The 232,427-nt window shown below is 48.2% G+C and overlaps 1 protein-coding gene across 2 annotated transcripts; it reads left to right on the forward strand.

Annotated features, from left to right (window-relative positions):
• Window positions 1-33,953: 33,953 nt before the first annotated feature.
• Window positions 33,954-180,431, forward strand: ARHGAP39 (Rho GTPase activating protein 39). Of its 2 annotated transcripts, XM_044294416.1 has the most exons (10): window positions 33,954-34,148; window positions 73,646-74,080; window positions 123,099-124,494; window positions 134,437-134,998; window positions 148,858-148,944; window positions 159,117-159,190; window positions 169,379-169,578; window positions 169,687-169,778; window positions 173,152-173,321; window positions 174,753-180,431. In XM_044294416.1, the coding sequence occupies exons 1-10, from the start codon at window positions 34,138-34,140 to the stop codon at window positions 174,945-174,947; spliced, it is 3,222 nt and encodes a 1,073-aa protein (XP_044150351.1). In that variant the 5' UTR covers window positions 33,954-34,137; the 3' UTR covers window positions 174,948-180,431. The 2 variants fall into 2 exon arrangements, with proteins under 2 accessions (XP_044150351.1, XP_044150352.1); XM_044294417.1 differs by lacking the exon at window positions 148,858-148,944.
• The last annotated feature ends 51,996 nt before the right edge of the window (window positions 180,432-232,427 follow it).

Genomic DNA, 232,427 nt, shown 5'->3' on the forward strand with positions numbered 1-232,427 from the left:
TCTGGGTTAGTAGGTCTGAGGGCACGATGGGCCCTATCAATTTCTATGTGAGTCGCTGGCGGGCGGCCTAAGATGTCGTTGGGCAGTAGATCAGTCATCATTACTGACTCCGTGAGACCTCTAATCCATATATTGTTGTGGCGACTGCGTTTTTCTACATCATCTAGATCAGTGGTCCCCAACCTTTTTTGCACCAAGGACCAGTTTCATGCAACACAATTTTGAATGTTTATGCCCCTAATCAAAATCAGGCCTCCTTTCTTCTAGACCTTGTTGGCACGGCCCTGCCCCTAATCCGTGGTACGGTTGTCCTCTGTGGGGATCTTAATCTCACACAAGACCCCACACTTGATAACTTTACTGGGCACGCTTCCCTTCCCTATTCGACCATTAAAAAAGTTAGGAAAGCGCTCCTCCAATTACAATTTTATGACCCGTGGCATCTTCAACATCAGGCAGATAAAGATTACTCTTTCTACTCTGCCCCACATTCTTCTTATAGCCGAATAGACTACATTCTACTACAACAATCATCTCTCTCGTGGCTGGACTTTACACTTATAGGCAGCATCTTGTGGTCGGACCATGCTCCGGTATATTGCTCCTTAAATCTCCCTTTCCTTACCAAAGGAGAGTGGACATGGCGGTTGAATGAATCTCTTCTTGATTCGGTATGTGCAGCTGATCTTGACAGCACTGGAAAAGACTTTCTCATTGACCACCGTGCAGATCCCACCCCTCTCCCAACACAATGGGAAGCTCTGAAGTGTGTCCTGCGCGGGGTTCTCATTAAACATGGCTCCCATCTAAAAAAGAAAAAAGCGCATTCCCTTAAATTTGCATTACAGAAGGTCGCCTCTCTCAAGCTTGCCCACAAGCGAGCACTCTGTTTATCGAAGCTCCATGATCTCCAGAATGTACGCCTACAAGCTAAACACCTCCTGGAGTCATCCTACAAATGCATGATCCAACTATGCCGTAGTAAATTTTATGAATACGGTAACAAGTGTGGTTGCATGTTGGCAAGAGCTCTCAGTGGAAAACTGGCTTCCTCCCACATCCCCGCTGTCAAAAATCCTGCAGATCGCATGGTCCATACCTCAGAAGATATTGCCTCTTCCTTTCACTCCTTCTACTTTGAGCTTTAAAACCTACCTCGCTCCGCCTTAGAGCAACCAGAACAAGGACCTGAACAAGGAACCAGAACAAGGAATTAGGGTCCGCTAGTTTAGAAACCCCATTCAAGGAGACTGAACTTCAAATGGTTCTCAAATCCTTACTGGGGTTTTACAAGTCTCTCTCTACTTCCATCTCTCCCTTTTTGCTTCGGGTCTTTAACACGGTGTCTCCGGGGCTTCCCTTCCCGGCACAGACCACAGAGGCCCATGTTGTAGTTATTCCGAAGCCTGTTAAGGACCCACACTTATGTGCCAGTTATCGGCCTATTTCCCTCCTAAATGTAGACCTTAAAATATTTGCCAAATTACTAGCTAATAGACTGAGCGTCTTTTTACCCTCACTTCTCCACCCTGACCAGGTGGGATTCATGTCGGGCCGAGAGGCTAATTTTAGCACCTTAAAAACACTGGATATTATCCATCACACAAAAATAAGCAACATCCCTCTTATGATCCTGTCCCTAGACGCCGATAAAGCCTTCGACCATATTTCCTGGAACTCTATCCGCTCTGTCGTCTCTCACGTAGGCATAGGTTCGAGATTTTTATCGAAGATTCTTAGTTTGTACCAACAACCCTTAGTGCCAGTTAAAGTAAATGGCACCCCCCCCTTTCCTATTCATAATGGTATGCAACAAGGTTGTCCACTGTATCCTCTGCTTTATGTCTTGGTTATGGAACATCTTATGTCCTCCATCCGTAACAATCCGGACATCTCAGGAGTAAAAATTGGAGGCCACGAATACAAATGTGCGGCTTTTGCTGATGACCTCCTGCTCTATATAACTAATACTCGCATTTCCTTACCATCTCTGCTCCGTGAGATCTCCCGCTTCAGTGATTGGACTAATTTTAAGATCAACATGACGGCATTAAATGTCTCCCTACCCGGCCCCTCGGTCTCCTCTCTTAAAGCCTCCTTTCCATTTATCTGGCCATCAAACGGGATTACATACTTAGGCATAAAAACTACCGCTGACCCATCACAACTCTTTAGATTAAACTTCTCCCCTCTCCTTCAATGATTCCAGAAAGATCTGGAGTCCTGGCATCGCAGGGACTTCTCTTGGTTTGGTAGAATTAGTATCTTAAAGATGAACCTACTACCGAAAATACTCTACCTCCTGCAGACCATCCCCCTTCCCATACCGTCAATTTTCTGGTCCCAAATACGCTGATGCTTTACAAAATTTTATTAACCTACAACAAGGCAGCTCTGTCAACTAAGACAGCTATAGTGACCACTTGTACCAAATCCAGAGTAAACTAAAAACCAAACAAGTGGAATATTGTATCAAAAAATATCATTTATTATAAAATATAAAAAATGGAGAATAACGGGATGTTGTAATACAGTACACGGAGAAGCACAGGGTAAGTCAGTTCAAAAGGAACACCATGGAATTGCGCAGGATGATGCGCAACTAGGTATGATCAAGAAGTAAGGCTAAAGCTAAGGCTCTGGGAAACCAAAAAGATATCACATATGGTAGTCACCCCGATTGGGGTATGGTACACACGGTACCACAGACAAAAGGTAAACCCAAAGTCGTAGCTAGCATACACTGGTAGTATAGGCGTCACAATCAGCCCAATATGATAATTGAATGATAACTAGGCTGGGATAGAAATAATACAGTTGGTTTGCGCCTAAGTGCATGGGACCCAGCGAGGACACATACAGGGGACCCCCACACACAATCTAAACCATACTAAATGCGGACCGTACCTGAGGACATGGTGGCAATTGGAAAGACAGACCCTGGGCGCGGGACCTCGACGCGCGTTTCACCTCACGGCTTCGTCAGGAGGTACTATACATTGCATGAGCAGGGTATATATAGGACATGATGGGGGTGGGGCGATGGACCGAAATTACAAAATTTGTCTGGTCTCCTGGCCAACCTCTGCTAAAATGGGAAGTTTCAACCCGTCCCAAGGAAGTGGGAGGGGTTGGTCTCCCGGACTGTCGCCTATACTACCACTCTACCGCCTATGCGAGGCTTTTAGACATGATGCGTACTGACACCTCCAAGTCCTGGGTACACATAGCGCAAGACTCTTCCTCTTGTGTTCTGACAGTACTCCCATGGCTTGTAGGCATTCCACGTTCTGCCTCTCCTAAGTTGTCCTTCACGGCCCATCATATATTTGCGATACTAGCATCCATTAACCGTCACACCTCTCTTATTGACCCTAAAAGCCCCCTCGTCCCGATCACCCATGCTCTCCCCAGTCTTTTTTACAAGGCACAAAAACCCGTCCTTTCAGGTTGTATCATGTTCTCTCTGGGTCTTCCCTTAAGTCTTTGTCCCTACTGTTGGAGACCCCAAACCCATCAGCACGAAACTCCTTTGAACATTTACAATTACACCACTTCTACTCCTCCATACGTAAAACCCACAAATTATCCCGAAATCTCTCAGCATTTGAACAGATATACATGGCCCCATCTACGGTATTCAGGAATATCTCGACCATATATAATATACTAATACATCAACGCTCTTCACACCTCCCTTCCTTCTATCAGGCCTGGGAGCGCCACTTGGGTATACACCTCACCCCCTCTCAGTGGAATAAGAGCTTTCTTCTAGCCCACAAGGCGCTGATCTCCACTAAGGCCAAGAAACAAGTTATAGGATTATTTCCAGATGGTATAGGGTGCCCGCGCTTCTCCATAGATGGTTAGATCGTTGCTGGAGATGTCACACGGAATAGGGTACAATGATCCATATCTGGTGGCTGTCATGCCCTGCTCGGGCTACGTGCGGAGGTCTGCCAGATTAGCAGCACGTGTCTAGTCTTTTGTTTTGGAGTCAAGCTAGATCCGCCTCCCTTCAGGTGCATTGGGTGGGGTTGTTGGTTTAAATTACACCCATTCCCAGTGTTCCGTGCGGGTTATAGCTTCTGTCTGGCTCTGTGAAAGCAAGGAAGGAAGGATTGGCTTTTCCTGCTCAGAAAAGATAAGTTGGTTGTTGTTTTCTTGTTGTTTGCTGTATAGGCTGTTGAGAGACGCCTGTCCCCTCCAGGTTCTGAGGGAGCAGGCTGGCTCTATTCCCCTTCACCATCTTAGGGATTTTAGGGTATTTGCAGCCCAGGCACGAGGACACGTTATTCCTACCTTAAGGGTCTGAACGTGGGCATAGCAGTATAGGGAGAGCTGGTAGGGAAGTGTCAGGAGGTGACCCTGATCCCCAGCTTCTTGCCTAGATACTTGTTTGTTTATTTTTCTGTGTATCTGATATCCTGTCCGCCGTGACAGTGGCGTTGTGATGTCCTGCGCGCCTTTTTTGAAACTCTGTGCACAAGATAATACGAGAGGTGACGTCCATCCCTGTTCCAAACACCCCTGAATCCCTTTTACTATTTGTGCTTGATCTTAACATTCCGCATATAAGAAATTGCTCCTAAAGTACATGTTTCAGGCAGCAAAAGCAGTTTTCCATGACACTGGAAGTCCCCCTCCCTCGCTGGAGGAATGGATCGGAGAGATCACCCTTTATTAGCAAATGGAGGACTTAATTACCCCGACTCCCTCAGATTCCTTAAGTTTTTTGAAAACCTGGGATCCTTGGGGCGCGTTTCGCGCCTCAGAGTCATTTCGGAACATACAGCTCTGAACCAAATACTCAGAACCGTACCCCGCCTTACCTTTCCCCCTCCCCCTCATACCTTCCCTCACTTCTTTTTTTTTTTTTCTCTTTCTTTTCAGCTATTACCCCTTTTCTTTCTAGGTACTTAACCAATGTTTATGTTTTATGTTTGTTCATGTGTCTTTGTTCATTCTGTTGCGTGACGGAAGTTTCTTGTGCTCACCTTTACTGCATGCTTATTACGAGATTGTATTCTATCATGTTGTAAAGAAAATAATTACACTAAAAACTTTAATAAAACTTGAATAAGAAAAATTCCACAGTTTTTGACCTGTGATTCCGCCTATGTGGTACACTTATTACAATGCCCTTGCCATCCATTATATGTGGGCGAAACGACCTGGGATCTAAAAACCCGACTGAACCCGCACAGATATTCTATTTGGAAGAAAAAGTTGGATTTACCCGTGTCCAAGCGAAGCACTCTGAAAGAGATCTCAGATTTAGGCTTTCGGAACAGATACCGGTATTGAGACGTGGTGGTGATAGGGCAGCTCTTTTAACCACTTCAACCCCCGCTAGTTGAAACCCCCTTAATGACCAGGCCACTTTTTACACTTCTGCACTACACTACTTTCACAGTTTATCGCTCGGTCATGCAACTTACCACCCAAATGAATTTTACCTCCTTTTCTTCTCACTAATAGAGCTTTCATTTGGTGGCATTTTTACTTTTTTTGTTATTAATCGAAATTTAACGATTTTTTTGCAAAAAAATGAAATTTTTCACTTTCAGTTGTAAAATTTAGCAAAAAAAACGACATCCATATATAAATTTTTCGCTAAATGTATTGTGTTTTGCGGATCCGATTCATGTATCCGTGGATCCGTAAAAATCATACGGACGTCTGAATGGAGCCTTACAGGGGGGTGATCAATGACAGGGGGGTGATCAATGACAGGGGGGTGATCAGGATGTCTATATGGGTGATCACCCCCCTGTAAGGCTCCATTCAGACGTCCATATGCGTTTTGCGGATCCGATCCATGTATCCGTGGATCCGTAAAAATCATACGGACGTCTGAATGGAGCCTTACAGGGGGGTGATCAATGACAGGGGGGTGATCAATGACAGGGGGGTGATCAGGATGTCTATATGGGTGATCACCCCCCTGTAAGGCTCCATTCAGACGTCCATATGCGTTTTGCGGATCCGATCCATGTATCCGTGGATCCGTAAAAATCATACGGACGTCTGAATGGAGCCTTACAGGGCGGTGATCAATGACAGGGGGGTGATCAGGGAATCTATATGGGTGATCACCTCCCTGTCATTGATCACCCCCCTGTAAGGCTCCATTCAGACATCCGTATGTGTTTTGCGGATCCGATCCATGTATCCGTGGATCCGTAAAAATCATACGGACCTCTGAATGGAGCCTGACAGGGGGGTGATCAATGACAGGGGGGTGATCAATGACAGGGGGGTGATCAGGGAGTCTATATGGGGTGATCAGGGGTGATCAGGGGTTCATAAAGGGTTAATAAGTGACAGGGGGGGGGGGTGTAGTGTAGTGTGGTGTTTGGTGCTACTTTACTGACCTACCTGTGTCCTCTGGTGGTCGATCCAAACAAAAGGGACACCAGAGGACCAGGTAGCAGGTATATTAGACGCTGTTATCAAAACAGCGTCTAATATACCTGTTAGGGGTTAAAAAAATCACATCTCCAGCCTGCCAGCGAGCGATCGCCGCTGGCAGGCTGGAGATCCACTCGCTTACCTCCCGATCCTGTGAACGCGCGCGCCTGTGTGCGCGCGTTTACAGGAAATCTCGGCTATCGCGAGATGACGCACGGATGCGTCCAGGAGGAATGAATCAACCACCTTCCGGACGCATCCGTGCGTTAGGCGGTCCGGAGGTGGTTAAAGGGGTTGTCTCATCATGGACAATGGGGGCATATCGCTGGGATATGCCCCCATTCCCTAATAGGTGCAGGTACCACAGTTGGGACCTGCACCTATATTGAGAACAAAGCCCTACAAGTGAAGGAGGGCGCATTGCGCATGCGCAGCCACCTTCCATTCATTTTCTATGGGGCCGGCGAAAATAGCTGGCGCGGCTTTTTCCGTCGGCCCCATAGAAATTAATGGGAGCGGGGGCCGCGCATGCGCGGTACACTCCCATTAACTTCTATGGGGAGCAGGCTTGGTGGTGGCCAGACCGGAGTCCTCCAGCCACCACCTTGAGGGGCTCCGTTCTCTATATAGGTGCGGGTCCCAGCGATGGGACCTGCATCTATAAGAAAACGGGGGCATATCCTAGCGATATGCCCCCATTGTCCATGATGAGACAACCCCTTTAATGAAGAGGGAACTCTATTGGATCTACACTCTTCAGACCCTTAAAGGGGTCCTCTCACTTCAGTAAGTGGCATTTATCATGTAGATGCAGTTAATACAAGGCCCTTACTAATGTATTGTGATTCTCCAAATTGCTTGCTTTGCTGGCTGGATTCACTTTTCCATCACATTATACACTGCTCGTTTCCATGGTTACAGACCACCCTGCAATCCATCAGTGGTGGTCGTGTTTGCACAATATAGGAAAAAGCACCAGCCTATGTGCGCTCCCATGGTCCCGGCCACCAGAGAGGCCGATGCTTTTTCCTATATTGTGCAAACACGACCTAACTTTATGGGCATACGCATGCGCTACCAGTACTCAGTAGGCGGCGGCCATCTTTACTATGGTTTCTCAGTTGATTTCTTGAATCGCGTATCTCGCGTGAGTACGGACGAGTGACGTGCGCCATGTTTCCTGACGCCGAACTTGATCTCGATGTTATCCAGCGCCTGGTGAGATCTGCCTATGGACTACAGAGAGATTTTAATTGATTCATTTGGTGCACCAGAGTGACTTACTAATGGGAGTCATGTCACATTATCCATTCTGTGCACTGGATCATTTTTTGGAGATTGTGACTTTATGCAATCCTGTCACAAATGGAGTCTGCACTTTATCATTATGCACTTTCTTGGAATTTTGAAGTGCAATCACGCTTTTTTTTTATTTCTTTTGATAATTCTGTAATCCTGTTACACCTGATTGACACCAGTATTTCTATGTCATGTATGGCCCATGTCATCACAGCCTGACGAAGGCTCCGCTGAGGGGAGCTGAAACGTCGCTGCTAGATGGGTTAATAAAGCAGACACTGGTTTCACGGTATGTTGGAGTGCGGCCTATATTCTACTACTAGATAGAAAGATAGATATATAGATAAATAGGAGATAGAGAGATAAATAACATAGATCGATAATGTGGGGTTTCGCTCTGGTAGATAGGGTAAGTGGGCGCAGTACAGAGGCAATATACAAGTTCTTAACTAAAAATGTCAGTGTTTATTCACACTTGAGGCAATTGCACAGAACAGCAGTAACTCTGCAGTCTTGGTGTTAATTCACACACAATGGAAAGTTCATATAACACAAGTCACCTTCCTGGCAGTTCTGCCTCCAGTAGTCCACAGCAGGCTTTAGGGGGCCTGTTTCCCCAGCATGCCGCTCTCAGCCCTCCAGCACAGCACAAAGCCTCAGATCCCAAGAAACAGAGACATCTCTGCTGAGCCCAGCTGCCTATTTAAGGACAGCCAGGTGCTGCCAAAACCCAGCCTGGACCGTGGAGAGTAGTCACCCACCCAGCACTTTGACTACTCCCACTAAGAGCGGTCCCGGATCAGCTATTTACAGCCATACTAGCTTTCAAGGTGTCACAGAAAACTGGCTCTTACTCCACCGAGGCCAAGAACCTTGGTGACACATACCTATCATCTACGATGATTCCTTGTACCTTCTTACATACCTCCCCACTTTGTTCAACCCTGAGGGGGTGAACACATGTTTCCCTGCAAGGGCCTGCCCTGTGTTCTACAGAGAACTTAAAGTTCTGCAGAGACAAGAACCACCTGGTGACCCGAGCATTCCTGTCTTTGGCCTGGCTCATCCACTTGAGAGGTGAGTGTTCCTTCACCAGGCGGAACTTTCTCCCCAACAAACAGTAGCGGACAGACTCGAGTGCCCACTTGATAGCCAGGCACGCTCTCTCCACTATACTGTACCGGGTCTCGGCTGGGGTGAGCTTACGGCTGAGGAAGACAACGGGATGCTCCTCCCCGTTGACTCCCTGAGACAGTACAGCACTAAGGCCTACTTCGGAGGCATCCGTTTGTACCACAAACTCCCTCTTGAAGTCGGGCTTCACCAAAACAGGTGACCCACAAAGTCCGACTTCAAAGTGGCAAAGCCTCTTCCACCCGATCATTCCGGCAAACCATCACTGATTTTCATCCCTTCAAGAGCTCTGTCAAGGACGCGGATAGAGTAGCAAAGTGGGGAAAAAACCTCATGTAATAGCCCACCATTCCCAGGAATGACTTTATTTGCCTAGTGGTGACAGGTCGGGGCCAATTCCGTATCGCCCCTATTTTGTTCACTTGGGGTTTGATGAGTCCGTGCCCAATGACATACCCCAGGTACTTAGTCTCTTCTAACCCTATCGCATATTTTTTTGGGTTAGCGGTTAGGCCTGCTTTCCGAAGGGAGTCCACTACAGCCTGCACTTTGGGTAGGTGACTTTCCCAGTCGGTACTGTGGATGACAACATCGTCCAGGTAAGCCGAAGCGTGCCGCCGATGTGGACGAAGCATAATGTACTTTAGTCGCTGAAAAGTGGCGGGGACGCCATGCAGACCAAAGGGTAAGAACTTATACTGGTACAGCCCCACAGGCGTGATGAAGGAAGTTTTCTCTTTGGCAGCCTCCGTTAAGGGCACCTGCCAGTACCCTTTTGTGAGGTCCAAAACAGAAAAATACCAGGCATGTCCTAACCTCTTGATGAGCTTATCCACCCGGGGCATGGGATACGCATCGAATTTGGAAACCTCGTTACGTTTTCAAAGGTCGTTACAAAACCGCAATGTCCTGTCCGGCTTGGGTATCAATACTATAGGACTGGCCTACTCACTTTTTGACTCCTTAACTATGTCTAGCTGCAACTTTAGCTGCACCTCCTCCAATATGGCTTGTCGCCGAGCCTCGGGTACCCGATATGGTTTTAATCGGACTTTTGCCTAGGGCTCAGTGACAAGGTCATGCTGTATTATGTAAGTGCATCCAGGGAGGTCCGAGAACACATCCGTGTTCTGACTAACCAACTCCCAGGCCTCCTGAGTCTGTTTAGAGGAGAGGCTGTCTGCAAGCTTCACTGTGGCAACCACTTCCCTTGCATCAGACATAGGAGCCGGAACCTCTTCTCCTAGAAAACCCGGTCTCCTGTACAGGTTTCCCTATCTTTCCACAGTTTGAGTAAATTCACATGGTAAACCTTCTCCGGCTTTCGCCGCCCTGGCTGGTGTATCTTGTAGTTTACATCTCCAATTTTCTCGAGTACCTCGTAGGGCCCCTGCTACCTAGCCAGGAACTAACTGCCCACGGTCGGCAGCAGAACCAAAACCCGATCACCCGGGTTAAAGATCCGGACCCGAGCCTGCCGATTATAGACCCGACTCTGGGCTCGCTGAGCTGCCCCCATATGCTCCCTAACAAGAGGCAACACTGTTTCTGTCCGATCTTGCATCTGGGTAACGTACTCAATGACACTTTTATGTGGAGTGGGTTGTTGTTTCCAAGCCTCTTTGGCGACGTCCAAGAGACCGCGAGGATGTCTGCCATATAGCAGTTTAAAGGGCAGGAACCCAGGAGAGGCCTGGGGTACCTCTCGCACTGCGAACATGAGATAGGGCAGAAGGAGGTCCCAATCCTTCCCATCTTTAGACACTACCTTTTTCAACATATTTTTAATGTTTGGTTAAACCGTTTTACCAGACCGTCCATTTGCGGATGGTAAACGGACGTCTGTAGTTGTTTTATCTGCAGCAACTTACAGAGTTCCCTCATCACCTTGGACATAAAAGGGGTCCCCTGGTTGGTCAGAACCTCTTTAGGTAGTCCTACTCGGGAAAACATCTCCATTAACTCCTCAGCTATGAGTTTGGCCGAGGTATGTCGCAGTGGTACCGCCTCCGGGTAGCGAGTGGAGTAGTCTAGAATTACTAGGATGTGTTGATGCCCTCTGGCGGACTTCGGTACTGGGCCTATGAGGTCCATAGCTATTCGGTAAATGGTACTTTGATAATCGGGAGAGGTACTAGGGGACTACGGAAATGTGGCTGGGGGCTAGTATCTGGCAGGTCGGGCAAGACTTACAAATATGCTGAGTTGTACCGGTGTAGAATATGATCCTGAGTTTTCTGCAGCCCCAGGTGACCCCTGAGAACCTGTTGGTGGGCTAGATCTAACACAAGCTTGTGATAAGCCTTGGGGACCACCAACTGTTCAATAGGCTCACCCAGTAGTTGGTTTACCCGATACAACATATCTTGATGTACCACAAAACGGGGAAACACTGACTCTGCCCCAGGTTGTTGTGGTTCACCATCTAATATTAACACATTTTCCCAGGCGTGGGATAGGGTTGGGTCCCGACGTTGGGCGGTACCAAAATTATCCCCGGAGACATTGAGGTCTGCCAATTCAGGACCCAGCGGCAAATCCTCCATGTCTCCCACCAACACACTTAGCGGGGTTGTCTCTCCCTCTTCCACCGAAGTGGCGGTCACCCCTACCGCTGGGCCTTTGGTCTCAAGTTCCCAGGGTTCTGGTCTCTCCCGAGCCGGGCCACTCTGCTAGGGTTACCCCGTCTCATGTGTATCAGTCACTCTCATAGCACGGCACAGTGCCGGGAAGTCTCTCCCTATTATAAGTTCGTAGTGTAAATTTGGGGCAACTGCCACTTCGTGAGTCCATCTGCCAGCCCCTGTGGTTAAAGACACCAGGGCGGTGGGATAGTCTTTTAAGTCTCCATGGATGCACGTGACCCCGACTTTCCAGCCAGTATACTCCGCTGACTATACCAGGGGAGCCCTTGCTAGGGACACCAGACTCCCTGAGTCCAGCAAAGCCTCCGCTGGAGTGTCTCCTACCTCCACCTGGCACAGGTGGTTTAGAGTTTTTGGGGTACCTGCTGCACACAGCTTCCTGGTATATATCGACTGATGGTAGCCATAGTTAGTATCCATGGATTCCACCTGATGGGGACAGTCAGCTTTTACATGGCCCGGCTCCTGACACCGCCTGCAGACTATCGGAGCCAGGTCCGTAGAGGGTACACCCCAGGTGGGTTTGGTTGGTACAAGTCACCCGGTCTGGGATGGAGATTTGCAGGGTTTGACTGCCCCCCTCCCAAAAGAACCCCCTGTAACAGTCTTAGTAGCCTCGTAGCGCTCCACCATTTCTAGGGCGTTGCCAGGAGATATCTGGGTGATCCAGTGCTGGAGAGGGGGTGGCAGAGCCCTCTAGAACATAGCCAATAGTCTATCCAGCATAGCCGTGGGACTCAGCACATCAGGGTGGGACTCAGCACATCAGGGTGTAAGTGTAAGTCTTAATACTGGGTCCTCGAAGGCTCAGCCAGCTTTAACCCCCACTGATGTACCTGCTGGGCCCGGACCAACACATTCACCCCCAGTTTTGCCAAAATGTTACCCTTTACTTTTTGGTAGTCGGCCGCTTGATCATCCGGCAAGTTGAGATACATCCGCTGGGAATCGGATGCCAGGGATGGAGCGACGACCTCAGCCCACTGGTCATGGGGTAGCATTTCCCTGATGGCCACTTTCTCATACATCGCCAGGTAGGTTTCAATGTCATCTGCAGGGGGGGGTCATCTTAGGAATTGCGGCACAGACTGCTTTCCGGGCATCGTGGACGCTCAGGGTTGCCCCTGCTGTCTGCAAAGCCATCACGTGTTGTAGCAGCAACTGGTTAGTCTCCTGCTGCTGCTTATTAGCCTCGCGTTGCTGCAGGTTTTTCTCTCGCTGCTGCAGATTAGCCTCCATGAGGGCCTTCACAACAGCCTCCATTTTGTCGTGGGGCACTGGTTGTAATACAGCTGGTTTAATGTATGACATACACCTGTGCCTGAAAAATGCAGAAACCAAAAATATCAGCGTTTATGCCAGCCTCACTGCTCGTGCCGCATCCTCCACCAAATGTGGGGTTTCGCTCTGGTAGACAGGGTGTGCGGACGCAGTATAGAGGCAAAATACAAGTTCTTTGGATCAAACAGTTCAGTGTTTATTCACACTTGAGGCAATTGCACAAAACAGCAGTAACTTTGCAGTCTTGGTGTTAATTCACACACAATGGAAAGTTCATATAACACAAGTCACCTTGCTGGCAGTTCTGCCTCCAGTAGTCCACAGCAGCCCTCCAGCACGGCACAAAGCCTCAGATCCCAAAAAACAGAGACATCTCTACTGAGCCCAGTTGCCTATTTAAGGACAGCCAGGTGCTGCCAAAACCTGGCCTGGACTGTTGGGGGTAGTCACCCACCCAGCACTTTGACTACTCCTAGTAAGAGCCGTCCTGGATCAGTTATTTACAGCCATACTAGCTTTCAAGGTGTCAAACAGCAACTGCTGCTGACACAGAAAACTTACTCCACCAAGGCCAGGAACTTTGGGGACACATACCTATCCTCTACCATGATTCCTTGTACTTTCTTACAATAGATAGATATGAGATAGATGGATAGATAGATAGATAGATAGATAGATAGATAGGAGATAGATAGATAGATATGAGATATATAGATAGAAAGATAGATAGATAGATAGATAGATAGATAGATACATAGATACATAGATAGATAGATATGAGATAGATAGATATGAGATAGATAGATATGAGATATATAGATATGAGATAGATAGATATGAGATAGATAGATATGAGATAGATATGAGATAGATAGATAGATAGATAGATAGGTAGATAGATACATAGATACATAGATAGATAGATATGAGATAGATAGATATGAGATAGATAGATAGATAGATAGATAGGAGAGATATGAGATAGATAGATAGATATGAGATAGATAGATAGATAGATAGATAGATAGATATGAGATAGATGATAGATAGATAGATAGATAGATAGATATGAGATAGATAGATAGATAGATATGAGATAGATAGATAGATAGATAGATAGGAGAGATATGAGATAGATAGATAGACAGATAGATAGACAGATAGACAGACCCTCCTGTGCACAGATGTGGCCCCGGGGCTGCAGGTGAAGGATATTACCTGTAAATTGCTGGAGAATATTAATTGGATTCAGTCGCGACGTCTTCTCTGGAAATGACACAGACTGTCAGCGTCTATTAGGCCCCGGAGGATTGAGGCCCGGCCTCGCTCAGCCTCTAAATACCCTGCATAAAATCAATTTACAGAGGAGCGGCCCCGTCCCCTCAGGACCCCAGCAGGAAATGAAATTGTGGAGGGGTCCCCGGGGGAAGAGCACAGACCTCTCACATGTAATCTCCCAATTAGCGGGTGTTTAGGGTCTGCCATAACTCAGCGGGCACTGCATAAAGGGGCCACAGGTTACATGGGCAGCAGATCCTCACGGGGGCGAGTGACTACACTGGACCCATAGTCACTGCTTTACTGGAGGATCTGGTTGAACTTAATGGACTAAGTCTTTTTTTCAACCGTATTAACTATGTAATCACTATGAACAGAATGTAAGAACTTTAGTGCAGACTGACACAAAGACAGAAGTAATGGAGAGGAAACTAATGTAAGCTGTAAATATACGGCTTATTATACTATTCATATATCTACCTAATATCTACCCATCTCATATCTATCTTTCTAATATTTATCTGTCTAGCTCATTATCTTTCTTTCTATGTAATATGTACTGTAAATCCTCAGACTCCTCTAACCTCGTCCCAAAAACAGCAGCCGTGGGGTCTTCTGAGCAGCCATGATTTGAGGCTGTGCTCCAGCCAATGGCACAGGGAACATTTCACAGGTAGAGGGGAGAATGGATTCAATGAAATCCCAGCAAATCCTGGAAGCAAACATAACACCAACTGTAAAGAAGCTGAAGTAGAAAAGAGGATGGCTTCTACAAAAGGATAATGATCCTAAACACACCTCAAAATCCACCATAGACGAACTCAAAAGGTGCAAGCTGAAGGTTTTACCATGACCCTCACAGTCCCCTGATCTGCTGAAGGTTTTACGATGGTCCTCACAGTCCCCTGATCTGCTGAAGATTTTACTATGGCCCTCACAGTCCCCTGATCTGCTGAAGATTTTACTATGGCCCTCACAGTCCCCTGATCTGCTGAAGGTTTTACTGTGGCCCTCACAGTCCCCTGATCTGCTGAAGGTTTTACCGTGACCCTCACAGTCCTCTGATCTGCTGAAGGTTTTACTATGGTCCTCACAGTCCCCTGACTGATCTGCTGAAGGTTTTATCATGGCCCTCACAGACCCCTGATCTACTGAAGGTTTTACCATGGCCCTCACAGACCCCTGATCTGCTGAGGGTTTTACCATGTCCCTCACAGTCCCGTGATCTGCTGAAGATTTTACTATGGCCCTCACAGTCCCCTGATCTGCTGAAGGTTTTACTGTGGCCCTCACAGTCCCCTGATCTGCTGAAGATTTTACCATGACCCTTACAGTCCCCTGATCTGCTGAAGGTTTTACCGTGGCCCTCACAGTCCCCTGATCTGCTGAAGGTTTTACCATGGCTCTCACAGACCCCTAATCTGCTAAAGGTTTTACCATGGCCCTCACAGTTCCCTGATCTGCTGAAGGTTTTACCATGGCCCTCACAGTCCGCTGATCTGCTGAGGGTTTTACCATGACCCTTACAGTCCCCTGATCTGCTGAAGGTTTTACCATGGCCCTCACAGTCCCCTGATCTGCTGAAGGTTTTACCATGGCCCTCACAGTCCCCTGATCTGCTGAAGGTTTTACCGTGGCCCTCACAGTCCTCTGATCCGCTGAAGGTTTTACCGTGGCCGTCACAGTCCGCTGATCTGCTGAAGGTTTTACCTCGGCCCTCACAGACCCCTGATCTGCTGAAGGTTTTACCGAGGCCCTCACAGTACCCTGATCTGCTGAAGGTATTACCATGGCCCTCACGGTCCCCTGATCTGCAGAAGGTTTTACCATGGCCTTCACAGTCCCCTGATCTGCTGAAGGTTTTAACATGACCCTTACATTCCCCTGATCTGATGAAGGTTTTACCATGGTCCTCACAGTCCCCTGATCTGCTGAAGGTTTTGCTATGGCCCTCACAGTCCCCTGATCTGCTGAAGGTTTTACCATGGCCCTCACAGTCCTCTGATTTGCTGAAGGTCTTACCATGACACTCACAGTCCCCTGATCTGCTGAAGGTTTCACCATGGCCCTCACAGTTCCCTGATCTGATGAAGGTTTTACCATGGCCCTCACAGTCTCCTGATCTGATGAAAGTTTTACCATGGCCCTCACAGTTCCCTGATCTGCTGACGGTTTTACCATAGCCCTCACAGTCCTCTGATCTGCTGAAGGTTTTACCATGACCTTCACAGTCCCGTGATCTGCTGAAGGTTTTACCGTGGCCCTCACAGTCCCCTGATCTGCTGAAGGTTTTACCATAGCCCTCACAGTTCCCTGATCTGATGAAGGTTTTACCATGGCTCTCACAGACCCCTGATCTGCTGAAGGTTTTACCATGGCCTTCACAGTCTCCTGATCTGCTGAAGGTTTTACCGTGGCCCTCACAGTCCCCTGATCTGCTGAAGGTTTTACCATAGCCCTCACAGACCCCTGATCTGCTAAAGGTTTTACCATGGCCCTCACAGTCCCCTGATCTGCTGAAGGTTTTACCATGGTCCTCACAGTCCCCTGATCTGCTGACGGTTTTACCATGGTCCTCACAGTCCCCTGATCTGCTGAAGGTTTTACCATGGCCCTCACAGTCCGCTGATCTGCTGAAGGTTTTACCATGGTCCTCACAGTTCTCTGATCTGCTGAAGGTTTTACCAAGGCCCTCACAGTCCCCTGATCTGAACATCATTGAAAATCTGTGGATAGACCTCAAAAGAGCAGAGCATGCACGACGACTCAGGAATCTCATAGAACTGGAAGAAGTCTGCAAGGAAGAATGGAGGAAAATCCCTCAAACAAGAACTGAACGACTCTTGGTCGTTTACAAGCTGTAATACTTGCCAAAGGGAGCGCTACTATGTACTAACCATACAGGGTGCGCAAAGTTATGCTTAAAATACAGCAGCAGGGTACAGGGTACAATCCCTCCGGGACCACAGACACAAGGTCCATAGAAAGATCCAAAAACAGAAAAATGAGGCAGCATCCCAATATGCAGTGAATAGGGTGTTGGACCCTGTTTATTCCCCAAGCCATCTATCTGTCTGTCTAGGGCCGGTTGCGCATTTCAGTGGAGCACGCGCTCTGCTGCTTCATTCACTTCTATGGTCCTGCAGCGCTCCGCAGTCTCCAGCAGTATCATAGAGATGAACGGAGCGGCAGTGCGCATGCGCCACCATTGCTCCACCAGGACCCCGTTCTGATGATGGGTGGGGTTACCAGAGGTCAGAGCCCAGCTGATCCTGTGGATATTTTGTGATGGGACATCCCCTTTCAGTAAGAGCTGTGCATAGATCCGTTCACATAGTGCTCCATAAAGAAGGATGAGATAGGTTGCAGCGAGCCACGATCCAGACGGCGGTGACAGGAGAGCGCCTCGCAGGTGTCAGGTACTGGGTCCAGTCCAGGGGGGTTACACCTAAATCCTGCTCCCTTGGACTTGGAGATAAATATTCTGTTCAAAAGTGCAGCCCAACAAATCTAAAAATAAAGCCGCGCCGCGAGGAAGTTATTTATTCCTCACAATTACACGGCTCGGCTAATCGCCTTCTAAAGACGCCTCGAATAATGATGGGGAAACGGAGGAAGAAGAGTATTGGAAATTAACCGCTTCCTGCCCATGTTGTTGCTTATGGGTAAGGCAACACTGTAAGTAACACCTGTAAAATATGAGGTGTGCAACTCATCGCCCGCAGCTTCTGATCCCCATAGAAGATTTATGGTGCAAACACATCGGGCACTCAGTGGGTCACAATCATTGGGGCATTCAGTGGGTCACGCACATCGGGGCACTCAGTGGGTCACGCACATCGGGGCACTCAGTGGGTCACGCACATCAGGGCACTCAGTGGGTCACAATCATTGGGGCATTCAGTGGGTCACAATCATTGGGGCATTCAGTGGGTCACGCACATCGGGGCACTCAGTGGGTCACGCACATCGGGGCACTCAGTGGATCACGTACATCGGGGCACTCAGTGGATCATGCACATCGGGGCACTCAGTGGGTCACGCACATCGGGGCACTCAGTGGGTCACACACATCGGGGCACTCAGTGGGTCACGCACATCGGGGCACTCAGTGGGTCACGCACATCGGGGCACTCAGTGGATCACGCACATCGGGGCACTCAGTGGATCATACACATCGGGGCACTCAGTGGGTCACGCACATCGGGGCACTCAGTGGGTCACACACATCGGGGCACTCAGTGGGTCACGCACATCGGGGCACTCAGTGGGTCACGCAGTGGGTCACGTACATCGGGGCACTCAGTGGGTCACGCACATCGGGGCACTCAGTGGGTCACGCACATCGGGGCACTCAGTGGGTCACAATCATTGGGGCACTCAGTGGGTCACGCACATCGGGGCACTCAGTGGGTCACACACTGGGGGAATTCAGTGGGTCACACCCTGGGGCACCCAGTGGGTCAAACATCGGGACACTCAGTGGGTCACACACATCTGGGAATTCAGTAGTTCACACATCAGGTCACTTCATTGGGTCACACACATCGGGGCACTCAGTGGGTCACACACATCGGGGCACTCAGTGGGTCACGCACATCGGGGCACTCAATGGGTCACGCACATCGGGGCACTCAATGGGTCACGCACATGGGGGCACTCAGTGGGTCACGCACATCGGGGCACTCAGTGGGTCACGCACATCAGGGCACTCAGTAGGTCACGCACATGAGGGCACTCAGTGGGTCACGCACATCGGGGCACTCAGTGGATCACGCACATCGGGGCACTCAGTGGGTCACGCACATCAGGGCACTCAGTAGGTCACGCACATGAGGGCACTCAGTGGGTCACGCACATCGGGGCACTCAGTGGGTCACGCAGTGGGTCACGTACATCGGGGCACTCAGTGGGTCACGCACATCAGGGCACTCAGTGGGTCACAATCATTGGGGCACTCAGTGGGTCACGCACATCGGGGCACTCAGTGGGTCACACACTGGGGGAATTCAGTGGGTCACACCCTGGGGCACCCAGTGGGTCAAACATCGGGACACTCAGTGGGTCACACACATCTGGGAATTCAGTAGTTCACACATCAGGTCACTTCAGTGGGTCACACACATCGGGGCACTCAGTGGGTCACACACGTCGGGGCACTCAGTGGGTCACACACGTCGGGGCACTCAGTGGGTCACACACATCGGGGCACTCAGTGGGTCACACACATCGGGGCACTCAGTGGGTCACACACGTCGGGGCACTCAGTGGGTCACACACGTCGGGGCACTCAGTGGGTCACACACATCGGGGCACTCAGTGGGTCACACACGTCGGGGCACTCAGTGGGTCACACACGTCGGGACACTCAGTGGGTCACACACATCGGGGCACTCAGTGGGTCACACACGTCGGGGCACTCAGTGGGTCACACACATCGGGGCACTCAGTGGGTCACACACGTCGGGGCACTCAGTGGGTCATACACATCGGGGCACTCAGTGGGTCACACACATCGGGACACTAAGTGGGTCACACACATCAGAGTACTCAGAGGGTCACACACATCGGGGCACTTAGTGGGTCACACACATCGGGACACTAAGTGGGTCACACACATCAGAGTACTCAGAGGGTCACACACATCGGGGCACTCAGTGGGTCACACACATCGGGGCACTCAGTGGGTCACACATCGGGACACTCAGTGGGTCACACACATCGGGGCACTCAGTAGTTCACACATGGGGACACTCAGTGGGTCACACACATCGGGGCACTCAGTAGTTCACACATCGGGGCACTCAGTGGGTCACACACATTTGGGCACTCAGAGGGTAATATACCTCAGGGCACTCACACACATCGGGGCACTCAGATCCAGGGCCCTCTGTGTCTGCAGCCTCACTGTACTATATGATCTTATTACGTGACGCCGTGTGTAATACACCCACAGGACAGTATGAAACGCGTTGGCACTTTCTTGGTGGTTGACGGGTTTAGGGTACTTTCACACTTGCGTTGCTTGATTCCGGCAGGCAGTTCCGTTGCCTGAAGTACCTGCCTGATCAGGCAAACTGTATGCAAACGCATCAGATTTTTTTCTGACTGATCAGGCATTTTTCAGACTTTTTCATCCTCCGTATAAAAAATGCCTTACACTGGTTACAGGAGGAGCAACACAGACCGTGACACCGGGAACATCCCGCACATATCGTCTATACAGTCACCTGTCGTGTATGTACAGGTAAGGGTCCACTGACACCACTAGAATACTAACGTGTCGCTGCAGAAACCCCATGGAGACCCACTTGTGATGTCACTGCTAGGGATGAGCGAATCAACTTCAGATGAAACATCCAAATTCGATTCGCATAAAACTTCCTTCTAATACTGGAGCAGGATCTCCGTACAGTATTAGAACGTATTGGCTCCGATGAGCCGAAGTTATTGCTTTGCGAAGTTTCATAAATTAATTTGTACTGTAAAAAAAACATTTCCCGAGCTCGGATTCGGTTCCAAGTGGTACCTTAGAACTGAACCCGAGTTCAGGAAATGTCTGCTTTAATATTTCATTGGGTAACCTGAAGGAATTCGACTTGTGATGTCACATCAGTTTACCTGATAGTAATCCAACAAGTGATGGAAATCTACAGGGAGTGCAGAATTATTAGGCAAGTTGTATTTTTGAGGATTAATTTTATTATTGAACAACAACCATGTTCTCAATGAACCCAAAAAACTCATTAATATCAAAGCTGAATATTTTTGGAAGTAGTTTTTAGTTTGTTTTTAGTTTTAGCTATTTTAGGGGGATATCTGTGTGTGCAGGTGACTATTACTGTACATAATTATTAGGCAACTTAACAAAAAACAAATATATACCCATTTCCATTATTTATTTTTACCAGTGAAACCAATATAACATCTCAACATTCACAAATATACATTTCTGACATTCAAAAACAAAACAAAAACAAATCAGTGACCAATATAGCCACCTTTCTTTGCAAGGACACTCAAAAGCCGCCATCCATGGATTCTGTCAGTGTTTTGATCTGTTCACCATCAACATTGCGTGCAGCTGCAACCACAGCCTCCCAGACACTGTTCAGAGAGGTGGACTGTTTTCCCTCCTTGTAAATCTCACATTTGATGATGGACCACAGGTTCTCAATGGGGTTCAGATCAGGTGAACAAGGAGGCCATGTCATTAGATTTTCTTCTTTTATACCCTTTCTTGCCAGCCACGCTGTGGAGTACTTGGACGCGTGTGATGGAGCATTGTCCTGCATGAAAATCATGTTTTTCTTGAAGGATGCAGACTTCTTCCTGTACCACTGCTTGAAGAAGGTGTCTTCCAGAAACTGGCAGTAGGACTGGGAGTTGAGCTTGACTCCATCCTCAACCCGAAAAGGCCCCACAAGCTCATCTTTGATGATACCAGCCCAAACCAGTACTCCACCTCCACCTTGCTGGCGTCTGAGTCGGACTGGAGCTCTCTGCCCTTTACCAATCCAGCCACGGGCCCATCCATCTGGCCCATCAAGACTCACTCTCATTTCATCAGTCCATAAAACCTTAGAAAAATCAGTCTTGAGATATTTCTTGGCCCAGTCTTGACGTTTCAGCTTGTGTGTCTTGTTCAGTGGTGGTCGTCTTTCAGCCTTTCTTACCTTGGCCATGTCTCTGAGTATTGCACACCTTGTGCTTTTGGGCACTCCAGTGATGTTGCAGCTCTGAAATATGGCCAAACTGGTGGCAAGTGGCATCTTGGCAGCTGCACGCTTGACTTTTCTCAGTTCATGGGCAGTTATTTTGCGCCTTGGTTTTTCCACACGCTTCTTGCGACCCTGTTGACTATTTTGAATGAAACGCTTGATTGTTCGATGATCACGCTTCAGAAGCTTTGCAATTTTAAGAGTGCTGCATCCCTCTGCAAGATATCTCACTATTTTTGACTTTTCTGAGCCTGTCAAGTCCTTCTTTTGACCCATTTTGCCAAAGGAAAGGAAGTTGCCTAATAATTATGCACACCTGATATAGGGTGTTGATGTCATTAGACCACACCCCTTCTCATTACAGAGATGAACATCACCTAATATGCTTAATTGGTAGTAGGCTTTCGAGCCTATACAGCTTGGAGTAAGACAACATGCATAAAGAGGAGGATGTGGTCAAAATACTCATTTGCCTAATAATTCTGCACGTAGTGTATAATAATATACTGTATGTATATATACAGTTTCAAGAAAAAGTATGTGAACCCTTTGGAATGATTTGGATTTCTGCACAAATTGGTCATAAAATGTGATCTGATCTTCATCTAAGTCACAACAATAGACAATCGCAGTCTGCTTAACCTAATAACACACAAAGAGTTAAATGTTACCATGTTTGTATTGAACACGCCATGTAAACATTCACAGTGCAGGTGTAAAAAGTATGTGAACCCCTAGACTAATGACCTCTCCAGGAGCTAATTGTAGTGGAGTCCAATCAATGAGATGAGATTGGAGGTGTTGGTTACAGCTGCCCTATAAAATACACCAGTTCTGGGTTTGCTTTTCACAAGAAGCATTGCCTGATGTGAATGATGCCTCGCACAAAAGAGCTCTCAGAAGACCTACGATTAAGAATTGTTGACTTGCATAAAGCTGGAAAGGGTTATAAAAGTATCTCCAAAAGCCTTGCTGTTCATCAGTCCACGGTAAGACAAATTGTCTATAAATGGAGAAAGTTCAGCACTGCTGCTACTCTCCCTAGGAGCGGCCGTCCTGTAAAGATGACTGCAAGAGCACAGCGCAGACTGCTCAATGAGGTGAAAAAGAATCCTAGAGTGTCAGCTAAAGACTTACAAAAGTCTCTGGCATATGCTAACATCCCTGTTAGCGAATCTACGATACGTAAAACACTAAACAAGAATGGATTTGATGGGAGGACACCACAGAGGAAGCCACTGCAGTCCAAAAAAAACATTGCTGCACGTTTACAGTTTGCACAAGAGCACCTGCAGGTTCCACAGCAGTACTGGCAAAATATTCTGTGGACAGATGAAACCAAAGTTGAGTTGTTTGGAAGAAACACACAACACTACGTGTGGAGAAAAAGAGGCACAGAACACCAACATCAAAACCTCATCCCAACTGTGAAGTATGGTGGTGGGGGCATCATGGTTTGGGGCTGCTTTGCTGCGTCAGGGCCGGGACGGATTGCTATCATCGAAGGAAACATGAATTCCCAAGTTTATCAAGACATTTTGCAGGAGAACTTAAGGCCACCTGTCCACCAGCTGAAGCTCAACAGAAGATGGGTGTTGCAACAGGACAACGACCCAAAGCATAGAAGTAAATCAACAACAGAATGGCTCAAACAGAAGAAAATCCGCCTTCTGGAGCGGCCCAGTCAGAGTCCTGACCTCAACCCGATTGAGATGCTATGACATGACCTCAAGCAAGCGATTCACACCAGACATCCCGAGAATATTGCTGAACTGAAACAGTTCTGTAAAGAGGAATGGTGAAGAATTACTCCTGACCGTTGTGCGCGTCTGATCTGCAACTACAGGAAACGTTTGGTGGAAGTTATTGCTGCCAAAGGAGGTTCAACCAGTTATTAAATCCAAGGGTTCACATACTTTTTCCACCTGCACTGTGAATGTTTACATGGTGTGTTCAATAAAAACATGGTGACATTTAATTCGTTGTGTGTTATTAGGTTAAGCAGACTGTGATTGTCTATTGTTGTGACTTAGATGAAGATCAGATCACATTTTATGACCAATTTGTGCAGAAATCCAGATCATTCCAAAGGGTTCACATACTTTTTCTTGCAACTGAATATATATATATATTGTGGTAATGTGAACTGTAACGGACCGTTTCAGCAGACAAGGGGTTAAAATCCGTTTAGGCGATATGCCCCTTTCTGAGAGACAGGCACAGCTACTGCAGAACACCAAACTCCCGAACTGGATACAAAATAGCACTCCAAACTGGAACCTCGTGAATAGCTGCTAGCAGACGAACAGGAAAAGCGTACAATCAGCTTACACTCCTGGCAATCAGTCTCCAACAGCATACAGGGAATCCCCCCAATAACGAGACAAGGCTCCGTGTTCAGGGTCAAGCATTGGTCTGACTGTACTTCAGGTACAGCCTCTTTTATTCATAAAAAACAAACATAGTACTGCCCACAGGGTTTTAAAATCCAACCAATCAATATCTTACAACACACACAATACAAGTACAGCAGCCAATCGTTCACGCCCCCTAGAGGACCAGAAGGGAGACTGCGACACAGAACAGATACAACACATCCCCACAATGCATCATGGTTTCCTCCTCTCTGTCCCGGAGACAACCGAGGGCAATCCAATTATCTCTCAGGACAAAGGGAGATCGCCAATACACATGTGGAGACAACAGGACAGACATCACCATTTAAACACACAATGGGACAATGGGACAATAGAACCACACCCAGCATATTCCTCCCAAGCTGACAAGTTACACTTATTATTAATTGTTACAACTTTGTGAGGTTACATTGTCCATACATATAACTTACATCAATTTAACCAGTATAACTTGGGGACAAACCTATCCAAAATTCACTTGAATAGGTTCAGGGGTTTAAAAGTTAGCAAAAGTATCTCAAAGGGCCGTAATCCTGGGGCAGGAGGCTGGCAAACAGCCCCCTCCAAAACACTGTGGCGAGGCTGGTTTCGCCACATGAACAGTGCTGGAAGGTGTGTTGTCCCACTTCAGGTACCTCAGATGGGGGAGACAGATAAAACCCAGAGAGTGGCAGTAGTCTCAGTAAAGGATAGTTTGCTGAGACATTTCTCTATACATTTTCTGGGCTGGATTTTACTTGGACTGGTGGCTAGGCTTGGTAGAGGGAGTTGCCAGCCCACACCCTTCTAGTAAATGTCCCAATAAATGCAATGTTTGCCCCCAACAATTCTTGTGAGAATGACCCCACCAAGTACAGCGATCCCTTACATTATATATGTGTAGTGTGTGATACATTCATCTATAATATACTGCGCACATATACAGTATGCTACAAGCAATCCATTGTATAGAACGCCCAAAGTGTTTAACCCCCTCAGCCCCGCTAGCTGAAACCCCCTTAATGACCAGGCCACTTCTTACACTTCTGCACTACACCACTTTCACCGTTTATCGCTCGGTCATACAACTTACCACCCAAATGAATTTTACCTCCTTTTCTTCTCACTAATAGAGCTTTCATTTGGTGGCATTTCATTGCTGCTGACATTTTTACTTTTTTTGTTATTAAAGTTTTTTTGTTATTAAAAAATTTACCAATTTTTTTTGCACAAAAATAAAAATTTTCACTTTCAGTTGTAAAATTTTTCAAATAAAACTACATTTCTATATCAATTTTTATCAAAATTTATTGTTCTACATGTCTTTGATAAAAAAAAATGTTTGGGTAAAAAAAAAAAAAAAAGGGTTTGGGTAAAAGTTATAGCGTTTACAAACTATGGTACAAAAATGTGAATTTCCGCTTTTTGAAGCAGCTCTGACTTTCTGAGCACCTGTCATGTTTCCTGAGGTTCTACAATGCCCAGACAGTAGAAAACCCCCACAAATTACCCCATTTCGGAAAGTAGACACCCTAAGGTATTCGCTGATGGGCATAGTGAGTTCATAGAACTTTTTGATGATTTGATGATTTTTTATTTTTTTATTACAAAGTCTCATTATCCACTAACTTGTGACAAAAAATAAAACCTTCCATGAACTCACTATGCTCATCACGGAATACCTTGGGGTGTCTTCTTTCCAAAATGGGGTCACTTGTGGGGTAGTTATACTGCCCTGGCAATTTAGGGGCCCTAATGTGTGGTAAGTAGTTTGAAATCAAAATCTGTAAAAAATGGCCGGTGAAATCCGAAAGGTGCTCTTTGGAATATGTGCCCCTTTGCCCACCTAGGCTGCAAAAAAGTGTCACACATCTGGTATCGCCGTACTCAGGAGAAGTTGGGCAATGTGTTTTGGGGTGTCATTTTACATATACCCATGCTGGGTGAGAGAAATATCTCTCTAAAAGACAACTTTTCCCATTTTTTTATACAAAGTTGTCAATTTACAGAGATATTTCTCTCACCCAGCATGGGTATATGTAAAATGACACCCCAAAACACATTCCCCAACTTCTCCTGAGTACGGCGATACCACATGTGTGACACTTTTTGCAGCCTAGGTGGGCAAAGGGGCACATATTCCAAAGAGCACCTTTCGGATTTCACCGGTCATTTTTTACAGATTTTGATTTCAAACTACTTCTCACACATTTGGGCCCCTAAAATGCCAGGGCAGTATAACTACCCCACAAGTGACCCCATTTTGGAAAGAAGACACCCCAAGGTATTCCGTGAGGGGTATGGCGAGTTCATAGAAGGTTTTATTTTTTGTCTCAAGTTAGTGGAATATGAGACTTTGTAAGAAAAAAGAAAATAATCATCATTTTCCGCTAACTTGTGATAAAAAATAAATCACTATATTACACTGTGATATATAATGTACAGTATATTACACGCTGATAGATAATGTACAGTATATCACACGCTGATATATAATGTACAGTATATTACACGCTGATATATAATGTATATTACACTGTGATATATAATGTACAGTGTATTACACGCTGATATATAATGTACAGTGTATTACACGCTGATATATAATGTACAGTATAGCACACGCTGATATATAATGTATATTACACTGTGATATATAATGTACAGTATATTATACGCTGATATATAATGTACACTATATCACAGGCTGATATATAATGTACAGTATATTACAGGCTGATATATAATGTACAGTATATTACACACAGATATATAATGTACAGTGTATTACACGCTGATATATAATGTACAGTGTATCACAGGCTGATATATAATGTACAGTATATTACAGGCTGATATATAATGTACAGTATATTACATGCTAATATATAATGTACACTATATCACAGGCTGATATATAATGTACAGTATATTACAGGCTGATATATAATGTACAGTGTATTACACACTGATATATAATGTACAGTATATTACAGGCTGATATATAATGTACAGTATATTACACGCTGATATATATTGTACAGTATATTACACGCTGATATATAATGTACAGTATATCACAGGCTGATATATAATGTACAGTATATTACATGCTAATATATAATGTACACTATATCACACGCTGATATATAATGTACAGTATATTACACGCTGATATATAATGTACAGTATATTACATGCTGATATATAATGTACTGTATATTACAGGCTGATATATAATGTACAGTATATTACATGCTGATATATAATGTACAGTATATTACACGCTGATATATAATGTACAGTATAGCACATGCTGATATATAATGTACAGTATATTACACGCTGATATATAATGTACAGTATATCACAGGCTGATATATAATGTACAGTATATTACAGGCTGATATATAATGTACAGTATATCACACGCTGATATATAATGTACAGTATATTACAGGCTGATATATAATGTACAGTGTATTACACGCTGATATATAATGTACAGTATATCACACACTGATATATAATGTACAGTATATTACACGCTGATATATATTGTACAGTATATTACACGCTGATATATAATGTACAGTATATCACACGCTGATATATAATGTACAGTATATCACACGCTGATATATAATGTACAGTATATTACACGCTGATATATAATGTACAGTATATCACAGGCTGATATATAATGTACAGTGTATTACACGCTGATATATAATGTACAGTATATTACACGCTGATATATAATGTACAGTATATCACACGCTGATATATAATGTACAGTATATTACACAGTTATATATATAATGTACAGTATATCACACGCTGATATATAATGTACAGTATAGCACACGCTGATATATATTGTACAGTATATTACACACTGATATATATTGTACAGTATATTACACACTGATATATAATGTACAGTATATCACACGCTGATATATAATGTACAGTGTATCACACGCTGATATATAATGTACAGTATATTACACGCTGATATATAATGTACAGTATATCACACGCTGATATATAATGTACAGTATATTACATGCTGATATATAATGTACAGTATATTACACGCTGATATATAATGTACAGTATATCACACGCTGATATATAATGTACAGTATATCACAGGCTGATATATAATGTACAGTATATTACACTGTGATATATAATGTACAGTATATCACAGGCTGATATATAATGTACAGTATATTACACGCTGATATATAATGTACAGTATATCACACGCTGATATATAATGTACAGTATATCATACGCTGATATATAATGTACAGTATATTACACGCTGATATATAATGTACAGTATATTACATGCTGATATATATTGTACAGTATATCACACGCTGATATATAATGTACAGTATATTACAGGCTGATATATAATGTACAGTATATTACATGCTGATATATATTGTACAGTATATCACACGCTGATATATAATGTACAGTATATTACAGGCTGATATATAATGTACAGTGTATCACACGCTGATATATAATGTACAGTATATTATACGCTGATATATAATGTACAGTATATTACACGCTGATATATAATGTACACTATATCACACGCTGATATATAATGTACAGTATATTACAGGCTGATATATCATGTACAGTATATTACAGGCTGATATATCATGTACAGTATATCACAGGCTGATATATAATGTACAGTATATTACACACAGATATATAATGTACAGTGTATTACACGCTGATATATAATGTACAGTGTATCACAGTCTGATATATAATGTACAGTATTTCACAGTCTGATATATAATGTACAGTATATTACACGCTGATATATAATGTACACTATATTACAGGCTGATATATAATGTACAGTATATTACAGGCTGATATATCATGTACAGTATATCACAGGCTGATATATAATGTACAGTATATTACAGGCTGATATATAATGTACAGTGTATTACACGCTGATATATAATGTACAGTATAGCACACGCTGATATATAATGTACAGTATAGCACACGCTGATATATAATGTACAGTATATTACACGCTGATATATAATGTACAGTATATCACAGGCTGATATATAATGTACAGTATATTACAGGCTGATATATAATGTACAGTGTATTACACGCTGATATATAATGTACACTATATCACAGGCTGATATATAATGTACAGTATATCACACGCTGATATATAATGTACACTATATCACAGGCTGATATATAATGTACAGTATATCACAGGCTGATATATAATGTACAGTATATTACACGCTGATATATAATGTACAGTATATTACACGCTGATATATAATGTACAGTGTATTACACGCTGATATATAATGTACAGTGTATCACACGCTGATATATAATGTACAGTATATCACAGGCTGATATATAATGTACAGTATAGCACACGCTAATATATAATGTACAGTATATTACACGCTGATATATATTGTACAGTGTATTACAGGCTGATATATAATGTACAGTATATCACAGGCTGATATATAATGTACAGTATATTACACGCTGATATATAATGTACAGTATATTACAGGCTGATATATAATGTACAGTATATTACACGCTGATATATAATGTACAGTATATCACAGGCTGATATATAATGTACAGTATATCACAGGCTGATATATAATGTACAGTGTATTACACGCTGATATATAATGTACAGTATATTACAGGCTGATATATAATGTACAGTATATTACACGCTGATATATAATGTACAGTATATTACAGGCTGATATATAATGTACAGTGTATTACACGCTGATATATAATGTACAGTGTATTACACGCTGATATATAATGTACAGTATATTACAGGCTGATATATAATGTACAGTGTATTACACGCTGATATATAATGTACAGTGTATTACACGCTGATATATAATGTACAGTATATTACAGGCTGATATATCATGTACAGTGTATCACACGCTGATATATAATGTACAGTGTATTACACGCTGATATATAATGTACAGTATATTACAGGCTGATATATCATGTACAGTATATCACACGCTGATATATAATGTACACTATATTACACGCTGATATATAATGTACAGTGTATTACACGCTGATATATAATGTACAGTATATTACAGGCTGATATATCATGTACAGTATATTACACGCTGATATATAATGTACAGTATATTACACGCTGATATATAATGTACAGTATATTACAGGCTGATATATAATGTACAGTATATTACACGCTGATATATAATGTACAGTATATTACAGGCTGATATATAATGTACAGTATATTACACGCTGATATATAATGTACAGTATATTACAGGCTGATATATAATGTACAGTATATTACACGCTGATATATAATGTACAGTATATCACAGGCTGATATATAATGTACAGTATATTACAGGCTGATATATCATGTACAGTATATTACACGCTGATATATAATGTACAGTATATTACAGGCTGATATATAATGTACAGTATATTACACGCTGATATATAATGTACAGTATATTACACGCTGATATATAATGTACAGTATATTACAGGCTGATATATCATGTACAGTATATTACACGCTGATATATAATGTACAGTATATTACAGGCTGATATATCATGTACAGTATATTACACGCTGATATATAATGTACAGTATATTACATGCTGATATATAATGTACAGTATATCACACGCTGATATATAATGTACAGTATATTACACGCTGATATATAATGTACAGTATATCACAGGCTGATATATAATGTACAGTATATCACAGGCTGATATATAATGTACAGTGTATTACACGCTGATATATAATGTACAGTATATTACAGGCTGATATATAATGTACAGTATATTACACGCTGATATATAATGTACAGTATATTACAGGCTGATATATAATGTACAGTGTATTACACGCTGATATATAATGTACAGTGTATTACACGCTGATATATAATGTACAGTATATTACAGGCTGATATATAATGTACAGTGTATTACACGCTGATATATAATGTACAGTGTATTACACGCTGATATATAATGTACAGTATATTACAGGCTGATATATCATGTACAGTGTATCACACGCTGATATATAATGTACAGTGTATTACACGCTGATATATAATGTACAGTATATTACAGGCTGATATATCATGTACAGTATATCACACGCTGATATATAATGTACACTATATTACACGCTGATATATAATGTACAGTGTATTACACGCTGATATATAATGTACAGTATATTACAGGCTGATATATCATGTACAGTATATTACAGGCTGATATATCATGTACAGTATATTACACGCTGATATATAATGTACAGTATATTACAGGCTGATATATAATGTACAGTATATTACACGCTGATATATAATGTACAGTATATTACAGGCTGATATATCTTGTACAGTGTATTACACGCTGATATATAATGTACAGTATATTACAGGCTGATATATAATGTACAGTATATTACAGGCTGATATATCATGTACAGTATATTACACGCTGATATATAATGTACAGTATATTACAGGCTGATATATAATGTACAGTATATTACACGCTGATATATAATGTACAGTATATTACAGGCTGATATATCATGTACAGTATATTACACGCTGATATATAATGTACAGTATATTACAGGCTGATATATCATGTACAGTATATTACACGCTGATATATAATGTACAGTATATTACATGCTGATATATAATGTACAGTATATTAAAAAGTATACAGGCTGATATATAATGTACAGTGTATTACACGCTGATATATAATGTACAGTATATTACAGGCTGATATATAATGTACAGTATAGCACACGCTGATATATAATGTACAGTATATTACAGGCTGATATATAATGTACAGTATATTACACGCTGATATATCATGTACAGTATATTACAGGCTGATATATAATGTACAGTATAGCACACGCTGATATATCATGTACAGTATATCACACGCTGATATATAATGTACAGTGTATTACAGGCTGATATATAATCTACAGTATATCACACGCTGATATATAATGTACAGTATATTACAGGCTGATATATCATGTACAGTGTATTACAGGCTGATATATAATGTACAGTATAGCACACGCTGATATATCATGTACAGTATATCACACGCTGATATATAATGTACAGTATATTACACGCTGATATATAATGTACAGTGTATCACAGGCTGATATATAATGTACAGTATATTACAGGCTGATATATAATGTACAGTATATTACACGCTGATATATAATGTACAGTATAGCACACGCTGATATATCATGTACAGTATATTACACGCTGATATATAATGTACAGTATATTACACGCTGATATATAATGTACAGTATATCACAGGCTGATATATAATGTACAGTATATCACACGCTGATATATCATGTATAGTATATCACACGCTGATATATAATGTACAGTGTATTACAGGCTGATATATAATGTACAGTGTATTACAGGCTGATATATAATGTACAGTATATTACACGCTGATATATAATGTACAGTATATTACACGCTGTGACGCTGATATATAATGTACAGTATATCACACGCTGATATATAATGTACAGTGTATTACAGGCTGATATATAATGTACAGTATATTACACGCTGATATATAATGTACAGTATATTACAGGCTGATATATCATGTACAGTATATTACAGGCTGATATATAATGTACAGTGTATTACAGGCTGATATATAATGTACAGTATATTACACGCTGATATATAATGTACAGTATATTACACGCTGTGACGCTGATATATAATGTACAGTATATTACACGCTGATATATAATGTACAGTATATTACAGGCTGATATATAATGTACAGTATATCACACGCTGATATATCATGTACAGTATATCACACGCTGATATATAATGTACAGTGTATTACACGCTGATATATAATGTACAGTATATTACACGCTGATATATAATGTACAGTATATTACACGCTGATATATAATGTACAGTATATTACACGCTGATATATAATGTACAGTATATTACACGCTGATATATATTGTACAGTGTATCACAGGCTGATATATAATGTACAGTATATCACACGCTGATATATAATGTACAGTGTATTACACGCTGATATATAATCTACAGTATATCACACGCTGATATATAATGTACAGTATATTACAGGCTGATATATAATGTACAGTATATTACAGGCTGATATATAATGTACAGTATAGCACACGCTGATATATAATGTACAGTATATTACAGGCTGATATATAATGTACAGTGTATTACACGCTGATATATAATGTACAGTATAGCACACGCTGATATATCATGTACAGTATATTACACGCTGATATATAATGTACAGTGTATCACAGGCTGATATATAATGTACAGTATATTACAGGCTGATATATCATGTACAGTATATCACACGCTGATATATAATGTACAGTATATTACAGGCTGATATATAATGTACAGTATATTACACACGGTGATATATAATGTACAGTATATCCCACGCTGGTATATCTTGTACAGTGCACGCGCAGTGTCTCCCGCACCTGCCGCTCTCTCGGGGGCGCGCCTCAGCAGCAGGTGACTGGTCGGGCACGCGCCCTGAGCCGAGCCTGCGCGGCCCCGCTGCCTGACAGAGAGGAGAGGATTGTCGGCGATCGCGGGGGGGACGGGCGGCCTCATCCTCCGCCACATCCGTCCTCCTCATCCTCATGGCCTCCCGAGCACCCTGCTAACCCGGAGCACAGGACCCGGAGATCCCGGGGACACCGGCGACCGGAGGGACTGAGAGGAGCAGCGCCGGGAAGATGGCGGAGAGGTAACCGCAGCATCCTCTGCCTGTGTGAGGGGAGGGAAGGGTTAATGTGAGGTAACCTCAGCATATATCTGTGTGTGAGGGGACCGAGGGGTTAATGTGAGGTAACCTCAGCATATATCTGTGTGTGAGGGGAGGAGAGGGGTTAATGTGAGGTAACATCAGCATCTTGTGTGTGTGAGGGGAGGAGAGGGTTAATGTGAGGTAACATCAGCATCTTATATCTGTGTGAGGGGAGGAGAGGGTTAATGTGAGGTAACATCAGCATTTTATATGTGTGTGAGGGGAGGAGAGGGTTAATGTGAGGTAACATCAGCATCTTATATCTGTGTGAGGGGAGGAGAGGGTTAATGTGAGGTAACATCAGCATCTTATATGTGTGTGAGGGGAGGAGAGGGTTAATGTGAGGTAACATCAGCATCTTATATCTGTGTGAGGAGAGGGAAGGGTTAATGTGAGGTAACATCAGCATCTTATATCTGTGTGAGGGGAGGAGAGGGTTAATGTGAGGTAACATCAGCATCTTATATCTGTGTGAGGGGAGGAGAGGGTTAATGTGAGGTAACATCAGCATCTTATATGTGTGTGAGGGGAGGAGAGGGTTAATGTGAGGTAACATCAGCATCTTATATGTGTGTGAGGGGAGGAGAGGGTTAATGTGAGGTAACATCAGCATCTTATATCTGTGTGAGGGGAGGAGAGGGTTAATGTGAGGTAACATCAGCATCTTATATGTGTGTGAGGGGAGGAGAGGGTTAATGTGAGGTAACATCAGCATCTTATATGTGTGTGAGGGGAGGAGAGGGTTAATGTGAGGTAACATCAGCATCTTATATCTGGGTGAGGAGAGGGAAGGGTTAATGTGAGGTAACATCAGCATCTTATATCTGTGTGAGGAGAGGGAAGGGTTAATGTGAGGTAACATCAGCATCTTATATCTGTGTGAGGAGAGGGAAGGGTTAATGTGAGGTAACATCAGCATCTTATATCTGTGTGAGGGGAGGAGAGGGTTAATGTGAGGTAACATCAGCATCTTATATCTGTGTGAGGAGAGGGAAGGGTTAATGTGAGGTAACATCAGCATCTTATATGTGTGTGAGGGGAGGGAAGGGTTAATGTGAGGTAACATCAGCATCTTATATCTGTGTGAGGGGAGGAGAGGGTTAATGTGAGGTAACATCAGCATCTTGTGTGAGGGGAGGAGAGGGTTAATGTGAGGTAACATCAGCATCTTGTATGTGTGTGAGGGGAGGAGAGGGTTAATGTGAGGTAACATCAGCATCTTGTGTGAGGGGAGGAGAGGGTTAATGTGAGGTAACATCAGCATCTTGTGTGTGTGTGAGGGGAGGAGAGGGTTAATGTGAGGTAACATCAGCATCTTGTATGTGTGTGAGGGGAGGAGAGGGTTAATGTGAGGTAACATCAGCATCTTGTGTGAGGGGAGGAGAGGGTTAATGTGAGGTAACATCAGCATCTTATATGTGTGTGAGGGGAGGAGAGGGTTAATGTGAGGTAACATCAGCATCTTATATGTGTCTGAGGGAAGGGAAGGGTTAATGTGAGGTAACATCAGCATCTTGTGTGTGTGAGGGGAGGAGAGGGTTAATGTGAGGTAACATCAGCATCTTGTGTGTGTGTGAGGGAAGGGAAGGGTTAATGTGAGGTAACATCAGCATCTTGTGTGTGTGTGTGTGAGGGGAGGAGAGGGTTAATGTGAGGTAACATCAGCATCTTGTGTGTGTGAGGGGAGGAGAGGGTTAATGTGAGGTAACATCAGCATCTTGTGTGTGTGAGGGGAGGAGAGGGTTAATGTGAGGAAACATCAGCATCTTATATGTGTGTGAGGGAAGGGAAGGGTTAATGTGAGGTAACATCTGTGTGAGGAGAGGGAAGGGTTAATGTGAGGTAACATCAGCATCTTATATCTGTGTGAGGTAAGGGAAGGGTTAATGTGAGGTAACATCAGCATCTTGTGTGTTTGACGGGAGGAGCTGTTTCTTTGCTTTGAGCATTAAATGGTTAATATTCTCTGGCTTCCTGTGTGGGCAGGATATGGTTAATATCCCTCGGGGTCTCTGTGTGCCCGTACGGGGGTTGGCATTGGTCCTGTAGATGGGGTTAATACAAGGCCCTCACTAATGTCTTGTGAGTCTCCATGTTGCCTCCTTCACCCCATACACTGCCCGTATCCATGGTTACGACCACCCTGCAATCCAGCCCAGGTGGCCGTGTCTGCACACTATAGGAGGCCGCCAGCTTCTCTGTTGGCCCGGACCACGGGAGTGTGGATAAGCTGGCACTTTTTTCCTACAGTGAGCAAGCACGACCACCGCTGCTGGATTACGAGGTGGTCGTGACCCCGGGAGATGATCTGTGTATAATGTGATGGGAAAGGAATGACAATCCATTAGTACCAGCCTTGTATTAACCCTTTCTACATGATACATAGTAATAACCCCCCCCCCTCCCCCTACAGTGCCTGGACCGCCATATTGACTATACTCACCTGGGCCCCGGCGACGGCTTCCTCCCGGATCGCTCCACGCCGTCTTCGCATCTCCTCTGGAATACGCCTACGGGTGCAGCCAATAGCAGGCCACGGAGGTGACCTGCCCACTTGCGGTGGCGCACGTTAACGTATACTTCTTAATTTTACGGATGGCGCTGTATGGCATCAGTCTGAGGCCTCCATTAACGTAACCCTAGTCGGGCTTGTCCCTACGGACAGATGGGCACTGCCGGGATACGGTAGGTGTGAGGGCGCAGCAGCGGTGTTGACCAGCTGATGGGTCATGTGATCAACCTGTAGGCCACCTCTGGTCAGGAAGATGATTAACCCCTACAGCACTGGATGGTCAATATCTGGTGGAGCAGGGATGACGTTTCCAGCTACTGCTCTATCCCCCATGCTGCACACTTCTGCTCTGCTTGTTGCTGTTGTGTGGAAGGACAGGTTCAGTAGGATAAGGAGCTGACATATTACTTCTACAGGGACAGCAGCAAGAAAACGAATATGACAACGAGGGGGCGGGGCCTCAAAGGGGAGGGGCCAGACAGATGGCCTGAAAGATTTAGCTGGACTTGTTCAGAGTTAGAATAATATTTCTCGTGGTTGTCACAGACGTCTGGTCCTGGAATGTGTATTATAGAGCGGTATTATACTGCATGTACTGCTGTACTGCCTGGTATAATCCAGAAGGAGCCGCATGTGAGGCCTGGACTCCGTGTATATTACATGTAGTGTGGGCTCAGGCTGGACATATCACATGTGAGGCCTGGACTCCGTGTATATTACATGTAGTGTGGGCTCAGGCTGGACATATCACACGTGAGGCCTGGACTCCGTGTATATTACATGTAGTGTGGGCTCAGGCTGGACATATCACATGTGAGGCCTGGACTCCGTGTATATTACATGTAGTGTGGGCTCAGGCTGGACATATCACATGTGAGGCCTGGACTCCGTGTATATTACATGTAGTGTGGGCTCAGGCTGGACATATCACATGTGAGGCCTGGACTCCGTGTATATAGTTCAGGTGTGCTTACTCTGTGCCGTACCCCGGGCCGGTTGTGTGGCCCCGGATGCTGCAGTACACTGTGGGCCTGTGCTGGGGATGGCGGGGCTCAGCGGCTCGCTCTGTTGTGACAGGTCGGATTAGGTGACACGGGCGCCGCGGCTGCTTGGTATTCCGGGCACACGGTTCTCTGCGGCGCTGTCCCAGTGATCGGAGCAGGCGGCCTCTGATGAGCGCTGAGTACATTAATCCACAGCTTTATTGTACGTTTTATAAGCCGCCTCTTATTTCCCTTGATGTATCAATAAACGGTGCCCTCCTGCGGGGCAGGCAGCATGGTGCCCTCCGTGTGCACGGCTCCGCTCCCAGGACACGTTCAGAGCGGAGGGTGGAGCCGCAGTCGGCAGCCGAGAAGGATGGGACTGAACCATGTGGAAATGTGCGGCACCAGCTGCTTGTCTCCAGGGTCACGTGGCCTGAGATTTTTGCACGGTTCTGTTTCAGGGACCGGTCTCCATTTTGTTGCATTGCTCCCTATGTAAGGAAGGCACAATCAGGGGCTCCATGTGGCAGGTGTGACCGGGGGCGCTGCCCCTTCTGCCTCGCTGTGGTTCCCAGTGCGTGCACCCCCGGGCATCTACTGTCAGTACATGGAACATGGCGTACCTTCTGTGAATAAAGCTCAGCCATTGTAACCTAACGAAAACCGCTCCAACTTTGTATTTCCTCAAAAGATTTCAACATCTTGCTTGCTGGTAGTGAATGGGGACATGGCAATTCATAGACTGAAGTGCGCTCAGAAACGGTATCTGCAGCAAGAAACCTATTTATGTACCGGTGTGAACCCAGCCTTAGTCGGGGTGATCCCTATGGACAGATGGGCACTGCTGGGAATACGGTAGGTGTGAGGGCGGAGGAGCGGTGTTGACCAGCTGATGGGTCATGTGATCAACCTGTAGGCCACCTCCGGTCAGGAAGATGATTAACCCCTGCAGCACCAAATGGTAAATATCTGGTTCTCGTGATGGGTGGTGGTCCCAGCGGTAGGACACCCACCAATCTGATAGTTATCCCCTACCATAACTATAACCAACCAGACTAGCCCTTTAACTCCTAAACAGGTAAAGATAGGTCAAAACTGTCCCTTCCAGTGTTTACAAAGACCAGCCTTTTACATCACAGATTAGGCGCACCGCCGGCAGTCCGCGCACCTGGTGTCAGGGCCTGGAGTAGCATACTGTAACATAGTAACATAGTATATAAGGCTGAATAAAGCCCTCTGTCCATCCAGTTCGGCCTGTCATCCTGCAAGTTGATCCAGATGAAGGCAAAAAAAATCACGTGAGGTAGAAGCCAATTTTCCCCACTTAAGGGGGAAAAAAATCCTTTCCGACTCCAATCAGGCATCAGAATAACTCCCTGGATCAGCGACCCCTCTCTAGTAGCTATAGCCTGTAATATTATTACACTCCAGAGATACATCCAGGCCCCTCTTGAATTCCTTTATTGTACTTACCATCACCACCTCCTCAGGCAGAGAGCTCCATAGTCTCACTGCTCTTACCGTAAAGAATCCTCTTCTATGTTTGTGTACAAACCTTCTTTCCTCCAGACGCAGAGGATGTCCCCTCGTCACAGTCACCGTCCTGGGGATAAATAGATGATGGGATAGATCTCTGTACTGACCCCTGATATATTTATACATAGTAATTAGAGCTCCCCTCAGTCGTCTTTTTTCTAAAGTGAATAACCCTAATGTTGATAATCTTTCAGGGTACTGTAGTTGCCCCATTCCAATTATTACTTTAGTTGCCCTCCTCTGGACCCTCTCCAGCTCTGCTATGTCTGCCTTGTTTACAGGAGCCCAGAACTGTACACAGTCCTCCATGTGTGGTCTGACTCGTGATTTGTAGTTTCACTCAACTTTAACGTCTCCTTCCAGGTGTAAAAGATGGTCGATATGTTGGACCCCGTGTCCTGGCTCCTGCCCCTTTTACCTCTTCACCACTCCCAAATGGCGAGCACAGCGCAAACTATTGTCACATAGAGGTCTTGTGACTTTTTTTTAGGGCAAAAACTGGCATAACTCTGGTCTTAAATAACTTCCATTGGAAATTAATTTTTTATACGTTACACCAGTTAAAAGATGTACGGTATGTGTCCAGACTTACCACACGGTGTACATCTCTAGGCGGTAAGAGAATTAGTACACCCAGGCTTTACCGGTAATGTCCCGGACCCTGTATAGACCATATTATATAGCTGTATTAGTACAGCCAGGCTTTACCGGTAATGTCCCGGACCCTGTATAGACCATATTATATAGCTATATTAGGCCTCTTTCACACTTGCATTGTCCGGATCCGGCGTGTACTCCACTTGCCGGAATTACACGCCAGATCCGGAAAAACGCAAGTGAACTGAAAGCATTTGAAGACGGATCCGTCTTCAAAATGCGTTCAGTGTTACTATGGCAGCCAGGACGCTATTAAAGTCCTGGTTGCCATAGTAGTAGTGGGGAGCGAGGGAGCAGTATACTTACCATCCGTGCGGCTCCCGGGGCGCTCCAGAATGACGTCAGAGCGCCCCATGCGCATGGATGACATGCCATGCGATCACGTGATCCATACGCGTGGGGCGCCCTGACGTCACTCTGGAGCGCCCCGGGAGCCGCACGGACGGTAAGTATGCTGTTCCCCCGCTCCCCACTACACTTTACCATGGCTGCCAGGACTTTAGCGTCCCGGCAGCCATGGTAACCATTGAGAAAAAGCTAAACGTCGGATCCGGCAATGCGCCGAAAAGACATTTAGCTTAAGGCCGGATCCGGATCAATGCCTTTCAATGGGCATTAATTCCGGATCCGGCCTTGCGGCAAGTCTTCAGGATTTTTAGCCGGAGCAAAAAGCGCAGCATGCTGCTGTATTTTCTCCGGCCAAAAAACGTTCCGTTCCGGAACTGAAGACATCCTGATGCATCCTGAACGGATTTCTATCCATTCAGAATGCATTAGGATAAAACTGATCAGGATTCTTCCGGCATAGAGCCCCGACGATGGAACTCTATGCCAGAAGACAAGAACGCAGATGTGAAAGAGCCCTTAGTACCGCCAGGCTTTACTGGTAATGTCCCGGACCCTGTATAGATCATATTATATAGCTGTATTAGTACAGCCAGGCTTTACTGATAATGTCCCGGACCCTGTATAGATCATATTATATAGCTGTATTAGTACAGCCAGGCTTTACTGATAATGTCCCGGACCCTGTATAGATCATATTATATAGCTGTATTAGTACAGCCAGGCTTTACTGATAATGTCCCGGACCCTGTATAGATCATATTATATAGCTGTATTAGTACAGCCAGGCTTTACCGGTAATGTCCCGGACCCTGCATAGACCATATTATATAGCTGTATTAGGACAGCCAGGCTTTACCGGTAATTTCCCGGACCCTGTATAGACCATATTATATAGCTGTATTAGGACAGCCAGGCTTTACCGGTAATGTCCCGGACCCTGTATAGACTATATTATATAGCTGTATTAGGACAGCCAGGCTTTACCGGTAATGTCCCGGACCCTGTATAGACCATATTATATAGCTGTATTAGGACAGCCAGGCTTTACCGGTAATGTCCCGGACCCTGTATAGACCATATTATATAGCTGTATTAGTACAGCCAGGCTTTACCGGTAATGTCCCGGACCCTGTAGAGACCATATTACATAACTGTATTAGGACAGCCAGGCTTTACTGGTAATTTCCCGGACCCTGTATAGACCATATTACATAGCTGTATTAGGACAGCCAGGCTTTACTGGTAATGTCCCGGACCCTGTATAGACCATATTACATAGCTGTATTAGGACAGCCAGGCTTTACTGGTAATGTCCCGGACCCTGTATAGACCATATTATATAGCTGTATTAGGACAGCCAGGCTTTACCGGTAATGTCCCGGACCCTGTATAGACCATATATAGCTGTATTAGGACAGCCAGGCTTTACTGGTAATGTCCCGGACCCTGTATAGACCATATTATATAGCTGTATTAGGACAGCCAGGCTTTACCGGTAATGTCCCGGACCCTGTATAGACCATATTATATAGCTGTATTAGGACAGCCAGGCTTTACCGGTAATGTCCCGGACCCTGTATAGACCATATTATATAGCTGTATTAGGACATGGACACAGACTGTTTGCAGTTACGAGATCCCAGCCCCCGGCTCTGGTGCTGAACCAGGAGAAGAGATTTATCCGGCTGCTCATCAATAATATATGTAGAAGCGGAGGACATGACAGAGCGAGCGACTGATGAATGTGGCGGTAATGTGAGAGGGCAGCTCTCCGCCAGCGCTGGGTGTGTCCCCTCGTACAGACCGCGCCGCTGTCTCTGCTGGTGCCTCACTGCGGTGATCAGACTGACTCTTAGGCCTTGTTCACATTAACCCATTGGGGGAGATTTATCAACACTGTTGTAAAGGAAAACTGGCTTAGTTACCCCTAGCAACCAATCAGAGTCCAGCTTTCATTTTCCAAAGGAGCTGTGAAAAATGGAAGGTGGAATCTGATTGATTGCTAGGGGCAACTAAGCCAGTTTTCCATTTATGCCAGTTTTGGTAAATTTTCCCCATTGTTGCTTTACACATCAGTGGTTTTCCAGTGACCCGGGGTCAGGAAATCTCTGTTGCACCGTTGTGGTCCGTGACGTGTACTAAACATGACCATTGAAGTCTGTGGGTCCATGAAGAACCAGTGATGTGCCACAGATGGGATCTGTGTTTTTTTTTTTTGGTCCATTGCTAGGAGATGCTCTGGAAATTAATTTTTAGCTGAGCAGCGTCTGTGGAATATGGAGGGCGAAAAACAAACACACGGACCAAACGCGGATTCTTCATGGATATCTTCACGGATGACAGGGAAATGTGAATGAGGCCTTCCATCACAAAACTACTGGCGACATTTCTGGATCACTGGAACGGCCATTGCTATAAACACCACAACAATCTGAGATGTTCACCGTCCTCACGGAGGATTCACTCATTTTTCTGCCTTTTGCATTTCAGTGGAGTTTTTTTTTCAGTAAAAACGTCTGCTCCACGTGTGACGCCGAAGGTCTACGGGAAATATGAGACGCAGGAGGCAGCATTGCGTATCTGTGTGTAGGGACCCTTCGACCCTTCTACATTCCTGTGTTTAGGATGCTACGTTTTTTGCGAATTGTGGTCCAGCAATACAGTCTGTATTAGGTACGGTGTACCTGATGTGTATTTATAGTATAGGGCTGTATTCACACTGTGCGGTTGTGTGTGTGATGCTCCTTAAACTGGAAAACGGTTCCAAATCTTTTACCGTGCGGTGATTAAAAGTGACACAACCATGTGGACAGAATATAAGGCCCCATGCACACGGCCATTGCAAACAGCAGGTCCGCAAAATGCCGGCACCGGCCATGTGCTCCCCGCATCACTGCGGATCCATTCACTGGAATTGGTCCGCAGTCCGGAGCTGAGGTGTGGAACGGAGGCACGGAAGCACTACGGAGTGCCTCTGCACCGCAAAAGAATAGAATATGTTCTATTTTTTTGCAGTGCGGACGGATCACGGACCCATTAAAGTTGAATGGGTCTCGATGCACGGAACGGCTGCACAACGGCCGTCTGCATGAGGCCTAAGACTGGGTTCGCACATGACTGATCAGCTGCGGATTTTCTGCACAACCCCTTTAATGCACCCTAAGGACGTGTTCCTAGATCATCTATAGTTAACCACATTGTGAAAATAATCCCTAAAAAATGTGCAAAATGTGAATAAGTTTAAAAAAAAAAAAAAACAAAAAAAAAAAACCCTGCCGCTCGGTGACCTGACCACAGACGGCGCCGTCTCTTCACTATTGTCCTCCAGTGACAGGACTGGGACTTGTCAACTGGAAGTTCCTGTTGACGCTTATGAAGCGCTCCGTCTCATTCCCTTCCCGGCTCAGACGCCATATGCAAATCAGCTAATTAGTGAAATGCGGACGCAGTGCGTGCAGGGCAGTGAAGAGGGCCAGCCGTGGTGACCGTGGGATACAGCAGCTGCGGATTCCACCAATAAAGGCGTAAAACACCTGTTCACAACCAGTCTGCCACATCGGGTGAGAAGGATACCGTTATATGTGGGAGGGCAGAGGATTGAACGTCTTATTTCTGACATATTCCGCAGCACTTTACAGACATTAGCATCACACTGTGCCCAGGAGCTCACAATCTAATGTCTCTTTCAGTCTGTCTTTCGAGTGTGAGAGGAAACCGGAGGAAACACAAACTCCATGCAGATGTTGTTCTTGGTCGGATTGAAACCCAGGACCCCTGCGCTGCAAGGCACCAGTGCTGCCATTTCTGCTTGCTGCCAGTGAATGTAATCATCCAGAGACTAAAAATAAGTTCTGATCTTGTCTTGCTTACCCGAGCTGATGGCCTTGTTTTAGTGTACCAGTGCTCACGGAGCCACCGCGCTTCGATACTTGTGTATGTCGTTCAGTTTTTTTGCATCAGTATTTGTAAGCTAAGCCCTGGAGCGGATCCTACACAGAGAGAAAAAGTGTAAGCGTACGTCCACGGTACAGCGAAACTGCAGAGGAAAACTTGGCTTTGGATTTTGCAGCAAGAAAACGCAACAAAAATTGCATTTAGTGCACCGAAAATGGCTGCGGATTTCACTCTCTCCATTTGGAGGTTCCGCTGCATACATTGACATGACGCAGATTTCAAATGCACAACACAGGAGATGCAGCGGCGGCCGTGCAGGGATCTGGAGCGACGCTGGTGCCGGGGAGCAGGTAAGTATATTCCATACAAGAGGCCCGGGTATTGGGGGGGGGGGGGGGGGGATATTATAGATACCGGACACCCCTTTAACTCTAACCACCTGCAGTTAGAAGTTATGCTCTATGCACAGGATAAGGGGTTAACTATTAGATTGGTGGGGGTCCATCGCTCGGCTCATTGGGTTTTATTGATGCACATTTGTGCCGATGATCACTGTGGTGATGGCCGGAGGTATCACAGGGCCTGTGACGCCGCCTCAGAGCATTCGGCCCATCTGAGCTCCGGTACCTCGTACAGAGGCGGTAAACGCGTCCGATCCAGGGATGTGATAAGACCCTGTAAGGAGGCCAGTACTAAGCCAGCCGCTCTGACATTAAGGCCTCTTGCATGCAAACGTGTCTGTTCTGTTTTTTTTGCGGACCATATGCAGAACTATTAACTTCAATGGGTCCGCAAAAAAAACCTGAAGTTACTCCGTTTCCGTATGTCTATATTTCTGTTACGCAAAAAAATAGAACATGTCCTATTATTGTCTCCATTATGGACAAGTATAGTTTTGTTCTCTGAAGGGCCAGCTGTTCCGTTCTTTTTAAGTTTTTTCTGCGGATCAGTTTTTTGCGGACTGCAAAATACATACGGTTGTGTGCAAGAGGCCTAATGCAGACGGAAGTGCCATTCACATCCTTTTTATTAATCAGGGCTTGTGTAATGGTTTTCTAAGCCTAATCACTGTATTTAGCTGCTGATCCCCTCCTCTTTCTACTGATGACAGAATAGGAAACCGAAGCTTAGGAGAATGAGGGCAATTACGGAAATTATTAAACGCTCTCTGTTCTGCCTCCTTAAGCTCTGAAGTTTATACATCATTGGCGTTTGTGTGTTAAACACATGACGTGGATTGTGCCGGGCGGTGAGATGTCATGAGGAATCGCCTCCAGAGTGATGAGTACTGCCGAGCTTCTCCCTATTATACGGCGATTAGGTCTATACGTGAATGCTAAGGCCTCGTTCACACCTCAGTGAATCACAGACAGCACACGTAACAGTTCATTTTAATGCGATTACATTATTGATTTTCCAGTGACTGTGGATCAGTGGAAAAAACACAGAGACCTGCTCTGTTTTGGGCCGCATCACGGACCCATTGAAGTCTGTGGGTCCGTGAAAACCACTGATGGTACACAGATGGCATCGTACGTAGGACGGGCTCTGGAAATCTCTTTTCAGCCTTGCAGTGTCTCTTGAATATGGCCGACACATGGAGGGAAAAAGTAGACACGGACCAAAACACGGATCCTTCACGGACGCGTACACAGGTAAACCCCCGTCCACCTTATCACAGACGTCATCACAGGCTTTGAATTCTGTGCCGGGGACGTATGACAGCGTCCGTACAATCTGCAAAATGGAAAACCGTCTAAGGCTACATGCACACGACTGTTGTGTGTTTTGCTGTTTTGCGGTCCGCAAATTGCGGATCCGTAAAATACGGATGGCGTCTATGTGCGTTCCGCAATTTGTGGAACGGCACGGACAGCCATTAATATAACTGCCTATTCTTGTCCTCAAAACTCAGACAAGAATAGGACAGATTTTATATTTTTTTGCGGACCACGGAACGGAGCAATGGAAGCGGACAGCACACTGAGTTCTGTCAGCATCTTTTGGGGCCCCATTGAAGTGAATGGGTCCGGACCCGACCCGCAAATACTGCAGCTCGGATGCGGACCAAAACAACATTCGTGTGCACGAGGCCTTATGAAAAATGGAGGATTACGCCAGAAAACAGAGGAACAGCCTGTCGGATGATGGGATCTGGGCGCTTTCTGGCGTCATTGGTGGCTTTTGGCCGGACAAAAAAATCCTGCAGAAAGCTGCAATTTTCGTCGGGAAGCGGCTGTCAGATCCCGTTATAGGTGATAGGGATTCGGCAGTTTGCGGCATTACCCAGCTATGTGAGCATACCCATAGGTATTACTTTTGATGCCCTGCCTTTGGATAGGCCATCAATATCAGGCCAGCGGGGGTCTGACTCCTGGCATGGTTCACCAGAACTCGGTGCCGCTCTGTGTAGTGGCCGTGCCCGGCAAACATCTGATTGGTGCGGGTGCTGGGAGTCATCCTAAGGGCAGGTCCTCAGTATTAAAGCCTTAGGACTCCTACACATATTTGTAGTAATTTAGTGTTTCTTGGACGGTGCGATCCTTCCCTCCATGTGCAGCGAGCGGTGCATTACTGATCTGTGGTGTAGCCTACGCCTCGCCCTCTGCAGCGTTGCTATGGAGATCGCTGGCGCCGTCCTCATGTCGTGTGCTGGAGATCACAGGCCGGGGTGAGAGCGGCGTGCTGCCTAGATCATGGAGACCCTGCATTGACTGTGCACATAATGAGGATGGCTGATGCAGATAGTTTCGGCTTCTGCCGGCTGATAGAGGATTTATACTTTTTTACGAGCCTTTTGAATGAGATGTGCAGGTGTGAGTGACTGACATCACAATCCGCTGCGCTCGGCTGTGCGTCCCATAGACTGTGAATGGAGAACAGCAGCGGCGGTAGGGGTCCCAGCAATCATACGTCTTGTGGGTAGATTATAAATGCAAAAAACCTGGCCAGACGGCACGGCTCGTCCCATACAGCTGATGCCCACCCACGGCAGCTAATGGGCGCATGATTGGGAGTTCATGTACAATAGGGTCTAATGGTAGCTGCAGTGAGTTGGTGTCACTGGAGCCGCTGAGGCTGACACACGGCCCGTGTTTTCCAGGCTGCTCACAGTCATGTGCATGAGCCCTCAGGGTAAATGCACATAGCAGTGTAGTTTATGCAGATTTTCTGTGGGTTTCCACAAAAAGTCTGAACCAAATCTGCATCTGCAAGGTGCATGGACTGCTGAAGGTGCGCATCTTCCGGCAGCAAAGCCAGCGCAAAAGAGGAGTAACAGAGCAGCTTAAATAAACACCGTTCTTAGTGAATGACCCCCTTTCACTCTAGATTGGTTTCTGCACCTTCTAGAAATCGTATCTTCTTAGCGGGTGCGGTATTACGCTGCAGATTTTCTGGGCCTTAGATTGCCTGTACACAGTGCGCCGGCTGCGGTTATCACATGCAGGTTACCGCTAATTGTCGGGTTACGCGCACGTCCCAGCAGTAAGATGTAATCTGCAGGTAGTTAGCGCTTCCCGGCTTCACCGTGTACAGGCAACCTCAGGGTGGACTACACGGTTCAGCCCAGCCACAATTTTCACATGTAGATTATGCACATGTGCTTGCAACGACAGTTCGGCATTAAAAAATTTGACGTTTTAAACACCTGTGCGACAATATTTTTGAATGTGTCCGCATCTGACCCACAAAAACCTATGGGAGTTACCAAAACATCCAAGCAAATCTCTTTCCTGGACTGCAAGTTTGTTACAGTGTATCACTACAGGTACAATGGATCAGTCTGGGGCCCCGGCTGTTAAAGGGCTTGTCTCATGTGTACAGCCCCCGAGTGTACGGATAGGGGGGTCATCTGCCTGGGCTTCCCTCTGTGAGCCGGACAGAAGGCCTCTCTGTGTGGGTGACCCCGTTCTGTTGGACGATTACAAGAGCAGCCATTCATTCCCAGTTACTGCAGAGGAAATGCCAGTGGAAAGGGTGAGAACTGCGCCTCGGTTTTACCACTATTTGCCGCAGTTCCACCGCTGCTGACATTGCCACCTTTAACAGTAAGACGGATGAAGTTTTTGCTGCACAGCTATTGGCATCGAGGCAAGAAATGCGCCAAGAGCGCTGTCTGAACACAGCCTAAGGGTCCATTCACACGTCTGCAAGTGTTTTGCGGTCCACAAATTGTGGATCCGCAAAACACGGACACCAGCCATGTGCGTTCCGCATTTTGCAGATCACACATTGCCGGCACTATAAGGCCTCTTGCACACGGCCGTTCCGTGCCTTGGGGACCGCAATTTGCGTTCCCCAACTCACGGGCAACGTCTATGCAGCAGCCGGGACGGATCGAGACCCATTCAACTTCAATGGGTCCGTGATCTGTTTGCACCGCAAAAAAATAGAACAAGTTCTATTTTTTTGCGGTGTGGAGGCGCGGACAGAAACACCACGTAAGCACTCCATAGTGCTTCCGTGCCTCCGTTCCGCACCGCAGCTCCGGATTGCGGACCCATTCTAGTAAAGCGGGGAGCACACGTCCGGTGCCTGCATATTGCGGACCGTGTGCATGAGGCCTAATAGAAATGTATTTTCTTGTCCGTGTCTGCGGACAAGAATAGGACGGAAGTGCGGATGAATGGCTCTGCACACTCTGCAAAATTGCTGAACGGATGCGGACTGTGAATGGATCCTTAGACGATCTGCCAGCCACAGCTGAAGACTGGGAATGGGTCGAGTGGCTTTGTCATGTCTCAAGAGCTTACAGCCTGGAGTACTTCATAGAAAGACGTCTGGCACAAGAGGGACGGCCGGCAGGTCTTTTGGAAGGACTGTCAATCTGAATAATAATTTGGCCTAAATTTTTTAGCAACCATGGCCGGATGAGGCGCACATTGGACTGCAGTGGAGACTGTAGACGTCTCATGGTCCCATATATCGGGCACATAGCGCCGTCCATTGCCACTTGTCATCCGGGTGATAAGTAGATCTGCGCTCCCGGCTTCGAGGCGATGCGTGATGTGAACTGTGCCAGGTTCTGATGGATGATTAACGCTTCCTTCAGTCACAGCGCTTAGTGCGGCATGAAAGGGAGTCTTGAGGTTGGAGAAATGGGGGGTTTAGTGTTCTGATGTGGAGCTTTGTGAGCTCCCTGGGATTGGCTGTGATCTGCCTTCAAATAGCATGGATAACATCTAAATCCTGTCCCCTCGGACTGGGAATTATCAGCAGCAGAGCATTCATGGCGGCCTGTCTCATGACTGACACTGAATGTATCGTCGGTATCGGACTGTGTGCCAGCATCAACCAGAAAGCAGTTCTGATATTCGCAGGGTCAGAAGAATGTGAGCGGAGACTAAACCGGTGCAGAGGAGCGGCCTGATTATAGCTTGTCCTGGGCGTATTCAGGCGGTAAACGCTGACAAGCTTTTAAATAGACCATAAATGGGGGGCATTTACTAAGACGGCTTTTTACAGCGGTCTTAATTGTCTCCCTGTGCTGTGGTAGTATACAGCTACCTAGTATGCACCTCGTCATAAATCAGGCGCATATATGGCAGCCCGTGCGCCTGGCATCGTTTTTAGGCTACTTTCACACTAGGGTTTTTCTTATCCGGCGCTGAGTTCCGTCCTAGGGGCTCAATACCGGAAAAGAACTGATCAGTTTTATCCCCATGCATTCTGAATGGAGAGCGATCCGTCCAGGATGCATCAGGATCAGTGATGGCCAGTTCGCAGTGTTCCCCGGTGACCGCTTGTGTTTCAGAGCGGCTCGCGGTGCAGGCACAGGTAAGGCCTTACATCTGCATCGCTGGGCTTGGGAATAAAGATGGCAGATCGCATGTGTTCGTCGGCAAACACTGCGAACTGGCCATCACTGATCAGGATGTCTTCAGGTCAGTCTTCTTGACTGATCAGGACGGAGATAATACCGCAGCATGCTACCATTTTATCTCCGGCCAAAAATCCGGAAGACTGCATTTTTTTCCATAGGAATGTATTAGTGCCAGATCCAGCATTCAAAATACCGCAATGCCGGATCCGTCCTTCCGGTTTGTGCATGCGCAGACCGAATTTTTTTTTTCAAAAAAATCAAAACGGATCCGTTTGTTCGCATGACAAACAGACAGACGGATCCGTTCTTGCAATGCATTCGTGAGACGGACCCGCATCCGTATTCGTCTATAAATGCTGTCCGGTTGCATGCAGATTCCCGGATCTGGCAGGCCGTTCCGGCGACAGAACTGCTTGCCGGATTACTCTGCCGCAAGTGTGAAAGTAGCCTTATGCCTCATGCACACGGCCGTTGTTCTGGTCCGCATCCGAGCCATTTTTGCGGCTCGGGTGCGGACCCATTCACTTCAATGGGGCCGCAAAAGATGCGGACAGCACTCCGTTCTGTTCTACAAATTGTGGAAGGCATGCGGGCGGCTTATGTGTTTTGCAGATCCTCAATTTGCGGACCACAAAAAACGGAACGGTCGTGTGCATAAGGCCTTAGTCTACTTTTTCGCCTAAGAGAAAAAGTTGCCAATTTGCCAGGCCAGCGTTCTGCCCCAGCGCAGCCCCCAACACACCCCTGCGCCGCCCCCACCCGTTCCCATCCTTCTATCTGTCGTACTTGCCATAAAAATGCCCTTTGCGACTATTTTTAGGCGACGACCTCAATAAATGATCCCCAATGACTCTTGTGGGAAAATTGGAGCTGGATGGTGCATGATACGACGGTCTGTGAATTGGCCCGGGCGCTGTCTGTCCTACGCCCGCACGGCACCCGGACGTGACTATCATTCTTCAGCCCTTACACAGCGTATCACTCCCATCATCTCTGCTGCCAGAAGCTCCACATCTAATCGCCCTGTCACTCACAGGGGAAATTTATTAACACTTTCATGACACTGCTCTGGTGTAGAAAAGTCACACATATTTGCACAAGGCTCATCATGTTAAAAGATTTGCAACTTCCCCCCTTTTTATGCCGCACTCGCCACTTTTCTAAAATGAGGGCGGAGCGTGAAGTGGAGGGCGCGGGGACTATGTGGCTTGACCAGTTTATGATCACTTCTGCCAGAAAACCAGTGTAGGTTAAGGGTCCATTCACACATCTGTGTGTGTTTTGCGGCAGCGGTAATGTGCGTTCCGCATTTTGCGGACTGCACATTGCCGGCACTAAGAGAATAGGGCATGTTCTATTTTTTTCTGGATCGGAATTACGGACCCTGAAGTGCGGTTCCGCACGTTGTGCGGCCCCATAGAAATGGATGGGTCTGCAATTCCGTTCCGCAAAATGCAGAATGGAATTGTGGATGTGTGAATGGAGCCTATACCTGAAATCTAGGCCAGCGACCAGCACCTACTGACATAACGCAGTGTTATCACTCCCATCATCCTTGTCTCTGGGAGCCCCCTCAGAATCATTGCTAGGATCTCTTACAAATCACTTCTGTCTGATCCGCCCTGGAATGATGGATAACTGCTGGGGCGAGCGATGCGGCGTGAACGACGCGGCGAGGTCTCTGAGGACGGCCGCTTAAACAGATGCAAGGAAATTATTTTATTCCATAAGCGATTAGTTCCAGTGAGGCTGTTAATTAGCGCATTATTCATTGTTCTGGATTCTCCCGCAATCTCTCCGGTAAAGACAGAGGCGCTGTGTTATGCCTCATGCAGACGTCCATGGAACACGGTCCGTGAGGTACCGGACTGGCATAGCAACCAATGATGCCGTGCGCTCCTGCAATGCCAGTCCGGTATCTCACGGACCGTGTTCCATGGACGTCTGCATGAGGCTTTACATTGAGTCACTACACGGCCCAGAACATCATCCCCTAATACAGCAGTAACCTAATGGAGGGCCCAGTGTACACTGGGGGGGGGAAGGGGGGCGCCTGCCGTTCATTAATTTGTTTACACACTTGAAGGAGGTCGAGCGGCCGATCTGCATGGCTTAAATAAACATTCCTTTTGTCAGGCGTTCAATCTCTGCCATTCATTAGGGCGAGGGATAACGACCGGCCGCATGCGCCCTGTTACACTCTAATTACTGCCTGATTAATGGCCGCCCTGTCATCGCTGACTACAGAGGCTTTGCCGATCGGATGCCTGCAGATCTGTGTGATCTGAATGTGGCATTTGCTTTAAGCACGGTACCTCCGCGTGATGCTAGATTTTTGCGATGAGGTTTTTACTAATCCGCGCTCCATGTGCCGCCGTATGAAAAATTGTGCTCTGCGCCATCTGACGGATGCTGATTGGCATTGACCAATTGGATTGTGCATCTGTAAGAAGCTTCCCTGCAATCAAAATGCTTGTGTGTTTCCATACCGTAGTCATACAATGAGCCCCATGTAGGAGCGCACACACGCGGTTCTGCGGCTCGCCCTGTCTGCGCACATTCTGCTGATTCAGGCACGGAGGACAGCCGTTGCGATGCAGAGATCTTGAAATCTGAGAGGATTTGTTGCAGCACAAAGAAGTTCAAGGATTTGGAAAGAAAATAATAAAATTTACATTTGTCCAAAAGCAGCGAGCGCATCACCGCTGTAGCCGGGGACCGCAAGATGGGGCCGGCGTGGGGCGCAGGTAAGTATACATCGTCACATGATTGGACCAGAACCGGACCCTTCATGGACATCTTCACGGATAAAACACTGACTGTTTTTTCACTGGCGTCAAACGGAGCGGGACGCGGGACTGAGGCCTTAGGGAGCAGTGAGTGATTTGAGTACCCGGAGCACCAACTTTTGTATCTTTATGCTCTTAAAATGGCCAGAAAGAAAGAACTTTATTATGAATATCTTGTACTTTTGGTGGCTTTAGAAATAAATGCTATTCCATCTGGCAAAGGGCCAGTTCTCTGAAGATATCTGACAAAGGTGTGGCCTACACAGAACAGCACAAGCTGGGTCCTAATCAGGACAGAAAGGAAAGCAGGAGGCCACGGAGACCACTGTACTGGCAGGATGCTGGTGAATTGCCGGCAGATGTCACAGCTGCGTTCCATAAATGCTGGATTGGTGATAAATCTGGTGACCGGGCAGCCAAGGACGTGTAACCTGAAGGAGACTTTCCTGGGAAACCCTTCTGTTTGTGAGGACGAGCATTATCCTGCCGAACGAGTGTTCTCAGCACCTCCTATCATCTAGATCAGAATGGGCTGGATGGTGGGCAATTCATCGAAACAACGTCTGTCAACTGCACAATATGTCTTCAAGTGAATTGTGGAGGCACGTCTAGCAGATCTCTCACAAATAGGTGCACTACCCAAAAGTAGCCTCTGAGAGCTTTTTTTTTTATAGGGCAGTAGGGGGAGCACTTTTTTGTCCCAGTGTCTAATCAGACCACCCCTGAAATCCTTTGCACATCTGCATGCTGAGTTTTGCAGCAATCCGACATTTCTGTAAGAACACAGGTGCAGTAGGCGCCATTCTTACAGTTTTTAAGAATCGGTAACCTCCGTCAGAAAGCCCTGGTCTGGGTGCTGGCACAGCCCAATATGCCAAGTGATGGAACATGCCAGGATTTTACCACATACGCCTTTGCATGACACTGGTGGCACGAAGCGGTAGGCGGTGGGCCTGTAGGTTTGTGTGGGTACAGTATTATTGATTTACCGCAATGCTGTGTCCACAAGGCCTTGTCTTCATTGTGTGCGCCTGTATCTCGTGTGTGCGCAGTTACTGTGCACGCGCCTGTATCTCGTGTGTGCGCAGTTACTGTGCACGCGCCTGTATCTCGTGTGTGCGCACTCACTGTGCACGCTCCTGTATTTTGTGTGTGCGCACTCACTGTGCACGTGTCTGTATCTCAGGTGTTTGCACTCACTGCACGCGCCTGTATCGCCTGTGTGCGCACTCACTCTGCACGCGCCTGTATCTCGTGTGAGCGCACTCACTGTGCACGTGTCTGTTTCTCGTGTGTGCGCACTCACTGTGCACGTGTCTGTATCTCAGGTGTTTGCACTCACTCTGCACGCGCCTGTATCTCGTGTGAGCGCACTCACTGTGCACGTGTCTGTTTCTCGTGTGTGCGCACTCACTGTGCACGTGTCTGTATCTCAGGTGTTTGCACTCACTCTGCACGCGCCTGTATCTCGTGTGTGCGCAGTCACTGTGCACGCGCCTGTATCGCCTGTGTGCGCAGTCACTGTGCACGCTCCTGTATCTCGTGTGTGCGCAGTCACTGTGCGCGCTCCTGTATCTCGTGTGTTTGCACTCACTCTGCACGCGCCTGTATCTCGTGTGTGCGCAGTCACTGTGCACGCGCCTGTATCGCCTGTGTGCGCAGTCACTGTGCACGCTCCTGTATCTCGTGTGTGCGCAGTCACTGTGCGCGCTCCTGTATCTCGTGTGTGCGCAGTCACTCTGCACGCTCCTGTATCTTCTGTGTGCGCAGTCACTGTGCACGCGTCTGTATCTCAGGTGTTTGCACTCGCTGTGCATGCGCCTGTATCTTGTGTGTGCGCAGTCACTCTGCACGCGCCTGTATCTCGTGTGTGCGCAGTCAGTGTGCACGTGTCTGTATCTCAGGTGTTTGCACTCACTGTGCATGCGCCTGTATCTCGTGTGTGCGCAGTCAGTGTGCACGTGTCTGTATCTCAGGTGTTTGCACTCACTGTGCATGCGCCTGTATCTCGTGTGTGCGCAGTCACTCTGCACGCTCCTGTATCTTCTGTGTGCGCAGTCACTGTGCACGCGTTTGTATCTCAGGTGTTTGCACTCACTGTGCACGTGTCTGTATCTCGTGTGTGCGCAGTCACTGTGCTCACCCCTGCACGTCTGACCAGTAACCTCATACACGGACGTTTTCTCCCCCAATCCTGCACTTCCACCTGCCAGCTCCCTTTAAGTTACTCTCATTCTGCATTTTGCCGTGCGTGGTTGCCATGACAACTCGGCTGCTGAATAGAAAACCTTGGTTTCCTGAGACGCGGCATTGTGCAGATATTGTTCTCGGGTTTTACTAGGCTCTTTGTGCTTTTGTGACTTCAGGGAAGAGCGAGGCTCACGTCAGGCCAGGTTCACACTAGCATGTCAGGGGGAAAACGCAAAAAAGGTTTTACATCACATGAAAGATGGAGGCCAGTGTCAGAGATGGTGCCCACCGGGGGGTCCTTCGAGGGACCAGCCGGACCTTGTAGTCACGGCGGCCATCGTTCCCCTCAGGGTTATCCCTCAGTTTTCCACCCTCTTGTACTGACATGTATGTTGTCTATTTCAGACAGTGCTCGGCTGTAGCCTCCTGTCTGCCGCCTCTCCTCGTGATTCTGCCATAAAATTAGGGTGAAAATGAAAGTGAATAGAAATAATGCACAGTGATAAACCAGAGAGGACGGTCTGTGGCTGTCAGCTCCGGGGATCAGTAGGGAGCGTTCAGTACTACTTGTATGTACGTGGGGTAAATACGTTCTCATCCCCCTAACATCTCTATTCCTAGAATGCAGAGGGCTGGTATAGGAATGCAAATCGCCACTGTGAAGACTGCAGAATTATGAATGTAGCTCTGGAGTATAATACAGGATCAGTACAGGCTGAGTAATGTCTGTACACAGTGTCTGCACCAGTAGAATAGTGAGTGCAGCTCTGGAGTATAATACAGGATGTAACTCAGGATCAGTACAGGATAAGTAATGTATGTACACAGTGACTGCACCAGCAGAATAGTGAGTGCAGCTCTGGAGTATAATACAGGATGTAATTCAGGATCAGTACAGGATAAGTAATGTATGTACACAGTGACTGCACCAGCAGAATAGTGAGTGCAGCTCTGGAGTATAATACAGGATGTAACTCAGGATCAGTACAGGATAAGTAATGTATGTACACAGTGACTGCACCAGCAGAATAGTGAGTGCAGCTCTCGAGTATAATACATGATGTAACTCAGGATCAGTACAGGATAAGTAATGTATGTACACAGTGACTGCAGCTCTGGAGTATAATACAGGATGTAACTCAGGATCAGTACAGGATAAGTAATGTATGTACACAGTGACTGCACCAGCAGAATAGTGAGTGCAGCTCTGGAGTATAATACAGGATGTAACTCAGGATCAGTACAGGATAAGTAATGTATGTACACAGTGACTCCACCAGCAGAATAGTGAGCGCAGCTCTGGAGTATAATACAGGATAAGTAATGTATGTACACAGTGACTGCACCAGCAGAATAGTGAGTGCAGCTCTGGAGTATAATACAGGATGTAACTCAGGACCAGTACAGGATAAGTAATGTATGTACACAGTGACTCCACCAGCAGAATAGTGAGCGCAGCTCTGGAGTATAATACAGGATAAGTAATGTATGTACACAGTGACTCCACCAGCAGAATAGTGAGCGCAGCTCTGGAGTATAATACAGGATAAGTAATGTATGTACACAGTGACTGCACCAGCAGAATAGTGAGTGCAGCTCTGGAGTATAATACAGGATGTAACTCAGGACCAGTACAGGATAAGTAATGTATGTACACAGTGACTCCACCAGCAGAATAGTGAGCGCAGCTCTGGAGTATAATACAGGATAAGTAATGTATGTACACAGTGACTCCACCAGCAGAATAGTGAGTGCAGCTCTGGACCAGCTGTTCCTGAGCTGCGATTACCTGTGGGTGTGGTCGCCTGTGGCTGTGTGTAGCTGCTGCTGCTGCTCCTGAGCGTTTGGAGGAAAATCTATCCACCTGAGGCCGGCTCTCTCCTCCCCAGGGGGAGAGTGGGTTCTCAGGCATGAGCGAGGGAAGCAAGCCCCAGGCTCCTGTTCCCAGCGGCAGGCCTTCAGGGGACAGGAGAAGCCAGCGTTTGGCCTGCATGGAGGACTCAGGGGTAAGAAGATCTGGCAGGAGTCGCAGTAATGTGGCTTCTGTCTCCCCTGAGTCTGAGGGTAGTAGGAAGAGCCGCAAGGCTGGATCCGCTAAGGAGGACCCGAATGCCAGCATGGGTGAGAGTGGCCCTTCCGGGGCCCAGCAAAAGCCGAGTGTTCACGGAGGTGAAGCAGATCTTGAGGAGGAAGGCTGGGGCGTACTGAGGGCCCGGGAGTCCATTTCCACCTACGGATCCCGGGTCATGAGCCACCTCCGTGAGTACGAAGACGCGACTAAGACCCTGAGGAGGCTCCGGGAGGAGCTGCGCGGCTTGAGGTCTTGTGTTGGAGTGGCCCCAAAGAGGAAGAAGCAGGGGCTGGAGAACCAAATAAAGCAGCTACAAGCTGACATTGGCGAGATTGAGCAAAGGCGGACTGTACTCCGAGATAAAAGCGGCCCGTTTAAGGAAAAACTCCTAAACGAGGAACGTTTTCGGAAGATGGCGGAGGAGAAGGGGCAGATGGGGCAGCAGCCTGACAGCCAGGTGGAGAAGGAACCAGTCGTGCAGGAGGAGGATGATGATGATGACCAGCAAGATCCACCTGGCAGCCTGCAGGAGCAGATTCCGTACAGTGGGCCCCCTGCACGCCAAATAGCAAGGTCACCCAGCTGCGGCTCGGGGGATGAGTATGAGACCTGCAGCCCGGGAGGGGCCCTAGTGGAGGAGATCCAGCTCCTGGAGTCCCCAGTGCGTTTCCAGGACTTATGCTTTGGTGATGAGTTGCCACCGGAGACGCCTGGGGAAGGAAAGAAAAAGGCTAAGAAGACCAAGCTCCAGGAGCAGGTAAGACATGTATACACCCCCCTCCCTGGGACCCCCGGGTCGACCGCAGGGCCGGCTCACTGTATTAGCCCCTCTTCTCAGCCCAGCCCGTGTCCTGCAGTGGACTCGGTGCAGGAGAGAGGGGAGAGCGAGGTATCCGATATGGTGGTGAGCTCCGTCTCTGTTTGCAGTAACGGGGATGGAGCTGGTGCGACACCGGCTGAAAAGCCGGACAGGAAGGTTACTGCGGAGGATGAGAGAAAAATCTCTGGCGCTGGAGTTTGCTCCCTGATGGGAGGAGGGGGTGGCTCCACGCCACAGATGGCTGCAGGAGCTCCGATGGCTCCAACCGCTGATGACGCTGTTCCCTCGGGCCAGCAGAGGCATGAAGGAGCTGTCGGAGCTATGACGGTTACGCCTCCCAATGAAGGTCAAGAACTGAGGCCAAAGCCTTTGTTTTGTATTGGCGCTGCTGGTCCAGATGAGCGGCGCCATGAAAGAACAGATCAGCAGCGTTTGGATCAGCGGCGCCCGGTAATAGATCAGCGGCGCCCAAAAGTTGTAAATGGTAGTACTGAGGAAGCGGAGGGCAATGATAAAAGTGGGGTTGGAGCTGTGGCCTATCTTTTGGGGGCAGCTCCGACCCCAGGGCCCAGTGATGCTGAGGTACCAATAATTACACCAAAACACACCGGTTCAGCCAGTATGAGTGAGGGAGCAGGTGGGGGGCAGAAAATTATTTTTAATAAAAATATGTCTGGGGGTTTGGATGGTGGAGTGAATGGTGTTAGGAGGGAAGGAAGGGAGGTCGCAGAATCTGTTGTAAGTAAGGCTGGTTTGGGGATGGAAGATATGGAAGTGGGTGGTGGAGGGTCTTTGGTAAGTGGGGAGGGTGTGGAACCTGGTCCGGTTGCCCCCCCGGCTGTGGCAGCCCCTGTGCGCAGTTTTGCTACTGTCACAGCCGGGGTGAGTAGGGGACCCTCCTTGTCCTCTGGCTCTGGGGACGGCGTTTTGCAGCGGCGTCTTCTGGAGGCTCTAAAGAGAGGGGAGAGCACAATCAATGTAGAGGGGAGGGAGGTTGATCTATCCTTTTGGATAGATAGGCATGGCCTCTCAGCCTTCCGAGAGCAAAGGAGCGGGGAGACCACGTGGTCCCTCCCGACAGCTGGGCAGGGTGCTCTCCGTAGGAATGTGGTCCGTCTGAGGTGGAGGGGCAGTGATACATGTCCTTCAAGATCAGAAGTTGTTGAGCTCCTTCTAAAGATGGGCTTCAAGGCGACAGACATCTACGCCTTGATACATCCCTATGGGACCCCTGAGTTCGATGTCAGCTTTGTTCGGCCGGAGGGACTTGAGCTCTTCTGGTCGAACTATGAGATGGCAAAGGACGAGCCCAGCTGGCGAGATTTTGCCGTCCAGGCAGTGTCTCGTCAGAACAATGTGAAGAGGGTGACCGTTCTAACCCGTAACGAGTCACTCTCGTGTATTGACATCATGACGTGGCTCGGCCGATATGGGGAGGTGGTGGAGGTTCCCAAGAAGAACAGGGATGAACATGGCATCTGGTCTGGGGCCTGGACGTTCATGGTAAAACTTAGGCTTTTAGGAAACACAGTTACTCACATACCATCTGCCACCTTCCTTGGAAGGGATCGCATCCAGATTTTCTACCAGGGTCAGCCGAAGCTCTGTCACAGATGCGGCAGCCCCACACACTTCAGTGCTAACTGCACTGTACAGAAGTGCGCGCTGTGTGGGGAGATTGGCCACCTCGCTGCATCATGTGCAGAGATTAGGTGTCACCTGTGTGGTGACTTAGGTCACCCATTCAGTCGCTGCCCTCATTCCTTTGCCAATGCGGTCAATGCCCCGGCGGGAGGAAGCCGTGAGGCCAATTCTACTGGGGCAGGGGCTGGCAGAAGTGAAGGAACAGAGGGGCCAGGGAAGAAAAGTAAGCAAAAGACGCCTGCCCAACTGAGGCGTCAGGAAAATCGCCGAAGGGAGAGGGAGATGGGTGAATCCCGGGAACCTCAGGCAACTGGGGAAGCTGGGATGACCCCTGATCTCACCCCTGAGACTGCTGCTACTGCTGAGGCCCAAAGGGACAGTGAGCTGGATGAGGAAATTAGGAGGATCCAGGAAGAGGAAGGTGCCATCTCCTCATTATCCCCCCATGACAGGGGAAGTGGGGGATGGCAAAAGCAGGGTAATAAACGTACAGGGAAAAAGGGAGATTTAAGATCTTCTCCCACCCGCCAGATGCCAAAGGAAGGTACAACCAACCCCCCTCTGATTAGTCTCTCAAACCGGTTCCAAGCCATTGGTGACACCTCCCCCTCCTCAGGGGAGGGAGCCGGTGGGGAGGTTTCGGGAGTCGCGGTGACACCTGGGCCTGCGGGGGACGCCGAGCCTCCTTCTACTGGGGAAAACATGTCCTCAGGGGTGGGGGCTGGCTTGGAGTCAGAGCACAAGGGCAGAGGTGAAATGGACACATCTGTTTGTTTGAAGAGGGGTAAGCCATCATCTGATGAAAAAGTTGGTGGGGGCAGTGGGAAAAGAAAGCCATCTAATTCAATCACCCATGATGGCGGCACTCACTCCGTTGACGCTGGCGTCCATTAATGTCGCCAGCATTAAGTCAGATACGGCTAGATTTGCGGCCTTTGATTTTTTCAGCCGGGTTGAAGCTGACATTTTGTTTTTGCAGGAGACCAGGCTGCCAGATTTGGCATCTGTATTTAAAGCTAAAAGGGAGTGGCGACGCGGATCCTCCTACTGGTCTCTTGCGGCCGAGCCGTATAGCGGGGTGGCAGTCCTTTTTACTGCACCGGTAGAATGCCGACGGGTTATTGAATTAGAAATGGGGAGGTGCCTGATCCTGGATGTCCTCATGAGGGGACAAGAACTTCGTCTAATTAACATCTATGGTCCCCAGTCCAAGTGGGACCGTAAGTGTCTCTTCATGAGGATCAAGCCCTATCTTTTTACAAGTCGGCAGGTGGTCTTTGGAGGGGACTTCAATACTGTCACGAGGCCCCAGGATAGGGGAGGTTCCAGGGACAAGCTGACTTACGACAGCGTTGCGCTTAATAAAATAGCTAGTGAGGCTCGTCTGGTGGATGTCCACATCCGGCACACCCCAGGCCACCCGGGGTTCACCTATCATAGGGCTAGTTGTAGGTCTAGAATAGACAGGTTTTATTTAAAGGAGGAAGCCGTCTCTTCAGCCGTGTCCGCTGTGGAGGTGGAGTTCTCCGACCACTGTATGATTTTGTTTTCTCTGAATGTTGCAGAGACCCCCCGAATGGGAAGGGGCTACTGGAGGCTCAATTCGTCTCTCTTGGAAGAAGCGGAGATAAGACAGTCCTTTGAGGATTTCGTTCAGAGCCAGGTACCATTGCTGGATCTCTGCGGCAGTAAGTCTGAGTGGTGGGAGATCTTCAAGGAAAGGGTGGGGAGATTCTTCCGCCAGCTCTCGAGCCTCAGGAGTCTGAGTAAGTATCGCCTGTATCAGGGCCTGAGGAGGAAACTCGAACGTCTTGTCTCGACTGGGGGTAGCCGTGAGGAGATCTCCAGAGTGAAGTCTTTGCTTATGAGGTGTCAGTACGATAGGCACGCATCTTTGGTTTTTGAGAGGGATTACGGGAAATACCGCTCGCCCGACCCTTACAAAAACTGCAGGATGTCAGTGAGTAGTAAGATTGTGTCAGGACTGATTGATAGTACGGGTTCTCTGAGAAGGTCCAGATCAGGGATCCTGGAGGTTGTCAGATCCTTTTACTCACATCTCATGGCAAGGAGGGATCTTGATCGTGATAAGATATCGGCTTTCCTGACTGAAACTGTCCCTGAACCAGGGGTAGACCCCTCTCTCGACGGTTTGACGGAAATGATCAGTGAAGAGGAAGTCAGTCTGGTGATTGAGGGGCTTGCTCCCAAAAAATCACCTGGTCCGGATGGCTTAACATCTGAGTTTTACAAGACCTTTAAGGACACCTTAGTTCCCCTCTTGACTGAGGTATTAAATGAGTGTCTCTCCTCGGGTACTCTACCAAAGTCAATGAGGAGGTCGGCCCTGATCATCCTGTCAAAGGGTAAAGATCCTTTCCACATTGAGAATTGGCGTCCCATAGCGCTCCTCGGTGTGGACAGAAAGATTTTGGCAAAGGTGCTATTTAATCGGCTGGTGAAGTTTGCACCCCAGCTCCTTTCTGGGGCCCAGCATTGCTCTGTTCCCGGCCACAGTACTTTTAGTGCTGTGCTCAGTGTCCGGGAGGCCGTGGAGCAGGGCAGGGCAGGTCACTGGAAGGGGTACATGCTGTCCTTGGATCAGGCAAAAGCATTTGATCGTGTTAACCACGAGTACCTCTGGTCTGTCCTTCTGAGATATGGCCTGCCCGGGGGGTTTGTTGATTGGCTTAAGACCTTGTATGCAGGGGCAGAGAGTTTCCCGCTTGTGAATGGTTGGATTGGGCGTCCTTTTGGGGTGGGATCTGGGGTTCGCCAGGGTTGTCCTCTGAGCCCGCTTTTGTACGTGTTCGCGATCGATCCCTTCCTTAGAGGGGTTGATCGTGGGCCGTTGGCGGGCATCGGGATGGACCGGGCGGCTCCGGAGACTACACTGAGGGTGGTGGCGTATGCTGATGACGTAACTATCTTTGTGTCTTCAAGAGGGGAGGCAGAGTGGGTACTGTCTGAGGTAGAGCGCTACTCAGAGTCATCTGGGTCCAAGATCAACCGAGATAAGTGTGAGAGTCTCTGGCTGGGAGGTGGAGATCCTGGTTTTGATCTCCCGGACACCCTTCCAGAGCCCCAGGAATCTACAAAAGTCCTCGGCATTGAATTTGGCCAGGGGGATTACCCCCATCAAAATTGGGATAGCAGGCTTAAGATTGCCGCTCAGAAGGTGGACCAGTGGAAGGGTTGGTCTTTAACCCTCAGGGAAAGGGTGAACATTATCAAAACCTACCTGATCCCTTTGCTGTTATATCTGGGCAGTGTGTGCGTCTTGCCGGAACCTTTCTGGACTCGGGTCTACAGTCTGTTCTTCCAGATGTTATGGGGAAGCAGACTGAACCTTGTCAAGAGGGAGGTTACTTACCGTACGAGGAGACTAGGAGGGTTGGGTATGGTCAACCCTGTGGTGTTCCTGGTGAACACCTTTATTAAGATTAATCTCTCGAACCTCTGGCAAGAGAGGGCTCCTCTGTGGGTAGCCTCCTGTCGGGGATGGTTTCGGCCTTTCTTCCAGGAATGGGAGACAGGGGGGCAAGTGAAGGATCTCCGCACACCACATGGGCATCTCCCGGCTTATGCTGCCCTGGTTCTGAAGGTATTACGTCGGTGGGGTCTGGGGATGTGGGAAATCAGGACTCAGTCAAGGAGACTCCTTGACCAGAGGGTTCTGTTGACCCATTTCCAGAAACCTCTGGCCCTCAGGGACTGCCCAGGTCGGGATCTGAGGGTTGGGTTACGGCTTTTAAATTCCAATAGGATCCCCTTGAAGTTCTTTGACTTGACTTGGCGCTGCTTCCATGGGAAACTGTGTGTGAGGGACAATCTGAAGTGTAGGAGCTCTGAGGACAGGGGGTGTCCCCGTGAGGAGTGCGGTGGTGTGCTGGAAAGCATGGACCACTTCCTGCTTCATTGTCCCTTTAACACAGAGGTTTACACCAGGGTGGGGACCTCCATTGGCTGGCCTAGGCTGGTCACTCTCTCCTATGCGGAATGGGCCTATGGAGCATTCAGACACCTGGGTGGTAGGGACCTTTGCACTTTATTCCTAGTCAGCTCAGTGGTCAGGTACTACACGTGGCATGCACGGTGTTTAGTTTCGACGCAACGCAAAATCCTCCCCGAGGATGAGGTGGTTAGGAACATTCTCGGAGACCTGGTGAAGGTGCGCTCTCTGGAGTACGAGAGGTTGGGGGCGGGTAGAGCCTCTCTCCTCTGGAGGGGTTTTGCCTTTAGGGTACCCTAGCCTGTTGTCTCCCCTCCCGGTGGTGGGCTGAAGCTGACACTGTAGATTTTTGTTTTGTTTGGTGGCTGTATGAGGACATAGGGCTTGCAGGCGCCAAACTTGGGCTTTAATGGGTTGTGTGTGGCTGAAAAGCCTCACGGTGGGTGGTGAGGGTAAGGTCTACTATGTAATGTACTATGTAATGTAGTTTATATGTCTTTATGTCTATATATATATTTGTATAGGTTGAGTTGTCGGGTGTAGTGTTAGGTTGGGTGGTGGGTAAATGGGGGGAGGGTTCCATGGAACATTGGGGACTTTGGGACATATAAGAAAATCCTGGGCTGGTTCATGGACGTCTGTTATCATGTACTGGGGGCATGGGATGCGGGACCAGCTCAGGGACCAAAAAAATAAAAAAAAAATAAATATATATATATATATATATATATATATATATATATATATATTATAAAAAAAAAAAAAAAAAAAAAAAAAATTGTGTGTTGCATTGGGGTGGTGGTGGGTGGGCTTTTTGTAAGTTTAACTTCTGTATTTGTTAAGTGTAGGTAGGTGCAACCGGACCAGGAAGGTTAGTACATGTACATAGATATTGTAAATATTGTACATAGCTGGTGTTCTGTGGCGAGTGGGCTGGACCGGTGCTGTCTGCGCCGCGCTGAGGAGCATCATGTCCTGTATGGTTGGTTTGGTCTCTGTTTTATATATTTATTTATCTGTTTGTTTTAAAATTTTAATAAAAGAAATACAGGATAAGTAATGTATGTACACAGTGACTGCACCAGCAGAATAGTGAGTGCAGCTCTGGAGTATAATACAGGATGTAACTCAGGACCAGTACAGGATAAGTAATGTATGTACACAGTGACTCCACCAGCAGAATAGTGAGCGCAGCTCTGGAGTATAATACAGGATAAGTAATGTATGTACACAGTGACTCCACCAGCAGAATAGTGAGCGCAGCTCTGGAGTATAATACAGGATAAGTAATGTATGTACACAGTGACTGCACCAGCAGAATAGTGAGTGCAGCTCTGGAGTATAATACAGGAGATAACGCAGGATCAGTACAGGATAAGTAATGTATGTACACAGTGACTGCACCAGCAGAATAGTGAGTGCAGCTCTGGAGTATAATACAGGATGTAACTCAGGATCAGTACAGGATAAGTAATGTATGTACACAGTGACTGCACCAGCAGAATAGTGAGTGCAGCTCTGGAGTATAATACAGGATGTAACTCAGGATCAGTACAGGATAAGTAATGTATGTACACAGTGACTGCACCAGCAGAATAGTGAGTGCAGCTCTGGAGTATAATACAGGATGTAACTCAGGATCAGTACAGGATAAGTAATGTATGTACACAATGACCCCACCAGCAGAATAGTGAGTGCAGCTCTGGAGTATAATACAGGATGTAACTCAGGATCAGTACAGGATAAGTAATGTATGTACACAGTGACTGCACCAGCAGAATAGTGAGTGCAGCTCTGGAGTATAATACAGGATGTAACTCAGGATCAGTACAGGATAAGTAATGTATGTACACAGTGACTGCGCCAGCAGAATAGTGAGTGCAGCTCTGGAGTATAATACAGGATGTAACTCAGGATCAGTACAGGATAAGTAATGTATGTACACAGTGACTGCACCAGCAGAATAGTGAGTGCAGCTCTGGAGTATAATACAGGATGTAACTCAGGATCAGTACAGGATAAGTAATGTATGTACACAGTGAGTGCACCAGCAGAATAGTGAGTGCAGCTCTGGAGTATAATACAGGCTGTAACTCAGGATAAGTAATGTATGTACACAGTGACTGCACTGTTCATATAATTATATATATATCAGTATATTGGGGCTCAGGGGCGGACATTGTATGATGCAGGATTCAGGGCTGCGGTTCCGTGTTGTACACATGTTCTTTCTCTGTCACACGCGCCGTACACGCTTCTATGACCCTGAATCCGCTGCTAAGGTTGATGATTAGGGCTATTCACATGGGCAGATAATTTTCGTCAGTATATGAAATCCGCAGAATGTCTGAGTTTTTTAGAAGAAAATACACAAATTAAATGCAGGAAGGAATAGACTGCAGATCTGGATGGTGTATTATCCGCAATACGCACGGATTTCCATACGGTCGTGTGAAAGCGGCTTTAGGAAGAGAACATTCAGATCTCAGCAAACTGGCAAAACAACAACCAGAGGAGCAGTTTGTGGCTGAACATGATGCTCGGCAGATTGCGCTCCATCTCCCTTATGTTCCTCTGGTACAGACAGGAGGGTGTGAACAGTGTCCTGGACGGCTCGGCACCTCTGCCGGACACGGCTCCGTGGCACCATAATATAGGTTTCCTGCAGTGATTATTCAGGGTTTACGCCCTTCACAGGGATGATGGGATCCTGGCGCCTGGAGCAGCAGTAAGAACGGTCACCAGTATGAGAGGAATCCACCCAAAACGTCAAGTGATCGGGCGCTCTGTACCAGCGTTACCCAGCGGGGGGGGGGGGGGAGAGGCTTTGGCACCGTCACCACAGGGAAGTCCATGCCGCTCACAGGGAAGTCCATGCCTTCTCAAAGAGCTGATCAGCGGGGGTCCCGGGTGTCAGACCCCCACCGATCAGACACTGAGAACCTGTCATTGGCAGTGAAATCTTGGAAAACCCAGTCATTCTGCGCCGAGGTCCTGACCACATTGCCCAGTCTTTTCTCTGCCGATTTAGTGTTTTGTCGTAGACGGATGGTTAATAGAAATGGTGAGTTTGGAGATTTCACCAAAAAGTGCAAAAAATGTCTGATATGTATGGCGTGTTTCAACTCCAGTCCCCCCCCCCCCCGACATTTACTGTATTTCAGCATATCCAATACAGGGGGAGCCGAGGTCAGGAGTGTTGGGCAGTGGCTTACTTTTCCATTTAGAACACATGCATGCTCAGCCAGGGCCAGCCTGCATGTGCTTGGGCAGTGGAAGGAATAGCTATTGGCCAATCGGCCGTTCACCCGAGGGCGTCTTCACACGCCATGGATTGTATTGCAGAACTTTTGGGTTCCATTCATGTGAGTGGAGCCTGCAGAAATCCATGCCCTTCTCGCCCAGGCAGCCCCAGTCCAATAAATGGAACTGATTTTCAGTCTGCAACCAAATAAGTGAAGGCGCCCTAGCAGCTGTGTATGGCTTGTGACTTGTATCAGCGCAAAGAAATACCAAGGATGACTTGTATGACCGGCGCCCGCTGGGCGTGCTATAGGGACACGATGGGGGATGGGCTCCTTATCCTGCATCTCCCTTAATAGAAATGCTCCCGTGTCAAGAAGTGACTTTTCTTTATTGCATTTCCATTTTACTGGCTCTGCTCCCAATGCTTTTGGCTCTTGTAAACCCTGCAAATGCTTTTTGTTAATGAAGTGCAGGCTTCGCAGGGATGTGCGGTATTCATCACGCCGAGTGGATTGCACTGACATCATCTCTAGCTCTGCCTGGTGACAGTGAGACGCTCGCCTGCCGTATTATGGCTTCTCCTCAGCTCTTTTTCCATGGGATGAGCTCGGACTATCCCAGACACTCCCAGCTTTGCCGGAAGCCATTACCCACCCTGATTAGGAGCGTCACAGAACATTTTCCTGGCCGTGACTGCACATTCTGCGCCTCTCCTTCCACACAATGCAGCTGTCACCTCTCGTCTGACCCCGGGTCCAGATAGGATGCTATCACGGATGCCTCCGTGGGCTGCAGTGTCAAATCCCAGGATGAGCGATAGTTTCCATGCCCCTGTGGTCATTGTGATTTCCATTATCTGATATATTACCAGATGAAAGTGTAGCAGAAATAGAATAAAAAACAGCATTGAAAATTTCCCCAAATATATAAAAATTGAGCAGACGTTGGCTGGCGGGTGTCCCAGGACGCATGCCCGGGTCACCATTCACTTCATTGCATTTACTTGGATTATAAATCTGTCCACACAGCACAGCTGAATGCAGCAGAGCTGTGACCGCCATAGCTGATGGCACTGGGCATCATGGCATCTCACCGGTGACCGGTGGTGTCCAGCGGAGATCTTCATGGAGACCTAGGACACTAGAACGATGCTGAGCAGAGGTCCTCGTGGTGTCTGTCCATGGACCATGCGACAAGTCCCTACCACCCGACATAACTGTGTGCCCCACATTATCACTCCCCTCCTGTACAATCTGGGCTTTGGTTCTCAGAAGTCACCCCTGCGATCAGTCTCCTGAACCATACTGGCCCCCATACTGCAGGATAGCCCCGCGCGGTGTCGGCCTCCTCCCCGCTCACAGGTTTTATGCTCCCGCTAATAAAAAATGCATTTCTTTAACAAGATTGATTGATGTGAATTCTGCTGTAACCCGACGGCTTAAATCAAGGCTTCCTCTGAAGTCATTTCTATCCTGATAAATCTGTTAGATTAAAATCAATAAACTCTGCCCAACAACAGCAAACGCTGCGGAGCCCTGCGTTCAGGGGGGTCATTTACAAAGTCCGCCTTTTTTACGCCGCCCTTAGTTTCCCCTTTTGCACTGGCGTTTCCCAGCAGAAGATGCACCTGATTTATGGCGAGGCGCGTACCTTGTGGAAAACTAGACCTGCCCCTGACCTGCGCAGGTTTTTGACAACATTTACGCCTATGTCCAGCCATAAATGCTGGACGGAGGAGGCCCTGTGCAAAAAGTCGGTACAAAAAGGGTCATGCAACCAAAAACTGGTGTAAAAATGTTTAAAAATGACCCCCAATGTGTTTAATACAGGAGCCCACGTCCATACTGTCTCTATGGGTCCTTCTGTGATAAATCTGCATCTAATAGGATCCCGCAGGTATCCACCACGTGTGAACATACCCGTGGGGGATTTCCCCGCACCACAGATATTCTGCGCAATTTGCATGCAAAATCTCATTCTCACAGTGCAAATAAAATCTGCAGTGTAAATTGACCTGCGTTGTGGATTTTAAATCTGCAGTATGTCAATTTAGGCTGCGGATATCATCAATTACAACGCATAGGATGAAATCCGCAGCAAAAGCCACAAAAAAATCGGCAGCGGAAATTCCATCCGCGCGTATTGTACGGTAAAGTAAGGCCTCTTGCACACGAACATATATTCTTTCCATGTCCTTTCCGATTTTTTTTGCGGACCGTATGCGGAACCATTCACTTCAACGAGTCCGCAAAAAAAACAAGTTACTCCGAGTGCATTCTGTTTCCGTATGACATCTGTGTGCATTCCGTATTTTGTCCATATTTTTTCCGCAAAGAAATAGAGCATGTCCTATTATTGTCCACATTACAGACAAGGATGTTCAGTTCCGCAAAATACGGAATACACACCGATGTCATTTTTGCAGACTGTAAAATACATACGGTCGTGTGCAACAGGCTTTAGGCTGGTGTGAACAGAGCCGAGTGTGGTCCTTCAGCTCCATCACGCTGCTACCTTCACAAATACCGGTACCCCCCAGGAGAAACCATAAAATACAGATGGGGCGTTGGGGTTCTTCCCTCTGACGTTGTTCTTCTGTGGGCGGTTAGGACACGATCATTTGGCAGCGGGCGATCGGTCACACGCGTTCTTTCTGAAATGTCTCTGCTTTCATCTATTTCTTCCACACTTAGAGATTTTTTTGTACTTTTACACTTTAATAAACCGCTACGACTTCCAATAAAACCAGTGACCTTTGTGGGATTAGATACAAGTCTGAGTCTTACCTCGGGTTCTGCTATAATTGTCTGTAATATCAGGAATTGTGACCTCGTGGTGACATTGTGCGGATATCTGATGGCATTTTACTCTCGTCCTGTGAGAGAGAAAATCTCCCGGAAGCCGAACAAACTGCCCTGAGTGTAATAGATACACAGTGCGATACCGGCTCCACACCGTACTGGAAACCAGTCATGTAATAGATACACAGTGCGATACCGGCTCCACACCGTACTGGAAACCAGTCATGTAATAGATACACAGTGCGATACCGGCTCCACACCGTACTGGAAACCAGTCATGTAATAGATACACAGTGCGATACCGGCTCCACACCGTACTGGAAACCAGTCATGTAATAGATACACAGTGCGATACCGGCTCCACACCGTACTGGAAACCAGTCATGTAATAGATACACAGTGCGATACCGGCTCCACACCGTACTGGAAACCAGTCATGTAATAGATACACAGTGCGATACCGGCTCCACACCGTACTGGAAACCAGTCATGTAATAGATGCACAGTGCGATACCGGCTCCACACCGTACTGGAAACCAGTCGTGTAATAGATACACAGTGCGATACCGGCTCCACACCGTACTGGAAACAAGTCATGTAATAGATACACAGTGCGATACCGGCTCCACACCGTACTGGAAACCAGTCATGTAATAGATACACAGTGCGATACCGGCTCCACACCGTACTGGAAACCAGTCATGTAATAGATGCACAGTGCGATACCGGCTCCACACCGTACTGGAAACCAGTCGTGTAATAGATACACAGTGCGATACCGGCTCCACACCGTACTGGAAACCAGTCATGTAATAGATACACAGTGCGATACCGGCTCCACACCGTACTGGAAACCAGTCATGTAATAGATACACAGTGCGATACCGGCTCCACACCGTACTGGAAACCAGTCGTGTAATAGATACACAGTGCGATACCGGCTCCACACAATACTGGAAACCAGTCATGTAATAGATACACAGTCTGATACTGGCTCCACACCGTACTGGAAACCAGTCATGTAATAGATACACAGTGCGATACCGGCTCCACACCGTACTGGAAACCAGTCATGTAATAGATACACAGTGCAATACCGGCTCCACACCGTACTGGAAACCAGTCATGTAATAGATACACAGTGCGATACCGGCTCCACACCGTACTGGAAACCAGTCGTGTAATAGATACACAGTGCGATACCGGCTCCACACAATACTGGAAACCAGTCATGTAATAGATACACAGTCTGATACTGGCTCCACACCGTACTGGAAACCAGTCATGTAATAGATACACAGTGCGATACCGGCTCCACACCGTACTGGAAACCAGTCGTGTAATAGATACACAGTCTGATACTGGCTCCACACCGTACTGGAAACCAGTCATGTAATAGATACACAGTGCGATACCGGCTCCACACCGTACTGGAAACCAGTCATGTAATAGATACACAGTGCAATACCGGCTCCACACCGTACTGAAAACCAGTCATGTAATAGATACACAGTGCGATACCGGCTCCACACAATACTGGAAACCAGTCATGTAATAGATACACAGTCTGATACTGGCTCCACACCGTACTGGAAACCAGTCATGTAATAGATACACAGTGCGATACCGGCTCCACACCGTACTGGAAACCAGTCATGTAATAGATACACAGTGCAATACCGGCTCCACACCGTACTGGAAACCAGTCATGTAATAGATACCAGCTCCACACTGTACTGGGAACCAGTTTCGTAATATATCCACAGTCCCATACAATCTCCACACCATACTGGAAACCAGTCATGTAATAGATACACAGTCCGATACCAGCTCCACAAGGTACTGGAAACTCTGCGTGTGCACAGTAACATGGCTTTAGGAGGACGGCTGTAAGACTGGTGCAGTATTAGGCCTTATGCACACTGCCGTTGTGCGGCCGTTCCGTGCATTGGGGACCGCAATTGCAATGCACGGGTCCCATCCATGTGGCAGCCGCAACGGATCCAGACCTATTTAACTTGAATGGGTCCGTGATCCGTCTGTGCTTCTGTGGGGTTTCGTGCCTCCTTTCCGGACCGCAGCTCCGGATTGCAGACCCAATATGGGCCACAGCCAGCAACAGCCGTGTGCATGAGGCCTTACACTCCAGAGCTGCACGGATCAGTTTGGCTCTGCATCGTCAGGCGGACATAAAAACGCTGCAAGCAGCGTTTTGGTGTCCTCCTCCAGAGCGGAATGGAGGCTGAACGGAGGCAAACGGATGCATTTTGAGCGGATCCTTTTCCATTCAGAATGCATTAGGGCTGAACTGATCCGTTTTGGGCCGCTTGTGAGAGCCCCGAAACGGATCTCACAAGCGGACCCAGAAACGCCAGTGTAATAGTAGCCTAAAAAGTGGCAATATTAGGCACATTAAGGTCTCTTTCACACGAGCCACGTGACCGATTAGCTCCGGATGCGTTCAGTAAAACTTGCACTATTTCGCAAGCAATTTCAGTCAGTTTTTTCTGCGATTGCGTTCAGTTGTTCAGTTTTTTCCGCACTGGTGCAATGTGTTTTGAGGCGTTTTTCACGCGCGTAATAAAAAAACTGAAGGTTTACAAACATTATCTCCTGGCAACCATCAGTGAAAATCGCACCACATTCGCACTTGCTTCCGGATGCAATGCTTTTTTCACTGAACCCCCATTCTCTTCTATGGGGCCAGGGCTGCGTGAAAAACGCTGAATATAGAACATGCTGCAATTTTTCAAGCAACGCAGAACTGATGCGTGAAAAAAACATGTACACAGCCCCATTGAAATGAATGGGTCAGGATTCAGTGCGGGTGCTATGCGTTCACGTCACGCATTGCACCCGCGCAGAAAACTCGCTCGTGTGAAAGGGGCCTTAGGGTTTTCTACACTTTTCCTGATTTGGGGCTCGGCTTCGCTGACAGGGTCAGGGCTTTGTGGGAAGAAGAGGGGGGTCTGAGATGTGCCACAATTTTGGTGTGAAATTCTGTCTGAAAGTAAGTCACGCAATAGTTAATGTGGAATCGGAGACGCGTGTCGGTCCCTGCGGCAGATTTATCCTCCAGCCCGAGCCCTGTGGTGACTGGACGGCCGGGCCGAGCCTACACCACCTTAGTGCATTGGGTCACTGTACTCGGGTATGTTTTCTGTGACCGTCCACTGATATTCATTAACAATCCAGTGTCTGTCGGTTCCCATTGACGCTGGATTAGAAGTAGATTTCTGTATACGGTGTGACGCCGCCGTCAGTGTCTACTGTCAGGTGGGGGATAGTTTCACATTTCTTGTTAATCTAATGGTAATTATTGTTATCCTGATGTTCTGCTACGGCTCAGACAGGTGGAACTTATGGATTAGAAGGACTGTCAGCGCTCATTAGTAGACGGCGGCCCGTGAGGTCTATGTTCTGGATCCCAGCAGCAGGAGGAAGATGAGTAACAGCCTACCCTCTGTACTAAAGACACGGTGGCAGGAGTCATCTAATCCCATGTCTCTACCTTTTCACATCATTGAGAGATATGATCAGTGCCCCCTAGTGAGTGCAGCTCCGGAGTATAATACAGGATGTAGTCATCTGCATGTAAAGTGGTCAAGTTTGCACCCCAGCTTTTGGGGGTAACACGTAGCTTGATCCTGAAACATCCAGAGCATGAACGGGATAATATAAGACATAATGAGATATACTAGATTAAACTACTCGATGCCACGAGCTCCTAGAAATAGGGATCACTGCTCTCTGCCCCACGGAGTCTATAAAAAGTCCTAAACCTAGGAAATCAGTGCACGCCTGCGCCCCTCCCCCATAGATGAGCCCTGTGCACCATCTGCCGAGTCTGTGAAGTGTGAATAAGCCTCTGTTTGTCAGTAGGCAGAGAGTAAATACACTTCAGGCCGGGGACATTATGTAAGGGACCAGGAGCGTGCACTGGCTCTTTGGAAATGAGTTTATCAATATAATATATAGAAATCACTGCGCAGTTTGCTGAAATTGGGCCAGAGTTGATATTTTTAAGACCCCTTTATACAGGGCATTACGTCACATTCTGTGTGTGGGGCACGGTCCGATTGCTGTAGTAATGGATGCAGGAGAGGTGATGTGAGAAGCTGTTAGAGATGAAAATTAATAGCTTTTTTTCTGCATTTTTTTTTTTAGGCTGGAATGGGTCGAGATCATAGAGCCGCGGACACGAGAGTGTATGTACGCCAACCTGATCACAGGGGAATGTGTCTGGGATCCACCGTCCGGCGTCCGGATAAAACGCACCAACGAGAATCAATGGTGGGAACTGTTTGACCCCAATACATCTCGATTCTACTACTACAATGCAAGCACCCAGAGGACAGTCTGGCACCGGCCACAAAACTGTGATATCATCCCTTTAGCCAAACTACAGACACTGAAGCAGAACACAGAGTCCCCCAGGGCATCGACCGAAAACAGCCCGGGACGGGGCAGCAACATCAGCAGAGAAGGGAGCACCAGCTCGTCCCTGGAGCAGGAGCTGGACGGAGGAGACAAGGGTCCTGACCAAGTGAAAACCAATCGCCACTCAGCTCCATACTTCGTGGTGAAAGAGGACTCAGACAGGTAATTCTAAGATGGAGCTCACAATCTGTGGAGCCTTGTTATCTGTGTGTACGGTGGAGCCTCCTCATATCTGGGACATACCGCCCTGTGGTAGGAAGTGTGCCCATTGAGGAGACACTGGCAGCACAGATTTTCACACTTTCTCTCCTCTCTACTGAGAACTTTAGTGTTTACAGCAGTCTCTTATCGACAGGCTTAGGCCTCATGCACACGGCCGTTGAGCGGCCTTGGCCCTATTGCGGCCTGCAAATGGCGGGTCAGCAATCCACGGCCGTCGGCCGTGTGCACCACGCATCACGGACGCAATTCCAGAGATGCAGAACAGAACACTGGAAGCACTACGGAGTGCTTCCGTGGTGTTTCTTTCCGTTGTTCTGCACCGCAAATAAATATGACATGTCGTAATATTTTTGTGGTGACAGACCACGGAACCATTCAAATTGAATGGGTCCGGCCCGCTGCACAGATGTTGCCCGTGCATTGGAGACCGCAATCACGGTCACCAATGCATGGAACGGCCGCACAACGGCCGTGTGCATGAGGCCTTAGACAAAGGGAGGATTTATCAAACTGGTGTAAAGGAGAACTGGCTTTGTTACCCATAGCAACCAATCAGATTCCACTCGGATTTCATTTTCCAAAAGCGCTCTGAAAAATTAAAGGTGGAATCAGATTGGATTCAGCCACTTTTCCTTTGCACCACTTTGACAGTTTGATGTCCGCTATTTTCGGCGTGCTGTTGCTCCTGCAGTAATTCACCTTGGGGTTTGTATGATTTATGCCTGAAATTAAAAAAAAACTGTAGGGAAGATTTACTGATGCTTTAATGGCAGTGTTGTTAAAGACTCAGATCTGCACCATAATTTGCAACTTTTTAAGCTTTTTGTTAATTTTCTAAAGAGGCAAGAAAAGGGATGGGGCGGAGCCTTACACGGCCCACCAGATTGGCTGTAACTGAGATCCCGTACCCAGAGGCTGAAGTGTTTTCTAATGACGCTCCTCCCCCACAGCAGCACGTCTAGTCTTCATTCCTACCCTTCAGCCTCCGAGTACAGGGTGAGGTAAAGTCCTTTCTGAAGCACAGGGACACAGCGGAGCAGGTATCTCAGCCGTCATCTGCACTTAATATTCTGCTTCACAGCGCTGAGACCGGCAGACTGTACATAGGGCTCTGTGCTCTGCTTTCTCACACCGGCCGTCCTGCAGTGTCACGAGCAGGACGGATTTTATGATCATAAATCTAAGGGCACTGTCACACTAGCATTTTTCTTTTCCGGCACTGAGTTCCGTCACAGGGGCTCTATACTGGAAAAGAACTGATCAGTTTTATCCCTATGCATTCTGAATGGAGAGGGATCCGTTGAGGTTGCATCAGGACGTCTTCAGTTCAGTCTTTTTTTGACTGATCAGGACAAAGATAAAACCGCAGCATGCTATAACGTTTTATCTCCGGCTAAATATCCGAAACACTTGCCGGAATGCCGGATCCGGCATTTTTTTATATAGGAATGTATTAGTGCTGGATCTGGCATCAAAAATACCGGAATGCCGGATCCGTCCTTCCAGTCTGCGCCTGCCCAGACCGAAAAAAAATTGAAAAAAATAAATGCCGGATCAGTTTTTCCAGATGACACCGGAGAGACGGATCCGGCATTTCAATTCATTTATCAGGCGGATCAGGATCCTGATCCGTCTGACAAATGCCATCAGTTGGCGTACATTTTGATGGATCTGGCAGGTAGTTCCGGCGATGGAAATGCTTGCCGGATCACTCTGCCGCAAGTGTGAAAGTAGCCTAAGAGACACCATTTTAGCTCCTCCACTGATTGTCCCCTAGACTGAACAAGCCATTGTAAATAATTAAAGGAATTTAAGAGTATTTTCATTCTTATATTTCCTGGAGAACCCCTTTAAAAATGGACAGTTTATCAGTTTTTAACAGATTTTTTTTCCGCTTTCGTTTGCATGTAGCCTCAGACAGTTTTTCTTTGTGCTGGAATACCTGTTTAAGGGTACTTTCACACTTGCGGCAGGACGGATCCGACAGGCTGTTCACCCTGTTGAATCTGTCCTTCCACTGTTTCGCCGTGCCGCCGCTCCGTCCCCATTGACTATAATAGGGACGGGTCGGCGCTTCGGCGCAGTACGGCAGTTCGCGGTCAAAGGCTGCCGGACTGAAAAGTCGGACATGCAGGACTTTTAGTCCGGCGGCCTTTCGCCGGAGCGCCGTCCCCATTATAGTCAGTGGGGACGGAGCGGCGGCACGGCGAAACAGCGGAAGGACGGATCCGACAGGGTGAACAGCCTGTCGGATCTGTCCTGCCGCAAGTGTGAAAGTACCTAAGGTTGAGTGCAAGTCATATTAATTGCGTGATATTTACTTATGGAGAACCGAATGTTGCGGTGGAGCCTTAGGCTACTTTCACACTTGCGGCAGAGGATTCCAGCAGTCGCTGGAACTGCCTGCCGGATCCGGCAATCTGGACACAAACGGATGCATTTGTGAGACGGATCCGGATGCCATCTTACAAATGCATTGCAATGCCGGATCTGGTATTTATTTTTTCACAGTTTTATAGGTCTGCACATGTGTGGACCGGAAGAACAGATTCGTCAATGCGGCAATTTTAATTCATTTCAATGGAAATTAATGCCGGATCCGGCATTCCGGCAAGTGTTCAGAATTTTTGGCCGGAGATAAAACTGCAACATGCTGCGGTATTTTCTCCGGCCAAAAAACTTAAGAGGGACTGAACTGAAGACATCCTGATGCATCCTGAACGGATTACTCTCCATTCAGAATGCATGGCGATATGCCTGATCAGTTCTTTTCCGGTATAGAGCCCCTAGGATGGAACTCAATGCCGGAAAAGAATAACGCTAGTGAGAAAGCACCCTTAGACTAAATCCATTTATGTGGGGAGCAGCTTCCTTCTAGTAATGACTGCAGCGCACACAGAAGGTGATTCCCAGTTACGCTCCATGATGTTATTGGGATTGTTGGGTGTGCAATGTTATACACGGTCCCCAGAACTGACAATCTAGAGTCTGTATCATGAGGACTGCGCCGCTTTCTACTGTCTGAGCTGCGGAAACAGCAGATGACACCGCAGCCAATAGTCCATTGTATTTCCCAGATGTCCGGCTTTGTCAGTAGCGTCCTAGGTCCAGCTTTGGTCGTGCTACCACCTAGCTCTGCACAGACCCTGAATGGCTCCTCATTCTGTGCCTGAGCTGAGACGCTTGTGATAACGTCACACCCATAATGGGGTAACTGTGAAAAGGCGCAAAAATAAAATGATTAAAAATAATACTTAGAACGGAGACCGACGTCATCTCTGAACGGCCGGTTATTATCTTACAGATTTGGAGCTTGGAATAAAACATAAAATGAGCGGGATCTGGATAGGACGGTCGTCTCTCTCCTCAGCGGCAGGTACTTTACATTCAGCTCACGTCCACGTTACTAGGTGCGGCCGCTGACGCCATCTCTATGAAATCCTTTATCAGACGAGTATTGACCTATTTCTATCACATTTCATTTTGGTGTGTGACGCTCTGTTGGTTGCAGCAGCCCGGGCTGACTCACCTAGCCGAGCGGATATTGTGTGAGCGTCCATGTGCCGAGTCGTGTCTTATCCCATAATGAGCACAAGGAACGGAATAAGAGTCTGCGATTAGGAATATGTAGGTACCGCACCGTATGGGGTGTCGGCGTCCTTGTGCAGTCTTCACATTCCAGTTGTAACACTTGCTTTTGTAAGATAGCGGTGAGTTTTTACCGGGTATTTACATGAGCTTTTGTTCTCTTGCATATTTGTGCCATGTTTTAGTAATTGTGGCAGTAACACCGCGAATCAACGGGGGGAAAAAAGGTGACAAAACCATGAAAACAAGGGCTAATGTAAATGCGCCCTCGCACGTGGCGGCTGCTGTCCCAGTGTCACAGCAGCCATATGTACAGGGGGTGTAGTAAAGCATTACTCACCTCTTAAAGGGGTAGTCTCATTGCAGAAGATGGCATATATCATGAAGACAAGGTTAACCCTTTGTAACCCTTTTGTTTTCCACTCCCTGCCTTCCCAGAGCCATAACTTTTTTATTTTTCCATTCATATAGCTGCAAGAGGGCTTGTTTCTTGTACTTTCCAACGGCTTCATTTTAATATTACATATGATGTATTGGGAAGCAGGAAAAAAATTCCAAATGCTGTGGAATTGAAAAAAAAAAAAAGCAATTCCACCACAGTTTTACAGGTTTCTTTTATTTACGACTTTCAGCGTGTGGTAAAACTGACCATTACTTTCATTCTAGAGGTCAGTACGAATCCGGCAATACCTTGTATGTATAGTTTCTCTTGCGTTTTTATACTGATAAAATAATAAAAACCTCGGAAACGTTTTTTTTTTCGGTGCCATAAATCTAACCCCTATAACTTTATGTGTACGGAGCCGTGTGGGGGGGCTCATATTTTGCAGGGTGATCTGTACTTTTCATTGATACCATTCTAGGGTGTTTACAACTTTTTAATAATTTTTTTATTACATTTTTTGGTGGGAAATGAAGCGATCAAGAAAAGGCAAATCGGTCATTTTGAAGTTTTTTTTTCTGTTTCACCATTTGCCGTATGGGGAAAGTAATTTTATAGCATGGGTGTTTTCACACATGGCAATACCCATGATGTGTATTTATTTTTTGGGTAAAGGGGGGTGATTTGAATTTTTATATATTTTTTTATTTTTAAAAACTTTTATAATTTTTTTACACTTTTTTTATTTTTATTTTTTATAGTTCCCATTGGGAACTATAACAAGCAATCATTAGATTGCTATTCTCAGAGACCACAGTGCATTATCATTGGAGTCTATGAGAAATGTACTAGTTTCCTATGGAGCCGTATTACAGGCGGGAGCTCCATAGGAAACACTGTGCAGCAGCCTTCTGTCATTCTGTCATGACAGGGGCTGCCGCACACAAGCTCCGGCACCCGGAGGGAGCCAGAGTATACCCGGATGCACACACTTCCAGATTTGCTGGGCTCAGTGTTAAATGCGATAATGCCGGCCATGAGCTATGAAACAGCAGGCACACCACGGCTATGGAGCGAGTGCCATCTTCTAAAACTCTGGTCTGGAAGGGGTTAATACAAGGCACTTACTAATGTATTGTGATTGTCCATATCGATTCATTTTTCCACTACCTTGTGCATACGACCACCCTGTAATACAGCAGTGGTGGTCGTGCTTGCACCCTGTAAGAAAAGTCACCGACCCCTATGGTGGCCGGGACCACGAGAGTGCGCTTAAGTCATAGCTTTTTCTAATACTGTGCAAGCACGACCACTTCTGCTAGATTGCAGGGTGAAAAAAAAAATTCACAGAATGACCATTATTCTAAAACGTAACTTTTAATAGTCAAAAATTAATATAATGGACCCTTTTAATATGAAAATAAAGATAAACAAAAACAAGATAAGAACCTATGTGCCACTCGTATACTTGGTAGCAGGGTAGACGGCCTAGTGCAGTGGCTAGATTGGGACAATGTCCCCTATACTTGCCCTGTTAAAGTGGCCCTACCTACAAACGGAATAGCCGCCCTGATAAGGGTGATCCCGTCTCTCGTGCCTCCTGCTATTCCCTATGCGACCCTGTTAGTGGGTGACAGATGAAAGGGATCCTAGCAGATGCCGGGACTGATCTATACGCATGCCAAAAACAATAACGAGAATTAGTATTGTGTGAAGAACACCTCCACTCACAACAGTGTAATAGTGAGTAATACACCCATAGAGAATAGTGTAAGAGAATAGTATATAGATGGGTAGAGTGTCAGGTTGGCACTCCTACCCAAAATGTCTGTCTGTCCAAGGCTCGGCCTGTGATGCATGTCATCTGTCTGTCCAAGGCTCGGCCTGTGATGCATGTCATCTGTCTGTCCAAGGCTCGGCCTGTGATGCATGTCATCTGTCTGTCCAAGGCTCGGCCTGTGATGCATGTCGTCTGTCTGTCCAAGGCTCGGCCTGTGATGCATGTCGTCTGTCTGTCCAAGGCTCGGCCTGTGATGCATGTCGTCTGTCTGTGTAAGGCTTGGCCTGTGATGCATGCCACCTGTCTGTGTAAGTCTCGGCCTGTGATGCATGTCATCTGTCTGTGTAAGGCTCGGCCTGTGATGCATGTCGTCTGTCTGTGTAAGGCTCGGCCTGTGATGCATGTCATCTGTCTGTGTAAGGCTCGGCCTGTGATGCATGTCGTCTGTCTGTGTAAGGCTTGGCCTGTGATGCATGCCACCTGTCTGTGTAAGTCTCGGCCTGTGATGCATGTCATCTGTCTGTGTAAGGCTCGGCCTGTGATGCATGTCGTCTGTCTGTGTAAGGCTCGGCCTGTGATGCATGTCGTCTGTCTGTGTAAGGCTCGGCCTGTGATGCATGTCGTCTGTCTGTGTAAGTCTCGGCCTGTGATGCATGCCACCTGTCTGTGTAAGGCTCAGCCTGTGATGCATGTAGTCTGTCTGTGTAAGGCTCGGCCTGTGATGCATGCCATCTGTCTGTGTTAGGCCTCTTTCACACTTGCGTTGTCCGGATCCGGCGTGTACTCCGCTTGCCGGAATTACACGCCGGATCCGGAAAAACGCAAGTGTACTGAAAGCATTTGAAGACGGATCCGTCTTCAAAATGCTTTCAGTGTTACTATGGCAGCCAGGACGCTATTAAAGTCCTGGTTGCCATAGTAGTAGTGGGGAGCGGGGGAGCGGTATACTTACCATCCGTGCGGCTCCCGGGGCGCTCCAGAATGACGTCAGAGCGCCCCATGCGCATGGATGACGTGTCCATGCGATCACGTGATCCATGCGCTTGGGGCGCCCTGACGTCACTCTGGAGCGCCCCGGGAGCCGCACGGATGGTAAGTATGCTGCTCCCCCGCTCCCCACTGCACTTTACCATGGCTGCCAGGACTTTAGCGTCCCGGCAGCCATGGTAACCATTTAGAAAAAGCTAAACGTCGCATCCGGCAATGCGCCGAAACGACGTTTAGCTTAAGGCCGGATCCGGATCAATGCCTTTCAATGGGCATTCATTCCGGATCCGGCCTTGTGGCAAGTGTTCCGGATTTTTGGCCGGAGCAAAAAGCGCAGCATGCTGCGCTATTTGCTGCGGCCAAAAAACGTTCCGTTCCTGAACGGAAGACATCCTGATGCATCCTGAAGGACGGACTGTCCATTCAGAATGCATTAGGAAAATCCTGATCAGTATTCTTCCGGCATAGAGCCCCGACGACGGAACTCTATGCCGGAAGACTATAACGCAGATGTGAAAGAGCCCTAAGCTCGGCCTGTGATGATTTTTGACACTTTTGTTGCACATGTACATTTTCTTTTGCACCAACTCCAGATGTTAGCTGTCAGTCTGTGGGAGGTATTCGGACACTCAGGCATTTTTTTAATAGTAGTGTTTTGTTTGTGGAATTTATGTGCATTCTTTCTATCTGTGGCTTTTTTTAAAGCAGCAGGTTAATTGTTGATCAGTGGTATTTTTTAATCCTCTACTCTGTAGCGAAAAAAATGCTTGAAACCCCCCCAATTTTTTTTTTACATGTGTTAATGCAAAAATACCACAAAAAAGGCCATAATAATTAGTGACTTTTTTTAAGCAGAATCCCCCCTCCTTCCCGTTCAGTGTGACCTGTCATGGGGCGCATACACTCTACTATGGCTCTGTGGGTCCACCGCGGTCTTCTCTGCACTTTAGTCCCCACACAGGTGAGGTGTGCTGCTGCAGCCAGTGACTGGCCTCAGCACTGCAGTCATGTGCCATGTGCAGGAGCGGGTCCGTATGCTTTTCCAAATAGGTCCTGCTCAATAAAAAAACCCCTATAATGTGCATTTAGTAAATGCATTTACCACAGTGTGCACAAAACACTTCCAGTTACCAGAGTGGCTCATAACTGTTCACTAGGAAATCCGTCCTCCATACTGGTCAGCCTCAGAAGTGATATCTGCGGGTCCATAGGGCGCATTCATAGTGTCATCCACTGGTCAGCCTTGGCGCAGTCTGTAATATTCAGAAGGGTTTTATAGGTGCCCACATGGGTTCTGCACCGGTTCCGGTAAGGCGGTGTGCTCCTTTAGGTCAGGTGTGGTCTTAGTGCGTCTGGTGGGGGGGTTTTGCTGTCATCTCCACGTGGAGCTCGCCAGTGTCAGAGCTGAATAATACTTAGTTGTACGGAACGTGGCCATGTCTGTTATCCACGGATCGCCCGCCCTCTGTGGCAGAGGTGGCCAAAGAAAGGCTTATCTAACAACATTTGAAAAATCATTGAAAAATGACCTTTTGTACAAAGCAGCGTCTAACATGTTTACCTGAGGACACAAAACACGGCGCGCGGGAGGTCCACGATAGTCACATCCACGCCCTCCTGGCTACTAGATCAAGATGGCCTCACATAAGAGACTGTGAATCTCCTGATTACCCCGAGTGTCGCACATCAGATGCTGAGGCCCTTTTAACTCTTTACGCTCCATGGTGTACTTGGCTTCCGAATTTCTTTCTCTTTCAGTTCCTTTGTTTTCTCTTGATTTCACGCAGTAATTTGGAATTAAGTTGACGTTCCCTTACATCGATGGCTTCAGATGAGCGTTCAGCCCGCCGCCCGTGATCGTGACTAATGCGACAACCTCATAGTGTGCATTAACGTAGAAGACACCTTTCATGTGTGTTTAATGAGCAGATAAGATGAAAGGTGGACGCGGAGGATTACAATCAGCAATCCGTTTTCTATAAAACAATTACGCTCTCTCTAATTGCCAGCCGCAGAGCCGCTGTTTGGGCCGACATTTATATTACAGGCGGTTTCCAGTTTTAGCTTTAACTTCTGACATGTCTTGGGCTGGTTTACATGTTGCAGCCGCATCACAGGTTTTTTCCGTAATTGTGGAAAACCATGGCAAAAGTCACACTGCGCCCGTGATGTGGAGGCCTGAGTGATACGAGGATGGATTGAATGGCGCGGGGTCCATCACCCCAGACTCTTCATAAAGCCCCGGACTGCTTTGGTGCTGGTGCAGATCTCCTTTGGGAATGCCGTGGAGGGACCCTTATTTCATGGGGAGCAGTTCTCAGAACCCAAAAAAAGGAGGCGATGGAGCATGTGTGAACCGTGTCGAAGCTTTGGCCCTCACTTTTTGGATTTTACAGCTCAGAGCTGTACATTGTGGAAAGCTTTCTGAAGGCTGAAGTATTGCAGACTGACATGCATAGGGCTCGGCGCTTTGTCCTGCTTTGTGTGATGCGAAGATGAAGAGGCATTGTATCTGCTCAGAAGTAGACCTGAGGTGTCTTTCGTGTGCCCCTAAAGACTAGCCACTTGGCGATTTGCTTTAGTGGTATGTTCACACGTAGCGGTTGTGCTGTTAAAGTCGCATTAAAGCCGCATCAGAAAAACTGCAATGCTATTTGGATTCAGCTTTCAGTATGATGGCGGTCTTCACAGATCAAATGCATTAAATAAATGGTTCACCTGTAACAACCACAACTGCATCAAAAGTGCATTGCCTTGTTCTAACTGCTCCTCCATCGCTCCATGTGAACACGACCTAAAGATAAAGCAGATGACTAGCACATCACAAGAGTGAGACATTCCTGAGCAAAGGAAAAGAGAAGTTGAATTTCTCCAGCCTAAAGACCTGTTCTACATGTCGCAGATAGGGATGAGATTGAATATGGTGCATGTCTTCATAAAGTGCCGCCTCTAATTCCCCGGTGTAGGATTCAGCGGCGCCCCGTAAGCACGGCACATGGATGGAGTGACACAGGCGGCATATACCCTGTGTGTAAACACAGCCCGGGTGATCTGCTGACTAGGTGATACTAATGAGGGTTGACGCTGCCTCCTCACCTCGTCTCTTCTTGCGGGGGTGACATCCCTTCCCCACCTGCTTCATTGTCTCTGAAGTGACTGGGGAGCTAACTAGATGCAAATTACATCTGTGAGAAAAGGCAATCATTTTATCTTCTAAAGTGGAAGTAAATATTTGCTGGATCCATCCTGCCGTCACCGGTGTAGTACTGCAGTCATCATATCCTGGTAGCAGAGCTGCATTTCCAGGCTTCAGACAGCGGCAATCTGCACTAACCTCTTTGTTTTCAGTGGCTGCACTTAGGGGGCTCACAACAGAGCTCAGTGCTCTACCTATTGGAAACTGGTAGTGGGGCTAGGGCCGAACACATCGGGAAGTCAATGGGAAAACCCGAGCATTAAACCAGGCACCCCCTGCTCTGAAGAGGAGAGGATGCATGGTTCATAGGAAAAGGTCAGAAATTGATGGAAGCACCACCAAAATGGTTTGGAAACAGCATGAGGAGGACGTCTGGATGCATCTTGGACTCCGATTACCTATCACACACAATAGACAACCGCACAAAGGCTATATGCCAAAAGCTGGGTATGTGCAAGCCAACAACCTATCCATGAGACAGATGACAGGCTTAGTCAGCATACTTTACAATGGCAGCCTTGTGCACTATGAGACATTCCAAACCAGCTCTTATCTGACTGAGAGCCAGTAAGCCTGAAAGTTACTTCAGATCTGTTGGATGGCTTGGGTGGACCTGCGCACCTAGATCAATATCATTAGGGTGACAAAAAGTTTTCTGATTGTACTAACATAATATTCAATAACCTTTCTATACAGTTTTGCCATGTAAACTCATTTGCATAAACATGGGCATATGGGAAAGACTGAAAAACCATTTGCATGGAAAATTTGCGATAAAACTTGGTGATTGGAATATTCGCGATCAACACTACTCATGAACAGCGCCATCTATTGGATTCATAGTCTTGTCATAAGACGATGAAACCAATAACATGTAAAGCATCATCCATCCTTACATAAAGACGCACTACCATGAGACTACACAACAATAAATCTACATGAACTCCGAAGTGAGACACTGTACACCTCCAGGAAAACCTATAATAAAAAGAAAACTTTAAACCAGGGCTGTGGAGTCGGTAGATAAATGCTCCGACTCCGACTCCTCAGTTTTTTGTACTTCCGACTCCGACTCCTCTGTATTTAATATGCGAATGTATTTTATACATTCCTTGAAGGAAAGAAAGAAGTTCTTCTAAGCTCTTCTAGCACAGAGAGGTAGTTGGGCAGAAGCTGCTGCCTTCTCCTTTGTGTGCTGATCTTCTGCTGAAGACAGGGCAGTGGGAGGATCCAAGAAGGGACATTTATTTTAAAACATGATTTCCCTAGAAGAATCCCATAGTCATGTTTAAAGTTTAAAGGGACACTGACAGGGCCAATAAGCATATTGAGGTATATATATGGCACTACAGGTCTTATAATGGGTATTACAATCATATAAGTATCCCCCCTGTCCACATTATACATACAGTAAACTTTGTTTTATAACCTGCTCCAACGGTCTTCAATCTGCCCAAGGGGCGGCGTTTCACCTCTCTTGCGCCCAGCCAGCCTCCCCAACTGCCGCTTTGAAGCGCCGCCCAGCTCATGAATATTCAGTTTGCTGGGCGGCTTCTGCGGTCCCCGCTCTGAAGCGCCTTGCTTAACAGTGCCCGGCGCATGCGCCGGATCTTGTGAAGTCCGGTACAGTAAGCGCCGCCCAGCTCATCAATATTCACTTCGCTGGGCGGCTCTTACTGTCCCCGACTTCACAAGAGCCGGCACATGCGCAGGGCACTGTTCAGCGCAGCGCTTCAGAGCGGGGACCACAGAAGCCGCCCAGCAAACTGAATATTTATGAGCTGGGCGGCGCTTCAAATCGGCAGTTGGGGAGGCTGGCTGGGCGCAAGAGAGGTGAAACGCCGCCCTTGGGCAGATTGAAGACCGTTGGAGCAGGTTATAAAACTTAAAGTTTACTGCATGTATAATGTGGACAGGGGGGATACCTATATGATTGTAATACCCTGTATAAGACCTGTACTGCCATATATAGACCTCAATATGCTTATTGGCCCTGTCAGTGTCCCTTTAAGATAACATTCTGAGTTTACACGTTTTATAGCCTTAGCTGAATGACAGCAGTTTTTCCAATGGTTTACAGCTTCAGTCTTGAACTATTGACCCTCCATTCCCTTCACTTATACAAGTGTCTCTAGTCCTGCAAAACACATATTTACTTAATCCCTTATCAGTGAGAGGCGAGGATAACCATGGGCATTGTGTTCCCTGTAACATCAGAACACAACACAATGGAAAGTATATGTATTGCCACTCCTAATTGTGCATTGCGTGCCATATAGTGAAGCATATGAAAAACATGCTTCTTCACATCACTGAACGCGTTTGTTTTGCGGTTACGTGAGGCACTGCATGCATTGGCCTTTATTCTTACAGTAGAGAAGTCATTAATTATAACTGTTTATGAATTCGGACATTTAAACTTGCTTTTTTTTTTTTTTATTCCAATTTAAATTTAGTAGGAGTCGGAGTCGGTTCATTTTTTGCCGACTCCGACTCCAGGTACCCAAAATTGACTCCGACTCCTCGACTCCGACTCCACAGCCCTGCTTTAAACCACATCACCTGTATAGCCGGGGGGGGGGGGGGGAAATGTTTAGGGAAAGGATTATTGCACTGTATATATGTGTTTTATCTTTGTTTTCACTGCACATATCTGTAAAAAAGGACTATGACCTGTAATTTGATCCAATATGTATCTTTTAATGTAAATGTGCAAATTATATCAAAACCTAATAAAATGTATAAAGTATGAAAAAAAAAAAAAGACTATGAAACCAATAGATGGCTCTGTTCATGAGTAGTGTTGATCGCAAATTTTTATTGCGCATTTTCCATCCTCTTAATGCTGTTTTCAAACCATTTCGGTGGTGTTTCCATCAATTTCTGACCTTTTTCTGTGAACCAGACACCCTCCCCTCTTCAGAGCAGGGGGTGCCTGGTTTAATGCTCGGGTCTCCCATTGATTTTCATAGTGTTCAATTGTGCTCGAGCATATACAGTATTCGGCCGAACACTGCGATGTGCCGAGCATAGCGATGCTCGCTCAACACTAAGAAACTGGTTGAGTTTGGTGATATTTGATGTTGAGCGTTTCGTCTTCCCGCCATAAGCGTGTGCCATGAGAGAAAGGGGCAAAACTTATGTCTTTGCACCACTATGCCCCATCTCAAAATAGGATAATCCCAGGCTGCTGTCCCAAGATTAGCTCCATACACTATGGGTGCTGCTTTCTCCATGTTGTGCGCCTGTAGTCCTGGATGTACCGTCATGGTCAAAAGTTTGGAGACTGGCATAAATTTTGGTTTTCACAGAGTTTTCTGCTTCAGTTTTTATGGTGTCAGTTTGCATTATCTAGATTGCAATTAATTGCGATGTCCAAGTAGCAGTGGTACCGCACACCTTGTAGTGCGAACGTGCTCACAAAGAAGGATGCTTCCAAATATTAGTGCAATACATTTGCGGCACCCTTCTGATGCGTGCCACAAATTTATTGCACTTGCAATTAATTGCAATATAATTTCTTACCATGAAAATTAACTTAATCACAAAACTCTATTTTCACCGCATTTCAGCCCTGCCACAAAATGATTAACAAATATAATTTCATCTAATGGGCTAGACTCACTCGCAATCTTGCTTAAGAACATTGCCATGAATAAAGAATGGGACCAAAACCTTCTTCAAGACCAGTTTCTACCCACCATCCAGGAGCAATGTGGCGATGAACAGCGCTTTTTCCAGCATGATGGAGACCACGTCACAAGGCAAAAGTGAGAACTAAGTGGCTCGATGAACAAAACATTGACATTTTTGGTCTATGGCCAGGAAACTGCGGATCTCAATCCCATTGACAGCCTGTGGTCCGGCCTCAAAAAGCGGGTGGACAAAGAAAAACCCAGAAATTGTGATAAACTCCAAGTACTGATTAGGCAAAAATGGGTTGTCATCAGTCAGGATTTGGCCCAGAAGCTGACATCCAGCCTCCAGGACGAACTGCGGAAGAAAAAGAAGGGTAAACACTGGATATATTGAGTCTTTGCATAAACCTAATGGATTTGTCAACAAAAGTTATAAAACTTATCAAAATATTTGGCCACAGTTATTTGGCCTTAGGGTCCATTCAGACGTCCGTAATGTATTGCGGATCCGCAATACACCCGGCCGACACCCCATAGAAATGCCTATTCTTGTCCGCAATTGTGGACAAGAATAGGACATGCTCTATTTTCATGCGGAGCTGCGGACCAGAAGATCGGGGCCGCGCTCCGGGGATGCGGAGAGCACATAGTGTGCTCTCCGCATCCATTCAGTCCCCATAGAGAATGAATAGTTCCGCACCCGTTTATCGGTCACAAGGCCCAGCTCAGCCCCATAGAAGTGAATGGAACTGAGCTGCGGTACCAAGCACGGCCACCATACAATGTACGCCGCTGTGCTTGGTGAGCTGTGAGCGCTGCTGCCTTCTCAAACAGCTGATAGGTTGGACCCCCACCGATCTGTATTAAAATCTCGGAAAACCTTTTTAAATTAGTACAGTGTGCTCAAGGGACCGTCGTTGACGGAAGGTATGTGTCACCGAGGTTCCTGGCCTCGGTGGAGTAAGAGCCAGTTTTCATGTGTCAGCAGCAGTTGCTGTTTGACACCTAGCTATTTAGTATAGCTGTAATAGCTGATCCGGGTCGGCTCTTACTAGGAGTAGTCAAAGTGCTGGGTGGGTGACTACTCCCCACGTTCAAGGCCGGGTCTTGACTGGCCTATAAAAAAAAAAAACAGCCAGCAGTGTCAGCTGGTGGTAATTACCTCTCTCTCTGACAGAGGCGCTCTGGCAATCGCTGGATTGGGGTCTGAGCCGTGTGCTAGGCTGGAGGCCTGAGTTTGGGAGGTCTGCTCTGCCCTGAGCAATGCCGATCGGGTGTGAGCTAACACCTAGGATAACAGGTGACTGTTTTGTTTATAAACTTTCCTTGTGTGTGAACAAACACCAAGCCACCTGCGTTTTGAGATACACCTTATCTGTATCTTCTTATACACCAGTGTGTGAATAAACACGGCTGTTTGATTCAAGAACTGTGCTCTTTGCCTTTATACCGCATCCACTAGTCCTAACTACGAGAGAGAATCCCCACAGGTGTCAGAAATCTGAGGTTGATCTGAACCTGGAGATAGGTAAGAACACCACAAGTCCTTGGATGTGGATCAAGGTGGATTCCGAAATAGTGATTGGGCTGAGCACGAAAGGCGTTCTGTCCTCATCCAGGTGCTTGTGGTAAACCAGTCAGCATCCAGCTATTCATTACTGAAAGGTAAGTACCAACCTAAGGCCTGCTACTTTACCTCTGCGGGGGCCAGATAGCGCGATCCGTTAATTTTAGTCAGTGATTGTCAGAGAACGGCCGGCTGGAGGGTCCGATGGCGGCAGGCGCGGGGGACGTTTGCGGCTTGTGAGACGTAATACAGGCCCGATTGGTGCCATGGGCCGAGCAGCTAACGAGCCTAAACATTGTCCATTGTCACCTAACTTTTTAACATCGTGCATTGATATTTCTGAAGGTTCAGGCCATTAAAGGAGTCTAATTAAGTGGCTACTAAAATCTCCAGTAATTTGTCCATCTGCAGCATAATTTTCAGACGGACGGCTTCCCTGCGGTCCCCGCTCACTCATTTCATGTTTCCCATTTGTTGAATCAGCAATAATACCATCTGTCAGGATAAATGAGATCCGGAGACTTTCCCCCAATAATTGTCCTTCTGAAGCGTCATTAATATGAATTATGTATAATTAAGTGGAGTTTAGATGCAGGATGCGGCCTGGCGGCTCTGACACATCCATCACTGCAGTAAAATCAGAGGCTTAAACATTTATTTTACTTGAATAATTCAGAGCAACCTTGTGATATGTTATAGTGAGACCTGCTCAGGAGCTGAGAGCCGCGCCGGTGGAAATGGGCAGATTACACGCCTTCCGACTTTCTCCTTCCCAGCCCTTCTTCTGTAAGGTGTTGCTTCTTCACCCTTTGAATTGCCAAGCCCCTTTCTCCACCATTGTGCCCCGTAACAGGGTATTCCAGAAATTAGGCATTGTCTTACTTGTCGTATATGTGCACCTTCCATGATTGGGCCCCCCATAGGGTGTGCAGTTACAGCTGCCACAGATGTGCTTCTTGCAGACCACCCGCTGTAATATGGAGCCTGTGAGAACTAAAGGGTAAGGTCAAGTACTGATAGACAAAGATGGCGTAAGGCAAATAGAACTTATATTGCTTCCTTGAAATTCTCACTTTACTTACTTATTTTATGCACTTATATAGCGGACTATATTCCGCAGCGCTGTACAGACATTATTGTCCCCAATGGGGCTCACGGTCTAAGGTCCCTATCAGTCTGTCTGTGGAGTGTGGGAGGAAACCGGAGGAAACGCACGCCAACACGGGGAGAACATACTAACTCCATGCAGACTCTAGGGCACGTTCACACGTGGCAGCCTTGTAGAAGTCTCTGTGACTGTCCCATGTATCGGCGTTTCTTGTAATTTCCCCTTTAGGCCTAAAAGTGAAGCATTTACATATTAGAAATGGGGAAGAACATTTACTTTCCGCCACACATCAGAAATCTGTAGACCTTCATTTTTAAAGGGGTTTTCTAAGCTCCACATATTGAAGACCTATGCTCAGAATAGGCCATCGACATACGATCGGCGGAGGTCTGACACCTGGTCCCCCTGCGGCATCCGGCATCGGAACTAGCGCAGCTCCATTCATAGTGTACTGGCCGCGGCGGGTTACCACAAAAGTACATGGCAGGTGTGGCATACGTGTTTTATAACATTGATTATGGGCTTTAGATACTGTTTGTGTCTTGCTTGACAAGGGCTGTGACTTAGCAGGAGAGGGGCATGACTTAAAGGGGTTATCTCACCTCAGATATTGGGTGTATATGACCAGGATATGCCACCAATGTCTGATTGGTACAGGTCCCACCTCTTAGACCCGCACCTATCTTTAGAACAGAGCCTGCAAAGTGAAGCAGGGCGCACCGCGCATGTGCAGCTACCCTCCATTTATTCCTATGGCAGCAGCGCACTTGACTATTTTCAGCGCTCCCAAAGGAACGAATGGAGGGTGGCTGCGCGTGTGCGGGCTCCATTGTAAATATAGAGGTGGGGCCTGCACCTATCAGACATTGGGGGCATATTCTAGTGATATGCCCTCAATGTCTGACGTGAGACAACCCCTTTAAGATACACTACCGTGCACCAATGTGTTTTTGCAAAACTTCAGCTCATAATAACCAATAGGTAGTATGAAATTAGACAAAAATGTCAGATTTATCACCCAGCCTGAGCCACTCTGATGAATTTGACGAATCATTGAACTAAGTTCACACTGAGAGCATAGTCGACAGGATTGGTAAACCTGCCCTGTTTTTTTTCTGCAGTCTCACAGTCAGAAGAAAACAGATGGAGGATCATTTCTGACCAGTTAATGTGACATCTTTAGGCGTTCGGAAAAGTAGTGGAGAGGCTTTATGTATATTAACTTATAGTAACATAGGTAGAAAAAAGCCGTCCGTCCGTCCGGCTCAGCCTCCTGCCCTGAAGAGTAGATCCAGAGGAAGGCAAAAGACGCTCATGAGGTAGAAGCCAAGGAGCCGCACGTAAGGAAAATTCCTTCACAACCCTAAATCCAGTATCAGAATAACTCCCTGGATCAACCATTCCATCTCCAGAACAATAGTAACTTTAACCTGTAATATTATAACACTCCAGACATCGAGGCCCCTCTTCTTTTTTTAATGAACTTACCATCACAACCTCCTCTGGCAGAGATTCTCATAGTCTCACTGCTCTTACAGTAAGGAATCCATAGTCTCACTGCTCTTACAGTAAGGAGTCCATAGTCTCACTGCTCTTACAGTAAAGAGCCCATAGTCTCACCGCTCTTACAGTAAGGAATCCACAGTCTCAGTGCTCTTACAGTATAGAGTCCATAGTCTCACTGCTCTTACTGTATAGAGTCCATAGTCTCACCAATCTTACAGTAAAGAGTCCATAGTCTCACTGCTACTACAGTAAAGAGTCCATAGTCTCACCGCTCTTACAGTAAAGAGTCCATAGTCTCACCGCTCTTACAGTAAAGAGTCCATAGTCTCACCGCTCTTACAGTAAAGAGTCCATAGTCTCACCGCTCTTACAGTAAAGAGTCCATAGTCTCACCGCTCTTACAGTAAAGAGTCCATAGTCTCACCGCTCTTACAGTAAAGAGTCCATAGTCTCACTGCTCTTACAGTAGAGTCCATAGTCTCACTGCTCTTACAGTATAGAGTCCATAGTCTCACTGCTCTTACAGTATAGAGTCCATAGTCTCACTGCTCTTACAGTATAGTCCATAGTCTCACTGCTCTTACAGTAAAGAGTCCATAGTCTCACCGCTCTTACATTAAAGAGTCCATAGTCTCACCGCTCTTACAGTAAAGAGTCCATAGTCTCACTGCTCTTACCGTATAGAGTCCATAGTCTCACTGCTCTTACAGTATAGAGTCCATAGTCTCACTGCTCTTACAGTATAGAGTCCATAGTCTCACTGATCTTACAGTAAAGAGTCCATAGTCTCACTGCTCTTACAGTAGAGTCCATAGTCTCACTGCTCTTACAGTAAAGTCCATAGTCTCACCGCTCTTACATTAAAGAGTCCATAGTCTCACTGCTCTTACAGTAAAGAGTCCATAGTCTCACTGCTCTTACAGTAGAGTCCATAGTCTCACTGCTCTTACAGTATAGAGTCCATAGTCTCACTGCTCTTACAGTAAAGAGTCCATAGTCTCACCGCTCTTACATTAAAGAGTCCATAGTCTCACTGCTCTTACAGTAAAGAGTCCACAGTCTCACTGCTCTTACAGTATAGAGTCCATAGTCTCACTGCTCTTACAGTATAGAGTCCATAGTCTCACTGCTCTTACAGTATAGAGTCCATAGTCTCACCGCTCTTACAGTATAGAATCCATAGTCTCACTGCTCTTACAGTATAGAGTCCATAGTCTCACTGCTCTTACAGTAAAGAGTCCATAGTCTCACTGCTCTTACAGTATAGAGTCCATAGTCTCACTGCTCTTACAGTATAGAGTCCATAGTCTCACCGCTCTTACAGTATAGAGTCCATAGTCTCACTGCTCTTACAGTAAAGAGTCCATAGTCTCACTGCTCTTACAGTAAAGAGTCCATAGTCTCACTGCTCTTACAGTATAGAGTCCATAGTCTCACTGCTCTTACAGTATAGAGTCCATAGTCTCACTGCTCTTACAGTATAGAGTCCATAGTCTCACCGCTCTTACAGTAAAGAGTCCATAGTCTCACCGCTCTTACAGTACAGAGTCCATAGTCTCACTGCTCTTACAGTATAGAATCCATAGTCTCACTGCTCTTACAGTATAGAGTCCATAGTCTCACTGCTCTTACAGTAAAGAGTCCATAGTCTCACTGCTCTTACAGTATAGAGTCCATAGTCTCACTGCTCTTACAGTATAGAGTCCATAGTCTCACCGCTCTTACAGTATAGAGTCCATAGTCTCACTGCTCTTACAGTATAGAGTCCATAGTCTCACCGCTCTTACAGTAAAGAGTCCATAGTCTCACTGCTCTTACAGTATAGAATCCATAGTCTCACTGCTCTTACAGTATAGAGTCCATAGTCTCACTGCTCTTACAGTACAGAGTCCATAGTCTCACTGCTCTTACAGTATAGAGTCCATAGTCTCACCGCTCTTACAGTATAGAGTCCATAGTCTCACTGCTCTTACAGTAAAGAGTCCATAGTCTCACTGCTCTTACAGTAAAGAGTCCATAGTCTCACTGCTCTTACAGTATAGAGTCCCTAGTCTCACTGCTCTTACAGTATAGAGTCCATAGTCTCACTGCTCTAGTAAGTCATAGTGTCACCGCTCTTACAGTAAAGTCCATAGTCTCACCGCTCTTACAGTAAAGAGTCCCTAGTCTCACTGCTCTTACATTAAAGAGTCCATAGTCTCACTGCTCTTACAGTATAGAGTCCATAGTCTCACCGCTCTTACAGTAAAGAGTCCATAGTCTCACTGCTCTTACAGTAAAGAGTCCATAGTGTCACCGCTCTTACAGTAAAGAGTCCATAGTCTCACCGCTCTTACAGTAAAGAGTCCATAGTCTCACTGCTCTTACATTAAAGAGTCCATAGTCTCACTGCTCTTACAGTACAGAGTCCATAGTCTCACTGCTCTTACAGTATAGAGTCCATAGTCTCACTGCTCTTACAGTAAAGAGTCCATAGTCTCAGTGCTCTTACAGTAGAGAGTCCATAGTCTCACTGCTCTTACAGTATAGAGTCCATAGTCTCACTGCTCTTACAGTATAGAGTCCATAGTCTCACTGCTCTTACAGTAAAGAGTCCATAGTCTCACTGCTCTTACAGTAAAGAGTCCATAGTCTCACTGCTCTTACAGTAAAGAGTCCATAGTCTCACCGCTCTTACAGTAAAGAACCATCTTTTCTGTTGGTGGAGAAGCTCCTTTGCTCTACACATACCTTCTTGTTACAGTCTGGGGTATAGGCAGATATTATTACTTGTGAGGTGCCGCAGGTTACAGGGGAGGCACATATAGATGGTGGGATGGTAAGTGTGAGGACGTCCATGATACCGGTGATTATATAGAAGCTGCGGATACCATATGATGTAGGGCCCCGGCGGATATGGTGCTGTGTGTGTGGGTTCTGTATGTGGAGTCCCTGTGTATCCATAAGGAACCTGCAGAAACCTGACAGAAAAGACGACGCAGTTTTACCGTGACTACAGAAACCGCAGCCAAACATCTGTGCAGATTCGGGATCGTCCTGTATGAATTCCTATACCCGCCGCCCCCACAACGGCGAGCGCCGAGGCTGCCTGTAGAATCCATAGCGTGGGATTAATTGGTCATAGGATCTCTGTCAGTTTCCTCCCATTGTAGAAGGAGTCAGACCAGAGGCTGCTGCTCAGAAAGACGCGCCCCCCCCCCCCCCCCCAAAGGCCGAGCGTCTTGTTGGGAGCTGAGCGTCTGCTTGCAGCCAATCCCTTCCTTTCCGCAGTGTTTCCATGGTAATATTGATCACATTTTTCAGCGCCTCAAGTGCCCGTGAGACACCAGTAGAAGGGAATGGCACACACACGGCGACTTCACATGAATTATAAGTCCTCCGCGCAGGAGCATTGTACGTGGGAAATGCATTTCCGCGTTACAGGCTACCTGCATTTTGTGCAATTCGCTAAGGACTTAGTCACAAGTAAGGGTTAAAATCACACAGAAGAAGAACACTCTGCGCTTTTCATGTGAAATATGAACAAAATATGTTTCATCTGCAAAACCGCCTCAAAAACGGGTGCATTTACTGATACTATACCGCCATATACTATTACTGGCCGAATCAGCCCCATTTCCAGCAAGAGTCTGAACATAGAGCAGCATAGCCCTGGGGAATACATTCATAAGACTATAGTTCACACTTAACCCCTTAGTGACCACTAATACGCCTTTCTTCTGACGTAAACAAATGAGTGAAAGCTAGACCGCTATGTGCCCAAAATGGGGCATTAAAAACTGTAACTTGTCCTGCAAAAAATAAGCCCTCATACAGGTACATTGATGGAAAAACTAAAAAGTTATAGCTTAAAATTTGTGTGGTCACTTAATTTTTATTGACCGATCTCCTGCTGCTTCCCGGACCCGCGCGGGTCTGTATGTCCTGATCCCTCTCGATACGCAGGAAGTGACCGCTCAGGCAAGCAGTAGCTCAGGCAGGGATTTCCTGCGTCTTCAGATGGACAGGGGTGTGGCCGGGCGTGGATGGAGCTGTGTAGTCCTGGTGTCTTGTGCCGCTGATAGGCAGGAGTCGCACCCATGTCCTAAAGATGGCTCAGCAATAAGGAAGTCCCAGAAAAGCCCTTTGGTGACAACCTACAGAATGACTATAGGGTGGGCTATAACGGTTGGAGGGGAGTTAGGATATGTTCACGTCTGTGCGGTGTCTTCACTTTAGAACAGCTTTTACTGCATTTCTTGTACTGTCCAGTCCTGCCCCGCGGCTGCATCAGACGGACCGTCTGCCTCCCGGCCACCGGGAACAGCTCGTACACACAATGCACGTGGATGGCGTCTGTCTGTAGTCCGTGTCTCTTGTACAGTCATTCAGTTGAGTGAATGAGTTTTGTGGGGAAAGGGAGCCGAATGGCGGAGGCTGCAGGTTTCTCTGCACAGACCGATTATTCAAGGGAGTTGACTTTTATGGGTCAGTGTTCAGACTGGGCGCTGGCTCTTCTAGGCTCGCACAGCGGCTGGATGTGAATATTTTTCATATAAATGAGTCCGAACGCTGAGATGAGTTCCTAAAGTGTGCAGTGTCCATGTGTCTTGGTGTGTCTGCGTCTGTTTGTCCGTATCTGTGTGTGTGTCTGTCTATGTCTTTGTGTGTGGTCAGTTAGTTTTCCCTACATCTGATGACTGTGTGTCCGTATCTGTGTCTGTGTGTCCATATCTGTGTCTGTATCTGTGTGTCCGTATCAGTGTCTGTATCTGTGTGTGTCCATGTCTGTGTGCCGTATCTGTGTCTGTATCTGTGTCTGTGTGTCTGTATCTGTCTGCGTGTGTGTCCGTATATGTGTCTGTGCGTCCGTATCTGTGCGTCCGTATCAGTGTCTGTATCTGTGTCTGTGTGTCTGTATCTGTCTGCGTGTGTGTGGTCAGTTAGTTTTCCCTACATCTGATGACTGTGTGTCTGTATCTGTGTGTCCGTATCAGTGTCTGTATCTGTGTCTGTGTGTCCATATCTGTGTCTGTATCTGTCTGCGTGTGTCCGTGTCTGTCTGTGTGTGTGTGTGGTCAGTTAGTTTTCCCTACATCTGATGACTGTGTGTCTGTGTGTCCGTATCTGTGTCTGTGTGTCCGTATCTGTGTCTGTGTGTCCGTATCTGTGTCTGTGTGTCCGTATCTGTGTCTGTGTGTCCGTATCTGTGTGTCCGTATCTGTGTCTGTGTGTCCGTATCTGTGTCTGTGTGTCCGTATCTGTGTCTGTGTGTCTGTATCTGTGCGTCCGTATCAGTGTCTGTATCTGTGTCTGTGTGTCCGTATCTGTGTGTCCGTATCTGTGTCTGTGTGTCCGTATCTGTGTCTGTGTGTCTGTATCTGTGCGTCCGTATCAGTGTCTGTATCTGTGTCTGTGTGTCCGTATCTGTGTGTCCGTATCTGTGTGTCCGTATCTGTGTCTGTGTGTCCGTATCTGTGTCTGTGTGTCCGTATCTGTGTCTGTGTGTCCGTATCTGTGTCTGTGTGTCTGTATCTGTGCGTCCGTATCAGTGTCTGTATCTGTGTCTGTGTGTCCGTATCTGTGTGTCCGTATCTGTGTGTCCATATCTGTGTGTCCATATCTGTATCTGTCTGCGTGTGTGACCAGGGCCGATCCACGCAACTTTGGGAAGGTGAGTATATACTTTTTACAAGTGACCTGAAAGCTGGATGGGAGGGCACAGGGTCTACCACGGGCCCACAGATCCCCAATAATTTAAACTACAAATTGCCCTAAATCTACACTTGCTCATCATGGACATTGTGGTTTGCTTTTCAGGCCTGTGCACACCCCACAGATGCGGCTAATTTATTATAAAGCCTGCACCCCTTAAATATGGCGCATCTTAGTCCAGCACATGGGTATATGAAGTGCTGGTCGTATATCTCCACGCGCCGTTCACACAAGCAGTGAGTCCTGACATCGCACCTCAGTGCACTGAATACTTAAAGGGGTTGTCCGGGAGTTAAATATTGATGTCCTATAGGTCATCAGTATCTCACTGGTGAGGGTCTGAGTCCCGGCACCGCTGCCATACATTGTATAAAGGCCGTGCATGGTGTGGCATCCCAACCCCATTCACTTGAGCCACACGAAGGCCATGTGACCGATAGATGTGATGTCACACACCAGGCCCACCCAAGCGCCTTAACCTCTTCAAGCAATTGATCACTGGGGGTGCTGGGATAGGTCATCGGTTTTAAATCCTGGAATTTGTGGAACATAAATGGATTTAAAAATCCAAAATCAGAGGGACGCTTTAAATCTCTCCAAAGACCATAATGTGACAGGAATGCCCAACCTCCCTCTCCATTACTACTCTCATCATTTATTAAAAAAGGGAAATTTCACCATAATGAGTAAATCACTCTGAAAAGTAATGGAAGCAAACAGCAAAGTGTCCATCCGGCCTCTGCGGTTACAGAGATGGGGCAGCGCCATCAGCGAGCTGGCAGATGGCGGGCACCGCTTTTATGGATTCTGACAACTAAGATGTTTGGGAAATGTTACCTCAACGTATGGATGACCCAGAGAAAACCCAGTGTCCAGCCGGTGCGCTCATAGGCATTGTGATTCCGTTCATTTATGTTACTTCTATAGTGCTGACATATACTGCAGCGCTGTACAGACATCACTGGGGAAGGTGCATCAAACCGCGTATACGGTGTATCCTGACTGCCTCGCTCAGGTGCACTGCTTTCAACGTCAACTTTGACACCTCTGCAGCCAATTCTTGGCTGCAGTGGTGATCTACTCCCCTTGCGTCAAGTCATTTAGTGATATGATGCAAGGGGTCAAGTTACCCATTGGCTGCAGCGGTATCAAATGGGTTGTTGACAGCAGGGGACCTGAACATGGCAGCCGAGAACGGGGAGCAAAGGAGCTGGGTCGTCCCAGGAAGGGGGAAATAGGTTGCCCAAAAAAGATTCAAAAACTGGCCAACCCCTTTAAAAGAGATGTTCGAGTTATTGAAAAAGGGTGGTCAAATGGAGGGACTGTATAGGTAAAAGAAATATATACTTTCCCATAGGACCCACGTGACTTCCAGTGCCTCTGCTGTTCCTCTGCCTGCCCCTGTCTACAGTGGTCACATGTTCATAACACATGACTGGTATCAGCCAATCACTGGCTTCATGCCATACACTGTAGCACTGAGGCCACTGGTTGGCTGCAGCAGTAATGTTTTCAGGCACATCACCCTGCAGCCAGGTGACCAAAGACAGGAGGGAGGCAGAGGAGTGGCAGCACTGGGAGTGGCGGGAGTCCAACGGGTAAGTATAGGGCGGTTTTGTTACGTTAGTACAATCCCTGCATTTGGCCACACTCTTTTAATAACTCAGATAACCAATTTAAGAAGTATTTAAAAAGGATGGCTCCCTTTAAGGTACAGTATGTTCAGTTTTAGGATCGATGTGCAGTGTATGTCAGGGGGATCGCGGTGGCTGCGTCATCCTTAGGCTGCCATGTTTAGCACAGCAGACCTTACAGCTAATGTGAATGGGGCCCTATGGATATGTTGGAGCTTTCCAGACACAGTGTGAATTCAGCCAGATGTGGGGTCCGGAGTCGTGGCACACTGAGAATGACCCTCACGTCTACATTGAGGTGGCGTATGACGCGCGGCAGGAGGACATCACGTCTCTGCTGTAAGAGCCGCTAAGGCCTCATGTTGTTGGTTATTGACCCCTCACTAAATGATGGAGGTTTTCGGCTGCGGTGCGGCAGGCGGCTCATCGCTAGGACCTGTCAGTTCGGGTGCCCTAAAATAAACATGAGACTGCGGCCAGTGAATTATTCATGGCGTCTTCCTCACACTTTTTCGCTTTAGCGGCAGCAGAACAGAACAGGAGCGCCGGAGCGTGAAGCCTTTAAGATCTCCACCGGCCCTTTAATTTAATGCTCTGCAATCAATAGGAAATTGTTCCGAGGTTTCTACTCTCCTCAAGGTTACCGAGACCTTCGCTGACTTCTCCCAGCGCCACACAGCAGTGTGACCGCACGCGGCTAATTTTATGTGCATACTAAGCGTACACGCCGAGAACACGTGTCGTCTCTGCTTACCGTGTTCTCTAATATTTCACAAGTGGAAGTGGAAGGAATAATAATGAGTGAAAATATCAATGATACCATAGAAGCCCCTAGAAAGCGCAGCCATGGAAGCGGCGCTGCTTTCTGCTGACAGCAGTCGTAAACCTTAGACTGAAGTTCCATTAATCCGGGCATTTCCTAATCCCAAAAATCAGAATATGCCAGCATTGGTCGGCGATATAATGTGCTGGAAGAGGAACATAAGAGAGACCCAATGAGGAGCCGGGTTAGAAAACAGATTAACATTAATCAGAGTATTAATCAGCGTTCTTCTGGTACTTCAAAACCACCTCAGTGTCTAAGGGCTCATTCACATTTGGTGTTGTGTTGTGAAACGCAATGCAGAGAGAAAACCATGGCAAATATGGCAAGACTGCAGATTACAACATGGGGGTTGGTTGGATTTTGCTGCAATCACAGAAGTAGTTTTTCTGCGTTGTGGGGGAGCGCAGGTCGGTGTGGTGCGTTGTGTGGGAGCGCAGGCAGGTGTGGTGCGTTGTGGGGGAGCGCAGACCGGTGTGGTGTGTTGTGGGGGAGCGCAGGCCGGTGTGGTGCGTTGTGGAGGAGCGCAGGCCGGTGTGGTGCGTTGTGGGGGAGCGCAGGCAGGTGTGGTGCGTTGTGGGGGAGCGCAGGCAGGTGTGGTGCGTTGTGGGGGAGCGCAGGCCGGTGTGGTGCGTTGTGGGGGAGCGCAGGCCGGTGTGGTGCGTTGTGGGGGAGCGCAGGCCGGTGTGGTGCGTTGTGGGGGAGCGCAGGCCGGTGTGGTGCGTTGTGGGGGAGCGCAGGCCGGTGTGGTGCGTTGTGGGGGAGCGCAGGCCGGTGTGGTGCGTTGTGGGGGAGCGCAGGCAGGTGTGGTGCGTTGTGGGGGAGCGCAGGCCAGTGTGGTGCGTTGTGGGGGAGCGCAGGCCGGTGTGGTGCGTTGTGGGGGAGCGCAGGCCGGTGTGGTGCGTTGTGGGGGAGCGCAGGCCGGTGTGGTGCGTTGTGGGGGAGCGCAGGCAGGTGTGGTGCGTTGTGGGGGAGCGCAGGCCAGTGTGGTGCATTGTGAGGGAGCGCAGGCTGGTGTGGTGCGTTGTGGGGGAGCGCAGGCCGGTGTGGTGCGTTGTGGGGGAGCGCAGGCAGGTGTGGTGCGTTGTGGGGGAGCGCAGGCAGGTGTGGTGCGTTGTGGGGGAGCGCAGGCCTGTGTGGTGCATTGTGAGGGAGCGCAGGCTGGTGTGGTGCGTTGTGGGGGAGCGCAGGCCGGTGTGGTGCGTTGTGGGGGAGCGCAGGCCGGTGTGGTGCGTTGTGGGGGAGCGCAGGCCGGTGTGGTGCGTTGTGAGGGAGCGCAGGCAGGTGTGGTGCGTTGTGGGGGAGCGCAGGCCGGTGTGGTGCATTGTGAGGGAGCGCAGGCTGGTGTGGTGCATTGTGAGGGAGCGCAGGCTGGTGTGGTGCGTTGTGGGGGAGCGCAGGCCGGTGTGGTGCATTGTGAGGGAGCGCAGGCTGGTGTGGTGCATTGTGAGGGAGCGCAGGCTGGTGTGGTGCGTTGTGGGGGAGCGCAGGCCGGTGTGGTGCGTTGTGGGGGAGCGCAGGCAGGTGTGGTGCGTTGTGGGGGAGCGCAGGCTGGTGTGGTGCGTTGTGGGGGAGCGCAGGCCGGTGTGGTGCATTGTGAGGGAGCGCAGGCTGGTGTGGTGCATTGTGAGGGAGCGCAGGCTGGTGTGGTGCGTTGTGGGGGAGCGCAAGCCGATGTGAAAATTGGGAGAAGCAGTTTATTTTCTATTTGGGGGGTTATTATGGCCATTTAGCGGCAGGACAGAAGATGGAGCAGAGCTCTGGCCACAAACAAAACAAAATGTAACGAAATAATCACAAAAATGCTATTAATTTAAATTAATGCATAAAGATAGACTCACCGATAATATACCGTAGGTCGTAACCTGGGTAGCCGTATGACAGATATCACACACAGATATTACTGCAAAACATATAGGGGGTCATTTATCTTCAGGAAACGTGTCGACACCTCCAGTGAGGACCCCCCATTATCCTGTAGCTTGTGGGAATATTTTATGTCCCTCATTATGCTGCAGTTTTCGGCAGCTTTCTCTGGACCTTAGGGTCAGTTTTGTTTATTGCACAGTCACGTATGTTGTGTAGTGGTCAGTAAATGCCCCCCTGTATGTTTTGTGATATGTGCGATACAACTGCCCTGGTTATGGCTTGCCGTATTATCGGAGGGTCTATCTTTATGCATCAGTTTATTGGCGCTTCTGTAATTATTTTGGTCACTATCGGCTCAGCTTTTGCTCTTTTTTCCCTTGCATTATTTTTGCTGTCAGCTGAAGGGTTAAATTGATATTGGCTCCGCTGTCAGTGATCAGTATTCTGCATTTACCGGTTACCTCTGCTCTGGATGATCTGCTTCCAGGAATCTTTCTCCTGAATCCCAGGATACCGCACTGCACATCACTGACATACGGCTCCGCCATCAGAGATCAATATGTTAACTGAGCCAATAATGCCGCATGTACTGTTTACCTCTGCCCTTCTGGATCATTAACTTCAAGGAATGGTTGTCCTGAATCTCAGTATTGTACCCGGCACACTGCTTACCACACTGACTGTCATACTGCTACCATGCCGCTTACCTTATCTCATTATCATCACAGGCAGCATAAGGTGAGAAAACACTTAATCCACCATTGAAAAAAGGTGATGGTCACAGAGCATGCCCTCTACACTGTCCTATAGGCAATAAATGATAGACACAGCTCACCTCCTCCCCCTCCCTGCACAGTGATCTTAGCACAGAGCATGACCACTATGCTGTGTAAAAGAAGTCAATAGGTGTTGGAGACAGCTCACCTCCTCCCCCTCCCTGCACAGTGATCATAGCACAGAGCATGACCACTATGCTGTGTAAAAGAAGTCAATAGGTGTTGGAGACAGCTCACCTCCTCCCCCTCCCTGCACAGTGATCATAGCACAGAGCATGACCACTATGCTGTGTAAAAGAAGTCAATAGGTGTTGGAGACAGCTCACCTCCCCCCCCCTCCCTGCACAGTGATCATAGCACAGAGCATGACCACTATGCTGTGTAAAAGAAGTCAATAGGTGTTAGAGACAGCTCACCTCCTCCCCCTCCCTGCACAGTGATCATAGCACAGAGCATGACCACTATGCTGTGTAAAAGAAGTCAATAGGTGTTAGAGACAGCTCACCTCCCCCTCCCTGCACAGTGATCATAGCACAGAGCATGACCACTATGCTGTGTAAAAGAAGTCAATAGGTGTTAGAGACCGCTCACCTCCTCCCCCTTCCTGCACAGTGATCATAGCACAGAGCATGACCACTATGCTGTGTAAAAGAAGTCAGTAGGTATTGGAGACAGCTCACCTCCTCCCCCTCCCTGCACAGTGATCATAGCACAGAGCATGACCACTATGCTGTGTAAAAGAAGTCAGTAGGTATTGGAGACAGCTCACCTCCTCCCCCTTCCTGCACAGTGATCTTAGCACAGAGCATGACCACTATGCTGTGTAAAAGAAGTCAGTAGGTATTGGAGACAGCTCACCTCCTCCCCCTCCCTGCACAGTGATCATAGCACAGAGCATGACCACTATGCTGTGTAAAAGAAGTCAATAGGTGTTGGAGACAGCTCACCTCCTCCCCCTCGCTGCACAGTGATCATTGCACAGAGCATGACCACTATGCTGTGTAAAAGAAGTCAGTAGGTATTGGAGACCGCTCACCTCCTCCCCCTTCCTGCACAGTGATCTTAGCACAGAGCATGACCACTATGCTGTGTAAAAGAAGTCAATAGGTGTTGGAGACAGCTCACCTCCTCCCCCTCCCTGCACAGTGATCATAGCACAGAGCATGACCACTATGCTGTGTAAAAGAAGTCAATAGGTGTTGGAGACAGCTCACCTCCCCCCCCCTCCCTGCACAGTGATCATAGCACAGAGCATGACCACTATGCTGTGTAAAAGAAGTCAATAGGTGTTAGAGACAGCTCACCTCCTCCCCCTCCCTGCACAGTGATCATAGCACAGAGCATGACCACTATGCTGTGTAAAAGAAGTCAATAGGTGTTAGAGACAGCTCACCTCCCCCTCCCTGCACAGTGATCATAGCACAGAGCATGACCACTATGCTGTGTAAAAGAAGTCAATAGGTGTTAGAGACCGCTCACCTCCTCCCCCTTCCTGCACAGTGATCATAGCACAGAGCATGACCACTATGCTGTGTAAAAGAAGTCAGTAGGTATTGGAGACAGCTCACCTCCTCCCCCTCCCTGCACAGTGATCATAGCACAGAGCATGACCACTATGCTGTGTAAAAGAAGTCAGTAGGTATTGGAGACAGCTCACCTCCTCCCCCTTCCTGCACAGTGATCTTAGCACAGAGCATGACCACTATGCTGTGTAAAAGAAGTCAGTAGGTATTGGAGACAGCTCACCTCCTCCCCCTTCCTGCACAGTGATCTTAGCACAGAGCATGACCACTATGCTGTGTAAAAGAAGTCAATAGGTGTTAGAGACAGCTCACCTCCTCCCCCTCCCTGCACAGTGATCATAGCACAGAGCATGACCACTATGCTGTGTAAAAGAAGTCAATAGGTGTTAGAGACAGCTCACCTCCCCCTCCCTGCACAGTGATCATAGCACAGAGCATGACCACTATGCTGTGTAAAAGAAGTCAATAGGTGTTAGAGACAGCTCACCTCCTCCCCCTTCCTGCACAGTGATCATAGCACAGAGCATGACCACTATGCTGTGTAAAAGAAGTCAGTAGGTATTGGAGACAGCTCACCTCCTCCCCCTCCCTGCACAGTGATCATAGCACAGAGCATGACCACTATGCTGTGTAAAAGAAGTCAGTAGGTATTGGAGACAGCTCACCTCCTCCCCCTTCCTGCACAGTGATCTTAGCACAGAGCATGACCACTATGCTGTGTAAAAGAAGTCAGTAGGTATTGGAGACAGCTCACCTCCTCCCCCTCCCTGCACAGTGATCATAGCACAGAGCATGACCACTATGCTGTGTAAAAGAAGTCAATAGGTGTTGGAGACCGCTCACCTCCTCCCCCTCGCTGCACAGTGATCATTGCACAGAGCATGACCACTATGCTGTGTAAAAGAAGTCAGTAGGTATTGGAGACCGCTCACCTCCTCCCCCTTCCTGCACAGTGATCTTAGCACAGAGCATGACCACTATGCTGTGTAAAAGAAGTCAATAGGTGTTGGAGACCGCTCACCTCCTCCCCCTCCCTGCTTAGCACAGGCATGCCCACAGCCCTTTTCTTTCATAGTCAGTGGGTGACATTTGCTAATATTTATACAGTGTGAACTTCTACAGGCTGAAAATATGGTAAATTTCACACAGTGGCTGACGCTGTGTCATAAATGTGCCCCTTTCTACAGATCCACGTCCCCTTTGCGCTGAGCCATGCCACCTTGTCGAGAGGCGAGAGGCATAAAGTGTCTGAAACGCTTAAAAAGCACAGCATAATAAACGTGGCACATTTTTGTTATTAAATCTGCCCCAATAAGTTTTCCTGGGCCACAGGTTCCTATGGTCCATGTTGCTGCTATGAAGAAAACCTCTGATAACAGAGGAGCTCAGGCAAGATGGCCGTCCCAAAAATCGGGTATGAGTTTGCTGCACTTTTGGAAATAATGGACTACCCCGATATCTAGATGCCCCTGAGGAAAGCTTTCTTTCTTCTGGAGGAAAACGTGCATAGTTTTTCCTAGAGAGCATAGCCCTCCAGACTCTCATCTGGGGCTGGGCGATTAATCTCATTATTTCACCCTCTCAGAGCCCAGTGATGTTGGTTTTTGTTACATCATATTGTATCAGGGCAGGCTGCGTAGTGGGTTCAGTCCCTGCCACTCACACCCATAATCTGTAAGGGCCGGTACGGAGGTAGCTCCAGTCCTGGCCGTGTAACTCCCTAGATGCCACGGTCAATGGAAACTGCAGCATTTAGGCTCCCTGTCACCATTGCCCCCTTCTCCACTTCTCGCATTGAAGGGAGCGCTCCTCTCCAGCGCACAGTATCGGACTGGAGATACAGCCAGATCTGTTAACAGGAGTCGCCTTTGTTGATGGAGCAGAAGAATTTTTGCTTTTCCTATTGCAGCCATTCTTCTGGCTGAGCAGCCTGCCAACAAGTCGCTCCATCCAGCGGGCCCCTGTATGTGCCAGAAGTGTGAAAACCAGGGGCGCAGTGATCCTTCTGATGGTTTCACATGCCACAGATCACAGTGGAGACACCTTGATGATTTTAGTCTAGATACAACACAGCTGGTCCATTGAATAGATACAGGCTGCCATAAACAGCATCTGACAGCGCCTGAGAGCGTGGTCTGTCTGCGTACTGAGCTGCGGTACCTGATACGGAGCGCCCGTACTGTCTGCGTACTGAGGTGCGGTACCAGATACGGAGCGTCCGTACTGTCTGTGTACTGAGCTGTGGTACCTGATAGGAGCGTCCGTACTGAGCTGCGGTACCTGATACGGAGCGTCCGTACTGTCTGCGTACTGAGCTGCGGTACCTGATACGGAGCGTCCATACTGTCTGCGTACTGAGCCGCGGTACCTGATACGGAGCGTCCGTACTGTCTGAGTACTGAGCTGCGGTATCTGATACAGAGCGTCCGTACTGTCTGCGTACTGAGCTGCGGTACCTGATACGGAGCGTCCATACTGTCTGCGTACTGAGCTGCGGTACCTGATACGGAGCGTCCGTACTGTCTGAGTACTGAGCTGCGGTATCTGATACAGAGCGTCCGTACTGTCTGCGTACTGAGCTGTGATACCTGATACGGAGCGTCCATACTGTCTGCGTACTGAGCCGCGGTACCTGATACGGAGCGTCCGTACTGTTTGCGTACTGAGCTGCCGTACCTGATACGGAGCGTCCGTACTGTCTGCGTACTGAGCTGCGGTACCTGATACGGAGCGTCCATACTGTCTGCGTACTGAGCCGCGGTACCTGATACGGAGCGTCCGTACTGTCTGAGTACTGAGCTGCGGTATCTGATACAGAGCGTCCGTACTGTCTGCGTACTGAGCTGTGATACCTGATACGGAGCGTCCGTACTGTCTGCGTACTGAGCTGCGGTATCTGATACAGAGCGTCCGTACTGTCTGCGTACTGAGCCGCGGTACCTGATACGGAGCGTCCGTACTGTCTGCGTACTGAGCTGCGGTATCTGATACAGAGCGTCCGTACTGTCTGCGTACTGAGCTGTGGTACCTGATAGGAGCGTCCATACTGTTTCGTACTGAGCTGCGGTACCTGATACGGAGCGTCCGTACTGTCTGCGTACTGAGCCGCGGTACCTGATACGGAGCGTCCGTACTGTCTGTGTACTGAGCTGCGGTACCTGATACGGAGCGTCCATACTGTCTGCGTACTGAGCCGCGGTACCTGATACGGAGCGTCCGTACTGTCTGCGTACTGAGCCGCGGTACCTGATACGGAGCGTCCATACTGTTTCGTACTGAGCTGCGGTACCTGATCCGGAGCGTCCATACTGTCTGCGTACTGAGCCGCGGTACCTGATACGGAGCGTCCGTACTGTCTGCGTACTGAGCCGCGGTACCTGATACGGAGCGTCCATACTGTTTGCGTACTGAGCCGCGGTACCTGATACGGAGCGTCCATACTGACTGCGTACTGAGCTGCGGTACCTGATACAGAGCGTCCATACTGTTTGTGTACTGAGCTGCGGTACCTGATACAGAGTGTCCGTACTGTCTGCGTACTGAGCTGCGGTACCTGATACGGAGCGTCCATACTGTTTGCGTACTGAGCTGCGGTACCTGATACGGAGCGTCCGTACTGTCTGCGTACTGAGCTGCGGTACCTGATACGGAGCGTCCGTACTGTCTGCGTACTGAGCTGCGGTACCTGATACGGAGCGTCCGTACTGTCTGCGTACTGAGCTGCGGTACATGATAAGGAGCGTCCGTACTGTCTGTATACTGAGGTGCGGTACCAGATACGGAGCGTCCATACTGTTTGTGTACTGAGCTGTGGTACCTGATAGGAGCGTCCGTACTGAGCTGCGGTACCTGATACGGAGCGTCCGTACTGTCTGCTTACTGAGCTGCGGTACCTGATACGGAGCGCCCGTACTGTCTGCGTACTGAGGTGCGGTACCAGATACAGAGCGTCCGTACTGTCTGCGTACTGAGGTGCGGTACCTGATACGGAGCGTCCGTACTGTTTGTATACTGAGGTGCGGTATCAGATACGGAGCGTCCATACTGTTTGTGTACTGAGCTGTGGTACCTGATAGGAGCGTCCGTACTGAGCTGCGGTACCTGATACGGAGCGTCCGTACTGTCTGCGTACTGAGCTGCGGTATCTGATACAGAGCGTCCGTACTGTCTGCGTACTGAGCTGCCGTACCTGATACGGAGCGTCCGTACTGTCTGCGTACTGAGCTGCGGTACCTGATACGGAGTGTTCGTACTGTCTGTGTACTGAGCTGCGGTACCTGATACGGAGCGTCCATACTGTCTGCGTACTGAGCTGTGGAACCTGATACGGAGCGTCCGTACTGTCTGTGTACTGAGCTGCGGTACCTGATACGGAGCGTCCATACTGTTTCGTACTGAGCTGCGGTACCTGATACGGAGCGTCCATACTGTCTGCGTACTGAGCCGCGGTACCTGATACGGAGCGTCCGTACTGTCTGTGTACTGAGCTGCGGTACCTGATACGGAGTGTCCATACTGTTTCGTACTGAGCTGCGGTACCTGATCCGGAGCGTCCATACTGTCTGCGTACTGAGCCGCGGTACCTGATACGGAGCGTCCATACTGTTTGCGTACTGAGCCGCGGTACCTGATCCGGAGCGTCCATACTGTCTGCGTACTGATCCGCGGTACCTGATACGGAGCGTCCATACTGTTTGCGTACTGAGCCGCGGTACCTGATACGGAGCGTCCATACTGACTGCGTACTGAGCTGCGGTACCTGATACGGAGCGTCCGTACTGAGCTGCGGTACCTGATACGGAGCGTCCGTACTGTCTGCGTTTTGAGCTGCGGTACCTGATACGGAGCGTCCGTACTGTTTGCGTACTGAGCTGCGGTACCTGATACGGAGCGTCCGTACTGTCTGCGTTCTGAGCTGCGGTACCTGATACAGAGCGTCCGTACTGTCTGCGTACTGAGCCGCGGTACCTGATACGGAGCGTCCGTACTGTCTGCGTACTGAGCCGCGGTACCTGATACGGAGTGTCCGTACTGTCTGTGTACTGAGGTGCGGTACCTGATACGGAGCGTCCGTACTGTTTGCGTACTGAGCTGCGGTACCTGATACGGAGCGTCCGTACTGTCTGCGTACTGAGCTGCGGTACCTGATACGGAGCGTCCGTACTGTCTGCGTACTGAGCTGTGATACCTGATACGAAGCGTCCGTACTGTCTGTGTACTGAGGTGCGGTACCTGATACGGAGCGTCCGTACTGTCTGCGTACTGAGCTGCGGTACCTGATACGGAGCGTCCGTACTGTCTGCGTACTGAGCTGCGGTACCTGATACGGAGCGTCCATACTGTCTGCGTACTGAGCTGCGGTACCTGATCCGGAGCGTCCGTACTGTCTGCGTACTGAGCTGCGGTACCTGATACGGAGCGTCCGTACTGTCTGCGTACTGAGCTGCGGTACCTGATACGAAGCGTCCGTACTGTCTGTGTACTGAGCTGCGGTACCTGATACGGAGCGTCCGTACTGTCTGTGTACTGAGGTGCGGTACCTGATACGGAGCGTCCGTACTGTCTGCGTACTGAACTGCGGTACCTGATACGCAGCGTCCGTACTGTTTACATACTGAGCTGCGGTACCTGATACAGAGCGTCCGTACTGTCTGCGTACTGAGCTGCGGTACCTGATACGGAGCGTCCATACTGTTTACGTACTGAGCTGCGGTACCTGATACGCAGCGTCCGTACTGTCTGCGTATTGAGGTTCGGTACCTGATACGGAGCGTCCATACTGAGCTGCGGTACCAGATACGGAGCGTCCGTACTGAGCTGCGGTACCTGATATGGAGCGTCCGTACTGAGCTGCGGTACCTGATACGGAGCGTCCGTACTGTTTGTGTACTGAGCTGCGGTACCTGATACGGAGCGTCCATACTGTTTGCGTACTGAGCTGCGGTACCTGATACGGAGCGTCCGTACTGTCTGCGTACTGAGTAGCGGTACCTGATACGGAGTGTCCGTACTGTCTGCGTACTGAGCTGTGATACCTGATACGGAGTGTTCGTACTGTCTGTGTACTGAGCTGCGGTACTTGATACGGAGTGTCCGTACTGTCTGTGTACTGAGGTGCGGTACCTGATACGGAGCGTCCGTACTGTTTGCGTACTGAGCTGCGGTACCTGATACGGAGCGTCCGTACTGTCTGCGTACTGAGCTGCGGTACCTGATACGGAGCGTCCGTACTGTCTGCGTACTGAGCTGTGGTACCTGATACGAAGCGTCCGTACTGTCTGTGTACTGAGGTGCGGTACCTGATACGGAGCGTCCGTACTGTCTGCGTACTGAGCTGCGGTACCTGATACGAAGCGTCCGTACTGTCTGCATACTGAACTGCGGTACCTGATACGCAGCGTCCGTACTGTTTACATACTGAGCTGCGGTACCTGATACAGAGCGTCCGTACTGTCTGCGTACTGAGCTGCGGTACCTGATACGGAGCGTCCATACTGTTTACGTACTGAGCTGCGGTACCTGATACGCAGCGTCCGTACTGTCTGCGTATTGAGGTTCGGTACCTGATACGGAGTGTCCATACTGAGCTGCGGTACCAGATACGGAGCGTCCGTACTGAGCTGCGGTACCTGATATGGAGCGTCCGTACTGAGCTGCGGTACCGGATACGAAGCGTCCGTACTGTCTGTGTACTGAGCTGCGGTACCTGATACGGAGCGTCCATACTGAGCTGCGGTACCTGATACGGAGCGTCCGTACTGAGCTGCGGTACCTGATACGGAGCGTCCGTACTGTCTGCGTGATGAGCTGCGGTACCTGATACGGAGCGTCCATACTGAGCTGCGGTACCTGATACGGAGCGTCCATACTGAGCTGCGGTACCTGATACGCAGCGTCCGTATTGTCTGCGTATTGAGGTTCGGTACCTGATACGGAGCGTCCATACTGAGCTGCGGTACCGGATACGAAGCGTCCGTACTGTCTGTGTACTGAGCTGCGGTACCTGATACGGAGCGTACATACTGAGCTGCGGTACCTGATACGGAGCGTCCATACTGAGCTGCGGTACCTGATACGGAGCGTCCGTACTGAGCTGCGGTACCTGATACGGAGCGTCCGTACTGTCTGCGTACTGCGCGACCAGCCAGATCTCTGGAAGACACGATCAGAAAACGAATAAAGTGGATGTGCCCCAGCGTCTGGGGTAAGGACGCAGCGGGTCCTGCCGTGTCCCCAGCCGCACTGCTTTCTGTAAACCGCCAGATGCAGCACGCTGTACGGCACAGGAATACTGGCGGTATATTGGATGTAGTAGTCGCCCCAGCACAGGGGCGTAACTAGAAGTGACTGGGCCCCACAGCAAATATTTGTAAGGGCCCCCCTCAGCGCGCTTCGCACCTCCCTCCTCCTGTGTAAACCCCACTCCTTTGGCACAGTGTAGCGGTATACTGTATATTGTGTGGCACAGTATAGAGGTATACTGTATATTGTGTGGCACAGTGTAGAGGTATATTGTGAGGCACAGTGTAGCGGTATACTGTATATTGTGTGGCACAGTGTTGAGGTATATTGTGAGGCACAGTGTAGCGGTATACTGTATATTGTGTGGCACAGTGTAGCGGTATATTGTGAGGCACAGTGTAGAGGTATACTGTATATTGTGTGGCACAGTGTAGCGGTATACTGTATATTGTGGGGCACAGTGTAGAGGTATACTGTATATTGTGTGGCACAGTAGCAGTATACTGTATATTGTGAGGCACAGTGTAGAGGTATACTGTATATTGTGGGGCACAGTGTAGAGGTGTACTGTATATTGTGGGGCACAGTGTAGCGGTATACTGTATATTGTGTGGCACAGTGTAGAGGTATACTGTATATTGTGTGGCACAGTAGCAGTATACTGTATATTGTGAGGCACAGTGTAGAGGTATACTGTATATTGTGGGGCACAGTGTAGCAGTATACTGTATATTGTGAGGCACAGTGTAGAGGTATAATGTATATTGTGGGGCACAGTATAGAGGTATACTGTACATTGTGGGGCACAGTATAGAGGTATACTGTACATTGTGGGGCACAGTATAGAGGTATACTGTACATTGTGAGGCACAGTATAGAGGTATACTGTATATTGCGGGGCACAGTGTAGCGGTATACTGTATATTGTGGGGCACAGTGTAGGCTATATGTGCATAACATAAACATACTCCACATGAACACTTACCGTTACTTGGCTTGACCCTTGGGGGTCTCGGACGCCACTTCCACACTTTGGCCGGGGGCTCGGCGGAGCTGATGTGTTTTATCCTAATGAGAAAGATTTCATAATAAGGATTTGGAGAAGGGGCAGAGGGATAGCAGAGCAGGAGAGGCTGGTGCTGCTACTAGGGGGTCATACCATGGGGCAGTAATAAAACCCACCATAATGCCCCCCCCCCCCAGTAGTAATAATTATCCTTATAATGTGACAGTGCAAAAAATACCCCCTTGTAATGCCCCCAGTTGAGCTAATGTCCCCATAGTGCCCCCATAATGTGCCAGTATAAAATACCCCTATATAGTGCCCCCAGTAAATTCCCCCATAGTGCTCCTCTCCCCCCTTCCTGCTAGTGCCCCCCAAAATGTACCAGTATAAAATGCCCCATATATAGTGCCCCAGTAGATGCCCCTCAGTGTCCGGCCTCTGATAGGCTGCCGGCCTAGTGTCCCCCATAATGCCCCCCAATAATGTGCCAGTAAGTGCCCCCCATCATGTGCCAGTATCAAGTGCCTCTCCCCCCCCCCACATGTCCCAGTATCATAGTGCCATCTCCCCCCATGTGCCAGTATCAAGTGCCTCTCTCCTTCCCACCCCCCATGTGCCAGTATCAAGTGCCTCTCTCTTCCCCCATGTGCCAGTATCATAGTGCCATCTCCCCCGCAAAAAAGTGCCAGTATTAAGTGCCTCTCCCCCCCATGTGCCAGTATCATAGTGCCAACCCCCCCCCCCCACATGCCAGTATCAAGTGCCTCTCTCCTCCCCCCATGTCCCAGTATCATAGTGCCATCTCCCCCCCCCCCACTAAAAAGTGCCAATATCAAGTGCCTCTCTCCCTCCCCCCTCCCCATGTGCCAGTATCAGGTGCCTCCCCCCCCCCATGTGCCAGTATCAAGTGCCAACCCCCCCTCTCCCCTCCAGGTGCCAGTATCAGGTGCCTCCCCCCCCCTATGTCCCAGTATCATAGTGCCATCTCCCCCCCCCCCACCACCACAAAAAAAGTGCCAGTATCAAGTGCCTCTCTCCCTCCCCCCCCAATGCCAGTATCAGGTGCCTCTCTCCCTCCCCCCCCCATGTGCCAGTATCAGGTGCCAACCCCCCCCCCCAGGTGCCAGTATCAGGTGCCAACCCCCCTCCCCCCATGTGCCAGTATCAGGTGCCTTCCGCTCCCCCATGGCAGTAACAGTCGGGTATTAAAAAAATAATAATAAACACTTCTACTTACCTCCATGTCAGCGATGCGATGCAGCCTCTTCCTGTGTCCCGCCTTGTATGTCCTTATATGGACTCAGTGCTTGTATTTCAGAAAAGAGTCTGCTGGGATTCGAACCCACGACCTTCTGCTTCAGAGGCAGAGCAGCTAACCACTAGACCATACGAGCTGCCTTGAGGCTGACTGAAAAAATATGAGACTTCTACTGTTATAGCTGGCTAAGTGTACATCTATACACATGGCAGCTGCTCATATATAGAGATGTAGCAGAGCTGAATGTGCTGAGACAGCTGTCATATACAGATATAGCAGTATCTCAGATATATCTCTATATGACAGCTGTTCCAGCACACTCAGCTCTGCTATATCTCTATATATGATAGCTGCCCCAGCAAACCCAGCTCTGCTACATCTATGCATATGACAGCTGCCCAAACACACCCAGCACTGCTATATCTCTATATGACAGCTGTCCCAGCACACTCAGCCCTGCTATCATCTATACTATGACAGCTGCCCCAGCAAACCCAGCTCTGCTACATCTATACACATGACAGCTGCCCAAACACACCCAGCACTGCTATATCTCTATATGACAGCTGCCCCAGCACACTCAGCCCTGCTATATCTCTATATATGATAGCTGCTCCAGCACAACCAGCCCTGCTACATCTATATATCTCTAAGTATTGCTATACAGTAGATAGATATATAGAGATATAGCAGAGCTGAGTGTGCTGGGGCAGCTGTCATGTGTATAGATGTAGCAGAGCTGGCTGTGTTTCGGCAGCTGTCATGTGTATAGATGTAGTAGAGCTGGGTTTGCTGGGGCAGTTGTCATATATAGAGATATAGTAGAGCTGAGTGTGCTGGTGCAGCTGTCATGTGTATAGATGTAGCAGAGCTGGGTGTGTTTGGGCATCTGTCATGTATAGATGTAGTAGAGCTGGGTTTGCTGGGGCAGCTGTCATATATAGAGATATAGCAGAGCTGAGTGTGCTGGTGCAGCTGTCATGTGTATAGATGTAGCAGAGCTGGGTGTGTTTAGGCATCTGTCATGTGTATAGATGTAGTAGAGCTGGGTTTGCTGGGGCAGCTGTCATATATAGAGATATAGCAGAGCTGAGTGTGCTGGGACAGCTGTCATATAGATATATAGCAGTGCTGGTGTGTTGGGGGCAGCTGTCATGTGTAATGATGTAGCAGAGCTGGCTGTGTTTCGGCAGCTGTCATGTGTATAGATGTAGTAGAGCTGGGTTTGCTGGGGCAGCTGTCATATATAGAGATATAGCAGAGCTGAGTGTGCTGGGACAGCTGTCATATAGAGATATAGCAGTGCCTGGTGTGTTGGGGGCAGCTGTCATGTGTATAGATGTAGCAGAGCTGGCTGTGTTTTGGCAGCTGTCATGTGTATAGATGTAGCAGAGCTGGCTGTGTTTTGGCAGCTGTCATGTGTATAGATGTAGCAGAGCTGGCTGTGTTTTGGCAGCTGTCATGTGTATAGATGAAGTAGAGCTGGGTTTGCTGGGGCAGCTGTCATATATAGAGATATAGCAGAGCTGAGTGTGCAGGGACAGCTGTCATATACAGATATAGCAGTGCTAGGTGTGTTTGGGCAGCTGTCATGTGTATAGATGTATTTTTTTATTTCCTCCCCAGTCAGTTGTAATGCAGCCTTTATGGCTGTGAGGGTAAATGCTTTGCCACTGATTCACTGATAGATTGGAGGTTGTGGGTTCGAATCCCAGACCAGGAGACTTTAGCAGACAGTAAAATTAGATCACACTAGCGGCTGTGAAGGGGCCCTGAACACGATATTTAACTAACTTGAAAATAAACTGTCACACACGCTGCCGGGCCCGAAGCAGCTGCTTCCCCGGTAGTTACGCCACTGCCCCAGCACATCAGTGTGAGGGTGAGCAAGGGAGTACATGGCGGGGGGGGGGTGAAGATTTACCCCTCATTAGACGCACTTCTCCAGCTCTTCCCAGATAACGATGTGCTGCCTCATCCGTTATTCAGTATATAATGTGAGACGTGTCAGCGCTGCCTGCCACGTGACACGTCCGGACCCTGTGATTATTCAGCACGCCCCAGAAATGACGAGAGAGAGAGGGAGGGGGGGGGGGGGTCACCTGTACAGAGATCACTGATGATGTCAGGAATTGGGGGGGGGGGCTATCTTTCCTTGGGGAGACCGCCTGAATCAGGGTGAGGAGATTTATAGGCCATACGGGATATAAATTATCAAATGCCGCCAGATGTAAGGCAGCCCTTTTATAGGATAGCTGCACCTGGTGGCATTAGAGGCGGAGCTTGCTAAGAGCTAATTTGCATCCCTTTTGTCTGTTCTTGCACAGTTCCGTTTCTTGTAGCGCCCCCTACCTGGAAGGCCTGGGTACTCCTCCTGCCAGTCTCAGAAGCTGATTGATGATATAGTAAGTGACTGAAGGATCCTTAGTGCAATTGTCCGGCACATCTAGACCCACTATGGTCGGCAGCACATCCCTGTTCACACTAGGCCACGTGCTGCCCGACCACTGATGACTTTATGACTTTATCCCCCGTTTGTCAGCTGGAGGGTATGTTCACATGGGGCGATGATCAGGAGCTAGCAATGGTTAATTTCATCATCATCATCATCATCCGGTGTAAAGTGAGCTACAGTGAAGACTGACACCAGGCAGAGCAACAGACTGTTAGGCCCCTTTCACACGAGCACGTTTTCCGCGCGGGTGCAATGCCTGAACGCATAGCACCCGCACTGAATCCGGACCCATTCATTTCAATGTGTCCGTGTACATGAGCGTTTTTTTTCACGCATCAGTTCTACGTGGTCAGGATCCGTAAAAAGTGGAGACAGCATAACGTAGTCCCAGCCGCCTTGTGCCTCCACTTCCCGGGGTTCAGGGACGGGGGCCTGTTCTACATGTGTAATAAGTGTTTGAGGCGGGAGTGCCCCTTTACTGGTTGTCACACATTAGAGCGACACAGAGATGTCCAGGCCATTTCCATACGGTGTGTATTCGCAGTTCTAGGGTTGACACATAACTCCGCCATCACCGCTGCCGTACGTGGAATGAATTACCGCATCTCGTGTTCTGCATTCATCCTCCGATCACGTTGAATCTTCGCCGTTCCCTGCAGAAATGAGCAATCATTGAGCTCCGGCCATGCTGACGTGTCTGCTGCTGGGGATGGCAGATGCCGGAGCCTTCATGCTCATAGCGTTAATCTGAAGACAGAGAGGACTCATTGTGCTGCGGGAGGGAGGAGGGGGCAGCCTGGTGGTCAGGTCATGCAGATTAGTGTCAGGGGGAACTCTGACTGGAAACCTTAGCATTCTGCTGTGGACAAGCTCCTGGCACTTGGATAGATCAGCGGGACGTTTTGCAGCCTGAGCGTCTTGGAAAGGCTGGGGCGTTCCCTAGTGGCAGCACGTTATGTCATGTACGCCCGGTCCTTTCCTTTTTCAGAGCTCCTTTGGAAAATGGACATGGGCAACTAAGCAAGTTTAAGTTTGCACCAGTTTTTAAAAATCTCCCATGGAGCCTTATTTTTTTTTACGCAGTATTTTGTGAAAACAGTGGCTGCAGTTTCACAGCAAAAAAACATTGGGATTGGACTGCACCGTGTGAGTGTACTCTTAGGCCTCTGTGTGTCCTCTGTGGGCGGCCTGACAGGCTCCTTTGCTGCTGTATCCATTTACCGATAACTCGTCTCTGCCGGCTCCTGTAATACAACGGCCGATAACTCGTCTCTGCCGGCTTCTGTAATACCACGGCCGGTAACTCGTCTCTGCCGACTCCTGTAATACCACGGCCGATAACTCATCTCTGCCGGCTTCTGTAATACCACGGCCGATAACTCGTCTCTGCCGGCTTCTGTAATACCACAGCCGATAACTCGTCTCTGCCAGCTTCTGTAATACCACGGCCGATAACTCGTCTCTGCCGGCTCCTGTAATACCACGGCCGATAACTCGTCTCTGCCGGCTTCTGTAATACCACGGCCGATAACTCGCCTCTGCCTGCTCCTGTAATACCACGGCCGATAACTCGTCTCTGCCGGCTTCTGTAATACCACGGCCGATAACTCGTCTCTGCCCGCTCCTGTAATACCAGAGACCGATAACTCGTCTCTGCCTTCTCCTGTAATACCACAGCCGATAACTCGTCTCTGCCGGCTCCTGTAATACCACGGCCGATAACTCGTCTCTGCCGGCTCCTGTAATACCACAGCCGATAACTCGTCTCTGCCGGCTCCTGTAATACCACGGCCGATAACTCGTCTCTGCCGGCTCCTGTAATACCACGGCCGATAACTCGTCTCTGTCGGCTCCTGTAATACCACGGCCGATAACTCGTCTCTGCCGGCTCCTGTAATACCAGAGACCGATAACTCGTCTCTGCCGGCTCCTGTAATACCACAGCCGATAACTCGTCTCTGCCGGCTCCTGTAATACCACGGCCGATAGCTCGTCTCTGCCGGCTCCTGTAATACCACGGCCGATAGCTCGTCTCTGCCGGCTTCTGTAATACCACGGCTGATAACTCGTCTCTGCCGGCTCCTGTAATACCACGGCTGATAACTTGTCTGCCGGCTCCTGTAATACCACGGCTGATAACTCGTCTCTGCCGGCTCCTGTAATACCACAGGCCGATAACTCGTCTCTGCCGGCTCCTGTAATACCACGGCCGATAACTCGTCTCTGCCGGCTCCTGTAATACCACGGCCGATAACTCGTCTCTGCCGGCTCCTGTAATACCACGGCTGATAACTCGTCTCTGCCGGCTTCTGTAATACCACGGCTGATAACTCGTCTCTGCCGGCTTCTGTAATACCACGGCTGATAACTCGTCTCTGCCGGCTTCTGTAATACCACGGCTGATAACTTGTCTGCCGGCTCCTGTAATACCACGGCTGATAACTCGTCTCTGCCGGCTCCTGTAATACCACAGGCCGATAACTCGTCTCTGCCGGCTCCTGTAATACCACGGCCGATAGCTTGTCTCTGCCGGCTCCTGTAATACCACGGCCGATAGCTCGTCTCTGCCGGCTCCTGTAATACCACGGCCGATAACTCGTCTCTGCCGGCTCCTGTAATAACACGGCCGATAACTCGTCTCTGCCGGCTCCTGTAATACCGCGGCCGATAACTCGTCTCTGCCGGCTCCTGTAATACCGCGGCTGATAACTCGTCTCTGCCGGCTCCTGTAATACCACGGCTGATAACTCGTCTCTGCCGGCTCCTGTAATACCACGGCCGATAACTCGTCTCTGCCCGCTCCTGTAATACCACGGCCGATAACTCGTCTCTGCCGGCTCCTGTAATACCATGGCCGATAGCTCGTCTCTGCCGGCTCCTGTAATACCACGGCCGATAACTCGTCTCTGCCGGCTCCTGTAATACCACAGGCCGATAACTCGTCTCTGCCGGCTCCTGTAATACCACGGCCGATAGCTTGTCTCTGCCGGCTCCTGTAATACCACGGCCGATAGCTCGTCTCTGCCGGCTCCTGTAATACCACGGCCGATAACTCGTCTCTGCCGGCTCCTGTAATAACACGGCCGATAACTCGTCTCTGCCGGCTCCTGTAATACCGCGGCCGATAACTCGTCTCTGCCGGCTCCTGTAATACCGCGGCTGATAACTCGTCTCTGCCGGCTCCTGTAATACCACGGCTGATAACTCGTCTCTGCCGGCTCCTGTAATACCACGGCTGATAACTCGTCTCTGCCGGCTCCTGTAATAACACGGCCGATAACTCGTCTCTGCCGGCTCCTGTAATACCGCGGCCGATAACTCGTCTCTGCCGGCTCCTGTAATACCGCGGCTGATAACTCGTCTCTGCCCGCTCCTGTAATACCACGGCTGATAACTCGTCTCTGCCGGCTCCTGTAATACCGCGGCTGATAACTCGTCTCTGCCGGCTCCTGTAATACCACGGCTGATAACTCGTCTCTGCCGGCTCCTGTAATACCACGGCTGATAACTCGTCTCTGCCGGCTCCTGTAATACCACGGCTGATAACTCGTCTCTGCCGGCTCCTGTAATAACACGGCCGATAACTCGTCTCTGCCGGCTCCTGTAATACCGCGGCCGATAACTCGTCTCTGCCCGCTCCTGTAATACCGCGGCTGATAACTCGTCTCTGCCCGCTCCTGTAATACCGCGGCTGATAACTCGTCTCTGCCGGCTCCTGTAATAACACGGCCGATAACTCGTCTCTGCCGGCTCCTGTAATACCACGGCTGATAACTCGTCTCTGCCGGCTCCTGTAATAACACGGCCGATAACTCGTCTCTGCCGGCTCCTGTAATACCGCGGCCGATAACTCGTCTCTGCCGGCTCCTGTAATACCGCGGCCGATAACTCGTCTCTGCCGGCTCCTGTAATACCGCGGCTGATAACTCGTCTCTGCCCGCTCCTGTAATACTACGGCTGATAACTCGTCTCTGCCGGCTCCTGTAATACCACGGCTGATAACTCGTCTCTGCCCGCTCCTGTAATACCACAAACTGATAGCTCGTCTCTGCCGGCTTCTGTAATACCACGGCCGATAGCTCGTCTCTGCCGGCTCCTGTAATACCATGGCCGATAGCTCGTCTCTGCCGGCTCCTGTAATACCACGGCCGATAACTAGTTTCTGCCGGCTCCTGTAATACCACAGACCGATAACTCGTCTCTGCCGGCTCCTGTAATACCACGGCTGATAACTCGTCTCTGCCCGCTCCTGTAATACCACAAACTGATAGCTCGTCTCTCTGCCCGCAGATCAGATGTTCTTTCAAAGCGCAGGTACACATTAAAGGCTTATTCACACACGACCGTAACTGTTTTGCGTTGCTCAAAATGCAGATCCACCAAACACCGTTACGGCCATGTGCATGCGGCATCTCAGGGTAGACTCGCTTCAATGGGTCTGTACTCCACACGTTAAAGTATAGAAGAAGTCCCATCTTTTGTGGCAAGGCTGCACAAATACGGAAGCAAACGGAAATGCTGGATCCACAAAACACTTACAGTGGTGTGAATGCGGCCTAAAGATGCGATCAGCGTGGATCAAGTGAATTATCATCCGTTGTTTGGGTATCGCCCCGTGTGTGTTCACACTGAGGTTATCTGGGGCAGATTTCAGCAAGTTTTCCAGCACTATAACCCCTTAATTATGATGGGAGTTTGTGCCGAAGTTCCCACCGTGTTCATTCTCGGTGCAGCGTCCAGCAGACACGTAAACAGAACATTTCCAGCCGAAATCCAAGGACCAGACTCTGATTTCTGCTGCATCTTCTGATTCAGTTTATTTCCTCATGTGAACATACCCTAAAAGCCATCAAAGTCTATCAGCCGGAAAGTCACCTTACCCCAGGCGCAGGGCTGACTCCGCTGCATGTATGGATGCTTTTCGGCTGATAACGTGGAATCCATATGCAAATTAGCAGTTAAGTGTCCTGAGGGTGTGGCCAAGTCACTTGCTCCTCCTGCTTCCTCTGCTAGCCCCTCCCTCTTCTTGATTGATACGACCAGGGGAGATGACTATGCAGGAACCTGATTTAAAATCTGCAGTATTCAGGCCCCATTGTCATCATATAGATGAGCTGTACAGCTTTAAAGGGGTTATCCAATGTCTCCAACAGCCCCCCCCATGTGCTGGGCCCCTCACAGGTCATACACTTACCCTGCTCCTGGTCCCCGCACCACCGCTGCTGCCTCTCCCTGTACACTGATGAAAACATCTGGTGTTGGGGGGGGGAGCAGCCAATGGCAGGCGGGGACGGGCCTCCCTGGTGTTGACCGCGATGCTAGGGAGGTTCGTCCCCACCTGCCATTGGCTGCTCCCCCTGACACTGGATGTTTTCATCAGAAGCAGCAGCGGCGGTGCAGGGACCAGGAGTGGCACGAGGAGCGGGGTAAGTGTATGACCTGTGAGGGGCCCGACACATGGGGGGGCTGTTGGAGACATTGGATAACCCCTTTAATGTATGTGCAAACGTCTGATTAACCCCTTACTTAATGACCTGCCTAGTTTGGCTTTTTGGAAAAAAAATCATCTTTCATTGCAAGCGCCATTTTTTATTCTACCGTCGATGTGGCTGTACGTGGCTTGTTTTCTTGCAGGAAGAGTTGAGTTTTTCAGTGGCATCATCCAGTGCTTTCGGCACTTTTTGGGGTTTCAGTTTCCCAGCGTTCATCTTGCAGTATAAATGACACAATAACTTTATTCTGCTGGTCCGTACGATTACGGGTTTTACACATTTGTTTTTGTGTCGCCATATTCTGGGATCCATAACTTTATTTTTCCGAGCTCTGTGAGGGCTTGTGTTTTATTGGATAAGTCGACATTTTCATTGTGATAAATATGACTTTTTGATTGCTTTGTAAGTGATAAAAAAACTGCATTTCTGCTTTTGTTTAGGGCGTTCAGCATGCAGGTTAAATAACATGATATATACCTATATATTAGATATTGCCCATTAACAGCCAAGAACGTGCAATTAAAACAAAACACCTAAAATTCCACAATAATCCAAACATAAAAAACACATAAAATATATAATAAAATTCATAAAAGGGCCCCCTATAGTAACAAAAAAAAATAAGTTTATTAATCTCTTATATTATGATTATATTGTAGACTTAATTAATATAGATATAAATAAATTAGTAAAACTGTGGCAAAAAGATGCCAAGAAAAGTGTAAATAAATAAAAAACTGATGATGATAATAAAGAGCTTGTGCAAAACTATTTTCCAATAAGTGAACAAACAAAAAAAGTCCGCTAATAAAGTGGATACAGTATGCTATAATAATATAGTAGCGACCAGGCTGGGACGTGGACCCAGGGCAGCCTCACCACGTTTCGCGCCTCGCTTCTATGCAGAAACAGGGCTCTGTAATACTTACTCCTGCTGCTGATCTCCAGCCGACCGTGACGTACGTCCTCATGGTACATACGTTGGGAAGGACTGATGGAACTGGAGCTCTGAAGTAACCAGGAGATCTCCTCACCCACTGCTGTCAGTCTGCAGGATCCAGAACTAAAGGTCTTGTAGATATTCCTGCAGAGAACATAGGAGTTAAACCCCTGCGGGGATGGGGCCTAACTAACGTCAGGAGGGGAGGCTTCTGCTGCAACCAGATAATGGGGAGGAGGGTGGACACTGCTGAGCCCCGGAGACACACGGAGAAGAGTTCTTTATATGTTTGTCAGATTTTATTGTAATGATAGTTTAGCGATCCTCCTGGTGATGACTGAGGCAGGCATTGAGGGGCCGGTGTGTGACTCGGAGTCACGCTCCGCCCTCTCCGGCCCTGCGCTGGGCATTACCCAGTGTCACTTTTATTAGGAGCGTTCTTTTAATTGACTGATTATGACTCATTACTTTTGCATCTTTGTGTTCTTGTGCAGGACGTCTTCCCTCAGATGGAACACAGGCACCAAAGAAAGAATGCTGATTAAAGTGACAGACCGAGAGCCCAGCTTTCTGATGCACCAAGGGAACGGTTATACTACTGACAATTCACAAGGTACCCGCACCCGCCGGCCGTCAGGGGGACAGCCATCGCCCATCATGCAGACATTCTCAGTCGATACCGACAACTCTGTCTTTTTTTCTGAGCGAAAGCAGTCACCATATATGAAACGAGCAGATCATGTCGGCTCTTGTTCCCCATTACTTGGACGAGGGGAATCATTCTGCACCTTACAACACAGGAAGCATTCCAATGAGTCTCAGCCATCATCTCCTCGCTATGCCTACGAGCCGCCACTGTACGAAGAGCCTCCCATGGAGTATCAGGCTCCCATCTATGATGAACCACCCATGGAGATGCAGTATGATGCCAGTGGGAACTACAGAGCAATGTCCCCTCAAAAGTCCCCTGTTCGCAAGCCACATACCTTTCTTCAATCTCCAAAACAGGCCTCCAACTCTCCGTACCAACAGCTGGTGTTGACCAAACAGAAATGCTCGGACAGGTTCATGAGTCTGGATTACAGTCCGGCGGGCAAGGAATATGTCCGCCAGTTAGTGTATGTTGAACAGTCTGGTTCCAGCCCCAAGATGAAAACGGGTTTAAGGCACAAATACATGCCTAACACGATAGGTGGGTCATACTCATTGCAACACAATCCTCCGTACATGAGGGACCAGCGTCTTGAAGTTAAATCTGGAGACTACAGTAGTATGGAAGGTTCAGATTCACGGCAAGGTCAGCAACAACATCCGTTCCACTCAGAAGACTCCATGTCTTGGTCTAGTCAGCAGGACAGCATGTCCTCTGCCAATTATTCTCCCAACACAAGGAAAAGGAAAAGCAGAAAACCTTCTTTGTCTCTTGAACCGAACCCATCTCCGTCCGAAGGATCATCTGATAGAGAGGGGCACAACGACCAGGGTATGATCGAGGAAAGGCCTTCATCAATGCCTAACCGCCCACTGATGAGCCGAACGGAAAGCCGCTCATCGGAGGCAGACATGCATCGGACCTCTACAGAAGCTTTCATGGCACAAGCCCGGCTTGCCTGGGAGGCCCAGCAGGCGCACTTCCACATGAAACAGAGAAGCAGTTGGGACTCCCAGAAGGATGGCTCCGGCTATGAGAGCGATGGTGCAGTGCCTTTACCGATGCCAGGTCCTGTTGTTAGGGCCTTCAGTGAGGATGAAGCACTCGCGCAGCAAGACAGCAAACACTGGAAGAGAAGCACCTTTGAAAAACTTGGGTTTCCACAAATACTGTTGGAAAAAAGTGTGTCCGTTCAGACCAATTTGGCTTCTCCAGAGCCGTATTTACACCCTTCTCAGGTAAAGTTCTGGATTATTTTTTCAAAGTTTCGTCCATAAGAAAGTTGTCGTTAGAGCTGGATCCTCCATAATAAATCTGGCACACGGAATGTACTCCAGTTAATTGGCGCAGTTTAAGCCAGAATTGTGGTGCATTTGGTTACTGAGTCTGTGTCTGGACTATGAAAGATTCAGCTCTTGCTTCCCTCTCTCTCAGTAGGAAGTCCCAGTATGATTTCGAGCACATCTGTATGTAAACAAAGGCCTGTACATCAATGCCTTTGGGGCTGAAGAAACACCTCTTACAACAGGGTTAGACAGCTTTGGGGCTAGGTTCACACCATATTTGCAGCCCCTGTTGTATGTGTAAGATGTAAAATCTAAGGTGCGGACGGCTTGTCAATCAGTAAGTTACAACTTTTTGGCTAATAAAGCACCTAAAAAAGTGAATAGGAAAAGATGCGTTACCGTTGTGTAGACACTTCCCTCCCAGTCACTTCTGTTGGAGTTCAGATGTTATATGACCGCCAGAAGTCATCGGAGAGACGTGGGGAGGATTTAGGGACCATTCACATGTCCGTATGTGTTTTGCGGATCTGCAAAACACAGACACTGGCAATGTGCATTCCACATTTTGCGGACCGCACATCGCCAGCACTCATAGAAATTGCGGACAAGAATAGGACATATTCTATTTTTTGGGCGGAACAGAAGTGCGGATCTGCAAATGCGGATGCGGACAGCACATTCCGGCCTATTGAAAATGAATGGGTCTGCACCTGTTCCGCAAAATTGCGGAACAGATGCGGACCCATTTTGCGGACGTGTGAATGGACCCTTATTATATTCAACATTGTTAAAGTCAGTTTTGCAGGAATCTGCGTTGCGATAATTTTTGGGGCAAATTTATTAAATATTGCACAATGTGTGATAGATTTGGTGAATCTTTAAAGGCTATGGACATCTTCGGGGCAATTTTTTATTGCATTATGCTTGTTTTGGGGTAGAAATATTTTTTTTTATAATTTCCAACAGTTTTTCCTTAACAGTTTTGACGTTCAGTTCATGTGCAGCCTATTGCTTCCCCCTTCACGGTGAATCTGTCAGAGACCTGCTCTGACGGCTCGATCTGTCGTCCTTTTGTGTACTTTCCTAACAGCTCATAGACACTCATTATAGATACATTACCAGTTGGATAAGAATTTAGCTGTAATGAGGTTTTATGAGCTGTCAGGAGTTCAGAGATAAGGGTGACAGAGCAGATCTCTGATGGGTTTACTGTGAAGAGGGAAGCAATAGTCGGCAAGTGCCCTGAAATTGAAAGCTGTAGAGGAAAAACTGTTGAAACATTTTAATAAAGACCAATTGAAAAAATGATTTTGAGCTCAAAATGAGCACAATGTGATGGTAAAAAGTCACAGTTGATGAGTCTGGCTTAAATCAGCTTGACAGACTAACACTTTTCAGAACTGGAGTGAAGGGTGTAAAAATGCAAAATGTCACAATATTTTTTTTCTCCGGAAATCGCAAAGCCCCATTTTTCAACTTTGTGAAGCCAGAATTCTGGAGTGTAGGGTGTGATAAATGGCTTTTCCTGAACCAGGAGATTGACGGCCTATCTTCAGGAATGTACCTTTGCATTAACATTGACTTAGGAATAGGACAAAGCTGCAGTCCCCCGCACCACCACTAGGTGAACAGGTGAAAGGCCTCTTTAAAAAGGTGACTGAAGTCAGTTCTGATATAGATGTCCTATCCTGAGCATAGCCCATCAATGTCCTGATCCCAGAAAACCAGTTTAGGGTATGTGAACACAGTTCGTATTATGTGGCGGATTTTTACGTCATACAATACGGCACCAGATGATCCGATGACACGGTGCAGAACGTTTCGGTTGAAATTTACCCGTGCTGTGGATTTTGAAGTCTGCAGCATGACAGCTGTGGCTGTTCAGAACCGATTTCACCTTTTGTAAAGCAAAGAGTGAGATCTGGGATAAAAGCCGTGACAGATTTTGGTGTGAAAACACCAAATACCGCACAAAATTTAGTTGTGGAAATTCTGCATAAACGACACTGTTGAGTATGCGAATGCAGAATTTGTAAGACTTTTTTTAAAGGGGTTATCTCGGAATTTATATTGATGATCTATCCTCTGGATAGGTCATCAATATCAGATCGGAGGTGGTTACATCCGGGACCCCCCACCAATCAGCTGTATGGCACCTCATACATTGGTCACGTGGCCTAGTTGCAGCTCAGCCCCATTCAAGTCAATGGCACTGAGCTGCAGTACCGAGCACTTCCACTATACTATGTACGGCACTGTGCTTGCAAAGCTGGCAGGAGATGGCATCGCCCACCAGAGCTCCAGTCAGTGCAGCAGCTGATTGTCACAGGTGCCAGTCCTCGGCCCCCCACCGATTTTATATCCTGAGGATAGGTCGTGATGATCAATTCCTGGATAACCAGTTTAAGTTTTATGAGAGAGGAACTCATGCTTTTTATAACCAGTGCTCCAAGTTATCTGTTCTCTTTCTCTGGGGAGATTCATGTTTGCATGTTATTTTCCCCATGGAGCATTGCCGGTAATTCTTCATGCATCTGGTCTCCTTAAAGGGGTATTCCGGTTGTTAAAACTTGTACCCATTCTACAGAATAGGGTTACATATTAAACCGGTGGGGTCCTACTGCTGGGGGGAGAAATGCCGCTTCATTCATCTTTGTGGGATCCCAGAGACAGCTGAGTGCAGGACTCTACTATCTCCAGAACACCCATATAGATGCCACTCTGTTCATTTCAGGGGGCTCTGAGGTCCCCATTTTTGTGCATGGTGGGGGTCCCAGTTGTAGGACCCCCACCCATCTAATAGTTATCCCCTATCCTGTGGATAGGGAATAACTTGTAACAACCAGAATCCCCCTTTAAAGGGTGCCAGAGCTCTGAACCCGGACATAACCCCTTCTTACCCCTCCGCTCCGATGCTCTCCCTTGCCCAGGGCAAGGCTTTTTTCCTTTGTATCCGGACTTTCTCACAGTTTGCTAGGCAGAGGTTTCCACCTAGCAGTGAGCCCCGGTGACGTCACTGGCACTAATGGGCGGTCTTTAGCTCTGCCGTAGCCTGTAATACTGTCTAGGACAGCGCTAAAGCCCACCCATTTACATCACCGGGAACACTGCTAGGCGGGAGCCTCCACCTAGCAGTGTAAGATGTAAACAAAATAGCCCTTGTCCTGCGCAATGCTGTGCAAGGGGGAGCATTGGCGGATGAAACGCTGGAGGGGTGAAGAAGGGGTTATGTCCGGAATCAGCTCCGGACAACCCCTTTAATCTGAAGTGAAAAGGTCTCCCTCTTGGTAAGGCCGGGTTCACATCTGTAATCCAGTCACTGTGTCCGGCGGACATGTCGGCTTTCAGCCAGACAAAGATAGTACACGCAACATTTTTTGTCCAGCTCAAAGCCGAGAGCGTCCGGATCCCATAAAAGTGAGAGGGGACCCAGTGGTATCCGGCTAGGCCAAAAACGGTGAACACTGGCGGTCTATTCTGGCGCAGAAGTGAACCAGGCCTAAGAAGTGCACTCCATCCGAGTAATGAAATCTATCCATTTACTGTTACGGGAGGAAGGTAATTAATGAAATATAAATCATTGCCTTTTATGTTTCATCTCTTATTCAACAACAAATAGTTCTCTTTGGGAGCAAAAAAAATAAAAATAAAGACGACGGAAGAAGAGTCTGCATCATTTATAGGACTGTAATACTGTGAGCGGTAGCCCTGCCTGTACACCGGGGACCCCCGGGGGAATGGCTCCCGAACCATACAGTAAAGACTCCAAATACATGATGGTGATAACGGAGACTGGGAATGCCCAGCGCTCGGCGGGCGGAGGCTGGTGATGTCACTGACCAGCCGCTGCCTGTCCACGACTGCCCCCCAGGGAGAAGAAGTAATGGTGTGCGTTTAAAATGTAGTATAAAACAGAATTGTTCTGCAAATCTCATATTCCTAGGTGTTCTCTGTTGGCTGTCACTGAATGGGAAAATGTCCTTATTACATCTCACCTGATAGCGCCCGCAGCGGTTGTATGCACTCTAAGCAGCACTGTGCAGGGGCGGACTGGCCAAAGACCCTGCAGGAAAATTTCCAGTTGAGCCGATGTCCTGGGGGCCACCTGAGCCCTCCTCATGGCATGAGATAACCGCCTGATGCTCTTACGGTTAATGTAGGAGAATCAGGCACTTATACACCTGGCGGCAGCCTCAGGTACCCTCCGAATTCAACTGTATTTCCCTCCTCAGGAAGCCGATATAGTTAAATACTGCAGCGGAGGTGGCAGTATTTTATGGTGCACTGTGGTATTTGGTTCTGCCGGGGCAGAATATTGTGCTGCACTGTGGTATTTGGTTCTGCTGAGGCGGTATATTGTGCTGCACTGTGGTATCTGGTTCTGCTGGGGCAGTATATTGTGCTGCACTGTGGTATCTGGTTCTGCTGGGGCAGTATATTGTGCTGCACTGTGGTATCTGGTTCTGCTGGGGTGGTATATTGTGCTGCACTGTGGTATCTGGTTCTGCTGGGGCGGTATATTGTGCTGCACTGTGGTATCTGATACTGCTGGGGCAGTATATTGTGCTGCACTCTGGTATCTGGTACTGCTGGGGCGGTATATTGTGCTGCACTGTGGTATCTGGTTCTGCTGAGGCGGTATATTGTGCTGCACTGTGGTATCTGGTACTGCTGGGGCGGTATATTGTGCTGCACTGTGGTATCTGATACTGCTGGGGCAGTATATTGTGCTGCACTGTGGTATCTGGTTCTGCTGGGGCAGTATATTGTGCTGCACTGTGGTATCTGGTTCTGCTGGGGCAGTATATTGTGCTGCACTGTGGTATCTGGTACTGCTGGGGCGGTATATTGTGCTGCACTGTGGTATCTGGTTCTGCCCAGTGGTATATTGTGCTGCATTGTGGTATATGGTACTGCTGGGCAGTATATTGTGCTGCACTGTGGTATCTGGTTCTGCTGGGGCAGTATATTGTGCTGCACTGTGGTATCTGGTTCTGCTGGGGCAGTATATTGTGCTGCACTGTGGTTTCTGGTTCTGCTGGGGCGGTATATTGTGCTGCACTGTGGTATCTGGTTCTGCTGGGGCGGTATATTGTGCTGCACTGTGGTATCTGGTTCTGCTGGGGCAGTATATTGTGCTGCACTGTGGTATCTGGTTCTGCTCGGTGGTATATTGTGCTGCATTGTGGTATATGGTACTGCTGGGCGGTATATTGTGCTGCACTGTGGTATTTGGTACTGCTGGGGCAGTATATTGTGCTGCACTGTGGTATCTGGTTCTGCTGGGGCAGTATATTGTGCTGCACTGTGGTATCTGGTTCTGCTGGGGCAGTATATTGTGCTGCACTGTGGTTTCTGGTTCTGCTGGGGCAGTATATTGTGCTGCACTGTGGTATCTGGTTCTGCTGGGGCAGTATATTGTGCTGCACTGTGGTATCTGGTTCTGCTGGGGCAGTATATTGTGCTGCACTGTGGTTTCTGGTTCTGCTGGGGCAGTATATTGTGCTGCACTGTGGTATCTGGTTCTGCTTGGGCAGTATATTGTGCTGCACTGTGGTATCTGGTTCTGCTGGGGCGGTATATTGTGCTGCACTGTGGTATCTGGTTCTGCTGGGGCAGTATATTGTGCTGCACTGTGGTATCTGGTTCTGCTGGGGCAGTATATTGTGCTGCACTGTGGTTTCTGGTTCTGCTGGGGCGGTATATTGTGCTGCACTGTGGTATCTGGTTCTGCTGGGGCAGTATATTGTGCTGCACTGTGGTATCTGGTTCTGCTCGGTGGTATATTGTGCTGCATTGTGGTATATGGTACTGCTGGGGCGGTATATTGTGCTGCACTGTGGTATCTGGTTCTGCTGGGGCAGTATATTGTGCTGCACTGTGGTTTCTGGTTCTGCTGGGGCGGTATATTGTGCTGCACTGTGGTATCTGGTTCTGCTGGGGCAGTATATTGTGCTGCACTGTGGTATCTGGTTCTGCTGGGGTGGTATAGTGTGCTGCACTCTGGTATCTGGTTCTGCTGGGGCAGTATATTGTGCTGCACTGTGGTATCTGGTTCTGCTGGGGCAGTATATTATGCTGCACTGTGGTATCTGGTTCTGCTGGGGCAGTATATTGTGCTGCACTGTGGTATCTGGTTCTGCTGGGGCAGTATATTGTGCTGCACTGTGGTATCTGGTTCTGCTGGGGCGGTATATTGTGCTGCACTGTGGTATCTGGTTCTGCTGGGGCGGTATATTGTGCTGCACTGTGGTATCTGGTTCTGCTGGGGTGGTATATTGTGCTGCACTGTGGTATCTGGTTCTGCTGGGGCAGTATATTGTGCTGCACTGTGGTATCTGGTTCTGCTGGGGTGGTATATTGTGCTGCACTGTGGTATCTGGTTCTGCTGGGGCAGTATATTGTGCTGCACTGTGGTATCTGGTTCTGCTGGGGTGGTATATTGTGCTGCACTGTGGTATCTGGTTCTGCTGGGGTGGTATATTGTGCTGCACTGTGGTATCTGGTTCTGCTGGGGCGGTATATTGTGCTGTACTGTGGTATCTGGTTCTGCTGGGGCAGTATATTGTGCTGCACTGTGGTATCTGGTTCTGCTGGGGTGGTATATTGTGCTGCACTGTGGTATCTGGTTCTGCTGGGGTGGTATATTGTGCTGCACTGTGGTATCTGGTTCTGCTGGGGCGGTATATTGTGCTGTACCACTGTATTGCTGCCCCCCCCTTCGGTCAGTGTGGACCCTCCTCCATCATGGGGCCACTTCTAGGGTTTTTTACAGGGTCACTTTCATTTTCCAGCCCGCCCCTGGCACAGTGTATCAGCATAGGTAAGATCCATCAATCCCCAGTCCAGGCTGTTTACTTAAGGGAGGCAAATTGTAACAAACCCTCAGCTGTGAGAAGTATTAGGTCTGGACAGATTTTCAGTCTCCAGAGGTGAAGAAGAATGTTACCATTCACTGACAGCAAGCAGAGACTAAGGCCCCTTTCACACGGGCGAGTTTTCCGTGCGGGTGCGATCCGTGCGGCGAACGTATGGCACCCACACTAAATCCTGACCCATTCATTTCTATGGGGCTGTGCACATGAGCGATGTTTTTAACGCATCACTTGTGCGTTCAGTTGAAATCACAGCATGCTCTATATTTTCCGATTTTGACGTGACGCAGGCCCCATAGAAATGAATGGGGTGTGTGAAAATCGGATGGCATCCGCAAGCAAGTACGGATGCCGTGCGATTTGCACGCATGGTTGCTAGGAGACCATCGGGATGGAGACCCGATCATTATTATTTTCCCTTATAACATGGTTATAAGGGAAAATAATAGCATTCTGAATACAGAATGCATAGTAAACCAGCGCTAGAGGGGTTAAAAAAAATAAAAAAAAATTTAACTCACCTTAGTCCACTTGCTTGCGAAGCTGGCATCTCCTTGTGTCTCCGCTGCTGATGAACAGGACCTGGGGTGAGCTGCTCCATTAAATAGAGCTTAAGGACCTTCGATGACGTCACTCCGGTCATCACATGGTCTTTTACCATGGTGAATCACCATGGTAAAAGATCATGTGACGTACCATGTGATAACCGGAGTGACGTCATCGAAGGTCCTTAACCTGTATTTAATGGAGCAGCTCACCCCAGGTCCTGTTCATCAGCAGCGGAGACACAAGGAGATGCCGACTTCGCGAGCAAGTGGACTAAGGTGAGTTAAATTATTTTTTATTTTTTTTAACCCCTCTAGCGCTGGTTTACTATGCATTCTGTATTCAGAATGCTATTATTTTCCCTTATAACCATGTTATAAGGGAAAATAATACAATCTTCAGAACATCAATCCCAAGCCCGAACTTCTATGAAGAAGTTCGGGTTTGGGTACCAAACATGCGCGATTTTTCTCACGCGAGTGCAACGCATGACAATGTTTTGCACTTGCGCAGAAAAAATTGCGCATTTTCCCGCAACGCACCCGGCTCTTATCCGGGCAAAAAAACTCACGCCCATGTGAAAGAGGCCTAATAGTGCTGAGAACTGTCCTTGAAATAGCTCTTCATTATATAACAAATGTGCTTCATGTAGAAAAGGACCAGAATCGGCTCAGACAGGACCCGTCAGGTGAGGTGGACCACCACTGCGCCTCCTTGTCTGTGCCTCGGGCCCCGGCGATGTTCCCTGCAGGATCTCAGGCGCTGACCGGTCCAGAGTGAGGTGTAATGCAGAAGTAAATTGTAATGTAAGGTCCTGGTTTTCCACCCCGCAGGCCATTATACTAGGAGAACCTCTGCAGCTGACAGCCGAGGCCCGGGGGCCTCTTGTCCTTAGCCGGTGTGCTGATTAGCTGTCAGAATGGGAAGGGACAGCGACAGCCAAACAGGTGTGTCCTCCTCCAGGACCCGGCGATCCTTACTGCTGTCGGGCAGTCCCGGTACATTCCTCCTTCGTGGCTTGATTAGGACGGACAGGAGAAGGCAAAACAGGAGCATCGATCGTGGGGGCCATTACTGATAATGCTGTATCTGGCCGGATGTGTATACCGTCAGAACCCACCCCAGACCTTTAATGAATGAAGAAATGTGTTACCTTCAGGTGATGTGAATAGAGCGTCATGGCGCGGGGAGACAACTCCAGCTAAGGCTGTGTTCACATCTGTGTCGGGGTCTCCATCATATTTGGGGGAAAAGGCTGCACTACTTGCATCGCTTTCTTTCCATGAACATGAGCACCTGGCCAATAGGAAGACTCGGTGGTGGCCGGACCACGGCTTCCTTTTCAGCTGTGTTTACAAGATATGGGACCTACACCTATTAGACCCTGGGGGGCATACCTTAGTGATATGCCCCCATGGTCTGAGATGGGAATACCCCTTTAAATCCAGCCATGCGACTAAAGATTAGTCATAAAATAGTCACAAGTCCCTTAGTAAATGTGGCCCATTGCGTGCGCTATCATACATAGGAGCGATCATGGTCTCAGCGGCAGACCTTTTTTTGTCGCGCAACACATTTGGCTGTGCAGATTTATTTGTGACTTTTTTGCAATGATGTGGCAATGCGACAAAAAAACTCCTACCACGACACCTTTGACTATTATTACATAAAATACAACACATGTTGCCGTGTCGCCCTAGCCTAAAGAAAAACTGGCTTAGTTGCCCAGAACAACCAATCAGATTCCACCTTTCATTTTCCAAAAGAGCACAAAAAAAATGAAAGGTGGAATCTGATTAGTTGCTATGGGCGACCAAGTGAGTTTTCCCTTTGCACCAGTTTTGATAAATCTCCCCCGCTGTGTGAATGCAGCCTTACTCCTCTGTGGTCTGAAACCCGGTCTCGCTTATTGGTAGAGCGCCACGTGGCGTGCAGTCGCCTTGGTTATGGGCTATGCCTAGTTATTACAAAACCGCAGTATGTGGCACAATACCGCAGTGTGCAAACCCAGCCCTAGGATGGCTCTATTGCTCCGCCACAACCCACGCAGCGGTATGAGCCGCACCGGACCTGTTACAGTGTTCTGTCTTTCAGTATAAAAAAAGAATGTTCAGTGACAGCAATCTGAGGTAGTGAAAAATGTGAAAAAGCGTATTAGATAGTTGCAGAACTTTACAATGCACAAGGCTGAGGTTACGTCCTGTGTCCGTGCTCGGAAAACAGCAGCGTTTCTGGTGACAGGAATGTGGTCACATGACCCGGCGGTGACGTCCGTCACTCATCGCCTCTGTGTCCTCCATGCTCTTATCACATTTATAAATACTTGAAATTTTTTTATTTTTGGAAAATGCAATTAGTAAAATGAGTTGCATGTGTTGTGAAGTCAGTCAGACAATTATCTGCTGTGCAGAGAGCGGCAGCCGATGTAACATGCTCTGGTGATAAACCTGGTTCTCTGTCTGTTGTCTCGTAGTCTGAAGACCTCGGTGCCTGCGCTCAGTTTGAAAACAGTCGAAACAACAGGAACATGATGCCCAGTTCCAGCTGTGTCTTTCCAACCTTCACCTTGAGGAAGCCTTCTTCTGAGACCGACATTGAGAACTGGGCCTCCAAGCATTTCAACAAGCACACGCAGGGCCTTTTCCGGAGGAAGGTGTCCATTGCCAACATGTTGGCCTGGAGTAGCGAGTCCATCAAGAAGCCCATGATAATGACCAACGACCGCAATGTGAAGAAGGAGGCCTGCGACATATTCAAGCTCATTCAGATGTACATGGGAGACCGCCGATCCAAGACCGACCAACTCAGCGTCGCCTTAGAGATCGCGACCAAAGGGTGGAGCATGCAAGGTCTGAGGGACGAGCTTTACATCCAACTGTGCCGGCAGACCACCGAGAACTTCCGCTACGAAAGCCTGGCGCGTGGGTGGGAACTAATGACCATTTGTTTGGCTTTTTTCCCACCAACTCCTAAATTTCATTCTTACTTGGAGGGATATATTTATCGACACATGGACCCTGTGAACGACACGAAAGGTAAGACCCAATGCACACGTCATCTTCATACCCGGGAGGTGGTAGGTTCTGGGGGTTCATGTCAGGGCTGGGACCTACATGTTCTGTTCTTATCTGTTGTCTACGTCATAGGGATGGAGATGTGACTCCCGAGCTGTAGAAATCAGTAGGCACTTAAGAGATGACAGGAGAACCCCACCTGATGCCTTCTATTAATGCAAAGAATTTACAGCATGTGCCCCGCTGTGCTAAAAGCCTTATGCGTTTCCGATGTTAGTCATTCTTAGTCATAATTTAGAAAAATAAATTACAATTTAAACCCCCGGCAAATCACATGTCCAAGTTCCCTCCCACCTGGGAGTGGCCAAAGCAGTCATGTGATGTGTCATATACAAGTGTAATCTCATATCTATCTATGTCATATCTATCTACAGATATGGGGTTGAGGTCGGGGCTGTGTGCGGACGGTCATGTTCTTCAACACCGGACTCCCCCAAGCGTGTCTTTATGGACCTTGCTTTTTGCACTGGGGTGCAGTCATGGTGGAATGGAAAAGGTTCTTCCCCAAACTGTTCCTACAAAGTTGTCACCATAAAATTGTCCACAGTGTCTTGATCTGATGAAGCATTCAGATTTCACTTCACTGGAACTAAGGTGCTGAGGCCCTGAAGACCCCCCATAGCATTATCCCTCCCCCACCAGACTGTACAGCTGGCACAGTGCAGTCAGGTAGGTAACATCCTCCTGGCATTCACCAGACTCATCCATCAGACACCAGATAGAGAAGTGTGATTGGTCACTGCACAGAAGACATCTCCACTAGTGTTGAGCGAGCAACACCAGTTAGGCTCGAGCATCGCTATGCTCAGAACATCGCTAAGTTCGGCCACGCATGCTCAAGTCAGTGTATTTAAATCTAATTTAGCCTCTATCTCTATCTCTATCTCTATGCAGAAGATCGCTGTACAGTGAGGGAATCCCTCAGTGTGAGCCCACGGCTTAGGAGTCCCTACTCTGACTCCATATATAGATGTCCAATCTAATTTAGCCTCTTTTTCTGAAAAGTTTCTGCCGGGATTTGAACTCACAACCTTGTGCATTAGAGGCAAGGCACTTAACCACTCAGCTATAATAGCTGCATAGCCATTTACTAAAAAAATGAAAATATATGAGACTTCCACTGTACTGTACTTCTACTGAGACCTATACAGTAGAAGTCTCATATTTATTTTTATTTTTTTGGTGACTGGCTATGCAGCTATATAGTGTAGTGGTTAAAGTTCTGGCCTATGATGCAGAAGCTGTGAGTTCAAATCCCGTCAAAAAACTTTTTTAGAAATAGAGGTTAAATTAGATTTATATATTTTATATATTTTTTTGTAATTGTAAATATATATATATTATATATATAAAATCATACTTCTGATATATATGAATGCATAATATGTGGGAAACTACTACTGATGTTTTAGCCATAATATATTTGAATATATATTCTAAATATATAATAATATGTGTAAATATATTATGGCTAAAAACTTATATGTATATGTTTAAATTAAGTTTAACCTCTATTTCTGAAAAAGTTTGTGATAGGATTTGAACTCACAGCTTCTGCATCACACCACTACACTATATAGCTGCATAGCCAGTCACAAAAAATAAAATAAAAATATGAGACTTTTTCTGTATAGGTCTCAGTAGAACTCAGTAACTGGCTATATGCAGCTATTATAGCTGAGCGGTTAGGTGCCTTGCATCTAATACAGAAGGTTGTGAGTTTTAATCCTGGCAGAAACTTTTCTGAAATACAGGCTAAATTAGATTTAAATACACTGCTCCATTCTACTCCTGGTAATGGCAGACTGCATGGCTAGAGGCTGGATGTTATACACCTGTGGTAATGGCAGACTGCATGGCTAGAGGCTGGATGTTATACACTGTGGTAATGGCAGACTGCATGGCTAGAGGCTGGATGTTATACACTGTGGTAATGGTAGACTGCATGGCTAGAGGCTGGATGTTATACACTGTGGTAATGGCAGACTGCATGGCTAGAGGCTGGATGTTATACACCTGTGGTAATGGCAGACTGCATGGCTAGAGGCTGGATGTTATACACCTGTGGTAATGGTAGACTGCATGGCTAGAGGCTGGATGTTATACACTGTGGTAATGGCAGACTGCATGGCTAGAGGCTGGATGTTATACACTGTGGTAATGGCTAGAGGCTGGATGTTATACACTGTGGTAATGGTAGACTGCATGGCTAGAGGCTGGATGTTATACACTGTGGTAATGGTAGACTGCATGGCTAGAGGCTGGATGTTATACACTGTGGTAATGGCTAGAGGCTGGATGTTATACACTGTGGTAATTGGTAGACTGCATGGCTAGAGGCTGGATGTTATACACTGTGGTAATGGTAGACTGCATGGCTAGAGGCTGGATGTTATACTCCTGTGGTAATGGCAGATTACATGGCTGGATGTTATATATCTGTGATAATGGCAGACTGCATGGGTAGAGGCTGGATATTATACTCCTGTGGTAATGGTAGACTGCATGGCTAGAGGCTGAATGTTAATACACATCTTGGAGTCATATGCCAAGATGTTAGAAGGATGTGTAAAGTCCCAGTCCCAGGAACACATAGGAACTCCCCGGGATTTAACCCCTTGTGATTTGTATAGATTATGTTTTATAGCATGTTACATAAATGATAGACCCTCTGATCGGTGGGGTGGTCTGACCTAGTGATCTTACCTTCTCATCCAGCTATCTTCTGAGATTGAGGACTGACACTCCTCAGTGAAGCAGTGGCCCCCGGTACGTCATACAGTTACATCAGCTGAAGCAGTTTACTGAAGCGTCCATGAGCGGCCACTTACCTCTGTCCCTCGGGGACGTTTGGAGCTGTAATTGTTGTGCTGATCTGTGTGTGATACGTGAAGCTTGTGGCGCTGCTGGCGACTCCTCGGTCTGGTGCCAGTGACTTTCTAGTCCCCATGTGGCCTGTATATTGGAGGCACAAGGGCTAAATATGAAGGAACTGCATTATATACCATTTATATTCTTTTAAATGACTTATTTTGTGTTGTTTATATGGCTCCACCGTATTCTGCAGCGATGTCACCGTTCATATCAGCCCCTCACAACCCCAGCGCTCACTCACTGGGGCCAGGAGGAACCACACAAGAACATTTGGGCTTCCTGCACACGGGGAGCGCGGCCTTGAAGAAATTCTGGCTATTTGTGCTTTTCTGCACCAGAAACTGCATGTGTTACTTATGAGTTTTGCTGCTTTTTTGCATTGAAACTGGTGAAATGCATTGACGTACCTCCAATAGAGGCAAACCACGCAGCTGCTTTGGGGGCCGTGGGGAAAAGGGGCCCGCCCTAAACCAAAGGCCCCACCCCCTAATTATACTAATTACTGTCCAAGCTCTAGTATAGTATCCCTGTCATCAGCGGAGAACTGCGTCTAGTAAAAGAACTCCACAAAGAATGGTTCTCAGGTTAGATAGGAGCATCTGCCAGGACCTGTCCTGGCATCATCATCACAGGTCCTTCAACCACCAACAGCATGGAGAAGAACTGCAGGGTGATCTCTCCACTGAGACCAGGATGGAGCGGTGAGAGGAGGTCCTCCTCCTTTCTCTTCATTTGCCCTCCCCCACCCATTCCCTGTCTTTACTTATATCTCATATATAGTACTGTAGACAGTTACAAGCCGTATACCTTGTGTACCTCACATAGTGACCATAACATATAACTGACCACATCTACTGGTACACTCTGCATCTATTATACCTCGTACCTCACATATCAGTACACTGCTATATATACTATATACCTGTACACACTATTATACCTCGTACCTCACATATCAGTACACTGCTGTATATACTATATATCTGTACACACTGCATCTATTATACCTCGTACCTCACATATCAGTACACTGCTGTATATGCTATATACCTGTACACACTATTATACCTCGTACCTCACATATCAGTACACTGCTGTATATACTATATATCTGTACACACTGCATCTATTATACCTCGTACCTCACATATCAGTACACTGCTGTATATACTATATATCTGTACACACTGCATCTATTATACCTCGTACCTCACATATCAGTACACTGCTGTATATACTATATATACGTACACACTGCATCTATTATACGTCGAACCTCACATATCAGTACACTGCTGTATATACTATATATACGTACACACTGCATCTATTATACGTCGAACCTCACATATCAGTACACTGCTGTATATACTATATATCTGTACACACTGCATCTATTATACCTCGTACCTCACATATCAGTACACTGCTGTATATACTATATATCTGTACACACTGCATCTATTATACCTCGTACCTCACATATCAGTACACTGCTGTATATACTATATATCTGTACACACTGCATCTATTATACGTCGAACCTCACATATCAGTACACTGCTGTATATACTATATACCCGTACACACTATTATACTTCGTACCTCACATGTCAGTAGTCGGAGGGGCTATGAATGGGGCATGAGGAGCCAATTTAGATTCTTGCTATGGGTCCCAGTGATTTCTATGTTCTCCCCTGGTGAAATGCTCAAAGAATAGCTATAGTATCCAGTTGGACGTCACCTCTGAGAATCTATAGTGAATATCGCGGTGACCTCTTCCCCTCCCCCAACTGGTGAGGTTTGTTTAGACACAAAGAATCGACGTCCTGTGGATTTCAGAATCTGGACGACAGGTCAATTCTACACGGAACAAAAAGTGAAGTGTCCGTGTGATCTGTGAGCTCTCCTCCACCTCGCTGGTGATGGTGATCTGCGAGATCTCCTCCACCTCGCTGGTGATCTGTGAGCTCTCCTCCACCTCGCTGGTGATGGTGATCTGCGAGATCTCCTCCACCTCGCTGGTGATCTGTGAGCTCTCCTCCACCTCGCTGGTGATGGTGATCTGTGAGCTCTCCTCCACCTCGCTGGTGATGTGATCTGTGAGATCTCCTTCACCTCGCTGGTGATCTGTGAGATCTCCTTCACCTCGCTGGTGATCTGTGAGATCTCCTCCACCTCGCTGGTGATGTGATCTGTGAGATCTCCTTCACCTCGCTGGTGATCTGTGAGATCTCCTTCACCTCGCTGGTGATCTGTGAGATCTCCTCCACCTCGCTGGTGATGGTGATCTGTGAGATCTCCACCTCGCTGGTGATGGTGTTCTGTGAGCTCTCCTCCACCTCGCTGGTGATGGTGATCTGTGAGCTCTCTACCACCTCGCTGGTGATGGTGATCTGTGAGCTCTCCTCCACCTCGCTGGTGATGGTAATCTGTGAGCTCTCCTCCACCTCGCTGGTGATGTGATCTGTGAGCTCTCCTCCACCTCGCTGGTGATCTGTGAGCTCTCCTCCACCTCGCTGGTGATGGTGATCTGTGAGGTCTCCTCCACCTCGCTGGTGATATGATCTGTGAGCTCTCCTCCACCTCACTGGTGATGTGATCTGTGAGATCTCCTCCACCTCGCTGGTGATCTGTGGGCTCTTCTCCACCTCGCTGGTGATGGTGATCTGTGAGCTCTCCTCCACCTCGCTGGTGATGTGATCTGTGAGATCTCCTTCACCTCGCTGGTGATCTGTGAGCTCTCCTCCACCTCGCTGGTGATGTGATCTGTGAGATCTCCTTCACCTCGCTGGTGATCTGTGAGATCTCCTCCACCTCGCTGGTGATGTGATCTGTGAGATCTCCTTCACCTCGCTGGTGATCTGTGAGATCTCCTTCACCTCGCTGGTGATCTGTGAGATCTCCTCCACCTCGCTGGTGATGGTGATCTGTGAGATCTCCACCTCGCTGGTGATGGTGTTCTGTGAGCTCTCCTCCACCTCGCTGGTGATGGTGATCTGTGAGCTCTCTACCACCTCGCTGGTGATGGTGATCTGTGAGCTCTCCTCCACCTCGCTGGTGATGGTAATCTGTGAGCTCTCCTCCACCTCGCTGGTGATGTGATCTGTGAGCTCTCCTCCACCTCGCTGGTGATCTGTGAGCTCTCCTCCACCTCGCTGGTGATGGTGATCTGTGAGCTCTCCTCCACCTCGCTGGTGATCTGTGAGCTCTCCTCCACCTCGCTGGTGATGTGATCTGTGAGATCTCCTCCACCTGCTGTATATACTATATACCTGTACACACTATTATACCTCGTACCTCACATATCAGTACACTGCTGTATATACTATATATCTGTACACACTGCATCTATTATACGTCGAACCTCACATATCAGTACACTGCTGTATATACTATATACCCGTACACACTATTATACTTCGTACCTCACATGTCAGTAGTCGGAGGGGCTATGAATGGGGCATGAGGAGCCAATTTAGATTCTTGCTATGGGTCCCAGTGATTTCTATGTTCTCCCCTGGTGAAATGCTCAAAGAATAGCTATAGTATCCAGTTGGACGTCACCTCTGAGAATCTATAGTGAATATCGCGGTGACCTCTTCCCCTCCCCCAACTGGTGAGGTTTGTTTAGACACAAAGAATCGACGTCCTGTGGATTTCAGAATCTGGACGACAGGTCAATTCTACACGGAACAAAAAGTGAAGTGTCCGTGTGATCTGTGAGCTCTCCTCCACCTCGCTGGTGATGGTGATCTGCGAGATCTCCTCCACCTCGCTGGTGATCTGTGAGCTCTCCTCCACCTCGCTGGTGATGGTGATCTGCGAGATCTCCTCCACCTCGCTGGTGATCTGTGAGCTCTCCTCCACCTCGCTGGTGATGGTGATCTGTGAGCTCTCCTCCACCTCGCTGGTGATGTGATCTGTGAGATCTCCTTCACCTCGCTGGTGATCTGTGAGATCTCCTTCACCTCGCTGGTGATCTGTGAGATCTCCTCCACCTCGCTGGTGATGTGATCTGTGAGATCTCCTTCACCTCGCTGGTGATCTGTGAGATCTCCTTCACCTCGCTGGTGATCTGTGAGATCTCCTCCACCTCGCTGGTGATGGTGATCTGTGAGATCTCCACCTCGCTGGTGATGGTGTTCTGTGAGCTCTCCTCCACCTCGCTGGTGATGGTGATCTGTGAGCTCTCTACCACCTCGCTGGTGATGGTGATCTGTGAGCTCTCCTCCACCTCGCTGGTGATGGTAATCTGTGAGCTCTCCTCCACCTCGCTGGTGATGTGATCTGTGAGCTCTCCTCCACCTCGCTGGTGATCTGTGAGCTCTCCTCCACCTCGCTGGTGATGGTGATCTGTGAGGTCTCCTCCACCTCGCTGGTGATATGATCTGTGAGCTCTCCTCCACCTCGCTGGTGATGTGATCTGTGAGATCTCCTCCACCTCGCTGGTGATCTGTGGGCTCTTCTCCACCTCGCTGGTGATGGTGATCTGTGAGCTCTCCTCCACCTCGCTGGTGATGTGATCTGTGAGATCTCCTTCACCTCGCTGGTGATCTGTGAGCTCTCCTCCACCTCGCTGGTGATGTGATCTGTGAGATCTCCTTCACCTCGCTGGTGATCTGTGAGATCTCCTCCACCTCGCTGGTGATGTGATCTGTGAGATCTCCTTCACCTCGCTGGTGATCTGTGAGATCTCCTTCACCTCGCTGGTGATCTGTGAGATCTCCTCCACCTCGCTGGTGATGTGATCTGTGAGATCTCCTTCACCTCGCTGGTGATCTGTGAGATCTCCTTCACCTCGCTGGTGATCTGTGAGATCTCCTCCACCTCGCTGGTGATGGTGATCTGTGAGATCTCCACCTCGCTGGTGATGGTGTTCTGTGAGCTCTCCTCCACCTCGCTGGTGATGGTGATCTGTGAGCTCTCTACCACCTCGCTGGTGATGGTGATCTGTGAGCTCTCCTCCACCTCGCTGGTGATGGTAATCTGTGAGCTCTCCTCCACCTCGCTGGTGATGTGATCTGTGAGCTCTCCTCCACCTCGCTGGTGATCTGTGAGCTCTCCTCCACCTCGCTGGTGATGGTGATCTGTGAGGTCTCCTCCACCTCGCTGGTGATATGATCTGTGAGCTCTCCTCCACCTCGCTGGTGATGTGATCTGTGAGATCTCCTCCACCTCGCTGGTGATCTGTGGGCTCTTCTCCACCTCGCTGGTGATGGTGATCTGTGAGCTCTCCTCCACCTCGCTGGTGATGTGATCTGTGAGATCTCCTTCACCTCGCTGGTGATCTGTGAGATCTCCTCCACCTCGCTGGTGATGGTGATCTGTGAGCTCTCCTCCACCTCGCTGGTGATGTGATCTGTGAGCTCTCCTCCACCTCGCTGGTGATGGTGATCTGTGAGCTCTCCTCCACCTCGCTGGTGATGGTGATCTGTGAGCTCTCCTCCACCTCGCTGGTGATGTGATCTGTGAGCTCTCCTCCACCTCGCTGGTGATGTGATCTGTGAGCTCTCCTCCACCTCGCTGGTGATCTGTGAGCTCTCCTCCACCTCGCTGGTGATGTGATCTGTGAGATCTCCTCCACCTCGCTGGTGATCTGTGAGCTCTCCTCCACCTCGCTGGTGATGTGATCTGTGAGATCTCCTCCACCTTGCTGGTGATCTGTGAGCTCTCCTCCACCTCGCTGGTGATGTGATCTGTGAGCTCTCCTCCACCTCGCTGGTGATGTGATCTGTGAGCTCTCCTCCACCTCGCTGGTGATCTGTGAGCTCTCCTCCACCTCGCTGGTGATGGTGATCTGTGAGCTCTCCTCCACCTCGCTGGTGATCTGTGAGCTCTCCTCCACCTCGCTGGTGATCTGTGAGCTCTCCTCCACCTCGCTGGTGATGGTGATCTGTGAGCTCTCCTCCACCTCACTGGTGATCTGTGAGCTCTCCTCCACCTCACTGGTGATGTTACTCTGCGGATTCCGTAGGCACAGGTCTTTATTCTGTCCTTGCCACTTGAGAGAGGTGGGGGCTGGGCAAACTTACTGACGCTATGAAACCGGTGTAAAAGAGGATTGACATCCAGTCCCGTCAGGGGCTGGCGCAGTGTTTATTGCTGCAGGTATCGTCCTCCGCCCATACAGGGGCTATCAAAGACCGGTGTAAGGTGCTGGTATGTGATAAATGACCCCCTGCTGCTTAGCCGCATCTCCCGGACCGACGGTGGCGGCTCCTACTGCACAATAAAGATTTATGTGGGCTCACTGCCAGTCTGACCTCGGGTCTAACCAGATAAATCTCCATGATACAGCCAGTTCGGGTCCGGGCGATGCAGCTGACACACAGTCAAGTAAATCAGCCTGGAATATAATTTGGAAGAAGAACCTTGGGGGTCATTTATCAAGGACCGCCCGCCTGTCACACCTCCGGCAGTCCGTGCTCCCAGAGTGAACATTACGCCAGCCCTGACTGGAGGCGTTTTCACCCCTCTTTTACACCTTTTCCCAGACGTAAATGTTAGTAAATTTGCCGGCCCTCGCCTCTCCTTCACTACTGCCAAGTGCGACTAAATATCCTGACACGGAGGTTTAAAAAGTAGCAAAACAAGATCTTTCAAACCCCCTACCCTGTTCCTTCACCTGCCCGGGCGGCATCTGGGCTGCTAACGCCACAGTCTGCCACCTGCAAATGAAGCACAGAACCCGTCCGAGCACTTCCTGTGTGAACAGATGGCTGTGCACGTTAATGGGGGAAGGGAGGGCTTTGCATAATTAAAATTACTTTTATTTTGCTATTTGTCACAATTAGTGAATGAGATTGGTCACTGGCATAAAAGCTTATTAAACCCCCTATGTCTGCACTAAAATCGACCCAATTAAAGTGATTTTCCAGAGCATTTGTGGTCTTACATAGGGGACCTCGCAGGGGTGCTGCTCACCTCCTATAATCAGGGACATAATATCACCCCTATGGGTGGCCAGGGAGCAGCTGTGCAGAGAATGCAGCTCTCACCCCCCACTGCGGAGCTTTCATTCTCTGGTTCAGTGAGGATTCCAAAGATTGCGCCCCCCCCCCCAATCATAAAGCTGGCCACCTAACGATGTGCCATCACGCTGGCCACCTAACGATGTGCCATCACTTTGTAAATTGGGATTACCCCTTTAAATTTATAAAACATAACATTTACTTGCAAGGGGGGAGAATCTCTAGGAAGGAATCTGTCATCATTGCTTCTCTGCTGAGTGTTGTGCTCCTAGATCAGGTTTCTGGATTAGGCCTCTCGCAGGCGAGCGTTTGTCACACTGCGAGTCCGCAGGGGCAGCTCCCGGCCTAACCTCCCAGCACTGACCCGCAGCACAGCTCTCGGCCTGACCTCCCAGCACTGACCCGCAGCGCAGCTCTCGGCCTGACCTCCCAGCACTGACCCGCAGCGCAGCTCTCGGCCTGACCTCCCAGCACTGACTCGCAGAGCAGCTCCCGGCCTGACCTCCCAGCACTGACCCGCAGCACAGCTCTCGGCCTGACCTCCCAGCACTGACCCGCAGCGCAGCTCTCGGCCTGACCTCCCAGCACTGACCCGCAGAGCAGCTCTCGGCCTGACCTCCCAGCACTGACTCGCAGCGCAGCTCTCGGCCTGACCTCCCAGCACTGACCCGCAGCACAGCTCTCGGCCTGACCTCCCAGCACTGACCCGCAGCACAGCTCTCGGCCTGACCTCCCAGCACTGACCCGCAGCACAGCTCTCGGCCTGACCTCCCAGCACTGACCCGCAGCGCAGCTCTCGGCCTGACCTCCCAGCACTGACCCGCAGCGCAGCTCTCGGCCTGACCTCCCAGCACTGACCCGCAGCGCAGCTCTCGGCCTGACCTCCCAGCACTGACCCGCAGAGCAGCTCTCGGCCTGACCTCCCAGCACTGACCCGCAGCGCAGCTCTCGGCCTGACCTCCCAGCACTGACTCGCAGAGCAGCTCCCGGCCTAACCTCCCAGCACTGACCAGCAGCGCAGCTCTCGGCCTGACCTCCCAGCACTGACCCGCAGCGCAGCTCTCGGCCTGACCTCCCAGCACTGACTCGCAGCGCAGCTCTCGGCCTGACCTCCCAGCACTGACTCGCAGAGCAGCTCTCGGCCTGACCTCCCAGCACTGACCCGCAGAGCAGCTCCCGGCCTGACCTCCCAGCACTGACTCGCAGAGCAGCTCTCGGCCTGACCTCCCAGCACTGACCCGCAGCACAGCTCTCGGCCTGACCTTCCAGCACTGACTCGCAGTGCAGCTCTCGGCCTGACCTCCCAGCACTAACCCGCAGCGCAGCTCTCGGCCTGACCTCCCAGCACTGACCCGCAGCACAGCTCTCGGCCTGACCTCCCAGCACTAACCCGCAGCGCAGCTCTCGGCCTGACCTCCCAGCATTGACCCGCAGCGCAGCTCTCGGCCTGACCTCCCAGCACTGACTCGCAGCGCAGCTCTCGGCCTGACCTCCCAGCACTGACCCGCAGCGCAGCTCTCGGCCTGACCTCCCAGCACTGATTCGCAGAGCATCTTCCGGCCTGACCTCCCAGCACTGACCCGCAGCGCAGCTCTCGGCCTGACCTCCCAGCATTGACCCGCAGCGCAGCTCTCGGCCTGACCTCCCAGCACTGATTCGCAGAGCAGCTTCCGGCCTGACCTCCCAGCACTGACCCGCAGCGCAGCTCTCGGCCTGACCTCCCAGCATTGACCCGCAGCGCAGCTCCCGGCCTGACCTCCCAGCACTGACCCGCAGCGCAGCTCTCGGCCTGACCTCCCAGCACTGACTCGCAGTGCAGCTCTCGGCCTAACCTCCCAGCACTGACTCGCAGAGCAGCTCCCGGCCTGACCTCCCAGCACTGACTCGCAGAGCAGCTCCCGGCCTGACCTCCCAGCACTGACCCGCAGAGCAGCTCTCGGCCTGACCTCCCAGCACTGACCCGCAGCGCAGCTCCCGGCCTGACCTCCCAGCACTGACTCGCAGTGCAGCTCTCGGCCTAACCTCCCAGCACTGACTCGCAGTGCAGCTCTCGGCCTGACCTCCCAGCACTGACCCGCAGAGCAGCTCCCGGCCTGACCTCCCAGCACTGACCAGCAGAGCAGCTCTCGGCCTGACCTCCCAGCACTGACTCGCAGTGCAGCTCTCGGCCTAACCTCCCAGCACTGACTCGCAGCGCAGCTCTCGGCCTGACCTCCCAGCACTGACCCGCAGAGCAGCTCTCGGCCTGACCTCCCAGCACTGACCCGCAGCGCAGCTCCCGGCCTGACCTCCCAGCACTGACTCGCAGAGCAGCTCTCGGCCTGACCTCCCAGCACTGACCCGCAGCGCAGCTCTCGGCCTGACCTCCCAGCACTGACCCGCAGCGCAGCTCCCGGCCTGACCTCCCAGCACTGACCCGCAGCGCAGCTCCCGGCCTGACCTCCCAGCACTGACGGGGTCACATAGCATTATACTGATTTATGATGCTATGTAACCCTTACAGTTCTGGAATGTATTGGATAACAGTGACCTAATGCTGCCAGTGTTATCCAATACATTCCAGAACTGTAAGGGTTATATAGCATCATAAATCAGTATAATGCTATGTGACGCCATCAGTGCTGCGAGGTCAGGCCGGGAGCTGCGCTGCGGACTCGCTGCGGGAGGAACGCTTGTCTGCAAGGGGCCTAACAGGATTTTTCTGTCGTCGGCACCATTGTTCTGTGATTTTTGTGCCCTGATCCGCAGCTGAATCCCTGGTGACCCGTGCTGCAGACGGACTGTCGATTTCAGCCTATGCCTTGCAAAAGGTGAAATCTGTGGCCCAAATCTGCAGCATAAATCAACAGGCCCTGGATTTAAAATCTGTACCGCTGGTCTGCGCCATTTCCATGTGGATTCTGCAAATATTTGGTAGAGATTAGGTTAATTTGCATCCACTTTACTGCCCGGATGAAGACATGTTCACACAGTGGATTTTCCAAAGACGGAATCTGCTTTTCTTCCACCTCCCTTTTGTTTTCAATGGGAAATCAGCTCTCGTAAATACAGAGTTTTCTCTCGTGTGTTGATTGATTCAACATCACATGAAAAAAGCCACATGTCCCGTCTTGATTCCAAATTGAGATTCCCATTAAAATCAGTAGGATCCCTAAACACCACATTCAAATCTGCACCAAGAACCGCATAAAGAAATAAAAATGCGCAGAAAGCGCCTGGGAATTTGATGTGGATTCAGCTCCTAACTTTTCGGCGTGCTGATACTGAGGATTTTCTGTGGAAAATCCGCAGCGTATATGTGACCTGTGTGTGTGTACCTTACAGTCCCCAGACTGTCCCCCCTCTAAGTACAGACCTAAACTAAGGCTCAGACCAGATCCCCCAATAATAGTCACTCAGTCTCCTAATAACGGACCCCACCGCCCCAACTGCTCATCCTGCAGAAGGTTTTCAACTAGTTTGTGCCATGATTTTCAGCAAAAACCACAAAGTCTTGAAGCCAGGAAACTGAAGAAGTTCTGCCGCAGTTCATCACACTTAAACTACAATTCCATAAAATGTTTGACACTTTGGACTGTCGGACCGCCATTGCTCAGACCGGGGGTATCTGCTGCCTGCATCCATCACATAGGAATGTACGAACTGCCTCCATATATGACCTGTAATAAAAGAGATAGCCATTGCTTTGATGACACCCAGTCACATCCACAGCCATGTTCATAACTCTGCTGTACTCCAGTCACTTCCAGATCAGCAGTATTAGCGATCTTATTAACCATACCTGTTATTCCATCTGGTGATGTAGTCTATCTAGTCCTCTGTGGACATCGGGTAGTCGCTGTAGGTCTCATGGCCCCTTCACCCGGTGTTGCCCCCTCTTGTATTTCCATCAGATGTGTATACCGCCAGTATTGTCAGGGTTCCTGTCTTTGCCATATTTGTCTTGTGTTCATCATTTTGTTTGTTTCCCAGTGAATCATCACATAAAAGAACTTCTGGAAAGAAAGAAGAGATCCAATATGAGAAAGAAACCAAAACCTTATATTGAAGAGCGTGATGGTAGGGTGACGAGCTGTCTCCGTCATGGCTTTACCTCCCCCGGCTTTCTGTGTCACTTCTCTCTTACCCTGGTCTACACTTAACCTGTTCTTAGACCAGACCTAGTCTAGATGACCAGACGCCATGAAATATCCCGACCACCAGATGCTGCTGCGCTCCCCGCTGTGCCTCATGGGGTTGAGGCGATACCAGGGCGTGGAGGCTCAGCTTATGACCGTTTTATGCACTTTCTGTAACTGTCCAATGCCCAGAGCCTGCCACAGGGAATTGATCGGTACAAGGAGACATCGGGCGTCTCGCTGCAAGCTGCTAATGCCAAAACTGCTCTTCAAAGAAAGTGTGGGATCAGTTCTGGCATCAGTTTCCTTCTGCCATCCCTATGCCAAGCTGGATGGCATGAGTTGCTGGGCATGTGTGAAGGACGCCAGCTTTGGGACATTTGTAGATGTAGACAGCGGTGTGTTGTACCTGTTTTATACTCACCGGTTCCCCACCGCTCTGTTCTTGCCCCCGTCTTCTGTCCTGTATTGCGTGCGATGCTGCAGCCAGTAACTACCCCCAGCAGTGACGGAGACCAGTGAAGGAAGCGGAGCGGTGGGGGGCAGAGGAGTACAATTATTTCAACATGTACAACACACTGCTGCCCACAAGTAAAATGTCTTGAATCTGGACATCCCCTGTAAAAGGCATGTGCAACTAAGACAGACCCAAACGTGGCTTTACGACATGCCCGAGTGCGCTGATTTGTACGCTGGTACCCCCTAAGCTGGTGGGGGTTGAGCGGGGCTCTGTAATAACATCAGGTGCCCTTTAGGACAACCTGTGTCTGCAGGTGTTCAGAGTGCAGACTGCGGGGCCCTACAAACCTCTGGGAATCTGAAGGAACTGCCATCTGCAGCAAGTAGAGGAGATATTTTAGTGTCATCTGGTCAGTGAGCATTTCTACTAAACCACATCTAACCCGTCCTCTGCCTCTTCTGTCCTGCTGACCCCACTGTCTGCAGCTAATAACATAACCTATAAGTGTTCAGCGTCTTGTTACTGGTCCGTCACAGTGTATCACCGTGTGATGGGTGGTATGTGTTCCAGAAAGACGTGTCCTCCTCACCGCGGATAATAACCGCTCCTTTTCCTTCTCCACTGCTGGGGAAGGACTTGATTGTGTTATTTTATAACTTGTCGGACTTGTCTCTGTCTGTCTGCCAGTTGTGTCCGTGCCGCGGTGCTAGTGAAGTTGGGAATGTTTACCCATTTTGTGTTAGGACCTGGCAAACGGGGACAAATGTCAGAGCCCACATGTCATGGCGAAACCCACCGTGCATGTCAAGCTGAGGGTGAGGTAGACGGGAACCAGTTCCTCACCATACAGTTTCCTTGCCGCTCCAGTTGTGAGGCTTACCGGGTCCCCGGGTCTCTCTTATTTCATGCCTCTCGACACAGGAAATGTCCACGGGCCATAGGGGCGATTCATCTTAGCCAGAGATTGGCTGAGCAGGCATTTCCAGGCTTTTTGGTGTGAACACAGGACCAGGTAGTGGAAACCAGTAAGTGTCAGAACGCAGAGGCACGGGATCGGTGACCTGAACCCCTTTAGCCTCTCATTTTATTAAAGCATGTTCTGTGATGCAGTTTTTATAGGTACATTGGGAGTTATTTACAAAGAGCGCTACGTCTATTTTTGATCCCGTTTGCAACTTTTTCAACGCTCGTGCAACAATATTTTGTTGCACGAACATTTTTATACTGTGCTCTCCACTTGGGAGTGAAGGGGCGTGACGGGGGTCGGGACATCAGGCCCGACACATTTACTATCTTTATGCCAGAAAGGAGGCATAAAAGCGGAGTGAAAACTACTTCAATCAGGGGTCTGTCAGTCAGGGATCTGTCAGTCAGGGGTCCGTCAGTCAGGGGTCCGTCAGTCAGGGGTCCGTCAGTGAGGGGTCCGTCAGTGAGGGGTCCGTCAGTCAAGAGTCCGTCAGTCAGGGGTCCGTCAGTCAGGGATCCGTCAGTCAGGGATCCGTCAGTCAGGAGCCTGTCAGTCATTAAACAAAACACGGATACTGGCCATGTGCGTTCTGCATTTTCCAGAACTGAACGTCCGCCCGTAAGAGAACAGTCGCAGACAATAATAGGACATGTTCTATTTTTTTGTGGGGCCGTGGAACGGACATACGGATACGGACAGCACACAGTGTGTGTCAGGGGTCTGTCAGTTAGGGGTCTGTCAGTCAGGGGTCTGTCGGTCAGGGGCCTGTCAGTCAGGGGCCTGTCAGTCAGGGGTCTGTCAGTCAGGGGTCTGTCAGTCAGGGGCTAGAGCTGTTTTACTCCAGGCACATCGACAGACAGCGGCGCGCCTGAACCTCATCATAAATTAGACGCTTTCTCTGCCAACGCAGAGGGGGAAACAAATACTCGTGTAAAACACTGGACTCTGTAAATGACCCCCATTGTCCACGAATGACATTATAAACCCACCCAGTGCACTTGCCCTGGTACTGCTCATGCCGCTGATTGGACCCTGTAGGCCTCTTTCAGATGACCAAAACTCGGCTGCTTTTGGACGTCTGTATTAAAGGAATCTTTAACCGCAGAAGTTCACGGAACTTATAAGCGGATACACTGTCCGTTCTTCATGGCCTTTTTGCATTAGGGTGTGCATCCATTGTCTAGCCACCTGTCTGTTTTTATTGGCTGTTAAAAATGGCAATTAAAAATATATAATTTTTTTTGCAATTTACACGTGACGGTTGCAGCAAACATGTGAGTTGTGCTGCGACCCCATTTATTCCTATGGTATCTCCCAAAATCTCTGTGTAGCCGTACCCTCACACCCTAATGACTAATGAAACGGACTCTGTTCCTCTGTGCTGCTGTTTCTTGTGGCATCACTGCAGGTAAGCACCAGTCCTCTTACAGACCGCAGGACAGCTGTACATTTCATGCACCTTGTATTTGTTTAATAGTTAAAGTTAGTGAACCCCTGAGATGCATTATTCTGGGCACATGATCTGAAGTTATGAAAAGACCCCCACACTCTTCATCGACATCATTGACCTGATGGGCAGCTGGGGAGGTAGATGACGGTGGAATGTGGAGCTGCCTTCTGCCGGCGTCTGGCTGCAGCGACTGCTGGATATGACGCTGAGCCCAGAGGATTTCCACTAATGCAGGAAAGGCCGTTTCGTGATTTTATGGGAGATTGGCCGAGACATTAATGGGAATTGAAGGCGAACCGAGTTCAGAATGAATAAGCAGGGCTTGTATCACGCTTAGGGCTCTTGTACGCGGCCGTAGCCGTTATAGCGGTCCACAAATTGTGGATTAAACAAAACACGGATACTGCCCATGTGCGGTCTGCATTTTCCAGAACTGAACGTCCGCCCGTAATAGAACAGTCGCAGACAATAATAGGACATGTTCTATTTTGTTGTGGGGCCGTGGAACAGACATACGGATACAGACAGCACACGGTGTGCTATCCGCATCCTTTAAGGCCCCATCAAAGAGAATAGATCCACATGCGACCTGCAAAAAATGCCGATTAGATGAGAACTAAAATAACGATTGTGTGCGCGAGCCCTTACCCTGTTGCAGCATATCGGAATAGTCATGTAAGGCGCAAACAAGTCCCTCCTGCCCAAAACAACTAACGAAAGTGAGAGCGAAAAACAAAGAAATGTGTTAAATATAAACAAAATGTAATGCAAAAGACCACAATAAAAAGGCAAACGCCACCGAGTTGGGCATACGCCATGATAAGTGACCCCTCACTCCCCCACACCGACCCCCACTTTGTATTACACAGAAAACACCACACTATATATATAAATAGCCAAGAATCAAAGAGAAAAAAACAATAACAAAGCAAATCAGTCGTGAAGTAAAATCATAATGAAGATCGCCCCGTGCTGTGGCTTCCTCGGGGTACCGCACAGTACTATTCCGTACAGCTGTATGTGATAGGAAATCATTGATGGACTATCCTGTCAATCACAGTCTTAGTAATGCAGAAATGGGTCACAAATTTAACGGCCCAGAACCAAATCTGATCAACTTTACTTCAGGGACCTCGCAGGCCACTGTCACAGAGCCGTTCGTCGGTGGACGTTGGGCTCACGTGTCATGCGGTGTGATTAGGAAATACTCGGAGCTGGAAGCACAGCAGAGGCTTCACACACCCTGCGCACATTAACCGAGAGAAAGAGGCGTAATACGCTGCAAAAATGGCTCAGAAAATGCTGTGCGGCTGTGGTCACATCATGATTGTGTACATTAACATGTACGTGTTTTTTTATTATAATAATGTGAAGGTGGCGGATGCCGCCGGTGTAAAATTATCCACTGTGCACAGGATAAGAGAGATGTACGGAGCGCTGGTGCGCGTGCTCAACCTCTGCTCCATTGTTTGGGGGATTGGGTCCCACTTTCTCATGATCGGTGGGGGGTTCAGAATGGGTGGACCTACACGAACCAGAAGCTTATGCTGTGTATAGGGGATAACTTACAAACCCGTATACATGCTAAAGCTGGCCACAAGCTTGATGTGAACAGAGCCTTAGTATTGTTCTGCTATAGAGCCGCACAAGATCAGCGGTGGCGCACGTCTCGCATTATGATGCATCTCACTTGCTCTATTTTGGTGGCCCACATTACAGCACATTTTCTGGTGAATTTCGCTTGATTCTTGCTTCCATTGGAAGACGAGATCATGACTATTCAACCAGATGTCCCAGTTACACCCCCGACACCTCCATGTGGAGCAGCACTCTGCGTGCACTGGATCCGTAACCGGCAGACTTGGGGTACATTCACACAAGAGGGAATCACATCCCTCTGCCGCATACAAATTGCATAATTCATAGGGAGAAATCTGCAGCAAATCCACAAATGACTGTATGTATTTTGCGGTCTGCAAATTGCGGATCCGCAAAATACGGATACCGTCCATGTTGCATTTTCTGCAGACCCTTGGACTTCAGTGGGTATGTGGTCAAGTATAGGACATGTTGATGCAGAAAGCACACAGATCATCCCTGTGCATTTCGCATCCGTACGTGCGCTCTGCAAAAAGATAGACTATGTCGGCAACCCGAGGTCAATGTGTCCGCAGAAAATATGCAGACCGTACATGGACCACATATGTATTTTGCTGATCCGCGATTTGTGGACCGCTAAACGGACACAGTTGTATGCATGAGGCCTTACACATTAGATTTTCCCGCTGCTTTTTACTTTCTGTTTGAACATACCCTAAGGAGAGTAGCAGATTTGTTGCAGAAAATTTCTGTATAACTCTGATTTCTGTTGTACAAATTTCTTCCACAAATCTGCGGCGTGTGAACAGACTCTAACAGGCCACGTTCACACTAGCACACTTGGACGGTCCTGAAGACTGGGCTAATGTTCATCAGTGCAAGACCCGATTTCATACATTCCTGTTCATTCATTTGCTTGCTTTACGTAGACGGCTCCACTGTAAATAGCAGCCCCCCAATCCGATGGAATGGCCGACAAATCTACATCTGGCATCACGTTTTTGCTACAGGGGGCAATTTTTTCATGATGAGTAAATGGCATTGTCCCACCACAATAGCATTTATCCACAGCATATGGGATAAGTGTCTGATCGGTGGAAATCCAAATACTGGAGCCCCCACCAAGAACGAGGGCCCGTGTTCCCCCATGTGAATGGGGCGCTTAAGTGCCTGTGTGATGCTGCCCTAGTCAGTTTTATGGGACTCTCGGAGATAGGTGAGCGTTGTACTCGGCTATCTCCCCCAGCCCCATAGAGTTGAAAAGAGTGCACATGTGTGTCCTTTGCTCCATTCAAACATGGGATTACTGTTCTTGTGATCAGTGGGGACCCCATCATTTGAGTCCTCGCTATGGGAAGGGTCCTGATGAAGGGCTTGGGAGGACGGATCTGTGACGGTATCACTGTATCTTACAGCCTTGTAATTCCTTAGTTCCAATTAGTTGAAGAATCCCCCATTCGCCAAATAAGAAATCGCTGGTAGCGCTGAATAATTCCACATATGAGCCGAAGCTGGATACTGGAACAAGACTTTACTGGAAGACCTTCACATTCAAAAAAACACTTTCTTTTATCCCCTGCTCCCATGCAAGGGAGACTCCCACAACAAACATACATTAACCCATAACACAAAGGCTACAACCCACATAGCATCCTCCCCTCTGCCTGTGATATAATCATTGTACACCATGGTTAACATAATCATCACAGGCAGGAAAATATACAATGTCCTCTGTCCTGGAGACAACCGAGTTGTAATTCAATTATCTCTCAGGACAGAGGGCAATCGCCAATACACACAGAGAGACAATGGAACAGACCTCACTACTCAACTTATAAAATGTCCCACCCTTTACAATACACATAGACATTTAACATATCTCAACCTGGCACCAATTAGACCAGGGTTCAAAAGTTAGTGAAAGTCTTTTAAGCAGGGAGCGGAAATCATGCGAACCACCATAGAAGGGCATCCTTCACAGGATCCTCTACAGCTATTTCCCGTAAAACAACATGGTGGCTCTGCATTTTTGATGGACACATTGATCCCTCGTGGACGTCCTTGTGCAGCCATTATCTCAGCCTTTATGCGAATGACCCTTGACTCGGTCTGATCAATATTTTTTGTCTAGCGGCGTGTGTCTTTCTGAAGAGACCCATGTACGATATGCCGGAGGACGATAAGACAGATGCTAATCTACAGCTCCCACACAACGCTCCTTCCATTGTGCCCGCCGCTTGTGTCTTCGATTTAGCATCTGCCATTGAAATAGCAAAATGTCCTCCGAGACAGTAACGAAGAAATCATCTCATTTCACTGGTTAAAAACTAGAGTCGGGCAGCCAGAGCTCTGACTCCGACTCCGCATTTTATCCCTCGCCGACTCCTTCATAAATGGCCAATAATTTAGTAATAAGTTTCCTGTAGTAAAATGGTGACATCCGGCTTTTTCTTACCTTCGTGTAAGTAATCAGGAACTTAAACCATATTTATTGGAATATAATTTCTGGAGGTAAATATGGAATGCACAATGCTTTATTAACTGGAAAACACTGTTCTGCACCTAATAATTCTAGGAAATCTAGGAACTTCTAGGACGGTCCTCAGAAAACATTAGGAAATCTAGGAACTTCTAGGTCCTCAGAAAACATTAGAAAATCTTGTCCTGGAAACACAAACAATTATCTGCAAGTCTAAATGGGAATAAAAAAATAACTGTAAGAAGTGGAGCTGCTATATTCAGTGGGAATTCACAGGAGCCTCAGCCTTCTCCATGGGAAGATTCATACTTACCTGTTATTTGCAGTTCTGGTCCTGCGCACTGGCTCTCGTGTGTCTATCTTCTGGTCCACGGCTTGTTTACTTCCTCTCCGACATGGGCATGATCATCTGATCCACTGCAGCCAATGACTGGTGTCTGCAGGAGACAAATGACCACTGAATCGAGTCATTGTCTGCAATGCAGCAGTTGATTATACCCATGACAGAGAGGACGTAAACAAGCCACGTACCAGAAGTTGGACACACAGGAGCCATGATGCAGGACCACAGCATCGGGTAGTAGAGAAGTAGGACTCTTTCCATAGCAGAGGCAGGCTGTGGGCACTTGAGAAAAGTTACTTATTCCTGGACATCCCCTTTAATGCTGTCTTCCTGTTCTGTCTAGCAGTTCTGAAATGACTGCAGGCATGACCAGTAGTGGACTTCTTCCTCTGGTCATTACTACTGAGCATGTGCAGCACAGTTTCAGGCATTTTAACAAAAGGCCTTTGAGCACCATGTAGATACCAAGTATAAGGGACAGCGAGAACACAGGAGAGGTGAGAACTGATTATCTATCATCACTAGAACACACTGCTTATCACTGTTTATAGTATAAGGAGAGGTGAGGACTGATTATCTATCATCACTAGAACACCCTGCTTATCACTGTTTATAATATAAGGACAGGAGAGGTGAGAACTGATTATCATCACTAGAACACAATACTTATTACTGTATATAGTATAAGGACAGGAGAGGTGAAGACTGATTATCTATCATCACTAGAACACACTGCTTATCACTGTATATAGTATAAGGACAGGTGAGAACACAGGAGAGGTGAGACTGATTATCAGCACTAGAACACCCTGCTTATCACTGTATATAGTATAAGGACAGAAGAAAACACAGGAGAGGTGAGGACTGATTGTCACCACGTGATCTTCGGAGCCATCGCATACGGTTGTCTTTCACCCCTAGTAGTGATATGAGGGACACCTGCCAGGACATCCTGCCGCCACATGAGTTCTTCTCATGGTTGAATAATGCTCTGCTGCACACAACAAGGGTTTCCCAGGAATGTCCCCTCCAGATTACAACACTTTCTATGGCTGTGCTGTCACCAGATTTATCCCCAATCCAGCATTTATAGGACCAGCTGGGACGTGGCTTCACCAACCTATGGGTGCACGATCTACAGGCCCAGCTGTATCATCTGTGGGCAAATTTGCTGCAGGATACCATAACCTGTATGCCTCAATATCCCACCATATCTCATCTTGTATCGAGGCTAGAGGCCGTATCTCATCTTGTATCGAGGCTAGAGGCCGTATCTCATCTTGTATCCAGGCTAGAGGCCGTATCTCATCTTGTATCCAGGCTAGAGGCCGTATCTCATCTTGTATCGAGGCTAGAGGCCGTATCTCATCTTGTATCGAGGCTAGAGGCCGTATCTCATCTTGTATCCAGGCTAGAGGCTGTATCTCATCTTGTATCAAGGCTAGAGGCCGTATATCATCTTGTATCGAGGCTAGAGGCCGTATCTCATCTTGTATCCAGGCTAGAGGCTGTATCTCATCTTGTATCAAGGCTAGAGGCTGTATCTCATCTTGTATCCAGGCTAGAGGCTGTATCTCATCTTGTATCCGGTCTAGAGGCCGTATCTCATCTTGTATCCATGTCCAACTGTATCTCATCTTGTATGCAGGCTAGAGGCCGTATCTCATCTTGTATCCATGTACAACTGTATTTCATCTTGTATCAAGGCTAGAGGCCATATCTAATTTTTTATCCAGACTAGAGGCCATATCTCATCTTGTATCCAGGCTGGAGGCTGTATCTCATCTTGTATCCAGGCTAGAGGCCGTATCTCATCTTGTATCCAGGCTAGAGGCCGTATCTCATCTTGTATCCAGGCTAGAGTCTGTATCTCATCTTGTATCCGGGCTAGAGGCTGTATCTCATCTTGCATCCAGGCTGGAGGCCGTACCTCATCTTGTATCCAGGCTGGAGGCCGTATCTCATCTTGTATCCAGGCTATAGGCCGTATCTCATCTTGTATCCAGGCTAGAGGCCGTATCTCATCTTGTATCCAGGCTAGAGGCCGTATCCCATCTTGTATCCAGGCTAGAGGCCGTATCTCATCTTGTATCCAGGCTAGAGGCCGTATCTCATCTTGTATCCAGGCTAGAGGCCGTATCCCATCTTGTATCCAGGCTAGAGGCCGTATCTCATCTTGTATCCAGGCTAGAGGCCGTATCTCATCTTGTATCCAGGCTAGAGGCCGTATCTCATCTTGCGTCCAGGCTAGAGGCTGTATCTCATCTTGCATCCAGTCTAGAGGCCGTATCTCATCTTGTATCCAGGCTAGAGGCCGTATCTAATCTTGTATCCAGGCTAGAGGCCGTATCCCATCTTGTATCCAGGCTAAAAGCCGTATCTCATCTTGTATCCAGGCTAGAGGCCGTATCTCATTTTGTATCCAGGCTAGAGGCCGTATCTAATCTTGTATCCAGGCTAGAGGCCGTATCTCATCTTGTATCCAGGCTAGAGGCCGTATCTCATCTTGTATCTAGACTAGAGGCTGTATCTCATTTTGTATCCAGGCTAGAGGCCGTATCTCATCTTGTATCCAGGCTAGAGGCCGTATCCCATCTTGTATCCAGGCTAGAGGCCGTATCTCATCTTGTATCCAGGCTAGAGGCCGTATCTCATCTTGTATCCAGGCTAGAGGCCGTATCTCATCTTGTATCCAGGCTAGAGGCCGTATCCCATCTTGTATCCAGGCTAGAGGGGGGATTTTTTTGTCAATGAGTGTAATATAGTGTATGGTGACCTATCACACGAGACCTCACCTTTCTTCTTCTTATTTCAGGAGTGGCGATCAGCACCTATGCCAAATACTGTTACAGGAAACTTCAGAAAGCAGCTCTGATGGGAGCGAAAAAGGTACCTGCCCCTCCCCCACCCCCAGTATCTTCTGCTCTCACATGAATGTCTCTATATAATGTGTCTCCATCACTGTCGTATACAGTCTCACATTTGCTGCACCGTCAGTTCAGGTCGGGAGGATATTTCTAATTAACTGACAATTAATTAACATTGTTAATCAGTCAGTAAAGTGTCCGCATCTGTGTTATCACTGTGCTATCTGTGGTGTTACATAGGACTGCAGGTGACATCTACTACATTATCTGTACTCAGAGTTATCACTGTGTTATCTGTGGTGTTACATAGGACTGCAGGTGACATCTACTACATTATCTGTACTCAGAGTTATCACTGTGTCATCTGTGGTGTTACATAGGACTGCAGGTGACATCTTCTACATTATCTGTATTTAGAAAATTTTACTGTGTTATCTGTGGTGTTACATAGGACTGCAGGTGACATCTACTACATTATCTGTACAGAGAGTTATCAATGTGTTATCTGTTGTCTTACATAGGACTGCAGGTGACATATACTACATTGTCTGTACTCAGTTATCTCTGGTGTTACATAGGACTGCAGGTGACATCTACAACATTATCTGTACTCAGAGCATTATCACTGTGTTATCTGTGGCGTTACATAGGACTGCAGGTGACATCTACTACATTATCTGTACTCAGAGTTATCACTGTGTTATCTGTGGTGTTACATAGGACTGCAGGTGACATCTACTACATTATCTGTACTCAGAGTTATCACTGTGTTATCTGTGGTGTTACATAGGACTGCAGGTGACATCTACTACATTATCTGTACTCAGAGTTATTACTGTGCTGTCTGTGGTGTTACATAGGACTGCAGGTGACATCTACTACATTATCTGTACTAGGAGAGTTATCACTGTGTCATCTGTGGTGTTACATAGGACTGCAGGTGACATCTACTACATTATCTGTATTCAGAAAATTTTACTGTGTTATCTGTGGTGTTACATAGGACTGCAAGTGACATCTACTACATTATCTGTACAGAGAGTTATCAATGTGTTATCTGTTGTCTTACATAGGACTGCAGGTGACATATACTACATTGTCTGTACTCAGTTATCTCTGGTGTTACATAGGACTGCAGGTGACATCTACAACATTATCTGTACTCAGAGCATTATCACTGTGTTATCTGTGGCGTTACATAGGACTGCAGGTGACATCTACTACATTATCTGTACTCAGAGTTATCACTGTATTATCTGTGGTGTTACATAGGACTGCAGGTGACATCTACTACATAATCTGTACTCAGTTATCACTGTGTTATCTGTGGTGTTACATGGGACTGCAGGTGACATCTACTACATTATCTGTACTCAGAGAGCTAGCACTGTGTTATCTGTGGTGTTACATAGGACTGCAGGTAACATCTACTACATTATCTGTACTCAGTTATCACTGTGTTATCTGTGGTGTTACATGGGACTGCACAGTGTATCAGTGGGATGTTCACCCCTCCTTGTAGTTCTCTGTTTCCACCGGTGACAGAGTTCACTGACGTGTAGATGGCTGTCGTTGAGCGGTGTTAATTCTCAATGTGCAGTGAGGAGCCAGTGTTGCCATGGTAACCCGCAGCACTGCACCTTCCTCTCTCTTTCCTGTAGCACACCTCAGAGTAATAGCGCGGCATCATTATATCCCTGGCGGGTCCTCGGCATTAGCGCTCAGACGTCTGGCTCCTGGATTAGTCTGCACTCGCTGGGGGGCTGTTGTCCGCAGGGACCTCTGCAGCCTTTTAGAGAGCCCCTTTTGCTGTGTGTCTGCAGTGATGTATGGCGCCATCATCTCCAGCGCTGCATGTGCTTTTATCTTATGATGGAGAACGTTCTTCTGATCCTGCCCAGCAACAGCCTATGTCACAGCAGAAAACCCGAGGCCAAGCAAACTGGTAGGAGGAGTGGAAGCCAAATCCTCCTGTCCCCTGCAGTAGGCTCGGGGGTCCTGGTACCTCACAGGTCCACGCTGCATCCAGATCAGTAATAGTTCAGCCATAACCTTAAAACCACCTGTCTGATACTGTGTAGCTCCAGCCCTTGGACCCCTGAAGGACTCCACAAGACCTCTGAGGTGTTCTGTGGTATCTGTATCCGGTAAATCAGGTATCGGCAACCTCCGGCACGCCAGGTGTTCTGAAGCTACACTTCCCAGAATGCTCCATACACTTTTATAGGAGTTATAAGAACTGCTGAGCATGTTTGCATACTGGGAGTTGTAGTTTCACAGCAGCTGGAGTGCCGAAGGTTGCTGATCGCTGCTCTAAATCCTGTAACATGCTTGGTGACCTCCATGTTTTGGATTGAGATTTGGGTAGGTCCCCAGGTAGGTGACGCACATACACCTGCCGCCCACATGATGTAACATGATTCATCAGACCAAGCCATCTCTTTCCCATAGTGCACCTGGTGCCATCTCTTCCCCAGGTAAGTCACGCACATACACCTGCCGTCCACACCATGTGTCATGATTCCTCAGACCAGGCCACCTTATTCCTTTCCTCCATGGTAGAGTGCTGATGCTCATGGGCCTATTGTAGGCACTTTCAGTGGTGGACAGCATGGACACTCCGCTGGTCTGCAGGTACACCGCCCCATACACAGCAAGCAGTGATACCCTGTGTCCTGATGCCTTTCTGTCGTGGCCAGAAGGAACTTTTTCAGCAATTTGTGCTACAGTATCTTTTCTGTGGAACAAGCCTTGGGTGACATGACCCTTTTTTCTGATTCACTGGTTGTCCTTGTTTGGACGGGGAGCAGTCCAGCCATTTCAGAGATGCTCTTACCCAGTGGTCCAGCCTTCACAGCTTTACCTTTGTCGCTCAGATCCTTATTCTAGCCTATTTTTTCTACTTATATCATTCACTTCACCTGTCAGTGGCTTCAGTGTTTTTGCTGATCAGTGTGTATTAGTCCTGCAGTGTTATAAGCCAATGTTTCAGACCATTAAAGGGGTTTTCTAGCTTTTTACACTTTTTTGTAAATGTGAAGTACAGCGAGCTATACCTTTTATGAAAACCATACTCACCTGCTTCCCGCCACTCTGTTTCGGCTCCCTGTTCTCCCTCTGCAGACTTTCCTGTAAACTTTCCGATGCACAGGGTCAATTACACTTCTGCAGCCGATGACCCGCGTGAACTGTGATGTGGAGCAGAACTGTCTGTACTAATAGGGTGGGCTCTGTGCGTGATGTGGAGCAGAACCGTCTGTACTACTAGGGTGGGCACTGTGCGTGATGTGGAGCAGAACCGTCTGTACTACTAGGGTGGGCTCTGTGCATGATGTGGAGCAGAACCGACTGTACTAATAGGGTGGGCTCTGTGCATGATGTGGAGCAGAACCGTCTGTACTAATAGGGTGGGCTGTGTGCGTGATGTGGAGCAGAACCGTCTGTACTAATAGGGTGGGCTCTGTGCATGATGTGGAGCAGAACCGTCTGTACTAATAGGGTGGGCTCTGTGCATGATGTGAAGCAGAACCTACTGTACTAATAGGGTGGGCTCTGTGCATGATGTGGAGCAGAACCGTCTGTACTAATAGGGTGGGCTGTGTGCGTGATGTGGAGCAGAACCGTCTGTACTAATAGGGTGGGCTCTGTGCATGATGTGGAGCAGAACCGTCTGTACTACTAGGGTGGGCTCTGTGCATGATGTGGAGCAGAACCGTCTGTACTAATAGGGTGGGCTCTGTGCATAATGTGGAGCAGAACCGACTGTACTAATAGGGTGGGCTCTGTGCATGATGTGGAGCAGAACCGTCTGTACTACTAGGGTGGGCTCTGTGCATGATGTGGAGCAGAACCGTCTGTACTACTAGGGTGGGCTCTGTGCATGATGTGGAGCAGAACCGTCTGTACTACTAGGGTGGGCTCTGTGCATGATGTGGAGCAGAACCGTCTGTACTAATAGGGTGGGCTCTGTGCATAATGTGGAGCAGAACCGACTGTACTAATAGGGTGGGCTCTGTGCATGATGTGGAGCAGAACCGTCTGTACTAATAGGGTGGGCTGTGTGCGTGATGTGGAGCAGAACCGTCTGTACTAATAGGGTGGGCTCTGTGCATGATGTGGAGCAGAACCGTCTGTACTACTAGGGTGGGCTCTGTGCATGATGTGGAGCAGAACCGTCTGTACTAATAGGGTGGGCTCTGTGCATGATGTGGAGCAGAACCGTCTGTACTAATAGGGTGGGCTCTGTGCATGATGTGGAGCAGAACCGTCTGTACTAATAGGGTGGGCTCTGTGCATGATGTGGAGCAGAACCGTCTGTACTAATAGGGTGGGCTCTGTGCATGATGTGGAGCAGAACTGTCTTCTAATAGGGTGGGCTCTGTGCATGATGTGGAGCAGAACCGTCTGTACTACTAGGGTGGGCTCTGTGCATGATGTAGAGCAGAACCGTCTGTACTAATAGGGTGGGCTCTGTGCATGATGTGGAGCAGAACTGTCTTCTAATAGGGTGGGCTCTGTGCATGATGTGGAGCAGAACCGTCTGTACTAATAGGGTGGGCTCTGTACATGATGTGGAGCAGAACCATCTGTACTAATAGGGTGGGCTCTGTGCATGATGTGGAGCAGAACCGTCTGTACTAATAGGGTGGGCTCTGTGCATGATGTGGAGCAGAACTGTCTTCTAATAGGGTGGGCTCTGTGCATGATGTGGAGCAGAACCGTCTGTACTAATAGGGTGGGCTCTGTGCATGATGTGGAGCAGAACCGTCTGTACTAATAGGGTGGGCTCTGTGCATGATGTGGAGCAGAACCATCTGTACTAATAGGGTGGGCTCTGTGCATGATGTGGAGCAGAACCGTCTGTACTAATAGGATGGGCTGTATGCGTGATGTGGAGCAGAACCGTCTTCTAATAGGGTGGGCTCTGTGCATGATGTGGAGCAGAACCGTCTGTACTAATAGGGTGGGCTCTGTGCATGATGTGGAGCAGAACCGTCTTCTAATAGGGTGGGCTCTGTGCATGATGTGGAGCAGAACCGTCTGTACTAATAGGGTGGGCTCTGTGCGTGATGTGGAGCAGAACCGTCTGTACTAATACGGTGGGCTGTGTGCGTAATGTGGAGCAGAACCGTCTGTACTAATAGGGTGGGCTCTGTGCATGATGTGGAGCAGAACCGTCTGTACTAATAGGGTGGGCTCTGTGCGTGATGTGGAGCAGAACCGTCTGTACTAATATGGTGGGCTGTGTGCGTAATGTGGAGCAGAACCGCCTGTACAAATAGGGTGGGCTCTGTGCATGATGTGGAGCAGAACCGACTGTACTAATAGGGTTGGCTGTGTGCGTGATGTGGAGCAGAACCGTCTGTACTAATAGGGTGGGCTCTGTGCGTGATGTGGAGCAGAACCGTCTGTACTAATAGGGTGGGCTCTGTGCGTGATGTGGAGCAGAACCGTCTGTACTAATAGGGTGGGCTGTGTGTGTGATGTGGAGCAGGACCATCTGTACTAATAGGGTGGTCTCTGTGAGTGCTGTGTACCGGACTGTCTGTAGTACAAGGGTGGGCTCTGTGAGTGCTGTGTACAAGCCTGTTGTAGTAAGAGGGTGGTCTGTGTGAGTGCTGTGTACAGGACTGTCTGTAGTAAGAGGGTGGGCTCTGTTAGTGATGTGTACCGGACTGTCTGTAGTAAGAAGGTGGGCTCTGTGAGTGCTGTGTACAGGAGTGTCTGTAGTAAGAGGGTGGGCTCTGTGAGTAATGTTTACAGGACTGTCTGTAGTAAGAGGGTGGGCTGTGTGAGTGCTGTGTACAGGACTGTCTGTAGTAAGAGGGTGGGCTGTGTGAGTGATGTGTAATAGACTGTCTGTAGTAAGAGGGTGGGCTCTGTGAGTGATGTATACCGCACTGTCTGTAGTAAGAGGGTGGGCTCTGTGAGTGCTGTGTACAGGACTGTGCGTAGTAAGAGGGTGGGCTCTGAGTGCTGTGTATAAGTCTATTGTTGTAAGAGGGTGGGCTCTGTGAATGATGTGTACAGGACTGTCTGTAGTGATAGGGTGGGCTCTGTGAGTGTGTATTGGACTGTCTGTAGTAATAGGATGGGCTCTGTGAGTGCTGTGTACAGGACTGTCTGTAGTAATAGGATGGGCTCTGTGAGTGCTGTGTACAGGACTGTCGGTAGTAAGAGGGTGGAGTCTGTGAGTGCTGTGTACCGGACTGTCTGTAGTAAGAGAGTGGGCTCTATGAGTAAGGCCTCTTTCACACTTGCGTTGTCCGGATCCGGCGTGTACTCCACTTGCCGGAATTACACGCCGGATCCGGAAAAACGCAAGTGTACTGAAAGCATTTGAAGACGGATCCGTCTTCAAAATGCTTTCAGGGTTACTATGGCACCCAGGACGCTATTAAAGTCCTGGTTGCCATAGTAGGAGCGGGGGAGCGGTATACTTACCATCCGTGCGGCTCCCGGGGCGCTCCAGAGTGACGTCAGAGCGCCCCATGCGCATGGATGACGTGCATTCGATCACGTCATCCATGCGCCTGGGGCGCCCTGACGTCACTCTGGAGCCCCCCGGGAGCCGCACGGACGGTAAGTATGCTGCTCCCCCGCTCCCCGCTACACTTTACCTTGGCTGCCGGGACTTTAGCGTCCTGGCAGCCATGGTAACCACTCTAAAAAAGCTAAACGTCGTATCCGGCAATGCGCCGAAACGACGTTTAGCTTAAGGCCGGATCCGGATCAATGCCTTTCAATGGGCATTAAGTCCGGATCCGGTCTTGCGGCAAGTCTTCAGTTTTTTTTGGCCGGAGCAAAAAGCGCAGCATGCTGCGGTATTTTCTCCGGCCAAAAAACGTTCCGTTCCGGAACTGAAGACATCCTGATGCATCCTGAACGGATTTCACTCAATTCAGAATGCATTAGGATAAAACTGATCAGGATTCTTCCGGCATAGAGCCCCGACGACGGAACTCTATGCCGGAAGACAATAACGCAGGTGTGAAAGAGCCCTAATGTGTACAAGCCTGTTGTTGTAAGAGGGCCGGCTGTGTGAGTGCTGTGTACAGGACTGTCTGTAGTACGATGGTGGGCTGTGTGAGTGCTGTGTACAGGACTGTCTGTAGTAAGAGGGTGGTCTGTGTGAGTACTGTGTACAGGACTGTCTGTAGTAATAGGGTGGGCTGTGTGAGTGCTGTGTACAGGACTGTCTGTAGTAATAGGGTGGTCTGTGTGAGTGCTGTGTACATACAGGACTGTCTGTAGTAAGAGGGTGGGCTGTGTGAGTGCTATGTACAGGACTGTCTGTAGTAATAGGATGGGCTCTGTGAGTGCTGTGTACCGGACTGTCTGTAGTAATAGGATGGGCTCTGTGAGTGCTGTGTACAGGACTGTCTGTAGTAAGAGGGTGGTCTGTGTGAGTGCTGTGTACAGGACTGTCTGTAGTAATAGGGTGGTCTGTGTGAGTGCTGTGTACATACAGGACTGTCTGTAGTAAGAGGGTGGGCTGTGTGAGTGCTATGTACAGGACTGTCTGTAGTAATAGGGTGGGCTGTGTGAGTGCTGTGTACAGGACTGTCTGTAGTAATAGGGTGGGCTGTGTGAGTGCTGTGTACTGGACTGTCTGTAGTAAGAGGGTGGGCTGTGTGAGTGCTGTGTACAGGACTGTCTGTAGTAATAGGGTGGGCTGTGTGAGTGCTGTGTACAGGACTGTCTGTAGTAATAGGGTGGGCTCTGTGAGTGCTGTCTACAGGACTGTCTGTAGTACGAGGGTGGGCTCTGTGAGTGCTGTGTACCGGACTGTCTGTAGTAATAGGATGGGCTCTGTGAGTGCTGTGTACCGGACTGTCTGTAGTAATAGGGTGGGCTCTGTGAGTGCTGTGTACAGGACTGTCTGTAGTAATAGGATGGGCTCTGTGAGTGCTGTGTACCGGACTGTCTGTAGTAATAGGATGGGCTCTGTGAGTGCTGTGTACAGGACTGTCTGTAGTAAGAGGGTGGTCTGTGTGAGTGCTGTGTACTGGACTGTCTGTAGTAAAAGGGTGGGCTGTGTGAGTGCTGTGTACAGGACTGTCTGTAGTAATAGGGTGGGCTGTGTGAGTGCTGTGTACAGGACTGTCTGTAGTAATAGGGTGGGCTCTGTGAGTGCTGTGTACAGGACTGTCTGTAGTAATAGGATGGGCTCTGTGAGTGCTGTGTACAGGACTGTCTGTAGTAATAGGGTGGGCTCTGTGAGTGCTGTGTACAGGACTGTCTGTAGTAATAGGATGGGCTCTGTGAGTGCTGTGTACCGGACTGTCTGTAGTAATAGGATGGGCTCTGTGAGTGCTGTGTACCGGACTGTCTGTAGTAAGAGGGTGGTCTGTGTGAGTGCTGTGTACAGGACTGTCTGTAGTAATAGGGTGGTCTGTGTGAGTGCTGTGTACATACAGGACTGTCTGTAGTAAGAGGGTGGGCTGTGTGAGTGCTATGTACAGGACTGTCTGTAGTAATAGGGTGGGCTGTGTGAGTGCTGTGTACAGGACTGTCTGTAGTAATAGGGTGGGCTGTGTGAGTGCTGTGTACTGGACTGTCTGTAGTAAGAGGGTGGGCTGTGTGAGTGCTGTGTACAGGACTGTCTGTAGTAATAGGGTGGGCTGTGTGAGTGCTGTGTACAGGACTGTCTGTAGTAATAGGGTGGGCTCTGTGAGTGCTGTGTACAGGACTGTCTGTAGTAATAGGGTGGGCTCTGTGAGTGCTGTGTACAGGACTGTCTGTAGTACGAGGGTCGGCTCTGTGAGTGCTGTGTACCGGACTGTCTGTAGTAATAGGATGGGCTCTGTGAGTGCTGTGTACAGGACTGTCTGTAGTAATAGGGTGGGCTCTGTGAGTGCTGTGTACAGGACTGTCTGTAGTACGAGGGTCGGCTCTGTGAGTGCTGTGTACCGGACTGTCTGTAGTAATAGGGTGGGCTCTGTGAGTGCTGTGTACAGGACTGTCTGTAGTAATAGGGTGGGCTCTGTGAGTGCTGTGTACAGGACTGTCTGTAGTACGAGGGTGGGCTCTGTGAGTGCTGTGTACCGGACTGTCTGTAGTAATAGGATGGGCTCTGTGAGTGCTGTGTACCGGACTGTCTGTAGTAATAGGGTGGGCTCTGTGAGTGCTGTGTACAGGACTGTCTGTAGTAATAGGATGGGCTCTGTGAGTGCTGTGTACCGGACTGTCTGTAGTAATAGGATGGGCTCTGTGAGTGCTGTGTACAGGACTGTCTGTAGTAAGAGGGTGGTCTGTGTGAGTGCTGTGTACAGGACTGTCTGTAGTAATAGGGTGGGCTCTGTGAGTGCTGTGTACAGGACTGTCTGTAGTACGAGGGTGGGCTCTGTGAGTGCTGTGTACAGGACTGTCTGTAGTACGAGGGTGGTCTGTGTGAGTGCTGTGTACAGGACTGTCTGTAGTACGAGGGTGGGCTGTGTACAGGACTGTCTGTAGTACGAGGTTGGGCTCTGTGAGTGCTGTGTACAGGACTGTCTGTAGTACGAGGGTGGGCTGTGTACAGGACTGTGGGTATTGATCTCATGCAGATTACAGGATGTCTTCGCCACAGAGAGGTCACCTCCCGGGCAGAGGTCATGTCTCTGATCTTCTTACTAATGTCTTGTCTGGCTGCAGTGAAGGACCCTGGAAACAGTCAGCAGGGTGTTCATGTGTGTTGTAATGGAGCTGTCAGTCTGCGTGTGCAGTGCATGTGTCAATCCTCATCGTCACGTACAAAGTACTATATGTGTTCTTATTATATATACATGAGGAGGAACAACTTAACCCCTTGGTGACCACAAATACATCTGCAGCCTGGTATAAATGTTATACGTGTGTCCGGGGGCCAGCTGTCTTTATGTAAGGCTCCTGCCCTATAGGCAGTGATCGGCAAAGCTCTGATCCTGGTGGCTTAACCCCTTAGATGCTGCAGTCATTAGCAACCACAGCATCTAAGTGGCATGAGAAAGCTGGGACTATGAGGAAAGCTAGGTTATATCTATAGACAATGTGATAATGGCCATCTGCAGAGAAGGAGACTAAGGTAACTCTGCAGTAAGTAAATGAACCCCTCAGCGATATGGCGTACGCTAATGTGGAGGGAAAAGCCCTTTCCGCAGATGCTGATGATGTCATTGATCCTTGTCGTAGCACTCGCTGTAGATACGTCCTACTGTCTTATATCTAATCACTATTATTTCTCTTGTAGGGATTGAAGAAACCAAACATTGAGGAAATCCGGCATGCCCGTAACGCTGTGTTCAGCCCTTCCATGTTCGGAAGCTCCTTACAGGAGATCATGAATATGCAGAAAGAGAAATATCCAGAAAGGCAGCTGCCTTGGGTACAAACACGGCTCTCCGAGGAAGTCTTGGCACTAAATGGTGACCAGACTGAGGGCATTTTCAGGTACTTGCTGGCGATATAGTGTTAGATGTGTTCAGTGTCTGCAGACAGTGTAGGGTGTATAGGCTACAGCACCGCTGGTTATATCTACATCATTGTTTGCCCTTTCAGGGTACCTGGAGATATAGATGAAGTAAACGCCCTAAAGCTGCAGGTTGATCAGTGGAAGATTCCAACCGGCCTAGAAGACCCCCATGTTCCAGGTTAGGCACTGACTGGATTGAAATGCTTCTCGTCTATGGTTTTTTAGTTCTTTAATTATGTAGCCTTTATAATTTTCCCCTGAAAAATTCTGTACAATATTTCACCACCTTCATTTTTAATTTGAATTTTCCTCAAAATTGCAAAATACCACTCACACATTCACTCATATAACATTGTGGCCGCTGGAAACTGGACGTAGTCTTTTATTGATTATGAGGAAGAGATTGCAGTAGAAACGGGCACAAGCCAGGAATAGAGGTCAGTAGCAGCTGTTGTGGTCAGGGCTCATGATTTGCAAAAACCAAATTAAATATCACATCACAATTCAGTCTGTAAAAAAAAAATTCATGTCTCGGCTCTAATATTTTTAATGCAACAGAATAGACAAAAACGTTGAGAGAAAGGAGAGGAGAGAAGAGCTTTACAGGGAATGCCATCTGAGGCCTAAACCTGCAGCTCTACAATCAGGGATCGATTACTGAACTCTGAACATGTAGCTTCATAAGCAGTGAATGCCCACTGAACTCTGAATCTGCAGCTCTACAGGTGAAGCTTACTGAGCTCTAAATGTGCAGCTCCACGATCAGGTGATGCTCACTGAGCTCTGAACCTGCATTTCCACAAGCAAGGAAAGCTCACTTAGCGCTGAACCTGCAGCTCCACAATCATATGATGCTCACTGAGTTCTGAACTTCACAAGCAGGTGGTGCTCACCAAGCTTTGAATCTGCAGCTTCACAAGGAGGTAAAGTCCACTAAGCTGCACAAGCTGGGGATGTTGTCCCCTGAGCTCTGAACCTGCAGCTTGACAAGCAAACATGTCAGGAAGAAGGTCCAAAGGACAAAAACAACCTGAACCTCTGCAGCTGCTTCACTAAATATCACAAATAATCACTGAGGTCTGAAACTGTATCTCATTAAGCAGGGAATGCTCTCTGTATTCTGAACTAGCAGCTCCACAAGCAGGGGATGTCTGCTGAGTACTGATCCTGCAGCTCCACAAGTAGGGGACATCCACTGGGCTCTGAACCATCAGCTCCACAAGCAGGTGATGCTTACCGAGGTCTGTACCTGCAGCTCCACAAGCAGGGGATGTGTGCTGGGCTCTGAAACAGCAGCTCTACAAGTAGGTGATCTCCACTGAGCTCTGGACCTGCAGCTCCACAATCAGGTGATGCTCTCTGAGCTCTGACCCTGCAGCTCCTTCAGCAGATGATGCTCGCTGAGCTCTGAACCTGCAGCTCCTTCAGCAGATGATGCTCGCTGAGCTCTGAACCTGCAGATACTTCAGCAGATGATGCTCGCTGAGCTCTGAACCTGCAGCTCCTTCAGGAGATCATGCTTTCTGAGCTCTGAACCTGCACCTGCACATTCAGGTGATGCTCACTGGGCTCTAAACCTGCAGCTCGTTCAGCAGATGATCGCAGAGCTCTGAACCTGCAGCTCCACAATCAGGTGATGCTCACTGGGCTCTGAACTTGGAGTTTCACAAGCAGATGATGCTCGCTGAGCTCTGAACCTGCAGCTACTTCAGCAGATGATGCTCGCTGAGCTCTGAACCTGCAGCTCCTTCAGCAGATGATGCTCGCTGAGCTCTGAACCTGCAGCTACTTCAGCAGATGATGCTCGCTGAGCTCTGAACCTGCAGCTACTTCAGCAGATGATGCTCGCTGAGCTCTGAACCTGCAGCTCCTTCAGCAGATGATGCTCGCTGTGCTCTGAACTTGCAGCTCCTTCAGCAGATGATGCTCGCTGAGCTCTGAACTTGCAGCTTGACAAGCAGACATGTTGCTTTCCACTTTCTTCATGACTTTATATAATGAGCTCAGGATCTATATGACTATGAGATCTGCCCTTCACTTCCCGTAGAGGTGGGCTTATAGAAAAGTCCCTAAGAGCATCAGAGCATTGAGTCCCTGTCTGCTTTACTTGTAATGCCGTGCAGCTCTCCCTGACACTCCCTGCTGCCTCAGTGGCTGTGTAGTCCAGGTGCATTATGGGGGACACACCAGTTCCATCAGGCACAGTAGACGGTTCTCCCTGAACGCAGGGAGGGGGAGTGATTCTAGTGCCAATTGATTGGCTGCAAAGTCACAAAGAAATGGGATTGTCTTCTGCTGGACCTTTGGGGCCCTGTTGCATTAGGGGCCCATGAGGACGTCCTGTAGTACTCTGGTGGTCCAGCCTGACCTTGCACTGAGATCAGACGAGGATCCGTTTGTGCTCTGCTATTGGAGCATATTTCCCGGAAAGCCGGTCCTATGATGTCTGGGGGCAGACGGACCTGCGGGGGCTGCTCGTCTGCCGCTTCCTGTGCTCTATATGACATTGTGCGCAGCGATGCTTTGTGGTTATGCGGTATATCACTGCTGTCTGGGTCCCTGGAGCAGCACCCGGTTACCATGGAAACCAGGGGGAGGAGGGTCTGTTCTAATTGCGGAGATCCCGTGTCACCCCTTTTTACACCACCAGTGTGAGGGGGCTGTGCAGGTGGATGTAGTGCGGCAGGAAAGGGCCCCTCCTCCAGGCATTGCATGGGCTGCACTGGTGGAGGTGCATGTAGTGCCACAAGACCTGCACGGTGGAGGAGACATCCCCAAAGCTGTGCCCTTATGTCCTCTCCACTCCTCTCAGCCTCAGTGATTTATTGCCCACCTCCTACACACCGCCCCATATCTGTGTAACTAAGGAGGTCTTCATGCTCTGTGCGGTGGGATCTGCCTTTTTAGAAATAAAGCTTGTTGAAATTCAGCCTTTTGTGATCTGCTTGGACTTGTAGTCCCCCCGGGGCCCATTCCCATTTTTTTCTAGGGACACATTTCATAGAACAGTTTCTGTGATTCAGTTTTGTTTTTATATAACTTTCTACTGTACTTTTTAGATTTTCACAGTCTCTGCTTGCTGTCAGCGAATGGGAACAATCCTGATTTTATTTTATTTTTTCCTCTATTTGTTGCAGTTGTATCCAGTGCAGATGTATGGGGTGATACATGTTTCCTGCACTGATACATTGTAACAAACTCTCAGGACAGGAGAGGGATTTGTGCCATTACCTTCTCTCTTGTGTTCTGTTGATGGCAGGCAGTGGACATTGTCTTACATGAAGCGCAGGGTCCCCTTCCGTGGGGGGCACAATACTTGGCAGTTTTTTTGGGGGGTCGATGGTTGACACTAATAAAAACTCTGCTGCAGAAATCTGTTTTGAATAGTGTGATTGATGTCCTAAAGAGGTTCTGCAGCAGTTGAGTATTATTATGCTGTAGCTGACGAGGATAGCAGGCTCGGTATGGTGGTCCGCGGTGATGGGGGCTTCCTCTCACATGTAATGATGTAGACCTCCCGCTTATACTCTTTTCTGCTCTTTTCCTCACAGCGTCGTTATTAAAACTGTGGTACCGGGAGCTGGAGGAGCCTCTGATTCCTCACGAATTCTACGAGCAGTGCATCACTCACTACGAGAACCCAGAGGCGGCCATTGCAGTTGTGCATTCACTCCCAAAACTGAACAAGATGGTGCTGTGCTACCTCATCCGCTTCCTACAGGTGATGCCGCCTATCCTACTTCTGCGGAGGATATGACAGTAACCAGCAAGATCTATTAACCTATGGCTCCCCCGTGTGCTTTGTGACATTCCCCCAAAGTATTTCAAAAGAGGTGACAGGTTAGATCTAGTGACTATAAAGGGGTCCTCCACCTAGGTGTAGTTATTAGAACGTACAGCAGCTGAGGTGGGCATCGCCAGGCTACTGCCCGCAATCTATAGCCCTGTCTGGTGACTGGAGATGCACTGTAGATGTCACTTTATTTTCTGTGGGGTTGTCAGGCAGTTAGTCCCGTTCTGTCTCAACATCTGAAGCTTAAAGGGGTTCTTCAGGCTTTTCATATTGGTGACCTATCCTCACGATAGGTCATCAATATCAGATCAGCAGGGGTCCGACACCCGGCAACCTGTACGAGGAGGATGCGTGCCGTCTCCTGCCTCTCTTCCTGCTTGCCATAGACATAGCAGCAGCCAACAGGAAGAGAGGCAGGAGATGGCACGCGAGCACGGCGCCTGCCTCCTCTTCATAAAGCTGATCGGCGGGGGACCGGGTGTTGGGCGCCCGCCGATCTGATATTGATGACCTATCCTGGAAAATCTCTTTAAAGGGGTATTCCCATCACAAATAATGGGGGCTTATTGTCTGATAGGTGCGAGTCCCTCCTTTGGAACCCACACCGAGAACTGAGCGGGGAAGGTGGTGGACGGTGCACTGCGCATTCGTAGCCGCTCGGCCTCATAGAAATGAATGGGAGCGGTGGCCACGCAAGTGCGGTGCATTCTAATTCACTTGTATGGGGAGAGCACTTGGTGGTGGTGGTGAAACCGGGGGTCCTCCTGCCACCACTCGCCCTGCTCCGTTCTCGGCGTAGGTGCGGGTCCTAAAGGTGGGACCCGCACCGATCAGACAATGGCATATCCTATCGATATGCCCCCATTGTCTGTGAGGGGAAGGCCTCCACACAGAGGACAACCCCCGATTATTTCTGTAACCACTCCAAGAAAGGACGTTTTCCCTAGTTTACCCAAAAATGTTTTCCTGTTTTTTTTCACCCTTCAGCACCTAAGCACACATGGAGATACTGCATGTGGGTGCTGTAGCTAATAGCCATTGCCACATACAGATGTTTAAAGCCCATCTGTCAGCAGCTTTGTACCTATGACACCGGCTGACCTGTTACATGTGCGCTCGGCAGCTGAAGGCATGCCGTCTCCGTCTCCTCCCGGCCTGTGATGCTCCGCTAGGCTAGGAAGACATCTGCTTGTAACCAATCGCTAGCCGCGGTGGAGACTGGATCCCCTTGCATCATGTGACCATTTGACATGACGTAAGAGGAGCTGGGTGGGAAGCAGGAAAGTAAGCTTCCTTTTACAACCCCTTTAAGGATTCCTGATGGGTTCTCCATAACTCTGACTTTGTTCTGTCTTCCAGGTATTTGTCCAGCCAGCCAATGTGGCTGTTACAAAAATGGACGTCAGTAACCTCGCCATGGTGATGGCGCCAAACTGTCTGCGCTGCCAGTCGGACGATCCGCGTATCATCTTCGAGAACACCAGGAAAGAAATGTCCTTCATCCGGGTCCTGATCCAGCACCTGGACACAAGCTTCATGGAGGCCGTTCTATAGCAGATTGTGATGTCCCCCAGGACCCGCGAATACAGGAATATTGTGCGACTGTCTCTGTCTTCTCATTATTCCAGCAGAGACCTCCGCTCCCACCACATTCTCATCCTGTACAGACAACATGGAGTGAATGAGTCATCTGCTGTGGCAATAAGGACCCCATACCCCTCCACCTCGGACCAAAGTGCAGCATATGTCCCTGCAAGGCATGATGGGAGTGCAGGACACTGACTGCAGGGGTTAACGTGTATGCATACATGTGCCAGAGTTGTGAGGCGTGTTGTTTTGTGACTGTGCTGCAGCACATATAATGTGCTTTCCATTACCAAGCTTATAAAATAAGCCGTATCCTCTCCCATGTCAGGCATAGGTCAGCTCTACCCTCCACGTAGATCAGTGAGGCTGCCCCCTGGTGGTGGGCTGTGAATATGAACAAGATCAGTGATGCTGCCCTCTAGTGGTGGGTGCTGGTATGAACAGATCAGTGATGCTGCCCTCTAGTGGTGGGTGCTGGTATGAACAGATCAGTGATGCTGCCCTCTAGTGGTGGGTGCTGGTATGAACAGATCAGTGATGCTGCCCTCTAGTGGTGGGTGCTGGTATGATCAGATCAGTGATGCTGCCCTCTAATGGTGGGTGCTGGTATGAACAGATCAGTGATGCTGCCCTCTAGTGGTGGGTGCTGGTATGATCAGATCAGTGATGCTGCCCTCTAGTGGTGGGTGCTGGTATGATCAGATCAGTGATGCTGCCCTCTAGTGGTGGGTGCTGGTATGAACAGATCAGTGATGCTGCCCTTTAGTGGTGGGTGCTGGTATGAACAGATCAGTGATGCTGCCCTCTAGTGGTGGGTGCTGGTATGAACAGATCAGTGATGCTGCCCTCTAGTGGTGGGTGCTGGTATGAACAGATCAGTGATGCTGCCCTCTAGTGGTGGGTGCTGGTATGATCAGATCAGTGATGCTGCCCTCTAGTGGTGGGTGCTGGTATGAACAGATCAGTGATGCTGCCCTCTAGTGGTGGGTGCTGGTATGATCAGATCAGTGATGCTGCCCTCTAGTGGTGGGTGCTGGTATGATCAGATCAGTGATGCTGCCCTCTAGTGGTGGGTGCTGGTATGAACAGATCAGTGATGCTGCAATCTACTGACAAGCTGCATGTGTGAACAGATCAGCATGGCTATAGAAAGGTAGGCACAGGTCAGTGATGCTGCCCTCTAGTGGTGGTTAAAGAGAAATGCAGAGGTGCAACCCTCTCGTGTTGGCTATAGAAAGGTATTCACAGGTCAGTAGTGCTGCCCTTTGTCGGTGGCTAAAGAAGGGATTGCAGAGGTTAGTGCTGCCCTCTAGTGGTGGCTAGAAAAGGGTATGCTGGAGGGTCAGAAGGGCAGCTGGTGCTGGGACCCATATTAATTACCAGGAGCCAGCAAGAGGAAATACATGGAAAATGGATGTAAACAATATAATTCTACATTGGTTATTAAATGAATCACCCTGTGGCCGCGCCAACTGCTGGACGGAATGGCTGGGGGCGTCTGGCGCTGTCTCCGATGCACACATTATTTTAACGCTGCAGATGCCCAGTGAGCTGTTCTGCTTTTAATTGGCTCCATGACGGCAGAGTGAGCAGTGCCCATCCCTGGCCGGGTGCTGCCCGGCAGGGAGTAACTGGAGGCAGGTTACCATGGATATGTCGCATTCTCATGAGCTCGGGGGCACCCGATGTAACATGTACAAAAGCGATAATTCCAGCCCACTGTGCACGAGATCAACCTGACCACAGCGGAAAATAAATCCAAGAAAGAAACGATCCAGCACAGGACAAAAGCGTCACAGCAGAACAGAGTCACAGCACCCTCTGCAGGGCCGCCTACGCGTTTCAAAGGCCTAGTGCGTTCTTAGTCGTGGCCAAGTAGAACCCCACGGCATCAGATGAAATCGATTTACCATTACAGCAGGTAAATTCAGTATACAATGTGTCGCCATTTACACACGGTACCGCAACAGCTGTAATCAAATCTATAAACCACTAAAAACAAATACAAGTGAGTATAAAACCAACACACACAATGCACACCTTCTGTATCGAGGCCTCCTCTTTCCTCACTGCCGGGGTCCATACTTACAGTATAGCGGGTGACGTTATTAACAATATCCGTTACAAAGTGCAGGAAATACCATCCCTGGTGCTCACAGTTATCCGGGCCCCCCATGATCAGAGCCGGAAGACCCTGGTGGAAACCGATTTGGTAGCGGAGGCAGAAGACGAGGTGGTGACCTGTGAACGTACATTTAATATATCGCCAATGGCGATTCGCCATCACTAAAAATGGGGAGGAAGTAAGAAGCGTATTACCAAGAATAGTAGTCCGACCCTGGTACCTACCTACAGTGGACACAAAGGAAAAGTGTGCTGAATACTTACCTGTCCTTACAGATGATGGTTGGTTGCTCGGAGATCACATACCATATACAGTGGATATACAAAGTCTACACACCCCTGTTAAACTGTCAGGTTTCTGTGATGTAAATAAATGAGACAAAGATAAATCATTTCAGAACTTTTTCCACCGTTAATGTGACCGATAAACTGTACAACTCAACTGAAAAACAAACTGAAATCTTTTAGGTGGAGGGAAGAAAAATATAAAAATAAAATAATATGGTTCCGTATTTCTAGTGCAGCTGAACATTTCATCCAACAGATGATTATAGAAAGCGTACCGCCCGGGGGTGGAGGCTTAAAACGCCAACCTTTAGACAGGGAGGCATATTGGATATTTCGTAATTTAAGACGGGAACTTCTGCGTCGTTATTGGAAGTCCCTTCATGGCCGGCCGCCAACGTATGCAAAGTCAGCGACATATATGTATAAGCAAATCGTTTCTGTTTTCCTTCACCCATCTTGTATACATTTAATATGTGATATATCTTCCCTCATCATCTGGCTCGCGAGTGCGTTGATTTTATATTCACTTGTATTTGTTTTTAGCTGTTGCGGTACATGACACCTTGTATGCGGAATTTACCTGTTGTTGGTACCGCCAGTCTATAGTGGTTAATCAATGCCCCCTGATGCTGTGGGGCGCCTACTTTACCCTGACTCAGATTGCACCAGGCGTCCGAAACGCGTAGGTCGTCTCCCGCACTGGATGCTGTGATTTTATGCTTTAACAGAATAAAGGAGATTACGGTTTTATCAAGTGCTGGATCATTTCGTTCTTGGTTCTATGATGTGACCTGCTCAGATCCGTTAGAGAGGGGCACAGTCTGATGTGCGCGTGTTCTATGCTCAGCCGAATAATCTGGTAATGTCACAGCACCCGCCGCTGGGCGCAGATTTATCCGCCTTTTCTGTGCCAGTCTCGATCTCCTGTTTGCTGGTGTGCGATGTGCAGGCCTCGTAATAACTCCGTGCAGCTATGGGCTGGCGTAGAATTGATCTATAATTTACAGCAGTTTCTGGGGAATTTATGGTAAATCTGGCGGGCCGTGAAGGCTCCGCCCCCTCCTAATCCCACCCCTTTTATTTGCACCATTTGAAAAGTAGCAAAAAAAAGCAAAAAGTTGCAAATGATGGCGCCCCCCTCCCAATGTGTCTTCTCGTGACTACGCTGGCAGGATGACATCATCGCTTATGTCACTTACTCGTCCGGCACAAAGCTTTAGAACACTATTTATTTATTGGTTATTTAACGCCCCCTTGTCTCTCGAGGACGGTGATAGGACTAATAACTTCTCGACTCTTGGTCTGGTCGCTGACAACCTAGTGCAAGCCGCGCTGCCTGGAGGCTGTTGTCGCGTTGATGTATTATGTCTGTATATAGAGAGTTCTCACTGTAAATTATATTTATTGGATGAGGATCCGTTCTGTACATTATCACACGTCTGTGCGCGCCGCCGCCGCGGTGTTCTTATAGTGCACATGATGTGTACATCCCTCCCATGATCCTCTGCAGGTAGAAACGTGTCGGCCTCCACATCGGGCTGCCATCGTACGTGCGCTCTCCTTGTGGGCGGCTGCTCTCAATGTGGCGGTCCACCCAAAGATATATATGCACTGCCTGGAGCGGACGGGTGCGACAATCATCTGTTCTCTTACATCCGTTATTCTTTCAGGTTTCTGTGAGGACCTTTATCAGAAATAAACCACTGTGTAATTTCTAGACAGGACTGTGAGTGCAGCGCTGGATGTAACCGGAGCATAAGACGCAATGTAGTTCAGACCCTGAAACCAACAAATCAATGATTGCAGCTCTGGATGTAACCGGAGCATGATGTAGCTCAGACACTGAGCCACCAGAGGGCAGCAATGAGATCCTGCAGCTTCAGAGCTGAATGGAAACCAACAGAGCAATGACTGCAGCTCTGGATGTGATCGGAGTGGATGATGTACCTTTTGATCAGTAAAAGGATATTTAGCTTTATACTGTGAATCTCCCTTAAACCTGGAGCTTTACCGTCATATTTAAAGGGGTGGTTGCACCAAGACAAAAAAACGGTTCGGTGATTAGGGATTACATAGAGAAATATGGAAGGGGTGGCACAGTGCCAACTTTCTGCCATCCCTTGCTGCAGATCCTGCCAGGTTCTCAGCCGCCAGTCCACAAAGCGCCCCAGTGCCCTGCGAGAGCGACTCCGCGCCATCGCCCTTCCCAGTCTGTATCGTAAGATGAAATATCCTGACTCTACCCTCTCCCATCATCATCATCATCTATGTCCAGAGAGAGAAAGGGACCCAGCGCCATCATGTGACCCCAAACCATCTAGATCATTGACCGCCATGATGTTTTCTGTGGAAATGAGCGTCAATCAAGGGACAGAAAACGTAACGCGTCCGACCGGAATATTTTTCGTTCTTTCTTCCATAATAATCACGATCTGTAATATAAATGATGCATTGTTACCGTGTACAGAAGAGGCGCGATTCCTGCATGATCCATACACGATATACTGTATAATCACCAGACTTGTCACCGTGCGCTGACCCCATCATTGATACAGTGCCCCCCACCCGCTGTTGGAATCCCGGGGTCCGTGTGTGTGTGCAAATCCCCTCCCGGTACATGTACACGCAGCCACGACCCCGCTTCCTGCGTACGACAACCACCAGCTTTACAGCTCTAGATCGGAGGAGGTTTCCACGGACTTGGTTTCTTTCTGTTCCTTTTCCCGGTAGAGCGACACGACATTGTACATGACGCCGGCCATAGAGCTTTGCTTTGTAGCCTTCTACGTCTTGTTTTTTTCACTGTTTTTACAGAATCTATTTAATTTTTATTTTTTACAACTGTTTTATTTATTAAAAAAATAATAATTACGGAATAATTGTTAAAAAAATAATTACAAAAATTGTGTCGAGATGAGAACAATCTGATGCGAGTCAACTCGTTGTAACGACCCCTCCTTGGTAAAGCGATGGTTCTAACATTCTTCTTCTTCCTATTGAGTAGATGCAGATGTCACAGTGCGTCCACCGGAATAAAGACTAATTTCAGCATCTAAAACCAGGATGGCGTCTCTGTGTGATTCTGTACCAGAGCCCTGACCCGTCTGATTGTGGGTCCGCAGGGGGAACCTTTCTTATAGCTGCATCTGAGAAAGCTGGGTGACAGTTTGGCCACCAATATGGCTCCCGTAGATTACCCAGGCCAGGCCTCACATTACGTGGTGCTCTGTGCAGGATAGTCCAGTGGTCCTGCATGGTAGGAGTATGGTATTACGGTGCGTTAGTATAGTATATAGCATAGTGCAACTTATGAGTGTGGTAGTGCAATACTGCAGTATAGTAAAATGAAGTACAGTGCATCCAGAAAGTCTTCACACCCTTTCACTTCCTTCACATTTTGTTATGCTGCTGCTTGAGCTAAAATTAAAAAAATTCAAGCGTCTCCATCAATCTGCACTCAATACCCCGTAGTGAGAACAGAATGTTAGAAATCTTTACTAATTTATAGAAAATGAAATTTAAAATTTGTCCTAGACATAAGTATTCAGCCCCTTTCTCCTGGACATAAGTGTTCAGCCCCTTTGCTGTGACACTTGACATTGAGCTCTGGGGCCTTACATTTTAATGCCGCATTCACACATACATGGATTTTCACGGGCCGCGGTCTGTGAAAACCTGTCCTGCTGATTGCAGGACCGCATTGTGTCATTGGTTGCTGTGGCACCGTGCACTTCGTGCCACTGTACAGTAATATACTCGTATAGATCATATGAGTGTATTACTGTACAGCGGCATGAAGTGCACGGTGCCACAGCAACCAATGATGCCATGCGCTCCTGCACTCAGCAGGACGGCAGGCTGGGTTTTAAATCCACGTAGGTGGCCTAACTGGATCATCTCTGAGATGTTCTACACCTTGATTGGAGTCACCTGTGGTAAATTCAGTGGATTGAACATGATCTGGAAAGACACAGCCGCGTCTATATAAGATCTCACAGCTGACAATGCATCAGAGCAAAAACGAAGACATGAGGAAAGAACTGCCTGTAGAGCTCAGAGACAGGATTGTGTGGAGACTCAGATCTGGAGAAGGGGACAAAAAATGTCTGCTGCACTGAAAGTTCCCAGAAACACAGTGGCCTCCATAATTCTTACATGGAAGAAGAACAACCAGGACTGTTCCTGGAGCTGCCGTTTGGGGGAGAAGAGCCTTGGTTACAGAGGTGACAAAGAACCCAATGGTCCCTCCAAAGATCCTGTGTGCAGATGGGAGAAACTTCCAGAAGGTCAATCGTCACTCCAGCCTCCACCGATCTGGGCTTTATGGCAGAGCTCTGCTGTCCGGAACGGGACTTGGCTCTCTTTCACGCAGCAGACTAGCCGCACGAGATCCGTGCATATGAAAGAGCCCTAAGTGTCATGTCTGGAGGAAACCAGGCGTTGCTCATCACCTGCCCAATACCATCTATATAGTGAGGCATGATGGTGGGAACATCATGCTGGGGGGACAGGGAGACCGGTCAGGGTGGAGGAAAAGCTGAATGGAGCAAAGTCCAGAGAAATGCTTCATAAAAATCTGATCCAGAGCTCTGGGCCGAAGGTTCACCTTCCAATAAGACAATGACCCTAAGCACACAGCCAGGACAACACAGGAGCGGCTGAGGGACAACTGTGTGAATGTCTTTGACGGGCCCAGCCAGAGCCCTGAACCCAATGGAACATCTCTAGGGAGACCTAAAAATAGCTGTCCACCAACCTGACAGAGCTGGAGAGGATCTGCAGAAAATCCCCAAATCCAGGTGTAAACCTTGTGGCCTCATCTCCAAGAAGACTGGAGGCTGGAATCACTGACAAAAGAGCTCCAACTAAGTCCTGAGTAAAGGGGCTGAAGACTTATGTCCCGAGTAAAGGGGCTGAAGACTTATGACCTGAGTAAAGAGACTGAAGACTTATGTCCCGAGTAAAGGGGCTGAAGACTTATGTCCCGAGTAAAGGGGCTGAAGACTTATGTCCCGAGTAATAGGGCTAAAGACTTATGTCCCGAGTAAAGGGGCTGAAGACTTATGTCCCAAGTAATAGGGCTGAAGACTTACGTCCCGAGTAAAGGGGCTAAAGACTTACGTCCCGAGTAAAGGGGCTAAAGACTTATGTCCCGAGTAAAGGGGCTGAAGACTTATGTCGTGCCGCTGGACCGCCGCTCCATCCCCATTAACTATAATGGGGACGGGGCGGAGCTCCGGCGCAGCACGGCAGTGCACGGCGAAAAGCTGCCGGACTAAAAGTACTGCATGTCCGAATTTTTAGTCCGGCGGCCTCTCACCGCGAACTGCCGTGCTTCACCGAAACTCCGGCCCTCATCCCCATTATAGTCAATGGGAACGGAGCGGCGGCAGGACGGATGCGACGGTGAACAGCCTGTCGGATCCGTGCTGCCGCTAGTGTGAAAGTAACCTTAGTTTATCCTTTTCTATGAATTAGTAAAGATTTCGAGCATTCTGTTATCACTTTCTCATTTTGGGGGAACTTCTAGCACAAGGAGCAAAATAAAATGGAATGAAATTGAAAGGGTGTGAAGACTTTCCCAATGCACTGTATAATGAAGTCTAGTTACTTCTCCTGTTGGTTGTCAGCCAGCTTTCTCAGTTATTTCTCCTGATTTATGTATTTGAAGCAGAAATTCAGCCAAATTCTCTTGGGTCCGCCCGGATCGCCCCATGTGGTTATTAGTGAGATTACGGGGCGTCTTGTGGCCACATTAGAGCACACATGATGAGGGTGACCATATTTTGGACTTCAAAAAAGAGGACTCTTGGGGGCACATGAGGTGGAAATAGATTGGAGTTCTAACTTCTGCTCATCTTCACTTTGGAAGCATGGGCTGTTCTGCAGCCTGCTGCAACCGTTCACCGTGCCTCAGACCTCCAAATTCACACAGACCCCAGATCAGCCCACAAATTCATGCCATGCACAGCCCCCCATAAGTTACCCTCTCGGCCCACCCAATGCCTCCTTCCCCTAAATGCAGAGTTGCCGACCTCAGACTAGGAGAGAGAAAATAATACTCGCCTCTCCTTAACACCGTCACCACTAATGAGCGCTCAACAATGGAAGTGCTCTTTTGTAATAGTGCCTTATTTCCACCCGCCTTCCCTTCCTCCATCAGAATTCTGGATGTTTTTGGTAACTTTTACATCCCAGCCAGACAATTTTTTTAGGTCCCCGAAAGAGGACGTGTCCAGGAAAAATCAGGCATACAGTCACCCTACAGATGATGGATCCTCTGCATAGTCACTGCAGGATAGACTTTATAGAAGGGATGGTCTGTGAAGGATTTATAGAGCACTGGCGCCATCTTGTGGCTAACCCTGGAACTACAGCTACACTCCAGAAGTTTTATGCTGAATATTATGGAGCCCCTTGTAATCTGAGAAAAGGAAATAGGGCCAATCTAGAGCCACAGAGCCATTCACTCCTGGGTCAGGTCTTCATAAGGACCTGGGGTGTTCTGCAGCCCCTACAGTACCGGGAACATCCCAATAATGTACAGTGCTCAAATGTATATGATATATATATATATATACACCATATATCAAATACAGTTGTGTTCAAAATAATAGCAGTCAGACATCACTTACCTGATCAATCACTGTTTTTGGTAGAAATGATATTTCTACATGGCAAATAATTTACTAGCAGGTGTAGTAGAGTAATAGAAATTCAACAGACCCAACAGTCATGACATGCATGCTGCTGATTCTGTGTAATTGAATCACTAATTGAAATGGGCATGTTCAAAATAATAGCAGTTCGGAGGTCAATGAGTGAGGTCATTCATTCTTTGAAAAACAGGCGGCAATTATTGCCCTTATTTAAGGAAGGAAGGCAGCAGATGTCGTACCTGCCGGTTACAGTGCATTTCTCTCTGAAATTATGAGGAAAATGGGTCGTTCCAGACATTGTTCAGAAGAACAGCGTACCTTGATGAAAAAGTTGATTAAAGAGAGGAAAACATATAAAGAAGTGTAGAAAATGATAGGCTGCTCAGCTAAAATGATTGCAAATGCTTTAAAATGGCAACCAAAACCTGAAAGACGTGGAAGAAAGCGAAAAACAACCATTCGAATGGATAGAAGAATAGTCAAAATGGCGAGGACTCAGCCAACAATCAGCTTCGGGAAGATCAAAGAAGGTCTAAAGTTACCTGTGAGGACTGTTACAATTAGAAGACGCCTATGTGAAGCCAAGCTATCTGCAAGAAGCCCCCGCAAAGTCCCTGTGATGAATACCGTACCCCTACTGACATCGGACGTCAACTACGTAGAGATAGCGAGATACGGTATGGTTACCAAGGCGTGATGTTACGCCCTCCCGGAGGAGTAGATAAGGTCAGACACCTCCTGTCCACGCGGGCACAGAGAGGCAACAAGCTGAGAGCCTTTTCACTGCCCCGGTGAAACAGCGCTTTCTCAGCCCGGGTAACTGCCACCAGCTTCTAGTTTGATATAAGCCCAGTCCGCTAACGGGATTATATAGGGTGAGAAACCAACCCGCGGTAGCGTATAACTATGCCGAAACAGGGACGTGGGGATTCGTGATCGAGATACAAGAAAGCACAAGATTAAATGATATATTTAATCGCCTTAAGGGCTCACTAGATATAACACCATACACACAAAGAATAGATACAGTGTTATATTAATATTATAGAGATACACTTCTGCGCTCCCGTATGTGCACATCCTGTGTCCTATCCTGCTAGTACTAGCAGGATGCCGCTGCTGGATATAGGTTCCAGTCCCCCTGATAGGGCTGGTAATGGAATAAAGTATATCTATGTATGTTAATATTATATCCACGCAGGCTTTTATTAATAAATTCAGACAATTTATATCCTTCTACACAAGTTCCTTTAGATTCACATGTACAGTAGAGCTGAAGATCACAACACTCTGCAACAAGCTCCCGGCTCATGTCCGCATAGAAGAACAAGTGACTACATCCTTTTAAGGTAGGAAACTATGCAACTGTACATGTGAATCTAAAGGAACTTGTGAAGAGGGATATAAATTGTCTGAATTTATAAATAAAAGCCTGCGTGGATATAATATTAACATACATGAATATATACAGTGGTCTGAGGTTACGAATACAGATGGCGTGGTACAAACAGGGTTAAGCAGAACAAAAGTCAGTTTACCAGGTATAGGAGTCCTTTGGGTTGTGATGTCAGCTGGTTGCAGGTCCCTCTAAACACATGGCTTGATGTGACCTCCCTTTAGAGAAAGACCCGCCCGCTTGCTGGCACAAGCCTTTTAACCTGTATCTGGCCCCTCCCCTCCCAGCCTCTGGGAGGGTTCCACCCCCCTCTGCTGGGTCAGCAGCACATGAGCCACAAAACCTATTAGGGCTCATGGCTCCAGACTGGAATGTTGCAGGGAGGTGGTTCTGGGACCAATGGATCTGCCTGGGTTCCAGCTACCAGTAGTATCCAAGCATGGTACCGTTATTTAGTTTCTGTGGAGAGATATGTATATCTCCCTTCCCTGGCATCCCACCACCAAACTATGACCACAGACCTGTTCATTGTGGCCAGGTACACAAATGTGTATCTGGTTTATGTCTGTGATGGACAGGCGATTCATAAGTCCTTATGAACGGCCGGTTCCATGATGTCTGATAATGTTCATTGAGTTGGGGAATGGACCCCCTGCAGGGAAGTTTTTCCTGTTCCTTTAGCTTGGTTACTGGCTGGCTGAATGGAGGTAAGAAATGTAAACAACGGTGGACTGCTCTCTGCCATCTGGCTGGCTTTGAAGCAGGCCCCCCACTGTGGTGCTCACTACCTCTGCTACCTTTCAGCAGATGGTTGGTGTGGGAACATGGCTGACAGTAAATATTAATCCATATTCCTCACAGTCCCACTATTGAAAAAAAAGACATGTGCTGAAGAGGTTACAATTTGCCAAAGAGCACATTGACCGGCCTAAAGAGACATTCTGTGGACTGATGAAAGTAAGATTATTCTTTTTGGGTCTAGTGGCCGGAGACTGTTTGTCAGACGACCCCCAAACATTGAATTCAAGCCCCAGTACACTATGAAGACCGTGAAGCATGGTGGACAAGCATCATGATATGGAGATGTCTCTCATACTACGGTGTTGGGACTATTTATCGCAGACCAAGGATCATGGATCAGTTTGAATACATCAGAATACTTGAAGAGGTCGTGCTGCCTTATGCTGAAGAGGAAATGCCCTTGAAATGGGTGTTCCAACAAGACAATGACCCCAAACACACCAGTAAACGGGCAACATCTCGGTTCCAGACCAACAAGATTGATGTTATGGAGCGCCGGCCCGATCCCCGGATCTTAATCCAATAGGAAACTTGTGGGGGACATCAAAAATGTCTGGGAAGTCTTTATCACCCACTGACTCCAATTAGGATATTGGAATCAACACCTTTGACCCAATGCTGGGTATAATTACCAGATGTGGATTCAGTTACATATTTATTCCCAGAATTTTTGTACAGTCACTCAGAATTGAGAAAGCTCATTGGAAGAACGAGTGAAACGTTTTCAAGAAATCTACAGTACGTCCAGTTGCCTTGATTTATTCTTTACAGATATACCATGACCTGGATAAATGAGAACCTTCACAGACATCAAAAATGCAGTTTCTGAGGCAAAACCAAGAAATAGAGAAGAACTGTGGAATGTGGTCCGATCATCCTGGGCTGGAGAACCTGGTCACAGGGGCAGAAGGTGGTGACTCCAAGCAGCACAGACGTCCAGCAGGTCTCAGAGACAGCGGTTATACAACTGAATATTAGTGACGGGATTCAGAGGAAAGAAACATCTTCAGACATTTCTCGGTTTATATAGTGAATATTTGAGTTTGTAAAGAAGACAAACACTGCTATTTTAGTCTAATATTCACTTTTCTTCCATTTTTTTTTGAGGAACAACACAAATTTGATATATTTTTCTTCATGTTTTGATTGGAATAGAATGTGTAGTGTTCCCAATGCATCTGTGTGTATGGAAATAAAAGCTATTAGAAGGATTTTGAGCTTTATTCACTTTTTTAAACACACTGCTATTATTTTGAACTCAACTGGATGAGAGGTACCTAATAACGGAGGCCGTGTCCAGGTATTCACCCCTTGCACTTACATGTTCAGGTATTCACACTCTGCACACACACGTCCAGGTATCCCCCCCCCCCCCCCGTGCACACATCCAAGTATTCACCCCCTGTGCCCACACGTCCAGGTATTCACCCTCCCCTCACACACGTCCAGGTATCCCCCCCCTGTGCACACACACGTCCAAGTATTCACCCCCTGTGCCCACACGTCCAGGTATTCACCCTCCCCTCACACACGTCCAGGTATCCCCCCCCCCCTGTGCACACACATGTCCAAGTATTCACCCCCTGTGCCCACACGTCCAGGTATTTACCCTCCCCTCACACACGTCCAGGTATCCCCCCCCTGTGCACACACATGTCCAAGTATTCACCCCCTGTGCCCACACGTCCAGGTATTTACCCTCCCCTCACACACGTCTAGGTAGTCATCCCCCCCGCGCACACACATCCATGGTCCAGGTAATCACCCCTTCCCCCCCCCCCCCCGCACACACACGTCCAGGTATTCACCCCCCCCCCCCTCCCCGCACACACTTGTCCAGGTATTCACACACACACGTCCAAGTAATCACCCATGCGCACACACGTCCAGGTTTTTACCCCTCCCCCCCCGCGCACACACGTCCAGGTATTCAGTTTTGATTAATCTTTTCCCTAAAACTATATACCAGTCTGCTCAGCTCCTCCTGCTCTATAACCTGCCACCTGCAGATTAATTTGCATTTTCATAGTGACAGGTTCTCTTTAAAGGGGTTGTCTCATCTGACCGTTACTAAGGCGAGACTAGACTAAACCCCCAACCACCTGCTGGCTGGCGCGGCGCTGTTTCATTAGCTCCCATCGTAGTACATAGGAGCAACAGAAACAGAGGTGCCCAGCAATCCGGTGGTCCGGGTTCATTGTCAAGATAAGACACCCCCTTTAACAGTTAACCAGTTCTTTGCTGACTGCTCAGCAGTCTCAACATACATTTACTTTCAAATCTAGACATACAGTACAGACCAAAAGTTTGGACACACCTTCTCATTCAAAGAGTTTTCTTTATTTTCATGACTATGACAATTGTAGATTCACACTGAAGGCATCAAAACTATGAATTAACACATGTGGAATTATATACATAACAAAAAAGTGTGAAACAACTGAAAATATGTCATATTCTAGGTTCTTCAAAGTAGCCACCTTTTGCTTTGATTACTGCTTTGCACACTCTTGGTATTCTTTTGATGAGCTTCAAGAGGTAGTCACCTGAAATGGTTTTCACTTCACAGGTGTGCCCTGTCAGGTTTAATAAGTGGGATTTCTTGCCTTATAAATGGGGTTGGGACCATCAGTTGCGTTGTGGAGAAGTCAGGTGGATACACAGCTGATAGTCCTACTGAATAGACTGAATAGACTAGAATTTCTATTATGGCAAGAAAAAAGCAGCTAAGTAAAGAAAAACGAGTGGCCATCATTACTTTAAGAAATGAAGGTCAGTCAGTCTGAAAAATTGGGAAAACTTTGAAAGTGTCCCCAAGTGCAGTCACAAAAACCATCAAGCGCTACAAGGAAACTGGCTCACATGCGGACCGCCCCAGGAAAGGAAGACCAAGAGTCACCTCTGCTGCGGAGGATAAGTTCATCCGAGTCACCAGCCTCAGAAATCGCAGGTTAACAGCAGCTCAGATTAGAGACCAGGTCAATGCCACACAGAGTTCTAGCAGCAGACAGATCTCTAGAACAACTGTTAAGAGGAGACTGTGTGAATCAGGCCTTCATGGTAGAATATCTGCTAGGAAACCACTGCTAAGGACAGGCAACAAGCAGAAGAGACTTGTTTGGGCTAAAGAACACAAGGAATGGACATTAGAGCAGTGGAAATCTGTGATTTGGTCTGATGAGTCCAAATTTGAGATCTTTGGTTCCAATCAGCGTGTCTTTGTGCGACGCAGAAAAGGTGAACAGATGGACTCTACATGCCTGGTTCCCACCGTGAAGCATGGAGGAGGAGGTGTGATGGTGTGGGGGTGCTTTGCTGGTGACACTGTTGATTAAATTGGGATTTATTCAAAATTGAAGGCATACTGAACCAGCATGGCTACCACAGCATCTTGCAGCGGCATGCTATTCCATCCGGTTTGTGTTTAGTTGGACCATCATTTATTTTTCAACAGGACAATGACCCCAAACCCACCTCCAGGCTGTGTAAGGGCTATTTGACCATGAAGGAGAGTGATGGGGTGCTGCGCCAGATGACCTGGCCTCCACAGTCACCGGACCTGAACACAATCGAGATGGTTTGGGGTGAGCTGGACCGCAGAGTGAAGACAAAAGGGCCAACAAGTGCTAAGCATCTCTGGGAACTCCTTCAAGACTGTTGGAAGACCATTTCAGGTGACTACCTCTTGAAGCTCATCAAGAGAATGCCAAGAGTGTGCAAAGCAGTAATCAAAGCAAAAGGTGGCTACTTTGAAGAACCTAGAATATGACATATTTTCAGTTGTTTCACACTTTTTTGTTATGTATATAATTCCACATGTGTTAATTCATAGTTTTGATGCCTTCAGTGTGAATCTACAATTTTCATAGTCATGAAAATAAAGAAAACTCTTAGAATGAGAAGGTGTGTCCAAACTTTTGGTCTGTACTGTAGTTCTTATACAAGTCTCAATAAATTCCTGGCTGATGAAAGAGAATTTACACCACATCCAGAGGCACTCTCCATATCTGGCTATGCTTCACTATAATCCAGCCTGGGGATATTCTCCCAAACGGGGGTTGAGTCTACACTATAGACCTGAAATCTGTCTCTCTCTCTCTCTCATATGACGAGGGACCTTAGGCCTTTACACCTAGCAAATTGCTATGGAGTCCATTAGCTAAAATACATGCATTACCTCCACAGTCTGTCTTCCACGCACCCCCCCAATTTGGCAGCTTAACTTTCTGTATATTTGTTCTCTGCTGCACTCAGCCTGGAAGGGTTTTCTTGAGTTGTCTCTCTTAGGCCTCGGTTCTTCTCTGCAGATGTTCACATCCACCTTCTTTCACACTCGCACAGGAGGAACTAACTCACTCACCGGAAGGAGCCAAGCCCCAGAAGCTGGACCTGCCCCGACTAGTGAAGGTTGCTAAAAACGCAGCGTTAAAGGGTTTGTCCAGGTTCAGGGCTGAATCCGGACATAAGCTCCCCTTCATTCCTTTAGCGTGGAGGATAGGAGCCATTGTAGCATTTCCTTGCTCCAATACCCCCCTTGCCCTGCGTATCACTAGTACCTGCCTCTAAAACCGCCCAGAACATCGCTATACACCGCCCACTCTAGCCTGTCACCGCCTAGCATAGTGTTGTGAAGCCAGGTACGTCACCAGCCAAGAGGAGCATTGGAGCAAGGAAATGCTCCTATCCTACATGCTACAGGAGTGAAGGGAAGCTTCCGTCCAGGTTCACCCCTTTTACCTACCTCTCCTTCGGCTAGGTGTTACATAACACTGCGATAAGGGCTCATGCACACCACTGTATGTATTTTGCGGATTGGAACAGCCGGCCCCCAACAGAACCGTCCTATCCTTGTCCGTAATGCGGACAATAATAGGACATGTACTATTTATTTGCAGAACGGAAACGGAATGCACACGGAGTAACTTGAGTTTTTTTTGTGGACCCATTGAAATGAATAGTTCCACATATGGTCCGGAAAAAAAAAAAAGCGGAACGGACATGGAAAGAGAATGCGTTTGTGTGCATGAGCCCTAACACAGTGATAATCCTAAACACACACTAGAAAATCTGTCAAGTGCACAAACTCCGTCTCTAATAGTGGAATTTGCAAAAATCCCATTAATGGCAGTCGCCTCCGGGTCACTGCAGGAGTTAAGAGCCGGTGTCCTGGTGACTGGGCTGCAACCAGGAAGTGGCGGCGATCATCTCCTAAACATATAATGACCCACTTAGCATATATCCTACATATAGTCATAGCTGACTCGATTTAGACATATTTTTTTCTCTCGCTACTACATATAAGACTTAGGCCTCCAGCACACGAGCGCGTGCGCCCCGTGGCCGTGCTGCGGCCCCCAAATTGCAGACCGCGGGGCAGCCGCAGCGGATCGTGGACCCATACACTTTAATGGGTCCGTGATCCGCCCATTCGGCAAAAAGATAGGACTTGTTCCATGTTTTTGCGGAACGAAAGTACGGGACAAAACCCCACAGAAGCACTCCGTAGTGCTTCCGTGGGTTTCTGTTCCGTGCTTCCATTTCATATCTCCGGATTTGCGGACCCACTGAAGTGAATGGGTCTGCATCCGTGAAAGGCGCCCGTGTATTGCAGATACTCAAACGCAGTCCGCAATACGGCCACGGAGCGCACGGAGGCCTTAACCTTTATTCTGTTTTATTTCTTAAAACCATCCATTAATTGTAGAGGCAATGCTTAAAGCGCTCAGTGAGAAGCATAGTAATACGGCGCATACGTAAATACTCTGCTACTTAGTGTCTCAGTCGCAACCCGAGATCTCTCTATTAGTTGTACTCTGCCCGGTTTCCCCGAGGATGCCGTTATTACTGGCAAAACATGTCGGGGGGAGCGTTAGTTAGGTTTTTAGTGTAAGGCTACTTTCACACTAGCGTTTTTTGCGGAACCGTCATGGATCTGCAAAAACGCTTCCGTTACAATAATACAACCGTGTGCATCTGCCATGATGTATTATGTCTTCTATAGCCATGACTGATCCGTCTTGAACTCCATTGAAAGTCAATGGGGGACAGATCCGTTTTCTATTGTGTCAGAGAAAACGGATCCGTCCCCATTGACTTACATGGTGTGCCAGGACGTTTGGCTCTGCTTCGTCAGGCGGACAGCTAAACGCTGCAGGCGGCCTCCAGAGCGGAATGGAGACGGAACGGAGGCAAACTGGCGCATTCTGAGCGGATCCTTTTCCATTCAGAATGCATTAGGGCAAAACTGATCCGTTTTGGACGCTTGTGAGAGCTTATGACGGATCTCAGAAACGGAAAGCCAAAACGCGAGTGTGAAGGCTACATGCACACGACCGTATGTGTTTTTCGGTCCGCAAATTGCGACATCTGGTTTTTTTGCGGATCCATTGTAACAATGTCTAAAACGGACAAGAATAGGACATGTGTAGGGATGAGCGAACTCGAACTGTATAGTTCGGGTTCGTACCGAATTTTGGGGTGTCCGTGACACGGACCCGAACCCGGACATTTTCGTAAAAGTCCGGGTTCGGGTTCGGTGTTCGTCGCTTTCTTCGCGCTTTTGTGACGCTTTCTTGGCGCTTTTTGAAAGGCTGCAAAGCAGCCAATCAACAAGCGTCATACTACTTGCCCCAAGAGGCCATCACAGCCATGCCTACTATTGGCATGGCTGTGATTGGCCAGAGCACCATGTGACCCAGCCTCTATTTAAGCTGGAGTCACATAGCGCCGCCCGTCACTCTGCTCTGATTAGCGTAGGGAGAGGTTGCGGCTGCGACAGTAGGGCGAGATTAGGCAGATTAACTCCTCCAAAGGACTTGATTAACTGATCGATCTGCAGCTGTGGATCATTGAGCTGCTGATCCTCAATTGCTCACTGTTTTTAGGCTGCACAGACCGTTTGTCAGTCACATTTTTCTGGGGTGATCGGCGGCCATTTTGTGTCTTGTGGTGCGCCAGCACAAGCTGCGACCAAGTGCATTTAACCCTCAATGGTGTGGTTGTTTTTTGGCTAAAGCCTACATCAGGGTGAAGCTGTCACACCAAGTGCATTTAACCAGCAATAGTCTGTTCATTTTTTGGCCATATACAAAATCAGGGGCAAGCTGCGCCTGTCACCAAGTGCATTTAACCCTCAATGGTGTGGTTGTTTTTTGGCTAAAGCCTACATCAGGGTGAAGCTGTCACACCAAGTGCATTTAACCAGCAATAGTCTGTTCATTTTTTGGCCATATACTAAATCAGGGGCAAGCTGCGCCTGTCACCAAGTGCATTTAACCCTCAATGGTGTGGTTGTTTTTTGGCTAAAGCCTACATCAGGGTGAAGCTGTCACACCAAGTGCATTTAACCAGCAATAGTCTGTTTATTTTTTGGCCATATCCCAGTCTAATTCTGTCACTAAATCCATACCGGTCACCCAGCGCCTAAATACTAGGCCTCAAATTTATATCCAGCTAAATCTGTCCCTAGTGCTGTAGCTGGGCGAGTTATTTAGTGTCCGTTCAAGCACATTTCTTGTTCTGGGTTGAAATACAATTCCCAATTTAGCAATTTCATAATTTAGTGGTTTCTGCTATATCAGAGCTATTTGAAATCTATCCCTAAAAGGGTATATAATATTCAAGGTGCACATTGGGTCATTCAGAATAACTTCACACACACCCGCTACTGTGTATTTCCAAGTCTAATTCTGTCACTAAACCCATACCTGTCACCCAGCGCCTAAATACTAGGCCTCAAATTTATATCCAGCTAAATCTGTCCCTAGTGCTGTAGCTGGGCGAGTTATTTAGTGTCCGTTCAAGCACATTTCTTGTTCTGGGTTGAAATACAATTCCCAATTTAGCAATTTCATAATTTAGTGGTTTCTGCTATATCAGAGCTATTTGAAATCTATCCCTAAAAGGGTATATAATATTCAAGGTGCACATTGGGTCATTCAGAATAACTTCACACACACCCGCTACTGTGTATTTCCAAGTCTAATTCTGGCACTAAACCCATACCTGTCACCCAGCGCCTAAATACTAGGCCTCAAATTTATATCCCGCTAAATCTGTCCTTAGTGCTGTAGCTGGGCGAGTTATTTAGTGTCCGTTCAAGCACATTTCTTGTTCTGGGTTGAAATACAATTCCCAATTTAGCAATTTCATAATTTAGTGGTTTCTGCTATATCAGAGCTATTTGAAATCTATCCCTAAAAGGGTATATAATATTCAAGGTGCACATTGGGTCATTCAGAATAACTTCACACACACCCGCTACTGTGTATTTCCAAGTCTAATTCTGGCACTAAACCCATACCTGTCACCCAGCGCCTAAATACTAGGCCTCAAATTTATATCCCGCTAAATCTGTCCTTAGTGCTGTAGCTGGGCGAGTTATTTAGTGTCCGTTCAAGCACATTTCTTGTTCTGGGTTGAAATACAATTCCCAATTTAGCAATTTCATAATTTAGTGGTTTCTGCTATATCAGAGCTATTTGAAATCTATCCCTAAAAGGGTATATAATATTCAAGGTGCACATTGGGTCATTCAGAATAACTTCACACACACCCGCTACTGTGTATTTCCAAGTCTAATTCTGGCACTAAACCCATACCTGTCACCCAGCGCCTAAATACTAGGCCTCAAATTTATATCCCGCTAAATCTGTCCTTAGTGCTGTAGCTGGGCGAGTTATTTAGTGTCCGTTCAAGCACATTTCTTGTTCTGGGTTGAAATACAATTCCCAATTTAGCAATTTCATAATTTAGTGGTTTCTGCTATATCAGAGCTATTTGAAATCTATCCCTAAAAGGGTATATAATATTCAAGGTGCACATTGGGTCATTCAGAATAACTTCACACACACCCGCTACTGTGTATTTCCAAGTCTAATTCTGGCACTAAACCCATACCTGTCACCCAGCGCCTAAATACTAGGCCTCAAATTTATATCCCGCTAAATCTGTCCTTAGTGCTGTAGCTGGGCGAGTTATTTAGTGTCCGTTCAAGCACATTTCTTGTTCTGGGTTGAAATACAATTCCCAATTTAGCAATTTCATAATTTAGTGGTTTCTGCTATATCAGAGCTATTTGAAATCTATCCCTAAAAGGGTATATAATATTCAAGGTGCACATTGGGTCATTCAGAATAACTTCACACACACCCGCTACTGTGTATTTCCAAGTCTAATTCTGGCACTAAACCCATACCTGTCACCCAGCGCCTAAATACTAGGCCTCAAATTTATATCCCGCTAAATCTGTCCTTAGTGCTGTAGCTGGGCGAGTTATTTAGTGTCCGTTCAAGCACATTTCTTGTTCTGGGTTGAAATACAATTCCCAATTTAGCAATTTCATAATTTAGTGGTTTCTGCTATATCAGAGCTATTTGAAATCTATCCCTAAAAGGGTATATAATATTCAAGGTGCACATTGGGTCATTCAGAATAACTTCACACACACCCGCTACTGTGTATTTCCAAGTCTAATTCTGGCACTAAACCCATACCTGTCACCCAGCGCCTAAATACTAGGCCTCAAATTTATATCCCGCTAAATCTGTCCTTAGTGCTGTAGCTGGGCGAGTTATTTAGTGTCCGTTCAAGCACATTTCTTGTTCTGGGTTGAAATACAATTCCCAATTTAGCAATTTCATAATTTAGTGGTTTCTGCTATATCAGAGCTATTTGAAATCTATCCCTAAAAGGGTATATAATATTCAAGGTGCACATTGGGTCATTCAGAATAACTTCACACACACCCGCTACTGTGTATTTCCAAGTCTAATTCTGGCACTAAACCCATACCTGTCACCCAGCGCCTAAATACTAGGCCTCAAATTTATATCCCGCTAAATCTGTCCTTAGTGCTGTAGCTGGGCGAGTTATTTAGTGTCCGTTCAAGCACATTTCTTGTTCTGGGTTGAAATACAATTCCCAATTTAGCAATTTCATAATTTAGTGGTTTCTGCTATATCAGAGCTATTTGAAATCTATCCCTAAAAGGGTATATAATATTCAAGGTGCACATTGGGTCATTCAGAATAACTTCACACACACCCGCTACTGTGTATTTCCAAGTCTAATTCTGGCACTAAACCCATACCTGTCACCCAGCGCCTAAATACTAGGCCTCAAATTTATATCCCGCTAAATCTGTCCTTAGTGCTGTAGCTGGGCGAGTTATTTAGTGTCCGTTCAAGCACATTTCTTGTTCTGGGTTGAAATACAATTCCCAATTTAGCAATTTCATAATTTAGTGGTTTCTGCTATATCAGAGCTATTTGAAATCTATCCCTAAAAGGGTATATAATATTCAAGGTGCACATTGGGTCATTCAGAATAACTTCACACACACCCGCTACTGTGTATTTCCAAGTCTAATTCTGGCACTAAACCCATACCTGTCACCCAGCGCCTAAATACTAGGCCTCAAATTTATATCCCGCTAAATCTGTCCTTAGTGCTGTAGCTGGGCGAGTTATTTAGTGTCCGTTCAAGCACATTTCTTGTTCTGGGTTGAAATACAATTCCCAATTTAGCAATTTCATAATTTAGTGGTTTCTGCTATATCAGAGCTATTTGAAATCTATCCCTAAAAGGGTATATAATATTCAAGGTGCACATTGGGTCATTCAGAATAACTTCACACACACCCGCTACTGTGTATTTCCAAGTCTAATTCTGGCACTAAACCCATACCTGTCACCCAGCGCCTAAATACTAGGCCTCAAATTTATATCCCGCTAAATCTGTCCTTAGTGCTGTAGCTGGGCGAGTTATTTAGTGTCCGTTCAAGCACATTTCTTGTTCTGGGTTGAAATACAATTCCCAATTTAGCAATTTCATAATTTAGTGGTTTCTGCTATATCAGAGCTATTTGAAATCTATCCCTAAAAGGGTATATAATATTCAAGGTGCACATTAGGGTCATTCAGAATAACTTCACACACACCCGCTACTGTGTATTTCCAAGTCTAATTCTGTCACTAAACCCATACCTGTCACCCAGCGCCTAAATACTAGGCCTCAAATTTATATCCCGCTAAATCTGTCCCTAGTGCTGTAGCTGGGCGAGTTATTTAGTGTCCGTTCAAGCACATTTCTTGTTCTGGGTTGAAATACAATTCCCAATTTAGCAATTTCATAATTTAGTGGTTTCTGCTATATCAGAGCTATTTGAAATCTATCCCTAAAAGGGTATATAATATTCAAGGTGCACATAGGGTCATTCAGAATAACTTCACACACCCGCTACTGTGCATTTCCAAGTCTAATTCTGTCACTAAACCCATACCTGTCACCCAGCGCCTAAATACTAGGCCTCAAATTTATATCCCGCTAAATCTCTCGTTACCGCTGTCCTGTTGTGGCTGGGAAAGTTATTTAGTGTCCGTCAAAGCACATTTTTTGTTCTGGGTTGAAATACAATTCCCAATTTAGCAATTTCATAATTTAGTCGTTTCTGCTATATCAGAGCTATTTGAAATCTATCCCTAAAAGGGTAGATCATATTGAAGGTGCACATAGGGTCATTCAGAATAACTTCACACACACGCTTCTGTGCATTTCCAAGTCTAATTCTGTCACTAAATCCATACCGGTCACCCAGCGCCTAAATACTAGGCCTCAAATTTATATCCCGCTGAATTTGAATACAATACATTGGGCCAAATAATATATTTGTTGTTGTGGTGAACCATAACAATGAGAAAAACATCTAGTAAGGGACGCGGACGTGGACATGGTCGTGGTGGTGTTAGTGGACCCTCTGGTGCTGGGAGAGGACGTGGCCGTTCTGCCACATCCACACGTCCTAGTGTACCAACTACCTCAGGTCCCAGTAGCCGCCAGAATTTACAGCGATATATGGTGGGGCCCAATGCCGTTCTAAGGATGGTAAGGCCTGAGCAGGTACAGGCATTAGTCAATTGGGTGGCCGACAGTGGATCCAGCACGTTCACATTATCTCCCACCCAGTCTTCTGCAGAAAGCGCACAGATGGCGCCTGAAAACCAACCCCATCAGTCTGTCACATCACCCCCATGCATACCAGGGAAACTGTCTCAGCCTCAAGTTATGCAGCAGTCTCTTATGCTGTTTGAAGACTCCGCTGGCAGGGTTTCCCAAGGGCATCCACCTAGCCCTTCCCCAGCGGTGAAAGACATAGAATGCACTGACGCACAACCACTTATGTTTCCTGATGATGAGGACATGGGAATACCACCTCAGCATGTCTCTGATGATGACGAAACACAGGTGCCAACTGCTGCGTCTTTCTGCAGTGTGCAGACTGAACAGGAGGTCAGGGATCAAGACTGGGTGGAAGACGATGCAGGGGACGATGAGGTCCTAGACCCCACATGGAATGAAGGTCGTGCCACTGACTTTCACAGTTCGGAGGAAGAGGCAGTGGTGAGACCGAGCCAACAGCGTAGCAAAAGAGGGAGCAGTGGGCAAAAGCAGAACACCCGCCGCCAAGAGACTCCGCCTGCTACTGACCGCCGCCATCTGGGACCGAGCACCCCAAAGGCAGCTTCAAGGAGTTCCCTGGCATGGCACTTCTTCAAACAATGTGCTGACGACAAGACCCGAGTGGTTTGCACGCTGTGCCATCAGAGCCTGAAGCGAGGCATTAACGTTCTGAACCTGAGCACAACCTGCATGACCAGGCACCTGCATGCAAAGCATGAACTGCAGTGGAGTAAACACCTTAAAACCAAGGAAGTCACTCAGGCTCCCCCTGCTACCTCTTCTGCTGCTGCCGCCTCGGCCTATTCTGCTGCTGCCGCCTCGGCCTCTTCCTCCGCCTCTGGAGGAACGTTGGCACCTGCCGCCCAGCAAACAGGGGATGTACCACCAACACCACCACCACCACCTCCGTCACCAAGCGTCTCAACCATGTCACACGCCAGCGTTCAGCTCTCCATCTCACAAACATTTGATAGAAAGCGTAAATTCCCACCTAGCCACCCTCGATCCCTGGCCCTGAATGCCAGCATTTCTAAACTACTGGCCTATGAAATGCTGTCATTTAGGCTGGTGGACACAGACAGCTTCAAACAGCTCATGTCGCTTGCTGTCCCACAGTATGTTGTTCCCAGCCGGCACTACTTCTCCAAGAGAGCCGTGCCTTCCCTGCACAACCAAGTATCCGATAAAATCAAGTGTGCACTGCGCAACGCCATCTGTGGCAAGGTCCACCTAACCACAGATACGTGGACCAGTAAGCACGGCCAGGGACGCTATATCTCCCTAACTGCACACTGGGTAAATGTAGTGGCAGCTGGGCCCCAGGCGGAGAGCTGTTTGGCGCACGTCCTTCCGCCGCCAAGGATCGCAGGGCAACATTCTTTGCCTCCTGTTGCCACCTCCTCCTTCTCGGCTTCCTCCTCCTCTTCTTCCACCTGCTCATCCAGTCAGCCACACACCTTCACCACCAACTTCAGCACAGCCCGGGGTAAACGTCAGCAGGCCATTCTGAAACTCATATGTTTGGGGGACAGGCCCCACACCGCACAGGAGTTGTGGCGGGGTATAGAACAACAGACCGACGAGTGGTTGCTGCCGGTGAGCCTCAAGCCCGGCCTGGTGGTGTGTGATAATGGGCGAAATCTCGTTGCAGCTCTGGGACTAGCCAATTTGACGCACATCCCTTGCTTGGCGCATGTGCTGAATTTGGTGGTGCAGAAGTTCATTCACAACTACCCCGACATGTCAGAGCTGCTGCATAAAGTGCGGGCCGTCTGTTCGCGCTTCCGGCGTTCACATCCTGCTGCTGCTCGCCTGTCTGCGCTACAGCGTAACTTCGGCCTTCCCGCTCACCGCCTCATATGCGACGTGCCCACCAGGTGGAACTCCACCTTGCACATGCTGGACAGACTGTGCGAGCAGCAGCAGGCCATAGTGGAGTTTCAGCTGCAGCACGCACGGGTCAGTCGCACTACAGAACAGCACCACTTCACCACCAATGACTGGGCCTCCATGCGAGACCTGTGTGCCCTGTTGCGCTGTTTCGAGTACTCCACCAACATGGCCAGTGGCGATGACACCGTTATCAGCGTTACAATACCACTTCTATGTCTCCTTGAGAAAACACTTAGGGCGATGATGGAAGAGGAGGTGGCCCAGGAGGAGGAGGAGGAGGAGGAAGAGGGGTCATTTTTAGCACTTTCAGGCCAGTCTCTTCGAAGTGACTCAGAGGGAGGTTTTTGGCAACAGCAGAGGCCAGGTACAAATGTGGCCAGCCAGGGCCCACTACTGGAGGACGAGGAGGACGAGGATGAGGAGGAGGTGGAGGAGGATGAGGATGAAGCATGGTCACAGCGGGGTGGCACCCAACGCAGCTCGGGTCCATCACTGGTGCGTGGCTGGGGGGAAAGGCAGGACGATGACGATACGCCTCCCACAGAGGACAGCTTGTCCTTATCCCCTGGGCAGCCTGGCACACATGAGCGACTACATGCTGCAGTGCCTGCGCAACGACAGCAGAGTTGCCCACATTTTAACCTGTGCGGACTACTGGGTTGCCACCCTGCTGGATCCACGCTACAAAGACAATGTGCCCACCTTACTTCCTGCACTGGAGCGTGATAGGAAGATGCGCGAGTACAAGCGCACGTTGGTAGACGCGCTACTGAGAGCATTCCCAAATGTCACAGGGGAACAAGTGGAAGCCCAAGGCCAAGGCAGAGGAGGAGCAAGAGGTCGCCAAGGCAGCTGTGTCACGGCCAGCTCCTCTGAGGGCAGGGTTAGCATGGCAGAGATGTGGAAAACTTTTGTCAACACGCCACAGCTAACTGCACCACCACCTGATACGCAACGTGTTAGCAGGAGGCAACATTTCACTAACATGGTGGAACAGTACGTGTGCACACCCCTCCACGTACTGACTGATGGTTCGGCCCCATTCAACTTCTGGGTCTCTAAATTGTCCACGTGGCCAGAGCTAGCCTTTTATGCCTTGGAGGTGCTGGCCTGCCCGGCAGCCAGCGTTTTGTCTGAACGTGTATTCAGCACGGCAGGGGGCGTCATTACAGACAAACGCAGCCGCCTGTCTACAGCCAATGTGGACAAGCTGACGTTCATAAAAATGAACCAGGCATGGATCCCACAGGACCTGTCCGTCCCTTGTCCAGATTAGACATTAACTACCTCCCCATAACCATATATTATTGGACTCCAGGGCACTTCCTCATTCAATCCTATTTTTATTTTCATTTTACCATTATATTGCGAGGCTACCCAAAGTTGAATGAACCTCTCCTCTGCCTGTGTGCTAGGCCTAAATATATGCCAATGGACTGTTGCAGTGGTGGCTGACATGAAGCCTGATTCTCTGCTATGACATGCAGACTAATTCTCTGCTGACATGAAGCCAGATTGTCTGTTACGGGACCTCTCTCCTCTGCCTGGGTGCTGGGCCTAAATTTATGACAATGGACTGTTGCAGTGGTGGCTGACGTGAAGCCTCATTCTCTGCTATGACATGCAGACTGATTCTCTGCTGACATGAAGCCAGATTGTCTGTTACGGGACCTCTCTCCTCTGCCTGTGTGTGCTGGGCCTAAATATATGCCAATGGACTGTTGCAGTGGTGGCTGACGTGAAGCCTCATTCTCTGCTATGACATGCAGACTGAATTCTCTGCTGACATGAAGCCAGATTCTCTGTTACGGGACCTCTCTCCTCTGCCTGGGTGCTGGGCCTAAATATATGCCAATGGACTGTTGCAGTGGTGGGCTGACGTGAAGCCTCATTCTCTGCTATGACATGCAGACTAATTCTCTGCTGACATGAAGACAGATTCTCTGTTACGGGACCTCTCTCCTCTGCCTGTGTGTGCTGGGCCTAAATATATGCCAATGGACTGTTGCAGTGGTGGCTGACGTGAAGCCTCATTCTCTGCTATGACATGCAGACTAATTCTCTGCTGACATGAAGCCAGATTCTCTGTTACGGGACCTCTCTCCTCTGCCTGGTGTGCTGGGCCTAAATATATGCCAATGGACTGTTGCAGTGGTGGCTGACGTGAAGCCTCATTCTCTGCTATGACATGCAGACTGATTCTCTGCTGACATGAAGCCAGATTCGTCTGTTACGGGACCTCTCTGCCTCTGCCTGTGTGCTAGGCCTAAATATATGCCAATGGACTGTTGCAGTGGTGGCTGACGTGAAGCCTCATTCTCTGCTATGACATGCAGACTGATTCTCTGCTGACATGAAGCCAGATTGTCTGTTACGGGACCTCTCTGCTCTGCCTGTGTGCTAGGCCTAAATATATGCCAATGGACTGTTGCAGTGGTGGGTGACGTGAAGCCTCATTCTCTGCTATGACATGCAGACTGATTCTCTGCTGACATGAAGCCAGATTGTCTGTTACGGGACCTCTCTGCTCTGCCTGTGTGCTAGGCCTAAATATATGCCAATGGACTGTTGCAGTGGTGGGTGACGTGAAGCCTCATTCTCTGCTATGACATGCAGACTGATTCTCTGCTGACATGAAGCCAGATTGTCTGTTACGGGACCTCTCTCCTCTGCCTGTGTGCTAGGCCTAAATATATGCCAATGGACTGTTGCAGTGGTGGCTGACGTGAAGCCTCATTCTCTGCTATGACATGCAGACTAATTCTCTGCTGACATGAAGCCAGATTGTCTGTTACGGGACCTCTCTCCTCTGCCTGGGTGCTGGGCCTAAATATATGCCAATGGACTGTTGCAGTGGTGGCTGACGTGAAGCCTGATTCTCTGCTATGACATGCAGACTGATTCTCTGCTGACATGAAGCCAGATCCTCTGTTACGGGACCTCTCTCCTCTGCCTGTGTGTGCTGGGCCTAAATATATGCCAATGGACTGTTGCAGTGGTGGCTGACGTGAAGCCTCATTCTCTGCTATGACATGCAGACTGATTCTCTGCTGACATGAAGCCAGATTCTCTGTTACGGGACCTCTCTCCTCTGCCTGTGTGTGTGCTGGGCCTAAATATATGCCAATGGACTGTTGCAGTGGTGGCTGACGTGAAGCCTCATTCTCTGCTATGACATGCAGACTAATTCTCTGCTGACATGAAGACAGATTCTCTGTTACGGGACCTCCCTCCTCTGCCTGGGTGCTGGGCCTAAATATATGCCAATGGACTGTTGCAGTGGTGGCTGACGTGAAGCCTCATTCTCTGCTATGACATGCAGACTAATTCTCTGCTGACATGAAGACAGATTCTCTGTTACGGGACCTCTCTCCTCTGCCTGGGTGCCGGGGCCTAAATATCTGAGAATGGACTGTTCCAGTGGTGGGTGACGGGAAGCCAGATTCTCTGCTATGGAACCTCTCTCCAATTGATTTTGGTTAATTTTTATTTATTTAATTTTTATTTTAATTCATTTCCCTATCCACATTTGTTTGCAGGGGATTTACCTACATGTTGCTGCCTTTTGCAGCCCTCTAGCTCTTTCCTGGGCTGTTTTACAGCCTTTTTAGTGCCGAAAAGTTCGGGTCCCCATTGACTTCAATGGGGTTCGGGTTCGGGACGAAGTTCGGATCGGGTTCGGATCCCGAACCCGAACATTTCCGGGATGTTCGGCCGAACTTCTCGAACCCGAACATCCAGGTGTTCGCTCAACTCTAGACATGTGCTATTTTTTTGCGGGGCTACGGAACGGACATACGGATGCGGACAGCACACGGTGTGCTGTTCGCGTATTTGCGGACGCATTGAAATGAATGGGTCTGTATCCTATCTGTAAAAGAAACGGAACGGACATGGAAACAAACCACATTCGTGAGCATGTAGTGTAACTGTGAGAGCATAGTCAGGCAGTAAATAGGTATTTATCTACCGGGGAAATAAACCTGAGGTGAGCAGCGCTGGTGAGTGCGCGTAAACACCGACAGAGAGATCTCGGATCGCGACTGAGACACTAAGTAGCAGAGTATTTATGTATGCGCCGTATTACCATGTCTCTCACTGAGCGTTTTAAGCATTGCCTCTACAATTAATGGATGATTTGAAGAAATAAAACAGAATAAAAGTGAAGTCTTATACGTAGTAGCGAGTGAAAGAAAAAGGGCAAAATCTAGTCTGACTGTATGTGAATAGGCGACCATCGCCGACACTAAAATGTGGTGAGGTGAAGTCGCACCCACCCCAGTGTCCCACCATGGACTGTCTATCCGGTGACATCATGTATCCAAAGCTGGAAAGATGAAACAGTGGAACCATCTCAGTATGGGATCCTGCCAGCGGGTATGGCGACCCCAGAAAGGCCTAGCCGTTATTACAGGTCAGAAAAGAATAGTATTAGAATCCAAAGGCAAATATTACAGTCACATATACATTCTTACAGATGACACGAAACTGTGTAAAGTAATTAACAGGGAAGAGGACAGTATACTGTGTATATACTACAGAGGACAGTACACTGTATATATATACTACAGAGGACAGTGTACTGTATATACACTACAGAGGACAGTATACTGTATATATACTACAGAGGACAGTATACTGTGTATATACTACAGAGGACAGTACACTGTATATACACTACAGAGGACAGTATACTGTGTATATACTACAGAGGACAGTACACTGTATATATACTACAGAGGACAGTATACTGTGTATATACTACAGAGGACAGTACACTGTATATATATACTACAGAGGACAGTGTACTGTATATACACTACAGAGGACAGTATACTGTATATATACTACAGAGGACAGTATACTGTGTATATACTACAGAGGACAGTACACTGTATATACACTACAGAGGACAGTATACTGTGTATATACTACAGAGGACAGTACACTGTATATATATACTACAGAGGACAGTATACTGTATATACACTACAGAGAACAGTATACTGTATATATACTACAGAGGACAGTATACTGTATATATACTACAGAGGACAGTACACTGTATATACACTACAGAGAACAGTATACTGTATATATACTACAGAGGACAGTATACTGTATATATACTACAGAGGACAGTACACTGTATATACACTACAGAGGACAGTATACTGTGTATATGCTACAGAGGACAGTACACTGTATATATATACTACAGAGGACAGTGTACTGTATATACACTACAGAGGACAGTATACTGTATATATATACTACAGAGGACAGTATACTGTGTATATACTACAGAGGACAGTACACTGTATATATACTACAGAGGACAGTATACTGTATATACACTACAGAGGGCAGTATACTGTATACACACTACAGAGGACAGTATACTGTATATACACTACAGAGGACAGTATACTGTGTATATACTACAGAGGACAGTACACTGTATATATATACTACAGAGGACAGTGTACTGTATATACACTACAGAGGACAGTATACTGTATATATATACTACAGAGGACAGTATACTGTGTATATACTACAGAGGACAGTACACTGTATATATACTACAGAGGACAGTATACTGTATATGCACTACAGAGGGCAGTATACTGTATACACACTACAGAGGACAGTATACTGTATATATACTACAGAGGGCAGTATACTGTGTATATACTACAGAGGACAGTATACTGTATATACACTACAGAGGGCAGTATACTGTATACACACTACAGAGGACAGTACACTGTATATATACTACAGAGGGCAGTATACTGTGTATATACTACAGAGGACAGTATACTGTGTATATACTACAGAGGTCAGTATACTGTATATATACTACAGAGGACAGTACACTGTATATATATACTACAGAGGACAGTACACTGTATATATACTACAGGGGACAGTACACTGTGTATATACTACAGAGGACAGTACACTGTATATATATACTACAGAGAGCAGTATACTGTATATATACTACAGAGGACAGTACACTGTATATATACTACAGAGGACAGTACACTGTATATATATACTACAGAGAGCAGTATACTGTATATATACTACAGAGGACAGTACACTGTATATATACTACAGAGGACAGTACACTGTATATATACTACAGAGGACAGTATACTGTATATATACTACAAAGGACAGTATACTGTATATACACTACAGAGGACAGTACACTGTATATATACTACAGAGGACAGTACAATGTATATATACTACAGAGGACAGTAAACTGTATATATATACTACAGAGAGCAGTATACTGTATATATACTACAGAGGACAGTACACTGTATATATACTACAGAGGACAGTACACTGTATATATATACTACAGAGGACAGTATACTGTATATATACTACAGAGGACAGTAAACTGTATATATATACTACAGAGAGCAGTATACTGTATATATACTACAGAGGACAGTACACTGTATATATACTACAGAGGACAGTACACTGTATATATATACTACAGAGGACAGTATACTGTGTATATATACTACAGAGGACAGTATACTGTATATACACTACAGAGGACAGTATACTGTTATATACTACAGAGAACAGTACACTGTATATACACTACAGAGAACAGTATGCGTTAATTTCTTAACGATAATTTGTTTTCCCTTAGTCCTAACAGCAGCACATGTGGGGGTTTATCCGCCCCAGTGAAACTGGTAGGACAGACGGAATGTTTAATGAAGTAAAGTAATCAAATAAATCCACGCCCCCATTACCTCACTATAAGAGGCCAAACCCCCCATACATCAGTGTGTCATAACAAGAAACTCTCAAAAAACAAAGGGAGGGATATTTGTGTGCTGCTGTTAGGACTAAGGGAAAACAAATTATAGTTAAGAAATTAACGCTTCCCTTACGTCCTAACCAGCAGCACATGTGGGGACTTAGCAAGAAGTTAGCCTAAAGGGTAGGGACTTCAATGCTGAATGGAATTCAAAACAGACCGCCCAAAGGCAGTGTCTTCTGATCCCCTGAGGTTGAGTCTATAATGGCTCACAAAGGTAGAATGTGAGCTCCAGGAGGCCGCGGAACAGATCTGTTCCAGTGGAATAAGAGACCTTTCGGCCCAACTAGTAGAGACTGCTCGGGTGGAGTGAGCAGTAAGTACTTAGAGTAGGCTTAGAGGCCTTCTTCCCTTTATTCCTGCCAAAGAACAGGATAAGAAGATTCTCTGACCTTCTGAACTCCCGGGATCTCTCAATGTAGATTCTCAAACATCTGGCCACATCCAGAGTATGGAGGGAAGTTTCTTCTGCAGAGGAAGAAGAGGAACATAACACAGGCAAAGACACAACTTGATTAATGTTGTGCACAGAGGGCACCTTAGGCAAAAAGGTGGGTAAAAAACGTAAAAGGACTCTGTCCGGTAAAAATAAAGTGTATGGCTCATACGCCGAAAAAGCCTGAAGCTCTGAAATGCGTTTGGCCGAAGTTACGGCCAACAAAAAGGTTACCTTCCAGGATAAAAACTTAAAGTCCACTTCTTCCAAGGGTTCAAAGGGAGGACCACTCAACCCTTTAAGCACCACTGAGAGATCCCACTGCGGTATAGGTCTTGAAATGCTAGGCTTAAGACGTACGGCTCCTTTAAGGAACCTCTTAATCAGAGGGTCTTGATGTAAAGATCTGCCAAAGGCAGCTGACAGAGCAGAGATCTGTACCTTCAGTGTAGAAGGGCTGAGGCCCTTATCTAGTCCATCCTGCATGAACTGTAGAATAGCTGATACTGGAGGATCCTGAGATGGTACTTGATGAGATGCACACCATAGAAGAAAAATGCGCTTTACCCTGGCGTAGGCCTTGACAGTCGCAGGAGCTCTGGAATGAGACATCGTTCTTAAGACTGCTGCTGATAGCCCTTCAGGCTCTAGAAGGGACTCATCAATCTCCAGGCTGTCAGATTGAGTCTGGATGGATCCAGGCAGAGCTGAGTGCCCCGGGACACCAGGTTCTGCATTGGGGGAAGCTTCCAATATTGCCCTCGGCTCATCTGCATGAGCAGGGTAAACCAAGACCTCCTGGGCCAGAATGGAATCACGGCTATTACTGAGGCTTGGTCCTGCCGAATCTTCATCAATACCCTGGGTATCATGGCGATGGGAGGAAAGATGTAGGCCAGCCTGAACTCCCATGGAATTGACAGAGCATCTACTGCCAAGGGATTGTCCTCCCAATACAGGGAACAGAACGTTTCCACTTTGGCATTGAATCTTGTCGCCATGAGATCTATGTCCAGGCGACCCCACCGGAGAGTGATCTGATGAAAGATCTCCTGATTCACAGACATTTCTCCCAGAGCTGGGACTCCTCTGCTGAGCTGGTCCGCAACCACATTCAGGGACCCCCGAATGTGGACTGCTGAAAGGTGGGAAAGATTCTGCTCTGCCCAAGACAGAATTAGACCTACTTCTGAGAGTAGACTCTGAGACCTGGTGCCTCCCTGTTTGTTGATGTAAGATACCGCAGTAGAATTGTCTGAGCGAACCCTTACAGCCTTGTTTTTGATAAGGGGGAAAAAATGAAAGAGAGCCATCCGGATTGCTCTGAGTTCTCTCAGATTGGATGACATCAAACGCTCTTGAGGGCTCCAGGATCCTTGAACTTGAAGTTCCTCTAGATAGGCACCCCAGCCTAGAAGGGATGCATCTGTCGTCAACAGGATCCAACAAGGTTGGATCAAGGACCTCCCATCTTTGACCTGTTTCCACCACTTCAGTGAGCGGCGAGCTTGAGATGACAGGGAGCACTTTGTCTCTAGCCCTCTGGGAGTTCGATCCCATAGACTCAGAACTTCCGCTTGAAGAGGGCGAATATGCCACAAGGCCCAAGGAACCGCATCCACGGCTGCTGACATTAGGCCTAACATCCTCATCAATACTCTGATAGTTACCCGGCGGGGAACCATGAGTTGATCTGCAGTCTTGGAAATGCGTAACTTCCTTTCCGGAGAAAGGTAGAGCGTCATGTTGGCAGAATCTATTATGAACCCCAGAAACCTCCTGGTAGTGGAGGGAGAAATCTCTGACTTCTGCCAATTGATAATCCAGCCCAAGCGCTGGAGGAAGGACTGAGCCTGCAGAAGATGAAGATGAAGCGTCTCTACCGAGTGGGCTTTTAGAAGCCAATTGTCCAGATATGGAATGATCTCCAGGCCTCTCAATCTGAGGGGAGCTACTACAGCTATCACCACTTTGGTGAAGATGTAGGGCGCGGTTGTGATGCCGAAGGGAAGCGCGGCAAACTGAAAATGTTTCACCGTCCCTCTGAGACTCACTGCCACTCGTAGATACTTCCTGTGGGCCTGGCACACAGGGATGTGGAGATAGGCATCCCTTAGATCCAGTGTGACCATCAGGTCCCCTGGGCTCAGGATGCTGATTACCGATTTGATGGTTTCCATCCGGAACCGCCTTTTCTTTATGAATCGGTTGAGGTAGCGGAGATCTATGATCATGCGCCAACCTCCTGTGGCTTTGGGAACAAGGAAAACTGGCGCCGGATCCAATCTCTTCTGGAGGAACCTCCTCCAAGGCCCCTTTCCTCCTGTATTCCAGTATAGACTCCTCCAACACCGTTTGCTTCTCGCGTGGAAGTAATATTGTCAAAACAAATTTTTCTGGGGGAACAAATAAAAATTCTATCCTGTACCCTGTCCTTATTATATTCAGGACCCAGGGATCTGGAACAAACTCTGTCCAGGTATTTAGAAAAAAAGTTAAACGGCCTCCGACTGGGAGGTCTGAAAGAATAGGAGTCTAATTTATGATTGGATCTGACGGAAGGGGAGGGCCATCACTGGTCGGCTTTATTGTTTTTGTTCCCACCGGAACGATATGATCCTCCCCTCCTGGACCCACGGCCTCGCTGAGGCCTGGATTGGCCCTGAAAGGATCTGGACCCTCTACCCTGCCTACCCCTACCCTTAGGGGTTTGAGGAAGGCATTTGCCCTTTTTATCGGCAAGACCCTCCATAATGCGGTCCAGTTCAGTCCCAAAAAGCCTTCCTGGCGCGTAAGGGAGGCTGCATAAATTATACTTGGAGGCATTATCTGCCACCCAAGGTTTTAGCCATAGTGGCCTCCTACCCGCTGAAGAGAGGGCCATAGCTTTAGAGGCTAATTTTAACTGTTGTGGGCCAGAGTCACACAGAAATTCCGCGGCAAGTAGAATGGACTTAAACTGCACCAGGATGTCATCACGGGATATGCCAGAGTCGATATCCGACTGCACCTGTCGGAGGCGTCTTTGGAGGAAGACGGCTACCTCCGTAGAGGATATGGCCACAGATGCAGCAGCAGCAGTGGAGTAAGACCTTCTCAAGGTGCATTCTACCCGCCTGTCCATCGGGTCCTGTAAGTTGGAGCCGTCATCAGCCGGGACAAGAGTCCTCTTAGACAATTTTGCAATTGCCAAATCAACTTTGGGCACAGTGCCCCACTGGTCAAATTGGGAAGTCACAATCGGGAACATGGACTTGAAGCGCTTTGAGATGACCGGTGCCTTCTCAGGATGTTTCCATTCTAGCTTCATTAATCGAGACAGAGTCTCGTCCACTTTGAAGGCCCTTGGCCCCCTAGAGGTGGACTCTGAAGCTTCCCCGGGATCAACATCCTGGTCCCCCGACCGGATGGATCTAAGTAACCTCTGGGTCTTCTCTACAGGAAAGGCGTACCTTCCAGCCTCTTCTTCCTCCCCGCTAGACTCAGAGGAATGGACTTCGTCCACGGTATGGTAGGCTTCCTCCTGCATAGGAGTGGGTCTCAGAGGAGATCGGACACTGGGTCTTCTGGATGACATGGAATCCCTTAGGGTGTTCATTGAGGACTCCACAAAGTCCTTTACCCAGACTACTACGTCCCGTATGGTAGGCTCCGTATCAGGAGGCAGAGGAGGAGGACGGCAAGAGGGACACCTATTAAATTCATAGGAGTCCGCTAGAGGGGTGTCACAATCCCTACACGCCAAATGCTTGCGCTTGGATGACGACTTGCGCCCAGTCCGATCCCCATCACCGGCAGAGGACATTATCTGCAGAGAAAGAGTTAAAAATGAATGAACAATGTCTATTCATTAGCTAACCAAGGAAGCAGCAAACCTACCAGACACAGGAAAGCTGGTGACTAAAGTAGTCTGCCTCAGTAACCAACCCAAGGCTGCAACAGCACAGCCTGGAAGGACTGGAGGCTTTATATATTCAAATTTGGCGCCCAAAATGACGTCAGACGCCAGGTTTGAACAAACTTTAATCATTGTTGTTCAGCAACAAACCACCAGAGGGCGCCGGAACACAATGTGTGTAAGCCAAACAGGAAGCTGAATGCAGGAGCTCCGTGCCTCCACCATGCCGGCAGTATCAGCTTCCATCAGATAAGCTGCAACCCTGAAAGAGAAACACAAGGTTAGCATGAAATCTAAGAGTGCGGCAGCCAAATGGCTGCCCCGTCTGTCCTGCAGTCCCAAGGACAGAAAAAAACACACTGATGTATGGGGGGTTTGGCCTCTTATAGTGAGGTAATGGGGGCGTGGATTTATTTGATTACTTTACTTCATTAAATATTCCGTCTGTCCTACCAGTTTCACTGGGGCGGATAAACCCCCACATGTGCTGCTGGTTAGGACGTAAGGGAAACTGTATATATACTACAGAGGACAGTATACTATATATATATATATACTACAGAGGACAGTATACTGTATATACACTACCGAGGACAGTATACTGTATATATATACACTACAGAGGACAGTATACTATATATACACTACAGAGGACAGTACAATGTATATATACTACAGAGGACAGTATACTGTATATATACTACAGAGAACAGTATACTGTATATATACTACAGAGGACAGTATACTGTATATATAGTACAGAGGACAGTATACTATATATACACTAGAGGACAGTATACTGTATATATATATACTACAGAGGACAGTATACTGTATATACACTACCGAGGACAGTATACTGTATATATATACACTACAGAGGACAGTATACTGTATATATACTACAGAGGACAGTACAATGTATATATACTACAGAGGACAGTATACTGTATATATACTACAGAGAACAGTATACTGTATATATACTACAGAGGACAGTATACTATATATATATATACTACAGAGGACAGTATACTGTATATATATATACTACAGAGGACAGTATACTGTATATACACTACAGAGGACAGTACACTGTATATATACTACAGAGGACAGTACAATGTATATATACTACAGAGGACAGTATACTGTATATATACTACAGAGAACAGTATACTGTATATATACTACAGAGAACAGTATACTGTATATATACTACAGAGGACAGTATACTGTATATATATATACTACAGAGGACAGTATACTGTATATATATACTACAGAGGACAGTATACTGTATATATATACTACAGAGGACAGTATACTGTGTATATATACTACAGAGGGCAGTATACTGTATATATACTACAGAGAACAGTATACTGTGTATATATACTACAGAGGACAGTATACTGTATATATATACTACAGAGGACAGTATACTGTGTATATACTACAGAGGACAGTATACTGTGTATATATACACTACAGAGGACAGTACACTGTATATATACTACAGAGGACAGTATACTGTATATATATATATACTACAGAGGACAGTATACTGTATATACACTACAGAGGACAGTACACTGTATATATACTACAGAGGACAGTATACTGTATATATATTCTACAGAGGACAGTATACTGCATATATACTACAGAGGACAGTATGCTGTATATATACTACAGAGGACAGTACACTGTATATATACTACAGAGGACAGTACACTGTATATATATACTACAGAGGACAGTACACTGTATATATATATATACACACTAGAGGACAGTATACTGTATATACACTACAGAGGACAATATACTATATACACACTAAAGAGGACAATATACTGTATATACATATACTACAGAGGACAGTATACTGTATATATACACTACAGAGGACAGTATACTGTATATATATATATATATACACACACACTAGAGGACAGTATACTGTATATATACTACAGAGGACAGTATACTGTATATATACACTACAGAGGACAGTATACTGTATATATATATATACTACAGAGGTCAGTATACTGTATATATACTACAGAGGACAGTATACTGTATATATACACTACAGAGGACAGTATACTGTATATATATATATACTACAGAGGACAGTATACTGTATATATATATACACTAGAGGACAGTATACTGTTATACACTACAGAGGACAATATACTGTATATATATATATATATATATATATATACTACAGAGGACAGTATACTGTATATACACTACAGAGGACAGTATACTGTATATATACACTACAGAGGACAGTATACTGTGTATATACTACAGAGGACAGTATACTGTATATATATATATATATATACACACTAGAGGACAGTATACTGTTTATTTACACTACAGAGGACAGTATACTGTATATGAACAAAGATAACTGGGCACACTCAGGATATCTGAACCATTTGACATTTTATTTGCATATAGTATCTATAGATATAGTAGGTGGTAGTGTGTCAATGGCGGTGAATAATATCACAAATGACTAAAACTGAAAAACATACAAACATACTGAAAGCCCGCAAATACAGTAGTAAAATGTTCTAAAACAAATGAAATACAATACTCTAAAATTGTCTAAAATTTGAGGAATAAAATGGAATAAAGCGAAAGTTGAAGGAAATCGTATAAATGTTCGTATAACTATTCGTATGGGAAAAGTCACCGAATCTATAGGTAGCGATAAAACAAAGTCCTATAGCAGCGTCCAATTCAATATGGTATCCGAAAGTTTCTAATGTCCCAATGCGCAATCAATGAACAGACTGAAGCGGCGTCCCGCTAATTGCATGCACCAGCGGCGTCCCACTGGAATATAAGCAACGAAAGCTTTTGAAATAGCTGGATAAAATCGAACGGTCTTACCGTCTCACTTGATGAGTCGACAAAGTTGCTTTGTACTGTGGTCCTCTGGATATGTAGACCAGTAGTATACAGGCAACTTGTATACTGAATATATATACTACAGAGGACAGAATACTGTGTATATATATTGTAGAAAGGCACAAGGGACCATCATAGATGGAAGCTATGTGTCACCGAGGTTCCTGGCCTCGGTGAAGTAGGAGCCAGTAGTGCATATGTCCGCAGCAGTTGCTGATGGACACTTTGATAGTTAGCATAGCTGTGAAAAGCTAATCCGGGCCGGCTCTTACTGGGAGCAGCCAAAGTGCAGGGTGGGTGGCTGTTCCCCATGGTCCAGGCCGGGTTTTGACGGGCTTACAAAAAGTCAGCCGTCAGGGTCAGGGGTGCGATTACCTGGCTGATGGTGGAGCTCTGTGTAGCTGTGTGTTCTTGGAGCTGAGTGAAAACCAGAGGGTCTCTGCCGAGAGACAAAGGACTAAGCAAGGTTCCCATCCACTCCGTGGGGAGTACGGTACTGTGCCCTAAAACTTCCTATGTGATTGTTCAGATTGAAGACTGAATTGTTTTCTTTAAGTGTCGGCTGAAGTAAGCTGATCACTGCCGCCTGTTGAATTGTGGTGCGCCAACAATAAAAGACATTTATTACTTTGATTTCCACCACTAAAAGGCTACCGTGTATTTATCTGAAGACTACCATTTGGGAATAGAAAAAGAAAAGAAAAAAAGAACAGTGGTGGATGACCGAAGAATTCTTTCCCTGGTGAAGAAAACACCCTTCACAACAGTTGGCCAGATCAAGAACCTCTCCAGGAGGTAGGTGTATGTGTGTCAAAGTCAACAATCAAGAGAAGACTTCACCAGAGTGAATACAGAGGGTTCACCACAAGATGTAAACCATTGGTGAGCCTCAAAAACAGGAAGGCCAGATTAGAGTTTGCCAAATGACATCTAAAAAAGCCTTCACAGTTCTGGAACAACATCCTATGGACAGATGAGACCAAGATCAACTTGTACCAGAGTGATGGGAAGAGAAGAGTATGGAGAAGGAAAGGAGCTGCTCATGATCCTAAGCATACCACCTCATCAGTGAAGCATGGTGGTGGTAGTGTCATGGCATGGGCATGTATGGCTGCCAATGGAACTGGTTCTCTTATATTTATTGATGCTGTGACTGCTGACAAAAGCAGCAGGATGAATTCTGAAGTGTTTCGGGCAATATTATCTGCTCATATTCAGCCAAATGCTTCAGAACTCATTGGACGGCACTTCACAGTGCAGATGGACAATGACCCAAAGCATACTGCAAAAGCAACCAAAGAGTTTTTTAAGGGAGAGAAGTGGAATGTTCTGCAATGGCCGAGTCAATCACCTGACCTGAATCCGATTGAGCATTTCACTTGCTGAAGACAAAACTGAAGGGAAAATGCCCCAAGAACAAGCAGGAACTGAAGACAGTTGCAGTAGAGGCCTGGCAGAGCGTCACCAGGGATGGAACCAGCGTCTGGTGATGTCTATGCGTTTCAGACTTCAGGCTGTAATTGACTGCAAAGGATTTATGATTATTATTCTGTCTCATTACTTTTGGTCTCTTAACAAGTGGGAGGCACAGATGCAAACTGCTGTAATTCCTGCACCGTTCACCTGATTCTGATGTAAATACCCTCAAATTACAGCTGACAGTCTGCGGGTAAAGCTGACAGTCTGCAGGTAAAGCAACATCTTGTTTGTTTCATTTCAAATCCATTGTGGTCGTGTATAGAGACAAAAATGTTAGAATTGTGTCGGTGTCCCGATATTTATGGACCTGACTGTATATCCAAGAGCTTGGCGAAGGGACATATCAGACCATCCAAAGCCCCAGTGGCTGCTGGGTTGTTCTTAAAAAAAATAAATAAGATGGTACCCTTAGACCATGTCTGGACTTCCGTGAGCAAAACCGTATTTCCATCTGTGATCCTTACGCCTTCCTTTGATTCCAGATTTGTTTAAGCCAGATTGTCGGTGCCAAGGTGTTCTATAAATTGGATCTGCGCAGGGGGGCATATAATTCGGTAAGGATCTCGGAGGGGGATGAGTGGAAGACCGTCTTTAATACCTCTGAGGGTCATTTTGAAAACCTGGTCATGCCCTTTGGGTTAAACAACGCTCCAACGCTCCCACTTTATCAATGACATCTTTCATCATCTGTGGGGAGGTTTGTTGTTGTATATCTGGATGACATACTCATTTATTCTCCAGACATGGAGACTCATCAGGATCATGGGAGACAGGTGCTACAGATCCTAAGAGAGAATAAGTTGTATGTGAAGTGTAGGAGAGTCCCCGGAATAATAATGGACGGACGATACGTGCCACCAGAGGTCCTGGCCTCGGTGGAGTAAGAACCGGATCATTGCGGTTACAGCGGCGAATGCTGCTGGCGCAGCGTGTCCGGGCCGGTTCTTACTGTTCCCCACGGCCAGCCCAGGTTTTTGGTGGAGCTGGGCCTTTAAGAACCCAGCCTGCTGATGATGGGGGTGGGGTGTGTCTTGCTGGGCTGGAGATTTCCACAGACAGAGTGAGTGCTGGTGAAGGAGAGTCTGGGCGCAGCACACATTGAAGGACAGCCTGGGACCTGTGGTGCTACGAGCCGAAGGGGCTCTGGCCTGAGGGAGACAAAGGCAGATAGCCTAGAAGCCTGCAGAACTGCTGTGGTCTGTCCAAAACAAGGTGACTCAAACCTGCTGTTTATTTTCTATGGAAGGACTTTTGTTTTATGCACTATGTGGATATGCACCTGTGTGGTCTGCACGTTGCCTGTTATGCCGTTGGTGTGAATAAAGTCACGGTGTATCACAAAGACTGTCTATGATTGCCTCAATACTGCCGCCGCTACCGTAGCCTACCACGAGCACATCCCCACAATTGGTGGCTTGGAGCGGGCATTCCTGCAGTGAGGCAGGCCTGAGGCAAAAGTTGTGTTGGACTGCATGTCATATATCAGGCCTGCAAGTTTTATGGTTCCTGACAAGATGGAGGAGGCCATTAAGCACCTGATTCAGAGTAATGTACAGCAGCAACAGGCATTGCAGGCTCAGAAGGAAAGACATGATGAGGCTATGTGTGCACAGCAGCAAACAAACAATCTCCTAATGCAGCAGCTGGTAGCCATGCAAGAGTCGGTGCGAACATCCCTGCAAGGAGTTTCAACTGCAACAACCCCGACTGTGTCTACCGCCAGGGACAAAGTCCGATCCGCCCTGAGGAAAATGGGTCCGGGAGATGATATAGAGGCATTCCTGATGGTATTCGAAAGAACCGCGGAGCAAGAGAGGCTGCCGTTGGAGCAGTGGGCCGAGGTGGTGGCGCCTTTTCTGGTGGGGGACGCACAAAAGGCCTATTTTGACCTCAGCTGCGATGAGGCCAAGGACTATGAGAGGCTAAAAACTGAGGTGTTGGCCAGGTTGGGGGTAAACACCTATGTGCGAGCGCACAGGGTGTATCAGTGGGTGTTTGCCGAGTCCCGACCCGCCCGGTCACAAGCCTATGACTTACTTCACCTAGTAAAAAAATGGCTTCAGCCTGAAATATTGAGCACTTCTCAGATGGTTGAAAGGGTCGTGGTCGACAGGTTCGTGCGCACCCTCCCGAGAGCCATACAGCGCTGGGTGGGACAAGGCGATCCAGGCAACCTGGAACAACTGGTTAGCCTGGTGGAGAGGTATATGGCCACTCAGGATTTGGTGCGGGACTCAGCGGTACTACCGAAGTCACGTCAGCCCCCGTTGCCGACCCGGGATCCTGAAAAAGGGATCCCACCACATAAGGAGGGGAGTGGATCTCCAGTCCGTGGGAGGAATACCCTGGGGAGGAGGGAGGCTGCGAGGATCAGATGTTGGCATTGTCAGGACTGGGGACATGTGGCATCCAACTGCCCTAGGGCATCCGAACCCATGGACTGCGGGTTCGCTCGCCGGTCCTCTTTTTATGCCCAACCGGTGTATATAGCTGACCCCCTGCTGGCGGCGGACAACCCTCCGGTGTGTGATGTCGTTGTTAATGGACACTCCGTGCAGGCCCTGCTGGACTCTGGGAGCTTGGTAACTCTGGTCCATGAGTCGCTGGTAACGGAAAAACTCCCAGAAAGGCGAACCCTTACCATTGTCTGTATACATGGGGATCGCAGGGAGTATCCCACCACTAAGGTTACCCTGGCAGTGTGTGGAAAGGAGGTACCACATGTCGTCGGGGTGGGGAGACGGCTCCCTTATGCCGCAATATTGGGGAGGGACTTTCCCCTGTTCTGGACTTTGTGGAGGAACGGGTTGCCTACCTATGGGGAAGGAAAATGTCCAGGTCCCGAGCCCGAGGACCCCGAGGCAGGGACCCCAGCTGTAGGGGTCACCGTAGAGGAGGTAGAGTGTAACCCTGACCGGTTTCCCTTAGAAGTATTGGCGGGTGAGACAGTAGAAAGTTCGTCCATCCTGGATCTGGAGGTACCCCGAGAAACCTTCGGGACCGCACAGCTCCAGGATTCGACGTTATTGCGGGCTAGAGAAGGTGTGTCGGTGGTTAATGGTGTTGCCCAGCGTCCCGGCGCCGATACCGTATTTCCTCACCTGGCCTATAACCAGGACCTGTTATATAGGGTAGACAAGGTGAGGCAGGAGGTGGTGGAACAACTGGTGGTGCCCCAGCCTTACCGGCGAATGGTCTTGGATTTAGCGCATGCGCATGTGTTGGGTGGTCATCTAGGGGTTAAGAAAACGCTGGAGCGAATTCTACAACGGTTCTATTGGCCTGGGATATATGAGGAAGTCCGGAGGTTCTGTCAGTCCTGTCCAGTGTGTCAGCTGACTAGCCCCCAACCTCACTATCGCAGTCCACTGGTACCTATGCCCATTATAGAGGTGCCCTTCGAAAGGATCGCCATGGATCTGGTAGGCCCCATTATTAAGTCAGCCCGAGGTCACCAACACATCCTGGTAGTGTTAGACTATGCCACTCGCTATCCGGAGGCGGTCACATTGCGCCATACGTCGGCCAAGGTAATAGCTAAAGAGCTCATGAGTATGTTTGCCCGGGTGGGGATACCAAAGGAGATTCTGACGGACCAGGGGACACCCTTTATGTCCAAAGTAACAAAGGAATTGTGTAAGCTATTAAATATTAAACACCTGCACACGTCCGTCTACCATCCCCAAACCGATGGGTTAGTAGAACGGTTTAATAAGACCCTGAAGTCCATGCTAAAAAGAGTCGTGGCTAAGGACGGGAGGGATTGGGACTTACTGTTGCCCTATGTTTTGTTTGCGGTACGGGAGGTGCCCCAGGCGTCCACGGGGTTCTCGCCCTTTGAGTTGTTATATGGGCGACATCCCCGTGGGCTACTGGATATCGCTAAGGAAGCATGGGAGCAACAGCCTACGCCTCATAAAAGTGTGATAGAGCACATAGGAAAAAATGCAGGACCGAATAGGGGTCGTGTTGCCGATCGTCCGTGAGCACATGGAAGCGGCACAACTGGCCCAGAGTCGGGTATATAACCGAACCGCCCGGGTAAGGACATTTCACCCGGGGGACCGAGTTCTTGTACTCGTGCCCACGGTCGAGAGTAAATTCTTGGCCCGGTGGCAAGGACCCTATGAAGTTAAGGAGAAGGTGGGCCCAGTTGATTACAGGATATACCAGCCAGGGAGGCGGAAGCCCGAACAGGTATATTATGTGAATCTACTAAAACCTTGGAGAGACAGAGAGAATTTGTTTGCAGACAGCCCGCCCTCTGTCGGGACGTCAGGGAGTGACCCGGGGTCACCAGGTGTTCCGGAGAGCGCCGCTGGGGTGACGATAGGGGACGGACTGTCGACCAAACAAGCACAAGAGGTGAAAGAATTTGTTAGTCGGAATAGGGACGTATTCTCTGACCTTCCTGGACGTACCACCTTGATCGAGCATGACATTATCACCGAGCCCCGGGTGAAAGTCCGCCTAAGACCATACCGAGTACCGGAGGCTCGGCGACAGGCCATTTCGCAGGAGGTAAGATCGATGCTACGTCTAGGGGTCATAGAAGAGTCAAAGAGCGAGTGGGCTAGCCCGATTGTCCTTATTCCCAAACCGGATGGTTCATTACGGTTCTGTAATGATTTTAGGAAATTGAATGAGGTATCAAAATTTGACGCCTATCCCATGCCTCGGGTAGACGAGTTGATAGAGCGGCTGGGAAAAGCCCGGTATTTTTCGATCCTAGATCTCACGAAGGGCTACTGGCAGGTACCTCTGACGGAGGCGGCAAAGGAGAAGACGGCCTTTGTCACCCCGGAGGGGCTTTTTCAGTATAGGGTGTTGCCTTTTGGGTTACATGGCGCTCCGGCTACGTTCCAGCGTCTGATGGATGTCGTCCTCAAGCCCCATCACCAGTATACCTCTGCGTATCTGGATGATATAGTCGTGTTTAGCCCAGACTGGGAGGGTCATTTGTCAAAACTTCAGGCAGTGATAGATTCTCTAAGGAAGGCGGGGTTAACTGCCAACCCAAAAAAATGCTCTGTGGGACTAGAGGAAGCTCGCTATTTGGGGTATGTGATTGGACGCGGAGTCATTAGGCCCCAAGTAAATAAAGTTGAAGCAATCCGGAATTGGCCCAGGCCTCGTACGTCCAAGCAAGTACGGTCATTTTTGGGCCTGATTGGGTACTACATGAGGTTCATTCCCCATTTTGCCACCTTGGCAGCCCCGTTAACCGGCCTCTTGAAGGGTAGAAAGTCGGTGATGGTTCGCTGGGGGGAGAAGGAGGAGGAGGCGTTCTCCCGTTTGAAGTCGGCCCTATGTGAGTCCCCAGTTCTGGTGACGCCCGACTTCAAGCGGGAGTTTGTAGTTCAAACAGATGCCTCGGGAGTAGGACTAGGGGCTGTGCTTTCCCAAGAGCTCAACGGGGAAGAGCACCCCGTGGTTTTTCTAAGCCGCAAGCTTACCCCAGCAGAAACCCGGTATAGCATTGTGGAGAGAGAGTGCCTCGCCATCAAGTGGGCACTCGAGTCTCTCAGATATTACCTTCTGGGGAGAAGGTTCCGTCTGGTGACCGACCACTCCCCTCTCCAGTGGATGAGTCGGGCTAAGGAGGGGAGCGCTCGGGTTACCAGGTGGTTCTTGTCCCTCCAAAACTTTAAGTTCACTGTTGAGCACAGGGCCGGCCGCTTACAGGGGAACGCAGATGCCCTGTCCCGGGTACACTGCTGTGCGTGTGTTCACCCCCTCAGGCTTGAACGGTATGTTCAAGCCCTCAGGGGTGAACAAAGGGGGGGGATATGTAGGAGAGTCCCCGGAATAATAATGGACGGACGATACGTGCCACCAGAGGTCCTGGCCTCGGTGGAGTAAGAACCGGATCATTGCGGTTACAGCGGCGAATGCTGCTGGCGCAGCGTGTCCGGGCCGGTTCTTACTGTTCCCCACGGCCAGCCCAGGTTTTTGGTGGAGCTGGGCCTTTAAGAACCCAGCCTGCTGATGATGGGGGTGGGGTGTGTCTTGCTGGGCTGGAGATTTCCACAGACAGAGTGAGTGCTGGTGAAGGAGAGTCTGGGCGCAGCACACATTGAAGGATAGCCCTGGGACCTGTGGTGCTACGAGCCGAAGGGGCTCTGGCCTGAGGGAGACAAAGGCAGATAGCCTAGAAGCCTGCAGAACTGCTGTGGTCTGTCCAAAACAAGGTGACTCAAACCTGCTGTTTATTTTCTATGGAAGGACTTTTGTTTTATGCACCTGTGTGGATATGCACCTGTGTGGTCTGCACGTTGCCTGTTATGCCGTTGGTGTGAATAAAGTCACAGTGTATCACAAAGACTGTCTATGATTGCCTCAATACTGCCGCCGCTACCGTAGCCTACCACGAGCACATCCCCACAGAAGATGGAAAAATTTGTTTTTGCTGTTCAGGAAGTGCAATTCCTGGCTTACCTGCTCTCATCCTCAGGTTTTCGTATGGATCCCGAGAAAGTCTGTGCGGTGTTGGACTGGGATCGACTCGAAAATCTGAAAGCGCTTATGCGGTTTTTGGGATTCACCAACTACTACCGTAAATTCATCTTGAACTATTCAACTGTGGTTAAACCTTTAACAGACATGACCAGGAAGGGGGTCGATTTCTCTGTTTGGTCTGAGGCGGCATTACAAGCCTTTTCTGCTGTGAAGGAATGTTTTGCTTCAGCCCCTATTCTGGTGAAACCGGACGTGTCTCAGCCATTCATTGTAGAGGTTGACGCGTCAGAGGTAGGGGTGGGAGCAGTTTTGTCGCAGGGTCCTTCACCTAGTAAATGGCGCCCATGTGCTTTTTTCTCTAAAAAACTCTCTACTGCTGAAAGAAATTATGAGGTGGGTAATAGGGAATTGCTGGCCATTAAGTTGGCCTTTGAAGAATGGCGCCATTGGTTGGAAGGAGAAATTCATCCTATTACGGTAATTACTGATCAGAAAAATCTGTCTTACTTGAGTCGGCTAAACGACTGAATCCAAGGCAGGCCAGATGGTCGCTGTTTTCCACCAGATTTAACTTCATTGTCATCTTACGCCCTGGGGTTAAAGGGTTTCCAGATTTAACCCTACTTTTATCTATGCCCCCATTACTTTTATAATATGTTAAAGGGATTCTGTCACCTCCCCTAAGGCAAAAAACGATTTAAAACCAGCCATGCAGCACAGCTTACCTGGATTAGGCTGTGCTGTTCAATCTTGAAATCCGTCCAGCAGTTAGTTCAAAAAACGAGTTTGATCAATGAGGAAATGCGTCCTGAAGGTGCCCAGAGGGGCGTTTTTTTCTTCTGAGAGAGCCCAGTCCCGCCCCTTTTTCAGTGCCCAGCCCGCCTTCCTTTTACTTCCTAACTGCCGCCTCCAGCCTGCCACAGCCTCTCCTGCCTCTCCTCCCCCTCCCTCTTGCCGAACGAAGTCTCGCACAGGCGCAGTACCCACTGAGGGCTGCGCCTGTGCGATCATCAGGAGACTGAGGGCGGCAGCTTCATCTTCGTCACTGGGCATGCGCCGAGCCCAGTGACGTCCGATGCTCGCTCTTCCCTGCTGAGGGAAGAGCGAGCATCGGACGTCACTGGGCTCGGCGCATGCCCAGTGACGAAGATGAAGCTGCCGCCCTCAGTCTCCTGATGATCGCACAGGCGCAGCCCTCAGTGGGTACTGCGCCTGTGCGAGACTTCGTTCGGCAAGAGGGAGGGGGAGGAGAGGAAGGGGAGGCTGTGGCAGGCTGGAGGCGGCAGTTAGGAAGTAAAAGGAAGGCGGGCTGGGCACTGAAAAAGGGGCGGGACTGGGCTCTCTCAGAAGAAAAAAACGCCCCTCTGGGCACCTTCAGGACGCATTTCCTCATTGATCAAACTCGTTTTTTGAACTAACTGCTGGACGGATTTCAAGATTGAACAGCACAGCCTAATCCAGGTAAGCTGTGCTGCATGGCTGGTTTTAAATCGTTTTTTGCCTTAGGGGAGGTGACAGAATCCCTTTAATTAGCCTCTAGAAGCAGGGGGGGGGGGGGGGCGTTGTTTCTACTCCTAGAGGCTCCGTTCTCCCACCTTTGTCGCCTCCCTCCAAGTCCTGATTGACAGGGCCAGGCAGCACTCGCATCTGTCTGCCAGCCCTGTGCTCTGGTGAAATCTGGAAGAACGAAGCCTCTAGGAGCAGGACTCCCCCCCCCCCCCCCCCGCTCCTAGAGGCTAATTAGCATATTATAAAAGTTAGATTTCTGGCGTAACGGGGGCACTGATAAAAGTAGGAATAGGCTAGTTAGGTTTAGCACATCGCTAATGTCAGCTAGCTTAATAGGGTTAAATCTGGTAACAGAATCCCTTTAAGAACGTCAAGGCGGATGCTTTGCCAGGGGGTGGGGTGATTCTAAAGATCCTAGTCATATTTCGTCTGAAGGGGTAGTCATATTTGCCCTATATCCTGATCTTGAGGCTAAGGTGTTGGAGGCCCAAGAGGATGCACCGGGATCTTGTCCTCCAGGGAAATTGTTTGTTCCTTCAGACTTACGTCACAAGGTATTTGAGGAACATCACTGTACTGTCTCGGCTGGACACGATGGGAGTAGATCCCCTGTCGATCTCATCTCACGTAGATTTTGGTTGCCGGGGCTGCGTGTGTTGAAGACTATGTGTCAGCCTGTTGTACCTGTGCTCATGCTAAGGTGACACATACTCGGCCTTCTGGATCTCTTCTTCCGTTACCCATCCCGTCCAGACCTTGGACGCATTTGTCCATGAACTTTATCACTGATTTACCGAATTCTTCAGGAAAAACAGTGATCCTGGTGGTAGTTGATCAGTTTAGCAAAATGGCGCATTTTATAGGATTGCCGGCTCTACCTAATGCCAAGACTCTTGCACAGGTGTTTGTCGACTTACTTCAGATGTTTTGTTTCGGAGAACCAGGAGGACTGGTCTTCATTCTTGTCATTAGCTGAGTTTGCCATTAATAACCGTAGACAGGAGTCCACTGACAAGACACCGTTTTTTGGGGCATATGGATTCCATCCGCAGTTTGGCACATTTTCTGGTTCTCAAACTTCCGGTATTCCTGAGGAGGAAAGATTTTCCTTTTCTTTGTCTTCTATTTGGCAGAAAATTCTAAATAACCTGAAAAAGATGGGCAACAGGTATAATCGTGTGGCTGACAGGAGACGTATGAATGGTCCGGACCTGAGAGTGGGTGATTCTGTGTGGCTGTCCACAAGAAACATTAGGCTTAAGGTACCTTCTTGGAAGTTGGGCCCAAGATTTATTGGCCTATATAAGATCACTGCCATTGTTAACCCTGTAGCCTTCCGTCTTAAAGGGGTTCTGCACTTTCATTTAACTGATTATCTATCCTCTGGATAGATCATCAGCTTCTGATCGGGGGGGTCCGACACCCGGGACCCCCGCCGTTCAGCTGTTTGAGAAGACTGCGGCTCCATCAGCGCCGCGGCCTTCTCACTGTTTACCGCCGGCCGACTGACGTCACGATTAGTATCAACTAGCGTGCGCGCGGCTAAGCTCTGTTCACTTCTCCACAGTAACCAGGAGGCGGGGAGGACCCGGCCGCGCACGCCTCCTCAGCGCAGCCGGCGTCCTCCATTCCCTAAACAAAGAGCTGAGGGGGAGCTGAAAGCCGATAATGGTGAGTCGGCACTCAGCTGTATTGAATTGTGTGACATGCGTCACGTGAAGCTGGCCACGTCATCTGACTCATCCCACAGGTTGCCTGTGATTGGTCTTGTTACCTTCACCAGCATTTTTGTATTTTACCTTTCTGTGTGTGTTTTTGACCACGACCTTGTAACCTCCCTGGAATTGACGTCACCTCTTGGCTTCTGACTCCGGATTGTGTTTTGACCTCGTTATTGTATTGCTCCCTGTGTCCCTGCGAGACCTCCTGGCTTTGGCTTTGGCTTGCCTGACTCGGTTACGTATCTAAGCGCGGGACTGCCACCAAGTTGTACGCCGTTGGTTAGGACGGGCCGTGCAAGTAGGCAGGGACAGAGGTGGGGTGGGGTTTAGGGCTGCATTTATCCCCACCCTCTGTCGTGGCAATTAGGGGGAGAAGGAGTGATGAAAGTGGACACATGTAATCGGCATCCACATGGTTAACTCTGTAAGGAAATGGTTGTGCAAAATTAGCGAAACTGGCTCACCCACATCTGTGCCAGAAAACTCAGAGTATAGCGGAAGTTTACGCCAGCTCCCTACCTGGTGTATATTGCAGTTTTGGCGCACGGATCCGCAATAACAAGAGGCCTCTTAATAATTGAGGTGCATCTAACGCCATCAGGGGACAGATAAAGACCAGAGTGTAATAAGCTGGTCTTTATAAATGCCCCCCTAAGGGTATAAAACATGACGTGGGCACTAGAACATGTTCACGTGCTGGAGGTCGATTCAGATCCGATATGTATCCCAGAGAAGAGGCTCGGCAGATTCGTATGCGATTCGGTTTCTGTCATTTCTCCATCTTATTTTCTAGCCGTTTTGCTTGTTTTACGTCACCTCATTTTGTGAGTTCTGTACGTTTTTTATAATTAGAGCTTAAAACTTTAAGAAGATTGGTTCTTGTAGGTCCTCAAGAATCCATAGTCTTTATTAGAGCGTTGGACTGCTGGGGAACAGTGTATTTGTGATGGGCACCTGTCAGCCCAGAGCTCGGAAGGTGATGGCGACTACATGTGTATGGAGGGTGTAGGGACTGTGTTGGGGGTGTGATTCATGTAACATTATGGGGTGGATGTTAAGTGGAAATAAATGAGGCCTCCACAGTCTCACCCCATCACGGGACAAAGGGAGACCTGAAGGCCGAGGTAGCAGGACTGAGTGACCCATTTCACTGGGAGCCGAGAGACTCGTCTGGTGGAGCATCTACAGAATTTAACTTATTAAAGGGGCGTTCTCAGATAAGTCCCATGGAGGTAAATAGCGACAGCCATATGCATTTCACTGGACATCCTGCACTGGTTGGGTCAGACCGCCATTCTCAGCAGAGGTGGGGTCACAGGTCCACGTTGGGAATACCTCGTTAATTCTGCTCTGTTCCTACACTGTGGCTTCTAACACGGCACCATGCCTTGTGACCGAGACGGCCAGTCCTCACCACGTGATGTGACATTACTTCACACCCTCAGCGGCACCGATAGACCGATTTAGATAAACTGACCAAAGTCAATTCACCAACAGCCGAGTATAACAAGAAAATAGGGGAAAAACCCACTTAATGACGCTACTCTTCATGTTAGTAAGAGGACGATGGGAGATGACTGTGTGCGGCTGCGGCAGGAAGGGTTCATGTAAAGCACGACTGCACCGCTTCATCCATGTGGAATGTAAAACCAGTCCCGATGGAGGTTCACGTTCAATCGTTCGCCCTCCGTTCTGGGTCACCTGCATCGTCTACGTCTCAAAATAAAGGAGATCCAAACACAAACACCCGGGAAAGTGACTTTACACTAATTTATTAACAGACAGAAGGGAATATCAGAGGTTTAGTTATCACGACCTTAAAGGTTCGGGTATTTTAATGGCGCTTTTTGAAAGGCTGCACAGCAGCCAATCAACAAGCGTCATACTACTTGCCCCAAGAGGCCATCACAGCCATGCCTACTATTGGCATGGCTGTGATTGGCCAGTGCACCATGTGACCCAGCCTCTATATAAGCTGGAGTCACGTAGCGCCGCCCGTCACTCTGCTCTGATCAGTGTAGGGAGAGGTTGCGGCTGCTGTGAGGGAGAGATCAGGGAGCGGTCTTATCAAGAACTGGTTTATGTACTCGGCGATCTACAGCAAAAGTGTTTTGTGGGTGCAGTGCACAATTTTTTTAAGCCTGCCCTGAGCCAACTACTGCTGAAAACAAACTTTTTTTTTCTTCAGTAAGTCAATATCAATACATGATCGGCAGCCATTTTATGCAACGATAGTGCGCCAGCACAGGCTATCTGCATGTCTAGAAATACTGCTTTGGCATACTGGGGTGAAAAAACCCTCTAAGATACGCTAACTATGAGGCAAACATCTAATAAGGGACGTGGACATGGTCGTGGTGGTGTTAGTGGACCCTCTGGTGCTGGGAGAGGACGTGGCCGTTCTGCCACAGCCACACGTCCTAGTGTACCAACTACCTCAGGTCCCAGTAGCCGCCAGAATTTACAGCGATATTTGGTGGGGCCCAATGCCGTTCTAAGGATGGTAAGGCCTGAGCAGGTACAGGCATTAGTCAATTGGGTGGCCGACAGTGGATCCAGCACGTTCACATTATCTCCCACCCAGTCTTCTGCAGAAAGCGCACAGATGGCGCCTGAAAACCAAGCCCATCAGTCTGTCACATCACCCCCATGCATACCAGGGAAACTGTCTGAGCCTCAAGTTATGCAGCAGTCTCTTATGCTGTTTGAAGACTCCGCTGGCAGGGTTTCCCAAGGGCATCCACCTAGCCCTTCCCCAGCGGTGGAAGACATAGAATGCACTGACGCACAACCACTTATGTTTCCTGATGATGAGGACATGGGAATACCACCTCAGCATGTCTCTGATGATGACGAAACACAGGTGCCAACTGCTGCATCTTTCTGCAGTGTGCAGACTGAACAGGAGGTCAGGGAGGAAGACTGGGTGGAAGACGATGAGGTCCTAGACCCCACATGGAATGAAGGTTGTGCCACTGACTTTCACAGTTCGGAGGAAGAGGCAGTGGTGAGACCGAGCCAACAGCGTAGCAAAAGAGGGAGCAGTGGGCAAAAGCAGAACACCCGCCGCCAAGAGACTCCGCCTGCTACTGACCGCCGCCATCTGGGACCGAGCACCCCAAAGGCAGCTTCAAGGAGTTCCCTGGCATGGCACTTCTTCAAACAATGTGCTGACGACAAGACCCGAGTGGTTTGCCCGCTGTGCCATCAGAGCCTGAAGCGAGGCATTAACGTTCTGAACCTTAGCACAACCTGCATGACCAGGCACCTGCATGCAAAGCATGAACTGCAGTGGAGTAAACACCTTAAAACCAAGGAAGTCACTCAGGCTCCCCTGCTACCTCTTCTGCTGCTGCCGCCTCGGCCTCTTCTGCTGCTGCCGCCTCGGCCTCTTCTGCTGCTGCCGTCTCGGCCTCTTCTGCTGCTGCTGCCTCGGCCTCTTCCTCCGCCTCTGGAGGAACGTTGGCACCTGCCACCCAGCAAACAGGGGATGTACCACCAACACCACCACCTTCGTCACCAAGCATCTCAACCATGTCACACGGCAGCGTTCAGCTCTCCATCTCACAAACATTTGAGAGAAAGCGTAAATTCCCACCTAGCCACCCCCGATCCCTGGCCCTGAATGCCAGCATTTCTAAACTACTGGCCTATGAAATGCTGTCATTCAGGCTGGTGGACACAGACAGCTTCAAACAGCTCATGTCGCTTGCTGTCCCACAGTATGTTGTTCCCAGCCGGCACTACTTCTCCAAGAGAGCCGTGCCTTCCCTGCACAACCAAGTATCCGATAAAATCAAGTGTGCACTGCGCAACGCCATCTGTGGCAAGGTCCACCTAACCACAGATACGTGGACCAGTAAGCACGGCCAGGGACGCTATATCTCCCTAACTGCACACTGGGTAAATGTAGTGGCAGCTGGGCCCCAGGCGGAGAGCTGTTTGGTGCACGTCCTTCCGCCGCCAAGGATCGCAGGGCAACATTCTTTGCCTCCTGTTGCCACCTCCTCCTTCTCAGCTTCCTCCTCCTCTTCTTCCACCTCCTCATCCGGTCAGCGACACACCTTCACCACCAACTTCAGCACAGCCCGGGGTAAACGTCAGCAGGCCATTCTGAAACTCATGTGTTTGGGGGACAGGCCCCACACCGCACAGGAGTTGTGGCGGGTATAGAACAACGGACCGACGAGTGGTTGCTGCCGGTGAGCCTCAAGCCCGGCCTGGTGGTGTGCGATAATGGGCGAAATCTCGTTGCAGCTCTGGGACTAGCCGGTTTGACGCACATCCCTTGCCTGGCGCATGTGCTGAATTTGGTGGTGCAGAAGTTCATTCACAACTACCCCGACATGTCAGAGCTGCTGCATAAAGTGCGGGCCGTCTGTTCGCGCTTCCGGCGTTCACATCCTGCCGCTGCTCGCCTGTCTGCGCTACAGCGTAACTTCGGCCTTCACGCTCACCGCCTCATATGCGACGTGTCCACCAGGTGGAACTCCACCTTGCACATGCTGGACAGACTGTGCGAGCAGCAGCAGGCCATAGTGGAGTTTCAGCTGCAGCACGCACGGGTCAGTCGCACTGCGGAACAGCACCACTTCACCACCAATGACTGGGCCTCCATGCGAGACCTGTGTGCCCTGTTGCGCTGTTTCGAGTACTCCACCAACATGGCCAGTGGCGATGACGCCGTTATCAGCGTTACAATACCACTTCTATGTCTCCTTGAGAAAACACTTAGGGCGATGATGGAAGAGGAGGTGGCCCAGGAGGAGGAGGAGGAGTCATCTCTAACACTTTCAGGCCAGTCTCTTCGAAGTGACTCAGAAAGAGGATTTTTGCAACAGCAGAGGCCAGGTACAAATGTGGCCAGCCAGGGCCCACTACTGGAGAACGAGAAGGATGGGGATGAAGCATGTTCACAGCTTCCAACGCAGCTCGGGCCCATCACTGGTGTGTGGCTGGGGGGATACGGAGGACGCAGACGATACACCTCACACAGAGGACAGCTTGTCCTTACCTCTGGGCAGCCTGGCACACATGAGCGACTACATGCTGCAGTGCCTGCGCAACGACAGCAGAGTTGCCCACATTTTAACGTGCGCTGACTACTGGGTGGCCAACCTGCTGGATCCCCGTTACAAAGACAATGTGCCGTCCTTAATTCCCTCACTGGAGCGTGATCGGAAGATGCGCGACCACAGGCGCACGCTGGTAGACGCGCTCCTGAGAGCATTCCCGACTGACGCCGGGGGACAAGTGGAAGCACAAGGCGAAGGCAGGGCAGGAGGAAGAGGTCGCCAACGCAGCTGTGTCAGCGCCAGCACCTCAGAAGGCAGGGTTAACATGGCCGACATGTGGAAAAGCTTTGTCACCTCGCCGCAACAACCGGCCCCAACTGATGATATGGAGCGTGTTAGCAGGAGGCAGCATTTGAACAACATGGTGGAACAGTACCTGTGCACACAACTACACGTACTGACTGATGGTTCTGCCCCATTCAACTTCTGGGCCTCCAAATTGTCCACATGGCCTGAGCTTCCCCTGTAAGCCTTGGAGGTGCTGGCCTGCCCTGAGCCAGTGTACTCTCTGAACGTGTGTTTAGCACGGCAGGGGGCGTCATTACAGACAGACACAGCCGCCTGTCCACAGCCAACGTGGACAAGCTCATGTTCATTAAAATGAACCCGGCCTGGATCCCACAGGACTTGTCTGTACCTTGTGCAGAATAGACATTTATACCACCATCAAACATACATTCTTGTACTCAAGTCAAGTGCAATGATTCCTTGTTTTCTTTTTTTTTTATTTGTCCCAATATTTTGGGGGCTACCTACCCTAATAAAAAAACCAAAAAAACAAAAAAAAAAAAACATTGTTGGCTACCTCCTCCTCCCCCATTGCTGCCTCCACCTACAACACCACATTTCACCGCCTCCTCAACCTGCAACTCCATATCCACCTCCTTCTCTGAGTTGCAGGTTAATAATTTGTAATTTTTAGTTATTTTATTTCATTTTAAGTCATTTCCCTATCCCCATTTGTTTGCAGAGCAGTTGCCATGCTCATAGCACATCTTACTGCCTTTTACATCCCTCTAGCCTTTTCAAGGACTATTTTAGAGCCATCTGTAAAGAATAAATCAAGGCAACTGGACGTACTGTAGATTTCATGAAAACGTTTCACTCGTTCTTCCAACGAGTCCAGTTGCCTTGATTTATTCTTTACAGATATACCATGACCTGGATACATGAGATCCTTCACAGACATATTTTAGAGCCATTTTAATTTAAAAAAAAAGCCAATTTTAGTTCCCTAAATTGAATAAAAATCTTCTTTTCAATTGTTGGGTGACATTTTACCATTTTTGGTGTATACAAACCCCTGCTGTGCCTGGGTGACAGGGGCCTAAATCTCCCAAAATCCTCTATTCTATTGCTGGGTGACATGAACCCCCTTTTGCCGTGAATGAACCCCTGCTGTGCATTGCTGACAGGGAACTACATTTAGTGAAAACATCTGTTACTGATCGGAAGATGCGCGACTACAAGCGCACGCTGCTGATGGCATTCCCACCTGACAGCGGGGGCATAGTGGAAGCACAAGGCGAAGGCAGAGGAGGAGGAAGAGGTCGCCAACGCAGCCGGGGCACCGCCAGCACCTGAGAAGGCAGGGTTAGCATGGCCGACATGTGGAAAAGCTTTGTCAGCCTTGGAGGTGCTGACCTGCCCTGCAGCCAGTGTATAGTGTGATTGTGTGTTTAGCCGGCAGAGAGCATTATCACAGGCCGCAGCCAATGTGGACAAGCTTACGTTTATTAGAATGAACCAGGCCTGGATCCCACAGGACTTGTCCGTACCTTGTGCAGAATAGACATGTATACCGGCCTCAACCATCCATTCTTGTACTCAAGTGCACTTATTCTTAGTTTTATTTTGTTATATGTCCCAATATTTTGGGGGATACCTAATAAAAATAAAAAAAATAACACAAATCAGTGTTGGCTACCTCTTCCTCCTTCACCGCTGCT

Source organism: Bufo gargarizans, chromosome 5 (genome assembly GCF_014858855.1).
Source record: "Bufo gargarizans isolate SCDJY-AF-19 chromosome 5, ASM1485885v1, whole genome shotgun sequence".
Taxonomy (NCBI): Eukaryota; Metazoa; Chordata; class Amphibia; order Anura; family Bufonidae; genus Bufo; species Bufo gargarizans.

Coding starts and splice junctions, on each gene's coding strand:
- ARHGAP39 (XM_044294416.1), top strand. Junction 74,081..123,098: donor GTGAAAGAGGACTCAGACAG/GTAATTCTAAGA, acceptor GTTCTTGTGCAG/GACGTCTTCCCTCAGATGGA. Junction 169,779..173,151: donor AGAAGACCCCCATGTTCCAG/GTTAGGCACTGA, acceptor TTTTCCTCACAG/CGTCGTTATTAAAACTGTGG.